The 235082-nt window shown below is 40.6% G+C and overlaps 3 protein-coding genes across 11 annotated transcripts; 1 reads left to right on the top strand and 2 right to left on the bottom strand.

The window, feature by feature from the left end:
• The first annotated feature begins 5919 nt into the window (after positions 1-5919).
• On the top strand, positions 5920-144030 carry camk4 (calcium/calmodulin dependent protein kinase IV). Of its 3 annotated transcripts, XM_062972198.1 has the most exons (14): positions 5920-6074; positions 13886-14003; positions 17116-17401; positions 70873-70951; positions 77933-77986; positions 81437-81499; positions 82090-82172; positions 97273-97345; positions 125395-125485; positions 128163-128237; positions 130692-130767; positions 137339-137465; positions 138957-139109; positions 140108-144030. In XM_062972198.1, the coding sequence occupies exons 3-14, from the start codon at positions 17160-17162 to the stop codon at positions 140291-140293; spliced, it is 1302 nt and encodes a 433-aa protein (XP_062828268.1). In that variant the 5' UTR covers positions 5920-6074; positions 13886-14003; positions 17116-17159; the 3' UTR covers positions 140294-144030. The 3 variants fall into 3 exon arrangements, with proteins under 3 accessions (XP_062828268.1, XP_062828270.1, XP_062828269.1); XM_062972200.1 differs by lacking the exon at positions 77933-77986; XM_062972199.1 differs by lacking the exons at positions 5920-6074; positions 13886-14003 and adding an exon at positions 16731-16790.
• Positions 144031-146151: 2121 nt separating this feature from the next.
• On the bottom strand, positions 146152-160999 carry stard4 (StAR related lipid transfer domain containing 4). The gene is made up of 6 exons (XM_003223018.4): positions 160772-160999; positions 155749-155865; positions 154739-154788; positions 153465-153591; positions 151904-152018; positions 146152-151113 (listed from the first exon to the last, which is right to left on the bottom strand). Exons 2-6 carry the CDS (start codon positions 155851-155853, stop codon positions 150887-150889), a joined length of 624 nt encoding a protein of 207 aa, XP_003223066.3. The 5' UTR covers positions 155854-155865; positions 160772-160999; the 3' UTR covers positions 146152-150886.
• Positions 161000-195306: 34307 nt separating this feature from the next.
• Positions 195307-220336, bottom strand: nrep (neuronal regeneration related protein). Of its 7 annotated transcripts, none has more exons than XM_062972193.1 (5): positions 220318-220336; positions 216940-216991; positions 215620-215675; positions 207884-207955; positions 195307-197007 (listed from the first exon to the last, which is right to left on the bottom strand). In XM_062972193.1, exons 3-5 carry the CDS (start codon positions 215620-215622, stop codon positions 196882-196884), a joined length of 201 nt encoding a protein of 66 aa, XP_062828263.1. In that variant the 5' UTR covers positions 215623-215675; positions 216940-216991; positions 220318-220336; the 3' UTR covers positions 195307-196881. The 7 variants fall into 7 exon arrangements, with proteins under 7 accessions (XP_062828263.1, XP_062828266.1, XP_062828262.1 ...); XM_062972196.1 differs by having other exon boundaries at positions 220305-220321; XM_062972192.1 differs by lacking the exon at positions 220318-220336 and adding an exon at positions 220084-220223.
• Positions 220337-235082: the final 14746 nt, after the last annotated feature.

Raw genomic sequence — 235082 nt, 5'->3', positions numbered from 1 at the left:
CATAAATACAATTGGGAGATTTGAAAGGGGTCTTTGAAGGTCATCCAGTCCAGCCCCATCTGCCACAAAGGAAGACACCATCCAAGCCCTCCCGACAGAAGGTCATTCCAACCATACATACGATTGAGACATTTATTTAATTATTTATTTATGTCTGATATTTCTCCCCTGCCTTTCTGCAATGGACCCAAAGTGGCTTGCAAGGTCATTAAGCCACGTGCTAACATCCACCATATAAATAAAACATAAAAGTAATGTCAAGCAATAGTATAAGACATAAAAGTAGAAGAAGCTGCCTTCTTTGGAGCACTCTTGAGGAGGCAAGATGGCATCCTCTTTGGGGCCTAGGAGGAGAAAGACAGCCTGCAAGTCTTGAGGCGGCAAGATGGCGTCCTCTTTGGGGCCTAGGAGTAGAAAGCCAGCCTGCAAGTCTTGAGGAGGCAAGATGGCGTCCTCTTTGGGGCCTAGGAGTAGAAAGCCAGCCTGCAAGTCTTGAGGAGGCAAGATGGCGTCCTCTTTGGGGCCTAGGAGTAGAAAGCCAGCCTGCAAGTCTTGAGGCGGCAAGATGGCGTCCTCTTTGGGGCCTAGGAGGAGAAAGCCAGCCTGCAAGTCTTGAGGCGGCAAGATGGCGTCCTCTTTGGGGCCTAGGAGTAGAAAGCCAGCCTGCAAGTCTTGAGGAGGCAAGATGGCGTCCTCTTTGGGGCCTAGGAGTTGAAAGCCAACCTGCAAGTCTTGAGGAGGCAAGATGGCATCCTCTTTGGGGCCTAGGAGGAGAAAGCCTGCAAGTCTTGAGGAGGCAAGATGGCATCCTCTTTGGGGCCTAGGAGGAGAAAGCCAACCTGCAAGTCTTGAGGAGGCAAGATGGCGTCCTCTTTGGGGCCTAGGAGTAGAAAGCCAACCTGCAAGTCTTGAGGGGGCAAGATGGCATCCTCTTTGGGGCCTAGGAGGAGAAAGACAGCCTGCAAGTCTTGAGGCGGCAAGATGGCGTCCTCTTTGGGGCCTAGGAGGAGAAAGCCAGCCTGCAACTCTTGAGGAGGCAAGATGGCATCCTCTTTGGGGCCTAGGAGGAGAAAGACAGCCTGCAAGTCTTGAGGCGGCAAGATGGCGTCCTCTTTGGGGCCTAGGAGTAGAAAGCCAGCCTGCAAGTCTTGAGGGGGCAAGATGGCGTCCTCTTTGAGGCCTAGGAGTAGAAAGACAGCCTGCAAGTCTTGAGGAGGCAAGATGGCGTCCTCTTTGGGGTCTAGGAGTAGAAAGCCAGCCTGCAAGTCTTGAGGAGGCAAGATGGCGTCCTCTTTGGGGCCTAGGAGGAGAAAGCCAGCCTGGAAGGCCTTAAACATGTCAGCAGAGGGGTGAAAGGGGCCCAGTGGTGGGTGGGTAAGGTGTAGGGGGGAATAAAAGTTTCCATAAAGGAAGCATTTAAAAGGAAGCATTAAAACATAATTATTTTCCATCATTAGTTGGATGCAGAATGCTGAGAATGTGTGAGTGAACTGTAATTCTTAAAACCAAAGTTTTTTATTTTTATTATCAGTATGACAGTTGGGCATGTTGGGTCTATGTGGTCCAGATCCGTTGTCAGTGGGTTCATGGGTCGTAGGGGTTATGTGTGTCAGGTTTGGTCCAGCTCTGGCCTTCCTGGTGGTCCCAGTGGTGTTTTGGATTACCAAAGTGTAGGCCAAAGGCTGTTAACTGTCCCAAAGCTAGCTTCGTTCTGAGGAGATAAGTAGGCCGAATGAAGCCAGTTGGTAGTAGTTTTTGCCTCAGCAGTCCCAGTGGCCTGTGAAAGTGGAGGCCAATCAGAAAGCTGGGCCATATTCCGGCCGGCCAATCAGAAAGCTGACCCATATTCCGCCAGGCCAATCAAAACGCTCATACATATTCCGCCAGGCCAATCAAAACGCTGATACATACTCGCATACAAACATTCACTTTTATTATATACTAGCTGTGCCCGGCCACGCGTTGCTGTGGCATTGTCTGGTGATGTTGGTGAGAAATTGTTGAGGTAGTGGTGGTATTGAATGTCTGTTGTATGGTTGTCTTTATGTTTAGTATGCACACTGAAGTGGATTATATGAAAGTGTGGAGTCAAGATAATCCAGTGCAAAGCAGATAATCTAAGATTCCAAATGGGTTATATAGCTATGTGGAAAGGCCTTGAGTCTGCATTGCTATATAATCCAGTTAAAATCTGATAATCTGTGGAAGAGGCCTAAGTGAGGCCTAACTGTGCCTGTCCCCTGGGCTGAGTAGGTTTCTAGGAGACCAAGTGGGCGGAGCTTAGCCTTCAAACTGGCAGCAATTGGATAAAAACTATTATTCCTCTCCCTGTAATTTGGACTTTATTTTTCTTTTCCTTTTTGTTGTATCAACCTAGAGCCGTGAATGATGGGTTGTGTTGTCAAATTTTGAGGTTGGGGGGACTGTAGTTTTGTTGTTTTGTCCGCTGCCCTGATGCCATCACTCTTTTATATATATAGATATAGATATAGATATAGATATAGATATAGATGTATGGAAGCCTGCTGTGTTTTGACTCTGGAAGTTTTAATATCCCACAAAGATTAATGTCACCAGCTTTGTGCTTTTCCGCTGGTTGTCATATAAATTCTGGTCACCAAGTCTATCTTTGTAGGTCTCCCTCTGCAACCACGAAACACAAATCCCCCTTTAATCCCTCATAGATATGCCTTCTCAGCTCTCATTGCTTGTGGGCAAATATGTAGATGGAGGGAAGGAGGGGAATTTTATTTCAATTTGGCTTTGAATACAGAAAACTCATGTTTCTACCAGTATCTAAAAATGTAAATTTCCTTTCTTTTAAATATAGCATAAACTAAATATAGCGATAACAAAGGGATTATGTGTGAATCTGCACTGTAGAATAAATGTAGTCGGAAACCACTTTAATTGCCATAAGTCAATGCTATAAAATCCTGGGACTTGTAGTTCGGCAAGCACTCTGGAAGAGAAGACTAAAGAGCTTGTAAAACTACAACTCACGTGATTCCATAGCATTGAGTCATGGCGGTTAAACTAACGTCAAAATGCATTCATTTTACAGTGTGGTTGTACCTGATTGCTATCTATATATTTAAAGGTAAGAACATTTGAAAATTCCCTGATTGAATCATTTGTCTTCAGTGACACTCTAAAAAGATATGAACAATAAGCCAAAAGAACTGGACAGGATAAATATTGGGTTGCTGTGAGTCTTCTGGGCTGTGATTCCGGCCATGAAAGCCTTTGACAACAGAGTAAATATTATTGCACAAAATGTCCAGACAGTGCATCTTTTCTGCTGTGTGTCCTGTATCTACGCTACACTGTTTCATCAGTCTCACATCATTTTAATTGCATGTCTCTGTCCTGTGGGATATTTTGCTTTGTAGTTTTTGTCTCTGCATATTGTGTATTTCCCTGAACAACCAAACTAGGGCCAAAACAGTATCAACTAAAATGGATCCATCGAATCAGATATATGTATCTATGATTCTATGTTTTGATCTGCTATTCAGCTATGAATTGAATTCGTTTGGGCTAATTGGAAGCAACCAACACGACTCCAGCTCTCTAGCAAAAAATGCTGAGGACTACACTAAACTACAAATTACCTAGAATAGAGCTATGATGATGAAAATGCTATCCAAACTGGCATTATTATGTAGTGTGTATATACTTTTGTGTTATTTAAACTAAAGCAGCAACAGCACAAATACAATAGCAAGAAGGCTTTCATTTGACAAAGATCAAGCTCTTATAAATGTTTAGATATTTCTATTATGACCACAAAGCCAACAAAAAAAATCTGTACTGATTAAAAGAGATTAAAGATTTTCTGGAGCATATGATTATAAGCACCATACATACTTAACATTGTTAAATGAAAGTGAGCTTTCGGTGGTCATAAGCCCAGTATGCAGGAAACAAACAATGCATTCTTTGTATAAACCATAAAATTGCATTCTTTGGGTTTTGACACATTGAGGTCAAGCTGGAATATAAGCATAAAGAAACTCATAGATATTTCAGCTGTTTAGAAATTATATGAAGCAGAGATGTCAAACACATTAGTGAGAAGGTTACTTTATTCATGCTGCATGGAGCAAAACTTTCATTTGGCAATCTTCTCTTTTTCCAGAAAATCTTTCAAGGCAGAAAACCTCAGTAGTAGAGCCTAGATCCAATGTAATGCCAGCAGAGTGAAATAATAGCATATTATTTTTATTATTTTAACAGTTTTAAAGTGTTTTATGGAGTTTAAATTGATAGATTGTGCAATTCTGCTCTAATATGTTAAGTTGTGAATTTTAAATTGCACTATTGTTAATGTTGAGTAGTGCTTTGCTAGAATAAAAGCAGGATACAAATATAATAATACTATCAATGCATTTAGCCATGGCACAAGTAATAGCACCAATGGTACACAATGAGAAACTGTGCTGGATCCCTTCCTTGTACTAACTGTTGACATTCATTTCCATCCATGCTATGGATCTTGGGCAAATATTGAAATACTGTCAGATTCCAGCAAAAATGTGTTTACTTGAAGCTGAATCAACCCATACAGCATCTAAATTCCTTCTCCCATTCTCTGTGAATACTCCTTTACTGTCTAACACTGCAAATCCAAATTAGGTTACTTCGAATTATGTTCTATAAGTTCCAGTCACACTCATTTCAATGTAATGTCTTTGACAATTGGAGATGGTACTTTCATTAGGGTTGTGACTCTTTGTGTCAAGAGTGTAGTGACTCTTTAAAAGAGCTGTCCAAGGTGCTGAACTTATGGGTGGAATAGGGTTCAGCACCCTTTCTAGTTGAATTAGATCAGGTATGGACAAACTTAGGCTCTCCAGGTGTTTTGAACTTCAAAGCCCACAATTCCTAACAGCCCTGGCCCTTTCCTGAGGGGGAAAAGGAAAGGGCCTGGGGCTGTTAGGAATTGTGGGTGTTGAAGTCCAGAACACCTAAAGGGCCAATGTTTGCCCATGGCTGAATTAGATTCACTGTCCTGCTGAAGCCACTGGAATAGGTTACAGCATAAAATGTAAATCAGAAATAATTTTCTAACCTTTGGGAAACTGTATTTGTTATTTTGTCTATTTACCGCTATCATGAGAGAATGTGAGTGTCACCTTGCCATAGCTCCAAGGCTGTGAAGACAAGGCATCCAAAAGGTGACATGTACACTAGAGGGACTCTAAAGATGTTATTCTGGGGCTATTTATTTTAATCAACACAACATTGTAAATGTACTTAAAACATTAAGCATTTTTGTAATACAATTGTACAGCTCTCAAGCATGAACTTTGTAGATGATAACAGAACAGAACGAAATAACCAGAGAATATTATGTCTCCAAATATCAGAGTATTACCCGTAATTTGCATTATAATGGCAAACAGTTCTGATAGATGCAACAAAAAAACTGTTAAAACTAAATAATAAAATAAAAAAGCAATGTTGTATGAAAAGCATTGTGAAAAAGAATACAAGCGTGCATTCTGTACTAAGCATAGCATTGCTGCACACCATGTGTTCTTGCCATTTGTGGCCCAAGATGGGTATGAATGCGACCCAACACAAAACCGTGGCTTCTGTTTTACAGCAATGTTCGGTCCAAGACAATTCTTCCAATAGGAAGCTAAAAAATTGGATGCCCCTGCTTTAAAATAACTACATACTGTACTTGCAATTAAGGTTCCCAAGGGCTATCTAGACTAACCTCCAATTAGTGCAGGATTCCAGTTAATGAAGCATCCCTCAGAGGTATATCCAACTACCTAAAATCCTGTAGTCAAGAAGAGTAATTTCAAAACTGTTTTAAAATGATCCCTGCACTCATGTACTCATTTAAAAATTGCTGTGTGTTTGATCTCACAACATAAGTTCAGGTCACAAAAAAACAGGTAATGGGTCACTTAGCAACAGGAAAGGGGCAGGCAAGAAAGGATAAAGGGATACAGGCCAGGCAGAAAGAAACAGCAGCCTAGGCATCAAGGAATAAATGAGCTGAATGCCTTGAAAGAACAGCAACCCCACTCTCCAAGGATCATGGAAACAACATTATGGTGAGTGTAATTGGTGATACATGTAGCTAGTGACCAGTGATCTATTCCAAAGTTGGCTTAAAATGAAGCATTTGGAAAAGTTAGTTTGGAACTACACGAATAAGTAAAAACTCACCAGGCAATATGGCCATTGGAACAGGATAGTTAATATGTCTGTTTAAAAAGCAACACTGTTCATAAAGCCAAGTGAAAATAATTAAACACAACATTTTAGCACTACTACATAACTTAGGCCCCTTCTACACTGCCATATAATCCAGATTATCAAAGCAGATTGTCATAGAATCGTAGAATCATAGAATCATATTGTTGGAAGAGACTTCATGGGCCATCCAGTCCAACCCCCTGCCAAGAAGCAGGAAAATTGCATTCAAAGCACCCCTGACAGATGGCCACCCAGCTCTGCATAAAAGCCTCCAAGGAAGGAGACTCCACTACACTCCAGGGCAGAGAGTTCCACTGCCAAACGGTTCTCACGGTGAAGAAGTTCTTCCTCATGTTCAGGTGGAATCTCCCTTCCTGTAGTTTGAAGCCGTTGTTCCGCTTCCTAGTCTGCAGGGCAGCAGAAAACAAGCTTGCTCCCTCCTTCCTATGACTTCCCCTCATTTATATATGGCCATAATGTCTCCTCTCAGCCTTCTCTTCTGCAGGCTAAACATGCCCAGTTCTTTAAGCTGCTCCTCATAGGGCTTGTTCTCCAGACCCTTAATCATTTTAGTCGCCCTCCTCTGGACACTTTCCAGCTTGTCAACATCTCCCACATTATCCGCTTTGAACTGGGTTGTATGAATGTACACTGCCAAATAATACAGTTCAAAGCAGATAATCTGGACTTTATATGGCAATGTAGAAGGGGCCTTTGTTACAGAACTGATAGTGCTAATACATTTTTAAAAATACTTTTTTATGACTGATCACCACTATATAGCACATTTTGCTCTGCACTCGACCTTTTTATTAGGAAATGTTTCCGTTTTTACAATCGGTGATTCATTTCCTTATAAGTTTTGATTCAATGGGCAAAAGCCCCAGATGTGTGAGGGGCTCTTGACACCTGAGCACATTTTAAAGGTAAGCCAGAAAGCTAGATTATTTCTATGCTTCAATTAAAGTATCTGCAAGGCTGTAAAAGAACAGCACACATATTTGGAAATAAGCATAAAGCATTGAGTTCATGAATTTAATATGTTCAATATTTTCCAAAATTGGCAATCTCCAAAGTTGGCCAAATCGGTTGTTTTCAGATATTTCATTTCATACAGAACTATTGTGACATCGGCATGATAACATTCAGTAAACGACTTGCATATTTCTTTAGTCTTATTTTCAATCATCCTGTTTGGTTTCTGTGGAAATACTACAAATGTGTCATTTAAAAGCTTCATAATGATCTCCAAAGCTGGAAATTAGATTGCTGACAATTGCATAAAAACAAATGTATCTCATATAGATTTTCTAGGTTTCTAGCTGTCACTTCATCCCAGGTTTTATAATGAAAAGACCTATCTTTTTCATATGGGATTTCATCAATTGACAGGCTGCTGAAGACAGGTCTCTTAATGGATGTGTGCTCTGCTTTATTATTGGATTCCAGGCCTGTGCTATTAAGCTGTTATGACTTTTAACAATGCATGCACGCATACACATGTACTCTCGCGCTTGTACATTTATTAGGCTGGGCTCATTTCTATGGTGTTTCCAGTGGTTTACATTGTGTGAAGAACCTGGAAAATTAATCCAGAAAATTCATGTAGGTCCTAGATTTTTTGAAAATATTGTATAGTCCCCTTATCCACTGATTGAATGTCCACAGTTTCACTTACCCATATTCCAGCCTCTCCCCCATGTTTATGGATTGTCGAAATATAGTCAAAATATAGGGTTCATTAGACAATGTAACACAATTTGTGTTCCTGGGTTATGAATGTCATTTCCTAACTGGTTCTATCATAAAAACATGAAAAGGGTTTAATAAACTGCAAAAACTTTGTTTTTGTGGGACATCCTGCAGCACATTTTGATATAGTTTTTCAATAAATATCTCCCTGAGTCTCATCCAATTCAACATAGCTTGTGGCAGCCAAAAAAAGAAATTTTATGGAGTATAATAACTATTATCAAAGTTAGTACTGCACAATTAAATAGCAATAACACTTTCAAACCAGAAACAGAAAATTTTCAAATTTTGTTATTCATGGGGTATGTGCGCGCCTTTGAATGTATCATCCATGACTACATCGGTCATACAGTAATGCACACTAAAACTGTACCGTAATAGAATTGAAGAATTGATGTTTGCAGAACATTTGCTTCATATTTGGTTTATAAAATGAGAGAAATGGTAAAATGCATGCTGTATGCGAAGCATAAAGGGAAATGAATCCACTGTGAAGTCCTCAGTAATGAGCTTATCAGACCAAGCTCTCCTGAGTGGGGTTAATGCATCCCTCTTCTTCTATTTCAGCAGAATCTTCATTAGATTTCTCTTCCCATTATGATGTTTGAGCATCTGATGAGCAGCTTTCCCCGTCTCCCTTATTACCATATGATAATCTTGAAACAGAACTTGTCTGAACGTTTTTACTTTGTCATTTCTGTTTCAGATTTATTTTTGGACCTCTAAATGTCAATGCCAAAATAAATGTAGACTTCTTCCACCGTATTTTAGACACATGACATACATTAGGATGTATTGGCTTTCTCTTTATCTCTCATTGTGGTTTACTATTCCCTTGAGAGAATACAGTCGGTCTTCCATATCCATGGATTCTGTATCCATGGCTTGAAAATGTTTCTTAAAAATTTGGATTTTGCCATTCTGTTTAAGGATTGCATCATTGTATATAACGGACTTCTGCATTCATGAATGTTGATATCCACAGGAGTCCTGGAACCAAATCCCAGTGGATATCAAGAGCTCAATAGAGTAGGACATCCCTGCTAAGCAAATATGAATGGTGCTGGTTCTGTTAATTATAAAGTGAGTCCTGGCAGTTCTGGTCTCTTTGTAAATATTACATATTTTCATGTTTGGATACTATTAATAAATACTGAGTTTAGTTGAGCTGAGATTTAATAACATATGTTATAATAACTCTTTGGCTATTGAGATATCAATGCCCATTTTCTAGTGTATTGTTGTTGTCTTTTAATGTCCAGAAACCTAGAGGTACAGGTCTGAAAATCCTAATTAGTCACACAGGCTTATTTTAAGATTTGCAGATAATTGTCACAGACTACATTTTTGCATGAGACTATCATTTGACCACTGTTTACATTTTCCTACCCTTCCCTAGTTGTATATGCATAAAGGCATAGAAGGATGTGTGCAATATTGTACTTCAAGAAATGGAATCTACTGAATAGAGCAGTGGTTCTCAACCTGTGGGTCTCCAGATGTTTTGGCCTTCAACTCCCAGAAATCCAAACAGCTGGTAAACTGGCTGGGATTTCTGGGAGATGTAAGCCAAAACACCTGGGGACCCATAGGGTGAGAACCACTGGCATAGAGTCTTACATCCAAATGAATGTATGACTCTTAAAGGCATGCAGGGCTTTTTCTTGCCTTTACCTAAAGAATTATAGAGTGGGTATGATCCATTAATATTTGCAAATATGTCAACCCTCTGTTTCCATGGATTCTGTATCCACACATGCAACCATCCCCAGCTTGGAAAATATTATTTTAAATCCCCAAGGCAAACCTTGATTTTGCCATTTTATATAAGGAGAACCGTTTTAAAATAATAATCTTTCTATATAAAAGTCAAAGTATGCATGTTGGTTGGTTGTACATTTGTATCACAAGGGTTCCTACACAATTTGATTGATCTGGAAATTCATTGTCCAACTTAAAATAATTGAGGAGATTGATCTAAAAGAATTCCACCCCTTTTGGGCCCAGAGCAGAAGAAAAGAAAAGAAGCAGATTGGCTGTGGCTAGGTGAAGTGGCCCTCTGTGATGTCACTAAGAAAGAAAAGGGGTGAAGTGGCTTGGCTGCTGCTAGATTACAGGTGTATGAGGATGCAAAGAAATGGGAAAAGAAATTAAAGGAAGGAAGAAAGGGAAAAGAGACGGGGAAGAAAAAGGGAAGGAAGGAAGGAAGGAAGGAAGGAAGGAAGGAAGGAAGGAAGGAAGGAAGGAAGGAAGGAAGGAAGGAAGGAAAAGGTCACTTCACTTAGGCGATCCCTTGTTTAAGTATAATGGCCCTCCAAGTGTAGTGTTTTGGTGATGGGTACATAGGTGACTGTAGAGCCCTATTATTGACCTGCATGTTCATCCATAGTGAGGACATCGGTTTCCAGATGGAAGGCGGTCCCAGCCAGGATTGGCTTGACGTGCCTTCCTCTTGGTGTATTTCTCCTTTTCACCTTCCATCCACGCTTCTTCAAATTCCACAGCACTGCTAGTCACAGCTGACCTCCAGCTAGAGTGCTCAAGGGCCAGGGCTTCCTAGTTCTCAGTGTCTATGCCACAGTTTTAAGGTTAGCTTTGAGTCCATCTTTAAATCTCTTTTCCTGTCCAACATTCCATTTTCTGTTCTTGAGTTGCAAGTAGAGTAACTGTTTTGGGAGACAGTGATCGGGAATTCAGACAACGTGACCAGTCCAGCGGAGATGATGGTGTAGGAGCATCTCTTCAGTGCTGGTGGTCTTTGCTTCTTCCAGCACATGGACATTTGTCTGCCTGTCTTCCCAAGAGATTTGCAGGATTTTTCGGAGGCAACGCTGATTGAATTATTCCAGCAGTTGAGTGTGACGTCTGTAGACAGTCCACATTTCACAGGCATATAACAGGGTTGGGAGGACAACAGCTTTATAAACAAGCACATTGGTATCCCTACAGATGTCTGGTTTCTCAAATACTCTCTTCTTCATTTGGAAAAATGCTGCACTCGCAGAGCTCAGGTGTTGTTGTATTTCAGTGTCAATGTTGACTTTTGTGGAGAGGTGGCTGCCAAGGTAGCAGAAATGGTCAACATTTTCTAACATTACACCATTAAGCTGTATTTCTGGCATTGCAGAGAAAAGGTATGAGGGGAGGGGAGGAAAGGTGAGAAAGGGAAAAGAAGAGAAAGGAAGGAAATAAAGGAAGGTGGCGAGAGAAGAGAAAGAAAGAGAAAAGAAGGAAAGAAGAGGGGAAAGATGTATAGGGGAAAATAAAGGAAGAAGAAAATAGACTTGAAAGTCCTTGGATTTCAGTATCGGTGGGTATCCTGAAACCAAACTCCAATGGATACCAAGGCATAGCTGTATCATACAATGAATGATTATGATGCACGGTTTCAGTGTCGGACTAGGATTCTAGGAGGAGATTGAATAGAAACTCCCAGCTTGACTTTGGGCAAGTCACACTCGCAGCTTCAGAGGAAGGACATGACACCTTTCTCTCTGAGAAAGCTTGTCAAGAAAACCGCATGATAGGGTCGTCATGGTAAATAGGAAACCACCCAAAGGCACAGAGCAATCAAAACATGTCATGTAGGGCCTACTCCTGAGGGAGGTGTGATAGGTCTATTATTGAAAGTACACTTGAAAGGGAATCTGAAGTCAACTTCTCCATTTCTGGGATGTGTGAAATAGCCCAGCTTTAAACACCACAATGATTGACTGATAATACTTTCCAGAATTCCCAATACAGGGTACTATATATACTCGAGTATAAGCCAAGTTTTTCAGCCCTTTTTAGGGCTGAAAAAGCCCCCGTTGCTTTATACTCTAGTGAGGGTCCTGGCCAACTCATATTTGGGTCAGCTTATACTCAAGTATATATGGTAATCAGAGTTGGATAGTCTTAACTTATAGTTTTATGTAAATATTCAAAAACATTTAACCTACTGATGCCTCAGTTAATGTAATTTTATTGATATCTATTTTTATTTTTGAAATTTACCAATAGCTACTGCATTTCACACCCTCAGCTTATACTCGAGTCAATAATTTTTCCCAGTTTTTTGTGGTAAAATTAGGTGCCTCGGCTTATATTTGAGTTGGCTTATACTCGAGTATACAGTAGAGTCTCACTTATCCAACATCCGCTTATCCAACGTTCTGGATTAGCCAATGCAGTTTGCTCCTGCCCTGATCTAAAACTGTTTCTCTAGACCTCAAGTATTGAACTTTTTATGGATTTAATTTCAGACAATGTTGCTACTATAGGTTCATTTTATGCATTAGTCAATTTGTTAGTAGCCAATGTTTTTGTAGTCAATGTTTTCAATATATTGCGATGTTTTGGTACTAAATTCATAAATACAGTAATTACTACACAATATTACCATGTTTTGGACTGCTTTTTCTGTCAATTTGTTGTCAAACATGATGTTTTTGGTGCTTAATTTGTAAAATCATAACATAATTTGATGTTTAATAGGCTTTTTCTTAATCCCTCCTTATTATCAACATTTTCGCTTATCCAACATTCTGCCGGCCCATTTATGTTGGATAAGTGAGACTCTACTGTATATTTTAAGTATCTTTATCCAAAGTGTTTGAGAACAAAAGTGCTTTGAATTTCTCTCCCCCCCCCCCCCCCCAATTTTGGACAACAGTTCTTTTAGGATTTCTAGGGCTTCTAGCATGACTTAATAGTTGAATTCCCTTGGAAGGTGATCACAGAAGGGTCACACAGGAGGATCTAGGAAGTCTTTGACAAAACATTTAATCAAATCTGTGAATAATCACATCTACAAATGCAGAGGGATAATTGTACCTACATTTGCATTTATGTCCCTTGGAGATGGGACCCAAATCCAAACAGGAGATTGAGTCATGTTTTGTATATACACAGAATGTAATTTTATACAATATTTTAATAATTTTGTGCATGGATGTCTGTGTTCATTTAATCAGCATCAGAAAACAAAGGTGCCACATTGTAGAATGAATGCAGTTTGACACCACTCTAACGACCATGGCTCAGTGCAATGGGATCCTGAGATTTCTAGTTTGGCGAGGCACTAGCATTTTATGTCAAAGAGGGCTGAAGACCTTGTGAAATTACAATCCCCATGATTGCATAGCAATGGACAGTTAAAGGGGTGTCAAACTCCATTTCTTTGAGTGTGTAGATCAGGCATGGCCAAACTTCAGCCCTCCAGGTGTTTTGGGTTGCTGTGAGTTTTCCGGGCTGTATGGCCATGTTCTAGAAGCATTCTCTCTTGACATTTCCCCCACATCTATGGCAGGCATCCTCAAAGGTGTGAGATTTGTTGGAAACTATTCAAGTGGGGGTTATATATCTGTGGAAAGTCCAGGTTGGGAGAAAGAACTCTTTGTCTGTTTGAGGCAAGTGTGAATGTTGCAATTGATCACCATGATTAGCATTTAATAGCCTTGCAGATTCAAAGCCTGGCTGCTTCCTGCCTGAGGGAATTCTTTGTTGGGAGGTGTTAGCTGGCCCTGACTGTTTCCCCTGTTTACAGCGTGTTATTCTTTATTTACTGTCCTGATTTTAGAGTTTTTAATTCTGCTAGCCAGATTTTGTTCATTTTCATGGTTTCCTCCTTTACATACATTGAAGGCACTTTTATACAAGATTTCTTTCAATACTCCTGTGCATGGAAGCTCGTGCCTGAAAGCAAAGGTTTCACCATCTCAGCCGCCAGATTTCAGATTTGGGAGCATTTCAGATTCTGGAATCCCATCCAAGGGATTATCCCCTTGTCTTTCAGGCTAGATCTGCACTGCCATAAAACCCAGTCCAAAGCATATTAACTGGAGCCTAGGGTAGTGTAGATAGGGCCTCAGACACAAAGCAACCTGCCCTATTTAGTGTGGGCTGAACTTGGCTTCTCCTTCCTCTCCCCCAGTTAAACCTGGCAGAGAAGCAACGCCTCCCTCCCTTCCCAGGATCCCGAAGTACTGTCTCCAACTGGATTCTGAAGACCCGCAACGCAAAGAGTCCCTCTCCCTGAAGATAAGACCCAGGTAAGGAGATTCCACCTGAACATTAGGAAGAATTTCCTGGCCCTACGAGCTGTTCAACAGTGGAACTCTCTGCCTCAGAGTGTGGCGGAAGCTTGGAAACTTTTAAATAGAGGCTGGATGTGTTGTCAGAGGCTTTCATGGCCGGAATCACTGGGTTGCTGTGAGTTTTCCAGGCTGTATGTCCATATTCCAGAAGCATTCTTTCCGGATGTTTTGCCCACATCTGTGGCAGGCATCCTCAGAGGTTGTGAGGTATGTTGGAAACTAGTCAAATGGGGTTTATATATCTGCGGGATGTTCAGGGTGGGAGAAAGAACTCTGTTTGAGGTAGGTGTTAATATTTCAATTGGCCATCTTGAGTAGTATTGAATAGCTGTACAGTTTCAAGGTCTGGCTGCTTACTCTGCTTGGGGGAATCCTTTGTTGGGAGGTATTAGCTGGCCCTGATTGATTCATGTTTGGAATTCCTCTGCTTTCTGAGTGGGTTTTTTTATTTACTGTCCTGATTTTAGATTTTTTTTAAAAAAATACTGGTAGCCAGATTTTGTTCATTTTCATGGTTTCTTCCTTTCTGTTCATTTCAATGGCTTCTCTGTATAGTCTGGCATGGTGGTTGTTAGAGTGGTCCAGCATTTCTGTGTTCTCAAATAATATGCTGTGCCCAGGTTGGTTCATCAAGTGCTCTGCTATGACTGACTTCTCTGGCTGAATTAGTCTGCAGTGCTTTTCATGTTCCTTGATTCATGTCTGGGCAATGCTGCGTTTGGTGGTCCCTATGTAGACTTGTCCACAGCTGCATGGTATATGGCAGACTCCTGCAGAGATGAGAGGATCCCTCTTGTCTTTTGCTGAACATACTATTTGTTGGATTTTCTTAGTGGATCTGTAGTTTGTAGGTTGTGTTTCTTCATCAGCTTGCCTATGCGGTCAGTGGTTCCCTTGATGTATGGTAAGAACACCTTTCCTCTGGGTGGATCTTTGTCTTGACTCTCATGGCTTGTTCTTGGCCTTGCAGCTCTTCTGATGACTGTGGTGGAGTCTCCATTGGCCTGGAGAGCCCAGTTGAGGTGGCTCAGTTCACTTTGGAGGAGGTGGGGTTTGCAGATTTTTTGTGCACGGTCTGCCAGGGCTTTAATTGTGCTTCTTTTTTGACTTGGGTTATGGTTGAAGTTTTTATGTAGATATCTATCCGTATGTGTACATTTTCTGTAGACTGTGTGGCCCAGTTGTTGATGGAGTTTGCGGATGAATAGGACATCTAGAAATTGCAGTTTTCCTTCATTTTCTTTTTTCATGGTGAATGGATGTTTGTGTGGATACTGTTGAGGAGGTCCAGGAACCTGTCCAGGAACTTCTTCTCCATGGCTCCAAATGGTGAAGGTGTCATCCACAAATCTGAACCATATAGTGGTCTTTTGTGGTGCTGTTTCCAGGGCTTGCTTCTCAAAGTGTCCCATGTAGAAATTTGTTATGACTGGGCTGGATGACCATCTATCAAGGATCCTTTGATAGTGCTTTTCCTGCATGGCAGAGGGTTGGACTAGATGGCCCATGTGGTTTCTTCCAACTCTGTGATTCTATGATTCTAAGGCAGGTATGGGCAAACTTGAGTCCTCCAGGTGTTTTGGACCTCAACTCCCACCATTCCTAACAGCCTCAGGCTCTTTCCCGCTCAGCCACTTAAGCGGCTGTGGGGGGAAAGGAAGGGTTCTGAGGCTGTTAGGAATGTATTTATTTATTTACTGTATTTATATACTGCTTTTCCCATTCCAGGGGGAACTCAAAGCGGTTTACAACATGATAATAGAAAAAATTAATGCTTAACATACATATAAAACCAAATCATAAAATCTAAACAAGAAACATATAGCTAATGCATTAGAAACAATAAGACACCTAAACATAAGATAAAACAATATTTAGTCATAAAGGGCACAGAATTAAAACCACTTAACAGACATTAAAATGACATGATCTGAAATCGTAATCCAATTGAAGGCCATTCCAATTGTCGATAGCACATATTCCATTGTGGGAGCTGAAGCCCAAAACACCTGGAGGCTGAAGTTTGCCTGTTCTAAGGCAAGGCAAACTGGGAGGGAAGTAGTCGGAAGTGAGCTGCAGTGGTGCAATGGGTTAGCCCAGTGGTTCTCAACCTGGGGTCCCCAGATGTTTTTGGCCTTCAACTCCCAGAAATCCTAACAGCTGGTAAACTGGCTGGGATTCCTGGGAGTTATAAGCCAAAAACATCTGGGGACCCCAAGTTTGTTTTATTCGTGTCAGGAGTTGCTTCTGGAGTGAGAGAATTGGCCGTCTGCAAGGACGTTGCCCAGGGGACGCCCGGATGTTTTGATATTTTACCATCCTTGTGGGAGGCTTCTCTCATGTCCCCGCATGGAGCTGGAGCTGATAGAGGGAGCACATCCGCGCTCCAACTTGGGACCCCAAGTTGAGAACCACTGGGTTAAACCCTTGTGCCGGCTGAACTGCTGAGCTGAAGGTTGGGTTGCTGACCTGAAGGTTGCCGGTTCGAATCCGCGAGGCGGGGTGAGCTCCCGTCTGTTAGCTCTAGCTTGCGGGAACATGAGAAAAACCTCCTGGGCAATATATCTGTAGACGGCCAATTCTCTCACACCAGAAACGACTTGCAGTATGCACGACAAAAAGGCGGGGCGGTGGGAATCCGGGGCGCATTAGGACCCGGGAAGGAGAAAGGGAGGAGCCGGGGGGAGTGGGCGCCCTCCTCCTCGCCAGGTCCTGCTGCAGGGGTCGCTCATTGAGGCGAAGGCAAGAGGGGATCTTCCTTTCCGTGGGTTTGTTTGATTGATTGATAGGCGCCGCCAGCACTTCCACTCCAAGGACGGAAGGAAGGGCGGCATCTCCTTGGTCCCGTCTTCTTCGGCGTGCCTTGGAGAGAGAGAGAGAGAGAGAGCGAGGAGGGCTTCCCTGGGAAGGAAAGGAAAGGAGGAGGGGGCGCCACGGGCGGGTGGGCGGGCGCGCGCAGGAGCGAGCCCGGGCACGCGCCGCCTCTCCCCCTCGGCTCTCCCGCTCCCTCCCATTCCCCGTGTCTCCTCTCTCTCTCTCTCTCTCTCTCTCTCTTCGCTTCTCGCAGCTGGTTCGGCGCCGAAGTTGCTCCCGCAGCCCCCCGACCGCAGCATGCTCAAAGTCACCCTGCCCTCCTCCTCCTCGCCCTCCCCGGCGGCGGCGGCAGCCTCGCCCGCCTCCTCGCCCTCCTCGCCGCCCCCTGCCTCCGCCTCCGCCTCTTCTTCCGCCGCCGGGGGGCGAGCGGGGGTCTTGCCCCCCCCGAAGGCCGCCCCCGACAGCGCGGATTACTGGATCGACGGCTCCAACCGAGACACCTGGGCCGACTATTACGAGCTGGAGTCCGAGCTGGGACGGTAAGGAGGGGGCTCGGCCGGGGCAGGGGCTCCTGTGATCCATCCCCAAGCACCAGATCCTGGGAGGCAGGGCGGGGGAGCTCCCGCCTGAAGCGCTTCCAGGAGTGGGAGATGTCTCTCTCCCACAAACACTCAGGCACCTCTTTCTCCACACGGTGCAAGGCATGCAGTTCGACCTCGCTGTGGTTGCCCTGGTCCCCTGCGACGCCACCGTGGGAGTTGTGCCTTGGTCGTGGGTCAGGTTGATCCATGTTGACCTTCAGAGGAGCTGAGGTTCAGCGACATATACTCAGACTTTGGCTGTAGATATGCATTTGTTTAAAATTGTGTCAGAAGCGACTTGAGAACATACTGCAAGTTGCTTCTGGTGTGAGGGAATTGGCCGTCTACAGCAGCCTTTCTCAACCTGGGGGTCGGGATCCCTGGGTGTCAGAGGGGTCGCCAAAGACCATCACAAAACACATACAGTAGAGTCTCACTTATCCAAGCTAAACGGGCTGGCAGAAGCTTGGATAAGCGAATATCTTGGATAATAAGGAGGGAGTAAGGAAAAGCCTATTAAACATCAAATTAGGTTATGATTTTACAAATTAAGCACCAAAACATCATGTTTTACAACAAATTTGACAGAAAAAGCAGTTCAATACGCAGTAATGTTATGTTGTAATTACTGTATTTACGAATTTAGCACCAAAATATCATGATATATTGAAAACATTGACTACAAAAATGGCTTGGATTATCCAGAAACTTGGATAAGCGAGGCTTGGATAAGTGAGACTCTACTGTACCATGTTTCCCCAAAAATAAGACAGTGTCGTATATTAATTTTTTCTCCCAAAGATGCACTAGGTCTTATAGGAGCCCCCAGATGGTGTAGTGGACTAAGTGACATGAAGGTTGGGTTGCTGACCTGAAAGCTGCCAGGTTCGAATCCCACCTGGGGAGAGTGTGGATGAGCTCCCTCTATCAGCTCCAGCTCCATGCGGGGACACGAGAGAAGCCTCCCACAAGGATGGTAAAAACATCAAACACATCCGGGCGTCCCCTGGGCAACGTCCTTGCAGACGGCCAATTCTCTCATTCCAGAAGCAACTCCGGTTGCTCCTGACACAAAAAAACAAACAAAAAAACTAGGTCTTATTTTCAGGGGATGTCTTATTTTTCCATGAAGAACAATTCACATTTATTGATGAACAAAAAATGAATATTTATTATATACTCTACAGTAGTTGTCATCACAAACCAGCATAACCAGACAAATCCTATCAAGAATTTCTTGTTACTACCATTATTTCCATGTACAACACTCTATGGTAAGTACATTTGCCGATCCTGCATGCTCTGGTGTTCTGCTTGGTGGGCATGCTTCCAAACAAAAACTTTGCTAGGTCTTACTTTCGGGGGAGGCCTTATATTTAGCAATTCAGCAAAACTTCTACTAGGTCTTATTTTCAGAGGATGTCTTATTTTTGAGGAAACTGTATTTCTGGTGGCCTTAGGAACCCCTTTGGCAGAGAAGGCTGGAGATCTCTTCGCCTGTCCTTCTCTTCCTTTTTGGAAACAGATGGCAAATCCTCCCATCAACAGCCCAATTTGCCCAGTTCTATAGTTAGTGGGGTTCAAGGGGCTCTTTGATTGTAGGTGAACTATACATCCCAGCAACAACAACTCTCAAATGTAAAGGTCTATTTACCCCAAACTCCACCAGTGTTCACATTTGGGTATATTGAGTATTGGTGCCAAGTTTGGTCCAGATCCATCATTGTTTGAGTCCACAGTGCTCTCTAGATGTAGGTGAACTACAACTCCAAAACTCAAGGTCAGTGCCCAGCAAACCCTTCCAGTATTTCCTGTTGGTCATGGGAGTTCTGTGTGCCAAGTTTGGTTCAATTCTATCATTGGTGGAGTTCATAATGCTCTTTGATTGTAGGTGAACTATAAATCCCAGCAACTACAACTCCCAAATGACACTCGCTATAACCTGAAATGTCATTGGAGGGAGTGCTTTTGGTAGCTCCTCAGCACTGTGGGTTAAAGCTGTTTGTGGAGGTGGGAGCCTGTCTGTGTAAGTGGACACCTCTGCCACATACACACATACATCTTTTCACTTTTATTATGTGTATAGATATATTGTGGAGGGAGCTAAGACTAAAAGCCTTGTGAAACTACAGCTCCCAGGATGCTACAGCATTGGGCCAGAGCAGTTAAACTGTATTCATTCTCCAGTGTAGATGCTCTCTGAGACAAAGCATCTTGGGCAAGAAGAGAAGGGGCTGATTCAGAGCTAGGCAGGTCGAAGAGGAAGGTAGGTAGGTAGGTCGGAAGGAAGGAAGGACAAGAAATGTAGCAGCCCCTTTAAGACGAACCAGTGTTTCATTCTGCCTGAGCTTTCTTTGGTGGATGTCAGGTGGCAGAGCTGCTTCCCAGTCCAGAGCCAGCCTTCTTAGGCAGAGAAGGGAGGCATTCCTAGATAGCGGCTGTGAGCGAGGATCGAGTGATTTCGATCAGTATGGAGCAAGGAGAGCGTAAAAGGCACCAGATCTCGTCTTTTTTCTTGGACACGATGCAGGATAATACTTGGAGGGGACTGGGGAGGCCACCAAAGAACCCCAAGAACTGTAGTCTGTATTGCAGAGGAAGGGACTGGCAACAAAACCCCTTCTGAGTATCCCTTGCCTAAGAAAACGCTATGAAAAAATGCATGGGGTATTTATCCACTAGCAGGTAACTCAGATTGGGCATTTTGTGCAGGAGGGCAAGGTCAAGGAGTTTTGGTTCAGGGAAAGCATGAATGCCACTTGTAAGGCAAAGGAAGATGCTTTCAGGAATATGTTAAATGTGGGAGAAGAACACAAGTTGGAGAGGAAGGAGCCAGTGTTTTTCTGTGAGTTTTCCAGGCTGCATGACCATATTCTATAAGCATTCTCTCCTGATGTTTTGCCCACATCTATGGCAGGAATCCTCAGAGGTTGTGAGGTATATTGCAAACTAGGCAAGGGAGGTTTATATATCTGTGGAAGGTCCAGGATGGGAGAAAGAACTCTTGTCTGTTAATATTGCAACTAATCACCTTGATGGCCAGCTAACACCTCCCAACAAAGAATTTCCCCAGGCAGGAATCAGCCAGACCTTGAAGCTGCAAGGCTTTTCAATGCTAATCAAGGTGATTAATTGCAACATTAACAGACAAAAGTTCTTTCTCCCAGGAATCCAAACATCCCTTGCCTAGATTCCAGTATACCTCACAACCTCTGAGGATGTCTGCTATAGATGTGGGCAAAACGTCAGGAGAGAATGCTTCTGGAACATGGCCATACAGCCTGGAAAACTCACAGCAACCCAGTGATTCTGGCCATGAAAGCCCTTGACAACACATTGAAGGAAATGGAGAGCAAACCTGAGTGATGCATTAGGGCCGACAGCTCTGTCCAGCTTCACTGCTGAAGATTGTTCCCTTCCATTCTTTATCGAAGAAAAAGCAAAGCTGAAAAAGAACAGACCTCCTCTTCTGTCTCTTCTCTTTTTCTCCGCCCCCTTTCTTTCGATGTGTAGGAGGCAGTGCTGAGAGGTGCAGCGTTGATGGTCACCTCACAAGAGACTTGGGTTGCCTCTGTGTGTAAAATCTTAGCATGATTGTTTCAGTTGTATTAAATCTCCCATTGCTACACAGGACAAATGGTACTGACGACTAAATTTAAACGCTAACTTGCCCTTGTGGGTCTGCCAGTAGTTCTGGAAAGACAAAAATGAATCATTTAAAACATTTAAAACAAGAATAATCAGCCACTGCCCGGTTCAAAGAAATGATCAGCCTTGCACTAATTATCTGGGATGACTCTAAGCTTGCAGTTGCATCTTCAGGAACGTAAAGAAATGTTTTGCAAATAATCATCTCAAGAGCATCATTATTGAGGATAATTATTCAGCGGCAACAGCTGTTGAATACTTATGGCTTGACAGAATATTTGTGTTTATGTTGACAGAGCATTTCTGAAAATTCTGTGTCCCTAAAGGTGTTTTTTTAAAAAAACTGAAAGACCAGCTTGTGGTCCAAGCAGGCAGTGATATAGAGGGGGAAGCATAATAATCTTAGGGTTGCTGTGAGTTTTCCGAGCTGTATGGCCATGTTCCTGAAGCATTCTCTCCTGACGTTTCACCCACATCTATGGCAGGCATCCTCAGAGGTGGCGAGGTTGCTGGAAACTAAGCAAGTGGGGTTTATATATCTGTGGAAGATTCGGGGGGAATGACTCTTGTCTATTGTAGACAAATGTGAATGTTGCAATTCATCACCTTGATTAGCATTTAATGGCCTTGCAGATTCAAAGCCTGGCTGCTTCCTGCTTGAGGGAATCCTTTGTTAAGAGGTGTTAGCTGGCCCTGATTGTTTTGTGACTGGAATTCCCCTATTTTCAGAATGTTGTTCTTTATTTACTGTTCTGATTTTAGAGTTTTTAAATACTAGTAGCCAGATTTTGTTCGTTTTCACGGTTTCCTCCTTTCTGTTGAAATTGTCCATAGAGAGGTTGTGAGGTTGCTGGAAACTGGGCAAGTGGAGTTTATAAATATGTGCAATGTCCAGGATGGGAAGAAAGAACTCTTGTCTGTTTGAGGAAAGTATGAATGCTGTAATTGTCCCAACAAAGGATTCCCCCAGGCAGGAGGCAGGCAGGCCTTGAAGCTGAAAGGCCATTCAATGCTAATCAAAGTGGTAAATTGCAACATTCACACTTGCCTCAAACAGACAAGAGTTTTTTTCTCCCACCCTGGACATTCCACAAATATTTAAACCCCATTTGCCTAGTTTCCAACATCCTCACAGCCTCTGAGGATGCCTGCCATAGAAGTGGGGAAAACGTCAGTAGAGGATGCTTCAGGAACATGGCCATACAGCCCGGAAAACTCACAGCAACCCAGTGATTCCAGCCATGAAAGCCTTCGACAACACAAAATAAACTTACGTAGCATTCTTATTATAGTTAGTTAGCAGTAAAGGTTATTTAATAATGGGTAAAATAGTGGCATGAAAGGCTGTGGAAGGAATCATGTACCATAGATTCCATGGAGGATGTATCTAAACCAGGCATGGGCAAACTTCAGCCCTGCAGGGATTTTGGACTTCAACAGCCTCAGGCCCCTTTCCTTTTCCCCCTCAGCCGCTTAAGCGGGGAAAAGGAAGGGGCCTGAGGGGGAAAAGGAAGGGGCCTGAGGCTGTTAGGAATGGTGGGAGTTGAAGTCCAAAACTCCTGCAGGACCGAACTTTCCCCATGCCTGACCTAAATAGTACATTTAATGCAGTTTGACACCATTTAATTGGCATGATTGAATGCTGTGAAATCATAGGAGTTGTAGTTTTGCAAGCCGTATCTGCCAAAGAGTGCTGGTGCCTCATCAAACTACAACTTCCAGGATTTCATAGCCGTTAAAGTGGTGTCAAACTCCATGATTTCTGCAGTGCTGCTGATGCACACTCCGTCGCCCATGCCGTTTTTCACTTGTTTTCTCAGCAAAGGATGCGGACCTCAGGGAGCAGCCGCTTGGGCAAAGTGCACCTGAGTCCATGCCTCTGTCCTGACCCCGGTCTCAGGGGAAAGCCCACTGCAGCTGGATATTGTCCCTCACATTTTGCTACTTCTAATGACAAAGTAGCACTGCTGTAGCTGACATCCATGGAAAGCAGCGTCAAACTCCAGCCATATCTGCACTGGCCACTTAAGTCAGTTTCAAACTGCTGTGCATTTGGTTACAAGGGAAACCCTGGAACCAGTTTGAGGCCTGGATGATCATTCCACAAACCACAGAGCACTGATGCACATTAGGGTTTTCTTTCATGTGCTTTTATGGAAGTTTGTTGTCTAGCCATTAGTGGTGTGCATTTGGGTAAAAGCTTGTTTCGTTTCATTTCCGATTTTCGTTGTGGGGCCCGATTCATTTTTGGAAAGCGTCCCAAAATTGGAAGGTTGTTTTTGATTGTTTTGTTTCAGGAGCCCAAAAATCAACCCATTATGGGGGGGGGGGGTTCCCACCCACTGGCCCTCCTTCCTGAAATGTTTGGTTTCCTGGCAGGCATTGAACATCTTCTCTTCTTCCTCTCCCCCCCCCCCCCCCATGTCCTCAATGCCCTGCATTAACTCACAGGACTCATGGCCAGGCAGCCCCATATCCAGACCTCAGCAAGCAAGCAGGAAGGAACCACTGCCCTTCCATCCTTTCAACTCGAAGAGTGTGGTGGGTGGCAGGGTATGTGTGACTGTGCAGGTGCTCAGCTGCAGGCAGGCACTGAGAGGTGTGCACAAGCTTTCCAGGCCTGCCTATATGCCCCATGCCACACATAAACTCTCCCTGGAAAGAAAGTGTGTGTGTGGCGGGGCACAGGCAGGTCTGGAAAGCGCACACTCGCCTCTCAGTGCCTGCCTGCAGCCGAGTGCCAGCACAGTCATACCCCCCCACACACATGCCTGGAAAGGATAGAGGGGAGGTGGTTCCTTCCACCTTGATGCTGAGGTCCAGATGTGGGGCTGCCCGAACATGACACACATGCTTGAAATTTCGACTCCACACGAAATCTGGCTTTTGTGTTGAGCTGAGTTTTTTGTGGGGAGGAGGGCTTTCTGTTTTGTGCTTCTGAATAAATGGAAGACACGAAAGACACGGAAGAAACAATAAGAAGGAATTTCGCGCACATCTCTACTAGCCACCACGATTTGAAGCTGGTTTCTAACTGCATTAAATGGCCTCAGTTGTCTATATGTAACAAAGGCGTTATGAGTGGTATGCTAGGTATTTCATTTTAATGTAATTTTTGCCGTTTGCTACTAATGCTTAGCAGTGTTTCACTCACTTTCTGAGGCAAAAATGAAGACATTTCAGTAAGGGTGCATCCACATTGTGTAGAACTAATACAGTTTGGCACCACTTTAACTGCTATGGCTGAATGCTGTGGAATGCTAGAAGTTGTACAGTAGAGTCTCACTCATCCAACATTCGCTTATCCAACGTTCTGGATTATCCAAGGCAGTAGTCAGTGTTTTTGTAGTCAATGTTTTCAATATATTGTGATATTTTGGTGCTAAATTCGTAAATACAGTAATTACTACATAGCATTACTACGTATTGAACTACTTTTTCTGTCAAATTTGTTGTATAACATGATGTTTTGGTGCTTAATTTGTAAAATCATAACCAAATTTGATGTTTAATAGGCTTTCCTTAATCCCTCCTTATTATCCAACATATTTGCTTATCCAACGTTCTGCCGGCCTGTTTATGTTGGATAAGTGAGACTCTACTGTAATTTGGTGAGGCACCAGCACTCCTTGGCAGAGAAGACTAAATACTTTGTTAAATTGCACTTCCTATGATTCCATTAACATTGGGCCATGACAGTAAAAGTGGTGTTTAGCTGCTTTCAGTTAGATCGGTGTGATAATCATTTAGCCCAACATAGCCAATGGTGAGGCATCTTGGGTGTTGCAGTACATCAATGTCTGGTGATGTTCATTATCCACATCATTGCCCTTTAAAAAACATTTGTCTGTGCCCACTAAATAGGTTTGTTTTGTTTTTTTGCTTCAAGGTTTTGTGTCATATAGGTTACTGTAACAAGTAATGTGAACTGATGCATGTGTATTCAAAATGGAGAGATTGTTACAATACTTCACTTTGCTTGGCCAAAGGAAACCTGATTATTTTATTAATTCAAGGAGTGATTAAAATTTCATGAGTGAGGTTTGCAAATCTCCATAGCTCATATTTTAATGTTTTACATGTTTCATAATTTAAGCCTATATATTTATAATATACTGTTAATATTTAAAGAACACTGGGTTTTGGAACAGTGGTGAAAACTTCAGATTGTACATCTAATAACCACAGTGAAATCAGTTTTTGTTGCTAAGTCTCCTTTTGAAAAAACATTTTCCCAGGACATTCCTGAAATGTAAAATACATCCAAAGATCTTATTTTAAAAATTTCCAAGAACATAGAGAAGCCAAAAACACCATTCTTTCTTTACTGCATGCAATTTTAGTAAGCCAGCATTACAATTTAAATATATCCCATTCAGCTCAAATTAAACCAGCAAGTATGTAAGTAAGTAATCCAGATAATATTTAATTTATTATAAAAATATGGACAAGCAGAGCTTCTGTAATTATGGTACTATTGCTCCTCTTTCACTCATGCGCTCGTTTCACTGCTATGTGTGCTTGTGTCTATGCGCATGACAGTCCACGTGTAAATCTATCAAATTATACCTGTCACATATGCAATGGGTATCCTGGTTTAGTTTTCTGTTTGTGAGCTGATTTTCCTTCAGTGGATAAAGCATTCTTGATTAAATTTGCACTCACCTTGATTTCTACCCATAATTTGTGGTAGTTTTTTTTTACTGCAACTCCCAGAATCCTAGCAGCTATACTGGCTGGGAGATTTGGGGAGTTATCATCAAAATTAGCTTTACTAAAATTAGCCAACATTTCTGGCTTGAGTGTCTGCTTGGGACCAGAAGCTTTTTTTTGCATTTCCCCCCGAATTTTGGGATTACCCGTATTAGCATATATTTACAAAATGAGATATCCTAGAAATGAGACTTAAGTCTAAACATGAAATTCATTTATGTTTCATGTTCATCTTATACACATAATATAAAGGTAATTTTATTCACAACATTTTTCATAGTTTTGTGCATGAAAAAAATCTGTGTACATTGAGCCATCAGAAACCAAAAAATGTAACAGTCTTGTCTCGACCACCCAAACAGACAATTTTTGAGTACTCTACTTCAGATTTTGGAGTTCTGGATAAGGGATACTCAACGTATATGCAGCTTAGAAACACGTAATTCCTCCCCATCCCCCACCGTAACCCTTCCGTCACCCATTTGCCACTAGCAAGTAATATTTATTATTAGAAGTCATCTTCCTAAAACTACTGAGGCTGTTTTCTTCTGATGGACAATTGATAAATAGCAACCTCATTTAACATCCCGCCCTCTCCTTAAGGAATTTACAGTCTTAATAAACATTATTTTAATTTGTTACTTCATCCAGTGGTATTGTTGCACACCTGGACAAGCAACATGGAGTAGTTGTCAGAGGTTCATTGAGAACTGATTGCTGTTTCATTATCACCAATCTCCAACCTGGTACCTTACAAAAATGTTGGGCAAGTTCTTCCATCATGCTTAGCCACCAAGGACTGCACTGAACTAATGCATAAAGCTTCTCAAAAGTTAGTATTCAATGTTCAAAATCCTATCTTTTTTTTCTCCAAGTAAAGATGTATTTTCCTACCTTTTCTGGCATCATTACAGTTGCCTGTTGGCTCTTTGTCAACCTACTGGTTTGTTAGGTAATATTGGACCACCAGTAGTTTTATAACTATAAACATTACATGGATAAACACATGTGTACCTAAATACCTTAAAGGTACCAGGCATGGTCAGAGCTTGGAAGCTAAGCAGGGTCAGCCCTGTTAATACTTGGATGGGAAACTGCCAACAAACACCATGTGCTGTAAGATATATTTCTGAGGAATGAATTAGCAAGCCATCTTTGAAAACTTTATGAAATTAATGGAATTTCCACAAGTTGACAGGTGATTTGAAGACATATCGATACTCTCTCTGCTCCAGAGTGTGGTGAAGGCTCTTTGTTTGGAGGCTTTTAAGCAGAGGCTGGATGGCCATCTGTCGGGGGGTGCTTTGAATGCAGATTTCCTGCTTCTTGGAAGAGGGTTGGACTAGATGGCCCACAAGGTCTCTTCCAACTCTATTATTCAATGATTCTATGATTCTAAGACATAAATGAGAAGCTCATGCTCTTAAAATAATTGTATTTCCTTACATTCCCTTATTGGAGAGGTTGCAACTATAAGTTGCACCCAAAGGTTTAATCTGCTTTCCTTCCAAACAAAAATATTTTCAGATATTAATTAAGGTTCCTCCAGCATAGATTAAGCTCTTGCCTTTAGTTACTCTACTCAGAGATGGTTCCTTTTTAATATAAGAACTGAGGTGCAGTGCTTTCATGAACCTAAGCATAAGTCAACCCAAGTGTTGGAGGCAATTTTTGACTAAAATTTCTAGACTTTTATATGAGTATATACTATAAGTGTGAAATTTGCATGTGTTTATCTCACCACAATCACATAGTAGAGAACTGTGTGTGCCTTTGCCATACTTAACATGTATTGTTTTTCTAATAAACTAAGCTAAGCAAACTAAGAATATTTTTCTGCCCTAGATACTATGATGTTTTGTAAAGTGGAAAGTATCCTTCTTTGTTTTGGGGTAAAAAACATAGAATGGGATACATTTTATAGGGGTTCGGAAGATTGTTGCTCTTTGCTGTAAAGCTGGCTTCAACTTAAGGTGACCCTATGAAGGAGGTACCTCCAAGAGGCTCAGTCATCACTAGCCTTGTTCCAGTCTTGCAAATATATGGCTGTGGTGTCCATATAAATTTGCACTATTATAGCGGACAATATTTGAGATAGGCCAGTTGGGTGAATGCCATCTTTTGCACAATCTGAAAAAGAGCTGCCATGATATTTGAAGTGGGAAGAGCACACTTTGTGAATAGTAGTGATGCACATTAACTAAAGCAGAAGAAGTTTCCTGGGTAATCATTAAAGAGATTGAAAACGCACAGACTTTTGCATACTCTTCTTGTCAGCTCAATTCTGTGCCACACACTGAAATTTTGCCAGGAGGTGCTTATATAGAACTTAAAACAATAAGCATTGAAATCTTTGTTTTACTGCCTATATTACAAGGGCTAAGGAAAGTGATCATGTTCTGAGCACTCTCTGAAATAGTGGCTGCCTGCTACAAAACCCACACAGAGCTTAATTTAACTCTCAATATATTGGAGTCATTTTGAACTGTGTAGCATGGCCGTTAACTGCAAAATCCTCTTCTGTGCAGAGAGAAATGTGTTAGCATGAAGAGAAGGAAAGAGCTGTCATAAATGGGATTAGGAAAATCACAGCTTTTCATCTTGATATGGTCAGATGTGACACTTGTATTCATTGAACGGCTTATAGTGAAAACAAGTGATACAGCATGTGGTCCAGTCAATCATGGATGTAGGTGTAGAGGCAAATTTGGATAGCAGTGTTATCTTGAGTTATTTGATAGACAGCCTGAACAGTTCTCTTTGAATATGCTTATAATCTTATTTTGTCCTAAGCAACCACTTTCTAATACTAAAATAGTGATATATTCTTTACTGGGTTGTCTGCCATGTTCCACATGCTTTTTTCCAATCTATCCAAACAGGAATTATGGTAGTTTGGTTCAGAAGCAGATGGAGTTGAGACCTTTTCCTAAGAGAAAAATAAAGTGATGGTGAGGCACAAGACTGAATGGATTTGGAGGGTGTAGAAAGCAGTGAGAGAAAAGCCTAAGACCAGCAAAAAAGAAAGGGGAGGGGGTTGAGAACTAGAATTTAAACGATTCAGGCAAAGTTACAGCAAAAATGAAAAAGCACAGGGCATCAGTCAGTGTCTTGTTGAAATAGGATCTGAAAATAGCTCTGTGTTTGTACTAAGTTAGAGTTGGCAAAGATTACAAAGCCCTGACACCGGGAACAGACCTAATACCACAGCTCTGGAAAGTGGAAACACTCCACTGAATCCATGAGTCACAACCAAAGTTAGTATCAAAGGTGATTAATAATATTGAATGTGAATTCATTTATGCAAGAGCTATAAACCCCATTGCTGAGAACAGTGCCTGCACTGGTTCAGACATCGCCTTCCTCAATGTTAGAAAGATACCCTGATTTATTTTGAAAATATGGAAAAAGAGCAATTATAAAAGGAAATTTCTGGAGGTACCACTTATAGAAATTCCGTTTTCCACCGAATTGTCCAAAGTGTTGCAGGTGTCAGAGGACTGGATCATAAGGTTCACATATAACTTGCTATGTGAAATCTACAGTGTATAGCCCTGTCATTGCTGTAATGAACAGGAAGAGGGGAATGTGGTACAGATGCTCGGAATGGCAAATATCACCCCCATGACAAACTAGTTAGGATTAGGCAAAATATTTCCCCATGGCTCTCATTACCTTTTCCATGCAGTGTAGTCTTGGCCTGGCTCACCCTCCCACTAGTTATAATTACCCTGTGTTCTCACATGTATCTAGAAATCTTAGTCAAAAAATCAGCCCCAATAATCTGGGTCAATTTATCCTTAGGTGATGAGATGACTGTTTGTACATTAACATTTCAAAGAGAGAACTTTCTCATTCTTTGAATAGAATGTCAAAAGGCAACACATTATTCATCCAGGAAGAACCTAAAAGAAGCGCTGTCTTTTCTACTCTGTCTCTTCTCCATTATGGTGCTGTTTCTGGCTTTTTAGATGCCTGGGAAGGGCAGCCATAGTGGGCTGGGGTGTGTGTGTGTGTGTGGCGGCCCTGAGGCAGTATTGGTGCTTTCCACTCTCCATAGAATAGCCCTTGATCTGTCCATGGCTCATATCAAAATCCATAATTTTGACCTCAAGTTATAAATGAGGGTGCCTTATACATGGGTATACAGTGAGCTCTTGACTTATGGGTGACCCAACGTGTGAGGTGTTTTTTAGATATGAGCTGTCACTTGCCTCAGTTTTTTGCTTTGAGTTATGAGCTAGCTCTGGATTACGAGCTAGCATGAGATGTAACTCTAGAGCGAGAGCACACTGCCTGCCATCTTAACCAGGGCTTTGCAATTATCCACCACTTTGGGAGGTTGCTTATGAGTGTCAGCTGCTGCTCTGGGAGATTTAAAAGTAAGCGCCCTCAAAAAGGCTGGGTGGGAGCAATTGGCCACATGCATGCCACATACATTTACAGCCTCATCTGAGTATTTTGTGAAGGGTGATTGCCATGGTTGGTGCCCAACACAATGGGGTTTAGAACTGATATGGCTCAAGGCTATGGAATCCTTGGCGTTGTAGTTTCACAAGGTCTTCATCCTTCTCTGCACAAGAGCATTAGAACCTAGGAAAACTGTGGTTCCCAGGATTCCATATTATTAAGACATGGCAGTTAAAGTGGTGTCAAAACTGCATTAATTCTCAGTGTTAAGAAATTGTTAAGAAAAATAAAACTCATAAAGGAAAATAAACATGCAATGAGATTTATGCTATGGCTGATGCCCAAGGGGCCCAACCAGGCTGCTATCAACCACAATGGGATTTTGGAAGTTCTGGCTCACAGAAGCAGAAAATGTTTATTGAGGTGGGAGGGACTACAAAGGGTCATCTAGTCCAACCTTTGTTATTTTGTTATTTTTTATTTATAAAGTAAAAATAAAGGTAAAGGTTTTCCCTGACGTTAAGCCTAGTAGTGTCCGAGTCTGGGGGTTGGTGCTTATCTTCATTTCTAAGCCGAAGAGCCGGCGTTGTCTGTAGACACCTCCAAGGTCATGTGGCTGGCATGACTGCATGGAGTGCCCGTCACCTTCCCGCTGGAGCAGTACCTGTTGATCTACTCACATGTGCATGTTTATGAACTGCTAGGTTGGCAGAAGCTGGGGCTAACAGCAGGAGCTCAACCTGTTTCCCAGATTCGAACCACTGACCTTTTGGCCAGCACTGCGCCACTGGGGGGCTCCTTTATAATGTACATTTTCTTATTAAAAACATGTAACCAAAAATTGGTGTGGTTTTCAGGGGGCTGGAACAGATTAATAGCATTTCAGTGGGCAAATTTGCTTTGAGATACGAGTGATTTAAGTTAAGATCTTGGATAGAGAATGAATTAAACTGGTTATGTCAAGGTATTGCTGTATATGGTAAGATAAAAACAAACAAAGAGAGAGCACTCTATCCTAAGTATGTAACGTAATGTGTCGTTAACATCAATTCCCTTTTTCAGATAACACTGAGAACAGGGGAAGATTGATATATTTTCTTTAATATGCATACTGAGTTAGGTGATTATTCATTTTGGCCACCATGTTAAGACAAAAATGTTGTGAAAAATCCATATATGAATTAAAATGTGGCCTAAATTCATAAGTACCCTTCAAGGTGACTATATGCCGTATGTGTTTTTATATACATAGTTCTTAAGATTAGCTGAATTATCACTAGCTGTATTTTAAATTCCAGTACTGTTCATGACATAATATAATACAGAAAATGGAGCTCTGCTCTGCTCATAGCAATGCAATATTGCAACTTAAGATTTAACTTCTTATTTCTTAACCAAGATTTTCTTGTCTGCTGCTTGACAATATTTTTTCTTAAGCCAGCCATTATTGAAATAGATAAATACAGATAAATATGTGCAGAATAGTTAAGTAGGCAATTCTCATTAATTTTATAGATAAATTGAATTCTTTTTCATTTTCTTTCTGTCGACAATTTTTCACAGCCTCTTATTAGAACGGTATTTTTACATTGGTTTTCCGAAAAAACATAATATCTTAAATCATTCATTACTTGGAAAAAAAATACATAGATTTATTCAAGTACTGATTTTTCTCTGCACTTCTTGTGCTCAGTGGGTCCAAATTCACTGTGTGTTCATGAAATACAAATATAACTCACATGGATCTGTACATAATTTCTGCTTTAAATGAGTGCCCATGTTAAAGTTACCCTTCATTGCATGGAAGGTTTTCTCATTAATGTTTCTTTTGCATTTAGAATTTGTTGTGTGTTATTAGACATGCAGCAGAATGAACTGGGAGATACACAGTACCACTCCAATCTGCAGATGGATATTGCATTGCATGAACCAACAAATGGAGTATCTTTGCAGTGAAAAGAGCTGAGCTTGAACCATTGTTTGTAATAAGCTAGATAGTTTTATTATCTCAGGACTCTCTCAGGTCAGACCTCACAACATCAGCCCTTGAACAACAACAACAAACAGAACAAACCTCTGGAACATGGCCACACAGCCCGAAAGACATACAACCCAACAACAAACAACTTCAAAGAGAGGTTGGAAAGAGAAATAGGAGTGTTGGGATATATCCACAAACTCCTGTCTCTCAACAGTGGGCTAAAAGAATAGAATCATAGAATTGGAAGAGACCACAAGGGGCCATCCAGTCCAAGCCCTGCCATGTAGAAATATATAAACAACATACAATAGATGGCCATGTCTCTGTTTAAAAAACTCCAAAAAATTAGATAGCACTATATTCTATGACACTATATTCCACTATTGCATAACGTTTACTGTTAAGAAGTTCTTCCTAATGTTTAGGAGGAAAACAAGCTTCCTCCATCTCTAATGTGATATGAGTATTATTTCAAATATGTAAACATGGCTATCATGTCACCTCATAAGCTCCTCTTCTCCAAGGTAAACACAACCATCAATCTAAGTCCCTCCTCATGCATCATTTTAGTCACCCACCTCTGGACATGTTCCATCTTGTCAATATCTTTCCTGAATTGTGGTATCTAGGACTGGACACAGTATTCCATTTGCAGTCTGGTGAAAGCAGAGTAGAATGGTACTATTATTTATCTTGATCTGGGTCCTATATTCTGATTGATGCAGCCTAGAATCACATTGGCTTTTTTACCTGCCCCATCACACTTTTGACTCAGCTTGTAACCTCTTAGGGGTACATCATCAACACTGTAAAATTAATGTAGTTTGACACAACTTTAACTATTTTGTGTGTCAGGAGCGACTTGAGAAACTACAAGTCACTTCTATTGTGAGAGAATTGGCCATCTGAAAAGACGTTGCCCAACGTATGCCTGGATGTTTGATGTTTTTACCATCCTTATGGGAGGCTTCTCTCATGTCCTTGCATGGGGAGCTGGAGCTGACAGAGGGAGCTCACCCACACTTCCTGGATTTGAACCACCAACCTGTCAGTCAGCACAAGAGTTTAACCCATTGCCCCACTGGGGGTTCCTACCACTTTAACTGTTATAGCTCAATATTATGGAATCATGGGAACTGTAGTTTTATAAGATCATACCAAAGAGTACTGTTGCCTCACTAAACTACAGACCCCAAGATTCCATAGCATTGAACCATGGCAGTTAAAGTAGTTGCAAACTGCATTAATTCTGTAATGCAGATGCACCCAAAGACTTCAACAAAACTATTTGATATTTTATGTAAAAATGCCAATTGCCATGATTTTATATTACTTTCCTTCTGTCCACATAATACCACACCCACATATCACCTAATGAAAGGAAAGGGAAGACAGCCCTTCTGTGGTATTTATTATTTCTGACCTGAGAAGGAAACATCTTTTCACTCATCCCAACACCAAGTTAAGACTTTTGACCCATAGACAAAGTAGAAAACTATCTTGGGAGTAAGACCCGAGGCAAAGGAATAACTAATATGTATATCCCAGATCCCATTCTTGGTGGAAGCGAGAATACTAGTTTGGCTGAACAATGAGAGAATATGCCAGAGTAGAGCAGTGCGTCTGAAAAGAACTATGGATCTGTCAGACTGTGGTTCAGTTGTGATTTGTCAAAATGGAAAGCTTTCTATCTGTCTAATCATTCTATTCTCCCCACCCTGTGTATTTAGTTTGGTTATCTGTGTGTGTACTATAGGCACACTAAATATTTTTTTTTGTAAAAAAAACATGGAGCAAATTGAAAGAAATGTAACACATCATAGGGATATTAGAGGTGGCTCTTTTCTTTTTGTATGAGTTACTTCTTGCTTATTTTTCTTCCAATTGAATTCATTAAGATGTGAGATTCTTTTACGCACAGCTTGCGAAAGCTCAGGTGGCTGCCATAGTTACAATTTACTTGATTTCTTCCCACTTGTGCAACTGTTTGAATAGCTAACAGCTGCAACTGTTTTATCAGCTAGTACAAGATCTTCAGTACCTTTTGAAGGAGAGTCTAAAACTGGGCCAGCTCTATGGGGAACTGTCACTCTTGCTACTATATTAATAAGTGGATGAACAAGTCCTTAGAGATGGATCGGTATAAACTGTAACATTAGATGGATGTTAATGAATTATTTTTAATCTGGGTAACAATGTGAACATTTTGTGCATTTTCACTTATATTTTGCCAAAACTGGATTCTGGACATAAACTGGCAAATATTGTATGCTGGATGTGATCCACAGGAGTGTTTGATAATAGGAGGGAACAAAATGAGGGTATTGCTCCCCCATAAGAATTCTAATTTTTCATCAGTCCCCATATTTCTAGGATAGCATTCACTTCAAACATCAGTCAGGGCATTTTTAAAAAAGAGTTCAAACATCTGAAGAAAAGGGTCAAGCAAAGTTACCAAGGGAATGCAAACATAAAAGATACGGGAATTCTAGGTGTGAATTCTTTTTAATGGCTCACTCTGTATAGAGTTAAATGTGTGGAGGCTAAATAAAATTTCTTTGGGAGCAGGATAATGCCCACATTGTGTACCCCTCCCCTGTTGCTGCATCTCCTTTTGGGGAAATGGTGGGAGAAAAACTTGGAGAATCTCTACATCTCAAAAAGAGGCACCTGTACTGTTTGGCTGGTTGACACACTTATGTTTTCTATCAATTATGTGATAAATCTTCATTGGCTTATAACAGAGATGTCATGATGAGTGAGGCTTGGTACATTTCAAGTTTTCAATCCAATGACAGTGTTAAGGAATCTAGTAGTCACCTAAAGCCTGAGAAATCATTGTCTCCTTAATAACCAGCCTCCATAATCAGTTTATCTTTATATTGTTATGTGCATTAGTACTCCCCTTCTCATCCCATATCTCTATTGGGACATTCTTTTTTTGAAAGACACACTGGCCAGAAATGATTGCCGCCAAAACTTCTGTAGGTCAAGGAAGGGAAATGACCAATAAGATTGTGTAAATGATGCCATGTGTGCTAACATCCTGCTGCTGCTACTATTAACAGCAGGTGATGAACCTGTATGAATGGGAAACACTTCTCTCAGTTTTAAGACTTGCTCATGTTGAATCCCTTTCAAACAGAAAATATACTGTTTTGTTGAGGGATAGTAGTTCAACTGCAATGTTTTGGGTCTCACCCTCTACTCCCCAATTAATTGCAAAAAAGTGGGATAAAAGTATATATAGCTTGCTGTTTAAATGCAAAACCAGACAAACATCAGCTCCTTCTAGCCTTACCAGCATACCCAGTGGTGAGGAATGATGAGAATTAATTTCCACAACATTTGGATTGGCATAAGAGCATGAACTGTTGACTGGCTATCCCAGCTTGCTTTGGAATCTGCTTTTCAGCAATATAACAGAGTTGTCGAAGGCTTTCATGACCGGAATCACAGGGTTGTTGTGTGTTTTCCAGGCTGTATGGCCATGTTCCAGAAGCATTCTCTCCTGACGTTTTGCCCACCTCTATAACAGGCATCCTCACAACTTCTGAGGATGCCTGCCATAGATGTGGGTAAAGCCTCAGGAGAGAATGCTTCTGGAACATGGCCATACAGCCCGAAAAACACACAGCAACCCAATATAACAGAAAGCTATTAAAATATGTTTTACAGCTTCTGCTGTATGTGTTTTCAGAGGCCCCATCTACACTGCTATATAAAGTCTAAATTATCTGCTTTGAACTGGATTATGGCAGTATAGACTAATGTAACCCAATTGAAAGCAGATAGTCTGGATTTTATATGGCTGTGTAGATGGGGACAGAAAGCCATACTTGAAGGACGCTCTTGTCAGCATTGCTTGCTGCTTTACACCTTTTACTACATAATTATATACTTACTTTTTGGTGAGGGAAACAGCAAAGACCTAGAGTTCCAAACACCGTAGAAACATTCAATTTCTGATTGGAGTTGCAATTTCAAATTTCTCTCATTTTAATGCATTGGGCAAAAAGGCACTGAAAAGAAGATCGCTATGCATTACAGTGGCAGTTGGCATGTCCAGTCTTCATGGTTAGTTCTTTAAGGCTACCAATAGCCAGTTCTCCTCACCCAAGAGCAAATTTGCCAGGGGTGTAACTAAGCCTATGATTATCCCGCAGAAATTATAACAATGTGGGGAGTCTCATATAGGGAGATACTGCCTTTCAGATAGTTTGGGTCCAAGCTGTCTAGGGCTTTGCAAGTCATACCGAACATTCTGTACTATGACTGTTGAAAATTGATTTTTTTTTTGTGATACTGGATTCCATGCCTTTACTGTGATTTGTTCTAATGTGCTCCATCCACATTAGTGGTGTGACTAAGATCCCTTCCTTCACTGCCATAGACAATTCAGATGATCTGTTTTGAACTGAATTATTTGGCAGTGTAGACTCAGGGCCTTTCCAGACAGGCCTTTAACCCGCGACCTGTCTTAGTTTTACCTGAGGATTCCAAATAACGCTTCAGGACAAACTGAATTAATCCAGAGAAAATTGGGATATGCCAGTTTGCTCAGGATTAATTAAACACCTGGAAAGATCCAGACCTTAAGATAAGGTCTGGATTTTTGCAGGTGAGGGCCCTCCATGATCCCGGAGGTCAATCTCCAAAGTGATCTCCGTTCTTCGGGCTCAATTTAGTGTAGAAGGGCCTTCATATAATCCAGTTCAAAACAGACAATGTGGATTATATGATTTGTTAATCTGGATTATATGGCAGTATAGAAGGGGCCATAGGGCATTGTCAATCCAACCTTAGCTGCTATGAAGAGGGAAGTAAAAAGTTCACTTTGCCATTTTTGGGGAAAAGGTAATGCCTAAAAACAGCAATTATTATGTAGCACTAAGCACTTATTTAAGCATGATTATGCATTACTACCCACAGCCTGCCAAACTGAATGTGTTAAACATTTGTTTTTGACAGGAAGTGTAGGATGGGGATATATAATTAAGGGGAAATGTCGATAAAATTGTAAGGATTGGAAATGCCCTTTCCTCCATTTTAAATATTATTGCACTGTCATGATAGTGCTATAGTTGTTATTTAAGAGTGCCTCTACACTGTACATTTAATGCAGTTTGACGCCATTTTAATGCTTCTTGACGCCATTTTAACTGCCATAATCCAATGCCATGGGATCATGGAAGGTGTAGTTTCACAGTCTGTAGCCTTTCCTGCCAAAGAGTGCTGGTGCTCCACTAAACTACCAATCCCGGGATTCCATAGCATTGAGCCGTGGTAGTTAATCTGGTGTCAAACTGCATTAATTCTACAGCATAGAGGTACCCTAAGACTGAAAACGTACAGAGAGAAAAGAGAGAGATGATTAGGGAATCATCATATCTTGTGACTAACTCAAGGAGTGACAACAAAGGAAGCATGACAATTTACACTAAACGGCTAGTGCATAAGTAATCTTTCTTTTCAGTCTTGGTGCAATATGATGTAATCTGGACCAAGAAACCCAGTGTTATTATACGAAAGTATTTCTTTATTTCGAAGGAATATTACTTGCAGTAATCTCTTGTCAAAAGTGGGACTGCAGTTGTCAGTAGTATTTATGTATGATTTTCGCTGATTTTAAAGTTTCACTGTTTGTACTTCTCTTTCCTCTGAGATGACAGATAAATCGACAGAATTATGTACTTAAATACAATAATTTTAAATAGGCACTGAGATTTAAAAGTCAGAGTAACTGCAGGTGTGCAGTGCAGAAAGCAGATTAACTGTTTAAAATAGTTGCGTGGAGGTGGTTTTGAGAAGGTTGGGTAGCAACAGAGGTCTAGAAAAGCCTACTGTGAAGTGTAGCAGTATTTATTTACCTGTCATTCAAAATCATCACAGCTCCACTAAATTTGGAAACATGGCCACATAGCCTACTTTTGGGTGTGCCCACATCTTTCTTTTTATAAGGAATGACTATATAAGGTGTTGGAACTTCTTGTTCTGGAGATAATTTTAAAAACTTCCATCACCAATATGGATTGGAGCAGGAACCCCATCACTCTTTCATCCTTGTGGTGGGAAGAAAATTTCCAGAGCTGGGGAGAATACACTTTAAAAATAACCCCACATCCATGTCTCTGTTGGATCTACAGTGTTCTATACCCCAGAATCTGATCCCAGATTTTCTGCTTATCCCAGATTATCTGGCAGTGTAGACTCAGTTCAAAGCAGATAATCTGGGATCAGATCCTGGGATATAGGGCAGTGTAGATCTAGCCTCTGTTGCTATGTTGTAGAGCAGTGATTCCCAATGTGATTTTCTTTACCACTTTGATCAGGGACCATTCTAATTAGTACCAATTAGTACCAAAAGGGTTACGGATCAGTTTTTGGTTTACTTTAGATTTGGGGTACTGATTCAGAAAATGGCATTGTATAATGTCACGACCCAGGCTACAGAGCACCAATAACCATACACAGAGGCCAGAATCTATCTAATATCTTTATTAAGGAAATATATAAAGTTAATAAAAGCAAGTGTATGAAATAGTCCAGAAGTAGACCTTCCAGGAAAGGTCAAAATTAGTCCAAAGAAACAATGTCCAATATGAAATATTAAGGTCCAAAGTTGTAATCCAATAACCGAAACACTCACTTGCCAAGCAAGTGAGGGGAGATGACAAGGTCCTTTAGTCCATGAACTTGAGCAAGGCTAGGAAATAACTTGATACTTGGAACACAAGGCTTGATTCAAGGCAACAAGGCAACGAGGAGCAAGAACAAGATCCGTGGAATTACTTGGCAAAATCCGGAAAACAAGGCAAGGCTGAGCCCTGGAAAACAAGGCAAGGTCCGTGGAGGTAAACAAGGCTGAAAACGGGAACGAAGGCTTGGAAACAGGAGCGAAGGCTTGGAATCAGGAACAAGGCTTGAAACAGGAACGAGGCTTGGAAACGGAGCGCGCTGTCCACACACAACTTACTCCAGTAGCTGACGAATTGACTCCGCAAGATCCCTTTGTGGGTAAAACACCTAAATAGGGTCTAGTTTTCCCACCAAGGAACAGTTCTCTGGGGAACCAGAAACGAAAGCTAATCTCTGAGTCCAGATGTATGACTCCTTAAAGATTCCCATGGAAAGCAGGCTTAATCAGCTGAATTCTTAGCAGCTATCCTAGCACTCCTGCGAGAGGCCGCTTGAACTCCTCTCTGTTGTTTACAAAACTCGTGGCGAGAAAACACAGGAGATTTAGGCTCAGGGCTTGTTTGACAGATTTCTGGAAGACAAATCTCTTGCAGGTGCAAGGTTCCCAAATCTGGCTGGGAAGATTCCAATTCTGACTGAGACGGTGAAAAACCCAAGTTCTCCTCTTCGTCTGGCACTACAGTGCCATGAGCGGGACTACATGGCCCATGACTCATCACACTATCCCCCTCCTCAAGCCCCCTCTCAAACTGGGACTCTCTCCCCGAGGCGCGAGGCCGCGGCTTGGCGGGATAGGTCTGATGAAAGCGGCGGGTTAGATCAGGAGCATGGACTGTGGAAGCGTCTTCCCAAGAGCATTCCTCGGGGCCAAAACCCACCCAGTCAATGAGATATTGTAGGCGGCGGCGGTGAAAGCGAGAATCCAAAATGTCCTGAACCTCGAACTCCTCCTCCCCATTCATCAAAACAGGAGGGGGGGCCGGCCGGTCTGTATCAGGGCGCACACCATCCGCCGGAAGGAGTAGGGAGCGGTGGAACACTGGATGAATGCGCATTGAGCGCGGAAGTTGGAGTTTGAAAGTCACGGGGTTAAGTTGCGCCACCACTGGATAGGGGCCAATGAAACGGGCATCTAACTTCCGGCAAGGGCGATGGGAGGGCAAAAAGCGAGTGGACAGAAGAACCCGGTCTCCTACCTTGATTTCGGGGCCCGGCTGGCGATGTTTGTCCGCGTGACGTTTATAGTCCTCCTTGGCTTGGTCTAATTGCTGGAGCAAGAGTTGTTGCACCGCTGTGAGTTCCTGCAGCCAGTCCTCTGCTGCGGGAACTTCTGAGGTTTCAATGACAGGGGGAAAGAAACGTGGATGGAAGCCGTAGTTTGCAAAGAACGGCGTTTCTTTAGTAGAAGCCTGGACCCCATTGTTGTAGGCAAACTCTGACAGCGATAACAGGGAAGCCCAATTGTCTTGCTGGTAGTTCACATAACAGCGAAGGTATTGTTCCAAAGTGGCATTGGTGCGCTCAGTTTGCCCATCTGTTTGGGGATGATGAGCCGAAGATAAACGAGAGTCTATGCCCAATAGTTTTTGTAGTGCTTTCCAGAAACGAGAGGTGAATTGGGACCCACGGTCTGTGACCAAACTCTTGGGCAATCCATGCAATCTGAAAACATGTTGGAGGAATAGATCTGCAGTCTCTTTGGCCGTGGGAAGGCCATCACAGGGAATGAAATGGGCTAACTTGGTGAAAAGGTCCACCACCACTAGGATCGTGGTGAATTTACAGGAAGGTGGTAGATCAGTGATGAAATCCGCAGAGATTATTTCCCATGGGTGGGATGGGGTAGGGAGGGGATGCAGAAGCCCTGAGGGCTTTTCTCTTCTTGTCTTGGAGCGCTGGCATACTGGGCAGGTGTTGACATATTTTTCCACATCCTTGCGGATCTTGGGCCACCAGAAATCTCTTAGGATCAAATGCATGGTTTTAAATAGCCCGAAATGCCCTGCTGGCTTGCAGTCATGACACAGACGAAGTGCTTTTTCCCTGCCCGGTCCTGGGGGGATGTAAACATGATTTCTATAGCAAAGTAGCCCATCCTTAAGCGAAAAGGGAAAACGTAGTCCTTGGCGAAGTTGGTCCTGTGCCCAGGCGTCCGCTTGCTGACTAGCCCTGATTTCCTGAGCACAAAGGGGTCCTGGAGTAGGGGAAGTTGATTCAATGGGAGTGGATTTGGTGTTTCCCACTGTGAGCGTGGCAAAGTTCTCGGGTTGTAGCAGCTGGGACTCAAAGGTCTCCTTGCGCCCTGCAGCGTATTCCGGTTTCCGTGACAGAGCATCTGCTTGCTTGGTCTGGGCTGGGGTTACATAATGAATTTGGAAGTTAAAACGTTCAAAGAATAAAGCCCAGCGTTGTTGCCTTTGATTCAGCTTGCGGGCAGTTCTTAGATGCTCTAGATTCCGATGATCAGTATGGACTTCAATGGGAAATTTGGCCCCTTCTAACCAATGTCTCCAAGTTTCAAAGGCTGCCTTTATGGCCAATGTTCCTTTTCCCAAATGGTGTAATTTTTCTCTGGTGCGGTCAATTGACGGGAATAAAAGGCACAAGGATGAAGATGGTCTCCCACTGGTTGTAGGAGTACAGCCCCAATTGCCACATCGGAGGCGTCCGTGTTATGATTGAGCCTCATGGCTCTGTTACTGACAGACGTGGGCGTAAGACTCCTCGAGAGTCAGATACTCTCGAGGAGCGAGAAAGAAAAAGACTGCGAGACATTTTTGCAGCACCATCTGACGAAGAGTCTTTTGAGGGGTTTACGGAGAGAATGGAGGAGGGGCTGGTTAGCTCGGAGGAGGATGAGATGGATTGGACTCGGGTAAGGGAGGAATTGGGTGCCACTGGTCATAATGGGATAGAAGATGAATGGGGGCTTTCAGGATTAGACCCATGGCTTAGCTGGAGGGATGGGACGGGATCCACAGCTGGAGATGCTGTGGGGCGTGGTCAGAGGTGTTCCAGCTCTGATGAGGAAAGTGATGAGGAAACGCCCGGGTTAAGGAGGACAGCTGACAGTGATGAGGATTTGTAACTGGCATAAAATGGGGCTTGGGAGCAATTGCAAATTGCGTTGGGCAAGGTAATCTGGACAAACGCTTGGGATCTGTGTGGGACGCTTTCCTGAAGACTGGTGTGTTTTCCTGTGCTGAGACACGCCATCTCCTGCTTTGAAAACTCGGATTGAACTGACCACGGCTTGTCTTCCCCCTTCTGGACTTGGAAACTACAAACGTCTACTTCTGGCTTTGAACCACGGAAAGGAACTGGGTCTACTCTTCTGCTACAATCCTTGGCTGATCTGTTCGTGTTGGAAATCCTGTCTGCTGTGTGTGTGGGAGCGACGCAAGTTCCTCTAAGCACCGTGTTGGCAGCAGAGAGGAATCTGCTGCCAATTAGTTGCATTCTTTTGTTCCTCGGCTTTTGTTTTGTTTACCCTCAGGCTGAAGCAAGCAGTTTGTTTTTACCCGGATTAAACTTCGGTTTAATCCGGTTTATCTTTTGTACGTTTTTTCCTTGTCCCTTTTTTGCTCCTAAAGGCTAAAATTGCCTGGCCCTTGTGTTTTTACGGGCATTTTTGAGTTCTGTAATTAAATAAACTCTGTTATTTTGAACCTTGTGGCGTTCTGTCCTTGACAGTCCGCCTGCACGACAAAAGGGGTTTCAGGATCTGGATGCTGAAGGATTGGCTGGGACGTGAATAATTTCTTTAGTTGTTGGAACCCTTTCTCTGCTTGATCTGTCCAGCGGAAAGGCTGTTTTCCACGGATGCAGCTGGTGATTGGGTCAGACCAGCGGGCAAAGTCTGGAATGAACTTGCGGTAGTAGTTCGCGAACCCCAAGAAGCGTTGCACCTCTTTCTTGTTGGTTGGCGCCCGCCATTCCAATACTGCTGAAACCTTTGCCGGGTCCATGGAGAGCCCTAGTGGTGAGACGCGGTACCCCAGGAAATCTACCTCTTGTAGATCAAAAGCGCATTTTTCCAGCTTGGCATAAAGTCCATGATCCCGCAATCGTTGTAACACCATTCTGACGTGGTTCTCATGTTCTGATTGTGATCTAGAAAACACCAAAAAATCGTCCAGGTAGATGATCAAGAACCGATCTAGATAATCCTGAAAGATGTCATTGACAAAATGCTGGAACGTTGCGGGAGCTCCACATAAACCATAATTCATAACTCGGGACTCGAATAATCCGAATTTAGTCTGGAAGGCGGTCTTCCACTCGTCCCCTTCTCTGATGCGAACTAGATTATAAGCCCCCCGAAGATCCAGCTTGGTGTAGACCTTGGCTCCTCGAAGTCGGTCTAGTAGATCCGAGATCAAAGGCAGGGGATAGCTGTTCCGCTTAGTGATATTGTTCAATGCTCTATAGTCCACCACCAAGCGTAAGTCCCCTGACTTCTTTTTCACAAACATCACTGGGGAAGCGGCTGGGGATTGAGAGGGTCTGATGAATCCCTTGCTAAGGTTTGACTCTATGAACTCCCTGAGAGCTTCTTGCTCCGGTTCAGTCAGGGAGTAGAGATGTCCTCGCGGGATCGGGGGCCCCTCCACCAAGTCAATGGCACAGTCATAAGGTCTATGTGGGGGTAATCTCTCGGCTTCTTTTTCATTGAATACATCCCAATATTCTGAGTACTTCTTGGGCAAGGTGATAATGGGTTCAGTGTCTGTGGCATGGCAGACCTTGGCTACAAGGCAATGGTTTTGGCAATATTTTGAAGCAAACTGCAGTTCTCTGTTGGACCAGGAGATGCTTGGATCGTGAAGTGTCAGCCATGGAATTCCCAAAATCACAGGGAAATGGGGAACCTCGGTAACAAAGAAGGAAATCTCTTCCATATGTTCCCTTATCCACATTCTGGTGGGTTCCGACCACTGGCTTACGGGACCCGTCTTGAGGGGGCGGCCATCGATGGCTTGCACCACATGGGCATTCTTGAAGTCATGATATTGTAATCCCAGAGAGTCGGCATACTCTCTATCAATGAAATTGTTTGTGGCTCCTGAGTCTATCATGGCGTGGACCATGACTGGCCCTTTTTTTGCTGACCACAAGGTGACCACTAGAAGAAACAGGACCCCGGTTGGCGGCTCTTGAGTGGGTTTTTTGACCGGGTTGGCGAGCCTCTCTACGCCCGGTCGCTGGCTTCCCCCGCCGGCTGTGCGCCAGCCGCCTCAGACGTCTTCGTCTCCGTGGAGGACGCCGCCGCCAGACGGGCGGCGGGCTTCCCTTTGGCTGGGCACTCTCTGGCGAAGTGGCCCCCGTTTCCGCAGTACCAACAGAGATTTAGGCGTTGGCGGCGGGCCTTCTCGGCGGCATCTAACCTGGGACGCACATTGCCCAACTGCATCGGCACCTCCTCGTTCCCTCTGGGGTATGGGGCTGGCGGTGGGGGTCTCCATACTGGACGCGGCTGGACGCCGGTGGGAGCGGGAGGTTTCACCCCAGCCCTACCGCTCTGGCCTCGGACCCATTGTTTTCTGTTGGCAAGCATGACTTCAGCTCGTAAACATTGATCAATGAGTGCTTCAAGAGAGTGGGGAGGATCCACCTTGGAGATCTCTTCCAGCATCTCAATGTTGAGACCCTCCCGAAATTGTCCTCTGAGGGCTACATCGTTCCAGCCGGTGTTGTGGGCCAGCACTCGGAACTCGGCTATGTACTGGGACAAGGGTCTGTCCCCTTGGGAGAGGCGCCGGAGTTTGTGGCCGGCTGCCTCCAAATTGTCCTCGATTCCCCAGGTCGCCTTAAGGTGGTCCAAGAAATGTTGCGCTGACCTTAGATGGGGGGAGACTTGGTCGAACAGTGCCGTCGCCCAGTTGGCCGCTGGCCCGTCCAAGAGACTGTAAATCCACGCCACCTTGATGTCTTCTTGGGGAAACTCGGCAGCACGGGCCTCTAGATAAGCCTGGCATTGGCGACGGAAAACATGAACCTTAGAAGCTTCTCCAGAAAACTTGGTTGGCAACGCCAGGGCCGGGAGACGGATTCCGCGTTCCTTCAACCCCTTTATTTCTCCCTCCTGCGCATTGAGCTTATCACGGATGCGGTCCACTTCATCCTTGTCGATGGTGTAGCTAAGTGGCTGGCCACCCGGCACGGTTCCGGTAGACATTCTGGCCTAGGTTAATTGGTGCTTAGGGTGGCGGAGTCAAACTGTCACGACCCAGGCTACAGAGCACCAATAACCATATAATGTGTTGTCAAAGGCGTTCATGACCAGAATCACAGGGTTGTTGTGTGTTTTCTGGGCTGTATGGCCATGTTCCAGAAGCAGTCTCTCCTGACATTTCACCCACATCTATGGCAGGCATCCTCAGAGGTATACCTCCCAACCTCTGAGGATGCCTGCCATTGATGTGGGCGAAACATCAGGACAGAATGCTTTTGGAACATGGCCATACAGCCCGGAAAACACACAACCTTGCACTGAATAGACCACATCAGCTCTAGTTTCAGATACAGAACATATGCCATCCAGTAGTCACCATCTGCTCACCCACAGAAAACCATATTTAATAATCTAAAGCTGATGTGGTCTATCAATGCAATTTTCTGAACTAGCACCCCAAATAACCCCAGGAACAGGCCTAAAAATGAAGACACCAAGGCGTCCCCGTTTCCAGGCACCACATGGAACAGCTCTGCTCAGGGGGAGGGGGAGGAGGAGGAGAAGCAGCAGTCAGGAGGTTTGTTGTTGTGCCTTTCGTGGATAATCAGCCTCTTCCCTCCCGACATCCCTGTTGCCTCGGCATTATAAGAGGGTTTTGCAAGACTAGTTGCTCTCGTTGCAACGATGTAGTAACTGTGAGTTCGCGGACCATATTTTAGTTCTCAGGGACCACTGGTGGTCCATGGACCACAGGTTGGGAATCACTGCTGTAGAGTGCTAACAATATCTGATGTTATCTGGCTCCTACCCATTTTGAGGGTCAGCATGGAGTAATGGTTTGAGCATTGAACTAGGGCTTGGGAGGCCAGGGTTTAAATCCCTGATTAACCATGAAAACCAAGCCACACTCCCTGAGACCCCATCTACAGTGCCACATAATCCAGTTTCTGAATGCATATTATCTGCTTTGAACTGTATTATATGAGTCTACACTGGATTATATAAGTCTACAAAGGTGTAGATCCAGCCTGAGTATCAAAGAAAGGCAAAGGCAGTACCAGCAAAAGCCCTTATTCATCCACCTCTTCTTCCAAGGTCCCGTTATTACTTGTGAAGTAACAGTGTAATTCCACAATCTCAAGGGACTTTTGGGGTGGGGGGTGGGGGAGGGAACACAATAGTTCTGAAAAATGCAGAAGAATTAAGCTTTGTGTGAAGAACATATTGGTTAATGTGACCATTTGTCAGCTGTTTTGCATGGTGGCTCTTCTCATTAATAAATAACTTAATTATGGGGAAACTTTTCTCCTTTTTGTGAACATATTTCAAACCTCATTCACAACTTGGATTGATTTTACTTCGTTGGTCCTATCACTAGTGCCTATTTTTCTTTCACTGAGAACACTCATCTCTGTTGATCTCGTGACTTTAGAAGTTGAAGCAATAACCAGAAAATGATTTGTCAGTTAGGACGGCAATAATTTTGTGTAAACCTGCTTCAAACCAGTTTCACATCTTTCTCTTTCTGATCCATTTCCCTTTTTAAAATGACCAAGAGGGGTAGAATTGATCTAATGGAACTAAAAATAATATTGCATTTCCTATATCCATCTTGGAAGGAAGTTCCTTTGAAGTCTCAAATGAAGTAACCAGTAAATATGACTTGCTTAAATTTCCATCCTTGTGTGAAAATGACACTAATGCAAAGTGCTGCAGAGGAATCACGTCCATTCTCATTTGATTCCATCAAATATTAAATAACTTGTCTCCTTTTCTCCCCAGGATTTTGACCTCCTCGTACTTCAAAATCTTTTAAAGTGAGACAGGATTGTGTTCACAGTATGGTGACCTAGATTATAATCCACAGGAATTCATGCATGCTTTATCTATTTATGCCATTTTACTTTGAAAAGGAAAACAAATTCAAAATCCTACTATGGCTGAGAAGACTAAACTTTAAAGGGAAGACTGCTGTCATGTGATTCAGGTTTTGATTTATGAAAGTGGAGGTTAGAGGCAAATAGTAAAAAATCTCTGATGTGCAATATGAACATCCACTGCGTATTCAACAAATTAGGGACCCGGGTGCTGTCAAAAAGCAGAAATGGTTGAAACACAGAATCTTGGTAGGAGGGTAGCTTACAAATGCAAAACTGAGCTTTAGCTCATGGTGAGCTGACTGGTGGAAAAACAGTGTGTAGGGCAGACTTAGGCCATTAATCAGACACAAGGAGAATGCCAGTTTTCTCAGGAGCTTTATCTGATAGTGTCCAAACATCAAACGGGCCCACCACTATATCACTGGCTAAAAGAAGCTCCATGGCTGAATTTTGCTGACAATGTTGCCTTTGGTGAGCACATGGTTGGATGCCCAGGTGTGGCCTCACCAGAAGCACCGCCAACAAGACTATGTTAGAGAGCTGCTTCTGGCTGGTGAAATAGCCGCATCAGTGATGGTCCCCATTTGAGGCAGCTTCAGAGCATAGTACTCAGGATTATTTTGACAGCTATAAATGGAATCTTAGTGTTCTTCCAGAGGGGGCCAAAACATGGGATTAATATGCCAGATAAATAAGCCTGGGACTGGCAGGTCTATGTGGGGACTGTTCTGAGGTCCCCACACAGACCTGCCAGTCCTGGGCTTTCTTCCTCCGCCTTTCTGTGTCTTGAGATAAAATGGGGAGTGGACAAAGGACATCTGCCGGACGTTCTTTTAAATCCCTCAATTATGTGCTGATGCTTATATGCGCAGATTCCAAATATCCTAATACAAATATGAAGAGATTCCTATGTGCGCATATACACATTAGCACATAACGGCAGGACTTTTTAAAAAATGCAGTCGGAATTCTCTTTCCCCAATTGCTTATTCATGGTCTATTTAATATTGTAAAATTTAAAATACACTTTCTGAAACCTCTTATGGCTCTCCACTTCTTCTGTCATGAAACCAGCTGGAAATCAGCTGTGTCTCCATGGGAGCCCAGACAGCTGATCTGCTGCTTTGGGCTTTTTAAATTGGATCAGATGGGAGGCAGTTTCCACAAGGGGTAAAGAGGGAAATCCTGAACTTTACATGACTGCAGAGCCATGTATGGGAAAATCCCCTTTTTTCGCTCAGAACCAGGATAACAGAGGACCTTTTTGAATCGGGTTTTCCCTTCGTTGCTGCGATTGAGCATGCATTTAGCACAAACATCATCTGGCCACCCCCCACCCTCCTTTTTAACCTGTTATCTCCCAAATTATAGGTACTGTTTGGAAACACCCTTAGAGGAAGAAAAGCAGTGTACTTAATTGATTGAGGGGTGTGGGACCCCGAGGCCATGTTTGAATGAGTGGACCAAGATTGTGGACATGGCTATAATTTAGCAGAATAGCAGAAACTTGACAAATAACTATACTTATTCTGTACATGTGAATTTTCTATATGTTGCCACAAAGTGCCATACCATTATCCTTGAACTTAGTCTATTCGTTGCTATATGGGATTCTATATTAGTTGGCAGAATCTGAAATTTTCTAAACCAAGTTTTTTAAAAAGAAGATCACAATGCATTACTTGCTGAACAATAGAACAGATTGAATGAGCAGAGGGACACTAAGGAACCTCCTTTTTTGTCTGACTCTGGAGATGAGTTGATAAGGGCTGAACAAAAAAGTCCAGATTCTTTGTTTCATTACATGGGACCTGAACTCCAAATTCAGTGTGAACATATTAGATCCTATGTGCATAGCCAGGCATGTTAGGGCTAACTTTGGGCATATCTACAAGGGCACTGTAATTCAAGGCAGTTACGAATTGGGTCCATGGCATTTGCATGATGTATAGAGCCATCATGCCCCCAACATGGAGCACAGCTACTTAATGCAATTGTGCCCCTTGTTAAGCAAAGTCAGATCTTCCCCAAAGCTCCAGAGTAGCTCCATACGTCAGGGTAGTATGAGTAGTAGTAGTACCATTCGAAATACAGGAATTGAAGATCAAGAAAACGGGACACAGAACATTTACTTGAAATAAGGGACTGTCCCTAAAAATATGGGATGCCTGGATACCCTCTTTTTTCTCACCCCTCTCTGGGTGTCTTTGTTTACATTGTCTCAAGGCCAATCTCTGTGATGATGAAAACATCAGTGGGCCCGAACCAGGTGAGGACTCTGCTTGTACCACTAATATGGTTTGGGAGCAGAGTAGTGTGAATTCCAAGACGTCGGACCAGCCTTAGATTTTGTTGATCATATAGATGCACCCTTTGATGTCGATCTGGCTAACGCTGTAGCTGGATGTAGTCTTCAAATAATAGTGCCTTTCAGTATGATGTGACTTTAAAAAAAGCTTTGCTCTGACAAAGTTTTTTTAAAATCTTTTTTATCCTCAGTCCTGTGTGCACGATTAATTTAGTTTGACACCATTTTAAATGGCATGGTTCAATGTTATGAAAACTTGGGATCTGTAGTGTGGGGGGGGGGGGACTGTCCATGAACTCTGGTTGTCATTGGACTTACAAACTTTGATTATAAGTGTGATGCCTTCTATGGGTATGTGTGCTTGTAACACATTGATTACAGTAGAGTCTCACTTATCTAACATAAACGGGCCAGCAGAACGTTGGATAAGCGAATATGTTGGATAATGAGAGATTAAGGAGAAGCCTATTAAACATCAAATTAGGTTATGATTTTACAAATTAAGCACCAAAACATCATGTTATACAACAAATTTGACAGAAAAAGTAGTTCAATAGGCAGTAATGCTGCGTAGTAATTATTGTATTTACGAATTTAGCACCAAAATATCATGATGTATTGAAAACATTGACTACAAAAATGCGTTGGATAATCCAGAATGTTGGATAAGCAAATGTTGGATATGTGAGACTCTACTGTAAATTCTTTTGGATTCTGCTTTAGGAATCTCTTGCCTATCCTATGTGAGGAAGATTTTGGTTTAGAGACTTGTACTTTGGATTATTAAGTGTATTTAGAACCTCTATAATCCTTGTTTGTACATTGTATGTTCTATGACTATAGCATATATATGAAAAACTGTCTTATGGTTTATATTATTGGATTATATTCATCTTTATAGTGGCCTCTTGCCCTTGTTTGGGCGGGCACCAGCACTATTTGGTAGAGAAGGCTAAAGGCCTTGTAAAATTAAAACTCCTAGGATTCCGTAGCATTGAGACAGGGCAGCTGAAGTGGAGTCAAGCTGAATTGTTTCTACAGTGGAGGCACCCCTTATCTTAACTACTCAGCATGCTACGGGAAAGAAAAGGACTGAATGGGGAAGCACATTTTGGGAGGAAAAGGATGGGGAGGAAGAGATGAAATACGAGGCATCTCCCTCTGTTTGCTTGGGTGCTTGTGCCATGGTTAGAAGGAAGCAGTGTCAGTCTACTACATGGAAGGATTTGTAGGGTTCAGACATTAAAGTAGGTATTAGGGCATTCTAAATATCCAAGGTTTTAAGACAGGCAAAACTTCCACACTTGTGAATCCTGAAATGTGATTTATTTCTCAGAGAATATTTTTTAGATTTCACAACAGTATATCTTGTTTTTTTTAAAGAACTATAATGTGTATATGAAGAGCACCGTGAAGTCACACCTTGTCCTTTCTAACTTTAGGCTGCTGTAAGACTAATCTCATTGGGTTTTCTTGGCAAGATATGTTCAGCAAGGGTTTGCCTTTGCTTTTCTTCTGAGGCTAAGGGACTGTTACTTGCCGTAGGTCAGCCAGTAGGTTTCACTAGCTGAATGGGGTTTGAATGCTGGTCCTTGTCAATAGTCAAACCAACTTACCATGCAGGTTTGTGCATGAATAGTAATCGTATAGACTCGCACAGTCCTTTTGACATTTCCTCTTTTTGTATTGATCGGTAAAAGAAGTACAAAATGCATTCTAGCCCTCTGATCCCACCCAGTGAGATGTGAGACAATACCTCACCCACCGAGACCTGAGACTTTATATACAAAGTATGCCAACTCCCAACACTTTTCCTAGATTTGTCTTAAGTAGAATCTCAAAAGAAAGAAAAATCAATTATCAATTATTTTTTCTTGTCAAAAATACAAAAGGATTCAGTCCTAAAAGACTGCATTTGTATTTCTCAAATAGGTATTTGTTAAAATGGAAATGCTTCTGCTTTATCTTATTTCTTTCCTTCCCCTTTTGTTTGTTTTTAGAAGGAATTCAATTATTAGGAACAGATGGCTACCATGCCCTTTATATTAAAACATGTGACCGCTTGTTAACTCCTTTCTGTTTGTGATCCATGATCAAAATGAATTTCCTAGCATATTAAATTCTAGGCCCTGTTGTTGTGTGTATGTTTAATGAAATTAACTCTCAGAAAGGTAGGGTTTTTATAGGCCACCACACAGTAAAAAGTTAAGTGAAAAATTACTAGATCTGAGTGTCTACCAAAAACAAGTCTCTATTCAGATGCTGCTTCAGTTCTCTAGAAAAGAGTGTATTTTGCTTGGAGCACTTAGGGCACTATCTTGAATCTTAAGCAATAACTCAGAAACATTGATCACTTTTTCCGGTGCCGATCCATGGTGTAGAAAGCTGGATTGGCCCTGGAATGAAACCCCCCCCGCCACCACTGGCCACTTAGGCCCCTTTCACGCTGCCCTATATCATAGGAACTGATCCCAGATTATCTGTTTATCCTAGGTTATCCTGCAGTGTAGACTCATATAATGCAGTTTAATGCAGAGAATCTGGGATCAGATCCTGAAATGTGGGAAAATATAGATCAAGCCTTAGAGGCAGGAGGGAATTCTTACTAATAGCACCAAACCCAGTTCGGTGCCACTAGACACCACCCTTACTGTCCCCGCATTCTCCTCATCATGGTGGTCACTAGGTGTGAAATTGGTTTGGCTGATCACTTATCACTACAGAGATAAGAGAGGAGGAATCACCCCTCCTCTCAACCCTCCCTTCTTCAATCACTTGTTGCTCTGACCAGGCCCGGGCTGTGGCGCAAGCTGGTGAGCAGCCAGCTGCAGCCAGCTGAGACCAATCACTCTGACCAAGACATATGGGGGTGCAGTTGAGACTGCTTTTTCTGTTGATTTCTTGTAAAACATGATGTTTTGGTGCTTAATTTGTAAAATCTTAATGTAATTTGATGTTTAATAGGCTTTTCCTTAATCCCTCCTTATTATCCAACATTTTCGCTTATCCAACGCTTTTATTTTTCAGTGCCAAAATTCTGTTTGCCTACACTTGAAAAATACCTAGGGCCAGCTCTGGCGTAATCCAAAGTTCTAAAGCCAAGATCCGATACACAGAAGGTCACCAGACAGCACTCCAAGCTGCAACAAGTTCTAAACGTTGTTCCCAGCAAAAACCAATTCCAAGCTGCCACTCTTTATGCCCTATAGCACAAGTACTCTCACCTGTTGGTCCTTCTCTGTGCCAGATGGGTGGATCTGTGCAGCTGAATAGCATGAGTCCTCAGTTGCAGTCTTTCTGGGACACTTAACTCTGCCTCATTGCTGTCCTGATCATGAGTTAACTCAGGACTCCCACTTGCCTGAGGCACTTGGTCCTGCACTGCAGGGGTGGCTTCCTCAGTGTCAGGCTGCAGCTGTTGCTGTTCCTTGCTTGTACTAACTCAGATGTTGGGCCTGGAAGCTCTTCATCTGTCTTGCAGACCCTGACAGACTGACATTTTGTGTCTCTGGTCGCCTGAGCCCAGAACCAGCCTAACCGTTTATATGGACCCAAAGTCTCAGATTGCTCCAAATTGTGGGGGAGAATTCAGAGCAACCTGTAACTTTGGTTAATGCATTTCAAGGCCACATTAAGCCACTTTGGCCTGTGTTGACTCAGGTCAGCTCTGTGCATCATTTAACTGCCATAGAGCTGATTTACTGGCCCTTCATTCTAAGTGGTTCGTAAATATGTGCCCCCTTAACCTTTCAGTGTCTTTCAATTGACTTTCATGTGGAAGTAAGCGAATAGGCATGCTCTTTTAACCTGTGGAAGAATTATAAAGATTTTTAAAAATCTTCTGTATGAATGCAGCCTTTTAAATTTCATACAAATAGTTGGGATGGGTTATGTGCAAGATAAACCTTTATAGTTTGGGGAAGGCTAAAACAGGATTCATTCCTGCAACTTAACAACTAAAGATGCATAATTTCTGAAAAATAGAAAATTGTAAATAACATATGAAAAATAGAAATGCTCAGAAAAAAATAAGAGTATTATTTTGTTTCTTTGTGTCCTTCAAAATATTTGGGAGACATAAAGCACTAATTCCTAAAAGAACAGAGAAAAGAAAACCCAGGACCCAAAATTACAATAATTTGAGTTATGGTACATATATTTTTATAGAAGTTGCTCTGCTACATCAGATTATGACATAAATCAACATGCTAGATGTAGGTGTGGAATAAATAAACATCTGTTCTTCTCTGCTACATCACTTTTAGATGTAACATAAATCAATATGTTAGATGTAGATGTGGAATAAATAAACATATGCACGCTTTGTTTTAAATATTTTATTTTTCATTCTAAAAACCTTGACTAGAACCCTGTTACTTCCATGTGTACGCATATGGGATAAATTATTCATTATAGAGCAGCACATTATAGAAGTGAAGTTAAATATACAGCAATGTTGTGTAGTATTCTTGTATGTTGCAGTTCTGTACCATGGTTGTTGTGCATTGTTCCTTATGGTTGTGTATTGTGTCGACATGTGTATTACACAATATTGTTATTCTACATTCAGGTTGTGTGGTGCTGCCACTGCATATCTCTGCATGGAAATATTTGCACTATGCTGATGGGAAGTTGAATGGGAAACTATATTCCAAAACCAGTTTTTTCTGGAAAAGGGGTCTTGGGGCAGAGGACATGGAAAAATGGTACGAGCCCAGTCCTTTCATCACGGTCATGAAATTGAAATCTTCTGTGTGTACACTTTTAGAGCCAGATTTAGAGCCATTCTCCTTAACTATCCACCTTTTGCTGAACTGTGATTTCAAATCATGCCTACTGCAGTGTTAGATGGACTCTATAAAAAGGTGCTATTGGAAAATTGACTGTGTATTTGTTCCCAATGTCAGGTGAAAGACGCTGTGCATTACATGCTAATCTGTCATCTGTATACTGGCCCCAGGGAAAGATTTCTGAAACCTTGCTGACAAATGGAAGTGAGAACTCTCAATTGGTTCAATTTTTTCTCAGTGATTCCTGTGATTATGTAACACATAAAATCACTCTTTTTCGTTTTGGCTGCAAAAAGGATTGGAAAAAGTTAGCTAGATAAAATTGCCACAAATTGCCTCAGAAATTCAAAGTATTAACTTGATTTCCATGTTGGCAGTTTAGAAATGTGTCTATACTTTGAAATGTTTTTATTCTTTAAACAAACTTGGTAATAACTTTCATTAGTTATTATGTTATACCAAGCCCAAAGTGGACTTTGAGTTTCTGTGACAAAATATGGTGAGTTCTTCATGATTTACTATAGTCTGCAGCTTTCTGTGTGGACATTATTGTGGAGTCCCTTGATGTGCAAGAATTATTCCTTTGCACAAGTTGCTGAACAGATGTTGTTTTGCAGTTGTTCAGTTAATTACCATTGGTAATTACACTGGCTTGGACCACTGAGACTTAGAGTTGGCAACCCTGATAGAGACATGCAGTAGTGCAAAAAGAAACAAGTTGAGTGGTTTTGTGACCAGTTGCACACCAAAGTAGCATTAGCATTATTTATATTCAAAAGCGAACCTTTTGGTGGTTCTGTTGATGTTTTTGCTTTATATTAGTCCCGAAGAAAGATTATTACTATGCACATTATATGAATTATTTACAATTAGCAATTAGTTGTCCATATATTGAGGCTTGAGTGTCCATGTCTATTTTAAGAAAAACAACATCAGGTCTTAATAATTTAAAAACAGTGAAATGAAAGATGAAGTTTTCTGTTAAGAAGCAATGCCTTAGAATACATCTGCATTGTTAAATCTGGTATATCTGGAGATGAAGATACAAGTTCAAATCACTAAAAAGTTAAAAAGTTAAAATATTACTAAACTACAATACGACCCCCGTAGCCATCTGGGATGTGTTTCCAGACCCAGTCATCCCTGTGGATATCTAAAACCAGGGATACTAGTGAACCTTGCATTTTGACTGTACTTAAACGAGAAGGATGCCTTAGGACCTTTCTAGACAGGCCCAAAATGCAGGACTTGCCTTGCTTTTTACCTGAGGTGTCCAAACGATGTCTCAAGTAAAAGTGAATTAAAACAGTAAACAGAGTTTACTCTACATTATTTAAACACCTCTAAAGATCTGGACCTTAAGCTAAGGTCTGGGTCTTTAGAGATGAGGGCCCTGTGGGGACTGACCCCCCTGTGCTTCCACAGCCATCCTGCTTCTTCGGGCTCCCAAAAGCCTGGAGGAGTGGGATGGCACCCCCCTCCCAACCCCCCATTGTGCCCCTAAAACTTACCACAAGCCCTTCTCTATAGTTCTTCTGACACAAGAAAATGGCACATCAGGAGGTGTGGGGGGAGGGGGGCTGGATAGCATCCCAGATCAACCCTTGTTTGACCCGAGATGCCATCTAGCCACTCCCCCCCCCCCCCCCCAGGAAAGGCCAGGGTTTGGGTTGGAGGTGGGAACTAGAACCCAAGAGGAAGCAGACTGTTTTCGCCCTCTTCTTCTCGGGTTTTAGCATAATGTAGAAGGACCCTTAGAATCACACTAGAGGACCTAGAGCAGTGGTTCCCAGATGTTTTTGGCCTACAACTCCCAGAAATCCCAGCCAGTTTACCATCTGTTAGGATTTCTGGGAGCTGAACGCCAAAAACATTTGGGAACCCCAGGTTGAGAACCACTGACCTAGAGGCTCACAACTACTTCCAGGGGATAATATATTCTGTGACATGGGTGAGTGATACCCTAGATATTGAATCCATGGATAAGGGTTTTTTTTCTGCATCAGTAGAATCAAAAGCAATTTAAAAGCTTACTTGGTTAAAGTAACAAAATGTGGGCAATAAACAGTGCCCTCATAAACTATCATTTCCGAAAAGCCTGTCAAAATAAAAAAAGTCATCAGAAGGACACTATGGAGGTTATGCTTTCATGAGAAAAGATGTTCAAGAACTGCCAAGAGATTTAGGATATGCTAATTACTTCTGTCTTTTTCTCTTTTTGTACTAGATGAAAAGTACATACCAAAATGAAAAGCTTTTCTTAACTTAGTAAACGTGAAAGGCATTGCAAAATTAATAACGTTGCACATTTTCCCCACCCTCAAGCTATGATAGCTCCATGTGCTGTTTTTATCATATCTGCCCTTCACACCTGCTTTCCTGCTGAGAGCAGTCAGACAATACATGCCAACAACTGTTTTATGTCCCATATGAGTCAGCTGGAGATGTGCCCCCGCTCTGTTTCAAAATGACCTTCTGGATTTTGTCTTGCCATTTTAAGAGCTTTTTTAAAAAAAAATGCTGCTGAATTACTTCATTTTCCTCCATCACCATATGGTTGGGCTAGTTACTCACAAAAAAGCTAGTGGACATGGAGAGCAGAGCACTTTCACATGACAAAATTGTAACTTCTTTTCCTGTAATGCACAGCTCTTGGGAAGGTAGCATTTTACTACTGTTTCAGCCTGGAAGAGAAAAAATATGTTCCGAAGTCCCTTTTGTCCATATAAATCATATCACAAAGTAGTGAGATGATTAGCATTCAGCATGCAGATTTTTCACAGCTGGTAATTTCATATTGCATCAAAATCATATTGCAACATCGTATGTGTTACCTGCAGTTGTCGAGGTTGAGTCATTTAGGCTGACTTCTGCATTGCTTCATGGATATAAAAGCTGTCTGTAACATAAAGAAACTGCTCCTATTCCCTTAGAAGGTGTAGACTAGACAATATTTTGAGTTTTTGAAATTTACAGTTTTAAAATATTTAAGAATGTTAAAATTAAATCAGGGTAGGATTCCAATGCAAACTCCTAATCAATGCCTGTTGTCCACTTCTCAGTTTGTGTTTCTGGCAAAAGTGTTCGTTACTCAGAATGGCTTCTTCAATGTTTCCTCCATGGTCTTAATATTAGAATGAGTCTCCCCTGTGCAGATGGCACGGTCAGTCTTTGAATGATCATTTCTGAAAACCATTTAGTAACAGGTATTTAGCTCCTGGCTAAACATAATAATACTGCTGCAGAATCCTGATTGCTGTGTTGATGGACTTCTTGGGGAACCGATTTAGGAAGTATAAATTTATTCATTTATTGTAAACTCAGCGTAATTTTGTGTGATTTTGAATATCCAAAAACATAGTTAGATTATTGTAATTATGTCTGTAAACTAATTATATGCCTGAGGACATTTTTGAATTTGGTGCAATGCCATGAAAGGATAATTATAACTAGCCAATTTGTAACTAAAAATGTGAGTGAAATAATTGGTGTGTGTGTGTGGGGGGGGGGAGCTTTGTAATATTAGCCATATCTAGAAGGGACTGATGCTAATCATTTGATACTCTGCTTTTGCAGTAACTTTAATATAACTGGTTTTCATCAGGAATGTCCCTACCATCAGGGTGAAGTCAGGCACTTTATTCGGAATGTGACTTGCTTTTCAATTGTCCTGATTTGGCAGGATCAGTGCGGACTTAATTCTGTGATCCCACTTTTTCAGATGCTTTTGAAACTTCCCAGTTTCTCTCTCCTACTCCCACTTTGCACTTTGCCTCTAGCTTACTTCAATTGCTGCAAACAGGGTTCAAAGTTCAAAATTAGTTAACTCATTAGGGAATGGAGGGGAGAGAGAAAAGAGGAGAGGAGGACATTTGTCCTTCCTAGTAAATTTGGGCAAAAGGAAGCTGCAGCAACCTCTCCTAGCTAATGTCTTTTCTCATTAATAACCCTTGCCATTTCGACCACACACTGATGTTCCTTGGTCCCACATATTCTAGTTTTTATCTGTGAAAAGTTCGAGAGTATGAATATATTAGTAAAGGAATATTTTTAATTTATTCTGATGACATCCAAAGGACCAGTACTCTGTTTGAGGCCAGTACGGTATTTATTTTTAAAAGATGAGTCTGGGAGGGATACAGGACCCTCAAGGGCTCCAAAGAGCATATGGATTTCACAGTTCCCACTGTTGCAGTGAAAGTGTTTCTCACCTTTATAGCCCTTTATTGATTTGTTTCATTGTGGCCCAGTTCCTCTGTCAGTTACAGTATGTTTGAATCCAGATTTTGTTTTCCGAGGTATTTGTTACACCTTCTGATTTTATGTCATCTTCAAATATGACAAGCATCTCCTCTCTTCTTTTATGCAAGGGCACCTCTTGAGTGAGCCTTTTTCCTGGGGCTGATCTGGAGTGCCAAATTCTGGATTGGCACTAGGATGGTTTTGATCACCATCCCCCAGCCACTGTGGAAATGGGAAGGAGTCCTGATTGTCCAGTGGTGCCAAATGTCTTTCGACACCTCCAGACTGTCACCCTTACCACCACTTGCAGTTTTTGTTGTAGTGTCAGCAAGCAGGTGTGACGTGGATGTTGTCCATTGCTCACCACTGGCTGAATTACCAGAGCTATGTGGGAACGGGGAGCAGAGAAATTGCTCCTCCAGTCACCCTGATTGAGGTTAATCCAGGCAGCAAGTGTTGCAACCTCTAGCCTCTACAATGAGAAGAATGGGAGGGGGACAGTGAGTGCCATCCCAGATCTCCAGGCCAATTGAATTTTGAGAATGTGGGCTTGCTATGAAAACAGTCTTGGAATCAGCCCAACTGCTTACATAGGCCCAAAGTCATGGTTTGCTCCAGATTCTCAGGGAGAATTAGGAGCAACCTACAACTTAGGTTAATGCAGTTCAAAACTGTGTTAACCCAAAACAGCTCCATGTGTCATGGAGCCACCATAGAGCTGATTCATTATCCCCCCTGAAATAACCAGCCGGTGTAGATGTACCCCGGATCATTTAGAAAGTTGTTGAATAATGCTGAACCCAAGGTAGGATCCTATAGCAATCCACTTGTTACTTCTGACTTCTCTGAAGGATGGTGATGAAGATGCTCTCGATTTAGTTTGTTAACCAGCGACAAATGCATATAATAGTAGCCCATCAAGTCCTCATTTTACCAACTTGTCAGATGACTTACTGAAATCAAGATACACTATATCAACAGCATCCCTCTGTTCTATTATGCTTGTAAATTCTTTTAGTATTTGGACGCAGTTTATGTGGTCCTGAGTTATTATTATGCTGTCTGATTGTTTATCATGTTAAAGCCTGACTGTTGTAGTAAAAGTGTTGTAATAGTCTTGTGCGATTTGATGTTCCAGTTTTATTATCAGCTTTTCACTATTGTTAGCTTGGCAGGAAACAAGCATAGCTGAGCAGGAAATGAAAAGACAACGTTGAGGTTAAGCCACAAACATTGTCATATATGCTGAGGGAAAGGATAAAGGTGTTTCTCCAACTAGATAAGACAGCAGTGCAGGAAGAAGATTTTAAAAAGCTAAGCAGAGAATATTCAGGACTCAGAAGAGAGGATATGATTGTGTGAAGCATGTAATGGTGGGTTTGAAAATATTTCCCCATCCCCAAAGAAGTTCCAAAAAGCAGACTTTGGCCCCGTCTGACCATTTAATGCAGTTCAAACCTAGTTTGGTTGCCAGACAACAAACTCCCACAAAAGCATGTGAAAGATGTAATCACCACCCGGGCTTCAAACGGCCTCCATGATTTTCTGCCCAGCAAAATCATTTTCTTCAACACCAGTTTGAAACTGCATTAAATGGGCAGTATAGATGAAGCCCTTGAGTGTGCCTTTTAATATAAGGGACTCTGTGGTCATATATAATGGGACTTGAACATCCACAGATTTTGGTATCGGGATGGTGTCCTTGATTCAAACCCCAATGGATATCCAATAATCTACAATAGACACTCCCACCTGTAGCTCCATTGTTTCCTGAAATGTGAGTCATTGAAGGACTAGGGATGTATATTTTAAAATACATAGCTCTGTTTGTGACCAGAAGCTTATATTCATAACTGGCTATATCTTTGTTTTTGTTTTTTGGGGTTTATTTGGGGGTTTTTTTGGGAATGGACAATTCTACTCTTCCTTCATCTTTATTCTTCCACTGTGTGAGTCAAATGTATCAGAGCCCTACTAACAGTTTCTTCATCTAGTTCTAAAACCCATTAAGGAGCTCTGCAGAAAATCTTCATGAGGAAGGAGGAAAAAGAGCGCATTCCAAGAAGAGCATCTGCTTTTCATGGAATTATATATTCACAAAGTTGTTGTTGTTGTTTAATTGATCCACTTGGGTTATTAAGCATCTGTCTCTCATTTTGTATTCAGTATCACACTCACACTCTTTTGCACGGTGATATGCACAAGGGATAACTTGCAGTCTAGATTGACTCAGAATGTGCCCTGTGTAGAGAGGGCAACCAAGTGAGATGGGATTGAGATAGTATTGCTCTACTAGAATTCACATCAGGAGTGCTGCCCTTCTCAACTTTTTATTGACTCTCTCATGTATCCACTACATCTTTAAAAGCAGGCAGCTGTTTACAAAGCTCAAAGTAGTGAGCTGCTTCACAAAATGCACAGAGGTACCTCTAAGGGAAAATTAAAGAGGTTCCCATTCCATAGCAGGCTTATAAGATGTGGGAGGGATGCTTGCTTATTTCTGAGTTTCATATTTCAGCCGTCTTCCAAGTATATAAAGGTGGAGAAAAAGGGGACTTACTTAGTTATTTACTTACGCGATCCCTTGTTGTCCGAGTATGATGGCCCTCCAAGTGTAGTGACTTCGTGGTGGGTACATAGGTGACTGTAGAGCCCTATTCTTGATCCACTTGTTCTTCTATAGTGAGGGCATCGGTTTCCAAGTAGAAGGCAGTCCCGATCAGGGCTTGGCACGCCTTCCTCTTGGCACATTTCTCCCTTTTGCCCTCCATTCATGCCTCTTCAAATTCCACAGCATTGCTGGTCACAGCTGACCTCCAGTTGAGTGTTCAAGGGCTAGGGCTTCATCTTTAAACCTCTTTTCCTGCCCACCAATATTCCATTTTCTGTTCTTGAGTTGGGAGTACTGTATAGTAACTGCTTTGGGAGACTGTGATTGGGCATTTGGACAATGTGGCCAGTCCAGTGGAGTTGATGGCGAAGGAACATCACTTCAGTGCTAGTGATCTTTGCTTCTTATAGCATGCTGACATTTATCTGCCTGTTTTCCCAAAGATGTGCAGGATTTTTCGGAGACAACACTGATGTCCAAGCAGTTGAGTGTGACGTCTGTAGACTGTCAATGTTTCGTAGGGATATAACAGGGTTAGAGGACAATAGCTTTAGAAACAAGCATCTTGGTATCCCCATGGATGTCCCAATCCTCAAACATTCTTTGCTTCATTTGGAAAAATGCTGCATTCGCTGAGCTCAGGCGATGTTGCATTTCAGTGTCAATGTTGACTTTTGTGGAGAGGTGGTTGCAAAGGGGGAATGGGGAAAATGATTATTGGTGATTTCCAAACAGCAGCTGGCACCTCCTGGACAGTCTAGAGAAAGAGAAGTAGCTCCTTTCTGTCCAAAAACCTCACTTCACATGCCGCAAAGCCTGTCCAGAACCAATTATACTTACTCAAATTTTGGATTTTAGTGCATCTCCTATTTTTTCTATCTCCATTCTGTTCCAAAATTCACAGACACTAGATGTTTTTATGGTCCCTGTCCATGACTGTTTTCTTTTGAAGGATTATGCATTCATGGATGCAGATGATATTACAGTAATTTAATTTCCATTGCAGTGTGTTTCTGTACTAGATAATGGGGATAGGAGGCTAACTGTGTATCAAGGCTGTTACCTTAATACCTTGCTAATTGATTTCCCAATCAGACAGCTCTTTGAAGCATCTAGCTCTTGAAAAAGCCTAAATATATGAGACTATTCTCATGTTTTTCTCCAGGCAATTTCTGTTAGACTAGTAAGATAGATAGCAATACGAGTCACTGTTGCTTTAAAATATGTCTAACCTCCTTGCTTAATCTACACTGCAGCTTACAGTTTCTCACTCCTCTAACTAGTTGCCCCAGGGCTAATAACAGAGTTCAAACATTTTGTACCATATCTATTTTAAAACTGATAGGTATGAAAGTCACAACATTTGGTTATGAAAGGTACAGGCACACATTTCCATAATAGAACAGGGGATTTTTTGGAAGTATCTACCACTAAACTTGCAGACCGAAAGGTCCCAGGTTCAAACCCCGGTAGCGGCGTGAGCCGCTGCTGTTAGCTCCAGCTCCTGCCAACCTAGCAGTTTGAAAACATGCCAATGTGAGTAGATCAATAGGTACCGCTCCGGCAGGAAGGTAACAGCGCTCCATGCAGTCATGCCGGCCACATGACCTTGGAGGTGTCTATGGACAATGCCGGCTCTTCGGCTTAGAAATGGAGATGAGCACTAACCCCCAGAGTCAGACATTACTGGACTTAACGCCAGGGGAAACCTTTACCCTTTACCTACCACTTTGTTATTGTTGGCCTGATATCATATTCAGTCATTGGGAGCCCTTCCAGGCAGCCTCATAATCTGGGACAAAAAATCATGGAACCTTAAGCAGAGTCCAGATGCGGAGCTGTCATTCCCAGTAAGTGGTCCCCCAGTGTCCTGACAGGTTCTATTGTGGCGGATTTTAGAAATCAGCCAGAAGTTTATTATTATTTTTAATTAACTCTCCGAGATATGCTGGACCTCATAAGTGCTGATATACTAATGTGCACATAAGCAGATTTGTTGCCATTATCTCTCCTTACCCTTCTGTGTAAATTCAAGCTGTATGTAATTTTATAAATATGAGAACAAAGGAATGGCTGCAGAGAGTTCTCATGGGAACTGCTTTCGAATTGTGTTTCCATTTAGCTACCTGTGTGTCCATGGCTCCATTTGTTTACAATCTTCATCAGCTGTTTCAGGATTTTAAGATGTTCACATGTGCTGCATATAGTAATGAAGTCCCATTTTTTCTGAAGTTCAGGGATATACAGTGATGCACATTTTTCGGCCGAAATTGGATTTTAAATGCACCTTTAAACACATGTTTTTCAGCCAATAATGCGATTTAGCACGCATATTTGGCAAACATCGTCTAGCTCTCCCCCCCCCCCCCCTTTTATCCTGGTTTTGTTTGCATTTTAGGGTCTGTGTAGAAGGGCCCTTATTGTTTTGTTACTGTGTTTTTTAAAAGCATCTTTGTTTAATATCAGTATGTTAGTTTCATTACATTTTGCTACAGACAATGTAACTTGACTACTAGTCAATCTGGACACATGATAATCCAAATCTTTAGCCAATACTTTTAGAGATGTAGTTAGATTTGCTAACAGATAGTCTTTAATTCTCCCTAAGAGCTTGAACCATGAATGATTACTAAAGTTGCAAAGCACTTAAGTAGTCTCAGTGATCTAATTTAACTACTGCAGTACTACATAATACCTTTTATTAAATTGGATAAAAATGGAACAAAGGTGGCAAGAATTTGCAGAACGTCCATATAGCATACAATTCTTCCAGATGGAAGTTGCCATATCCCTCACTCTGTTCCAATACCACATTTTACCTGTTGTACACCCCCAGCCCCTCATTTTAAATCTGGTGAGGGGTGATTGTAGCAGAGCAATACCCATCTATATTCCTATGGCTGGGTGCATAGCAGTGAGGCCTTCTCTACAGTCTCCCAGCATTTCTTCAGAGGATGAGGCCAGGGCTGTGCAACTGGCTATATAAAATATCCCTAGATTATTTTTTTCTGCCATTTTCCCCTCTCTAGTAAAGGTAAAGGTTTACCCTGATGTTAAGTCCAGTCATGTCTGACTCTGGGAGTTGGTGCTTATCTCCATTTCTAAACCAAAGAGCCGGCGTTGTCCGTAGACACCTCCAAGGTCATGTGGCCGGCATGACTGCATGGAGCGCCGTTACCTTCCTGCCGGAGTGGTACCTATTGATCTACTCACATTGGCATGTTTTCGAACTGCTAGGTTGACAGAAACTGGAGCTAACAGTGGCCGCTCCTGCCGCTCCTGGGGTTTGAACCTGTGACCTTTCGGTCTGCAAGTTCAGCAGCTCAGTGCTTTAACACACTTCGCCACCGGGGTTCCTTTCTTCCCTCTCTACTAGCCAGCAAATGGACATATTAGGGGTCCAACAGGTAAAATGTTAGCTTTTCACTGTTTTGTTTGTTGCATGAGAGCCGCAGGGAATTCCACCCCCTGCAACAACCATATGAAGAAAAAGAAATATGCAGATGTAAATTGGGCTTGATGCCTTTTTGAATCACTAATAAGATGCCACTCTTATTTGAAGGCAAATTGGAACTGAATTTCTTCAAAGATGTTTAAAGAAATCTTCCTGGAATGTTAAATCAGTTGTGGGCAGCTAATGTTGGCAACACCATACCTGCAGTACTGGCACCTGCAATTTTATATTTGCATCTGCCAAAATATGCCCTCTCTAGGAATTTTCTAGGACCTCCAAGGGTGATTCTGCTGGAAAGGTATCATAAAGTCACCCAGAAGTCCTAGAAAAATGCTGGATAATCTCTCTATGAATTTCTAGGCCCTCCAGGATAATTCTGTGGTATCCTCTGAAGGAAGTTGTTAATTTCAATAGGATTCTCAATTTCCCATAGTTTTCTATTTTCACAGCAAGTTCAGGAATGTATCCTAGAATCATAGAATCATAGAATAGTAGAGTTGGAAGAGACCACATGGGCCATCTAGTCCAACCCACTGCTAAGAAGCAGGAAATCGCATTCAAAGCACCCCCGACAGATGGCCATCCAGCCTCTGCTTAAAAGCCTCCAAGGAAGGAGCCTCCACCACGGCCCCGGGGAGAGAGTTCCACTGTCGAACAGCTCTCACAGTGAGGAAGTCCTCCATGACTTGTGAAGGAGTCATACTGTATTTTATGTAGCATTTTAAAAATTTATGGACATGTAGTCCATAAGCAAAACCAAAACGCAGAACTCAGGTGTAGTTTTTGTTAGAATGCCTGAAATATTACAAAAGTAGCACAAAGTTGTGTCAGGACCCTTCTACATGGCCCTAAATCCCATGATACACAATGGGTTTACTTGAGGTGTCCAAACTATTAATCTGGAGAAAACTAGGATATCCCAGTTTTCTCCCAATTAATGTGACACCTGTAAAGATCCGGACCTTAAACTAAGATCCGGATCTTTGCAGGTGCCAGGCCTGTGGGGATTGACTCCCAGGACTATTTCCCGGGAGTTATTCCCCACAGCCATCTTGGTTCTTTAAGCTCCTGGAGCCTGGAGGAGCGGGATCGCGCACACCCCCAGCCCCCTCCCCATTTTCACCTTAGAAACTACCGGCAGTGCAGGCCCCTTCGGAGAATTCTCCTGATGTGTGAAAATGATGCAGTTCCTCCTGAGATTTCTGGCAGTGTAGAAGGACCCTCAGTCAGAATCAACCCTTATGATTGATATGGGGTGGAGAGAAGCCATCAGCTGTTCATCTGAGAAGGCTATAAACAGATATTTTAAGTACCTTTTCTCTTTACTGAGCCTACACTGCAGCTCTTGCCAGAGAGGGAGGCACAATGGCTGGTGCCCCATATCTGACTTCTGAACTTTCTTACTTCTTGCCCCACTATTTTTGTATCATTCTGTCTGGTGAACAGCGCCTGAGACCTGCAAAGCTCTCACCATCTTTGTACGACTTGTGTCATATTTCAGTAATCCATATTATTGAACTCTGCATTTTATTTTTACAGAGATAACACATCTTCATCACTTCTTGAATTTAGAAATATTTGTGAACTACTTCTCATTTGTTGAAATTCCAATGTCGTTTGCAAATAACTACATGAATAATAAAGAATATCAATAAAATTTTGTTGAGATGAAATGTGAGACAGTTCATGACCAAAGCAATGTAAAAAGATACATTCTCAATCAACACCTAAAACATGTCAGTACTATATAGAAGAGGTCACTGCATAAAGTGGTGGCCACTGCAGGAATCTGTCTTTGCATTGTTTCTAATCCGTAAGATGTGGTGCAGTCAACAGCCTTTAATTTTTTTAACTGGCTGGCTGGGGTTTCTGGGAATTATAGTAAAGAAAATCCCTTTTTCAGCTCTGCTCTTATATTTAGTGATTTATTAACACAAACATTTGCTATGGTTTTGTTTAAATTCCTATCATTTACTGATACGAGGTTGTTTTAGAAAATAATTGTGTAATCTTCTGTTCCATACTGCTTGCACAATTAGAAAAGATTTAAGCTTTTTGCTAGCAGATGTTGGTTTGTATAATTAGTTAGAGTTGAATATATGTGTTGCTAAATACATCTGTGATATTTACTATAAACAAATAACATTTGTTTAATGAATTTTCTTAAACTGAAATAGATATGAATATTAAATATGAATGATGTTGCTTTAAGCTGTTACAATAAGTTCACTAAAACGTGTCAAAAAAGTAAAATAAATTGATTTCCACTTGATCAAAATGGAAGAGGTTTTCAGACTTCTTACAGTGTTGTTTTCAAGGTGCAAACATATCTCCAATTTCCCCAAATCTGGTGTTTCGACATTTACTTAAATACAATGGTCATATAATAGCTCATTAAAATGAAGACATACACAAGCCTTTTGACCCTACCTGCAGGCTTCGTCATGGTACGTTTAAATGAACTGAGAAGTCTCTGGTTTATTCCAAAGTGGGAAAGTATGACCACAACCTTTTCTTAAATAAACTTCAAATCAGGGTTTAAGGTGTTGGCTTGTCATGCAACAGAGAATAGAATCATAGAATAGTAGAGTTGGAAGAGACCTCATGGGCCATCCAGTCCAATCCCCTGCCAAGAAGCAGGAATACTTTGGATGGAGTAGAAAATTATAGTTAATTAATTCAGAACCTTGGTTTAATGAATCAGTATATGATCAGGCAAGAAAAGGCAGCCACGATGACATTGTAACATAGTTTTCTGCCAGTTTCAAAGATTTTTCTACTGCTATTATGCAACAATGAGGTCGTTCCAGCCAAGTATTTTATAGAACACAGTTCCTTTTTGTTTTTAATATATGTTTTACTAATTAAGAAATTAATTACAACACAGAGCGATAAACAACACAAGACAATAATCCCATATAAAATATAATGTACAGTATATGTTTACTTATTTTATCTAAACATTACATATATCTATTTCCATCTTTAAACGAAACACACAGGTGCATCAAGAGTTGACTATTCCTTTTTGACTGCGGGACAGGCACTTGATAATGTTGTTTATATATGAACAATGCTCCATTGAAACACAAAACTCCTTTTGGAATCCATAAAGAAGCTTTATATATTGGAGGGAGAGGTGGAGTTCCCATCAATAATCCTTCATTTTGTATAACAAATCATTCTCAAAAACGAAATGAGTTTGAAAGGCACTCTTAGGTATGGCACAGAAGTGAGGGAGAATATATTCAAAGTAGAAAAGACAAACATTCCACTGAGTTAGGACAAGTCTGAACAGGTCTTTGGACCTGGGCCATATATTTGTTGTCATTAGACCATAAAGGTGAAATAGTTGGCTTGGTCGGCTACTTGATTTGTACAAAGATTTCTATATTTATCATATATATTTGAGATATTTTGACATGTTTTGGAGATGATATAATTTGATTTGCAAAGAGAGAAGAAGAGACTGAAGTTTGTTCAGTAATTTTTGAAACTTTTGGTTTTTGCTGTTCAGTCAGTCAGAACATCTTTTTTGTGTTCTTTGGACATCTACCTAATTAGTGTGAAATGTATTGTGTTTGACTTGCCACAAAAAAGTGGCACACAAATAAATCAATGGTGGTGACAGCTCAACATATAAGACCAGACTTGAAAATCAATTTGGTGAAAAAAACACCAATATACCTAAAACCTAAAATGACACCATTTTTTTCTTGTTAATAACCAAAGCAGACAAATGTTCACAAAATTCTCCTGTGCAGGACAAATAGTGTTTGTCTGTGTCCTATTTCAATAAGCAGGACAGCATATGGAAGTTGCTAAATTGTTGGCTCTTCCCTCCACAGATTAACACCAATTATCTGAGTTAGAGCCTTCTCCACAGATGTTGTTAGCAAGGAAAAAGGGAGAGGAAACAAGCAAATCTGAAATAAGTGAAGTTGGAAGCTTGCAGAGTATTTTATTATATTGGATTTGTTTAATAAAACACTGATTATACTGAAACACGTTGAGCATCCCTTATCTGGAATTCTGAAATGTAAGGTAAAGGTAAAGGTTTTCCCCTGACATTAAGCCTAGTCGTGTCCGACTCTGGGAGTTGGTGCTCATCTCCATTTCTAAGCCAAAGAGCTGGCATTGTCCATAGACACCTCCAAGGTCATGTGGCCAGCATGACTGCATGGAGTGCTGTTACCTTCCCGCCAGAGCCGTACCTATTGATCTACACACATTTGCATGTTTTCTAACTGCTAGGTTGGCAGAAACTGGGGCTAACAGTGGGAGCTCACCCGCTCCTCAGATTCGAACTGCCAACCTTTGGGTCTGCAAGTTCAACTGCTCAGCGGTTTAACCCCCTGCACCATCTGAAATGTACAATACTCCAAAATCCAAATTTGGGTGGCTGAGATAGTAACACCTTTGCTCTCTGATAGTTTACAAGCTTTGTTTCAGGCATAACATTATTTAAAAGATTGTGTATAAAGTTACCTTCTTGCTATGTGTATAGGGTATATATAAAACCTAAATACATTGCGGATTTGGGTTTTGGTCCCATCTCCAAAGTATCTCATTATATGCATATATGCAATTATAGGTATTCCAAAATCCAAAAATTCCAAAATCCAAAACACTTCTGCTCCCAGGTAAGGGATATTCAACAGCTGTTAGTTTGGGGCATCAATGTTTGTCAAGCTCCTATTTGCCCTCTGATTCTTTGATGGAATACTATTTCTACTTGAATGTGCTGGGAGTAATGTGTGAAAAATGTAATAAAGGTAGATCAGACACTTTGGAGCCAAAGGCAACTCTGTGTTCAGTTTAAACATACCTGTTGTCCTCAAGTATGTCCCCTATTTCCAAATCCAAAGACTATTTTTTCTATTGTCTTTCTGCATACCCTCCTCAGAAATGTAATTAGTGAAGGAGACAGGAATTTTCTCTTTCTTGAGGAAGAATAGATTACCTGTACAGGGAATGTTATTGCTGGAAAGAGAAGAAAATAAATTATTATTGGGGGGGGGGGGGGTTCCTACTCTATCAATTGCAAATTCTAATAATTTGTTAAGTTGGTTGCTTGGTTAACTTCATCACCTTTACTAGAATAACCCAAAGTTCATTTTTCTTTCTCAGTTCAGTGTTCACTTTATGCTACTACAGTATCCTCTAAAACAGCGTTTCTCAACCTGGAGGTTGGGACCCTTGGGGGGTCGCGAGGGGGGTGTCAGAGGGGTCACCAAAGACCAGTATTTTCTGTTGGGGTTCTGTGTGGGAAGTTTCGCCCAATTCTATCGTTGGTGGGGTTCAAGGGGCTCTTTGATTGTAGGTGAACTATAAATTCTAGCAACTACAACTCTCAAATGTCAAGGTCTATTTTCCCCAAACTCCACCAGTGTTCACATTTGGGCATATTGAGTATTTGTGCCAAGTTTGGTCCAGATCCGTCATTGTTTGAGTACACAGTGCTCTCTAGATATAAGTGAACTACAACTCCAAACATTTTCACTATTTTCTGTTGGTCATGGGAATTCTGTGTGCCAAGTTTGGTTCAGTTCCATCATTGGTGGAGTTAAAAATGCTCTTTGATTGTAGGTGAATCCCAGCAAATACAACTCGCAAATGACAAAACCGTTCTGTCCCCCAACCCCACCAGTATTCAAATTTGGGTGTATCGAGTATTAGTGCCAAATTTGGCCCAGTGAATGAAAATGCATCCTGCATATCAGATATTTATATTATGATTCATAACAGTAGCAAAATTACAGTTATGAAGTAACAAGGAAAATAATTTTATGTTTGGGGGTCACCACAACATGAGGAACTGTATTAAGGGGTTGCGACATTAGGAAGGTTGAGAATCACTGGTATAAAATGACCTCAGCATCTTCCCATGTCAGGTCTACTTAACCTTTCGCCCAGTTTTTGAATTCAGTTCCCTTTCTTTCTCCATTTCTCTATAGCCATTTCAAATGTAGCAATAGAAGTGAATGTCATTTATGTAGTAAACATATGCTTATGAGCAATGCATATTCCAATAATTTCCTGGGCTTTTTCAAAATATCCAATCTAGTAAATATGATTTTGATGGTGTGCCCAAATGGCAACTAGAAGTCTTGGCAAAATATTTTACAAAGTAGCAATCCTGTGATTAGAGAAATGGTCGGTACACCAATTGTATTAAGGATGTTCACGGCTCTTCCAAATAACACCAACAAATCACCCAATTCTGTCACTGCTTTTTAGAGAAATGTATGAAAATTGCAAACTAAAAAACCCTAAGAAATTATTAAGAATGACAGTTGAAGATTACATTTTCCAATATGTCAAAAGTCATTCTGACAGTGAAATTATAACTTTCCTGCAGAGCAGAAAAAAATCAGTAATGAAAAAGTTTTCCATTCTGGCAGAAAAGTTACGATGTCACTTCTGCTAAAGACTTTTTTGAGATATATTGTATGTGTTTGCACGTGTGTGTTCACTCAACATACCTGAATACAAATTTGTATTCTCTTTTATTTCAGGGGTGCTACCTCTATTGTCTACAGATGCAGACAGAAGGGAACGCAAAAGCCATTTGCTGTCAAAATATTGAACAAAACTGTAAGTTCAATTTTCTCCATGTTCATAGATTTATTTATTTATTTTGCTGCAAGTTTGGTTTCAGAGAATGTGTAATAAAATAAAGATTCAGTGCACAGACCAGTCGGTATAGAATTCCCAGCCTCCTTTAGCTTGAGTTGATAATCTGTACGTGAAAAGCCTGCAGAATGATTCTGTTCCTAGAGAAATACAGCAATCTATACATGGCTTGACAGGAAGATCTGCCATGGAACCACTGTATCCAGTTTACTTCCGAAACACAATCAGTCATGGCAGCACACATGCACTGTCTTGCATTTACATTCTTCTCGACAGGTTTTGACCTCTCATTTCCCATTATTGATTTATAAAAGAGAAAATGCCAACATCAGGCTGAAGCCAAAATGAATTGGAGCTCTGAACCTGAGGCCTCAATAGACAATGGATCTAGATATTTGGGGTATTCTTACGAGTATTGTAAATGTAAACATCTGCTGATAGCTGGATGTGCATGGAGACATCTCCCAGGCTTGTAGATAGAGAGGTGAACATTATCTGAACTTCTCCAGCTAGTAGAACTAGAAGTGGATTTTGCACAATTATTTGTCTGATATATACAGACTGTATTCTGTCTGTAGGAGTCTCCGGTGGTACAGTGGATCAAACCATTGAGCTGCTTAACTTTCTGACTGAAAGGTTGGCAGTTAGAATCCAGAAAGCGGGATGAGCTCCCGCTGTTAGCATCAGCTTCTGCCAACCTAGCAGTTCGAAAACATGCAAATGTGAGTAGATCAATAGATACCGCTCTGGCGGGAAGATAACAGTGCTCCAACGCCGGCTCTTCAGCTTAGAAATAGAGATGAGCAACAACCTCCAGGGTCGAACACAACTAGACATAATGTCAGGGGAAAACGTTTACCTTTACTTTTCCTATTCTGTTTGTATGTTAGAAATAAGTGGGAGGCAACAGTTTAGCAGAAGATGTCAAATTGATAGGGCCATGCTGAAGAAAGTCATGGGGCAGACTTACCAATAAGAAAAGTAATACAGATTAATTTATTAATTATACTAGCGTATATGCCCAGCATTGCCTGAGTGTCGAAGGGGCCACCGCCCCTTCCTTCATTCCTTCCTTCCTTCTGTCCTTCCATCCTTCCTTCCTTCCTTCCTTCCTTCCTTCCTTCCTTCCTTCCTTCCTTCCTTCCTTCCTTCCTTCCTTCCTTCTCTACCTTCATACATTTTCCCCTTTATTTTCTTTCTTTTTTCTTTCCTTCTTTTTTCTTTCTTCCTCCCTCCCTCCGTTTCTTCCTTCTCCATTCCTTTATTTCCCTTCCTTCCCCTTCCCTTTCTCCCTTCTCCAGCTGAGAGGGCCTCCTCACAATGTCTCTGTGGCAATATGGCTCTCTTTGTGGCTCTTTCCATCACAACATCACAAAGGGCCACTTCACCTAGCCACAGCCTTTGTGGTACAAACAGACAGACAGAAAAGCATACCTTTATGTATAAGTATGCATATATGTATGTGTGTAGGTATCTATCTATCTATCTATCTATCTATCTATCTATCTATCTATATGACTTCCATAGTACAGTAGAGTTCCGGTCATTCGACATAAACTGACGGATAATAGAGAGGATCTATTATCCCTCCTGGCTAGGTGGTTTAGAGTAGCGCCCATGTGCGTTGCTGCCTAGCAACGTGCACAGGGCGCCTCCAAAGTGGCGAGTGCTTGCTGAAGGGACAGGGCTCATCCTTACGGCGAGCATTCAACTTTGGGAAGTGCCCCGTGGGCACCTCCCAAGGGGCAAGTGCTCACCATAGGGACGGGGCTTATCCCTACAGTGAGCACTCGGCTTAGGGAAGTGTCCCATGAGTGCCTTCAAAGTGGCAAGTGCTCACCGAAGGGACAAGGCTGGTCCGTACGGCGATCACTCGGTTTAGGGAAGCACCCCATGGGCACCTCCAAAGGGGCGAGTGATCGCCATAGGGATGGGGCTCATCCCTACAGCAAGTACTCAGCTTAGGGAAGTGTCCCGTGGATGCCTCCAAAGTGGCGAGTGCTCACTGGAGGGATGGGGCTCGTCCCTCCAGCGAGCACTTGGCTTAGGAAAGCACCCTGTGCGTGTTGCTGCCTAGCAACGTGCACAGGGTGCCTCCCAAGGGCCTGGCATGTCAGATAATACGGTAGGTTGGATAATCAGAAGTCGGTTAACCGGAACTCTACTGTATATGGAAGTCATAGTACCTTTATGACTTCCATGTATAGTAGTAACCCATCAGTGCAATAAGAAAACATGGAATAGTGCAATGTCAATTTGGAATGGCAGTGGACTATGATATTAGACTGTGTGTTTTTAAATAAATGGTTTTAAGATTTGATATGTTTTTGATTGGGCCCCCTGGTGGCGCAGCGGGCAGCAGGTTAAACTGCTGAGCTGCTGAACTTGCTGACTGATAGATCTGCTGTTGGAATCCAGGGAGCAGGGTGATCTCCCGCTGTTAGCCCCAGCTTCTGCCAATCTAGCAGTTCAAAAACATGCAAATGTGAGTAGATCAATCGGTACCACTCTGGCGGGAAGGTAACAGCACTCCATACAGTCATGCTGGCCTTGGAGGTGTCTGCTAACAACGCTGGCTCTTCGGCTTAGAAATGGGATGAGCACCAACCCCCAGAGTTGGACACAACTAGACTTAATGTCAGGGGAAACCTTTACCTTTACTATGTTTTTAATATTTAATGTATGTGTTTATTTTATTATGTATGTTCATTTGGCATCAAATCGCTGCCTTTATATGTAAACCGCCTCAAGTCCCCTACGGGGTGAGAAAGGCAGGGTATAAATATGGTAAATAAATAAAAAATAAATGACTTCCTCATTTGATCCCAGTGTACTGCTAGAAGTTTAAACTAATACAGGAGAACAGGAAAGATTCTGTCACTGCAAGACTTATGTTGGAAAAGCAAAAAGAACCCCATAAACTTATTTCTGTAAAAGTGGCAGTTAAGCAGCAAATTGTCAATAAATTGATTTTTTTCTTTTTTCTTGTCAGAGGTGTTTCATGTTATAAGAAATTCAGAATAATTTACAATTGGAGTCAATTTATCATTGTGTATGTAGAAGGTTATTATTTTCTGTTATATGTAGGTTATTGGTGGGCATTGTTTCAGATTTACAAGTATGGAGAAATTTAAGAATTGCACATTTGCTGTCAGATACTCTCCCAGTACTGAACCTTTTATGGTTACTATAAAAATAGGATTAGGATTAAAAATTCAAAAGAAGTCAATTAAGAGATTTATCAGAATCTGTGATAACATAAGCATCTGAAAATGTCTCAGAACAGTTACTCTAGAATCTGGTGGCAAATTAAGATAAGTGAGGGAGTTTCTAAATTACAAAATGTGGAGGGAGGAGCAGGGAAGATTAATTCGCATATTCTTATGTACAGACCAATCCCAAGACATTTTTCTGCTTGAGAGATTTACCAGGTCAAAGACTATTTTTACCAAGTTTTAAGTGTTCAAAGCTAAAATGTGACAAGTAGAGATTATCTGTTGTGATGCCACAAGGAATAACTTTAGCGATGACATGAAGCAGGATACAGGCAGTTACAAACATGCAACTTACAAATGACTCATAGTTAAGAACAAGGGTAAGACAACAGGAAGTGAGATCAGTCTACCTCTAGGAAGGGAAATTCACTCCTCAAAGAGTTATCATGGGGAAAAGATGTCTCCATTAAAGCTTTATCACCAATCCTTGTTTCCACAACAAGCCAATTTTTTTCAAAATGCAATTATTACAGAGGCAGAAATCTTCTGAACAGGGGCACAGAAAGCAAAACAAACTCCACAAGGGTGCTAACTTTTCCCTTTGTCCCAGGTCAAAGAGGACGTTTGGGAGCATTCATGTCAATAGCCCTGGTTTGATTGTGATTCACGTATTGACCAAGAATTCAATAGGACCATTGGTGATGCCAGCCATAGAACCTTCTAAGGCAGTGGTTCTCAACCCGTGGGTCCCAGTTGTTTTGGTCTTCATCTCCCAGAAATCCTAACAGCTGGTAAACTCGCTGGCATTTCTGGAGTTGTAGGCCTAAACACCTGAAGACCCACAGGATGGAAACCACTGTTCTAAGGTCACCTGGAATCTCAAAGGATCCATTAGCCTTTGAGGGCAGATCATTGTAATAAGCCCTCCATCCCTGCAGAGGTAGGTTGTAGCTGTGATACTAGCCCTGACTAGAAAGTGATCTGTCTATGACAACTCAAAGCTATTGATCACCTCCACCCCACAGATCCATATTCTGAGCTGAATATCGCATCAACAGTATGACCTGCTGAATATGTTGGTCCTGAAATCAATTAGTATATGCCCATGTTTGTCATGGATACCATGAACTCCCAAGTTGCACCTGACAAACTGGTCTACAGTGATACGTTGAAGTCACCCAGAAGCAAAAACCTGAGTGTCAGAACCCTGGCTGCTGGGCACCAAAAACCATACACGGAGGCCAATCTCTATCTAATATCTTTATTAAGGAAATATATAAAAGCAATAAAAACAAGTGAAGAATATAGTTCAGAAGCAGACCTTTCAAATGAGGTCAAATATAGTCCAAAAATGTATTGTCCAATAATTGATATTAGAGTTCAAAGTTTTAATCCACTTGACCGAAACACACACTTTGCCAAGCAATAGTGTGGGGAAATGTCAGAGTCTTAGAGTCCAATGAAGCTTGATAGCAAGGCTGGAAATAAACTTGATTCTTGGCTAGGTCCGTGACTAGGAACAGGGCAAAACATGAAGCGTGGAGCGTCCGTGGAACAGGGCAAAACATGAAACATGAAGCGTCCGTGGTTACACAGCAAGGCCAGGCAAAGGCTTGGAAGCTTGATCCGGGAAGCAAGGAACTGGGGTTACGAAGTCCACACACGATCTCTCTCCCGAAGCTGATCAATTGACTCCGCAAAGAATCTCCCGTGTCAACCACCTATATTGGGTCTCGTTTCCCGCCAACAAATCTCTTTCCCTAGAGAACAAGAAACGAAACCCAACTCTGTCCAGATGCAAGACTCCTTAGATTTTCCCAAGGGAAGCAGGCCTAATCAGTCTGTTGTTTGGCTGCAATCCGCAAACTCCTCCGCTGGGCTTCTCTGACTCCTCTGTCTTTAGAATAAAATTCTTTCCTGGGAAACGGAGGGGAGTTCTGCCCAAGGCCTGTTTTACTGAATTCTTGAGGGCAAACATCAATATCCGGCAGGTGAAGAGACTCCGGCTCTTGTTGAACCGGCGAAAACCCCATGTTTTCATCTTCATCTGCCACAATAGTACTAGGAACAGGACTACAGGGCCCATGAGGCATCACACTGAGCGACTCCAACAACACCTCTGAGATGAGTCTGTGAACTTGGTTGGGGGGTCTGTTAGGCAGCAGGGGGGATGGTACACTAACAGAATCCTTAGTGTATCCCTGGTTTGCAGGCTCAGGTACACACACCTAATGTGTTTTGGCTCACTAATAGTTCTCTGGTCAGGTTAAGGTGGTCTTTGTAGACCATAACTACTCCACCCCACCCCGCCGGCTGGGAGGCCTGAGCCCAGGTTGGAGCGCTATCATCTCCCAGCCAAGTTTCAGTGAAGCATGCCAGATCATCCCCTTCATCCCTGAGGAGATCATAGATGATATGTGTCTTATTCTTGACTGACCTGGAATTATTTAATAGCAAGGTGAGGTTTTGTGGGTTGTCTGGCTCACTTTCCAAGTTCCCCAGGCTGGCAGGGTGAATGGAAGGTGGGATAGGTATTGGATTTAATCCCTTTCTCTCCTTCCTTTATGAGGACATGTGACCCTGCCATTGCCATATCACCCTCTGCCCTGCACAACTTCTATTGCCGCCCCAGTTTTCAGACACATTGAATTAAAAACAATACAGGGACAAACTAACCACCAAAAGCAAAAAAGGAAACACGTGAAAGACAAAATTTAATGGGTGATTGTTCCTGCAAGTACAGGTAAATCCAGTAATACTTTGATTTTATTTTTCAAATGAATACTATTTCAAAGGCAGAATTTTAGAGAGCATAGCACTGAATTATTCAGGTGAATTGTGACAAGAGCTGAACCTGGTCTTTCTACATTTAAAACAGACCCACAGCTGGTCAGGAAAAGTCTCTTCCTTTGTGTGGAACTACAAAGTTATGTGCAAAATGCACATAGCAAAGCTGTGGCTTCCTTTTTCCTCCCTCCTTCCCTTGAGAAATCAGCTTCATGAGTTGGAACCTAGCAGCAGAGTAGAAAACCATGCTGTCTGCTATTTCTCTGCTCAAAATTGCCTTCCCTTATATATTGCTGCTCTTGGAATTAAGTAATGTGAGGTCCAAGCTAGTTTTATGACTATCCGAACAGAATTTTGTAAAAAGAGAGTAGATAGCAAAATTTTTCCCTACTTCGTTGAGTATGAAAAATTCACTGATTTATTTATATCCCAGCTTTCTCCCAGGATACAACCTATATGTCTCAGGTCCTCCCCACCATCCTACTGACCTCAAGCTTTTTTTTTTTTTAAAAAAGGATTAATCATATTAATATTATTGGTCATTGTTAGATTATATTTCATACTTTTAATTAAATTAGGCTTTCAGGCTTGAGGAATACAATCAGTACACTGCTTATGACCAAAATATACACATTTATAATAAGCAGCATATTTGGTAGAGTAATTCATAAATGCACTATAATTGGTTAGAGCTGAATAGGTGTATCGCTAAATACATATGTGATGTTTACTACAAACAAGTAGCATTTGTCAAACAAATATCTTTTGACTGTTAGATTATTGTAATTAAGAAAGTACACGGAATCATGTACTTTAATACTTTTTATTAAGACAGTCCTATCAGTGAGCTCCAATGTATTCATGGGGCAAGGGCAAAGTTGGAGTCAGAAAGGCATTTATTGTGATAGTATTTTCATAACCTGTAAAAATATTGTTTCAGTTGTTGCCTGCTGAAGAGCTCTGTGCAACTCTAAAGAAGTTGTTTGAAGAAAAGGTATTCCTTTGTTTATATATTCTTCATAATAGGTAGAGTAGTCATTGGTATAGAAAAATGAGACCCACAAAATATACTTGCTCAGTTTTAGTATTTCTGAGTAACTATAGCAATTAGATCTGTTGCTGAAGCAAATCTATTAAACATTTTTGGCTCCCTTCAATGGAGTAGGTACTAGTGTACCCATTTGTTTCTTTTATTGAAACAGGAGGCTTGTTCAAATGAGACCACAAGACATACACTTGTGTATACACAGATGTGCACAAGGAATTTTGTATTGGCTACATCCTATACAAATTTAGGTTAGAATCATAGAAGCTTAGAATTGTACAAGACCGGAAAGGCCACCTAGTCCAACCCTGTGCCATGCAGGAATACACATCTAAAGCAGTCCTAAAAATGTCTATTGTGATGGGCTCTGGTGATAGATCTCCATAAAAGAAGAGTTCACCCCGTGATATTCCTTCAGATAGTTAACTATGGTTATCTGGTCATCTCTCAGTCTTCTCATCTTCATTAGCCAAATATACCCAGCTCTCTAAGTTGTTTCTGGTAAGGCTTGGTTTCCAGATCTTTGATAATTTTAGTTGCTTTTCTCTGAACACATTCCAGCTTGTCAGTGTCATTGAAATGTGGTGCTCTGAAATAAACACAATATTCCAGGTGAGATCGGACCAAGCAGAATAGAAAGGCACTGCTACAGCCCTTGATATGGGCACTGTGTTCCTGTTGATGCAGCCGAGGATCACACTGACATTTTTTAGTGCTATATCATGCTGTAGACACATGCTTAGCTTGTGCGCCTGAGATTGCTACATCCTTTTCATGTATACTGCTTTCTGTCTTATATGCATTTCATTGTTTTCTGTCTAGAGGTAATATCTTACACTTATCCTTATAGCACATTTCTGTTGGTTTTGGCCCAGCTAACCAATCTGTCAAGGTCATTTTGAATTATGTTCCTGTTCACTGGGATATTAGCTGTCCCTGTCCCAATTTGTGTGATCTGGAAATTTGATAAGCATACTTTCTGACTCCATCATTAACGTAATTTATAAAGATGTTAACACTAGGCACCTTGCTAGTCACTTCTCTAACAGATCCCAAGAGGACATGGTCACTCCCATCAAAGGCTCCGACTGTTTCCACCCCATTGAAAAGATCTCTGTTGATGAGGATCAAATCCAAAATATATGATCCTTTTGTTTTTATTCCTCCACCTTTTGTACAATAAAATTATCTACAAGGCTAGTGTGAATTTGTTAGACCTTAGTCTCCTGCCTGAGTATAATGGTAGTGGCATGAATTTCAACTAGCATTTACATTAGCCATGGGATAGGAGTGGAACATGTGGCCTCTCAATTGTTGCTGAACTGCAACTCCCATCATCCACCACTATTTGCTTTGCTTACTATGGCTGATGGGATCTGCAATCCAATGACATCTAAAGAGGCTGTTTTCTTTCTGTTACTTATTGAAATGTATGGTATGTCTTCAGCAACAGTGGTTTGGGAGATTACTTTTGTTACTTAGATCCATTAGTTATTCTTAGATTCTTCATTTACATGTAACTCTCTTGAACAAACACCTAGATTTTTAAATACCCAAGTAAGAGAGTAATACATATAAAATCAGGGACATAAAATATAAAAAAGGACACACATATCATTTGGTGGTAAGCCAGAAGCCAGTCACTTTACTCTTCTCTCTGAAACCTTTTCCATTGCATGGTTATTTTATTTTTTTAGTATTGTAGCAACTGCAAATAATATCTGCAAGGCTTTGCAGAGTGTACTGAAGGACCGTGTAATGAAATCTGTACATTGTCAAACTATATGATGTAGCTCTACAGAGACATACAATATTAATCTTAAGTGAAGAAACAGCAAACAAAGTAACTGTTCTTTGTTGAAAAAATAAAATATTTTTCACATACTTCCTTTTCTCTCTCCTTTTCACCCTCCAGCAGTTATTCCCTTTTCTCTTTGTTTCAATCACCTTGTTTCATTTTATAAGGTAAAGCTTTGCACAGAACAAGGCTTACCTCGCAAAGGAGCAGCCTCTCTCACGAACGTCACAACAAGTAATATAAAATTCTGTCTTTGAGCACATTTCTAAAATTAACCTTCATGTACTGTAAAAAGAAAATTCCCTGTGACATATTAGCACAAGAGGGTCACTGCTGTCTAAGAAATGTGTAGTTTGTAAATGCTGAAATGAACCAAAGGACTGTTTAGCCCAATGAAACAGTAGGGAAGTTTTCAAATACATAGTTATGTTAGTCTGGAATCAGAATGCAAAGGGATCTTGTAGCATTTTAGAGAGTGAGAGAATGAAATTGGTAGCATAAACATTTGTAGACTAAGGACACTTATCAGAAAAATCCAATATAAACTGATCCGATGTAGCTCAGGAATGCCCCCAGCAAGTACAAAAATGCATCTGGCCCATTGCCATTGCTGCAGCTTTGCGGCCAGTAAGTAGCTCTCTCTCCCAGTCACTTGCTGGTGATGTCACATTTCTGGTCACATGTCTCAGCACCCAAACTGACATCACTGTGAATGTAATGTCACCAGCAAGAGAACTGCTTTCTGATTGGTCCGTTCACATAGTGGACAGTGGATTGGGCCAGATCCAGACCAATTCAGCTGCCCACACCTCATAAATTGAAGGAAGCTCCAGTGTAAATCTCATGTTCCCGTGATGTAGATTAATGACTAGATGCTTGAAGAACCCAATTATATTGTTTTATGTCTTCAGGTTACTCAGCTATGCAATCAAGACCATGAATTGTACATCACACTACTATCCCAGCATTCTCAGTGCAAGGGCTCCTCACTGTTTCTTTTCCCTACTTACCTTTACAACTTTGTATATCTAAGGATAGCGTATTGTCCTTCACATGATACTGATTTACTGAAATGTGTATATCTTGTCCTATATTCAAAGATCTCTGATGTAATACAGTTGTTCATCAAAGTTATCAATAGAAATGGGAATGTTACATATGCTCACATTATTTATGCCTTTTAAGAACCCAAAGTGAATACCATCTGATAATTAATTTCAAAAAATCAGTTATTTGGCTAACGTCCACTTCTGTTTCTTGTGCTGCTGAGTTTTACCTTGATGACATTTGTTAAACATTTCATTTTGGATGTTTACTTCAGAGTACCATAACTGTAGTCACATTTACTCTCTGGAGTGTTTTGATCTTACAAGCACCTGATCAAATTTCAGTCATATTTGTATATTTCTCGCACTAAACTCTGAATTTTCTTTAATGAATGGCAGTGCTTTGCTTATATGTCAATTTCTTAACTTATAGCCTGACTTATAAGTTTGAATTCTAAGGGGCTTGTTTGCTTTCAAGTTTACACAGAAGTGCTGCAATCAAATCTGTTTAACATTAGTATCAACAACTTATTACATACTTTTCCTTTTAACTAGGTAGACAAGAAGATTGTCCGGACAGAAATAGGTGTTCTACTTCGACTTTCACATCCAAATATTGTAAGTGAGATATTTTTATATCCCAAATCATAGGATTTGCTTGCTTGCTTGTCTACATTATGGGCCCATCATTTTTCAGTCCTGCTTGTTCAGTCACGCTTAGGACGAATACGAAATTACTGCTGCAGCCATGCCACAAAGATGGAGCAAAATTCTGCAGTTGATAAAAACTAATAGTACTTCTTTAACTTAATAGTTAGATGACCAAGGTTTTCTGTTAGATAATTGATATAATTTTCCCTTTATTTTATTCTTATGTCATGAATTTCTTATAGCAATGGCCTGCTAAGCTCACGATACTACACAAAATAATTTCCATTGTGCTTTTGAGAAATTTCAAGGAATGGCATTAAGGAGCTCTTAGAAGAGCACTTTCTTCATTGCCCCATTTAATAGTGAACTATTCAGCTGTAAGAATGCAAAACCTCTAGGCAGCATGAAAGACAGAGAAATCTCAGTTAAAAATTAGAAAATTCAAGAGTGAACAGTTTGTATAGGTACTTTCATCTTTCATCATAATGTCCTTATAGTTAGCCTTAAAGTGTATGAAGAGGGGAAAAAGACAATTCCTTATTTTGTGCTTTCCTCAGATAAAGTTGAAGGAAATATTTGAAACGCCTGCAGAAATCAGCCTTGTCTTAGAACTCGTCACAGGAGGAGAGCTGTTTGACAGGTAGGTGATGTGTGGAAACAATTGTACATTTCATATGCAGTAATATGTGTGATCATAACAAAGACTATTATGTAGTTTTATATTGGATGAGTGAGAAATCCAAAGTCTGAGGATGTTAGGAAATTACTGCTGCAGCCATACTAGAAAGATGGTCTATATATTGTTAGGGGACTGAGGTGGTAATGGCTGACTAGGAAAGTAATTTGAAAACTTGTGCTGGAGAGCTTGATGAAAATATTGATTCAGTGTGAAGCTGCTGTGAAGAAGGAAGATGTGTTGTGGCACATTTGGAAAAGTATGGAAAATAAAACTGCCAATATCATAATAGCTTTATGCAATTTATCACACTGGGAAAACTGTGAATAGTTCTTATCTTTATACCTCGAAATATGAGAGCTGAGAAAAGTGCAGACAATGACAAAAGTGATCAAGAGGCAGGCACAACTGTTAATGAAGAAAATACTTCAGAGGTTTTCAGCTTAGAAAAGGGGTGAGAAGAAAGGGGACTGTGATTAAAATATGTAAAAAGGGGAACAGACTGGAGAATTGGGTATGTAACTTGTGGAAGAGAAGACTAAGAGATGCCATGATAGTCATCTTTAAATATGAAAAGAATAAGTGAGCTCATATAGTACTTCTGAGACTGGATTATGAACTAATACAAATTACAAGAAAATAGTTTTAATTTAAACATTAGGAAAATTTCTTTACTGCCAGAGCTTCTAGACAATAGAATAGACTGCTTCAGAAGATGGCAAACTCTCTTTCTTTGGAGATTCAAAGAGGTTGGATGTCCATCTCTCAGGAGTGCATGGCAGGGCATTGGACTAAATGGTCCTTGTGATCCTTTCCAACTCTATGATGCTATAAATTTATGATTCTGTGATACCTGATGTAGAGAATGTGGATAGGTAGGTGATATTCTACCTAATAATATTGGAACCTAGAAGTCATCTAGTGATGTAAAGAAATGGCTTCCTTTTCTTTCGCACAGCCCTTATAAAATCTACCAAATCAGATTTTTTTTAAAAAAAGATTGGACAGCATCGGGCAGGATGGGGCCTTCAGTAGCTACGAATCATTATTTTTTTAAGGAAATATGCTTCTTAATAACATTCACTGGGGCATGTGAGGAAGAAGGAAGATGTCCTTGTCCAGCTGCAGACAGGACTTTCCATGTACATTGGGCTGGACATTGCGTGAACAGAATGGCAAACTATTTAGGCCTTTGGGCTGATTCAACATGTCTCAAAGGATCTCATCACATTGAGGTCCACATTGTGGGTGATAGTGGGGGGATTCACCATGGATCGTGGTGAATCCAGTGTGGGGAACCCATCGCCCCACATCTCCCGCATTGCCCCTTACCACATCACTTGGAGGGTAGTGTAGCCGCCTGGCTTCTAGCCATGGTTTGCAGTGAGAACACGGGAAACCTCTTACAACAGTTTCAACTCACTTCAGGGACAGAGCTTCGCTGGAAGTAGATCTACATCGTCTGATAGAATCCGGTGGGCTCCAACCATGAAGTTAGGTGAAACTGTCACAGGACTGGCAATTTTGCCTGTGTGATGAGGTGGTAAGTGGGGTCTGTTATATAATAAAATTGGCTTACAGGCCAGGGCCTCATGTAATAGACCTCAGTTCAAATTTCTTTCTGTTCTGTTAAGATATAAGAATTGCAGTCCCTAGTGCCAGAAGCACTAATAACCTCATTTTGTACATGGATGGACTTACTGCTTAAAAAGCTTCAGGGGGCCAAAACTGCACCAAAACCAATTTGCACAACTTTATGGGTGTGAAATTGGTATCTATCCTGAATTAGCCTCAGTACAATATGATCATTTCTCAAACCAGCACCTGGGTAACATTTTGCCAGTGTCATGCATATCTTTGTTTCTTTCTCAGAATTACAAGATTTTTGGTATCTCGTTGGAAGCTATTTTCATTCCAGTTATGTGTGTCAAATTCCACTGAACACCATGGCTAGCTGTAAAGTGTTGGCATCTTCTTGCAATAGTGATCCACCCATGCAATCAGACTATGATCATCCAAAAATAACTTGTCATTCTTGAAACTCTATTTTTAAAGAATGGTAACAGTGATATCTGTTCTCTCTCACACACTGACCCCTCATAGTTTTCGTATTTCTCTCTAAATTTTGGTTTAAAAAAGAAGTACAAAATCGGTGTTTTGGATGTCCATACAGTAATCCAATGGTTCTCTAGGTGTTTGGGGCTTAAAATCCCAGTCATCTTGGCCAATAAATGCTGAGAAATTCTGAGTGCTGAAGTCCAGAATATCTGGAGGACTAAAACTTGAGAACCACTGCATTCATCTTATATAAAAATCTGATGAGCCTAGGTCTTTTAATATATAGACAGAGTTTTCGCATTTATCCAAATAGTAGTTTTAATCAGTAGAGTCTCACTTATCCAACATAAATGGGCTGGCAGAACATTGGATAAGCAAAATTGCTGGATAATAAGGAGGGATTAAGGAAAAGCCTATTAAACATCAAATTACATTATGATTTTGCAAATTAAGCACTAAAACATCATATTTTACTACAAATCGACAGAAAAAGCAGTTCAATACACGGCAATGTTATGTAGTAATTACTGTATTTACGAATTTAGCACCAAAACATTGCAATGTATTGAAAACCTTGACTACAAAAACATTGAGTACTAAAAGGCAGACTGTGTTGGATAATACAGAACATTGGCTAAGCGAAGGTTGCATAAGTGAGATTCTACTGTATAACTTTTCTGAGCTGTTTCTCCAACTGGGTTCATCTTTTTTTATATGTAGACTGTTAGATGATAATTTATGGCAACCCTATGAACAAGAGGCCTCCAAGTCTCTCAAACATCAACCGTCCTGCTCAGGTTTTGCAAACTCAGGGCTGTGCCTTTCTTGATTGAATCTAACTACCTATAATTGGCCTTCCTTTTTTCCTACTGCCTTCTACCTTGCCAAGCATTATTGTCCTTCCCAGTGAGACATGAGAATCCAAACTACAACAATCTCAGTTTAGCCATCCTGGTTCCTAGGGAAAGCTCAGGGTTGATCTGCACTAGGAACAAATGTCTTTGTACAATACAGGGTGTCTGTAGAAGTCTTTTTTTCCAGCATCACTCTGAATCCCTTGGGAGAAGAGTGGGATAAAAGTACCATAGAAAAATCAATGATACATCTTTCCAGTTCTGCCCTTTTTCAGAATTTCCATATGTGAGTCACATACAATATTTCCTAGATTGAGGCTAGATGGTTGGCTTGGCAGTTGCGGGCAGTTTTTGTATGTCCTAGGGATCTGCACTTTTGCATTTTCATCAAACTGGGAGTGTTGTGATGTTACTTCTGTTTTCTGTTTCGGACGATTTCGAGTTTCAATAGGGGAACTAGAAAATCCATTTGGGGATTTTTTGGTGTAACTTTGGCCACTTAAGAAAAAAATGTTTCCTGAACATTAAAAAAAACCTATCCTGGAAGATTTGGGGACACTTGGCAGTGTCCTATGGGGCAAGGGAGACTGCCAAAAAGGGGTTGTGTTGTCCTTTCCTCTTGCCTATTTTAGCCTAAGATAACATTTTGTGTGGATTGTGGATGGCAAATTTCACAGCTCAATACCAACAATACTAAACAGTTCACACAAACACTCTAGTTAGATGTCAAACAGCTTTATTATTAGTTGAAGGTCGACAGCACAATAGCAAGTTATTAACAGTGAAAGCTTTAGGAGATGAATGTAGGAGGATTGCCAGTAAGTACATGTGGCCAAGTCTGCAGGGAGGAAGGTATACAAGGGACAGATGGATGGTTGATGGGAAAAGGAAATGGGAAAGAGAATATCTAATCAAAAAGAAAGCATAGAGCTGCTTTATTAGCATGAGTTACGCATTTTAAAATGAGCCCATTTTGAACCTTTTACAATTCTTACACTTTCCCTTCTGATTGCAATGCTATATAATCGGAAAGCAAACTCATGCTACATTGGCCCATATCTCTGTGTACTGAACAGTATGTAACCAATAATTTGCTGCTTTTAAAAGCAAATCTGCTACATCTGGGGGTTCCTTAGCAAAAAATGTGGTCCAAATTTTAATTGAGATCGGTTGCAGAGAGTTCATTTCATGATTCTTTCTCATCTGTATTGACCTTCATTTCACTTCCAGGGCCTATGCAAGATGCTGGTGATTACTATTAAACCTTGAAATAGCTAGGATTGTATACATCTTAATGGACAACTGCTTTTTTCAAGTTCTTCCCTAGACCCCAATATGTGTTAATGTTTCCTTGTGCTATGTGTTTTCCTTTACGGAGATTAGAATCCATTGGGAACCAAATTAGTCTTTTCCCCACCATATGGATGATGGTGGTGGTGGTGGTGGTGGTGATGATAATGACCATTGCTATGTTCCTGCCTTCTTTGGAGTCTGAAAGTTGCAGTAGTTTCCAAAAATTATAACAGATACAGATAAAAAGGTCTATCCTACCAAAGGGAAGATTTACTTGTTGTACTGTTTATCTGTTGATTGGACTTGGCCCCCATGTAAACCACTCCGAGCCCCCTCGGGAAGATGGAAGCGGGTTATAAATAAATTATTATTATTATTATTATTATTATTATTATTATTATTATTGCTTCAAGATTTCCTGGATACTGATATGTATGGTGATTTTGTTTTCTATTTTTTGCAGCTTTTATCCAACTGTATTTGTTTTGATGCAAATTTTTAGGCTTTAAGCTTGTTAGTCTTTCATTGCTTCTGAATTCAATGACTAGAGTGTTCAGGGACATAGTAATTAACAAATCTAAAATCCTGATTTTGAATTATATCAGTAAATTATACTCTCCAAGTAATCTAAAGCTACAGTGTACAGGCATTTAATATCACAAGCCATGTTTATGATATCATAAGCCATATTTAATACCATAACCCATAAGGCAGAGAGGAAACATGATAGCCATGTATAAATATGTGAGGGGAAGTCATAGGGAGGAGGGAGCAAGCTTGTTTTCTGCTGCCCTGGAGACTAGGATGCCGAACAATGGCTTCAAACTACAAGAAAGAAGATTCCACCTGAACATTAGGAAGAACTTCCTCACTGTGAGAGCTGTTCAGCACTGGAACTCTCTGCCTGGAGTGTGGTGGAGGCTCCTTCTTTGGAGGCCTTTAAGCAGAGGCTGGATGGCCATCTGCCGGGGCTGCTTTGAATGTGATTTCCTGCTTCTTGGCAGGGGGTTGGACTGGATAGCCCACAAGGTCTCTTCCAACTCTATTATTCTATGATTCTATGTTTATCATTCAGGTAATAGTTAATCACATTATGTTGCGAGATTTTGCATATAGTTCTATTCAAATTGTACAGCCAATCATCCAAATTCCAATACATGTCATATTCCAGTATGCATGTTCTAAAAATATTAGTTTTCAATAAAAAAGTAGCACACAGAAAAATATAGATCAATAAAAAATAAAACAAATTAATACATGCATGACTAGGGAAAAGCCTCCACACCCACATTGCTGGTTTAAGTATATAACAGCAAGATGGTAATGAGGATTTATGCATGTAGATACAATAGGTACTGGAAACTCCTTGTATGTTATTTCATTTTCGTGTATCTTAAGATGCCTGTATTTTAGGATCTTCCCTAATACAAAATGTATAAATTGCATTACTTTTCTATCCTGTCAACCATTCAACCACTCCTTTCAGACAATGCATTTTAAATATTTTGGTGTTGACAGAAACATACATTATATGATAAATGCATGGAGAAATCAAACTGGGAGAGAGCTTGTTTTTCTTCAATGAAATGTTAATTTTGAAATGGTAGTTTCTATATCCATTTCAGCTGTCTACAGTAAGTGTAGATGAAAATAAAACTTGTCATTCATAGGTGCATTGAAGTGAATTGGGGTATGCAAAAGCATATTTACAGAAACTATCATCAGAGTGGCTTTCAGACGCCTAAAAACTTTATCACATGGAGACGGTGAACTGGCACAGACATTGTTGCCAATCGAGCACCGCCCAACAATGAAGCCATTGGGCTTTTCGTGGCCTTTAATATCCCCAGATTGTGCCATGGTGCTGGGACTTACCTTGTGTGATGAAGTCCCCAGGCTTCTGTAATGACATCCACTCCTCTTCCCTGAAGAAGAAATTGAAAAAAAAATAATAATGGGGGAGTAGCAAAGCTAGAAGGTGGAGTTGTGCCACCCACCTTGAAATGTGGCTTTGCACACACAATTATGCCATGCCAGTGGTTGTTTAATGTTGCCCATCTTCATGACAGGAATGAGCCACTCTCCCATGTCACGGGATAGTGGTAACGAGAGGCTTGCATGCGGAAAGGCTCACAGTCTTTATTTTTGGTCTCAACTAGAGTAGATTTGGTAAGTCAACATTTATTGTAGTTCCATGTGCTTAATGGGTCTACTCTGGATCAAACCAACAACAGGACTTTGGCCAACAACAAGAATGATGATGTGGCTTCATTCTATTTTTATAGTTATTGACTGTCATGCTCCAAAATGCAGACCACTTTGTTACTTGAGGAGCAACTTCATAAAACATTGGCACTGGCACCCTAATGAGTCCTGTGTGTCCTTCAGGGAAAGTATACTTTTGCACTCTTTTGTGAAATAAGAGCCAGATTGGCTAGCTGCCATTCCCTAAATGATGTCTGATTAAATATTAAACATTTCACTTGGTCTTTCCCCCATTTGAAGAACTACTTTTTATGTCAGTTAAAATGCTTTTTAGATTCATCAACAGTTGTTTCCTGGTTTTAGCAGAAATTCTAAAACAAACTTGCTGTCAGGAAAAATGTAAGTAGAGGATAGCATTATTTCTGATCTTTAAGAAGGAGAACCCAATCCTCTGGTTTCACATTTAGCAAAGCGATGTATTAGGGATAGGACTACTGGGAACTGAAACTGGGATCGCATAGTAGATGGTCTCTAACTTTGAGCTAAATATCTGCCTTTAGTCCTTGGAAAGAATTTGATACAATATATTTGATATAATCCAGTCTATTGAGCAACAGTAGAACCGGGTAACATTACAGGAAATAATGGTGTAAGTAAGCATTTTCTAATAGTAGTTTCAAAACTGCAGCTATCTGTGTATCAAAAAAACCAGCCATTTTAAACACTTTTTTTCAATATGTTTTATTGTAAACACAGGTAGAATAATATCTGGCATTTTAAACACTTATACATCAGCAGCATTAAATAAAGCCAGGAAGTAAAGAAGGGACACAAAATTGGCCATTAGTTGCCTCGTCTGGTTTACATAAACTTTTATTTTTTTACTACTAAACCCAAGAGAGCATGGAATGAAGCCTGTGCATAAAAGTAATGCAAATTCAGCTGCTAGACATGGCAGATTACGCATAAAGGTGCAACAAACCAAACAGAGATGATGTCAGGCAGGAGAACACAGACGTTATTAAATTAAATCCAACACCTGCCTGTTGTTCGTCATCACCAGTTATTTTAGGAAAGAGTGAAAATGAAATGTAACTTCAAGTCAGGATACATGTGGACAGTCACTGAAGTTCGGTTAAAGACTATATGTTGCATAAATGTAGAATTAATGCAATATGACACCACTTTAACTGCCAAGGCTCAATAATGTGGAGTCCTGGGCATTGTAGTTTGTTGAGAAACCAGCACTCTTTGGCAGAGAAGGTTAAAGAGATTGTAAAGTTATGCCTCCATAAGCATTGAACCATGGCAATTAAAATGGCAACAAACTATGTTATTTCTACAGTGTAGATGGGCCTTTAACCTGCATGGAAGCAACCTGCCATATGCATGTCTTCCTAATTGGTTAAGAACCCATCATTTGTGGTTTCCTCTTCCCTGCTATTCTGATTCCCTTGAAAATTTCTGTGCCTGAACAGAGTCCCCTCCCTAAATCTTCCTATAAGCCAATACCTTGACTTTCTTTAAACAAGTTTTAATGTGATTCAGGTTTAATATAGGGTGAGAAAGATTGGAAATAAATGAAAAGCATTTATCAGAACAGAGCAATTATTACCTTGATGTATTATGCCTTATTTATAAGGAAAGGTTAGTAAGATATTGTTACACCTTAACTTTTGGGGTGGGAGGATATTAATATAGGGATCTGAAGAATAGTAGGATTAAATCATATGTAGTTTACCTAACCGCCACTGCCAGAAGGGACAGAGAGTTTCATCTATGCTGACGATCGTGCCATCACCGTCCAAGCAGGGAGCTTTGAAATGACTAAACAGAAGCTCTCCAAAGCTTTAGGTGCTCTTATTGGCTATTACAGAGAAAACCAGCAGATTCCTAATCCATCTAAAACGCAGAGTGTGCTTTTCACAGACAAGCATCTTGAGTCCTGAGGATTAACTTGGAAGGAATCCCACTGGAGCATTGCAGCACACCAAAATACTTGGGAGTTACTCTGGACCGTGCCCTGACTTACAAGAAGCACTGCTTGACTATCAAGCAAAAAGTGGGTGTTAGAAATAACATCGTAAGAAAGCGGACTGGCACAATCTGGGGATTACAACCAGACACAGTGAAGACATCTGCCCTTGCGCTTTGCTATTCTGCTGCCGAATATGCATGCCCAGTGTGGAATACATCTTACCACGTTAAAACAGTGGATGTTCCTCTTAAGGAGACATGCCGCATTATCACAGGATGTCTACGGCCCACACCATTGGAGAAAATATACTGTTTAGCCAGTATTGCACCACCTGACACCCGCCGGGAAGTAGCAGCCAATAATGAAAGGGCCAAGGCAGTGACATCTCCAGCCCATCCCTTGTTCGGGTATCAGACAGCACGCCAACGCCTTAAATCAAGAAATAGTTTTCTAAGATCTAGAGAGATACTCGCAGGAACACCTCAGCAAGCAAGAGCCCAAAAGAGGCAGGCTCAAGTCATGGCTGATACTAAATGAGAGACTCCCCCCCTCCCCCCGGGCACACAGAAGATGGGGCAACTTGGAAGGCGCTGAACAGACTGCGCTCTGGCACCACGAGATGCAAAGCTAACCTTAAGAAATGGGGCCACAAAGTGTAGTCCATGACATGCGGGTGGGGGATAAGAACAAATCACAGACCACCTATTACAATGCAGTCTGAGTCCTGCCACATTCACAATGGAGGATCTTCTTATAGCAACACCAGAGACACTCCAAGTGGCCAGCTACTAGTCAAAGCACATTTAATATAATGCCAAGTTCTTAAACTTTTGTGTTTTTAAATACATTACAACTGTACCTTCAGTTTGCTTCTGATACGATAATTATAAATAAATAACCTAACAGTTAATATAGAGGAAATAAGACATATTAATACCTATAATTATCTATTAGAAAGTTGGAACTCATTTTTGTTTCCAGGTCTTTCTTTCTTGTTATATTTAGATTAATGTATCCATTTTGTTGCTTTTGTGGTTGTTTTGTATAATTGTAACTTATATGTTGTTTTAGATATTAAAGATGGTGTTTGTCAATACAAATACTTTTAAAACAGAAAAAAAATATCAGAACAGAACAGAAAATTAATAGATTTATTTGGCAAAAACCTGCTCACAGCCCCAAGTGAAAATCAATAGTCAGGCCTCAACTGTCACTAGGGACCCTTCCACACAACCCTATATCACAGACTATCAAGGCAGAAAATCCCACAATATCTGCTTTGAACTGGGTTATCTGAGTCTACACTGCCATGTATTCCAGTTCAAAACAGATAATGTAGGATTTTCTGCCCTGATATTCTGGGATATAGGGCTGTGTGGAAGGGCCCTAGACCAAGGACTCCCACGAAAGTAGGAAAACCACAGACAAAAATTGTGGCCTTTTACTTGAGAGAAGATATCTCTAGAAATCTCTAAGTCCTCCAGCAGGACTCTATAATGATATATACTGAAGAAACTGGCCTCCATAAATGAATAAAAGGATTTAGGTTGGGCAACAGAACAAGCTGCAAGGGAAGCTGTATGTCCAATTATTAAAATGCAGGAACTTGGATGTTTATTGTACAAGCATGAGTCGAAAAGCTTTGCCTCCTGTGTCATAAAAACGTTATGAATGAACATATAACTGCAGAAGTTGCTACAGATCATAGCCTGAACTATCCTCTACACAAAACTAACATTCAACATAGTCACCATCAATTTGTACACATTTGTGCCATTGTTTACCCATTTTGAAAAATTCAGGATTTTGCTTTTTGACCCATGATTTTAAATGTTTGAACGTCATTCAAATCATTGAATGTGAAACCACGTAGGTTGTCTTTCAGAGGTCCAAAAATATAACTTACATGGTTTCAGATTCAATGACTTGAATGATGTTACAACAGCTTTAAAAGCATGGGTCACGAAGCAAGACCCTGAATTTTTCCAAAATGGTTTTGATGCCTGGGTTGAATGATGGCGCAAATGTGTACAAATTGATGATGACTATGTTGAACTGTAGTTTTGTATAAAGGACAGTTCAGGCTATGATCTGTAGCAACTTCTGCTGTTATATGTTCATTCATAATGTTTTAATGACACAGGAGGCAAAACTTTTTCACCCACCTGCATAATATCCATATCCAATACATTGAAAAAAATTAATCCAGCATTTAGATTCTGGGAAAAATCCAGCATTTAGATTCTGGGGAAAAGCCAGAATGCCAACTGTCCAGGTAGCCAGGCCCTCCAAAATCACCAGTTGCAAAAGATTGAAAAAGAATAATAGTTAGAAAAATGTTACCTTTTCGAGGCAAAAGATCTCAAATCCAGAAAATGGTTTTTGTGGCATAAAAACGATAGTGCTTTGTTGAAAATACAGTTGCATTAGAAACAGCGTTGCATAACAAAAGGTGTTGGTGATAGTGATTATTTACACCAGGACTATATTCATAGCCAGCCACTATACATGCTTTTTCCCTGGCAATTAATTCTCACAGTTTTATAAAATAGATTTACTGAGATGTGATGATAATCCAAGGTCCCTTGATAAATTCTATGGACAAACAAGACTTTGCAGCTGGTCCGGTCTGTTCCAAGTCTGTGATTTAAAGCATTACACTATTACTTTTCCCAGGATATTAATTACTACTAAAATGGTATCAAGGCGGAAACACAATGACAGAAAAAATGTAACAACTAATGTGCTGAATTTGTGTGATTAGAATGCAAATTAATGCTGTGCATAATGATAATAATTTCCATAATATGCTTATTTGCTTTCTAGATTTGAGAGGCTGGAATAAGATAATCCTATCTGCAAAGGTTCCTTATATGTAATCCCAGCTGTTGCATCATGTCCAATTACTTCTTTAAAAATACTTTTAATGACATTGTAGCCAATGAATTCTAGCCAGTTAATTTTAGCATTTAAACTGCTAAATATTAAAACCCTTTCCCAAAGCTCTCTTTCTAAGGATGTATGTGTAATTTTAAAACTCATTTTTATCTTATCTGTTATTTATTCTGGTGTCTTACTTATGTGTTTACTTCTGTGAGGAAATAGTTCAGGAAGTACAGTACGGCTGTCATATACACAGGGGATAGTTTCCTGGACTTCATGTGGATATGTGAAACCATGGGTGTAATGAAGTATGAATTTTTGGTTTACAGATGTTATGTTTAATTGTGTGTTTGTGTTTTAAAAGGGTAAGTATTACAGTTATTGCATCTCAGCACTCAGAGGCTGGTTGCCATGGAGAAGTAGGCGGAGCCAACTGCCGTTTTGTTGAAGAAGTGCAGAGTTTAAAAAAGGGATTCAGTCTGTGCTCTGATGAGGCACAGGGAAGATTGATCCTAGGTTGAGGGGATCAAGGAGACTCAATTGTTCATTTTGAGTCGGCTTAAAATAAGTTTGGTGACTTATTTAATGTAGTCTGTGTCCTGGTAAGGAATAGAGAATCTGTGATCGTATATCACAGGGTGACTATGGTTTAAAAGTAGCAAAGGAAGAAGTTCTAACTACTTTAAGTAAAAGAAGTGACACTTTAGGAAGTTTGACTCACCTCATTCTAGTATTGTAACTGTTAATAAAAGTGCCTCTAAGTGAGAAACAACATTGTAACCACTAAGCTCTGTGCCTGAATAAACTTGTTATTGTTCCCCTAACATCTAAGCCTCTGTTGCATATATTATAAACCAAGTTGTTTTACCATCTAAAGTGAATAAGAAGAAGAAAGAATTTTTTAAAAAAGGTCTCCTCTCTGAGTCTTTGGTGGTTGCATCTTCGCAATAGATAATAGTGAACCCTATTGAAATGGTATACAGATATAAAAGATTGGCTTGTAACAGGGAAAGCCTTATGAAATGCCAATGGTAGGCATTTCAGATGAGTTTTCATTTTATTAACCAGGTGGAGTGAAATGAAGTTTGTGAAAGTTGTAGGATAGCAGTGGTGGAAAGAGAAAGGTTGAAGAGACTCTACTCTTCCATTTTTTTCTGGGTTGAAATCTGTTAAAACTTTGAAATATGTGATACAAATTAATATATAAGAGCTGTGGTGGTGCAATGAGTTCAAACCTTGTGCCAGGGGGGACTGCTGACATGAAGGTTGGGTTGCTGACCTGAAGGTTGCCGGTTCAAATCTGCGAGATGGCATGAGCTCCCATCTGTCAGCTCTAGCTTGCGGGGACATGAGAGAAGCTTCCCAGCAGGATGATAGCACATCCAGGCATCCCCTGGACAACGTCTCTGTAGATGGCCAGTTCTCTCACTTCAGAAGCTACTTGCAGTATGTTGCTTCTGACATGATAAAAAAATCCATACATACATTGTAAATGTACAATGAGTATAAATGTGGAGTTTGTTTCCAAGAGGTACCAAATCCATGTCAATGATTTTTACAGGAGTTGGAAGGGAAAGTACTGAAAATGTGAATTCTTTTGATAGTTTTAAACAGTACATAAGATTCTACTCCTAGCCAATAATGTCCTGCCTGCCACCTATGAATCATTTTTTAATTTTTTTGGATTTGGTTCCTTTTGGAAACAAACTCCACAAATATTTTGCATTGCTGAAACATCTTGCATATCTTGAATCTAATATATTCAACACTTGCGAAAGGATGAATAATTATAGAAACACTTGTCATCACATTAGAGCTGTTCCTTTGCCATTGTCTCAACAAGATTCGCTACATGCTGCATTTCTCCATGTGTTCATGTGCCCTCCAGTATCTCATGTTATCATGTTCTGCTCAAGGAGAGTTGTCAGCTATTGATTGTTATTTTACTAGGCTGACCAATAAAATGTTGTTCTGGCCACTGGCATAAGAGTAGAGGAGTCAGTGTGTATCAAAAAAGAACCCAACAAAGTATTTTTTTAAAAAGTTTTTATAAATTTTGTATGTTGATTAACAATTTATTCCAAGACATATTGTGGCAAGATCTATAAAAATATATAGCAACATTAAATAAATTAAACATTAAATAAATTGTGGTTCAATTAATTCTGCTGAAAATATTTATCTTCTATCCTTGACCTGCCAAAGAACCATTTTCGGTCTGCTGGGATTCTCTCCACTGACTAAAATAGACAGTATTTCATAAATCAAAATAATCTTCCTTGCACTGAACAATATTTCTGTTTAAGTAAAGCTAGATTAATATCTTAGTTCTTTGTAATCAATAGAGAAGCAAAGTGAATATATGGGGAAAGTGTTATTAGCATACTCTTAAGTGCAACAGCATCTCTATATACCAGCTTTTTCGTGCTTCAAACTCAGAAGCACTTTACAATAATTGATTGTTCAGGGTTGTTGTGCTATTATTATTTTCATTGTACCATGGTCGTTACGGTAGCTTGGAGACAATATTTTTGTAAGTTCACATGGTAACTTTTCTTTTAAAAATAAAACTGTGAAGAGCTTTTTCTGATTCAAAAGAATACAGGTGAAAATTTCTTTCTAGACACAAGAGCTGTCTTCAAATAATTTATTCTACAGCAGACTCACTGATGTCAGTGCAAGTGCTCCAGATGAAAAGATGCAAGGTTGATTTCTTCTGGCTAGGCAACTGTGTATTAATATTGTAAATGCTTAGCGCAGTCATACAGTTTTACCTGAGGCAGTACAATCAGAGCTTTCCGAAATTGGGAACACCAGCAGAATCTTATACACCATCTGGGAAGTCAGGCTAGAATGCTGTATTTCTGGGCATAAGATGCAATTAGCTCCATGAACTCTCTCCTCCATTTGGCCAGCAAAGGTCTCCACGTGGGGCTGAGCTTGTGCCGACTGGATGGTATGCAGAAATAATTCATAATTCATACTCATTGGGAGCATTTCCCAGGCTCACTCTCCCCTCTGCAGTCTTGAGGATATCCATGCAACTTGGTTCATGTTTTCCCATATGAACCTCATTGTGCAAGAAACTAAGAGTTGATTCTTGGGATGGCATGGGATTGGAAAAGCATGAGCTGATTGTAGATTAGTTAGCAGTGTAGTAATGGTGAATTGCGGCACCTAAACCTTTGTACATTCTTTATGTATGGAAATGATTTACATTAATATATACAGTGACTGTGATATAAAATGAAATGCCAGATGACTACTTATAATTAAAAATCCATCACCATTATTTCATAATAATGTGATTTCAATTTTAAATCTCAATGGGACTTATTTCTGGCTAAGTATTTGAAACATTGGACATGCATAGCATCTGGGAATCCAGCAGGGAAAAAGCATGTGGGCAGAATTAGCTGCCATCTGATACTGGAGTCGATAATCATACACATTTTAAAAATACAATTTTAATATATTAATACATTATATTTTATTAAAATATTATTATATTTTAAATAAATCTTTCTCATATAGTGTGTATAAGCTGTGCAAATTAATTTTATTTATATTGAACTCATATCAATGCCTTGAGAATCTTTTTATATTAATTGAAAATTAGAATAAATCTATTTTCAGCTATGAGGAAAAGGTGCTTTGTATTCAAGAAACATCAAAGCGTGTAAGAAGTGTCTACTCAGTGATTAATTTTTAATGACAAATTTACCTAGGGTTATACTCATTATACTCTCTTCTAATTCTTGAGTCTGAAATACATCATCTGGTTTCTTTATAGGATTGTGGAAAAGGGGTATTACAGTGAACGGGATGCTGCTGATGCTGTGAAACAAATCCTCGAGGCAGTGGCTGTAAGTATTTACTATTCTGTGTTTCAGATTCAGAAGAATATTTCACTCATATGTAATGATTTACATAATCAATGTTTACACAGGTATGAAAGTAAATTCTCTGCAGTTATGGGATAGTTTTCTATTTACTCATCAAAATCAGTGAAACGTTTGACATGTCATTGTCATGCTAGATACCCACTGATTGCCATCATAGCAGAGGATTCGCTTTCTAAACTGTTCATCTGCATTCTTGGTTTTTTAGTGCCAAAAATGAAAACTGAGATTAGGTAGTGGCTCTTTCATACTGGATCTACACTGCCAAATAATGCAATTTGAATTGCATTATATGGGTCTACAGAGCCCCCGCTGGCGCAGCAGATTAAACCACTGAGCTGCTGAACTTGCCGACCGAAAGATTAGTGGTTCGAATCTGGGAGCAAAGTGAGCTCCTGCTGTTGGACCCAGCTTCTGCCAACCTAGCAATTCGAAAACATGCCAATGTGAGTAGATCAATAGGTACCGCTCCAGCGGGAAGGTAATGGTGCTGCATGCAGTCATGCTGGCCACATGACCTTGGAGGTGTCTACCGACAACGCCAGTTCTTCAGCTTAGAAATGGAGATGAGCACCAACCCCCAGAGTCGGATATGACTAGACTTAATGTCAGGGGAAATCCTTTGTCTTTACCTTATATGGGTCTACTGCATTTTTTGGCAGTGTAGATTCAGTCTCAGCTGCCTGCAGAGTACTTAATGTGGAAAATGCACACAATATAAATGATTCAGTAAAGCAACTAGCTAATAGCCCTGTTTTCAAGTAGAACCTGAATCCCAGAAGTATATTACAAGGCTCGCGTTGATTAAGTAGAATTTAGTAAAATTATTGAGAACAGGTGTTTATGAAAAGCATTAAATGTTTCATTGACACTATCTTCCAACAAACATCACCAAGGAAGTTGGAAGGTGAAACATTTGATACTTTTTATTAATACCTGTTTTCATTAATGTTATGTATGTCTATTACTTTTGACGCCGTTGTATGGTATTAGTCATGACTGATTCATTGAGGAATGTTCCTAGGGGAGCTTTTTATCAGTAAACTAGTAAAACTTGACAATTTTATGGCAAAACTGCAGAAGCCTGCTAGTTTCAAATGAGTCTGGCCTTTTGATATGATTAAAAAGTCTGGGTGTTTACATGTCTCACAAGCCTAAATGCAGTTGTTAGTCCCAGCCGGAGTATGCTTACTGCATAAATCAGGCCTGCATAACTGGGTTCTTATGAAGGACCAATATTAACAAAAAAAATCCTTCTCTAGGACACCCCTCCACCCTCCCAGCCTCGTTCCATTCCCAGGGGAATGGTCTTAGGGTCCTTCCACATAGCCATATAACCCAGAATATCAAGGCGGAATAACCCACAGTATCTGCTTTGAACTGGGTTATCTGAGTCCACACTGCCATATATCCCAGTTCAAAGCAGATATTGTGGGATTTTATCCAGCTGTGTGAAAGGGACCTGAGTTTTTCTTTGTCCTCCCTTTGAATTCATTTTAGTTTAGCTCTGTTAAGTTTTTGAAATATGCATGAAAATTCAGATAGATTTGATGTATATTTTCTAGAAATTAATTTATGTATTTTCCCAATATACACTTTTTTACAATTTTACTTTATACAGTGTATTTTCCTGTACAAATTCAAATGTACAGTTTTTTATTTACACATTTACATAATAAATACATTTGTATTCTTAATTTTAGTTTATTTTTGGGAAACTGTATAATGTAATCTGGGAAAGCACAAATTTCAGTGTGCTGGTAGGCTGTTGTTTGCATACCAGTTTTGAGAGGGCAAATTTTATTCTGATTCTGATACTAAAGAATCCCTCATATCTTTAAGATCCCACAGTAATTAAAGAATCCGCAGTGAGAATTTTTATACAATTATCAGAGTCCAGCTCCCCATGCAGGGACATGCGGGGACATGAGACAAGCCTCCCATGCGGATGGTAAAACATCAAACATCTGGGCATCCCCTGGACAACGTCTTTGCAGACGACAAATTCTCTCACAACAGAAGCAACTTGCAGTTTCTCAAGTCGTTCTTGACACAGGAAAAAAAGGTGAAGTGTGTTAAAGCACTGAGCTGCTGAACGTACAGACCGAAAGGTCCCAGGTTCAAATCCCGGGAGCGGAATGAGCACCCGCTGTTTAGCCCCAGCTCCTGCCAACCTAGCAGTTCGAAAACATGCAAATGTGAGTAGATTAATAGGTACCGCTCCGGTGGGAAGGTAACGACGCTCCATGCAGTCATGCCGGCCACATGACCATGGAGGTGTCTACGGACAACGCCGGCTCTTCGGCTTAGAAATTGAGATGAGCACCAACCCCCAGAGTCAGACATGACTGGACTTAACGTCAGGGGAAACCTTTACCTTTACCTTTAATTTTAATATAGAATTTTATATTAAGAAAATAATTATTAACCAAGGCATTGTGATAGTACAGCGGAATGCTTAGCTGGATAAAAGCCAACCAGTGGTTTTTCAAGCTGAACACATCTAAGGAAATTGCTATATTGTGAAATATTGCTGGAATAAGCCATAACTTATGCCATATTCTCTGAGAAAGGCTTGTTCTAGACCTGGCATGGGCAAACTTGGGCCCTTTGTGTGTTTTGGACTTCAACTCCCACAATTCCTAACAGCCTCAGGCCCCTTCCTTTCCCTCCTCAGCCCAAGTTTGCCCATGCCTGTCCTAGTCAAAGAGCTTCAGTCTTGGTTACACACTCTGCTGGTAGACTGTTCTAGGCACACTGTGGCAATAAAGGTGGAATGGGATGGCTGAGATGGGCTGTGGACTGCAAAGGACTAAGGAACATATGAAGATTTTGGTGGGGAGGACATCTTGGGACTGATTGGAAATGGAGGAAGGAGAATCCGGTGGAAGAACACACAGACTTTTATTCAATCACAGCTTCCCAAGGTGACCTAGGCCGTTGTTCCAAATGACTTTTCCCTATCCTTTGGTCAGAGATATATCCCAGTTTTTTAGACAGATTGTTATAATCAGTAGAGGAGCTTCTGAAGTCATCATAGGGAATTTTCCTATTCATTCTCGTGTTTTATTCATGCAGTGGGTACTTGGATGACACTAAAGATGAATTGTCCCTTACCCTTTAATGCTCAGTGCTTCCACATGAACAATATTTTAAAATCTAAGTTTCCAGCATAATGGTTGAGCCTTAAATAAGAAGCATTACTTTGGAAATAAATGCATGTATTAATTTCTGGATGGGTGAGAAGCTGCCATGGAAAGACCTTAAAAACATTTTTTCTGGAATGTGAAACAACAGAATAGGCTCTTCCATCTTAGTCTTTAAAAACATGAGTTCTTATGATATAGTGCCTGGGGTTTGTTGGTTATTGTTACCTCCTCCACATCCACTCAGTCCATTTTGGCATTAAAAAGGTGTATTTGTAGAGGGGATTGTGGTCATTGCTTTCCACAGTAAACCAAAAGTGAGTTATGCATATTCCAGTCTTTGTGTTATAGTGCAGAAGATGTGTTTCACTGGTGAACTATATTTCTATAACTCCATTAAAAAAAGATAGAAAAGGGGAGATGAGAAGGGGGGTCGTGTTGTTCTGTTATGTTTCAGAATGGAAAAAAAAAAACCAGTTGAGAGTGAGAATCAATTGTTGCAGGTGGTGCATGGAATTGCCAGAAAATAGTCCAGAACACTAGAACAAAGAAACATCATTTGGGTATTTAAAAAAATATCAGCATAGGAATTAGACCATCAGATACCATAACCTTCCCATTACATTTACCCCAAGTTGAATTGCTCAGTGACGTGGTTTATGTTTCATTTTAATTCCATTGCTTTGGTTATATAGTGGATTATACTACATATGTCAGGTCTTGAAGTGCTAGAATGCTCTGTTCTGTTAAGTAGGAACTGAAGGATAAAAGAACTAATTGGTCTTCTTTTGCTCTTTCAATGAGGTTCATTAGAACCGGTTCATGATATGCTAACTGAAATAGTGTGACTCATGTGAGGACATACCGAACTGATAGACATCTAATATAGCTGCCTAATTACTTCCTTCTCTTCATATGTTTTTTTCCTAATGTAAGAAAAGTTAATAAAATGTGGATTTCAAAAAGATGATTGATGTCATGGGCAATTATGAATTATAAATCAGCCCAAATTTAACTGTAGCTAATTAAAATAAATGGCATCCTCTCATCAGAACTAGAAAGGCTTTCCTTTTTGGACTGCAGCTCTCAGAATTCCCTCAGTCAGCATGTCTATTGGGTTTGTGTGAGGTGTAGTCCAAAAACAATGTTTCCAAGCCATGGACTCTTTTTGGGTTTTTTTTTACCCAGTTTATCTGACATCAAATTGAACATCCAAGTTACTGTACTATAGGTATGTAATATATAGCTGACTACCAATGGATATGCAGTTTGTTCTGTTGTCTTACCCAAAATCACAGAACACTTACTAAAACTACAGACCACTTACTACAATGCAGCCTGAATCCTGCCATATTCACAATGGAGGACCTTCTCATAGTGACACCAGAGGCACTCAAAGTGGCCAGCTTCTAGTCAAAGGAAATCTAGTATAATGTCAAATTTTTAACTTTGTGTGTTTTTAAATACATTATAACTGTCCCTTCAATTCTCTTCTGACACAATAAATAAATAAATACGTAAACCCTTTTATTCATTTTATGGAGCCCAATTTCACAATGATCTAGGAATGATATAGTGTCATTATTAACACAATAATAATGATTGTGGATATGCTAGGGTAGCTTCCCTAACTTGAGTGTGGAGTGAAGGATGATAACAACTCAGCACATCCTAAAGGCAGCAAGTTGGTGAAAGATGTTATAAAGGCCCCAGTCACAATGCTGCATCATGTACATTATATTGTGAACCACTGTTTGGCTATATTTCTGATTCTAACCAAGGGCCCTTATATACATGCTCTAAAACCCATAAGGAACCGGATTAAAAGGGATGGTGGTGGCTAAACACTTACTTACTTAGCCGATCCCTCGTAGTTTGAGGATGATGGTCTTCTAGTTATGGGGACTTGAGGGTGAATTCTTAGGTGGCTGAAGAGACCTATTCTTGATCTGCATGTTCTCCCGCATTGAGGACATTGGTTTCCAGGTGGAAGGCGGTCCTGGTCAGTGTTGGCTTGACGCTCCTTCCTCTTGGCACGTTTCTCCCTTAAGCCCTCCATTTGTGCCTCTTCGAACTCCGCAGCACTGCTGGTCACAGCAGACCTCCAATTAGACCGCTCAAGGGTCAGGGCTTCCCAGTTCTCATTGTCTATGCCACAGTTTTTCAGGTTGGCTTTAAGCCCATCCTTAAATCTCTTTTCCTGTCCACCAACATTACGTTTCCCGTTCTTGAGTTTGAAGTGGAGCAATTGCTTTGGGAGATGGTGATCGGGCATTCGGACAACGTGACCAGTCCAGCGGAGTTGATGGTGTAGGAGCATCGCTTCAATGCTGGTGGTCTTTGCTTCTTCCAGCACGCTGACATTTGTCCGCCTGTCTTCTCAAGAGATTTGCAGGATTTTTCTGAGGCAATGCTGATGGAAACGCTCTAGGAGTTGAGTGTGACGTCTATAGACTGTCCACATTTTGCAAGCGTAGAGCAGGGTTGGGAGGACAATGGCTTTATAAACAAGCACCTTGGTATCTCTACGGATGTCCCGATCCTAAACAACATTTAGCCAAAGTGCAGGAGAGATTGGGTTAAGAGCTAAAAGGCACATGTTTAAAAGGTGTGCTTAAAACCCGATTCCTCCTGAAAGATGTGCACCTTTGCATGACTGTATATCCCTGCAATCATGAAAAACACGTGATTTCCTTCCCTTCCCCTGTGTCGACTGCTGCAGCACACATGCACTTTTTAAAAGCCTTGAACAGCTGATTGGGCTGTCAACTGGACACACGTAGTGCAACAGATGGAGAGCAGTTAGAATTCTCTGAAACTCTTTATTTTACACTTCATAATCTAAAACAAAGTTTGAATTAAAAATTGGGGGAAGAGTGAAACCAGACTGAAGTTTTTTAAAAAAGTCCCTCCGATGAGGTCCGATATGCGCTGGACCTCATATGCACACATGCAAATCTGCTTGTGTTTATATTAGCATATTTGTGGATGTGCATATACGGTCCAACGTATAACAGAGAGATTTTTTTAAAAAAAACTTCTGCTGGAAGGCTGTGAAGATGAGAAGGGACCATTATCACGAGACTGACACATCTGTACGTGAACCTGCTGTCAGGTCCCAGGATTATTATTATTTTGCCTTAGTTATAAAACGCGGATTTTGGCACTGTCCGGAAACACCCTCTGTGTTATGCTGATGAATGCATCTGCTAAAACAAAGTACAACAAAATTGAAAATTGATAGTTTCAAAATGGTTTTATTTTGCTGCATGGAAAACATGACTACTCCTCAATATGTTTGCTGAAATAAAGAGCATTCTATCAACATCGTGATGCCAGTTGGACAAAAGCCTATATTTTAATCATTTGCAAATCACAGTTTCCTTGAACTGCAGTATTATGCAGATGTTTAAAACACAAATATGCTCACTACATTTTTAGAATTAATGATAAAAAAGGATTGTGATTAACTGCAGACTAGAGTAGGGACTTGTGATTTCTCTACTATGCAAAGTGCACATAATTGTATACATGTAATGGCAGGATTAGTCCTTGATATCTCCAGTTGAAACAGTTTATGACAACCTCCTCCTAGTCAAGGTGAAGAGTACTGACCAACATTGTTCATAGGTCCAGGTCATATGTGTACCAGTGTTGAACTCTGACCAAGAAAATATTCCAGATTCAATGTGTTGTCGAAGGCTTTCATGGCCGGGATCACAGGGTTGTTGTATGTCTTTTGGGCTGTGTGGCCATGTTCCAGAAGTATTCTCTCCTGACGTTTCACCCACATCTGTGGCAGGCATCCTCAGAGGTTGTGAGGTATGGATAAACTAAGTAAGGAAAAGAAAGAATATATATCTGTGTAGAGTCCAGGGTGTGGCAAGAGTCCTTTGTCACTGGGAAGCCAGCATTAATGTTTCAGTTAATCACCCTAATTAGCATTGGAAAGGTTTTGTCCCTTGCCTGGGGGCATCCTTTGTTCAGTCATTAGCTGTCCTCTGCCCTCAGAGTGTTGGTTCTAAACCATCTAAACTGGGCTCTACAAGCCAATGGATACTCCACCACAGACATCAGAAGAGCTGCAAGGCCAAGAACAAGCCATGAGAGTCAAGACAAAGATCCACCCAGAGGAAAGGTGTTCTTACTATACATCAAGGGAACCACTGACCGCATAGGCAAGCTGATGAAGAAGCACAACCTACAAACTATTTACAGACCCACAAAGAAAATCCAACAAATGCTACGGTCAGCGAAGGACAAGAGGGATCCTCTCTCCTCTGCAGGAGTCTACCGGATACCATGCAGCTGTGGACAAGTATACATAGGGACCACCAAACGCAGCACCCAAACAAGAGTCAAAGAACATGAAAGGCACTGCAGACTAATTCAACCAGAGAAATCAGCCATAGCAGAGCACTTGATGAACCAGCCTGGACACAGGATATTATTTGAGAACACAGAAATGCTGGACCATTCCAACAACTATCATGTCAGACTACACAGAGAAGCCATTGAAATCCACAAGCATGTGGACAACTTCAACAGAAAGGAAGAAACCATGAAAATGAACAAAATCTGGCTACCAGTATTAAAAAACTCTAAAATCAAAACTGTAGATGGGAACCAACACTCTGAGGGCAGAGGACAGCTAATGACTGAACAAAGGATGCCCCCAGGCAAGGGACAAAACCTTTCCAATGCTAATTAGGGTGATTAACTGAAACATTAATGCTGGCTTCCCAGTGACAAAGGACTCTTGCCACACCCTGGACTCTACACAGATATATATTCTTTCCTTTCCTTACTTAGTTTATCCATACCTCACAACCTCTGAGGATGCCTGCCATAGATGTGGGCGAAATGTCAGGAGAGAATACTTCTGGAACATGGCCACACAGCCTGAAAGACATGCAACAACCCTATTCCAGATTCACTTAGTTTTGTAATTTAACCACTCAAATTTTAAATGTGGCATTGAAATTCATGTGAAGTGTTTGTCTCAGAATTATCAATTCCAAGATTTTATACTTAAAGGTTTTTTTCTGATTGAAGCCTGCCAAAATCAAAGCAAATGTGAGATCTCATGAAGCCCCAAACTACTACTTAACATTACATGCTGTCTATTAAATGCTGTCAGATATAAATGATAACTATGTACTGTCAGATTTTAGATGCTAGTACATGCCGACTTCAAAAAGGAGGCAAAAATAATATGTCAGGTATTTTTTCAAGTTGGTTTTCAGAGAATGTATGTGTGGTGGGAGAGTGTTTGGAAACTTACCTGTGGCTCTTCAGTGGGAAATGTTAGCAATGACAGGAAGGTGTTCCCAAAACATAGGCAAAACATATCAGAAAATATCTCCCTCTCTAAACTGCAACTTAGCAGCTGCTGTCTTCCTCGTCAGTGGGATAGTGATTCTGCTTTCAGTTTAGTCCAAACACTACGAAGTCTTTATCCCATAGTAAGTTCAACCTCTTGAATAGCTTTCTTAAAAATTAAGGAAGTATTAAAAGTGATCTCAGTCATATACAATAATGTTCCAATATAACAAAAACAGAAAAACAATATAAAAGGAGGAAAAATACCCACATTTGTTGTACATTTCTGTAAAAGCTGACCAAATGTCCAAATATAAGTCCATTTATAAACTTTATATGTGTGCCATTCTTTCAGACATTGCAAGCATTGTTACATCTTCTTCTCACTGAATCTATCACAGGTAGAAAAAATGATTCTTCCCATTGCAAATTACCAATCTGTTATCAGTCCAAAGTTCATTAAAATGCCATTTCTAAGAAATAGGTAAATAATTCAAAAGAACATGTATATCCTGAATATCAAGGAGCTTTCTAAAACTAATTTACTCATTACTCAGGCTGGGGGGGCACCTGACATCCCGGCAACTCGGTGTAGCGAGTTTGCTCACCATTTTGCAGACAAAGTCGCTCAGATTCGTTCCGACTTAGATGCTGGCCTTGTTGCAATGCCAGGTGAGGTAACCGAGGCTTCTGTCTGTTCGATCTTGTGGGATTCGTTTCAGCTTGTGCAGCCTGATGATGTGGACAAGATTCTTGGAGCGGTGAGGGCGACCACCTGTGCCCTTGACCCTTGCCCATCTTGGCTTTTAAAACAGGCCAGTGGTGGGTTGGTTGATTGGTTTGTGAGAATAATTAATGCCTCTTTGGAGCAGGGTAGATTTCCATCTACTCTAAAACAAGCAGTGGTGAGACCTATCTTAAAGAAGGCCTCCCTAGATTCGACCAACTTGCATAACTACAGACCAATCTCCAAACTTCCATTTTTGGGCAAGGTCTTGGAGCGGGTGGTTGCCTCTCAGCTCCAGGGATTCTTGGATGATACGGATTCTCTGGACCAATCGCAGTCTGGCTTCAGGCCTGGTTTCAGTACCGAGACGGCTTTGGTCGCCTTGGTGGATGACCTCCGCAGGGAGCTGGACAGGGGGAGTGTGACCCTGCTGGTTCTCTTGGATATCTCAGCGGCTTTCGATACCATCGACCATGGTATCCTTCTGGGACGTCTCTCCGGGATGGGCCTTGGGGGTACTGTTCTGCAGTGGCTTCAGTCCTTCCTAGAGGGGCGTTCCCAGATGGTGAAGCTGGGGGACACCTGCTCGGACCCCTGGCCATTGTCCTGTGGGGTCCCGCAAGGTTCTATTCTGTCCCCCATGCTTTTCAATATCTACATGAAACCGCTGGGCGAGGTCATCCGGGGTTTTGGAGTTCTACGCGGATGACACCCAACTCTACTACTCTTTTCCACCAAAATCCAAGGAAGCCCCTCAGATACTGGACCAGTGTCTGGCCGCTGTATTGGCCTGGATGAGGGCGAACAAGCTGAAGCTCAATCCTGACAAGACAGAGGTCCTCCAGGTCAGTCGAAAGTCCGATCGGGGTATTGGGTGGCAACCTGTGCTTGACGGGGTTGCACTCCCCCTGAAGGCGCAGGTCCGCAGCTTGGGGGTCCTCTTGGATTCGGGGCTGACGCTTGAGGCTCAGGTGTCGGCCGTGGCCGGGAGGGCCTTTGCACAACTAAAACTTGTGCGCCAGCTGCGACCATACCTCGAGAAGTCTGATCTGACTACGGTGGTCCACGCCTTAGTTACCTCTAGACTGGACTATTGCAATGCGCTCTACGTGGGGCTGCCTTTGAAGACGGCCCGGAAATTGCAATTAGTTCAGCGCTCGGCAGCCAGGCTTCTAACAGGAGCAAACTACAGGGCGCGTTCTACGCCTCTGTTTAAGGAGCTCCACTGGCTGCCGTTTGTTTTCCGGGCCCAATTCAAGGTGCAGGTTATCACCTACAAAGCCCTAAACGGTTTGGGACCCACCTACCTTAGAGACCGCATCTCCCCCTATGAACCTGCACGATCTCTTCGCTCTTCGGGGGAGGCCCTCCTCTCGCTCCCACCGCCTTCGCAGTTGCGGCTGGTGGGAACGAGAGAGAGGGCCTTCTCCGCTGTGGCCCCCCGTCTCTGGAACTCACTCCCGAGGGAGATTAGACAGGCCCCCACCCTCCTTGCCTTTCGAAAAAGCCTTAAAACCTGGCTTTTCCAGAGGGCCTTCGACGACTAATTTTTGGGGGTTGATTTGTCTGCCCATTTAATTTAATTAGAGAGTGTTCTGCCATGATTATTGATACCTTGCTGAATACTTCTGCCACGAAGCTACAGAAGCCCTCTATTTCGGCCTAGAACTGTTTTATCTCCTTGTTTTTAACATGTGATGTATGTATTGATTGTATGACTGCTTTTCATGTTTGATTTTACAATGTCTAATTTGTCACTGTTTTTATTATTGTTGTGAGCCGCCCCGAGTCCCCTCGGGGAGATGGGGCGGGATATAAGAATAAATTTATTATTATTATTATTATTATTATTATTATTATTATTATTATTATTTGATTACTTCCTCCCAAAATGTAGCTATTATGAGACAACACCTAAACTTACACTTCAGGGAAGCATTAGCAATATTACATTTCCAACTATTTGTTGATTCAGAAAGCACTTCCTTGAACAGACGTAGTGGTGACCAATATACCCAAAAGAGCAATGTGCTGTATAAGTCATAGAGATTTATAGTCATAACAGTTATAAACAGATGGCCACTGCTTAGTCAGAACTGGATTTTCCAATTTCTCTTCCATTCTTGCTGTAAACTCCGCACACCATTTTAATAGAGATAGATAGATAGATTCATTCATTCATACATACAAATACATACATACTGTTGACTTGAATATTTGATTAGTCTTAATTACTGTCTGTAATATTAAGGGAACCTTAGTTATTCTTAAAAGCTGTAGGGTCAAATCTGGATGTTTCAGTTGTGGCGCCAATAGAGGTTGTTTATACTGAAAAATGTAAAAAAAATGTAAAAGACACATAAATTATTTAAAGTTCATATAAAACCTTGAGTGCATTCACTACCCCACTGACATGGGAGATACCATCTACTATGATCACAATTATTGTGACATATTGGCTATGTTCTGATACAATCTTACTTCACATCAGCCCGAACTGTCCAGTCTCTTGCAGGCTAAAATCTTAGAAGCTAGAATTAATCATTATAGACAAAATCTGGAGCCATGATCCCCAAATGTGGGTTCCCAGATGTTGGACGGCAGCTTTCAGAAACCCCAAACAATAGTGGCTAATACTGACAGGCTCTTGTGAAAACCAAAAAGCGGGGAGTCACTGATCTAGCATATAGTTCATGAGACAAATATCTTAAAGGGTTATGCCTTCTGAGAAATGAGACGTCACCAAAAAGTTATGATAATGCAAAGTCCAGGATGCTTTGCAGGCTGCAAACAATTTTATATACAAGAGTTTCATGAACATGCCATAACAACCCATCAACTAAATCATTTAGTCAAACATATCTCACAGGGGCTAATGAAAACAAAACAAAAGTTTTCTGATCAATGTTGTATTGATGGAGAACTATAACAACTTCATTGATCCTTGCTACCATTGCCATGGAATAGGCACTTGAGGAGACTATAACCTTGTTTTGTTATTTTCCCTGATCAGCCGCTTTCCTGTAACAAAGAATTACATGGGCTCCAGTCAGCAGGAATAGACTATAACCTTTTTTTTGGTCAATAATTCATAAGCATTCAACTATTCAACATTTGGAATAGATAACATAATTAGAACAATTTATCTTCCTATTGGAAAAATAATTGAATTTTCTAGATATCTTACTTATAAATATGACAGATAGACTTAGGAAGGTGGCAAATCTACCTGGCAATGAAGGATGGCTGTAAGAATATGCCTAAAGTGCATGAAAATATGTATGTGAGAGGAGTGTGTGTGTGTGTGTTTGTGTGTGTATATATATGTGTGTGTGTGTGTGTGTATAGGTACTACTGTACATCTGAAAATTCAGTATTTCTTGTATTGCCAATATTCTGCAGTAGCCTACATTGCAGCAGATATGCTTGGCTGACTTTCAAGATGTCTTGAATCTACATCCTGAATCTGATGGCGCTATGCCAGCTCTATTGTGATCTTTCTTTCGATATGAGCCAGACTCAAATCAATTTAAATGCACATCCTTTGTAACTCTGCAAATGCTATTACTTCCTCAGGAAGCCTCTCATCTGTGAAAGAAAAGATTGCAGTTCTGAAACTCCTAAAGTTTGATACACTTGACTTAGTAAATCTACACTAAAGAAGAGGCTTCGTATTTTCAAAATGTGTTGTTTAACTCAGACGTAATGCGTTAAAAGTTCCTATATGCCGGTATTTTAAATTAACAATTTCTTTCTCTTCATCTATTTTCTAATTGCCAAAGGTAGTAACAAATCAGTACTCTTAGTGATTGGGAGGTATTGTATGTAAACTGAATTAAATGTTGCTATTTGCATGACAAGCAGGAAATCATGAGTAATTTCCAGGGAAACGTTGGTGGCTTCTTGCTCTCTCTTAATAACATAGTTCTTACGTTCAGTTCAACATTTGCTCATATTTCTTTTAAATCTCCAACGATGTATATTTGAGAGCCAGGATAGTATAATGGTTTGAGCATTGGACCATGACCCTGGAGGACAGAGTCAAATCCCAGCTCAGCCGTAGAAACCCATTGTGTGTCCTTGGGCAAAGTCACACTCTGTCAGCCACAAAGGAAGGCAAAAGCAAGCCCTCTCTGAGCAAATCTTGCCAAGAAACCCCCATGGTAGGGTTACCATAAGTTAAAAATGACTTGAGGCCCACATATCGTGAATAATGTTATAATGAATATTACTCTGCGAAAGTAATAATTCAGCAAACTAGCAATATATCTAAAACACATTTTGGAGTAAAAGATTGACACAATTCTATATGGGATTTGGTTTTATTTAAAAGGTACATGCTTTTTCAAGATGCATACATAAATTTCAAGCAATTATCCAATGAATGCATAATATTATAGTATACGTGCTAAAGTCAATGAGATTCATATTAGTAGTGGATAAACAGTGGTGTTTATTTATTTATTTCATATCAAAAGCATTGCATAATTTAATATAAAACTGATAAAAATAGAAGGAAACAGTGGTGTGCACTTAACTGATCTATTCCAAGTGGTACTAATATTGGAGGTAACCATAGTATTCATGCAACTAGCAACCACGGCTGTTTTGAGTCTGGATCTTTCATGAGCATGTTAATTCAGTGATATAAAATTAACTGCAATACAGCAGATTATCTACATTGACCCATAAACTAACTGAAACACCTGCAACACCATCCCCAACCAGTGGCCCTGCAATTACTTGAAATAATTCACGCTGACTGAAGTGATGCATAATCAATCAATCACTTTATTCATATTCCACCTTTTTGCAAAGATTAGGAGTCAGGGTAACTAAGAGGGGAAGTAAACCTTCCAAGGAAGCCAAAAACGATTGTCCTGCAAGTGTGCAGAGAAGAAGGAGAACATAATCAGTTGTGCATGAACTAAGTTTTGCAAACTTTACTGTTATGGGTGCCATCTTCCATTTGATACACTTCTGTATTAAAAAGCAAAGAATGACCATTAATGTTGCTGTTTTGATATATATAAGCTAAATAATACCTGAGGCTAATTAAATATGATTCCATCTGTGAAAAGAGGTTGCTACATCTGTACCATGTTTACTTTCCCTCTGATCTATAGAATTGGAGGTCACACGCAGTCATAGTATAGGAGTCTCTTGGCTTTCCTCTCATCGGGTTATTAAATTATTACGTTTAACAGCTTTCTCCAGTCTATTTTAGTGGATAGTGTTCAATAGCTCCTCTAAAATTCAGACTAATACCCAAATCAGGTGACTGCATACTGATATCAGAACCAATAATTGATGTTATACTATCATTTCTGGTTAAATGTTTGGGCTAGTTTGGCATTGTTACTGCAGAAATAAGCATAATTTGTTGATAGAGGAGCATGGGACTTTGACTTAGTAATGAGATTCATGCTTTCTTTACACAAAGGTTGTTCTAAGAACAGTCCTGAGTATCTCCAGGCTGCCTTTGGGCAATAAGAAGACCCTCTGTGAAATACCCCCAAATTATGTGTTAGTCAGAGTAAACAATCCTGGACTTATTGGACTAACAATATGATCTGGGATGAGGTAGCTCGTTGTGTTCTTTAATCACCAAACTATACTTCTCTTTTCTAGATATATACAGTATTTCATAGATTCATTAGTAATACTTCTAAGTTTTTCTCTTTAAGAACAAAGGAGGGCTAGTATTTTCCCAACTGCCACATTTCCCACTAATACTGCTATTAGACCAAACAGCAACAGTTTAGATGTGGAACCCTAATCATAAAAGGATGTTTAACATTTTCTTCTGTGTATGAAATAAATGCAAAATGAGACTTGCAGCTGTGCAACAGTCCATGTAAAACAGCATTAACCATAATTTTACATGCACAGACCTAGATATTTTGTCATGGGAAAATGACTTGCGTACCATAACCATAAATTCCAGAGGTAAAATACATAAACAGGGAGAAAGAGAAAAGCAGGTCTGATTTAGCAGCAGAGAAAAATAACAAATAGAAATGACCACAAGGAGAAGACCAATTCCAAAACAAAATTTTATCTCTTATGTCACAAGCCTATTCTGTTCTTGCTTTTGCTCCCTGATTTAGCTATTTCTTAAATTTCCAGAATCCTCCAATTTCCAAAATCCAATTCTTTATTCTTGCCTTTAATTCAAGATTGGGTTCCAACCTCATAGTTTCAGATGACAAGATCTGCCTCAGCAGTTGTTAAGTCATCTTCTGGAAATGCTAACCAACGTTTGACCTTTTATATTGCAAATACACATTAAAACACTCTTTTGAAATTGGTGCTATATTTCTTTAATATCCTGAACAATTCCTCCTAGTTTACCGTTTATACTGAGATCAAATTGTTTAGGAACTACCAGCTATTTTAAACATGACACTGTTAGGAATTTTATTTGCACTTGGCAAGCTGCCATGCTATTGTTGGAGTCTCTGGTGCTGTGCAGTTCAGTGGAACAATTGTTAAGTAAACAGGTGTGGTAATTAGATTTGTGGCTGCTGTTGTTCAAAATGGCATAGTCTGCTTCTGATAATTATGTTTTCAACCATAAGCACATTTTCCATGCACACAAGGTTTACATTTCATGTAGTTTAGTTCTCACTATCAATAGTCCAGAAGTGGTGCCTTTTCTCATGTACTTGGCAGTTTCTTCCTCTAAAATAAGCATCTCAGAATTAAAATATTCTAACCAAAGCTGCATGAGTTTGCCAAATACTTGTTTCAACCTCTAATGAGCATGGACTGTAAATCATTCTATTTATAATAATTCAATAATGCATTGCTAATTTCTAGTTTAGATGTGCTTTCCATCTCAGAGAAAGATACCTTCAATTCAGAATCATGGTTTATTGAATGGAATCCCATCTTTTTTGCTGTATATTTTTTATTAATATAAGAGTTGATTATAACAACCAAACAGCAGCACATGATATATTACAAACCATACACACACGAAACATATGTCCCAAACCAGATAGCCCCATTTCTCCACACCCGTGTACCCTTCACTATGATTCCCATCACTAATGCACTGTGAAGCTTTTAAGCCAATTTATCTATTCTTGTTCATATCCTAATCATAAATTTCTAATGTCACTGAATCTCCACTCAGATATGCAATGGCCAACTTCCACTTTTCGAAAAAGTCCTTATTACTTTTGTTCCTCCTGTTATTGGTTAATTTGGCCATTAGCATATATTCCCACATTCTATCTCTCCAATCCTTTATAGTTAACATTTTTCTCCTTTCCAGTCTTTGGCTATAGTTAATCTTGTAGTGGCAAAACTGTATTGATAAATTTCTTTTTCCTTGTTATTCTTTTTTATATAGACCTAATAAGAAATCTTTTTATGTAGCATTTTGTCTCCTTAATTACCTTATCCCAAAATCTCACAGGTCCACCACATATGGAAGAATGTCCCTTTCTGCTTCTTGCACCACCAGCAAATTCCTTGTTGTGATTTATCAATTTTTGCCAGTGTTGCTGGGGTGATTTAGCTTTTATAAAACATTTTATATAGATACTCCCTACTTGATCCAGATAGTGTAAATTTGAATCCTTTGTTCCATAGGTATTCCCAGTTGTCTAATTCTGTTGGTCTTCCTAAGCCCTTGGCTCAGGGTATCATTACTGTCTTGACTCTGTTATCTTCCATGTTATAACTTAATATGTATTTATATAATCTGGAGGTTAATCCTTTGTTCCCCTTTCCCATATTCTTTCCAATTCAGATTTTTTAGTTGTGAATCCCACCCTCACATATTTTTAAAATCTTTTATACAGTTGATGATAGCAAAACTAATAATTAACCCCCAATTCTTCCCGCCCTTTTAATTTCAATTTTTCTTTTTCTCTGATGAGGTATTCTTTGTATGATCTGGTTTCCACCCTTAGAGTTGATCTTGTAACCACTTCTAGTGGGCTCAGCCCGGGGTGGGGGGGGGGGGGTCCATACTTTTTCTATATCCCATCTTGAACTGAAATGCCTAAAGATAGATTTCACTATTTATGGAGAACCGTTTCTTTTTAACCCATTCTTTTAAATCAAGGAAAAAAAGCAATATATATATATATATATATATATATATATATATATATATATATAAAAAATAAATACACAAATACCTCAGTATGCAGCAAGTGTATGCTGAAGACAGTTCCAAGCACTTGTATCTTTTTCACCTTTATGCTGAAATCTGTCAGGTTCATGATAAAACAGATGTTATAAAGCTGCATTATAACATTGCTGCATTCCTGAAAACATTTATTGTATTTTATATTCTAAGAAAATAGGACTGTGGCAACACTAAAGTAAGATAGAGCCGTGGCAAACATTAACAGAATATCATTATGGCAATTTACTAGTGGAGAATCATGTGATTATTGCTAATTGCAATAATCTGGTGATAATTATGAAGGAGATTGCAACGCAGGAAACCAACCATACACAATGAGGAGATTATAGTTCTCCTCTTTAAGAGGCTATCACATTTCTAGCACCATCACACAGAGGGAAAATCTTTAAAGGAAAGAGGAAGAACCAAATCAAAGAAGATATCAGGGTCTGAAACTGAGAAAAGTCTTCAGTAGATCTATAAAAAGTATGTCTTTGGAGTTGAGAAATGTAAAGGCTCTGTCTTATGTGATGCTAAGAAAGTGACAAATAGTAATTTCCTTCGGGTGCCTCAGAGATGTTTCATGAAAGAAATTAATTTGCTTGGAAAAAAAGAAGATGCATCTCAGTGCTAGAAAATAGAAATTATGGACATGGATCAAAGAGATTTAGGAAGAGGGAGGAATAGAGAAATGGTGTGAGACCAATAGATTTGGGAAGAGGAGGAGGAGGTGGTGGTGGTACAGGGTCAAGAAATGTGTTGTGTTGAAGATTAACAAGAAAGCAAAAGAGAGAAACGATCAGAGAGTAGAAAAAGAAACAAGACAAGGGGATAATAAGGACAGAGCTGGTAGAAGTCAAAGAAAAGATGTGAATGTGTCACATGAAGGAAGGAAATTGTATGAACAGAAGCAGTGCTTGAAGTGAGATGGAATGCTATCTGACTTCTAATCTGGCCCATCTATTTCCCTAACTTTGTTCTTTCCTTTGAAACCAATCTTCCTTCTTTTTTTCCTTTCTTGCTTCAGGCACTGAATGGAAGCCTTGAGCATAAGACCTTGAAAAGTTTTCTAATGTGGGTATGTGTGTGTATAAAAATAATTAAACTTCTGCTAGAACTGGGGAAGAGGAAGAATTGGATAGGTATACAGTAAGCATGAGATTTGGGATCCAATGTGGTTGTTTGTTCCACAAGAGCAGTGGTTCTCAACCTGTGGATCCCCAGATGTTTTGGCCCTCAACTCCCAGAAATCCTAACAGATGGTAAACTGGCTGGAATTTCTGGGAGTTGTAGGCCAAAACATCTGGAGACTCACAGGTTGAGAACCACTACACTAGAACTACTTCTTCAGTAACATTCTTCTCTATAAGACCCTGTGGACCCTCAGTTCGCACTTACAGGAATAAAGAATAAGAAATCTCCCAGAGGAGCTTTTCAGGTTGTGAAGCAGGAGCTTGCTTGGAGGAGAGAAGGAAAAAAAAGTCCCTATTCAACAATTCTGGATGTAGAGGTCAAACCATATTGTTAATCAGTCATTATTATGTATTTCTTACAGCCTTTTGGGTTGTTACCATGCTTCTTTCATAACCTTGCAGAAAACAGTCACTTCTAAAATGGTTTTAAGAATGATGTGTCTCTGGCTGAAACAGTTTGTTGGTGAGAGGGGGTGGGAATAACAAACAAAACCTTCAGATTTATGCAGCTGTTGGTTGGAGTAAGATAGAATGGCAGGAGCGTAATAATAATTTGCCCTACCCAAGACATGGAAAGCAGTACTGGATCAGTAGATTGCCAAGCTGACTGTGAACCAGAAGTAGCCAAACTACCTATAGAAACAATGGGCAAGCAATTAAATCACATAATGGAGGACTAGAACCTGAACTCCAGGAGAAGTCCCCTAGTCGGAAGAAATTACCATAACTTTCATCATATTCTATAAGAACTGAAACCAAGCTTTCTAAACCAATTGATAAGATGCAGAGTTTTCAGATGTTGTCACTTGGGGTCTGATGAGATTTTAAATAATCTGATACATGGGAAAAAAAGGGTGAGATGGGTCATGGTGGTATTCACAATTTTCTTGCTGACTATTGTTGATGAAATACTAAGTGTTCAAGTCCCAATTGGCTAAGTATTCATTCAGCATGTGAAAAATATCTGTTTGAACAAACATACAAATGTAGACCTTTTTTTACATAAACTTCTAGCCTCATAGAGTTAACACTCAACTAGATTAAATCATTCAGTGCAGGAGTCTACAATTAAAGCATTCATATCAGATACTCATCCAAGCTCTTTTTAAAAACTTCCAACAAATGACTGTTCACCACCTTCTAAAGTGACCCATTCCACTGTCAAAAAATGTTCTGGAATTTCCTTTATTGTAATTAAGACCTTGTTGAGGTCTTCTCCATTGTTGTAATAAAAACAAACTAGTTTGGTCTTCTATCTAATTACCCTTCAGATATTTAAACATGAATGGGAATGTTGATTGCTTTAGAATCATGTTGTATGTAGGATTTCTACTCATGTATATTGAAAGTGTGCAACCCTTCTTGTACTACACCCCAAATAAGCAGCCAACAGTGATTATAGCCATCAAATGTATCCTTACAGGGTGTAAATTGCCAGTCTTGGCGGGAGGGTGGTTGACCATCTGTTTGACGACCGCTTACATTTTGTAATATAAATGGGAACTATCAGACCCTATGTCAAAAGTCTTCCTTGAGGTGAGGGGAAAGAGAAGACAGGAAAGATAGTAGGTTTGAGTAAAAACTGCAAGAAAATGGAGAGAGAAAATGACAGAAGCACTATAGCTTAGGGAGAGAAGTTATGCTTTGTAGATATAAATCGGTAGTCATTTCAATCTCAGATATCTCCAAATAATGCTGGAGATGCTTCTACCAGGATCAAACATCTGGCTGGGGATAAAGCAACTTTGTGTCTTCTGCCTTCAACCAGTTCCAGTTGAGATGGTTCTTTATGCAGGACAGGGCTATTACCTTTATGTCAAAAGTGGTGCATAAATATCTTACAAATATATTTTAAAACATTAAATACAATATCTTGATCATGCCACCTGATTTTTTGCAGGTCTAGTGGAAACTCATAAAAAAACCCTCAGCATTTCTCTGTATTTAGTATTCTGGAGTCACATCTTACCTACTTGAAATTCTGACCTTGTAGCATTTCGACATTTTTAAAAAGACTTCAATAAGGCTGTCAAATTTGCTAACACTTGATGTGATGGGAATTATTCTCTTGCATTCAGAAGCATTCAGAAATCACCTAGTATTCAGTAGCACAAAGCACATTATTTTATGCGTGTGACATTTTAGTTATTTTTCAGAGGAGCGGGTTACATATATATAAGTGAGAAAGTGTCTCTGTAACTTTGTTTTATAAACTTCTTTTCATAATGGAAAAGAAACAGTTCTTAATTTACATCTGGATTGTGAACATTTTGGGGAGTTTACATTGAAATCAATGCAAATTCAAGTAATGCATTTGAGGCCGTAATGTAAATAAAGGTATTTTTTCCAGCACAAAAGTATCTTCTTTTGAAACTTAAGAAATCTGACTTCAAGCTTTTAATGTAATAGAGTTTATTATTTTTCAGAGGCACCATGCATAGATTGGATTAAACCCCTCTACTTCCCCCAAGTGTTCCTATACTGCATATATTGATGCCATTTCAACTGACATGGCTCAGATCTATGGGATTTTAATAGGTGAGGTCCTTAGAATCCTCTGCTACTCAAGAGGTCTAGTGAACTGTCTTAAACAATAGCACTATAACTCTGTAGCAGGGAATTGCAAACTACAAACCCCAGGATTCTATAGGTTGGGACTAGGACAGTTAAAGTAGTATCAAACTGCTGTAAAAATATCTTTTCATGCCTTCTTCAGATTTCTCAAGAACGATAGAAGAGAAACTGTGGGCATCTTGCTTAGTTTTAGAATGTAAGTGAACAGAAAACATGGTCAATTCCTTGGTTGGTTATCAAGTCCAGCCTATTCACCATGCTGATCTAAATTACCTGAAACAATATTGGGAGGAGGAAATAGAGTGCCTCCTTTACAGGTGGAGTATCCCTTATCCAGAAATCTGAAATGCTCCATACTCCAAAATTGTCCACATGGGTGGCTGAGATAATGACAATTCCCTCAATAATTCCGTGTACGCAAACTTTGGAGCTCATCCCATGAGAGGGGGAAAGTATTATACAGTAGAGACTCGCTTATTCAACGTAAATGGGCCGGCAGAACGTTGGATAAGTGAAGATGTTGGATAATAAGGAGAGATTAAGGAAAAGCCTATTAAACATCAAATTAGGTTATGATTTTACAAATTAAGCACCAAAACATCATGTTATACAACAAAATTGACAGAAAAAGTAGTTCAATACACAGTAATGCTATGTAGTAATTACTGTATTTACGAATTTAGCACCAAAATATCATGATGTATTGAAAACATTGACTACAAAAATGCGTTGGATAATCCAGAACGTTGGATAAGTGAGACTCTACTGTATTACATTATATTATGTCCTATTGTGTTGTAAAGCAAATTGTATTGTTTCTCAAATCTCATCAAATATTGTTCTTTCCTGCCTTTTCTCTCAAAATGATCCATTTTCAGATTTATCACACGAGTGAGTGCAGTTCCCACCCACACCATTTTTAAAAACCCTTGGAAAAAAACCTTTTGGAATACTTGACTTTTGTCTTTAATTCCGCTACTCTCTAGGAGACCGAAGACACTGTTCTTAAGACAGACTCTACTTTTGGGATACTTGACTTTCTCCTTCAAACCCGCTACTCCCGAAGAGACAGAAGGTTTAGTTCTTAAGAAAACACCCCACCCCCGGCTCCTCTCCTTTCCTTCCCATCTCATTACTGTCAATCAAAGAAGTCCGAAACGAAGTTGAAAAGCTAGCAGTACCGTAATCTTGAAAGCCAAGATAACTATGAAGGAGAAATGGCAGGAAAGACAAAGTGGGGATATCTTAAATTTTCAGTATTTCCAATGATTAAATTAATTAAAATAAAATTACCATGGAAGGCTCATGAAGCAGGATTTTGAAAGACAAATGCCAGTGCTTAGTAGGAGACAGCCCATAGGAACGCCCATTACTCCACATCACTGAAGTGATTCAACATGGACAAATTAGATAGATCCCATCCCACGGGTTTTTCTGTGCTTTTTCCTATTTCCAATTGAATAATGAGCTCAGATGCCTTCCACCCATCTCATCACCCACCTCCGTTTATTGAATATGTTGGCTTAAAAATGAGCCAACAATGTGATGCGGCAGCAAAAAAAAGCCAATGGGATTTTGGCCTGCATAAATAGAAGTCTGGTGTCTAGATCCAGGGAAGTCATGCTACCCTTCTATTCTACTTCAGTCAGACCACACCTGGAATAACACTGTGTCTAATTTTGGGCACTGCAATTTAAGGAAGATGTTGACAAGCTGGATTGTGTCCAGAGGAGGGCGACTAAAATGATCAGGAGTCTGGAGAAGTCCTATAAGGAGTGGCTTAAAGAGCTGGGCATGTTTAGCCTGCAGAATAGAAGGCTGAGAGGGGACATGATGGCCATGTATAAATATGTGAGGGGAAAACAGCAAGCTTGTTTTCTGCTGCCCTGGAGACTAGGACGCGGAATAATGGCTTCAAACTATAGGAAAGGAGATTCTACCTGAACATCAGGAAGAACTTCCTAACTGTGAGAGCTGTTCAGCAGTGGAACTCTCTGCCCTTGGTGTGTGGTGGAAGCTCTTTTTTTGGAGGCTTTTAAGCAGATTCTGGGTGGTCATCTGTCAGGGGTGCTTTGAATGCGATTGCCCCGTTTCTTGGCAGAAGGTTGGACTGGATGGCCCACGAGGTCTCATCCAACTCTATAATTCTATGATTCACACTTTTTAAACACTTCCCTAACAAAGCATGATGGATGCAAGGGAGAAGTCTCCTTGCATCATGTGATGGGCTCCGTTGTACTTTATTTCCTTAACGTGTTTACACACACACACACCCCAGTTTCCTTGGTTTCCTGTACAAAATTATTAAAATATTGTATATAAAATTATATTCAAGTTAGAACACAACTTGGTCAAATATCTATCTAATTTAACAAACACAAGCAATTAAAAGTCCTAGCCATAAAAGAAATACATATCGGCCACTTCTATGGATAGTCCAGTTAAGTGGTTCTAGAAATAAGATTTTAAAATGTTCGAAAGTGTTTAATGGATTATCTGGGCAGTATTTCCAAAAATCAGTAAGAATAAGAAACAAACTTTTAAAATGGAAGTATATTTTATATTTTAGGCTTGAGGTGGATAGAAAGTTGCAATAGAAAAAAATAGCTAAAATATTTAAAGAATTGAGTGATATGTCACTCAAGAAAGAAAACTGCAAATCTGTGATTGAAACAGCTTAAAACACCAAGAAAAAATATTCACCAATATTCAGGCGCTACTATTATTATTATTTTGTTTAAAAGAAAGATATATAAGATTCTTTGTTTCTGATAACATCCCCAAAGCTTTTGTGCATCCTGGCGGTGATAAATCAAATGAAACTAAGACTGCAGTTTATGTCTCACGAAATAGTAATATAATCAAACATGCCACAAAGATTGCCTCCTACTGCAGATCATCCCAGCAAGAAAACTAAAATAGAAAAAACAAACATGTGTCCAGTATTAGAATCTCAGTAGCTCTATTTGAGCATTCTATTTTACAATCACATACAGTACAGGAAATTGAGAAAGTGCATTTAGATTCCACAATCGCCACACCAATCTTGATGGAGAAAATGTACCCGTGTTTAGCTGAATGGAGTGCATTGCTTTTTGCACTCAAATACTTTGATAAGGTAATAATTCTGATCATGCTGAATTTTGTATTCACTTTAGTGTATTCACTTTGCTGCAACAAATCTTCTCTATAAGCAGAGGGAGGTGCTCCTGCAGTTTGCAATACAAAGGAATGCTGAAACTAAGACAAGTCAAACACGCATTCTGGACTTTAAGAGAGCTGACTTCCAAAAAATGAAGGAATTACTGAGCGGCATTCCATGGACGCCGATATTAAAAAACAAGGGAGTTAAGGATGGATGGGAGTTTTTCAAAAGTGAAATACTCAAGGCGCAAATGCATACAGTGCCAACAAAGAAGAAAAATAAGACAAGTGCAAAGAAGCCAGAATGGATGTCCAAAGAACTTCTAACTGAGCTAAAGCTCAAAAGTGACATGCACAAGAAGTGGAAAAGGGGAGAAATCACCAAAGAAGAATTCAAACGTATAGCCAACACCTGTAGGGAAAAGGTTCGCAAGGCTAAAGCGCAAAATGAGCTCAGGCTTGCCAGGGACATAAAAAACAACAAAAAAGGCTTTTTTGCTTACGTTGGTAGAAAAAGGAAGAAAAAGGAGGCGATAGGGCCATTGCAAGGAGAAGATGGGGTGATGGCGACAGGGGACAGGGAAAAGGCAGAACTACTTAATGCCTTCTTTGCCTCGGTCTTCTCAGAAAAAGAAAGCCATCTTCAACCTCAGCAACACGGAATGGACGAAGGATTGGGGGAAATCCAACCCCAAATAGGGAAACAAGTTGTCCAGGAACACTTGGCCTCTCTAAACGAATTCAAGTCCCCAGGGCCAGATCAGCTACACCCAAGAGTACTGAAGGAACTAGCGGAAGTTATTTCAGGACCACTGGCAATTATCTTCGAGAGTTCTTGGAGAACAGGAGAAGTCCCAGCAGATTGGAGGAGGGCGAATGTGGTCCCTATCTTCAAGAAGGGAAAAAAGAACGACCCAAACAATTACCGTCCGGTCAGCCTCACATCAATACCAGGCAAAATTCTGGAAAAGATCATTAAGGAAGTGGTCTGCGAACACTTAGAAACAAATGCGGTCATTGCTAATAGTCAACACGGATTTACCAAAAACAAGTCATGCCAGACTAATCTGATCTCTTTTTTCGATAGAGTTACGAGTTGGGTCGATACAGGGAATGCTGTGGATGTAGCGTACCTGGATTTCAGTAAGGCCTTCGACAAAGTCCCCCACGACCTTCTGGCAAACAAACTAGTAAAATGTGGGCTAGACAAAACTACGGTTAGGTGGATCTGTAATTGGCTAAGCGAACGAACCCAAAGGGTGCTCACCAATGCGTCGTCTTCATCATGGAAAGAAGTGACAAGTGGAGTGCCGCAGGGCTCCGTCCTGGGCCCAGTTCTGTTCAACATCTTTATTAACGACTTAGACAAAGGGTTAGAAGGCACGATCATCAAGTTTGCAGACGACACAAAACTGGGAGGGATAGCTAACACTCCAGAAGACAGGAGCAGAATTCAAAACGATCTTGACAGACTAGAGAGATGGGCCAAAACTAACAAAATGAAGTTCAACAGGGACAAATGCAAGATACTTCACTTCGGCAGAAAAAATGGAAATCAAAGATACAGAATGGGGGACGCCTGGCTTGACAGCAGTGTGTGCGAAAAAGACCTTGGAGTCCTCGTGGACAACAAGTTAAACATGAGCCAACAATGTGATGCGGCTGCTAAAAAAGCCAATGGGATTCTGGCCTGCATCAATAGGGGAATAGCGTCTAGGTCCAGGGAAGTTATGCTCCCCCTCTATTCTGCCTTGGTCAGACCACACCTGGAATACTGTGTCCAATTTTGGGCACCACAGTTGAAGGGAGATGTTGACAAGCTGGAAAGCGTCCAGAGGAGGGCGACTAAAATGATTAAGGGTCTGGAGAACAAGCCCTATGAGGAGCGGCTTAAAGAGCTGGGCATGTTTAGCCTGCAGAAGAGAAGGCTGAGAGGAGACATGATAGCCATGTACAAATATGTGAAGGGAAGTCATAGGGAAGAGGGAGCAAGCTTGTTTTCTGCTGCCCTGCAGACTAGGACACGGAACAATGGCTTCAAACTACAGGAAAGGAGATTCCACCTGAACATCAGGAAGAACTTCCTCACTGTGAGAGCTGTTCGACAGTGGAACTCTCTCCCCGGGGCCGTGGTGGAGGCTCCTTCCTTGGAGGCTTTTAAGCAGAGGCTGGATGGCCATCTGTCGGGGGTGCTTTGAATGCGATTTCCTGCTTCTTGGCGGGGGGTTGGACTGGATGGCCCATGTGGTCTCTTCCAACTCTACTATTCTATGATTCTATGATTCTATGATTCTATGAAATTCAAGCAGTTTGATGTGTTGGCTAAGGCTTTTATGGCCGGAATCACTGGGTTGCTGTGAGTTTTTCAGGCTGTATGGCCATGTTCCAGAAGCATTCTCCCTTGAGGTTTCGCCCACATCTGTGGCAGGCATCCTCAGAGGTTGTGAGGTGTTGGAAACTAGGCAAGTGGGGTTTATATATCTGTGGAATAATATCCAGGATAGGAGAAAGAACTCTTGTCTGCCTGAGGCAAGTGTGAATGTTTCAATTGGCCAGTTTGATTAGCACTGAATAGCATAGCAGCTTCAAAGCCTGGCTGTTTCCTACCTGGGGGAATCCTTTGTTGGGAGGTGTTAACTGGCCCTGATTGTTTTTTATCTGGAATTCCCCTGTCTTCTACACAACTTTGGTTTCTTAATAGAGCTAATTTTCTTGTTAAAACTGTTTGCTTTTAACAGAGCATATGTGAGAACTTTTTCAAACTGTATACATGTAGAAACATCATAAAAACACACACTGAAATAATGCAGTTTTGCAATAAGAAAAATCTGTCTTGTAATATCTGCTGTATCTGGCATTGGTTTTATAATTTTGCCTACTCCTTTAAATCAAGTGTGCAGTGTTCCCTCACTAATTCGCGGTTCACTTTTCACGAATTCGCTGCTTCGTGGTTTTTCAATAAACTTTAAAAGACTATTATAAATCATAAAAAATTACAATTTACAGCCTAAGGAAGGGAGGAAGGAGAAGCCAAAGGGAGAGAAACGCAGCCCAGGCGGCAACAGGAGGAGAAGGAGGCGATTTATCAACACACAATTGGTTAAAATACTTAAAATAGTGTATAACTACTAAAATATTTATAAATATTAAAATAAATATAGTAAGCCTATTTCACAGATTTTCACTTATTGTGGGTGGTCCTGGAACCCAACTCCCGTGATAAGTGAGGGAACACTGTATACAAGAAACCATCCACTGTTACTGTTAGATTCATTTTTCATCTTAAAATTTCAATTTCCTGTTACAAATTATGGTACAAAGTACATTAAAAACCTTGAGATAACATATTCTAGTACTAGAATCTAGATTTTTTAAATTATTTCTGAGCAAATTAGGTCCAATTCAATTAATAGGATTAACCCTACATGTACCACCCAACACTTGATTCAGTGAGACCCCTTCCACACACGGAATAACATCCCACAATATCTGTTTTGAACTGGAATATATGGCAGTGTGGACTCAGATAACCCAGTTCAAAGCAAATATTATGGGATTTTCTGCCTAGATATTCTGGGTTATATGACTGTGTGGAAGAGCCCTGGGTCTCAATCTAGCTAACACTAACCAACAGAATTTAGGCCCTAGTCTGCTGTCAGTATTTGGAGCTGCAACCAGTACACTTTAAGTGCAACAATATTTGAAAAATGCAAGTTTAAAATGTAATTTTAAAATCACATATTTTCACTTGTTCCTTCTAGTATCTACATGCTAATGGAATTGTCCACCGTGATTTGAAGCCAGAAAACCTTCTGTATGCAACACCAGCTCCTGATGCACCTTTAAAAATAGGTAATTGATCATTTCCAGTACTAGGTTTTGTTTTGTTTTGATGCTAATGCTGTAATGCACGGGAGTGAATGGTAGGGACACACTCATACATCCATTTATTTCATTCCAGTTATGCTCAGAACATCCCACAGTATTGACTAAGGCTGGATCTACACTGCCCTATAATCCAGTTTCAGAATGTGGATTATCGACATTAATCTGGATTATAGGGCAGTGTAGATTCAGTCTAAGGCAATCTCTTCAGATCTCCACTTCTTTAGGCTGAATAGACAATAGCAGCCAGTGGTTTCCATTTAAATCTTGTAGTGAATCTATAATATCTTGCATCACTTTGATTTTACTTTAACTGCTTTGGGTGCACCCTATAGAATGGGGTGGTTTGTAGTTTGGTGAGTCACCAGAGCTCTCTAGCTAAGAATTCTGAGTACTCCATCATAAACTGCAAATCCCAAGTTACCATAGGATAGAAGGGTGGCAGTTAAAGTTGAACTATGATGCTATAACTGTGTAGTTTGAAAAGGCCTTAAGATTTTGGTCAAATTTCAAAGGAACTATCCATGGTGCTGAACCCCTACCACTAAAGAAAGTTTAAAACATTGGATAGCTCCTTTAAAACTAGATTAAAATCCAGAATGGATTTATGGTTCTACTAGTATGGGAAATAGCATCTGCCATCAATGTTATGCTTGTGTAGTTAAAGGAGGCATTAGGCAGAAAAGCAAGGATGAACATACTACCTTCATCCGTGTCTGCATAGCCCCACCATGTATTGATTTTTTCTTGTTGCCTTGTAGAGCCATATAGATCCAGGGTTGTATTACATAAAGGAGGTTTGGTCTGTAAAGCTTTGCATTCAATATATTGTAATGAATTAGCTTGGGCGGAAGTGGGACTAGTTAATTTGGTTCTAGGTAATGTGGGACTAGTTAATGTGGTTTTATATTGTTCTGTTCGGGCTTGGCCCCATGTAAGCCGCCCCAAGTCCCTTCGGGGAGATGGGGTGGGGTATAAGAATAAAATTATTATTATTATTATTATTATTATTATTATTATTGTATGACACAGCAAACAAGATAGACATGCTGGATTTCGTATCACAAAATCACAAGTCGAACACTTCCCAAGTGTCTAGGACTGTGTGATGTATTTTCGGATGATGCGTGCAGATCCCAGCAGGGTGACCTTTTGCAGTTGGCAGATCGTGATTTTGTCAATGTCTATTGTTTCCAAATGCCGGCTGAGATCTTTTGGCATGGCACCCAGTGTGCCAATCACCACCGGGACCACCTGCACTGGTTTCTGCCAGAGTCTTTGAAGTTCAATCTTGAGGTCCTGATAGTGGCTGAGTTTTTCCTGTAGTTTTTCATCAATGCGACTGTCACCTGGGATGGCAACATCAATGATCCAAACCTTTTTCTTTTCCACAACTGTGATGTCTGGTGTGTTGTGTTCCAGAACTTTGTCAGTCTGGATTCGGAAGTCCCGCAGTATCTTTGCGTGCTCATTTTCCAATACTTTTGCAGGTTTGTGATCCCACCAGTTCTTTTCTGCTGGAAGGTGGTACTTGAGGCATAAGTTCCATTATTATTATTATTATTATTATTATTATTATTATTATTATTATTCTCTTCATTCTTCATCACCTCATGTGTCCTCAAACGAAGACCTATATTTCACCAATAATTATGCACGTTGGCTTCAGGATATGAAACTATGGTAGTCTCCTGTCCAGGAACAGGCATCCACAGAGATATTAAGGGCTCCTCCAGATACCCCTGCAGAGGGTGTCATTGTTTTGCCTCCTACTATTGGAAAATACCTGTTGTCTACGGCACCTTCCCTTTCCGTCAACCAGGTTTGGGGACTGCAGATGAGAAAAGGGGAATTTTGGAGCATATTGATCATTGCACAGTTGCCAGTGAATTCTGTTCTCCCCAATGGTTAAAAAAGTGAGTTGTGATGGCAACTCCTCCTCTTCTTCCTATCTCTTATTTGCATTTACACAGATCTTTGTATCTTGTTCTTTTCTCCCATTTTTGGTTTAATGTCTCCTCCAGCTATCTGTAACAAACATTGGGATTTATGATAGATTTGAGAATCCTAATGTTTTTCAGAGCTGCTCAGTTTGTTTACCATCACATGTTCTCATACTATGGAACACTTTTAATATCATCTCCCCACAACAACTTTTAACACATTTGCTATTTTAAAATGCTAAGTAACACTCCATTCCTTAGTTTCAGCTAATGTCTGTTCTTCTGGTTTGGGAGTAGCAACATCAAAAGGACATCAATAATAGAGGCATGACTTCCCACTTCCGTAAGTGGAGTTTTGCTTATAGTATGTAGCTTCCATAATCTACATTGATGCCCTTTATGCTCCCAAACCATTTGGAATCTGGAAAAATCAAAAGACCCTCCATGCCCCACCACTCATTCCCACATGGACAGGAGTGTCTTCTTATCGGACAATAACACTTTTGGATCCAAATTTTATTTTTGTGAGTTGAAAACATGAAAAATTACTTCATTAGAAATGTTTACTTTGTGTTTTTATTTGCTTGGTAGTGGTTTAGCATAAGGTTTTTTAAAAGATGAAATATTTCACTTAATTAATTCAGCACTGTGCTGCAGGAAACGTTATAAAATAATAAACCTTTCTGATTTGTATATAACAGCTGATTTTGGACTTTCCAAGATTGTTGCAGATCAAGTGACCATGAAAACTGTCTGTGGAACTCCAGGGTATTGCGGTATGTTCTTTTCTTACTTATAAGTATAGTAGAAATGACTGTATACCGAGTTGTTCAACTATTCATAATTTCCTAGACCCACAATAGTGAAAAAATCATATCAAAATATACTGAGCCTAAACGAAAGCTTGGAAATGCTAACATTAACATTAAATTACTCTTTCTTTCCCTTGTATTAAATACTTTGATGAAAAAAAGAAAACTTTATTTAGGTTTTAACTGGTTTTAAATTAAAATAAAACCCAGTTACTGTGTATTTACTAAAATTAGCCCAAATTACTCAATGATCCTAAATTGAAAAGTTAATTGCCACTCTATTGATTAATAACAATATAATAATTTAAATAATTTTCAAAAGGTTTGCCAACATTTTAATAAATTTAGCGTTGTAAATTAAGTTTAATGAACTATAACTACAGTCTAATCCTAAATCATGTGAATATATTTAAATTCATGCAATAGGACTTTTGCTAGATGACCAATAAATACAGTCTGAATATCCAAAAGAGTAGGCAATCCCTTCCAATAGAGCAGTGGTTCCCAACCTGTGGTCCATGGACCACCAGTGGTCCCCAAGAACTAAAATATGGTTCGTGGTATCACCATTACTACACCGTTGCAACGAGAGCAGCTGGTCTCGTAAAACCGTTGTCTTGTGAGACAACTGTGATGTCAGGAGGGGAGAGGCTGACTACCCACAAAAGGCACAACAACAAGCCTCCTGACTGCTGCTTCTCCTCCTTCCTCCCCCTGAGCGGAGCCGTTCCATGTGGCGCTTGGAAGTGGGGGCAACTTGGTGTCTTCATTTTTAGACCTGTTTCTGGGGTTATTTGGGATGCTGATTAAAAAAAATTGCATTGGATAGACCACATCAGCTCCAGATTATTAAATATGGTTTTCTGTGGGCGAGCAGATGGCGACTACTGGATGGCATATGTTCTGTATCAGAAACTAATGTAGATTATCCAATGAAGTTTTTGGAATCTCACCCCAAATAACCAAACCAAATCTAAAGTTGACCAAAAACTGATTCGTAACACTTTTGGTACTACTGTTGGGGAGTGGTTCCTGGTCGAAGTGGTCCCTGGTCAAAAAAAGATTGAGACCACTGCAATAGAGTGTCTGATCTGACAGTAGAATATCAAGTATAGAAGGCAATGAACCCAGAACAAACAAACAAAAAATATTTCCAGAAAATGTGTATGTTCACACATCTACACACCTCCTGGCATTTATTTCCCACTATCTGTTGCCTTTTTATGACTGACATATTATTTTAATGTAGCATTAAATATTTAAAATGTTTAGGAGGTGTTCAGATTAGATTACTTCACATTTTGATAGAATGAAAAATCTGTGTGCTTTAATGCACTGCAAGCCTCAGGGTTTTTAATAACAGAGATACCTCAAGCTTGAATAAAAGATAGGGGCTTTAAAAATTAACCAAAGCAACAAAAATAATGTGCAGACAATAACATGACTCTAAGCAAGAAAGATGTGAAGCAGCCTAGTAGAATGAGGTACAGTGGTATTAGTTGTTCATTAATAATTTAGTTCTGCAATAGTTATGTATCGCTCTAGGGTGGCAAAGCAGTCGACCGTAAAATGAAAATAATAGATTAAAATGTGTAACCTATGTGTAGCATCTCAGATAATCCACTGATTAAGATGCACAGAAAATGCAAATATATATTTTTGTGTCTGAAGGTCTAATTGGTAAGAAATTAAATGATAGAAAAGGGGAAAGGTTTGGTGGTTATTTATTTACTTATTTGCATTAATTTAAATGTGCCATACTTTGATTAACAGGAAAATTAGATCTTTTGTGAAGGTGAACATGTTCAAAAGAAAATCAAATATACTTCATTTTTTCCTTTCTACAAAAATAAAGTTGAAATAAATTTGGATTTTTTTGTTCTTTTCATTTTTTGGTACACCCGACTTTTAGGAAGTTTCCAGAAGATTTTGCTTCAATTTTTTTCAGGTCCTTCATTTTGTTTTATTTTTCTTAAAATATGATTTCTTAAAAAATAAATGTGTGTGTGTGTGTATATATATAAACTTACTACAATGTAATCTGAGCCTTGCCACATGCACAGTGGAGGACCTTCTCACAGTGACATTAGAGGCACTCCAAGTGACCATCTTCTGGTCAAAGGAAATCTAGTATAATTCCAAGTTTTTAACTATGTTTGTGTTTTTAAATATATTATGACTGTATCCTCAATTCACTTCTGACATGATAAATAAATAAATCACATAAAAATAGAGCAACAAAACAGAAACATTAACAATACTTACATAGGACATCAGTTATAGGAATTTCAATTGGGTTTTGGATTAGTATAAGGTTCTCTGAAAGTAGATAATACACATTGGCAGCTATTCCCCTTTGGTGTTACTTCTTTCTACATTTAACTTTTGTTTTATTGACAAGGCTTTTGTCATCTGCAGCACCGGAAATTCTACGAGGATGTGCCTATGGCCCTGAAGTAGACATGTGGTCCTTAGGAATAATCACCTACATCTTGTAAGTTTAGTGAAACTTTTAATTTTAAAGTTTTTAACGATGTCAAATAGAACTTAAGAGATCAAAAACTTGTTTTCTTCCATTTCTACTAACCATAATAATACTCCGGGAAAGGCCTGCAAAGACTTTAGCTATTTAGGAGTTCAAAAGAGAGATGGTTGTTCAAGGAACAGACCAATATAGTTTATAATATTCGTGATGGACTAGTATTGACGATTAACTGTATTTTAATTTTAAAGTGCATTTATTTGGTTTTGCTTCTGCTCTAGAACATGTACTTGTTATTTACATCTTGGCACTATTGCCAGTTAGACAAATCACATTAGACACATTAGGCAAATCACATTCAGCCTCAGGGGAAGGCAATGGCAAGCCTCTTCTGGACAAACCTTGCCAAGAAAACCCTATGAGAAGGTGTCCTTAGGGCCACTGTAGAGTCATGGAATCATAGAACTGGAGAGATCCCAAGGGCCATCCAGTCCAACTACTTTGCAGGAAAACAGATTCAAAGCACCCTTGACAAATGGCCATCTGGCTTCTGCTTAAAAACTGCCAGAGAAGGAGACGACCTCACTCTGAGATAGCATCTCCCATCGCCAAACAGCTCTTACCATCCGGAAGTTCTTCCTCTTGTCTAGATGGGTTTCCTGCAATTTGAATTGCTTTGTGTCCTAGTCTCCAGAATAGCAGAAAAGCATGCTCAATTTTATGTATTTGTCCATGTGAACATGTAGAAGCTACACAAACCTCCCCTTCTTCTATATGACACCCTTTCAATTATTTAAACATGACTGTCATATCCCCTCTCACCCTTCTCTGAGGTAAACATATCCAGCCCCCTAAGCCATTCCTCATACAGCTTGGTTTCCAAACCTTTGATCATTTTGGTCACCCTTCTCTGGACATGTTCCAGCTTGTCAAAAGCCTTCTTGAATTGCAGTGCCCAGAACTGGACACAGTTCTCCAGACGAGGTCTGACCAAAGCAGAATAGAGTGGGACTATGACTGTAGGTTGGAAATAATTTGAAGATAAACAACTACAGATATTTTACTTGAACATATATGCACTTTGTGCTGCTCTAGACAATATGGTTGATTTTAAACCATCTTGAATCAGAAATATATATTCTTCTTGACTGCATCTTGTCCACCATTTTCATTGCCATTGCATGTGCTGCTCCTGGTATTTGTAGCCACCATTTTTTTGCACTCAGATATTACCACAGAATACCATCACAGAATATTACATTTTGAAGACAGTGTCAGGAAAAAGAAGGCAAATGTCAGATTGTGGAACTGCAGGGAGATCAGCATGTTTTTTTTCTTTTTCATACTGACTCGTCCCCCACCAGTTCACCGCCCCAACAAGTATAACACAGAGTGACATGAGGCGTTGTTTCTGATGAAGAGGTTAAAACAATTGGCCCACCCAGTGGGCTGCAACAGTGCTCCTTGTGAACTCTTCTTCACATTTAGAAACTGAAGAGGCACGTAAGAGGGCAGGCTGTCCTTAAATAGCTAACAAATGCTGCCCTCATTAAATGCAGTGTTTTGGCATGTAGCACTTCCTTACAGCAGCTTTCTGGTCTCTATCCCTAGAGGCCATCAAAGAAGTTTTCTCCTATGCAGTATCTTTGCCACACTATCCAAAAACCTTTGGGGCGAGGTTCGTATTATTGTTGTTGTGTGCCTTCAAGTCATTTCCAATTTATGGCAACCCTGAGGAAACCTGTCACAAAGTTTCCAGGGCTGAGAGCATGTAATTCACCATGGCAAAGCAGGAAGCCGAACCCTGGTCTCCCAGCATTCATATCACTGCACCACACTGACTCTTTTGGGATGGATTTCCACCAAAGTTACATAGTGTAGTTATACTGCAGGCTAAACTCTAATTTCAGTCTGAGGCTGCTATTGTTTTAGACTAGAGAGGGTTGAGTTTAATCTGCTTTGAGTTAGATCTTCAAAAATATTTAATGTTTAACTACATTTCCATTCAAAAGCAACCTCAGTTACATACAGTAATGTTTCAGTATAACAAAAACAGGGAAATTAAAATGTGAAAGGGGTAAAATAACCACATTATTGGTAGGTTTCTGCAAAAACTGATAAAATATCCAAATATAAATTCATTTGTAAATTTCATCTATATATCTGTCTTTCAAATGTAAGCATTGACCCCATCTACAGTGCTATATAATGCAATTAAACTGCATTATATGAGTCTATTCTGGTCATATAATTCAGTTTCAAACTGCATTATATGGCAGTGTAGATGGGGCCATTGTTAGATCTTCTATCCATTGGATCATAAGTAGAGAACAAGTATCTTTTCAGAAACGAGGTATTAATCTTTATCAATCAAAAGTGCACAAAAAATCCACATACCTGAATATCAAGAAACTTCCCAAAAATAAATGAACTTGTGTGATTATTTCCTCTCAAAGTGTAGCTACCATGGGGCATTAAGGAAGCATTAGCAAGATTACTCCAACTATTTGCTGATTTAGAATATCCTTTCTTGAATAGATGTTGTGATGGTCAATATATCCAAAAGAGCAATTTCTGCTGTATAAGATGTAGTTGGAGATCTATGGCCTTTCTAGTTACAGTTGTTAAAACCAATGGTTGTTGCTTAGTCTCACACAAACATAGTGTCTGTACATTCCAGAAAGGGTAGAATTGTCTGCAAAACAATTCCAGTCCTAGCAGAGTGTTCTGGAAAACCAATTGACTCATCCATATATGGCACAAAAGCTGATCTGTTTTACTCTCTTGTAAAATGATAGGCCATAGGAAATACAAAACTGGTGAAAGGGGAGATTTAGCTGCTATTCCTGCACTTTATTGGCTTCTCAATCCCCTCTGAAGACAGTTCTCCCTTCTCATGCATAACTGATAAGAGGATAGCATCCATTTTATTCACTGAAAAGGGAATTAGCCTTACTGATGCTGAAATTATTTCTGTTCCAGGTGCAAACATGTTTAACCATTTCTAGAGTATTTTTCCGGGTTTTCTTCTACTTCCAATATTTGTGTGTATTCTTGCAGAGTACAAGTAGAAACTCTCTGGAAGGACAGATGAAATGCTCTCGGATGCTGTTTTCCAATTTCTTTCATGGAAGAAGTTGGCACAACTTTCTCCCATGTCATTGCCAAAAACTCAAAGTTTGGGAAGTTTATCTTTTGTAGTAAAACAGTTACCTTTCTAAAGCTCTTAAGAAAATTCAGATACTATTATCATGTCCCTGCTGTTCCAGAGGTAGCTGCTCCCAAAAGGAGATATATAAAAGGAAGACTTGGGATGCATATCTGCACTGTAGGATTAATGAAGTTTGACACCTCATTAACTGCCATGGCTCAATGCAATGGAACTATATGAGTTGTAGTTTTACAGTGTCTTTTAGCCTTTTCTGCCAAAGTGTGCTGTTTCATCACCAAACCACAACTTGGCATTGAGCCAAGGTAGTAGTTTGAAAATGCATTAATTCTACAGTGTTATAAATACATCCTTAGATAAATAAGGGTGCATCTACAACACTGACATTGACATTGCCCAGACAAATATCCTTAAAGACTCTAAACTAAGTCACTTATGGAGTTGACATAATGTACAAATTTCCATGACTATAATAGGAAAAAACAAAAAAAATCTGGGGGAAAGGAAAAAAATAACTGAGTGAGGAGAGGATCAGCTCCCTCCCTCTTATGCCCTAGTAGAGTTTTAGATTTAATAGTAGTTCTATCACAATCTAACCCATCAAGATTTTTTTTACTGTCATTATCTATTTTCCTTCTGTTTGTGTGTTCCAAGATGATAAACTCTGGAAGGTGATGGCTGAAAGCCTAAGGTTGATCTATACCTACCACAAAATCCAGGGCCAATCTGGAATAGCAATACTCCAGACTGGGCTCACAGCAGACACATGAAATATGTCCATCCCAAGTGGCAGTGAAATGGTGTCCTTATGATTCAACTAGCTTGAAAATGGTTCAGCCTACTGAACTGTCACGTTACCTTTCTTGTCACCATTGCTGCTGCCGGACGGCCTTAGTGTCAGATGACTTTGATGACATAGGCAAAGGTGCACAACGATGTCCAAGAGCCCTCTCAGAACTTTGTGGCAATCGGACACTGCAACAAGGGGCAACAAATGACCAATCTGTCCCCTTTTCTCTGCACTACTAAGCACAGGAGAAAGAGGCTGCGTAGACCAGTATATTCCAAAGCCAGTCATAGTGTTCATACTCTGCTCAAAATGTGGTCTACTCAGTGCTGGTTTTACCATTGTGCTTAGGTGTACTTAAACACAGGGCTCCATTTGCTAGGGGCGGGGGGTCATCTTTCTGCCATTTTTTAATGATGGATTTTGCTTGTGTGGTGCAATTTTAAATGTGAAGGTGTTCTGTTTCGGAGCAATTCCAGACATAATAATAGAGTTGATAGTCTATGGGAGTATGTCACAAGGCAGCCAGTGCCTCCTTCAGGTCCCAATGAAAGGGTCTCATGACTTAACTAGCACAGGGCCTCATTTGTACTGCATCCAGCACTGGGCCTGCTCTCGTGTTTCAGCAAAACTCCAGAGCATTCACTGACCAGTTCATCCTGGTTAACCCTGCATTAAGGACTGGAAGCCCCTGGACATCATTTGGGCATCCAGGAACAACTTCTGGTCCTGGGTTTTATGGCTAACATAGACAAGCCCCTAATTTTTCACACTCATTTGTACCTATTCAGCAAAGACTGGCCAAAAACATTTTGCTGCCTGAAAAAAAGACAAGATGGCACTGCCATTCATTATATATGAATGCTCTGTCCATATATATGAGCATGCAATTGGATCCTTCTTCATATCTGGTAATGCAAGAGGATCTTCCACCAAACTCATTGCATTCTCTTCCTTAAAAATAACACTAGATGGCAGTGTTAATGCATACCATATTACAGTAGAGTCTCACTAATCCAAGCTAAACGGGCCGGCAGAAGCTTGGATAAGCGAATATCTTGGATTATAAGGACTGATCAAGGAAAAGCTTATTAAACATCAAATTAGGTTATGATTTTACAAATTAAGCACCAAAACTTCATGTTATACAACAAATTTGACAGAAAAAGTAGTTCAATACGCAGTAATGTTATGTTGTAATTACTGTATTTATGAATTTAGCACCAAAATATCACGATTTATTGGAAACATTGACAACAAAAATGGCTTGGATTATCCAGAGGCTTGGATAAGCGAGGCTTGGATTAGTGAGACTCTACTGTACTTGCAGTCTTAAGCAGGCCCCTACATGCCTCTGTGCATCCGTAATCACAAACACACATGCACTCACCCATAGGCATTTTAATGTCCTTTTGCTTCCACCTACAGCCAGTGTGAGATACTTTCATTTTTTAAAATATGTCCAATGCTTTAAAGTTTCCAAAATACTGTTAAGAAAATTCAGAAAAATAGATTTAAAATTCTCCAGTGGACCTGCAGCTATTTTCCTTGATGTGCTAATTATTTTGTTTTTAATCAGATTTTGGAACACTTCTTTATTTTGGCTATAGCTCCCAGATTTCCTAGTTCAATATGGCCACTGGCCATAATATTGAGGGATTTATGGAAAACTCTGCATTTTATGTATGGAAAAACTGTTTGTGGAAATCAACATATGCCCACCACCTCCTACATTCTGAAATAGCAGTGCTTTGGGAGGAGAATTCTATACAGTATTTGTCAGTGTGTGGGCCAACCTTTGATATGGAAGCATTTTAAAAAAAATAAAATTATGAAAGTGATCTAAATACCCTAAAAGCACCACATCCCATCTCATCTTGGAAGCAAAGCAAGGTCAGCCCTGGCTAGTCCTTGAACACTGTCAGTGAATAGCAGGTGCTGTAGTCTATATTTCAGAGAAAGGAACTGTCAGAACCACCTTCGACTTCCTGAGAAAATACTATAAAATGCATGGGGTCACCATAAACTGAGAAGCAGTTTGAAGGCTTCCTCTCACATACACAAATATTTTAGATTGTGGTTCCCAACCTTTGGTCCTCCAGGTGTTTTGGACTTCAGCTGCTACAATTTCAGACAGCTGGGAAGCTGGCTGTGATTTCTGGGAGTTGAAAACAAAATACCTGGAGGACCAAAGTTTGATAACCACTGTAAGATTACTAGAATCCTGATATTTTTAATACCCATATTTCTAGAAAGGAAATATCCCACAGATGTGATCCTCTAGATCAGTGGTTCTCAACCTGGGGTCCCCAGATGTTTTTGGTCTTCAATTCTCTGAAATCCTAACAGCTGGTAAACTGGCTGGGATTTCTGGGAGTTGTAGGCCAAAAACATCTGGGGACCTCAGGTTGAGAACTACTGCTCTAGATGTCATTAAACTTCACTTCCTATAAGCCCTACCCAGCATAGTTAGTGATAAGCAATGATCCTGTAACAACCACTATCCAGGAATATTCAGCACTTTGGTATACCTTCATATAGATGCAAAATACTGTTTGTGTAAAGAATGGTAACACTTATCTATATGATTAAGCCGTATCATGATTTGTTTCTTAATTTTTCTCCAGACTTTGTGGTTTTGAACCATTTTATGATGAAAGAGGAGACCAATACATGTTCAAGAGAATTCTGAATTGTGAATATGATTTCGTTTCCCCTTGGTGGGATGATGTGTCTCTGAATGCCAAGGACTTGGTATGTTCAATAGCTTTTATAATTGATTTTAGGATACAAGGGATTGCTTTGAATGTGTGAAAACTCAATTAAAACATAGTTTTTTAAAAAAATGCTAAAATGAGAACTGTGACTCATAGTTGCATTCAGGTGGAGACAGAACCATAATACAAGGACATGGGAGAGCCTTGGACCCACAACATTGTTTTTCCTCTTCAATTTGTTTAGGTTGGATTTGACACTGTGAATCTAAATAAAATTGGATGTTAATCCCATTCTGATGAAAATATGTGCCATGATATGCATGTATTTTTGTTAGCATGAGTGATCAATGAAAATGCTGCATGTCCCACAAATTAGGAACTGGGCACTGTTAGCACTGGCAAACTGTCAGTGGGTGAAGAAGAAGATATTTGGTTCCATTCTTCTTTCCCTATTAGCAAGGTTGGCTTGCCAATGTTAAAATTGTAGCAAGTACACAAAAGTTTCCAATGGCCAGTGACCTCATGTTGCTCCTGGTGTTACACATTTTCTGCCCACTTGGCCCCACTTTCCAACTGCAGTTTGAGCAAAGAAGCAATTTGATGGTGCATTGGTTGATTGCTTTTGAGATTTTAGTCTCAGTCATGACACTGGGAAAGAGGGAAAAAGGAAGCCTACTTCTATTCCCACTTTAGGCCTAAAGGAGATTGGTTCTTGGCCTAGCAACGCCACCACAGCACAAGGTCATCCTACTAATGTGGGAGCTCATACATGTGTACCAAACAAGTAGTGCTTTTGGAACTGCTTCAGGGCTCCACCACCTGATCCTAGCCTTGTCCATCAGAACTGGAATCCTACCAAGGAGATGATGGATTGTGCAATCAGCAATCATCTATCAGAAACAGATCCTGGCAAATAAAAGCCAGGATCCTGTTGGTAATATATGTTGGTGTAACTCTGAGTACCTGCTTGAACTTCATTGTGCAACATATTTTCTGCTGGACAACTTTCCTTGGCCCCTTATTGGCTGTGGAGTCATGGGCGGTCTCTGTCCAGGCCCTTTCACACTACATAACTCTATCACTATATTCCATATTAAATTGCCATGGCAATAGCAATCCTGACAGTTGCAGTTTAGGTGGAGATACTTTAAGTTATCAGCCAGAAAGCTGTAGTACCTCACCAAACTAAAACTCTGGGGATTCCATAGGATGTTTTAATTAAAATGGAATTATAATGCTACAACAGTGTAGTTTGAAATGGCCCTAGGTTCCATTTTGCACCTGAGCAGCCTTAAGTTGAAGGATGACAGTAGAGCTTCCTTCCCCAGGTGCAGGTCAAGGTCAGAGAGGGACTTGAACCCAGAAGTCACCCAAGTGCTGTTGCATAGCTGGGGGAAGAAGCATTTCTTTCACCTTCTGGGCCCTCAGATTGATGCTCTGTCAGTGCTCCAGAAGAGTTTTGGACAAAGTGTGTAGTAGCATCTTTGGATTACAGCCTATAAGACCAAAATAATAACATATTTTGTAGGTAAAGAAGCTAATTGTACTTGACCCCAAAAAGCGTCTTACAACATTTCAAGCTCTGCAACATCCCTGGGTCACAGGAAAGGCGGCCAATTTTGCACATATGGATACAGCCCAAAAGAAACTCCAAGAATTCAATGCTCGGCGTAAACTTAAGGTATGTACTGGACATCTGCACTTGTTGTATTTTGTGTCACACCTTGAGTGTTTTGTGAGCCACCCCTAGTCCCTCTGGGAGATGGTGGTGGGATATAAATAAAGTTTTGTTATTATTATTAAGAGTCAATTTTTGTTGCAGCTTCAACACTCAAATTGATGTACAATGTGGGGCACAGTCACCTAAACTGTAGGCATCTACAGGCTAAATCTAATTGTTAGTCCCAACCAAAGCAAACCTATTGAATCAATGGAATTTAGTAATTCAATATTTATGATTCAATGGTTGTTCTTTAGGTGGGAATAATATAATACTTTATTCTTGTATCCCGCCACCATCTCCCCGAAGGGACTCGGGGCGGCTTACAACAGTGACATGCTCAGCATAACAACATAACATCATAAAAACAGTTATTTAAAACAGTAGTTAACACAATACAGCAATGAAATGTGGACCAAAAAAGTTCAGTTATTTCCACAATGCTTTTGGTAATTTGGAGGTAAATTTCTACTCCTACACATGCAAGTCTGGATAGAGTTGATTCAAACATTACGTAACAGACAGTCTATGATTCCGGACTGCAAATCAAAGCTCCTGTTCCATGCAAATCCTTCTCAGTCTGTGAACCAGAGCTTAGTTACATACAATAGCCAAGTTTGCAAAATAACAAGGCTTCAGATAGCCTCTTATCAATTATCAGTATAATAAACCTGCAGATTGGGTGGGGACTTTGTGTGTGCCTTCAAGACCAGACCTTCCCAATCTCTGTATTGAAGCTCCACAAACCTGAGTTAGAATAACCCTTCTTGTCTCAAAGGTGTTATGGGGTCCCTTTATATTAAAACTGCCATTACTATCTATTTAAATACTAAGAAGTGATTATCATCTTGCTTTGCAATAATCAGGGAACAGATTACTACCATCCCACTATAACAAAGCCAGAGAACACAAACCAAGCAATCTAACTCTGGTGTTTGTTTGTTTGTTTGAAAATTCAGGCTGCAGTGAAAGCTGTTGTTGCATCAACTCGCCTTGGAAGCGCAAGCAGCCACAGCAGTCATGACAGCAAGTCAATCCAACGTGAAAGCGATTCTGATGAGAGACTGGGGGGGAAAGAAGATGCAGGAAGCTTTGCTGAACCTCAGCCAGTGGTCTTTCAGGAAGAAGCGCCTGAAGAGCCTTAGATTTTAGGGTATTTGTTTCAGCTGAGATGTGTCATTTCATGCACCAGCCAAGTTACCATTCAGCAGGAAAGAATTATAAGCATTGACCCTTCTGGGGTGGCTTTGCTTTGAGATGCAAAATACACTAGCTGGTGACCTGAACTTCAATGCATGTGACTGCTTCTGAAAAAAAAAATAGTAAACAGTCTTTTATTGGCATGCCATGGATAAAGTGATATGTACAGTGATACCAAGAGAGTAGGGAGCGTGGGAGATTCCTTGTGGTCAACACATATATCTCATATAAAATGTTTATAGATAATCTCTGAAAGGAGTGAGGATTCTGGTTAATACAAGTTAGGCATTTCCTAGAGATCATGACATTTCTTTGATATGCTTCCTTTCAAACTCATAATCACTCAGTAGATTGATGGGACACTTCAGATCCACCAGGTGTTTTTGTTTTTGTTTTTTTCAAACCAGGATGTGGGACATTTTGCATCTAACAGATAATTTGCAAATTTTTTACCATGGAGGAATTTATATGCAAAAGCATTCCGCACATTCCGCACAGATTGAAATGTTCCTTTGAAGGGTTATGAAATTGTCTGTTCCTGAAGCTGATGATAAGAATGCCTTATCTCTATCACTCACTGTTTTGATGATCTCCAAAATATCTGTCAGACTTCTGACATTTCAGTATCTGCGATGACTGAGGAAATACTAAAAGCAGCACACAAACAAAGAAGGTAGGTGCCACTGTTAAAGGCCAGTTGGAATTAGTCACAGCTCTGAATCTGTGAGTATACAGTGAGGAAGGATATACAATGTGAGACTTTTTCAGTAGGAAAACACTCAAGAAGCTGAAATAAACAACAGAAATGCTTACATAGCTGAGGATACCAGAGGTGTGCAATTGGGTGGGTTTTTTTTTTTTTTTTTTTTACCTCTGATGATTACAGAAATGCCAGTAAAGACCAGCATCAGGGTAAATTCAGATGCTTTTCTGTAGAAAAGGAGTTAAGAACTTTGTCTTATATGAATTGAGGGAAAACGCAGAACTGATGTCTAACAACAAGCATTCATTTGTAATATATTTTATAACACATGACTTTCTAAATAGATACATTACAAAGACAATGGAAAGTGATAATTTTCTTACAGCACAATCCTAAGGTAGAAGCAAGTTCTATTTCATTTACTAAAACTTACTCCCAAATATGTGGACACAGAATTACGATTTCAGTTGCTTTTCAGGTACTCCGGCACTGACATATAGGCAGTTACTCCTTATTATCTTACTTCTTAATTATTTAGAAGCATTTCAGAGTAGAAGATTCAAAGCTTAGCTGAGGTTAGACTATGCACAGAAAGTATGAATTGATTTTGTGTTTCCTGTTCTACTGCATTATTTATATTAGGCCTGGTAAATTAGAACAGCACACTTCATTTTTCAGTGAAAGTCTGATACTACTTTTTTAAAGTCATAGGGTTTTGACACATGTTCAATGTGTAAATAATTAGAACTTAACGTGACAAAAATATTTCTTTAGCACAAGGAGTCGTTGACCCAAGCACAAGAAGTAAACACATTCCAAGATCTTGGAAGGGAAAAATAGAGGTGTATTTTATATTTGCAATGGCAAATTAAATTATTGCCTGGAGAAAAGAACATAAATAGGGAAGCGCTGCATGATCCGTAACACTTAATGTAAAGGAAAATTTCTTTTTCTTCTGTGAAGGATAATGCTCTGGAGTTGCCAGTGGGTTGTGGAATATGTTCAAGAGGAATGGCAATCCCTGTTCATGAGGAGGTTGTGCACACTTTTAATATTGCAAGGTGACAGTTTCGGGTGTTGCTTTGCAGATGCATGGCCCATTGAAATAAATGGCTTGCATTATTAGTAACCTTGGGATGCAGCCTGGGTTTAGGACCAGGTTATTGTTTCCAGGAAAAAAAGTTGTGCTTTTTATAAGTATATGGTGCATTCTTTTCCAAGACCAATCCTTCAAGAAAGTTAGGGTTTTTTAAATTTAAAACATGATACATAGAATAGCACAATAGTAGAGGCCTGAAAGTCATTAGAGCTGTGACAAAACATAAGAGTTTCAGCATCTTACCAGTGAATTTTGAAGGGCTAATCAAAGCATCTGCAAAGGCGAAATTCATCCCAGAACCCCAAGCTGTAATACAGATAGGTGCACTTAACCAATGTGTCAGTTTGAGCAATTCAGTAGTTAAAAGTATTGGGAAATTGAAAATGCTGCACAATAGTGGTGCTATCAATCTTCCACAGTAATGAAATTGCAGATGATGAGAGCAGGTTCACAACCCATCTATATCTTAGCTTGTTAGGTGGAATTTTATTATATGTTATAGCAGAGTAGTTTCACTATTACAGAGACCAGTCATCAGATGCTTAGAAGACACCATAATGCTAAATGGAAAGAAGATAATGCAGGGTGGTTATACATAACAATACAGTTCAGAAACCATGTATTGCTCCATTTCTATATAATAGATGGAAAAAAAATCTTACCAGTATGTTTACAAGGAATCCACATCTGTAAATCTTAATCCGAAGTCCATATCCATGCTAGATGGAATATTCTAATAACAAGCATCATGGCAAAACAAAAGAGTATGTTATATTTGACTCTTGTGGGGGTTGCAACAGGTTCAGTTATTAAGTGTTTTTTTAAAGCAAGGTATCACACATAGTTGTTTAACCTTAAGCCATGTGGAGTGCCACGGCATTTACTCCCACGACTGAATGCATAGCACTGAAGCCCAAAAGCATGGCTTTGGTACTTAGTAAACAGTCATGGCTGCTTGACCTCAGATTCCCCACTCTCCTATGTGCAATATTGGGATTATAATTCCAGCCTACCTTACAGGGCTACTGTAAAGATTGTGACAATAAATAGATATATGAAATGTTGTGAATGCAGAATATTAATACTAAATATAGCTTTTTACTTGATCGATGAAGGTATACCAGTTCTCTATTTCTGCTCCAATTCCTGGTTGACACACTACTGGAATATGTATATATCTCAAAAGCAGAGGGCACACACAGAATGAATCATGCAAAAAATTTCAGTGGGACTTTAGTCCCAGTTATATAGAAGATTGCTGCCTAAAAGCACACTTATTACACTGACCTTGTCTACACAAGATTAATTCCTACCAAGTTTAGTAGAACTTACTCCCAAATACAGATCATAGCTGCAATGAATTTAAGTTATGTTTAACTGTGTGTTTCATCATGATCTAAGGCACTAGGATTTTATTATTAAGGGTTTTTTCTGTGTGTGAATATGATATGGTTAAAGTGAAATGTATTTTATACAAATGACATTAGCAAAGAGACCATAAGAAAGGCTTTGACAATACTTGTCTGTATTCAGGTGCTTCCACTGTATGTGTCCATCTATGCCGTATTAATTTCTTTCACACATTCAGGACCTTTTTCATAACAGTGCTACATTCAAAATCCAACCAAAAAACATTTATTTCTGGCAGTGCACACAGAATATAAACACAAATATCAAGTTGGCATAGTATCTCACTTCCATGTAAAGTAAGGAAGAACTTTGAATTAGACACTTGTTTGCCTTTTCTGAAGCTTTAATAATTGGGACTTACCTAGTCTTTTCATATAATCGGGGAACAGAATGAAAGGATACACTTGGATGCTGAAATGTTTAAAAAGTGATTTGCATGTACTATATGAAAATAAAGAAGTAAGACTTGGGTTCCTGGTTGTCATTCTTTGAAACCAATCAAAGTGTGATGTAGAAACCTTAGGAGGAAAGGGCATCTTGTTTTTTTTCTCAGGACCTGATCTGGAATTAATACAATGTGTTCTGCCCCCCACGCTATCTTTACTACTTGGAAAGTGAACCAGCTGTGCAGGGAACAGATAGAAGGCTATATAGTAGAATCAAACAAGAATTTATTAACTGACAAGAATTTAAGAGTTTGTCTCCTCCTGAGTCTCACTACAAAGTCTTTATGAGGAGAGGTAAAGTCTTTGAGAGATAGACACAGTTCTGGCCAAACTAAGGCTCTTGAGTCTTAATTTCTTCTTACTGTCTCTTTCTTGTATTGTGTTCAACTGTCTCTAAGATGGTTTTAACATTTAACTCTAACGCGACTTGAATACAGCTTCAACAGGACATGCTATTTGTAAACCTTCTGGCCTTCCTCTCTCTTCACCTTCATCATCATCATCATCATCATCATCATCATCATCATCATCATCATCATTTAATTACTTATTAATCGCCCTCCATCCACGATGCTCTAGGCGATTTACAAGATAAAATTGTAAAGGATAAAAACACATACATAAAAATATTAATAAAATTAACACAGATTAAAAGCTCTAGTAAAGAGCCAGGTCTTGAGTGCTAGGGTAAAAAGCCCTAACTCACGCATGGCTCTCACATAGGGCGGCAAGGCATTCCATAAGGCAGGGGCAGAAATAGAAAAAGCTCTGCGCCTGGTCCTTTCCAAGTGCACTTCTCTAGGACCCGGTACATAAAGTAAGTCTCGTTGGGATGTTCGTTGCGACCTCTGATGATGGGAGAAGGAGAGCCGGTCCCTAAGGTACGATGGGCCTTCCAGTCATCTAAAGGCTGACTCTTCCAAGAACCAGAAGTATCTTGCTTGAGTCTCTGCCCCTGAAGGGATTCTAAAGGGGCAGGCCGACGGAGGCTTCAAATGCAAAGAGGCTGTGTAGATTGACCCTTCAGAAACTGTACATAAAATATTAATCCCTCTAACTAAAAAGGCTTAATTAGGGATAAACAGTGAGGGTGTTCCTGGAGCACGATAGTGTGAGTCTGTACAAAAATGACACTGACAGAAAGCCAGATTTTTAAAGCATTTCACTTTTCCGATAAAGGGTGCTGTGGGGTCTTTTTCATAGATAACCCCTGACTAACCGAGTATTGGATGAAAGCTGGGGGCATTCCCTGTACAAACAGAACTAGAGTTTGGAAAAAAGTCTGGAGAATCTCTGAGTTGCTCCTGCCATACCCAATGTGTAGATCAAGTGATAGATCAGGGGACTTTGTGGTACCTTATAAAAGCAGCATCCCAATATGTGTATTCAGACAACCTGCAACTGTGGATGGCACTTCAAAATACAATTTCAGAATTCATATACAATATTTTTGCACTGTGACAAATAAGGAGCGTTTGTGCCCCAATGAGATGCGAGCTGAAGACAAAGAAACTTGAAAACAAAGCTAGTACTGCAGAACAATTATTGTGAAAGTAGATAATAGGTGTGGGGTTTTGTTTTTGTTTTTAGAAAGAAAGTAAAAACAGAAAGAAAATAAGTATTTCAGAGCAGGAGGGCCAAGGGAATAAACAATCACTGGGTAACATGTGACACCAGCACTGAAAGGGAATTGCTAATGCGAGAGAAAAAAGCATTATAAAGATACAAAACAGCATTCAGTTGAAGGTGCTTCAAGCTTTGTTTCAGAAAGTGGAAAAGGCATGAAGGAGTCTGGTCTCATAACATGCCTAGGACAAAGCTTTTTTTTTTTTGCAACAAAGAACACAGAAGTCACTTTCCATTCATTTCCATTTAGAAAATAAAAGCCTCTTTGGGCCTAAAACAGTGTAGGGAGGGACAAAGACATGGCATAGAGGACAAACAAGGACAATATTTTGCACCCTGGGGAACATAAAATGGTGAGGGGGGATCACAAGAAGACTGTAGGCTGCACTTTCTGACCCTGATTTAATAGTGTCTCTGTTGACTCTCATGAAGATGTTTGTTCAAGGCCTTTAGACCCACATGGCTAAAATAAACTAATGGTTTCACACAGGATAATGAAGCCAGATACATTTGTATGCCTGGGTGCTGATCGCCGCTTTGATTTCTTTATTTTGAAAAACAAAAGACAAAGTACTTTGAACTTAATACTTTAATGTACATCATAAACATCTGATATAAATACTTGCATACTAATTATAGCACAGAATAAAAATATACCGCAATCCTCAAACAGTTTTTCCAGTGGAGGGTTTCCTTGCCTTAAGCAGAATTGTGGTCACTTGGGCCAGCAAGTGAATTTAAAAACATCTGTTCAAATCATCTAAGCATACTGATAATTTAAAAAACAAAAGTCATCACAAAACTGTCAGAAGATCACATTCTACTGAACCTCTCAGATGAATTCTTTCTGGACCCTGAATAGGAGTCATGAGAAAATATTTTCCTGAGAATAGATTCATAAATACTATGATAAAACTGTACTTAAAGAACATTTTTGAATCTGTTTCTGAGTGCCATTCAGTTAAAGGTAAGCACTGTGAAGTCCTATTGAAAGAGAACACACTTTTATTAAATACATTGCAATAGCTTTCTACTTTTAATAGCTACAGCTATTTTTGTATACTGTATATCCACATGCTTCACTATATTACCTTCAGAAATAGGTATTGTTGCTGCTGATAATAATACTACACATTTTGATACAATGTATCCAATGGCATTTTTTTGTCTCTTAAGGATTAAAATAGACAGGTATGGAAATAGGACTACAGTGTCTCTATATATTTTTTATTTTTGGAAAGAATGGGTAGGGTTTGCCATGCTGTTGTAATAGCAAATCCATTCTAAGAGTTCTCTCCAAACTTTAAATAAGCTACCCAAAATGGCAAAGCTGGTCTTCAAAATAAGTGCAGTACCTTGGATAGCTTTGCAAAGTTCAGAGCACAACTTGGATGTATGTACTATTTTACTGGCCTAGACGTCACCAGCCAGTGCTCCCTTTTTAAACAAAAACTCTTGGGTCAGGATTAGGAAGCAACCAAGAGTAAATTGAAGAATGAACATTTATATGCATATTTAAACATGTCCAGCCCTTTAAATTACACACACACACACACACCTATATAATATGTATAGAAAGAGAGAGTGCAAGTCAGTTCCTCATTCTTACTGGGCTAGTCCTATGAACGTGCAACTCCTTTTGTATTCTGATCAGTAAGAAGGCTAAAAGCTACTCCTTAATACTATTGCTTGCTTTTCTTTCAAAGTGATCTTAAAAATATACTGTAATCTAATATTGGGTCCTCAGTATCTGCTGAGGTTTTATTCCAGGACTCCATGTGGATACCAAAACAAATGTGGATGCCAGTGTGCCTTATTTCTATAATGACACAGAGCAGCAGCAGCAGAAGTGGCAGCAAACCCCAGCCATCAGGCATGATGCTCTGGGCTTTCTCCACCTCTGAGACTCTACCTGCTGCTTATTTCTGCATTTGAGATAGCAGCTGCAGCACTTCTGCTTGTTCATTTGCAAGGCATCAGTGGGTGGCTAGCAGGCTCCCCAGAGAGCTATATTGCCACAGACATCCTCACAATCACAGGGTTTTCTTAGTCAAGAAGTACTCAGAGGTGATTTTGTCAGTTCCTTTCTCTTAAATCAGACTTTTCTGTACACAGCATTCATTTGAGGTCTCCCATTCAAGTATTAAGTAGGGCCAGCTCAGATTTCAAGATCAGATGGGATCTCTTGCCTTTAGTGTACTTAGACTACTCTGTAGTTAATCAGAGTATCTTAACGGCCATACACAACTCTGCAATTTTCCTGATTAACTCTGGAAGCAATCACTTCTGAATATAGTAGATACTGCTATTTTACAGCAGTTTTGCTATTTACAATCTATTACCTGAGTTTTATCAAAGGCATTCTTTGCATTTGCTATGCAGTAAAAACAAACTGCAAGCACATTCCTGACCCTTTCCTGAAAAAAAAAAATGAAGGCCATTTTAATTTTGTTCTCTAATGCTAGATGACCAAGGCCAGTTTGTTCAATTCTATATCAACCATCTCACAAAGAACACATGTGCTGGACTGTGAGACATTGGTATTGCTGCCAATCTAGAAATGATAGCCAACCACTAGGCTTGTTGCGACTGATGTGTGTCTTCAAGTCAGTTCCAATGTATGGTGACCCTAAGGCAAACTACTAAGGTTTGCTCAGGAAGATTTGTTCTGAGTGAGTTTGCTGTTACCTTCTTCTGAGAATGACTTGTTCCAATGTCACCCAATGAGTTTTCATAGCAAAGCAAGCACTTGAACTCTAATCTCCTGAAGTCCCTGGCTAACATTCAAAACACTACATCAGTCTGTCTCTTATCTACTACATTTAGGTAGTATTAAAAGAACAGTTGACAAATACATGTGGAATTAGTAGCTACTAATCATGATAGCTATGCACTACCTCCAGAATAAGAGACAGCCAATGTGCCTCGATACATCAATTGCTAGGGAAGAATTACAGGAGGAGGCTATTGCCTTCATGCCCTACTAAAGGACTTCCCAGAGGTAACTGGTGAATTACCATGGGAGACAGAAAACTGGAATATTCAGACCTTTGGTCTGATCTTAGGACACATTATTTTCTGATAAAAAGCAGGTTCCTGCACATTTATTCCTAGATGCATACTCATGTGACGTTGTACATTTAGAATTACACAGCTGGAGAGAGATCACAAGGACCATCTAAGTCCAATCTCCTTCCCATCTCCTCCCAGTCAAAGCAGTCCCAACAGATGGCTAGCGAGGCTGTTTAAAAACCTCAAAAGAAAGTGATTCCACCATACTCCAAAGCAATGTATTATGTTTCTTACCATCAAGAGGCTCTTCCAATGTTTACTTGGAATCTCTTTTCCTGAAGTTTAAATCCACCGTGTCCTAGTCTCTGGAGCAATAGAAAACAAGCTTGCTCCATCTTCAATATGACATCCTTTCAAACACTGAACCAAGTCATCTCCTAACCTCCAAGCTAAACATACCCAGCTCGCTAAGCTGTTCCTTCTAGGGCATGGCTTCCAGACCTTTGACTATTTTGGTTACCCTCCTCTGGGCAAGCATCAACATTTGATCCTATAATAAACTTAGAGAGCCACTAGTGTTCAAATCTTTACTCACTCCATGGAAAATCACTGGGTAACATTGTGCAAGTCCCACACTCTCAGCCTCAGAAGAAAGCAAAGGCAACCCCACACCATGACAGATTCATCTTAAGGTCAACTATGAGTTGGAAACGACTTGAAGGCAAACACCAAATAATAAATTTAGCATTCAGAAATTACTAAATGAAGGAGACATTTGAACAATTCATAAGTCTAATTGCAGAAACTATATAATGCCCAAGATCTGAAATAAGCACCCTAAATGTAGATTTCTTTGTAACTTTAACTTTAAAACCTTATTTTAATGATATTTAAAATTATGGTATGCATTGATGACTTTTGTCATCAAAAGTCAAGATGATTTTCATCATCAAAACTCCTTGTGCTTTTTGTAATATTAAACTTCACCTGTGTTGTCTTGTTTGCTAGAGTTGTGAAAATACCTATATTTGAATCCAGATACAGTCACAGATAACTTTCAAAACAGTAGCTGCATCAGTTTTTGCAGCAAAAAAAAAAGTGGGAGGAGGGAGAGGAGGGGGAAAAAGAAATTTGGCAGCACCTTTAGAACGAACTGGTTTTTCTTTTAGATGCGATTTGGTAGAGATAAACCCACGTCTTCAAAAGCAGTAGAGTGATATTAAAGGCTCAAGTTATAATACATATTTACACAGTTGTGGGAATGTGTAAATTCTATCCCACTCCCATAACTGAATAAATAGGATTTACAACCTGGGCCTTTAATATCAGTGTGTCCTGTGTCTGAAGAAGTGGGTTTATAGCCATGAAAACCCACAGTGACATATAAACCAGGTAGTCCTGTTTTTCTCCTCCTCCTTTCCTGCTTTTTTGGCCATAGGTAACAACACACATGCAGCCCAAGAAAGCAATTGGGAGTACACATTCCTGTGTATAGTGCAATGTAGGGAAACATGAATCCATAAGCTGGTGAAAACAATCTTTTTGACACCACCTGTGTATTCAAATAATCACAGTCCCCAAAAGTAGCTTTTCCAACCCCTACTCACACTGTGGATGTCTCAAAACGTACACAACTCATAAGCAAGTGGCCACGAAGATACATGTCTTCAGCGAAAGACTCCAATCCACCAGGAGGATTTGTAAGGGCTAACAGCTGGCCTAGACTAGACGTCTACAGTCCAGTGAGTTTTGCATTTCAGCCAAAACATTTGGCTGCCCACTGTGGGAAACTGGATGCTGAGGCAGCAGAGGCTCATCTTCAAATTAATAAGATGAAAGCATGCTTCCTACTACTTCAGCTTGAGAGGAGCATAGATTTTAGAAAATCAAGTAATGAACACCTTAATTATGTCTTGGGCAAATGCATTTCCCACATATGCATTTGGTTTTATTCTTCAGGAGCAAGAAGAAGGCTTCCCAAGAAACAAGTCTCAGGGAACTCAACAAATCTTACATCAGAGCAAGCATGTGTCCAATTGATCTGTCCACAAAGACACCACAACTGAATACATGAAAGACCTTCATGCAGGAAACTTCAACCAATCAACTTTCTGTTCGAAACACTTAGTAAAGTAACCTTTTTGAATTTAAGGTCCATGAAATAATTATTCTAAGCTCTGGTTTGAAACATCTACAGTGTGGAACAGAGGAGGATGGCAAGGCGACATACAGAACTGAAGGCTCATGCTTTCAGAGTTTTCCGGAGATCAGAATAAAAGTTAACCAGCGTACTAGCCATAGCTGTGTCCACTGCAGACTGGGGGAGCATCCCACGCAGATCTGTCTGGATGAAGCCCATCAAAAGGCTGTGTCTGGGGTTGTCCTTGAGTGGGAAACAGAACCAGCCACAGGGGTGGTTAAAACCTCTGACAAAATTCGGTCTTACTTCTCCATAATCCAGGCTGATACCTGTTTTAAAATAAAACACTGTCATGGGTTGAAATGCTGACAAAAATACACCTGTTTTTTTCAGTGGGACAGAAATTTTCAAATGTTATTGGGATCAACTTTCAAAGGCCTGACAACCAAACCCCAACTAAAACAACCAGGAATTTCAGAAGCCACTAATGCAGCAAGAGGACCTTTAGCCATAGCTAGTCTCTTGGCTGTGCAATAGCATTTATGAATGCCTTAACAGTGTTGCCAGCCTTTCAAACTGCCCCTGCTGATTATAGCTTGTCTGCCACAAACAGAGCAAATGAATCTATCTTCATTTATACTAAGTGGCTTTTGTTAACCTGTTGAGAATAGAATCTCTTTCATCATAATGTCTGTTACTTTGGATTTTTAGCATTGAGGACATGAACCACAAACAGATCAATTATCTGTTGCAGTCTATCAGCCATTTTCAACAGATTTTTGGCAAATCAGAAAACAAGAGACCATGGACTACTAGAGAGATCATGGATGCAAAAATTATTATTTCATGTTTGATTTTCTTGGTGTTGTTTTGAATTTTTCATATTACAGTGCACTTTGAGGGGAAATTTTGTCTTTTCAAGTATTCTTTATAATTTTATGATTACATACTAATCTATGTGAAGGAAATAAATGTGCAATGCAATAAAATCAACTATGTAAAATTTTATGTGGACATGTTTATGTTTACAGTTTTCTAGAGAAAAGGATTCAAAGATGTCCATGACAAAAATGTTAGAAAGCTGAGCTGAAAGTTGGAAGATTATTAATGAGAAATTACCACATGAGAGAAGCCCATCTTCATAGTCTGTTGTGCAGGAGAAGTCGATGAACTCCCTTGGTGCAATGATGTTCCACAGTTGCCCAGCGGTGGTATAAGACATTACACAGCAATTCTGCAATGAGATCACAAAATGTCACTTGTGTTGCTAGCATACCAGAGGTTGTACAGACTGAACTTCTTCAGTTATCATGGTTTGTGTAGGGGCAGAACAGACTTCCTAAAAATGTGCTTACCCCAAAAAATATTTTCAGAGTCAGGAAACATTTGTGGGGAAAAGAGAAAATCAAATCTTCCACTTTTTGGTCTCAGTCTGAATTGAAGTTTGCTGAAATCATTTTTTTTCAAAACAATATAGATCAAAATAAAACCATCATTGTGCATTTCTTGACTCATCTAGTTTGATTCTGTAAAGCACCTTCCACTGTTGGCTATTATGATTAAGCCACTGCAAAATGCCTTCAATCCACTCATTTCTCCATCAAAAGCATCTATGCTGGTACAACACTGATAGGGATTCAGTTTGAACCCTACCCTGACTCCCCTTCCCACTCACAAATTAAATAGCCAGGTCTGCATTTGAAGTGATAAAAGACAACGTTTTAAAAAATGGGTGAAAGTCACACAGGTCAGGATTAAGAATGCCTGGCAAGTGTAAAAAGCTCAAGCTCTTGTAGAATCTGGGGAGGGAGGACCCTTTGTTCCCGGTACAGAAATCATTACGATGCTGTGCTGAAACCAGGACAGTCCTGCTGAGGGTCACTCCTGGGTCAAGCAATGAGACTTTGAAGACCGTGACATACTTGCAGCTCAGAAGGGATATTCACTTTGTAACATTAAATCCAACCAACTCTGCAAGTTTTTTTAGCAACTTTCCAATAAAGGCTAAATTGAGCAACTTGCTCCGTGTGTGTGTGTGTGTGTGTGTGTGTGTGTGTGTGTGTGTGAGAGAGAGAGAGAGAGAGAGAGAGAGAGAGAGAGAGAGAGAGAGAGAGAGAGAGAGAGAGAGAATGTATCTAAAGAATATATGCTTTGTGTCAGAAGCAGTAATGAAGAACCCTCTAGATTGTTAGGTTCAAGCTGCCATCAACTCTGACTTCAATAGGGTTTCAAATTGCTCAACTGTGGCTGCTGACAATCTTACTGAAACTAGTAGTTAAAATCATTGAGGTTTGATTGAACCATCGCCAGATATTTCAGTTCTCCTAGAAGCAGCAGCTTTCCTAAGGAATGCAAAAGCTGTGGTGCAAACTGTGTGACTCACCAGAAGTTGCTGAATCTCAGCTCCCAGCATTCCTCTCTATTGGCTGTCCTGGCTAAGGGTGCTAGTAGTTGCAATCCAAAAAGATATGAAAGTTTACATTGATTCTTACTTTTGCTTTAGAACAATATATCCGGGAATGTTGCTCAGAGGATGATTAATAAAACACATATATGCATGGACACACTTGCTAATTTTTTTTATTATCCATTAAAAGTTAAAACACTGCAAGTGCTACACCAGAGGTTTGATAAAATAGCAACAGAACTGTGAGCCCATAATGGATGGACAAAGCCTTACCTCTTCAAACTCATCAATTATTTCCATCGTGGTCATCAGGCTGTCCCAATGTAGCCGATAAGGTCCAGGACGGATGTGATCTACTATTCGGTTGGTGACATCCTCTACAATTCCTTGTGTTTTGTAGCTATAGAACCAGATTGAACACAAGGATGCTTAGAAAATGTTGTGGCTTTTAAGGAATGTTAAAGACACTTTTGTTGTTACCCCCCCCCCCCCGCCCCCATAAACAATTTTAAAATGTTTATCACCTTCTCAAATGTGATTCACTTTTCCTATAGTTAACCAATCCCCTTCTTGCAAAGCAAAAGCTTATTCTTTATAAAATCTGACATTCTACTTATTTCCTCTGAACCAAAAGGCAGGAATTTCTTCTATCTTTCTAACTTTTTAAAGAAACATATTAATTTTAAGGCTCTAAAATTATTCCAGAAAAGGAATAATAGTACAATGTTTACTCAGCCATTAAGAGAGACAAGAATGATGTACAAAAAGGAACCCCCCTTTTAAGGAATTAGATGGAGTAAAGGAAGAGCTTATTTTCATCACGTTGCCTTATGGACACTAGCCCACTGATAATTCCAATAACTGCATCACATGGGGAAAGTGTCACCCTCATGGGGAGGCCCCATGCTGGCTCCACTAAAGTCAGCACAACACAGGAAGCTTCCTGTGTGGTGGAAAAGTGTCCAGCAACACTTTCACCCCAGTTGTAGGTGGGGCCGCCGTCAAAACTCACACAATGTCATGTGATGTCCGCCGTGGGGCTTCATCCTCTAGATAGGATGAAAGCATCGCAAGAAATATGTACAAATATGTGAGGGAAAGTCATAGGGAGAAGGGAGCAAGCTTGTTTTCTGCTGCCCTGCAGACTAGGACGCAGAAAAATGGCTTCAAACTACAGGAAAGGAGATTCCACCTGAACATCAGGAAGAACTTCCTCACTGTGAGAACTGTTCGGCAGTGGAACTCTCTCCCTCGGACTGTGGTGGAGGCTCCTTCTTTGGAGGCTTTTAAGCAGAGGCTGGATGGCCATCTGTCGGGGGTGCTTTGAATGCGATTTCCTGCTTCTTGGCAGGGGGTTGGACTGGATGCCCATGAGGTCTCTTCCAACTGTACTATTCTATGATTCTATGCTTAATACACCTCATCTGATGAGATCCTTAGTGTCTAAGGGCATCATGCATTGATGAAAGAGCCATTATGGGTCCAATTTGGCAAGATTTCCCCTACAACACAAATACAGACATGCCTATTAGAAAAGGTTAACTTACAGGTATCCACTGAATTCTTCTGATGGCTTACGCCAAACTGTTGTATCTTTCTATAGAAGAAAATGAATGTGCATAGTATTAACACTTTTAGTCATTATTTACACCTTGAAAAGAGCAAACCAATTGAAAATAGCATAAAAAGTATTTCAAACAACAGAGCTCTCAGAAAGAAATTTTCAGATAATACAATCTTTCAGAAACTGGCCGAGCACACGAACACTTATTCAGCAGCTATTTGTGGAGATCCAGCAATCATACACCAGTGGAGCTTCCTTTCCTTTAGTATTCAATAGGATCTTAAGTTGGATCTTCACTGCCATATAATGCAGTTTGAAACTGCATTATAAGGTCAGTACAGACATATATAATGCAGTTCAATGCAATTAAACTACATTACAGATGTGTCTACGCTGACACATTTGTTTTCAAATAATCCTTAAGGCCACAGAGTTCTGCAAATAACTGTAGGAATATGCTGTCTCAAAAGATGGTTCAGAAATATTTTAAATAAAGCAACAACAACAAAACAAGGCAAAGCATTCCTCATCAACCAAGGCCATAGGATGAACATGTCAATAGATCTTGCATCCCAACATCACAGTTCACTAATAAGGAAGCATCAGAGTTTATAATTTATATGAATGCTTAGATAGTAGGAAAGATGTATATTAATGTGATAGAAGACGAATCAAATTTTGGAACCTAACTAGGCAGGATTAGATTAGTTTTGAAGACATTTGCACAACAGGAAAGAAATGTGAGCTCCTGATTTCCATTCTCAGCTAAGGTAAAGGAGACTTTCAGGGTTTAAATTATGTAATCATCACATCACACTTTTTCCTTTAGTGTTGCACATTTTTAGTAAAATTAGAAATCACGCCCATCTGTTGTCTTATTTTTCTGTTCCCATCATGTGGAATTTAGCTCTGTACTCCAGAGAACAGGAACAACCAACACACAATTTGTTATCACAGCAGATGAGCTGCCAAAGTTATGCCAGAGCAACTTACTGTTTTCTTAGCGACTCTCCATTCACTCTCATCAATGTTGTAATACTGGATGACTGTATTTTTCAGCTTTGTGGCCACAGAAGCCACATCAGGAAAGTCTGCCATTCTTTTTCTTTTCTAGAGAAAAGCAGGAGGCAAAAATCACAAGAGATGAATTTCTTTCTTTTCTCCAGTTTCCTGCACATTGTTGTTACCCTAACTGACCTGAATGTATTTCCAGATTGCTCAACTACATGACTCTTTAGAGGAACATCTCAGCACCAAGATATGATTATTTTAAAGGGTATTACATGGGAGAGCTGTGTGGTGTAATGGTTTGCGTGTTTGACTATAAAGACTATAACTCTGAAGCCTGGGGTTCAAATCCCAAAACCCCACTGAGTGATCCTAAGCAAGCCCTAGAAAACCCTGTGATAAGGTCATTTTAGGGTTACCATAAGTCAGAAACAACTTGAAGGCACACAACATGTATTAAAACAGTTTCTTATTGTAGTGTCACATAATTATAACATTCACAGTGAAAAGAACTATGGAGAAGTGCTCTGTATGTTAAAGCATCAACACTAACAATGATACAATGTATTGGGCCAAGAAATCCAGCCAACTTCACATTTGTTACATGTGGACACTAACGTTCAGGTGCTAAGATTTCCACTTACTGATGTAGCTACATGCTTTAATGTTGATTCCAACTTATGGAGACCCTTCCATTGGATTCTCTTGGCAAGATTTATTCAGAGGAGGTTTGCTCTCCTACCCAAGATCACCCAGTAAGTTTTCATGTCTGAGTAGAGATCTGAACCTCGGTCACCCAGAGTTGTAGTCCAACATTCAAATCACCGCAACAGACCCCACCCTTAAACAAATAGCATAGGTTCAGGCTGGTATCCTTCTGTGGTGTGAAAGCAACAAAGCAAATGGCAGCAAATGACATCTCAGTGTGACTCATGAGATCAAGCCACCAGTGAGATCAGGCCAGATGAGATACATCAGAGAAGATTGCGAAATAATCAAAACAAGGACAGCTGACAGGCCCAGTATTCAGATACTAGACTTGATATGGGACTATACTAATGGTTTAGACCAGGGGTGCAGCTACTGTACAATTAATGTACTTTGACACAATTTTTAAAAATGTAATGTACAGCGTTATCACTATGGAATTCTAGGAGTTGAAATTTGGTAAGACACCAACACCCTTTGGAAAAGAAGACTGAAGACCTTTTAAAATGGCAACTCTTATGCTTCCATAGTTTTAAGCCTTGGAAGTTAAAGTGGAGTCAAACTGCATTAATTTTGAGGTGTAGATGCAACTTAGATTTTCTCCACCCTAGATATGCTTGCTAGGGAATAAAGATGTTTTACTCTCATCCCAGAGTGAAGCGTGGCAGAACCAGGGAAGCTATTGTCTTTTAATCAAAAGCAGGCACAAAAATTAACCGACATTTTCAATATTGACAGACTTCTTAAAATAGATATTGAAATGCTTTTACTTTCATTCAGGATATATTAACAAGACTGTTTTTCACCTGATGGTTCATATAAAAATGTAACTTTGGCATATTACAGCAATGTGAGTCCATCACATATACACAGCCACCCATGTATTTGTTTTACCACATGAACACTCATTGCACATGACTGTGTGCATGTGCTAAAATAGAATTATTTCCAGCATAGGAAAATCGCTGTGTTCAAAGAAGCCCTTCCTCTCCTGGCCCATGGGGTTGCAAATAGATTGCGTAAATTAATTATGTATGAACCTGCTTTTACAGCTCCTTCTCAAGAGGGAAATGAAACCTGCAGTGAAGGGCAAAAGATTTAAGATATAGACGGCAGACTCAGAAAGGAGCTGTTCTGATATTAGGTTGCTTATTTGTAGGCCTGGCTGTCATTCGATTATAGAAACAGAGCAATGTCAGTGCATGCATGAGGACTTGAAAGCAAAACCCATCATGCTTAAAGAGCCATGTTGCTAAGATAATGTACCCTAAGTACTGTAAATATTGTCTGAAATGTTCAGTACGTCATCCTAGCAATAAGTCCCATTCAGTGTGATGAGTTTTATTTTCAAGTACTCATGCATTATTTCTATTGGATGCATATATAGATGAGAATATAAGAGAAGTAATGCTGGGTCAACCCAAAGGCCTAACTGATCCACTAGTATATTGTTCTCCTACGTCCTATCAAAACCCAATTGAAAGTGTGTGGTGATGGCTTCTATGTCAGTAGCTTGGTGAATCAGACTCTAAAGCAATGGTTCCCAACCTTTGGACCTCCAGGTATTTTGGACTTCAACTCCCAGAAAACTTACCAGCTGTTAAGAACTGTGGGAGCTGAAGTCCAAAACACCTGAAGGCCCAAAAGTTGAGAACCACTGCTTTAAAGGATCTGTCCAACCTATCTTAAGGGTACATTCAGGATCCATCAGTGCATCTACAATCTAGAAATAATGCAATTTGACACCACTTTAAACCACCATGGCTCAATGCTATGGAATCTTGGGAGCTGTCGTTTGATGAGGAACCAGAACTCTTGGGACCACTACTGAGATTCCATAGCCATGAGCCACGGTGGTGTCAAATTGTATTAATTCTACAGTGTAGATGCACCCTAAGATAGCACTTTGAAGGTTGAAAAAGCCAGCACATACTCAGCACTCATCCCACTTGCCAATGCACAAGAGCACCCTCCTTACTCTTTCCCAGCAACTGGCATTTAGAGGCACAACATCCGCAATATTAGAGGTAAAACAAAGCAATGATGGTGACTAACTGCAGTTATCATTATCCTCCATAAACAACACAGCTATTGCAATATGCATAGATAGTTCTATCTCTTGATAACGCTGGCCTTGCACTCACCATGGCTTAGGTTTTATGGCATGATTGGCAAGGAAGTGGCACAGATAGATAAACCAATCTTGTTTTCCACTGCTTTGGAGGCAAAGGCATGGAGCAATGGATTCAAATTGCAAGAGAGTAGATTCCTCCTTGAAGAAACTTCCTGACAGTAAGAGCTGTTTGGCAGCAGAATATGCTGCTTTGGGGTGTTGTGGAATTTCCATCGCTGGACACTTTTAAGCAGAGGCTGGATGGCCATCTGTCGGGGGTGCTTTAATTGTGTGTTTCCTGCATGGCTGCGGATTGGACTGGATGGCCCTTAGGGTTTCTTCCAACTCTATGAGAATATTGACATCTTTTGTCCAAAGAACCAAATTCTAGGCTGAGCAAAGGGATTCGGCTGTGGGATGGGAATGCAAGGGAAAAGCAGCCACACCATTTTCCCTTTCAGAATATTCCCTCCAGGCATCAGAACTTTGTGCAATCTCCATGTTTGTTATGTAAAAGCATTCCCGACCTAGTTTTACATGGCTGTTTAATTGTCTCTTGCTTGAGTTGATGTGTTGTTCCCATATACAAGAGCACTGAATGGAAATAATAGAAGACCAGGACTTTTAAAGAAGGCAGAGGACAGCATGTCAACAGGGTAGCAGTTAAAGCATTATATGTGGCACATCTGAATTTTAAGAAGGGACTAAGCCAGGCATGGGCAAACTTCGGTCCTCCAGGTGTTTGGATCTTCAACTTCCACAATTCCTAACAGCCTACCAGCTGTTAGGAATTGTGAGAGTTGAAGTCCAAATCACCTGGAGGGCCGAAGTTTGCCCATGCCTGGACTAAGTTAAATAAAAAGGATAACATTCACCTGTGATCTCCCAACCTGGCATCTTCCAGATGTTTGGGGCTACAATCCCCTCCAGCCTCAGACAGGACTGCAGGCATAAATGATCAACAACACATAACACAGCTCATAGAATTATAAAGTTAGAAGGGCCATCTAATCCAACTCCATTCTGCCATGCAGGAATACACAATCAAAGCACCCCTGACAGATAATAATCCAGCTCCTGCTTAAAAACCTCCAGATATGGAGCCTCCACTATACTCCAAAGCAGGATATTCCACTGCTGGACAGCTCTTACCCTCAAGAGGTTCTTTCTAATGTTTAGGTGGGATCTCTTTTCCTGCAATTTAAACGTATTCCAGGTGAGGTCTGACCAATGCACAAAAGAGTGGGACTATGATCTAGACCAGGTATGGGCAAATTGTGGCCCTCTGGGTGTTTTGAACTTCAACTCCCACAATTCCTAATAGCCTACAGCACCAAAATGCACACTATATGTTTCAGATATGTGAATGACACCATCACCATTTGGAGAAAAAAAACTAAACAAGTTCCTGGACCACTTCAACAGCATCCACCCAACATCCAATTCACCATGGAAAAAGAAAATGAAGGAAAACTGCCATTTCTAGATGTCATAGGCATCCGCAAACCCAATCAACAATTGGGCCACGCAGTTTACAGAAAACCTACACACACTGATAGACAGCTACATAAAAACTCCAACCATCCTTTTGCCTACTTTCCAATATATCTCACAACCTTTGAGGATGCCTGCCATAGATGTGGGCAAAACGTCAGGAGATAATGCTTCTGGAACATGGCCATACAACCTGAAAAACTCACAGCAACCCAGCCTACCAGCTATTAGGAATTCTGGAAGCTGAAGTCCAAAACACCTTGAGGGCCAAAATTGGCCCCTGCCTGATCTAGGCATTATACTCCTAGCATGCCACCCTCTTTGGGTTCATGAAATGGTGGCATTTCAAGCATCCCAACTCTTTGCCCTTAAAAAGGCTGTTAGAGGTCACTCTGCTCTACTGGTGACATCAGTTCATTAAGATCCCCGTGCACACGTGACGCACCACCTCGTGTTTTCAAGGTGGCATAAAAACCAGCACTTCTCCACCACCTTTGGTCCGCCAGAGCTTTAGAACTTCATTTCCCAGAATGCCTGGCCATTGGCCACGCCAGCTGAGGCTTCTGGGAGTTGGAGTACAAAATACCTGAGGGAGAAAAGATGGGGAATAAAGGCGGGGGGGGGGGGGGTTGTGGCGAATGTGGTCCCGCAGCATCCCTCCCATGTCAACACACCTGTCCCGGATAATCTCACCTGGATCTAGGCTCCGGCAGGGCTCTTCTTACCCCAAAGCGCCGGCTCAGGACAAACTGGATGCTTTCTCTTCCTTCTCCTCTTCCTCTCGCCAGGACGAGCTGCCCATGCTCCCAGCCAATCAGAGCCCAGCCGGCATCCCTCGCTCAGCCAATCGCAGCGCGCCCTCCTCTTTCCTGGCCAGCTGTGCTCCTGGCGTCAGTATCGACCCAGGAGAGAATCGTGGATTAAGCCACGCAGGCTGGTCCCCCGGAGCGTCCTCATTGGCTGCTTGGCGCGAGGTAGGCGGGACGAGGCGCGGTGATTGGCCAACGTGAAGATGGAGTGACAAAGTGGGTGAAGATATGCAAAGTGTGTTATTGTAAAGAGGAACCAAGCCAGGGGCGGGGAGAAAGAGTTTGAGGCGGGAATACAGGTGCTCTTATAGGGGAGGATCTGTCATGTGCTGTTTAGTCAACTGTTTAGTCATTGTTATTTCTGTTGCTGCTGTTTATAGCTGCCTTTGGCCTCTTCCACACAGCTGAATAAAATCCCACATTATCTGCTTTGAACTGGAATATATGGCAGTGTGGACTCAGATAATCCAGTTCAAAGCATTTATTGTGGGATTTGCTGCCTTCATTCTCTGGGTTATGTGGCTATGTGGAAGGGCCCTTCAAGTTGATATGGATGAAGGACCTCCATGAGTGCATCTACATTGTTTTGGAAAAAATGGCAATTATAATCATATTGAAAAGGCAAAATGATGTCATATCCGTTTGCCAAATGTGGATCTCCATGAACATGTGGAGACCACCTTTTGAAAACTACTAGTCAAGAAAAGCATGACCTTCTTAGAAGTCAACCCTCTGAAGAAGTGATATTCACAAGCATTTATGTAATGGCACACAGGTAACTCAGCTGTTAAACTGAACAGCCATGTCTTTGAACTGCCAGGAAACAAAGACATGTCACTGCATAAATATATATATATATATGGCTAGCAGAGTTTTAAAGATGTTTCTTTGAAGCTGCAGTTGCCCAAAAGATATACACTCCCCTGAAACCTGAAAATATGCACTCAGAGATTTTTAAAAAAAACAGTCTTTGAAAAATAACAAATAAACATCTTGCTTTAATTCACCATACAGGCACATTTCTTGATGAAGTTCAGTTATAGATAGGATGTAGTTCTCTATGTTGAGAACACAGGGTATCATTCTTAATCAATAGTCCATAGTTCAAAGTATAAGTGTACTCATTGATTCTCAAATTAAGCATATAGTAAATTGTTCCTGCATAAGTTCAAATGCAAACTGCTTCCACTGAAGTCCATAAGCATACTGTCTCCACCTCCACTGAGGTCTAAAGCATACTTCTCTCCTGAAGTCTAAACACACACTGATAACAAAATGGAATCTTGAGTCTGAACATGCTTAGTACAATCACATGTCTTAACCCCTCCCACGAGCCCTAGGGGAGTGGCGGCATATAAGTTAAAATAATAAATAAATAAATAATAAAGAGGTCAGCGAAATTGGCAAATCAACATATACATACAATATAGGTTAGCAAATATATACATTAGCAAACGAATAGTGAAGGCTTGGAAGGTTGCTATTTCCAACACATTGTCAAGTTACTGCAGGTTGATCCCACTTTAACTGCCCTGGCTCAATGCTATGAAGTCCTGGAAGTTGTAGTTTGGTGAGGCACCAGCACTCGTTGGCAGAGGCCAAAGACCTTGCCAAACTACAAATCCTAGAATTCCATAGCAATGAGCCAGGGATGCCATGGCATGTTAAAGTGGTGTCACACTGCATTAATTCGACAGTGTACATTCAACCCAAGTCATCCAATATCACCAACAGCTGTGCTCAGGGTTTGTAGACTCCTTGATTTACTTTCTCCATCTGGAAGGCAGTCTTCCTTTTAAACCACCTACTACAATGCAGTCTGAGCCCTTCCACATGCACAATGGAGGACCCTCTCACAGTGACACCAGAGGCAGTTGGCTGTAGCTAGCTGAAGTGTTGGCTGTTGCTAGGTGAAGTGGCCTGCTGTGATGTCACTGGAAAAAAGAGCATGCGGGTTTTGGATCAGATTAGAGCAATGCCTGATATTATGGGATTATTTCTGCTCCAGTTTTTATCTACTGTTCCATTCCACAAATGTGCCAATTTTGAAACTCTAAGGGATTTTAATTGTGCATTGCTATTAGCATTTCCAAGAGCACATTAATTTAACTTTTCCACCCACTCAGTTCTGGATCTTAATGAGATCACATCTGCGGAGGCTAATCAGAAAGTTTTGAATCAGTGACTCTTTACTATTAATGCTGTGTTTAAAACATCATAAATAGGCATGTGGGCAAGTGGCTGGGAACAGGAGGGTTTTGTTTTAAACTCATATACACTGGTAGAAAACAAGTAATCATTGCAATTTCTACTCCTTAATAGGATATAGCAAAGAGCATCTGATATTCTTTAGTGCCCCCCCCCCCATTCCAAGCATTAATGAGGACTGAGGCCCCTTCTACACTGCTGTATAAAATCCAGATTACAGTATCTGTTTTGAACTGGGTTATATGGCAGTGTAGACTCATATAATCCAGTTGTGGATTATCTGCTTTGATAATCTGGATTAGATGGCAGTGTAGAAGGGGCCTTAGTATTAAAAAAAACTCCATCCCATTTAGAGATTCAGTCAATCCTGAACCTATGCCCCTTTGTAGCATATTGAGGCAAGCAAATATATGATTTTTTTCTTTTTTTAAATAAAATCGTTTCCGGAGATCCGGAGCTGTGAATGCTAAAGTATCTGAGGCTCTCGCAGCAGCTGTACACTACAAACTCTATCAAATCTAATCCTTTAATCAAATGTATCAATCTGATTATTTTTGTATAATTTGTATCTTTTATATACTGTGTAAAGTTTCAATTCCTGCTAGATTACGTGTATAAACTGTTTGTAACTGTTTGTAATCATGGCAACTACACCTATTGATAACTGGCAAATAGAAGGAGAAAACGTGGAGGCAGTGACAGACTTTATATTTCTAGGCGCGAAGATCACTGCAGATGCAGACTGCAGCCAGGAAATCAGAAGGCGTTTACTTCTTGGGAGGAGAGCAATGGCCAACCTTGACAAAATAGTGAAGAGCAGAGACATCACACTGGCAACGAAGGTCCGCATAGTCAAAGCAATGGTATTCCCCACAGTAACCTATGGATGCGAAAGCTGGACCATAAGAGGCTGAGCGAAGGAAGATAGACGCTTTTGAACTCTGGTTCTGGAGGAAAATCCTGAGAGTGCCTTGGACCGCAAGAAGATCCAACCAGTCCATCTTCCAGGAAATAATGCCCGGCTGCTCACTGGAGGGAAGGATATTAGAGGCAAAGCTGAAGTATTTTGGCCACATCATGAGGAGACAAGAAAGCTTGGAAAAGATCACGATGCTAGGGAAAATGGAAGGAAAAAGGAAGAGAGGCCGACCAAGGGCAAGATGGATGGATGGTATCCTTGAAGTGACTGGCTTGACCTTGAAGGAACTGGGGGTGGTGATGGCCAACAGGGAGCTCTGGCATGGACTGGTCCATGAGGCCACGAAGAGTCAGAGACGACTAAACGACTGAGCAGCAGCAATATGTGTGTGTGTATGTGTGTGTAACTTGAAGGCAGCCACCTCTCCATGACCCAGTTTGCATAATCTCCTGGGAAAGTGGACTTTGGCCAAGATCCCTCTAGCTATTTCCTAAGCTACATGACTGTCAGAACCATTGTATGTATAGATAAATGATTATCTTTATCAACTAAATAGGCTCATTATGTTTATCCATTTAACCTGAGGTTGAGAGTCTGCCGCAGAAGAAGGGGCTTAGTAGATGTGTATTCATTAACCTTCTATGCCAATAGTCAAGTCCTTGATTGTCTAAATCCAACACCTTTGTCTTTTGATCACTACACTTTTGTCTCACAAAAACCAGATACTTGAGTTAGAGACTCATCTGCATATCTACACCATTGTTGCCTCATTATCTGTGCCCTTCCAGGGGGTGTCTCTGTAATGAATTGGTCCATTGAACTAACCAATCACCGCTGTCATTCTTCCACCCCTGGAAAACTCCTCTTGCAGGCTGTGACATCAAGGGAACCACTGGCCAATTCGGGCAGAGATCTTAACCTGCTTCTTTTTCAGCCATTCAGGGGAGGGAGCAGGAAGTCTGAATAGTTGTCAGAATTGTATAAGATATTATGCATTTCTCTGTATGTTTATGCTTGTACCTGTTAAAGCAAATTGCTCATATGCCTAATTTTTGGCTGAATCATAATAAACCTCTGTGGCTTGTCTTCAACCTGGTGAATGTGTTTCTCTATCCTGGATGATCTGGTTTAGCAAATGATCACCAGGCACAGACCCTTTAACCGTGGTTTTAGCCGAAATCACTACATTCTCTTCTTTGTTCTTCAACTTTATTTTTATCACTCCTATAGGCAGTTGCATTTCCCAGGATCACTTGCCTCTTGTCTCTTGCTGTTGCTATGCTATCTCTAAAGGCTGCTGTGATTCAAGTGAACAGGACTTCCTTAACCATTCTCTGATATGGATCTAAAGACCAATACAAGCTTTCAAGGCAACAGCATATCATGGACTGATAGAAGTCAAGTGATGTCATTAATATCTCACAATCATGCCTTAGATCTTGCATACAGCAAAACTATACAAAAATTAAATGAAGAGCACAATTACATAATCTTTGATTAAAGCATTTCAGATTACTTCTCTGGCTGTCTATCTCCCTGGACATTGTCATGTATGACTTGATGTATTTGTGGCTAAAGTAACACAGGAAAAGAGACAAGCTACATCCTTCTAAGGAGAAGGAGCAGAACATTTGCAATAGGTTCAAAGTATGCCACCAAATATAAAACAATTGTGAGAACGTTGACTTGAGAGGCACTTTCCCTGTAAAAATTTGCCTAACACAACCTTCATTTCTGCAACATAAAATCAAAACTCTCAAAACTATGTAATTTCTTCTTTGTTTATATTTCCCCAAATGCAGGGCCGGTTTACCCTATGAGGCCGGTTAAGCCGCGGCCTCGGGTGCACGCTGCTAGGGGGCGCTGTCGACGCCTCGACAGCACCCCGTAGCGCCGCCGCTGCCGCCGCTGCGCCGCACCAAACGGCAAAGCACTGAAGTTGCTGGACGCAGGCACAGATCGGCTGGGCGATCTGCGCCTGCGTCCAGCAACTTAGGCCGGCTAGACCAGGCCGCGCTGGGCGGGAGGCGGGGCACTGTCAGGGCGGTGCCCTGCCCCCCGCCCAGCGTGCCACCCCGCCCAGCGTGCCCTGGCCCCGCCTCCCACGCTGCGTGGGGGGGGGTCAGGGCGAGTAGCGCAGGAGACGGGGCCAGGGCATGCTGGGCGGGAGGCGGGGCCAACCCTGGTCCTGCCTCCTGCCCAGCGTCCCCTGGCCCCGCCTTCCACGCTGCGTGGGAGGCGGGGCCAGGGCACGCTGGGTGGGAGGCAGGGCCAACCCTGGCCCCCACCTCCCGCGCTACTAGCCCTGACCCCGCCTACCATGCTGCGTGGGAAGCAGGGTCAGGGGTCGCTGGGTGGGAGGCGGGGCCAGGGCGCGGGAGGCGGGGCCCACCGGCGCCGCAGGAGGCACATGGCCACGCCTCCCACAGCGCCGGCGGGGGGGGGGCTTTTCCCCACCCCCGTTTAATATTTTAAATTTTCTCCGGCCGGCCCTGCCCAAATGATAAAGACATATATTGTTCTGAAGATCTGTTGTGTCAGAAAATTGTTATCCTTTCTTGTCCAGAATTCCCTCCCAGAATGCCTGTCTCTGCTGTTTTCTTCCTTTGCTCTTCAAGACTCACCTTTTCTCTGAAGCTCAAGTCCCCAAGCCATGCTATTACCAAGCCAGTAACAATTGTTTAAATATTTCTTGCTACAGCTTTTTAAAAAACTAGATATACATTTACAAACTATGCAAAGTATATCAAAGTAATTTCTTTGTGGATCAAATTGTGCTTTGTCACTTAATTCAAAGATACAAGACAGCAACATTTGGATTTTTGAATTCTATATAAGATAGGGTTGAGTCCAGATTATGTCACACTGAACTCAGCGGGGCCAAGTTAATTACAGTCATCCATTAAAATTAATGGAATTAAAGATTACTTACTTTATACCCAAACTATTGAGGGGGATTAGGAATTTAAAAAGCAAACTCCATAAAACAGGGATAATTTCTAGAGTGCAGTGTAAATCTAAGTGAAAGTCACAAGATGGCAGAACAACACCGAGTATGTTGTAGACAAGTGTTGAAAATCATTGCTCTCCATATAAGCCAGAACTGATGAAACAGAAGGAAGCATAGGAAGTAGTAAGGAATACCCTGTTTCCAATTGTCTGATTCAAGTGAAGGTACACCGAGGTAACCATGATCATTATAGGCTTCCTGTGACTGTTCAGTCCATTGTTGTTCTGTATAATAATGATCCACCCTAATTCTTTGCTGTTGACTCACTGGACAAAGAGCTTTTTCCTGAGATTGATCTGAGTTCACTACTGAAATGAAAACCTTGCTCTTTTTATGATACCGAGAGGGCCATATGTCAGTTTATGGAGTACTTTACTCCTCTGGATAGATGGAGGTGGAATTATATCTCCTGGCAGCCTCCAAGAATCTTTCCCTTTTAAATAGGTTAGTGGTGCTCCTATGTACTGTTTTACATTTAAAAAATAGTTTTTCAAATCCAGAAATGAGATTCTGTATTCCTCCAAAAGTATTGTTTTGCATTTTGGGTTGTTTATGTAACCCCTGAATTATTGAAAAAAAATGACTCCTCTAATAACAATAACTATAAATGTATAACATATTTTTACAGATTTTAGCTGGGTCTCAACCCCAGCCCAATCCTAAACATTCCTGGGAGGATTAAATCCCACAGGCTATAGGCAATGTCTATCCCAAGAAGACAGTGGTCCCACACGCCTTATAGAGGTTTGCACTGACAAAACATTTTAGGCTTCTCCTATGTCTTGATTCAGATTTATGCTTTATTAATAGAGAGGGGAGAAGACTCACATATATCCACAAAAACTAGGCTACAACCATAGACATATTTTGAGGCATCCAAAAACTGTTTGGAAACTGGACATCCAGGAACCCTAACACCTTGATCTGATCAACTCTCCTTTTGTGATTTTATGGAAATCCCTGGAACCAAGTTTAGGTTGTGACTATTGACCTTTCCCTCAGCTCCCGAGCCCCACTCACTCAGCCTCAAGAGAAATAAAAATAAAAAGATAAAATCCCCTTAACCCTGTTGCCCCAAGAAACGCCTTCATATACAGATATAGATAGATAGATAGATATGAAGTAATACATTTATTTAATTAACAAAACAGACCTGGCTCTTTCTGTCTGTCTACTGGGTGTCCCTTTCCTTTTTTCCTAACTTCTTCACTGTTGCAAAACTTGCTATAATTGAACTGCCAGCTCCAATATGATTCCATTCCATTTCTACAACTGAGCCCCTTTTGTGCAATAAACCTGCACAATATCAATTACACCCAAGGTTATCAAATATCATAACTTACATTGTGTAGTGCTTATGTGACTTTAGATTATGTGGACTCCCTGCTGAGAAACTGATTGCCAGTAACCCCCATGACCCAGGACTCATCAAGGACTTCATTTACCCACTTGATTGACTTTCTGGTTTCTCAAGCTTCACTCTTTGTGCAGAAGATTATTCCAAGCTTCCAAAGTCCATTAGTTCTAAAAACCAATTCTTTCTAGTCTGGACAATGGGGCCCACATTCCTCAGTGGTAGGCACAACAGACCTTTAATTTTGAACCTCACCAATCCAAGATATTCTCTCTTCCTCTCTGCCTCAATCTGTGACATCAGGAAGAAGTTTCAGCCAATGAGAAGGCAGATCCTAAGAGGCACAATTCCTGAACCAATCAGGGGAGGGAAAGGGTCTTCTGAATAGCTGCCAAAGGTGATAAAATTCTTTGCACTGTATTATATGTGATGTCAGGTTTTTTTTTGGCGATTATGCAATTCTGTCATTCATCTGGCCAGGTGACTAAACCTCTGTTATTGCCATCAAACCCGGTCATGTTTTTACTGGCTTTCAAAGTACAGTAGAGTCTCACTTATCCAACATAAATGGGCCGGCAGAACGTTGGATAAGCAAATATGTTGGATAATAAGGAGAGATTAAGAAAAAGCCCATTAAACATCAAAATAGGTTATGATTTTACAAATTAAGCACCAAAACATCATGTTATACAACAAATTTGACAGAAAATGTAGTTCAGTACGAAATAATGCTATGTAGTAATTACTGTATTTACGAATTTAGCACCAAAATATCATGATTTATTGAAAACATCGACTACAAAAGTGTGTTGGATAATCCAGAACGTTGGATAAGCGAGTGTTGGATAAGTGAGACTCTACTGTAGCATGGGGTGCTGGGCAATAGACCTACACTGCCCCCTGGTGGCAGATAACTGATTTAAGTAACACCTGGAGCAGAAAAGTTGTTCTTGAACATCCAAAAGTTTCTCTTCCCTGATATGCATGCTGGACTTTAGCTCTATCTGCCCACTTACTGATACTATCTTAAAATATTTTAGATAGCTCCAAAGCAGTTAGAAAGTTGGGTTTTGGTTCACAGGCAACTACTGAAAGCTTGACTTTTTCTGTCATTTACCCAAAACACATACAACAAAATATGTGATATGGACAGACTAAAAGACAGTATTTCAGCACATAGCAAATTAAAAGGATCAGGCTAAAGTGGATAAAAAAAGATTGGTGGGGTCTCATGCCTTAAGGATATGTAGGCCTAACTCCCCTTTTTTACTTGGTTCAAAAGGATATACGGTAATTTCTTCAAGCTTGGATTCAAAATAATAGTTATAGCAAATTAATATGCATTTTTTCATTGGCACAGATTTACAGATTCATTTGAAATGACATAATTTATTTATTTTCTTAAACATTATCTCTCATTTTCACAAAAGAATTACATTCACGGCAGATAAGGCATAACTGAAAAGAAATCAGACAAGTGTGATGTTACTGTGACTTTGGAGATTTAGTCAACTGGTGTCAGGACCCAGGCTGCAGAGCACCAATAACCATGCGCAGAGGCCAGAATCTATCTAATATCTTTATTAAAGGAATATATAAAGTCAGTAAAAACAAGTGTAGAATATAGTTCAGGAGTAGACCTTTCAGGAAAGGTCAAATATAGTCCAGGAAAACAATGTCCAATATGTGATATTAAAGTCCAAAGTTATAATCCACTTCACCGAAACACACACTATTTGGCAAGCAATAGTGTGGGGAACTGTCCATAGTCTTTGAGGCTTAAGGTAAATCCGAAGGAAACTGGAAAACAAGGCTTGAATCTGAGAAGCAAGGTCCGTGGTTTAAAACGCAAGGCAAGGCAAGACTTGAAACTTGGCAAGATCAAACTTGAAGCAAGGCAAACATGAATCAAGAACTGAGTCCATAGAAGTCCATGGTACAAGGCTGGGCTGGAAACTTGATCCGGGATCTGGGAACTGGAGTACGAAGTCTACACACGACTCACTCCTCAAGCCGACGAATTGACTCCGCAAGGATTTCTGTGCGGGCAAACACCTATAAATGATCTTGTTTTCCCGCCAAGGAACACTTTCTCTGGGGAACAAGAAACGAAACCTATACTGTGTCCAGATGCATGACTCCTTAAAGTTTCCCAAGGGAAACAGACTTAATCAGCTAATTGTCTGGCAGCTATCCTGGCGCTCCGGCGAGTCGCCTCTCGAGCGCCCCTATCTTGATTATAATCATCCCGGCGAGAAAATGGGGGAGATTTCTGCTCAAGGCTTGTTTGGCTGACTTCTTGTGGGCAAACATCTTGCAGGTGCAAGGGCTCCAAATCTGGCAGAAACGGTGGGAAACCCAAGTTTTCCTCTTCATCTGCCTCAATAGTACTAGGAACGGGACTACATGGCCCATGAGTCATCACAACTGGAGTGTAGAAATGGATGAGTGCAGTGTTGTCAAGCCATGAGGAGAGGTGGGTAAGAAATAAAATTATTATTATTATTATTATTATTATTATTATTATTATTATTATTATCTATCCTTTATCTGTATGGCTGTGGAATATAATATCTGTAGGGTACCCCCTATTTTTCACAAATATTTGGTTAGTCAGGATTACTCAGAGAAAGATAACTTATGCCTCACCATGAATAATGAAGTGAGATCTGATAAATAAGGTCCATCATCCAATTAGAAGCAATGGAAGAAGCCTCCATCTCATAGTGAAATGCCTCATTTGATATCATTTTGAAGCTCATTTATAACTGGAAGCTCAATTATTTCTTTTTACAGCCTCTCACTTCATAGCAAAGCATTGTGTCATAGAGCAGAAGAGACATATATAATCAAAACAAGGGGTTATTAAAAACAATCTGAAAATCATCACCATGATCTTCATTTGAGAAACAAATTTTCAGTGCTCAAAATACATTCCTAGAACAAGGAATATATATGACTTTGAGGATCTTATGGAGGGGCGGGAAGAAAAATTCTGTCATAAATAGAGCCTTTGCCATAACTACTTTTTTGCCATTATACCAGGATGCACCTGACCATACTTTTTTTCCCCTCAACCCAAAAATAGATACTATGAACCCAGTGACTCATATATGCGTCATATAAAGCTGAAAGAGTACCAAGGATTTCCACAAAAGTTCATTTGTTTCTTTGCTAGCTGTTGAGCTTGTTTGGGATATTAAAGACAGTTAACTTTCCATATCTACACATTCTGCATTCAGCCAGGAATTTTTTAACATCCAAAAGACAAAGCTTGATTTTGCCATTTATATAAGAGACACCATTTTACTCTGCTAGTGTCTATAATGGAACTTGGCATTCACAGATATTGGTATTAGGGTTGTTCTTTTGGGGTAAACCTTGCCCCGTTTCGCTTTCGTTGGGGGCCCCAATCCGTTTTTGGGAGCCTCCCAAAATTAGATGTTTGTTTTCGGTTTGGGGCCTTGAACATTGGACCTTTTATGGAGGAACTGGCTTCTCAGCTAAGGGGAGGACTCTTTCTGAGACTCCAAGCGGGGAGGGGACAGCAGGCATGCTTGGTGCAGGCGAGGGAGAGCATTTGAGGCTGGAGGGAGGCACGCGCCAGCGAGTCTTTTCAAGGCAGGGGGAAAGTGCCTGCACAATGTGGAACTGAGAGTGGCCCAGCAACATCAGGGGAAGGAGAAGCAGGAGCAGCTTAGGTAATTTGTAATGCTATTTACAGTAGAGTCTCACTTATCCAACGTAAACGGGCCGGCAGAACGTTGGATAAGCGAATATGTTGGATAATAAGGAGAGATTAAGGAAAAGCCTATTAAACATCAAATTAGGTTATGATTTTACAAATCAAACACCAAAACATCATGTTATACAACAAATTTGATAGAAAAAGTAGTTCAATACGCAGTAATGTTATGTTGTAATTACTGTATTTACGAATTTAGCACCAAAATATCACGATATATTGAAAACATTGACTACAAAAATGCGTTGGATAATCCAGAACGTTGGATAAGCGAGTGTTGGATAAGTGAGACTCTACTGTATTAGAAAAAAGTCAGTCTTTCCTTTTGTTTTTTAATTAATGCTCCCATTAGAAAATGCATAAGGATGTGGGTGAACTATAACTCCCAAAATCATGGGTCAATCCTCCACGAATCCTACCAGTACTCACAATTGTCCATATTGGGTCTGTGTGCCAAGTTTGGTTCAGATCCATTATTGGTGAAGGTCACAGGGTTCTCTGAATGCAGGGAGAACTATAATTACCATCATGTTGGGTCAGTCCCCACCCCAAACCGCACTGTATTTAAAGTTGGTCATATTGGGTATTTGTGCCAGGTTTGGTCCAGATCCATGAGTTGGGTGCACATTGCTCTGTCGATGAGGGTGAACTATAACTCCCAACCTCTGAGGTCAGTCCCCTTGAAACCCCACCAGTATTCAAAGTTTGGCATGTTGGGTCTGTGTGGCAAGTTTACTAATTCCATCACCAGTTTGGTACAGAGTGCTTTCTGAGTGCTGGTGAACTACAACTCCCAGAATTCAAAAACAGCCCCAACCCCAACAGTATTCAATGTTGGCCATGTAGATAGTGTGCCAAGTCTGGTGCAGATCCATTGTGGGCTGGGTTCAGAGTGCTCTTTGATTGTAGGTTAACTAAAAATCCTAGCAGCTACAACTCCCAAATGTCAAAATCAACACACATACCCCCATCCCACCAGTATTCAAATTTCGGCGTATCAAATATTTCTGCCAAATTTGGTCCAGATCCATAGTTGATGGGTTCACAGTGCTCTCTGAAGACAGGTGAACTACATCTCCCCTAAATCACTGTCTATTCCTCCCAGATCCCTCCAGTATTTTCTGTCGGTCATGAGAGTTCTATGTGGGAAGTTTGCCACAATTCTATTGTTGGTGGGGTTCAAGGGACTCTTTTGTTGAAGGTAAACTATAAATCCCAGCAACTACAACTCCCAAATGACCAAATCAACCCCACCAGTATTCAAATTTGGGCATATTGGGTATTTGTGCCAAATTTGGTTCAGTGAATGAAAATACAGCCTGCACATCAGATATTTACATTATGATTCATAACAGTAGCAAAATTACAGTTATGAAGTAACAATGAAAATAATTTTTGGTGGGGGTCACCACAACATGAGGAACTGTATTAAGGGGTCCCGCCATTAGGAAGGTTGAGAACCACTACTGTAGAATAAAAGGCGCTCAACTGTAGGCACGCTCCGGACCTGTTTGCATGCCCCGCCACATACGTACTCTCTTTCTAAGGCAGGGAGGCAAGTTTCACTGCAGACAAAAGCCTGCTTTCGTGTTGAGCAGATTTTCGTGCAGGGAGAGGACTTCCCATTTCATGCTCCTGAAGAAGCGGAAGACACAAAAGAAACAGTAAGAACGGTAGGAATGAATTCCATGAACAACTCTAATTGGTATCCACAGGACTCCTGGAACCAAGGGCCTAATGTATATATCACTAACTAAAATTTTCAGTTAACCAGAAAACACACTTTGGTAAAATGTCTGAAAAGGTCAGTGTTAAAATAATAACCACTAACAGAAAAGTTCAAACAGGATTTTGTCGTTGTTACTGCTGCTGCTGTGATAATGATGATTACTATTATATTTCTATGCCACCTTTTTCCCAGATTGGGATTCAAAACAGATTAAAATAATTACAAGGCACTGTTAAGAATCCACAAGATAGAGAAGTTAAAACACGATTAAACAATTAAAAAAATAAAATCAGGTTAAAACATGCTTCATAAAAAAACACAGCAGCACAATTGGCAATATCCAGCTCATTGTGTAAGATGGGTCTTATATAGTCATTCATCAAATGCCTGTTGTAATAGAAAAGTATTTTCTATGAAAACAGTAGGGAGGGTGCTAGTCCAGGAGAGAGTTGCAGGGCCTAAGAAGGCTTCGAATGTGTCTGCAAGATGCACCTACAGAAGCAATGGAACTGAGAAAAGGGCCTTCCAAGAAGATCTCAAGGCTTTATAATGGAGAATACTATCCTTCAAATAATGTGGACCTAAGGTCAGATATAAACAAACCTTGAGAACTGCTGGGCTGACTACTATTGGCAAGTAGTTGCCAACTTTTAGGAATATACAGTTCTTTGGGTGAAATAATTTTCACCTTTAGTGGCACTATTCCGAGCCAAAACATCGTTTGTTTGAACAAAACTGAAATCCATTTCTCTGTTTCAGTTGGAAAGATTTTCTCCATGTTAAGAGGCACCCTGGCCAAATTATTTCCAAGTTTCCATAATAACAGGCTTATGTGCTCTCCGATCTGGCAATCCAGTTGGCTGAATGTGTAATATAATGTCTGAGAAGTCTTATCTCTGGAATAAATGAGATTCTGAACCATTTATTAAGGCTTTGCCTGAAAAAGATAGTGGCTGCAATAATTCCAACTGCTTGCCAGAAAAAGGGAGAAAAAGAGAATGAGGGAGAGAGATGCCTTTTACCATTTTTTTTCAGACTTTCGGTTGTATTCTGTAGACTACCTTATCAGTACAGTAGGTGGAAGATATGCTGTGTCCATACTGAAACGTTAAGCCTGTGCAATGGATTCAAATTCCCAGAGCGCTTTGAAGATAGGTGATCTTGAGTAAGGCCCCTTCTACCCTGCCCTGCATCCCAGGATCTGATCCCAGATTATCAGTTTATCCCAGATGATCGGTCAGTGGAAACTCATATAATCCAGTTCAAAGAAGATAATCTGCGATCAGGTCCTGGGATACAGGGCAGTGTAAATCCAGCCCTATCTCTTGGGTCCCTTCTATACTGCCATATAATCCATATTATCAAAGCAGATAATCCACATTATCTGCTTTGATCTGGATTATATGAGTCTACATCGCAAGATAATCCAGTTTAAATCAGATGATCTGAATTTTATATCGCAGTGTAGAAGAGGCCTCAGCTGCCCTCCACAAATGATAGGGAAATGTCCAGAATAGTGTTTTTGATCTCCTGGAGACATTAATTGACAAAAGATGGAAAATGAAGACACTCTAATACCAATTCCCTTTCGCTGCTGTAGTCTGTAACAACTCCTGCAACATTCCTTTGATCTGCCAATATCTCCCGAAGAGCAGATTCATAGCAGGGCACAGGAGGTGAACGAGAAAGAGCAGATGTCTGAAATGGAATTCCACTTACAGGATCTCAGGATCCCACCTACGGTCTTTTTGCTTAATGCCTTCTTCAAACAGGATCCATTTCCAGTGTTTCATTGTTCTACACAAAAAAAAATTAAAAATCTGCATTTGCTATTTTTGGCCAAAAATACCAAAGCACATAGTCCTGTGCACACATTTCCGGTCTGTTTTCCTCTTCAATGTAGCCGTTCAGACATAAAGTAAACAACATGCAAATTTTTCCTTTGCTGAGATTATACAGAATAGCTGTCTGAAAACAAACATAAAGTTTACAGCCTTATTAATATTAGAACTTCTTAAGACATATATATGTTATAACTTATTGTGATAGTGTTTATATTCATCTGTAATTCTTTCAAGAAGGGCTTTCCCCCAAAACTAATTAATTTTCCTGCAGGACAAAGAGCATAGTATTCACTGCCTATCTCCAACAAAAATCTGTCATATAATTCTCCTTGGAAACGTAGGGTGCATCTACACTGTAGAATTAATAGTTTTGCACCACATTTCCCCCATCTACAATGCCATAAAAACCTAGATTATCTGTTTTGAACTGGATTATCTGGCAGTGTAGATTCATATAATCCAGTTCAAATCAGATAATCTAGATTCAGAAACTGGATTATATGACAGTGTAGATCCAACCTGAAACTGCATTATACGGCAATGCAGAAGGTACCTTTGTCCCATCTTTAGCAAGAATTGGAAATCTCGAGTCTGAATCCATTATATTAGAATAGAATGGGCCCTTGGCATCAGCTAGGATATATCCTTTTTTGCCTCATCTACACTGCCATATGATGCAATTTGAAATTGCATTATATGGTCAGTGTAGACTCACACAAATCAGTTTAACTGTATTGAACTGAATTATATGAGTCTATACTAACCATGTAGTGCAGTTTCAAACTACATTGTATGACAGTGTAGATGAGACCTTACATTGTACTAAGAGTGTGAGTGAAAATGTGAAACCATAGACTTTCTCTCCTCCTGTGTTTCAGGATATTTGAGGAGAAAACCAAATCATATGACTAATGAATTTAATGATGACCCATTGCTTAATTATTGTCAATGTCATAAACCACAGCAGGAAATGTTTTTTTGTTTTTGTTTTTTTGTTTTTTGTTTTTGGTGCCAGGAGCAATTTGAGAAACTGCAAGTTGCTTCTGGTGTGAGAGAATTGGCCTTCTGCAAGGACGTTGTCCAGGGGACGCCTGGATGTTTTGAAGTTTTACCATCCTTGTGGGAGGCTTCTCTCATGTCCCCGCATGGAGCTGGAGCTGATTGAGGGAGCTCATCCACGCTCTCCCTGGATTTGAACTGGCAACCTTCAGGTCAGCAACCCAGCCTTCAAGTCAGCAGTCCTACTGGAACAAGGCTTCACTGGGGGCTCCTAGCAGGAAAGGCTGACAAAGTATGATAAAGAGCTTGTTTTATTTCATCTACATCTGAGATTAGAATTCTTGGGCTTTTCCCACTAGACAGACTACAAATCCCATCAACTCCTAATGACTGCCAAACTGTCTGGGGCAAATGGGAGTTGGAGTCCAACTATATCCAAATATGCATTAAACCCAATGTTTGTTTCAGGATACTGAAGCAATCCATCTTAACGACAAAAAATGATTGGAGCTCAGGTATAGGAAATACATGCTGTGGATGTGTAAATATGGCAAATCCATTTCAATTGGGCTGTTAAGTTTTTTAAGGGCTTATAAAATAAAACTGGGTCATTGTGACAAAACCACAGCAAGATTTAAACTCAGATTGTATCATAGCCTGCATCTTTCTGATGTTGCTAGGTAATAGCACCCTGCCATTGGAAGGAATGCCAGCCAATGAAAATACATTCTGATGATGTAATAATAGTGGTTGTCCCTTTCTTTCCGTCTCATTGGCTGTTAGTCTTGCCATTGGGTTTTGATGAAGCAGATTTAGGCAGCACGGTGAGCGTAGTCACCTTGAAGGCAGCAGACACCATTCAGTGCCGTTATAAATAATTCTGAAAGCACTGCAAGCTGCTGGGAAGCCTGCAATTGCAAGGCACAGAAAAGTATAACGTTCATGTCATGGCGCTATAATTTAGGTCATGCACATAACAAGTCCAGCTGATATTCAACTGGATGAAGGGAGAAAACGCAGGTGGAATAATTATTTATTCTGCCATTTCTATTATGCCTTGGTCTTGTTTGCAACCCCTTGAAGACAAGGAACACAAAAAAAAAATTAAAAGGAAAATGTAAGAATAACCTGGGCTTTTAAAAGCATGTGCTAAAGGGGAGGATCAATTAAATGATAAGTTCTTTAAAATTTAATTAAAATAGTTTGTGTTTTGTTCAAACACTTGCTGACTTTCATTTTCCTGATTATGCCCTATGGACCACCCCTGCCCACTTACCATCACTACGCTTTGCAATCTGTTTGCATCAGATGCAAATAGATATTTTCAGTTTATGGCCTCTCTAATGTGACCCCATGATGGGGTTTTCTGGGGCTGCAAGGGTGCGATTTGCCTAAGATCACCCAGTGACTTTCCATAATTGAGCTTTGGCCCCCAAGCTGTAGTCTAAAGATTTCATCAGACACCATCCTCTCCCCATTTCTACACATTTCTAATCCATTTTGAGGATGAAATGCCATGGAGCCCATTGCATGACGTTTCTTGACTTCCAAATGTCACCCTTAGCATTTCAGCCTCGAAAGGTGGTTGAAGCGTGTAGAAACAGGAGAAAGGAAGACAGGGAGAAATCATCTTCTGAGCACCTGAAGCATTCAAAAACATGAGAAAGCACTCAAAAACGTGGGATGGGATCTCTCTGATTCGTCAGTACCATTTCGTTTCAGTGACTTGGAGCAATGGGAGTTCCTTTGGGTGGTCTTCTGGCGATCATTGATGGTCCCATTCTTGTTCCAAGTCCTTCTATTTGAACCTGATTCCTTTTTTAAATGTCACTGACAGAAATTGTGCAATGGAAAGATATCACTACTGTGATAGCTTTATTGCCTCCCTCTGCAGTATGCTGTGCTTTCACAACTTGTTTTTTTTTTAACCTATTGCTGTTACTACCACTGTCAGCCATCACTACTCACAACCTTATATTTCTTCCCTACATTAGTTATAGAACTTAGGAATGCTCTTTTTGTCTAGGTGCTTTAAACTATTATTTGAAAATATACAATTACATGTTTTCATGTATTAGAAATTTAATACATACATTCCTTACATTGTAAAGCATTAATATTTATATTATATTAATAATGATCTCCTTGCTTGAATAGTAAAATTTTTCTATTTATTACAAATTGCCTCTTTGAAGTACTGCGAGGTTTTGGAGTTCCGTGATTCCAGAGATTTCTACGTTCAAAAAAAAAAAAAAAAAGGAAATATGGAGTTGGTAGGGACAGAACATGCCCGTGTGGTGGGTATGCATGCAAAACACAACAGGAGAAAGGCTGGGGAACATATCTGTGTGATGGGAAGCCTTGCAGTGTAGCAGTCAATTTCAGGCAGTTCAGCAAACTTCCCACAGCCCATGTGATGAGATCCTAACACTATAACATCCTGGCTGTACTTTCCTTTTATCCATGTTGCCCTTCTTTGAACCTACTCCAATTTGTCTATATTCTTCTTAAAACGAGGCATCCAAAACTGAACACAGTACTGACCCAGTGTAGAATGCAGTGGACTATAACTTCCCTTGACTTGGAAACTGTTGGAGATAGCAACAGTATCAAGCCTCCTCTATTGAATGTTTTGTCTATTTTATAATGTGGTGGTTTATTTCCTGAAGTTCATGTCTTCTTTGATTTGCAGTTTTCTTAGCTTTATGTAGCAGTGGGAGGGGCTGCAATGGGAGGGGCTGCAGGCCATGTGACTGGTTCAGTGACTGTTTAGAAAGCAACTTAAAAGGATGACAGTTAAAGAATGAGAGTTGAGGCTTGAGTTTGTTTGAGCACTGAAGCCAGTGTTAGGAGTTAGCAGACAGTTGAGGCTTGAGTCCCTTGGAAGTTGACTGTTATGAGAGAGAGCTGTACTGAGCAATATAATTAAAGACTATAAGTTAAAGATACAAATTGAAACATTTTAAAGTTTAACCTGACAAGAAATGTAGCTGTATATTTAAATACATGGAGTTATGAGTAAAACAAACACATTATTTTAAAGAAGTCTACTTGAATCTTTGTCTGCTGAGAGCATTGAATAGAAACAAGATAGTTATGTGCACAATGATCTTACATTACCCAATAAATTAAAGGAACACTTCTGAAACTCTGCTACCCAATAGGTTATGATTCTAACAGGTCATAATCCCCATTAGGTTGTGATCCTAACAGGTCATAATCCAATAGTCCAATAGAAACGATGGTGCTATTAAACTGAAATAACACTTGCCTTTTTTTTTTTGCTGCAGCATCACAGTGTTGGATCATGTTCATGTTATAATTATCAATAACCCAAGGTTCTGCTAAGCCTAGCATCCCCCTTCCTATTTGGCTTTTGTGGTCTAAATATAGAATTTTGCATTTGTCTTTCTAGAATTTAATTCCATTAGATCCTTTTTAATTCTGTTCTGTCTTCCAACATCTTAATGATTCCTCTCAGTTTTATCTCATCTGTAAACTTGATAATCTAAGTCATTGATAAAAATGTTGAAGAGTAGCAGCCCTAGGCACTCCACTCAGGTCTTCCCTCCGGTTTGATGACAACTCTTTGAACATGATTTTCCAAGCAATTACAGATCCATCTGATGGTGGTTCCATCTACTTCACCATTCATCATTTTGCTAATCAACATATTCTTTCCTAAAATTGAAATAAACTTCTACAGTATTCCACTATCTACTAAACCACTGCCTGATCAAGAAAAAGATGAAAGATTAGTTTGCCATAAATTATTCTTGACAAACCCTTGCAGGCACTTACTAATCACTGCATTGATACTTTCAAAGTGACTCCGCTATCATCTCTTTTAATACTTTTCCTGGTATTTAGGTCATCATTGCACTGCCCATACAGAATCTAAGCCTCAGTTAGATAAAATAATAAGCCTGTCTAGAACAGGTTGGGATTTCATGATCCACATCCATGAGGCTATCTCATATTATGCCGGACACCTTTTAAATTTTGAAACAGCTAATTTAAAAACTTTACATTGAAATTAGAAATCAGGATCGAGGGAGACTGGAGTAATTTTTCCTCTCCCAGTGGTCCGCATGACCATGGCAAAGAAACCCAGACTGTCTAAAATTTTAAAATATTTTTGACCACATTTTTCCAATCTCTCAATGTCTCAAAACCTTTTTGAAATGGAAATGAGGGGGAAAGGCGCATTTTTCAGTGATTTTGAGCTGTTTGGGGATGTGATATGAAAAAATCAACTGGGATTTTTTTAAAAATAGGGGCTGGGATCCCACACTTCAGATATCCTAAGGGTCTTGTGGAGCCAATAGACTGTACTTTGACCACTCCTTTCTGAAATAATTAACGTTTAGCCACTCTGCTTCACTTTTGATTTATTTATCAACTTTTGTCTCCAATTCTAAACATTCATATTAGGCAGTAAAGTCCAAGAATGCTGTTTAGACCATTCTCAGACCTTAAAAGAAGAGGGGATATTATTCCCTATCCCTCTTCATGTGCTTTAGTCCTTTATTTAAAATCTGGAGGGAGTACCTGGTATTATTATTTACATTAATTTGGTGTACAAGGCCCATAGAATCATGCAATTGGAAGAGACCACATGGACTATCTAGTCCAACCCCTGCCATGCAGGAAAAGCACAATTAAAGCATTCTTGAGAGATGGCCAAGAGTGGCCATCCAGCCTCCAAAGAAGGAGCCTTCACCACACTCTGAGGCAGTGAGTTCCAATACTGAACAGCTCTTATGATCTTTCTAACGTTCAGGTGGACTCTTCTTTCCTGTAGTTTGAACTCATTGCTCCGAGTCTTAGGAGAAAGGAGAAACAATGATAAATGAGCAAAGAGGTACTTCAGATTGAGGGAGAGGTGTCACTACATGGTAGATCTCAATCTTGGGACTGCATCTGGAAGGTCTACTATGATGGCAGGAACCTCCTGATTTGTGACAGCAACCTCTACTTCTGTGACAGGAACTACCCAATCTGGACTTTACAGAGGGAGGCCTTCTGTACATCCTTGTGCCATGCCCTTTACCCCAGCTGTGCAACAACAAGTGTGCGGGGCCTTGATCACAGTTCTACCCCATAACACTGCTATGTTGCAGCTCCTCATGACACATCTAGAAACGAAGCTGTATGCTGGGGTGAAGGATGCTATGATTTCCTGGTTGTGCAAGAGAAGTAAGAAGACACCCAGATGTGTACACACAGGTGCATCAATGCTGGGGAATAGAACTACAACCCATAGCTTCATTGCTTCTGTTGTGCACTAAGGAAGAAGAGAGGATAAAGGAGCACACTCCCAACAATGAGATAAGTACTTATTGAATGTAAACCTTTCTTGTACCACATTATTGAGTAAATACTTGTCTTAAAATGACATAATAAATAAATAATAGAATCATAGAGTGATTCCCTGAAGTGGATATGATATTCCAGAAGACCAAAGCATAACAGAATAGTACTATCACTTCCCTTAATCTAGATACTATACTCCTAATGATGCAGCCTAGAATCGCATTGGCTTTTTTAGTTGCCATATTATACTGTTGACTCATGTTCACTGTTAACTCACACTGTTGACTCAAATAAATATTAATTCATTATTTCAACATAAGTTTGTGGATCCTCTTGCTCATCCCATTGAATGAGATGCTCAGGGACCCAACACAAGTCCACCACTGGCTTTACGTGTTGGTTCGATGTATCGGAGCAGAATCCTGGGTAGGTAGATCTCATCCATTCTCTGTCAGGGGAAAGGAGAAGGGCATTGTGTTTAATCCCTCAGCATTCTTCCATCCCTGGAGAGCAATACCTATCACATGAATTGTTTAAAAATTATAAAGACTATAAACATAAAAGTGTGATCCTATATACATCTAACTCAGAAATAAATTTCACTGTATCCAGTGAATCTGGGTCTGAGGTAAGAGTGACTGACTGCCCAGGCTGCACCAACTGAGCTGTCACTTAGCCAGCTGAAGGTAATCTATGGATGCATGTGTAAGTCTAAATCTAGAAATTTTTGCCAAAAGATCAACCCATGGGCAATGTATTATAGAGTAGAGTGGTGAAAGGCAGGAGCTCTGTCCATCTTGGGACTAACACAAAGAAGCACTGACCCCCCTCTACTCTCTCTGCTGTAGTATCACATTTGTCTGTTTTGAATATCTGGGTGGGAAAATGGCAACATTGACCAGGAGCAGCTACCCCCCACCGACCCACCCCAGAGTCAAAATTGGTGCTTTCCCCTTTTTGTGGAATGACTCTCAACTTTTTCACAGTCATATCAAAATCAATAATTTAGGCCTCAAAGCTTAGACATAAGTTCGACTTATACATGAATATATATAGTAAACTAAAGCTACACACACACACACACACACACACACACACACACACACACAATCCTAGAGGGATTGGAAATTAGGACAATCTGCAGCCTGACCTAACCTCATGCTAACATTATGACCGGTTCCTTTGCTGCAAGAGTTTGAAGCTAATGTAATTTTACTCCTTTCCACCCTATCTCCTCTCTACCGCCAGCACCCCCTTTTATTCAGCTGTTTTCTATAGGGCTGCCAAGTGTGGCTAAGATCAAATTTTAACATATAATTTTATATATCTAAATTCATAGGACCAGTTTTACCTCTCTAATTTGCTTTTGCTGTTTGAACCCAAATTTGAGAAACCTTTTGAGGCAGGGCACGCGCATATACACACCACCACCATTATGCTTTTATTTTATTTTCTTCTCTTAGCATACTCTGTTTTCTTTCTGCATGCCATTTGGTTATTTTTCTGTAGAAAGATATGAAAACCTTTAAAATGAAGAGCATTTTAAAAAGAAAATAAACCCAGTGGAGAGACTCCAAAGAAAATCACTAGCAGATGCCAGTTCTGTCACCCTCTTAAGTTTGTTTTGTCCTCACTCTTTGTAGCTAGGTGGTTCATGCTAAAATACTTGAAATAAACCTTGATGGTTTTGCCTTAAAATTGCACTGGATTGCTCTCCTTGTAGAAGGAACTAACCTTGAATATGTCCTCTTCCCTGCCCCACCAAGCTGCGTCTGCACTTTTGCCGTATCCTAACTCCATTTTGCAACATTCCCGCAGGTCTAGTTTCCTAAAAGAATGGTAGGACCATAGAAATGGAAATGGCAGCAAGAACCATCTAGTCCAGTGGATTTCAATCTGTGGGTCCCCCGATGTTTTGGCCTACAACTTCCAGAAATCCCAGCCAGTTAATCAGCTGTTATGATTTCTGGGATTTGAAAGCCAAAACATCTGGGGACCCACAGGTAGAGAACTATTGATCTAGTTCAACGCCTAGTCATGCAGGAATACACAATTGTAACACTTTAATTTCCACAGATCAAGGCTATGGAATCATGGGAGTTGTAGTTTGGTGAGGCACAAGCAGAGGACATTGTAAGCCTTCTCTGTCAAAGGGTGCTGGTAGGCAGAGCTGGCCCTAGGTATTTTTCAAGTGTAGGCAAACAGAATTTTGGCACCCCCCCCCCCAAAACCAATCACTGAAAAATAAAAGCGTTGGATAAGCGAAAATGTTTGATAATAAAGAGGGATTAAGGAAAAGCCTATTAAACATCAAATTACATTAAGATTTTACAATTTAAGCACTAAAACATCATGTTTTACAACAAATCAACAGAAAAAGCAGTTCAATACCTTGCGGAGGCAGGCCGCAGGAGACAGGAGTTGCCTCGATGGTGCCCCCCAACAAGATGGCACCACAGGCAACTGCCTAGTTGGCCTGGTGGTTGAACCGCCTCTGCTGGTAGGTACCTCACGAAACTATAACTTACCTTTGTATCTGTACTTCTCTGCTTAGACTTGTGATGACAGACTGATGTGAGCCCACAATGACGGCTTGTCACAAACTGTATCAATCTGATGGTCAGTTTTTGGATTTCAGATCTGACCTGGATATTTGGTAACATCATTCTGCTAGGTATTTATGTGAGCAAGTATTTGAAATACAGTAAGTAGTTCCAGTAAAAGATGAGGTTACAACCAGCACATCTTTGAGTTACAGTTGCATTGCCTGGGGTTATCTGTTTGCAGTCTAAGTGTGTTTAAAAATGACAGATAATAATAATAATATTTAATAAAGTTAAGTCCACTTGCAATCAGTAGAAATCATTTGGCAACAGGAATATTGTAATCTATTTATCCAAAGTGTCCTGGGTTTTATTGTTACAGAATTTCAGCTGCGGCAAACACTGCTTACATAAGCTATGTTGGAGAAGTAGTAACGTGCCCATGTACACTGCGCATTCCTGACCCTGGAGCAAATCAGACTAAACTTTTGGCATGTGTGTCACGCTAACAATGCCAAATTGGAAAGCTTCCTACATTGCTGTTGCTTTTTTGGAAAGTAATTGAACTGTTTCTTGGAAAAATGGTCAGAGGGCAGACTGTGTTTATTCTAGGCTTTACAGTATTTATTGTTGCATAAGAAACAAATAACAAAATAGGTAATAGCCTTAATAAGGTCCAACTAAGCAATGCTGATGCATGAGGCATATTTTTCCCTTCAAAAGAATCCTTTTTAGGTAACATAAAGGTTTATATAGATGCATCGTGACAGGCCATAAAGAGTACTGTCATGACAGAAGATCTAAATAAATGTCTGGCTGGATCAGACCAGAATGCCACCCCAACATACCGAACCCAAAAATGTCCTGCTAGTGGTTGAGCATTTGCTTTGTATGCATAAGGTTTTCTGGTTCAATTTATGGCTATAGCAAGGTTCAGAAAAACGTCTACCTGTATGTGGTTTTGGAAGCAATGGATGATAATGAGAGACAATATGTCATGTCAAAGCAGAGTTTGAAAAAGTTATTGTATGGATTACATCTCCCAGAATTACAGCCATCCTGCCAAGTGATTATTGATTTGGTTTGAAAAATCAATGAACACAAGGTTTATGAAAGTCAAGGAACATAACTTTCCCAAGAGTTATACTGCCTTTAAACACAGTACAGTTTACTTCTGAGTAATCACACATCACATTGTCCTATCAACAGATCTATGTTTTATTTCTTTATTTTCCAACTCCTTTTTTCAATCAGAAAAATAACATGCATTTCTATCTCTGTGACAAAACTCTTCCAGATTGTAAGTGGAGGATTTGTAGACTTGATCTCAGCATTTCCAAACAAGGAGTGAGTTTCTTCAACACTCATTGGATCAAGTAACATCGCAGTTGCTTGTTGATGCACACCATAATAGGACATTGAGGTGGCCATTAGGCAAATGATTATTCATTTGGTTTGAAAAATCTATGAACACAAGCTTAATTACATTCAAGTAAACTGCAGCCTTTGAAGCCTGATGCCGAAAGAAAGGGGGAAACAGTTTTTTTTGCAACTTTCACAAACAATATCAATTAATACTGCTATGTATGCAAACAATCTTTGTGTGTACCCAAGCTATAATGAGTTTCAGAGTAAAAGGAAGAATTTAAAATTCCTAATCCTTCCCTTTCTTTCTCTGTTAATGGAGAAATAAAATTATTTTGTGGTTTTATTAAAGTATGCCTTTTAGTTACATGCTCTTATTATTCTTTTATATTTGCATGTTACAGTTGTTAGCTGACTTGAAGACCATTGCTTTGGAAAGGTTAGTACACAGGTCTAAGCAGTTCCTAAATGAGACTTTCTGGATCAATCTTGAAGACTCATCTACAAGGCCATTAAAACACAAACTCACTCAGAATTGGCTAAATGCTGTCTTTGTGATGTTCTTTTACTTCTAGTCAGTATTGTGGGTTAAACCAGGTTAATCCAGCATTGACCTGCTTCATTAAAATACAGCGATGCTCCAGAGTTTGCTTGAAACTCTGGAGTTTCCCATGGCTTTGAGGAAGTATGGACAGTTGGATCGGATTTGAATCAGTCCATGGCACACAGAGGACATCATCACCACCACCTTTTACCTGCACTCAGAACAAGGAAAATAGCTTTTTCCACTATACCTCACAACCTCTGAAGATGCCTGCCATAGATGTGGGCGAAACGTCAGGAAACGTCAGCTTCTGGAACATGGCCATACAGCCCAGAAAACACACAACAATCCTGAAAAGAGGACAGATCATGCCTATTGTTGCTGTCACCACTCCCAGCCAGCCACAGAGCTCCATGTGAACTTCTGGCCATTGTGGGTGCCCTATTCTAACATCAATAAAGGAGCCCATGCAGCCAGGAAGAAGGAGAGGGATTGACTCCCTCCTTCTTCCTGGTTGCTCAGAATGCCTCTGTTACTGTTAGAACAAAGCACCCACAATGGCCAAGAGCTCATGTGCAGAACTGCAGCCAGTTGCGAGCAGTGACAGCCAAAAGGAAGGTGAGGTGACCATACAGTGAGTTCCAGATTTACTGGCCAGTGGGTTCCAGACCCAGACACAGTCAATGGTTGTGTAAGCCCAACTGCTTTACTGGATCTATCTTAGTTGGAACTGTCTACTGTAGGAATATAAAATCATTTAGCTCTCCAATAAACTTTAATTCCCAGCATTCCTTGCTATTAGTTATTTTGGTTCTGAAAGCATTTGAGAGGGCCTCATGATACTTATCCTGACTGATTTGATTTAAGCCAAGTACAAGTAAATAAGTAAGTGAAAAATCAAGAAATAGATTGATAGAATGCCTTAAATGCAAGTTGTCAAATGAAGAATGTGTTATGAGGCAACACAGCTTTACAGTTAACAGTAGAAGTTAACATCTAGGGCATCCTGCCAGGGATTAAATAAGAGTCTGCTGAAGAAAAAAATTAGCAGACTTGGCACTCTGAGCAAAACAGCCAAATCCTCTTGTGCCATTAAGATTGTTTAGCCAAGTGGTCATGGGCATGGTTACTTGGAAATCAATTCCATTTTGTTCAATAACACTTACTTCTGGGAAAGTGTATTTATAATTCTAGCTGAAATCATATTTACCTCTCCCTAGGAGCTCTATCTGTGGAGAAGGGAATGACTGGCTGGTGGACTTCATCGGGTTAACAGAGGTCCTCAGTTAACCCATGGAGTCTTACCATGCAGCACTATGTCATCCCACACCCCAACTCCACATTGAAGCAATAGCGCCTGGGGGCCAACCACCCCCCCCCCCAAAAAAAGAGAAGAATTTTTTTAAAACCAGGGTTTTTTGAATTGGATTAGAGTCCAAAGAATTTCATTGTGAGCAAATTGTCAAGAACGTCATGTGTTGGTCCACAGTGCCCACAAGGTAAGTACAGTTTTTTTTTGGTCTTTGTAGATAGCGTTCCTGCCTCCCCTCAACTGAACCTGTGTACAGTGTTCATGCTCTAGCTTCTGCATCCAACATGAACTGTGTCAGGGATATTATGCTCAATATTTTCCAAACATGAAGAAGGTATAGCTAAAGACCTTACAGATTTCTTTTGCACTTTTCTTTAGGGAGTCGGGAAATATAACATTTGTTATCTAATGTAAAACTTAGAAGATAGTCATTTTCTGCACGAAATAACTAAGAATTGTACCCACTGAATCAGTCTTTAAAGGGCAGAACCATTCCAGGGGATGGTTGGGATGTCAGCCCACTTGGCATAATGTTATTGTTCCCTCTGTGTTTCATTTGAATGGAATCTCCCATTACCTTGGGCAAATGGGGAAAAGCTGAGGAATGTATGTAACAATATAATTCTTTTAAAAACAGACAAGGAGACTGCAGACAGGGAAATATTATCCCCATCTTCAAAAGGGTGTTAAAGAAGGTCCACATAACGGAGTCTGAGCACACTTTTAAAAGGACATTGTGACCCCTATCAGTAGCTTGGGTTTCTCAAGTACAAATCATGTCAAATACATCTTATTCTGCACAACTTGTTAATTGTCAAATGCCTGCTTTAATAAAAAGGACTTTACCTGTCAGCAAGAAGAGGGGAGCCAGTCTAGCCTCATGTGGAAGGAAATTCAAAAAATGCTGTGAATGATCATTTGAATTCATCTGTCTTAACTAAGTGCTGGTAAAAATAATTCTTGTAAGTGATGTCCATAGCCAAGGATGGAGCTGAAAGCCTATGACAGTTATCTGCTAATAACTCATGATGTGTGCTAAGTCTGCAGTTTGGAGACAGGTTTCAGAAGGTATATAGATTTCTCCTTACAACTTTTGTTTCTCATAAGCCACTTTGCTGTTACAATTATGTTTCAAAAGCTCCAGTGCTTTTTTTGACCAGAGATAAGAGCAGGTTGAATACACACATACACATATAGATTGAGAGATTGTAGCTTCATCATACCAACTTTATCTGTGTCATGTCCAGTTTTAACTGTTGCAAGCTAACATACTAAAATTGAAGCGGAAAGTTACATGAAGAAATGAATGGGTCTCTCCAAGAATTTGCTTGCCTCATTGACAGCTACCTTCCGAAGCAGATCACTCCACAGCCTGCCTTGGGGAAAGGAGATTTATAGAGAACGCTTGGAGCCATTTTTGCCATGTTGATTCATTCACCACTTTAATGTCCTAATAAAAAGTTTTTTTTTCCAAATGGCTAAATTTACAATATTTCAAGGCACAGGTCAACATAAATTCACCTAAAATGACTCTTTACTTCACTGGCTAAAATCTTATATACTAGCAGGGTTGCAGGGCTTGCAATAATTTCCTGCTGTGGCTAAATTAACATTCCAGAACTCAGTGGAATTTTTTGCTTCTCTTACAGTTAACCTAAGGTTTCAGATAACTGCTGTTTACACAGAAAGACCTGCCCGTGAGAGGGAGACCTACCACACTGTAGCTTTCTTTTAAAGCTTCTTTTTCTCCCAGATCTCTATATAAATAGTTGCAGCTGCAGATGTGTGTCATCAGCTTGAAAATGTATCCAGGATGAGGAGGGTGGGAAGGGACCAAAGAAGTTGGTTATAAAAATGTTCAGAGGATCCAGGTGGTTTTGAAAAGGGAAATTAGAACTGTGTAGGAAATGTGTGTGGCTGCTGAGGCTACCAGTTTAGACTTTACCAGAGTAAGCAGACTTTACAAATGGAGTGAGCGAGTCATAGCCTGAAGCATTGCTTTAAGCAAACAGGAAGGGGAAAGTTGTAAGTGAGCCAAAATGACTCAGAGGAAAATGAAATTGGAGTGTGTGAGAACTGGCTAATAACTGGCCGATGTTCTTCTTTTTCAGATGGGGGAGATACCATTAAACCTAACTTAAACAAAGGGTCTGCTCATAACACCATTCAAACAATGTCCTTTTAACAATGTTTCAATAGCCTGTAGTACACACAAATGTGATGTGTCCTCCTTGCATCCTTGGGCAGATCTACAGTGACTCACTGTCCTGGGGCCAATCTTGCGAGGTGTATGCCAGATCAGTCCTGGGATGCATCACACATCCACCACTCCGTGGACACTGCAGAGATGGGAAGCAGTCCTGACTGCCCATGGCTGTGAATCTTATTCATTTTCACTGGATGGCCAGCCCTACCATCCCCTACCATTCTCTATGTTGTGACCGTCTCCGGCCACAACATACGGTAGGTCCTATCCATCAGCCTTACTATTTTGAAGGTACAAAGTTAGGGATACGCTGAAGTCTGGGCCAGAATTAGAATTATCTCCCAACTTCAGTTAATGTGAGGCAAGGCCATGTTAAGGTTGTCTTGTCCTGTATTACTCTGGATCATTTCTGTGCATTTTATTTCATGGCAGGAACAAATTGAGACACTGCAAGTCACTTCTGGTGTGAGAGAATTGGCTGTCTGCAAGGACGTTGCCCAGGGAACGCCCGGATCTTTTTGATGTTTTAACATCCTGTGGGAGGCTTCTTTCATGTCCCTGCATGGAGCTGGAGCTGATAGAGGGAGCTCATTCGCGCTATCCACAGGTTGGATTCGAACCAGCAACTTTTAGGTCAACAACCCAACCTTCAAGTCATCAGTCCTGCCAGCACAAGGTTTTAACCAACTGCGCCACTGGGGCTCCTTAAGGTTACCTGAAAAACTGAAGACTTTGTCCAAGGCTATCTATCTATGAATCCTCTCCCCTCCACCACAAAAAAGTCGGATAAATCAAATAACAATTTGTGCATTAAGCACTTTGGAGATCTCCTCAGTAAGAGTACATTCCTTACTCATGGTAAATTGAATGAATATAGAATATTCCAAATATTGCAGCACAAGTTTTGAGAATGTGGTTGAAGACATTATATAAAAAGCATTGCATAATACATTGTAAGTGGGCAGGGGAGGGGATATTGTATTTTCCATTTTCTGGGCATAGTTTTTTGCTCACATCCTTAGAGCAAAAATGACAAGTAGTCCAGAATTTACAATCTCACAATGGAATTAACAATGAACCTTATATGGCAGATGGAAATTAGTACAAAGAGCCAGAAGGATACATGTGGAGATTCATATGTGAACCATAGTTGTCAGACTTCTTCTGATAATTAAGAAGCGGGGGAAAGTCCCTATATGAGAGTATGGTAACCTGGTATACTTCAGGTCTTTTGGACTGTTACTCCCATAAACTGCAGTTCACATGTATTATGGTTGTATTCCAGCAGTTGTGATCCAACACATCTGCAGGGGACACCCAGTTGTCTTTTTCTGATAAAGCTAAGAATTCTAGAAAATAGCATTTGTTGTCGCAAGAGGAACAGGACCTAGGAGAGAAAATCAGTTGTCTGTTTGTTCACACTGTATATATGTGTGCAAATAAGACTTAAAGGATAACATAAGATACTCTGAAGAAGACAGTGCACAACAGCTCTACATTATAAACTAGAATATTCTTTTCCCCTACAGCCTACTCTGAAATGATCAGCTTGTGTTCACCTGCTGGCTGCTTTGCTTCTTGCAGTAAGCACGTTCTTAGTCATACAGCAATGTTCCTTAAAAAGATTTCAATATCCTTTCAGCATATGTGATATAAATTAAGGTGGTTCCATAAAAACATTGTGCAGGATGCCCTCTATTGAGAAATTCTTGAATGAAGAATGTTTTTCAGTATTCTGTTATTCATTCATTCATTCATTCATTCATTCATTCATTCAGGTCAACAGTTAGAAGAATCTGCAGCAACATGTATCCCTGGAGATACTGGAATTTAGGGCAATTAAACGGTATTGAGCAACATTGTCATTTTTTAAATACACCCACGTTAAGCGAGAATTGAACTTCTGTATAGCATAACTAGCTTGCCAGAATAAAAATGTTAAGGCATGCTTGATAGAATTTTTTTTCCTGTCCTGCTAATGATTTTCGGCTGTTGGCTAGACAGTCCTTTCAGCCAAAGTTGGCCCGGATGACCCTTGCTTCTTTGAAACTCTGTGCTCTAAATCCAATTGTTAGTTCAAACTAAGGTAGATCTACTTAATCAATGGAACCCACGTAAATGTTGACATTTTAGTTGGAACTAACAATTTTATTTAGGCCCATGACTTTACATGGGAGGGTTTTTAACTGTGTTATTGTTGTTCCTTACTCTTATATGCTTTGTTAAAAATAATCTTTAAATTGTTGTAAAGAGCAGAAGAAGACCAGGCAATGAGAATATGGCAGGCTAGTGTAAAAGAAAGAAGGGCTGAATAACTCTGGGCCTTCTCCCCTTTTAGATGTCTTCCTAGCAAGGAATACCATTGTTAATATGGTTGCATGTCTACAGTAGGGATGTAAATCCTCAACCTTATCTTTGCATGCAATGACAAACAACTGAAGTAGTTTTCTCCCTGCTGCAGGAGAAAACAAATACCGTAGTTCACCAAATCTAGCACGCCATCAATTGTACGATGCAGCCATATTTGTTTTAGCACTGGTTTTGTTAAAGGAATTTTCAATTGCAAGGTGCACCTCTTTTATTTAAGCCTTGATATGGGATGAAATTTTAGTCCTTGTCCCAAAGTTTGCTTTTTTTGTCTTGTTGCCAAGCTGTCATCGCCAGCTCTCAGAACCCCCCACTCCAACCCTACGCCCAATGCTGACACCTCCCCAACTACTGGCTCAGCGTGGCCAATGTGTGTTGCTTCTCACCAAGCTGCTGCCGCCAGTCTTCATCACTGCCATTACCTTAGTACCATACCTCCAGGTTTCTTTTGAAGGGAAAGGATTGGGGAGCACGGTGATAGTTGACTGGGAGCTGTATAGTTTGTTGTTACTCATTTGGGCTGTGTGGAAGGCATAGCTTTGTGGTTTTCTCTTTGCTTGGAACAGACTTTCTTCACCAACTGGTTCCAGTCTCCTGGCATACAGGGCTTCTGCCCATCTCCCCATCCCATCACAGTTGCTGCCTCCAGAAAGAAAGAGAGAGAAGCAGCACAGGTTTTTCAGCCTCTCCAAGCTGGGAAATTAATGTCAAAGGTGCTAGATTCCTCCCGTCTTTCTATTTTATACAAATTGTAAAATTAAGCTTATACTGAGTGATCATTTGGTACAATGATCACTCAAGGTTGCATCTTGCAATGAAAACATTGCAGATGTTGAGGTTCTTTGAAACAGGTGGTTCTCGCAGCCTATCATTTCATCAAAAAGCCTGGTCTACTTGTAGATTAAGGTATGATATTGACCTGATTAATTCTAGACATTGATTAGAGCTTGTATGCCTAAAACAGGAGGATGAAACAGCAGGAGTGACAACTAGAACCCAGGCAGCAGAAAACACAAGGCTTTCCCATGTCAGAAGCAACTTGAGAACATACTAAAAGTCGCTTCTGGTGTGAGAGAATTGGACATCTGCAGAGACGTTGCCCAGATGTGTTACCAGCTGTGAGGTTTCTCATGTCTCCGCAAGTTAAGGCTGACAGACGGGAGCTCACCCCATCTCGTGGATTCAAACCAGCAACCTTCATGTCAGCAGTTCAGCCGGCACAAGGATTTAACCCATTGTGTCACTGTGACTTCGAAAACCCAAGTACTGTACAATAAAACAACAAAAGTGTTTATAGCTTCCTGCACTAATGTTGGCAGCAAAAAGTTTGTTCTTTCCTATGATAGGATTCATACAAACCTTCTTTAAAGGAACCTGCTTTATGCTTGTTCTCAGGGAAATAGTATCAAACTCTTAATGTGACATTTGTGAATTGCTTTGTGGATAAAGTTGCATGCATCAACATTTTTGTAAATGCCATGTTTGATTCAGTAAAAATATCCCCTCAAATTCCTCCTGCTGGGAGTTTTGAAGTTCACTTGGAACCTCATCACACACAAAGAGGGAAAATGGACTCTGTATGCAACCAGTTATGATGGCTGGATGCATAAGGGATGCAAGCGGGAGCCCAACCACACTCTTTTCTGTTCTCTCCATACCTTTTAGAAATATTGCGATTCAAATAATCACATGGCAAACAGGTTTGCTCCTCCCAATCTGTCTTATGCTCCCTGTCATCACTCCTTATTGTGCACCCTTTCCCCAAAAAATCAAATCTTACATAGCTAGTTTTGAAGGCTTTTATACCAAGCATCTGATTAGCACCCCCCCCCCCAAATTCCTGCTTTGCTCGTCTCTTGGTGTAAATAAACTGTTGAATTGTGCAGTTCTAATGTAAAAAAAGACACAAGAAAACTAGACGAGGAAATTTCCATTAGTTTATGACCTTTCTGGAGGTCTTTCCCTAGCGGCCACTGGAAGTATAATGGTAGCTGCCTCCATAGAGAAATTCTGGAGTCAGGAGAAGCCCGCCCCCAAGGAGACGTCAGTCACAGCTGATGGTTTGCATTTGTTCTGCCAGAAAGGCAAATCCTTCAACCACTTGAAGATTTTAAAAATTTGAAGGTTAGGTAAAGGTTTTCCTGTGGCATTACGTCTAGTCGTGTCCGACTCTGGGGGTTGGTGCTCCTCTCCATTTCTAAGCTGAAGAGCCGGCGTTGTCCGTAGACACCTCCAAGGTCATATGGCTGACATGACTGCATGGAGCGCCGTTACCTTCCCACCCGAGCGGTATCTATTGATCTATTCACATTTGCATGTTTTCAAACTGCTAAGTTGGCAGAAGCTGAAGCTAACAGCAGGAGCTCACCCCACTCCCCGGATTCAAACCACCAACCTTTCGGTCAGCAAGTTCAGCAGCTCACTGATTTAATCCATTGCTCCACCAGAGGCTCCCAAAAATTAGAAACAATAAACAAAATCTGCATTTGCTGAATATCCAGACAAGTTGGCAATCATATTTGTATACCCTCATATGTCGGTTTTTAAGAGAGCCAATTTTTAAGTTACCCATCACCTGCTCTGTGTTCTACTCAGGCTGTATTTCAGAAGTGCAGAAAATCAGAAGTATAGCTGGCAGAAGCAGGGTCTATAGCAATGGCCCTATAATTTTACAATGATGTGTTATGTGCCTTCAAGTCACTCCTGATCTGTGGCCACCTTATACTGGCAGAAGATGATAAAAAGTTGTTGCTTCTTGTCTGGACTTGTTTGCATCAGACCTTGAGTTTGGCTGTTTATTTGGAATTATGCCATGTAATTTCTGTGAGTCCTATTGATATTGTTTTGATCTGTGTTTGTATACTACTTTGATTACATTTGAAAAAGAACCTAAAGCATGTAAAATAACTAATTAAATATATAAAATTGCATGCAAAGTTTCAAAAAAGACCATTGACATTGTTGTTACTCTTGGAGCTTGCATATTTATTGAACAAATCCTACTAAAAGAGCTGAAATACATTGGGTACTTGTAGTGCATTATTAAAGATCACACTGTTACAAAAGCCTGCATTTTCAGCAGTACACAACTGCAACTATACATAAATGCCACAATTGCCGAATACTGTTTCTTGCTATATGTATATACAGCACAACTGACTTAATCTAATCTATCAGAAGAAAGTGCACAAGAATAAGGGAGGGAAAGAAAAACTAAGAAATGCAGTGCATGCATTGGTTTTTAACAGTCAGAAGCTAAACAGGGCAGAGCAAAGCCTGCCCAGTAAAAGGAAGAGCCGAAGGACAGAGTTATATAAAAAATTAAGGTGGGCTTCCAGACTGTGTCTAACACAACAACATTCCATGAGTAGATGGTAAAGTTTGTTTTGTATTTTGTTGCTTAATTCCCTGGGAGCAAGGACAAAAATGTAAAATCCACATGTTAGAGAAACTGTGGGTTTATACTGATTGTCTTAAAAGACAGTTTGCTTTCTACACATTCCACACAACTATCAATTATGCTTTTATTTTTTTTAAAGTGGCCAATATTTTCATTTTTAAGAGGATGTTTTAAAACATACTAACCTCTTACTTTTTGTTTTTAATGCCTTCCTATTGATTCAATAAAGAAAAGACAAAAGGAAACCCCTAAAAGACTACAAGAACATTATTGCTATATTTATCCAGGTGATACAAGCAGAATGGCAGAAAGGGAAATTGTAGTAAATTACAGTTTTGTGATTGCTCCCGCTACCATTTGCAAATTTGTGAGCATAACCTGGTGGGAATTGGTTCCTCATTTGCTGTTATTAGTAATTACTCACCCTACAACACCTAATAAGAAAGCCACACTGAAGACACAAGGAAACAAGTCAGTCCAGTCTAAAGAACGAGAACAAAGTACCAACACCTTCTTAGAACATGGAAATTAAAAATAACTCCATCAGAGCTACCTTGCCAAGGAGCATGTTTAAAGTCCAAAATAGCACCATTCATCAGTGTCTCAAATCCCGTGGCAGCATCTCAATCACTTACCACAAGGAAACCATGAGTTTCATACTACTTCTATACATCAAAAGAGTACATGGATAAAATATAGAGATATACAGACAATCGATGAAAATAAACTACTAGGCTTGTTACATCTAAAATGAAATAAAAGGGGACTCTCAGCCTCTGCGAGAAGCAGTTTGGAATCAGGGGAATAGAGAGGCAGAAGGTCACCAGTTGCATGGAGTCAGTTGAGTTTTGAGTAGTGGAAGACATTGCTGTGATAGAACAAGGCCTGAAGGCCCACCTGTAAATGTTTGTAAACTTGGATTCACAGTGTGAAATTTCTGAGTTTTTTACTTGAGTCAGAATGGTTAAAAACTGTTTTTATGGTACACATTTTCCCCACTGTAATCCTCTAAAGCAAGGCTCAGAGTCCCTTAGTTTTCTTCTTATGATATACACACAAACAATTCCCGATATATGACACCATGATCTCATCAACACCAATACACCATATTTAATACAAATGAGGAGTTATGATTAAAAAGAGGAGAGGTAATTGATTTTGGTGAAATGGTGTCCATAGCCATTTGCTGGTGTCAGGAATAGACCTTCAGAGTCCTCTTTCTTTTTGCGATTGACTTCCTTCGGGATGGGAAGATTGTCCTATACATAAGAAGGAGAGGAGGGTTAGTTGCATTTATGAGACAATCTGCACAAATACGTCTACAAATATGAAGCATGCACTTGCCTATTATGAACTTTTAATGTGAGTGGAAATAAGTTTTCAAATGTGAACCACTTGGTCTACAAAGGAAATTCTTGTTTGAAAATGTGCATCAGGACATACCATGAATTGGCACAAACCATGGTCTCAAACAGGTAGCTATGGACCCATCTAGGCTAACCATTTAATGCAGTTTCAAATCAGTAGTGAAGAAAGTGATTTCACTGTGCAGATAATTGCACAGGAAATCCTGGAATCAGTTTGAGGCCTGGGCGATGATTACACAAATTACAGAGCACTAATGTACATTCACAGTTTTACTTCATGCGATTTCCTGGGTGTTTGTGGTCTAGCTGCTGCAATTTGAAACTAGGTTTGAACTGTATTAAATGGTCAATGTGGATGGGACCTATGTCTCTGCTCCCCTCCTGAGAATATTAACATTGTACAATACCATGATTCTCCTTTACATGATCATAAATCAGTTTACAATAACATCAATATCTAACAATATTCCAGTCTTTGTTTTCTTTATTATTATTATTATTATTATTATTATTATTATTATTATTATTATTATTATTAAACTTTATTTGTACCCCGCTAGCATCTCCCGAAGGACTCGATGCGGCTTACAAAGGCCAAGGCCTCAACACACAATATAACAATACAAAACAAAAGGCAAATTAAAACAATTAAAACAGTATAAACAACAAGCAATAAACAATACGCTAAAACACAATAAAACTGGGCCGGGCCAGAGTAATGGGTACAAGATTAAAAGTGCTGATGTGACAGGTGATATATAAGGCTTCTAGGGCAAGTGCAGAGTGCGATATACGATCTAGTTCTAATAAAGTGCTTATGGGACTTGGAGTTGGAGATTTCCTATTAATCTGGGAAGGCACATTGGAACAGCCAGGTCTTCAAGTTCTTTCTGAAGACTGCCAATGTAGGGGCCTGTCTGAGATCCTTGGGGAGGGTGTTCCAGAGTCGGGGGGCCACCACAGAGAAGGCCCTGTCTCGTGTCCCCAACAACCGCGCTTGCGACGCAGGCGGGATCACGAGCAGGGCCTCTCCAGATGACCGAAGTGAACGCGTGGGTTCGTAGACGGAGATGCGGTCACGGAGGTAGGATGGTCCCAAACCGTTCAGGGCTTTGTAGGTAAGCACCTGCACCTTAAATTGGGCTCGGAAAGTAAATGGCAGCCAGTGGAGCTCCTTGAACAGGAGGGTTGACCTCTCTCTGTAAGGGGCCCCAGTTAACATCCTGGCTGCCGCTCGTTGGACCAGTTGGAACTTCCGAGCCATTTTCAAGGGCAGCCCCACGTAGAGCGCATTACAGTAGTCCAGTCTGGAGGTGACCAAGGCATGGACCACCCCGGCCAGATCAGCCTTCGCGAGGTACGGTCACAGTTGGCGCACGAGTCTCAGTTGTGCGAAGGCCCTCCCAGACACCGCCGACGCCTGAGCCTCGAGCGTAAGCGATGAATCCAGGAGGACTCCCAGACTGCGGACCTGTGGCTTCAGGGGGAGTGTAACCCCGTCCAGCACAGGTTGTCACCCTATACCCCGGTCAGGATTACGATCGACCAGGAGGACCTCTGTCTTGTCGGGATTGATCTTCAGCTTGTTCCTCCTCATCCAGATAGACACAGCGGCCAGGCACTCGTCCAGCACCCGAGAGGCCTCCTTGGAATTAGGTGGAAAGGAGTAGTAGAGTTGTGCGTCATCTGCATAGAGGTGACACCCAACTCCAAAACTCCGGATGACCTCTCCCAGCGGTTTCATGTAGATGTTAAAGAGCATGGGAGACAGAGTAGAGCCTTGCGGGACCCCACAGCTCAAAGGCCAGGGGTCCGAGCAGGCGTCTCCCAGCTTCACCATCTGGGATCGACCCTCCAGGAAGGATCGGAGCCACGACAAAACCGTGCCCCCGAAACCCATCCCAGAGAGTCGTCCCAGAAGGATACCATGATCGATGGTATCGAAAGCCGCTGAGATGTCCAAGAAAACCAACAGGGTCACACTCCCCCTGTCCAGCTCTCTACGTAGGTCATCCACCAAGGCGACCAAGGCTGTCTCGGTGCCGTGACCAGGCCTGAAACCAGACTGTGACTGATCTAGGTAGTTGATGTCATCTAGAAAGCCCTGGAGCTGGGAGGCAACCACCCGCTCCAGCACCTTACCCAAGAAAGGGAGGTTGGAGATTGGTCTGAAATTGTTCAGCACCGTGGAGTCAAGGGAAACCTTTTTAAGGAGTGGACGAACCACAGCTTGTTTCAGATGAGATGGAAAAAAACCCTGCTCCAACGATGCATTAATGATCAACACAAACCAATCAACCAGCCCCTCCCTGGCCGATTTAATTAGCCAAGACGGGCAAGGGTCCAGAGCCGACGTGGTTGCCCTCACAGCCCCAAGGACCTCCACCACGGTCTCAGGAAGAACAAGCCTAATGCACCTTGAGCCTATTTTCCAGGTACCCAATGTGAACATCCAGTACCCTCTTTCTTTCAGATGTTTTAAAACTTTGGTATATATCTGTGCATATTTTAAAGCTGTTTTGCCTCAAACGATGAACATTACATACTACCTTCCAAGTGTAGGCAAATGCACAAACAGCAACCCACAGGAAAATCTATTTGCATAAAGTGATGGGGGAGCACTTTGAAATCTGACTGATTTTCTGTGCAACTAATGTGTATCTATGGGAGATAATTTGCTGATAACAGCCTCAAGCAGATTGCTTTAAAGTATCTCCCAAAGGCACAGAACATTAATGTTAACGAGTCTGCTTTCCAATGAAGTCATTTGGGTTTTTAATCATAGATTTCATTTTTATTGGCACTTCAAGTTTAATGCACAGAAAATCCACTTCAGCTGCAAAAAAAATTGCCTTGTTACTGAAGTGTAACTTTTGGTCCCTACTTCTCCATCATTCTTAAGTAGCTTCTTTCTTAGCCTTTCCGTACTTAGTAATGAACCCGTCTATAATAATTTACAGAAAGGACATATAGAAAAATACCACATAAATAATCCCATAACAAGTAGTAAATGCAATGTGCAAAATACAGCATACTGACAGCCAGGTTGGATCAAAGCTTTTGCTTTTCAGTAGCTACATATAAATAGGTCACACACTTTTCTTTAAATTTAGAAGACATGGATTCCAGTAATAGAAGAGAACTAAAGCTTGTGTTTCCATCTTGGAATTCTGCAACAGAAATAATTCCTATTGTAATGAACATAAACTTTGGACTTTTTGAGATTGCAACTCCTAGCTACCATGACCTAATTGTGCTTTCCAAACTTCTGCAACAAAGTGCATTTATTTTGTTTCTTTTTCAGCCATTTCTATTCCCTTTAATTTCATTTAAATATAGCAACAGGAAGTAATAAAAAACAGCAATAAAAAAATAAAGCACTATCAAACAGTTAAAATTTCCCAGCACCAAAACATATATGAGGCAGGAATCTCTCCCCCCTCTATCCCTTACAAAATAAATAGCAAAGAGAGTCATAGAGGGAAGAGGGTGTCAAAGATCATCTAAAAATGACAAGACTGGCATTTGGTAGATATCCCCAAATAAGGGAGTTCAATAATTGTAGTTCAACTACTGTAAAAACCTTGTTCTTGGTACCTGCAAACTTGATCTTTATAAATAATGTGTAAGATGCAGTGGGAGAAAGATGATGTTATACTCCTGGAATTTTATGGCTGGAAGATTCATTCTCTGTAAGTTCTTGACTTTACTTCTTTATTTATAGTCACCTTGTGCAATGGAAATTTATGTGTTGATAGAGTTCTTTGTAACAACTTGAATTTATATTTTCAGAAATGCAGGATTAAAGAGATCCTCTTTTCTTGCTCCTAGTAGCCCTAGTAGCAGCTGAAGGTGTACATGAGACAACCATATTGCTAGCTAGACAATCGTATCACTGGCTAGAATTTGATTTGAATATCTAAAGAGCCTTCTTGCCCCATTTAATCTTAAAATATTAAAACTGCAAACCTCCATCAAGAACAAATCAGCCTTTTCTATTGCTCTCTCTAATTGCCAAACTTGGCTTTGTGGATTTGATCAAAAGATCTTGAAAGCTTTACATTTTCTTTAAGTTTTTACAACAATGTTCAAAACCTACAAAGTATCGATAACTATGAAGCACAAAATATATTACACAAGGTTTCAAAGCTTCATAGAGGAAATCAAAAGTGACGAGGTCTACATACATTTTGTCTCAGATGTTACTCCTCTATTGTCAGTTAAGATGCTCAGGGATCTCAATGCAGGCAGAGGCCATGGCCCTTCTTGTCCAGGAGGGCACCAAGGACAAAGGGCAGAAAAACACAAGCAATAAATTTTGAACTCTGCTAAGCAGCAGCAAAGTAACCTCACTGAGATCCAGGCAATCTTTTTGAACATCTTTGCCTGATGAAAAAGCCGTGAAGCTTCAAAAGCTTGCATGATGTATCTTGTGGTTTTTAGTTGGTCTAAAAAAAGTATCACCGTTTTGTGAATTTTGGATTTAGTTACTGCCAACACCACTACCCCAAGTATGAACATTTTTAGTTATTCTAGTAAATATGGATCTTGGAATTTCAGGTATCCTGTCATTTAGGACTTTAAACATTATTACGAGCATGTTGCAACCAGAAATGTACTGTTAGCCAAGCACGATCAAAGTAGGATGCATATGAAATGCTGAGTTCACTTTGCCTCTACCAGCATCCTGTACTCGAAACCACCTCAGGTTTCCGAGTGTACTTTTAAGGCAGCCTTGAAGACAACACAGCAGCAGCAACCTAATCTTGATCCAACAAAGCATGCTGGATAAAGACATCAGCCTTCCGTATGGAGAGTAGCAGCTGGCAAACCAGGTGGTTAAAGGCTCTGGTAGTCACTGATGCCACCTGCACATCCAGGAAAAGGCCAAGGTCAGGAGAATCACTAGTCTGTACACATCATTCTACAAGTGCCACCCAATTTGAACTAAATGGTACACCTCTAGGTCATATGGCTTATGCTCAGGTTACCTGGAAGACTTATCTTCCTATATAAGCTAACCTTAGTTTTAAACTCTTTCAGGGAGGGTTTTTACCAATTCAGCTATGGCTGGTGAGGATCCAGGAGAGAGCCTTCTTAGTGGCTGCTCCCAAGCCATGGAAGTCTCTGCCAAAGGAGGCTTGGTGGCACCTCTTTCTTCCAGCAGGCAAGGGCCTTCTTGTTTAAATAGCCTATGGCTGTTAACTGGTTGGGGCAATACAATGAGTGTGTTGGGTTCTTAATGTTTAGGAGGTTTTCATGTGCTTTTAACTATATGAAATTAATCTTTTTATGTGGACGATTTTAAAGTTTTTAAAATTTCAGACTACTTTAGCTGTATTTTTTATTATATGGGTTCCATATAAAAGAAAGCAGGATATAAATTAAATAAACATTAGTGGAGAAGTGAATCTGACCTTTAAAAGAGCATCCAGGTACTAAAATCTACCCTCAGTATAATGCCAGTACCTTGATTTGATCTTTCAAACTCTGGAATAAAATCTGGAATTGATTCATTTATCCCACTGTATCGAGATCCACAGAATTTCCTGCCAATTACACTTCACTCTTTTTTTTCTGAATGATTTGCCCCTGGACAAATACGTTTTACCATGTTTTTAAACTGCTGAAAAAAGTAATTATGCTGCTAACCTCTGTGACAAGCAAATAGCCCACAATCATATTTCATGTTTCAAGACTTTCCATATTCAGAATTTTCAGCAGTGCTACGAATCCAGTTACAGTGTAGTTCTACCACTAAGCTTGTTCGGGCAAAGATAGCTTCAAGCTACAATCCAACTGTCACACACAATCAATTCAAACTATCTTTACTGCAATACACATGTGCTTGGGAAAAGCCCAATCTTATTCTGTAAATGGAGGTCACCAGACATACAGAGCCCAGCAGGGCCCTCTGTGTTATCATTACACTTCTAACTAAAAGTTACTCTGGTTGTACAAATGCTGGTAATCCCAAATATTACTCTTTATCTTTTAGTTATGTCTCTCTATCCAGGGCATGTCTCTGAAGGAAGTGGGCTATATGCATTATCCAAGTGTGCTTTATTAGCCACAAAAAGGGGAAGGTGCTAGGCCAGTTCCTCTCCAACTACAATTCCATCGTTCTCATTTCCTAGAGAATGATGGATCTCAGTAGATGAGCTTCCTCTTAACATAGAGTGCTCCGTGTGACTGGGAACCTATTTCAAACACAAAAAACTATGTGTGATAATGTTAAGGCTTTTTAGTTTATAGTTTATGTGAATTTGTTTTGAGAATCTAAGAATTAAAATCTGTATCTGCTACATCTAGATACGCAAGCCTCTTAAGACAATTGTTTCATTAATGGATTTTCTTCCCCACCACAACTCTACCAACGCTGTTTATTTAGAGGATATAGGAAGAAAGCTGAAAACATAACCATAAAAGCAACACAGACATACAGACCAGAGATCTGGGGAGAATGCCAAAAGCATTGTGTTGTGCAGTTCCTTTTCAGCTGTAAAAACAATCTCAATCCTGAAATTCTGTCATACAATCATAAGGTTAAAATCCCATGTGACTATTCTAGGATCGGCAAATACAACCCTCTCTTCCATGCAGCCATTTACACATGCCTTGGTTATGTGAAATTTTAAAAAGTTTTTTGGTCTGGAATGTGGAATTCAAATATCTGTTCATTTTTTATTGTTCATTATGTAAGGCTGTTTTAGATTAGCAAGAAGAGTTCATAAAACTGAACGACTGAGCCCCTTAATCTTGCCATGGATGAAAAAGGCACATTAGAATTTTAATGGAGCTGCTTCGAAAGTATTGCAAAGTTTTAGTTATGGCTTCTTTAAAGGCAGCATCTGATGCTTAAATACCTATTGTATGCTTGGTTTGGCATTAATTGTTATTAATTCTGAGACTGCTGCTCTAGTCCACAAATCTCTTTTCCAACCTGAACAGTTAACTAGAGCCTTACATTATATAAGAAAATTAACAAATTGACCTACTGAGCTCTGGCTACCATGGGCTGTCCTGACAATCCCACGTTCAGCTTTATTCCCTGAACAGTTCACCACACTGATGGGGTTCAGAGAACATTTTAAACTGTAACATCTCCCCCTCAAAATTCAGAAGCAGACTCCAACATTCAAGAAGCAAAGGAACAACACAGTTCACAGAGGCACCACACAGACAGTCTTCCATACTCAGCCTAGGAAAAAGGGAGGTGATGGCAAGACAAGAAACACTGTGTTTCCCATGGCCATCAAAAGAGAGAGGGAAGAACTGCATCCCGAATGGCATGTGGCTTATGTCTTTTGCCTTTCTCGCATAACGGACACCTTCCTGTCTTTCACTATAAGGACCAAGAAGATGCTGCATCAAATTAGAATTCTATCAGCTGTCATAGTACAATGCATGTGCTTCAATATGGTGCTACTATGCTGCAGTTATGTATAAAACAACCAACCAGTGGAAGATATCAATTAGGGTCTGCACAATATCGTTTTGGTGTACCGGATTCGGCTGCCAAATGATGCAAATCAAGCAAGCTGTGGCTCCTCCTCTTCTTTCTTCCCCGGTGGTCTCCTTCATGCCTTCCCAAAGCCCCCACGCCCACCACAGTGCCCGCTTGAGGCAAATGGGAACTCACTTTCCCAGCAGTACGTTTTGTGGCACAGGCATTGAAGGAGCCCCTGTGCTCCCTCCTGGGGCATGATGGGAGTTGAAGTTTCTCTCTCTCTGTTTCTCACTTTCTTTCTCAGCCAGTTGGAGGTCTAGTTGGCTGTGCCTATTTTCCTTCTCTCTCATGGCATGTGCTTTAGACTTTAATCCCCAGAATACCCTCATGTGGGTGTTTTTTTTAAAAAAAAAAGTTACAGTAAAAACTTTTTTAAAGTCCCAAAAAAGAAATGTTCTGAAACTTGGCATGCTTGCATTCATAAATGTGGCCTATGAATGGCAGAGAAATGAGTTGCTAAAGTTTCCCCTATTGGCGCCAATGGACCCAATCTTACCGGAACGAAAATGGCACTCCGCTCCTGTTTTTGGGAATTTCCTGTTAAACAGAAACTGGTGGTGGTGGGGTTGAAGCCAAAAACAGGACTGGAAATGGCACAGGTTTTTACCGAGTCTCACATCCCTAATATCAATGGATAATGGTGAAATCTGTTTTTATCACGAAGTCTTGAAATGTACCCACCCACATGCCCTTCAGAAGTTCACTGGGCCATTCAGCCAGATTATTTTAAAAAGTAGTCAATTCTCTTGAGGACATAGAATTTACTCTTCTTGAACTGATTGTGAAATAAGTCTGTAATCAAGGCTACAATAACATACTGTTAGGGAAATTCCCCCAAAACAGCAGACTTTTTAAAAGTACAAAAAGAATACTTATACTTAGTAGAGCATTGAGCTCACATCATGTGAAAGCAATATAGTGTGGCTGTAAAGAATTCTTGAGCTTAAGGAAGCAAGATGCAGAGTTCAATATTTAGAGTTTCAAAAGATTTATTAAAACATAATACCTATACCTACATTTCTTGATAGAAAAGAATTGGGTCTAAGATTTTCTCTAACTCCATTGCTTCTAAGTTCAAACAAAAGGAAAAACCTCTCATTTTCTCATTCACGCACAACTAGAGAGAAACAGACTGAAAAGATCAGAGTGAAAGTGAAGTAAATGAACACGAGATCTTAAAACAAAGGAACATACATCCTGAAGAAGTTCCATTCTACATCACTAATTAGGATGGGAGTAGAAGGATAGAGAATGAGTGAAAAACAGACCCACCAACAACCCACATTCAGGAATGAGGGGGAAGAGGTTCTCTCAGTCTAGCTTAATTCTATCTATCTGCTTGTCATTGAAGACTACAGATCTGAGCAGTATGTGGTTGAATTCCAACAAATACCTCAGCTACAACACAAATTTATTGAAAATTTAAACATCACTTATTTGAAGTCGTCATTTTATTTTCTGCAATAATGTATGCAGTAGTATGACCCATCTGTATGACAATATTCACAGCAAAGTTTGCCAGCTCAAACAGTTGACCTGGGAAAGGAACAGGTTTTAATAAGCATATAGTATTGAGTGAGTACAGCAGTTGAGCTTGTAGTTGCTGCAACCACTCTACAAACTAAGGCTTTTTCATTCTGTGTTTTTATGCACTTTTAGTACACCATAGGTTCATACTGGTTAACATTTTTTCTCTTGCAGATTTTGATGAAATAGCCACATTTTGAAAAAATGACCATGGACTAAATCCCAGTCAGGACCATGATCCAATCCCAATTAAGGAAGACCACTGAATCAATGGGATCTAAATATATTTGGGATCTAGGAATTACAATTTGTTGTTAATAATTGCCATCAGGTGGATTTGATTTAAGAGAAATTAAAAATAATCAGAAATTATTATAAAACTTAATTATAAACCTTACAGTACTTAGTGTAATTAAGCACTATCATTATCTCCATATTGTGGCTGATGTGTTAGATGATTTGAACTTTTGACACTGTTCTGTATAAAGCCTGCAATAGGCTTTTGATCTCAGTTCCGTCAGTGAAAATCCTAATGACATGTTACAGCAAAATTGCGAGTGCCTACAAATGTTGCAGATTAAACAGGCATCACTACATACAGAATGCAGTTCTGAGATTTCACTCAACAGAAGTATAGAAAATGTGCTGTTTATCCGAACAACAGATTTGTTCATGAAGATTCGTGGGAATCTTCTTATGTTAGCTCTAGGAATAGCTCTTGAAACTGTTTTTTATTTGTCCGTTATTTTGCTTAGTTGCCAATTCTTCTGCCAAATCTTTTGAGTCATCAGTAAAAGAGGGATAAGGGAATGAAAGCAGTATGTTCTGTGGCTTTGGAAAAATAATTTTTACTCTAAGCATATGTCACATTCAATAATGGAAATATCAAAATGGAAATGAAGGCTGGCATATCTTGTAGTTATGAGAACATGACAGAGACGTACAATCCTGTGATTTCAGACTCACTATTATGGTTGTGAAGAACCAAATGTGACCACTAAAATCTTCATTTTCAGCTGGGTAGCACCCCAACCAAAGGTCTTCTCCCAAGTGGAACACCAGGAAGTGCAGTTCACAGTCCTTTCCCAATTGTAGGGTGCACTGGATCAAGAGGTTGTGGCAAGGACCTGGAGGTCTCTCTGTCTGCTTGGTCTCAATGTACCCTACAAATGGGAGAGGACTGCAGATGTCATTTTCCTTTTCCCCAATCTGAAGGACCTCAGAAGCCCTCTGGTTGGGGTATCATCTGAATGAAAACTTAGGTTTTTGGAGGGTAGCATCCTCAAACATAGCCACAACAACAGAGCTCTTTTTTAGTTGTTATGGCTAATGTGAAGCATCTTGACCAACACTTTTAAATTGAACATGACTAAAAATGTCAGCTGAACACTAATATTTTTATTTCCAATACAGTCACAAAATTTAATTACACTGAATGTTTCAAAGATAGATAAGATATATTGGAGAGGGGGCAATTACATGCTGCTCTCCAAAGGCAGTTTGAATGTTTCAGAAAATAGTTTTATGATTCTTTTGCATATGTTTCTAACAAGGAATTACCTCTTAACCTTCAGTACATGTACACAAACCTACAAATTGACTTTTAAAACTTAAAACGACAATTCATTTTCCGCCTTTGTTCTATTGAGAGCCGTAAAATAAATCCAATCAGTAATACGTTTAAATTATTTTATCAAATAAATTATATTATAAAGTATGAAATAAATATACCTTAAGAAATCCTCTAGGCCCATGGCTGACTGGAATGTGTTTCTGGCTGGCTGTGAGCTTTGGATGATAAATCTACAAGAAATATGAATATAAGAAAACAAATGGTCATCACTAGAATGCAATTAATTGCAGAAATGGAGTGCAAGAAGCAAACTTCTTAGATGCAATTTCACTGAGAATGTCACAGTATGGAATAAAGATTAACTTCCTGTATAGTCTGATTCAAATCCTAGAATTGCTAGATTAATTCTAAAACAATTTAATCTACTCTGGGAATCTGCTAGGTAATAAATGAGATCAGTGTCTCCTGTGTGAAGGCAATAGACATGAAAAATGGTGATCAAAAGCTTGGGTGGATTGATATACAGGAAAAGTGCATTCCTTAGATTTGTAGAATTCTCCCAACATAATGTGATATAAGCTATTTCTCCTCCACGTGTCAGCAATTGCTCTGCTGTTCCAGTGCCCTGGTGGATTGCTGATGACATGCTAAGATATAAATAGAAGCAGACGTCAGCATACAGAGGACCCTATAGCCTTTCAGCAGAGCTGCAGACTCCTAGGATACTCAGGGAGGCAGGGAACTACAAAGACATGTTGTGACACAGCGAGATGAAAGGTTGTGTAACGGCTCAGCTGGTAGCAAGAAGCAAACATTGAAGACAGAGGTGCCCTGCAGCAACCGTTTTTTATTTGACACCTGCACAGTTTTCTCCCAGACAACTCACATGACCTATTGTGCCACATAGATGCCACAGATGTGGCCTAAGTAGATCTTTATTTGAGCTAGCAGGGAGTGAGCAAACTGGTGCTGACCAGGTTTCAGCTCACAGTACAGGTAGTTATGACCACCTTGTGTAAAAATTCACCCACTGAAATCTATGTGAGTTTTGTATATTGTTATTATTTAAAATATTTGTAGTTTAAAGCCTAAAGAATAAAAATATTATAAAACTTAAAAAAGCTTTTAAGAGGTTTCCTGAATATAAACATACAACACAGTGATTACATAAATGCAGTGATATATATGAACACAATTAACTAAAACAGCAGCTTTATTGTTTCAATGAAAAAATGCAATAAACTTTCCCTGTTACAAAAAATATAATAGAAATAGGTCACAACCATAAAACATAGAAAATGAAACATAGGTGAATATTTAAAAGTAGATTAGAACATCCATTTAATAGTGGGCAGAAAGTAGGCCAGAAAATTTCCATCAAGATCATGACCACAGAAAAAGCCCCGTTTCTTGAGCCTTAACAAATTGCCCTCTGTGGCCAACCTTTGAGCCTTGACAGATTCATATAGGTGCAGGGAGTCTTTTAAATAGGTCAACATTAACCCATTTGGGGCCTTAAAGCTTAGGTTTAAACAGTGTCCTGAAATGAACTAGCAACAAGCACAGTTGGAACAACATCTGAATTATACATTCTTCTTTCCAAGCTTCCAAGAGTAACCAGATGCCTACATCCTCTACCAGCTAATGCTTGTAAATATTTGAAATACCATAGCAAGGTCTGTTTTCTCCAGGTAGCAATGCAGCTGGGAAATCAGTTAACATTACAGATAATGTCCAGTCCAGGAGACTCCTCAAAGTGTGCATTTAGTCCTTCAGTGGGGGTGGATCCATCTGCATCAACAGATTAGTCCTTGTATAGCTCAATTTTGAGGAAGTGGAGAGACCAGAATCTCTGGAGAGTAGGCAAGAAACAAGGAAAGCCTGTACAACTTCAGCATAACTGTATGAAGTTTATGAGTTGACAACTGAGGTCCGTAGACAAGTCTGCTTTTCTGTAGTAGTTTTTCTTATGGGACTGAGGCCAGTGTACTTCTTGGCTCATATGTTATTATTTCACAGATGTAATGAATGCTCAGCAGTGTGTGGCTCATGGGAGGTAAAGGAGACTTAGTAAATGTGAATGCTATTGCTAAACTCTGAAAGGACTTCTTCTCTTCTTCCATAGCGCCATCTTATCTGGCTGTACATTCCAGCCTTTATTCTCCTACAGCTTTTCTGTATTCTTCTGCATTTGGTGACTCAAGTCACTAAATGTTATCAATGTGGAAATATCTAAATGAGAAAGTAGATTTACCCATTTATTATAATGCTTCCCCTGTGCCTCTAGCTCTAAAAATCAATTAGAAGTTTCATTCAACAATTCTTACCCAATTTTTTTGTCCTGAATTACATAACACTTATTTTTCTCTGTCAGCTGTAGAAGATATTGTGTCATCTATTGTTTTGTCAGTGACCTCATACTCCAATATTGTAGGTTTTGATCTTTAAAACTCCATTTATTTCCATTTTTTTAAAAATAAAAAAATCCAGTGCAGCTTGAACCAAATTCTGTTAGTCACTTTTTCAAATATTATGCCATTCTGGCCAGGTTACTGCATGCCATGGCAGGATTTCTGCTTTGCAGCCAAAAGATTGTGTGTTCATGGTCTGATTATAGCTTTTCAGTTTCTACACTGAACAACTAAAGGAAATTATTCAGAGATCTAAATTGAACCATTAACACAATGCAGAGAACAGAGAGCTCTACCCATTTCTACCATCTTATCTCAGTGAGGCACTGGAGCCCAAAATGATTTCTAGAAGCAGTATTTTTCATTTTAGATATGTTAATCTTTTTCATAGTAATTCTATGTTTATTATTGTATGACACCCTATTAATCACAAATTCACACACTTGTGAAGGATTTAATGTTTCAAGAGCACTGCAGAAATCTGCAAATAAATAAATAAACTATCCAATTTTTCCCCTTGTTCAAATAAAGTGATGGCATGTAATTCTTATTTTCTTGATCATTCTTAACGCTTCCCACTCTAACTTCACACCATGGTTACTTTAGCTTCCTGTACCTATTTCAATTTTTAATTCTTACTTCTATTCCTGGCTATAGTAGCCAGTTAAAGACAGGAAGCAAACCTCAGAAATATAGTTGTATTCTAAGTATGACTAAAAATACAGGGTTACAAGAATAATGTGGGGCAAAAAAGAAAAGCAAAAAAGTAAGCTAAAACCAGATTTGGCCAATGGTCCAAGTAGTGGACAGTGGTGAGGCATATCATCCCAATCAAACCATTGCCCAGCAACAGCCTAGATACTACACCCAAAAGGAGGAAAGGGCTTTTATATTTTCTACACCAGACCAACATCTCTACAACAGCACTTTAGAGAGGGGATCATTATTGTGGAAAAGATGAGTGACATACCCCACAGATAAGATTTTAACCACAAACTGCAAACTCCTGCATGCCTATTCAAACGTAAGCCCCCGGTAGGTGTTTAAGAACTGTATTCCTATTTGTTGTGTTTTGAAAAATAGAATCACTAAGATTAAACACATTTCTTGGGTTTTTCTTTAGTGAGAAGAGGAAAAGTATTAAATATCACTAAATAAGGATGAATTGCAGTCCTCTTAACAGAAAGGCTTAAATGTTCTGTAGCTGTTCTATGCCACTTGTAACAACATTGTCGAGAACATTTCTTGTAGATGTCTATTAGGACTGGTATTGAAAATTTGTCTTGTTACATCTTGCCTTCTTCATTTATAACAGGGCTGAGTAATGGTGGAAACTTATTCATTAGTCGCCAAGAGACTATGGAGAGCTGAACCCTCTCAACATACCTGCTCCTGAAAAATAATCATAAATGTTTGCCTCTTATCATCCTTTAAGGAAACATGGGACATTCTTGTCATGTTTTTGTCCTCTTCTGCATTCTTAGAGGGCATTTGGGGTCATTCAAAAGCCATACGGACTCAAAACTTGGTGGAAATGCCTTCTACACCGCCTAGAATTCATTTTGGTGCAATCTGGGGGGCTCTGGGGGCCATAAAAATGTCCGAGGCAGCCATATGCAGCACATGGGCTGCATTTTTCCCACCATCTGCACAATTACTGATATTTGGCTTATACTCCCAGTGATAAGTTGCCTGCTTTGCCTGCAGGAGATCCAAAGTTCAATAGCTATGATCTCAGAGAAAACCTAAGTGCTGGTCAGAGTACACAAAACTGAATCAGATAGACAAATCAGCAACATCGTGACTGATGTTACTGTGAGTACATCCTTTTCGAGCATCTTGGGTGTAAATTTAATCAAAAATCTTATCTCTAAGAAGTATTTTAACCACATAAATCATAAGGGATATGAGCATCAACACACGTATATTGAAATCCAATCAGCCCTGCGGTGCTGGCAAAAAACTTTCCCCACACAAATCACTGCTACATTAACTTGTATTGTATGAATGTTTCTCATACAGTATGAAAATTAGCTTCCTTCAACATAAAGTAACATTTTCTGGAAGATTTTGCCCTGTTCTGTCTTATCCTAAACAGATTTCCTCATGTGCTTTGACCCTGTGGTTTTCCTAGTCTGCCCAAATGACAAGTGATTGACATAGGTTACAAGCAGAAGTTGTGTGGCTTACATGAAATGGATGCACTGAATTAACACACCACATCACCTGGTCTCCTAATCACTAAAAAGCTCCAAAACACTGAAAGGGCAAATGGTAAAGCTCAGCAGTTAATATCCCATTCAGTTTAGGTTTGTTCCACAGCAATGCAGAAAGCCATTTAATGGAATATAGTGACAGGAGAGGATGATTATTGTTAGATTGTTATAATAAACCGTATGATTACTCATGATACCCTGTTTCCCTGAAAATAAGACACCCCTGAAAATAAGACTTAGTAGAGGTTTTCCTGAATTGCTAAATATAAGGGTTCCCCCGAAAGTAAGACCTAGCAAAGTTTTTGTTTAGAAGCATGACCGCCGAACAGAACACTAGAGCATGCATGATCACGAAATGTACGTACCATAGATTGTTGTACATAGAAATAATGGTAGTAACAAGAAATTCTTGATAGGATTCAGTTTGGTTATGCTGGTTTGTGATAACTACTGTACAGTATATAATAAATGTTCATTTTTTTGGTTCAACAATAAATGTGAATTCTTCGTGGAAAAATAAGACATCCCCTGAAAATAAGACCTAACGCATCTTTGGGAGCAAGAATTAATAGACACTGTCTTATTTTTGGGGAAACAGGGTACATCTTGTGTCCTTTCAAGATCACCCTTAAGGAAGCTTAAGTAGAGTGATTGAATGGCTAGCTTGCCAGAAAAATCAGTCCAGATCCACAGCAAGATGAAAATTGGCTTACTGAGACCAGAGTTAGGGCACAGGCCATAATAGGGGCTACTAGCCAGACAAATGTCAGTAACAGAAGGTAAGAAGCCAAGGATCAGAGCCAAAGCACAGGTCAATTCAAAACTGAATAAGAGAGCCAAAGTCAGGGGCTGAAACATAGCCAATTTAAAGCCTGAGGACATAATGTAGATCAAAGGTGATGCCTAGCACAAAAAACACAAAGGTGCCAACACCATAAGGCCAGAGAGCAAGAATAATAGATCAACGTTTAAGGTAAAGATCCTTTAATGAAGCTAGATACATATTGTCTATGAAAAATGCTAATGCTGCTGGCAAGTGCTTCCCAACATTTATAAACTTGACTTTAAAAACAAGGCAATAATACAATGGCCTCCTTAGCCATAGTCAGACACCCCACTACAACAGTGCATACCTTCCCTTCCCCATCCCCTTTCAAAATGATATATTGCTCTTCCAAGTTATATTGGAGCATCCTCCTCAAAGACTTCAGGAGTGATTGATCAAATTACATGTGGGATCCTTTTAGAAGTTGGCCCTGGAAGACCTACTCATCTCCTTGGATCCCCTTCTTCAGTATTTGTGTGAAGCAGAGAGGAACTGGGAGTGACTGGAACAGGAACATGAAAAAGATTTTTGTGAAACTGGGTCTTATATGTAAGTCTTATCAATTGTTTAGAATCCATTTATAATGGTGAAGATTAACTCTATAATGGTAAAAACCACATAGTCTGCAATCTTAGATACTTACCTGGGAATAAGTGCCATTGAACTCAATGGAGCTTACTTCTGATTAGACATGTATAAGAATGCACCCTACCTAACTTGGAAGCAAATTCCATTTTATTCACAAGGCCCTGCTTCCAAGTAAATATGTTTAAACCCTGAAAGAAGATTTGCTTATTTATTATAGCTGCAATTGAGTATCACCAGCCAACACACAGAATGAGTTTTCTGCTTCCTCAGCTGTGACAGAAGATGCATAACTGTGGTTGGATTTGTTCCATATGTGGTCCAAGTGGATTACAGTGGTTTTTTTCTATTGAGAATCACTGTCCTTATTTTGGCATGTGACCAGTCCTTTTGTTTTATTGTAAACCAAAACTCATTCCTGATGGGATAAACTGAATTTTAATTCACTTCTATAAAAACTGAATGATTCTTTGATTAGACACTCTCTTGATCATCTGCTTTCAGTTCTGTAGCAGAACCATTTATTTATTAAAGATGAAAAAATTAAATCATGGCTTTCAGAAAGAAAAAGATGTGAATAGAAATTACTGAAAGGTACTTATAAGATCAGATCCAGGTTTAATCATATTAATGGAAATCAATACAAATTTTTAGTTAACTATAAACTGCTGAGGTTGGAAATGCCATTTTAAAAATAAAAACTTCCAGAATTCTGCAGCAAGAATTGACTAGATCCATATCTGACTCATGAAATTTAAGGGCTGAATCCAAAATGCATGCATTATTTGCTTAATTTAATTGTCTATACCTACAAAAAAAGGAAAGTGGGTTCAAATTGCACTTTAGTTACAGGTGATTCATATCCCACTTTATGTCATTAGTTTACAATAAAAAACAAATATTTTGAAATATGCATTTAAAATATAACTGGTCACATAATGAAAACAAGGAATTCATATATAATACATAAAAGTTAGCTAAGGAAAAGATTGTATAGAATTGTATCATTACCTTTTCCCACATGCCAATGCCTTCCAAAATCCTTTCCAAAATCTATCACATTGCCTTTTATTTTAGATCCAATTTTCAATCTATGGAATATAATGTATAATGTCAAGCTAAGACTTCATGTGATTTTCCTCCTTTAATAATAACTATATGTGGAATGTAATGATTATAATATTGCAGGAAAGTCACCTTGCATGATTTCCAACTTTTTCAGCAATGATTAGTGAACCCACTCCCCCTTCTGACCCATTTTATCATTTTAGATTCGTGGCATCTTAAATTTCAGAGGAAGGAACATAAGGAACATACACAACACAGAAAAATAAAACAGACTAAATGGCTTTTTATTAGTATTCTTGTACTCTCTAATTAAAGACATTAGACATTTGGTCCACTTTGTGGGTTTAAATAATATCTCCAAATATATATGAATATAAATCTGTACAGAAGAACTAAACAATTGAGCTGCTGTGTAGCAAGGACATACAATGTGCAATATTAGGTATTTCTGCTACTAGCTATGGAGACTTCAGAAAAGCAATAGAATGAATAGACTGGCATATTTCCCCCCTTCTCGTTCAAGTGCATACAGTGTTCTGAGCAAACCTTAATTCAGGAAAACAGCCTTCAGTCTTCCATTCAAAATGCCTGAAAATGGAAAATTCAACTCACAAGGATTTTTCAAGTGCATTATTCATTGCATGGCAAATCCCCAAAATCCATTTTAAAGGTCATGTTTATGAAAATGTGTTGGAACAAGCATGCCAAATTGTGGATTTTTTTAAAAAAAAAACCCAGTTAATTTTATGTGTATATTTATAAAAGAAATATTTAAAATTATTTCTTACCATTCTCTGGTTCTAGTAAGACTTAGGAGTACACTTTCTCTCTGACAGAAAAGAGTCTGTAAAGGATCAAAATGTAAAAAGAGGGGAAATTCTCAAATCATGTCACCAGAAAAACGTGCTTTGCCATACAGCAAGGAAAACAAGCAAATCAATGATTACGGTAGAAGGTTTGCACATCGATCTACCCACATGTACTTTATTCATCACATTTTGTGACACTTTGAAATTAGGGATAAAGGGATCCCAACAACTGGATCTGTAAATCTGTCATGCTTTTCCTAGCACAAAGTGTGTGCACCTTTTTGAAGTGCACTATACCCCACTTTAGCCCACTTTAAAAATCAAAGACAAAACAGTAAATTTTCTGCCAGCTGCAGAGCTTGTCTATTGTTCTCAGACATACTACCAGCTGTTTCCCTGACACACACACACACACACATGCTGAAGACAGCAGTATTACAGTCACACTTTCACAACGTAATAGTCCACAGAGGGGATATTTTTGGAAATGGCACTGCATTACATAACCTTAGCTCTCTCTAGCACTGAGCACAGGCTTCCACCTCTTCTTTCGGGGAATACTGACTTTAACACACACAAAAATATTCCCCCCAAAATTGAGCTCAGTTCCTTGCAAGAGAATCTGGCCATTTCCAGTTATGGAACGAGACTGATTAATCGTCCACAAAGTCATTTAAAAATGCACAGGTCCAAACTTCTATTTCACCCTATTTTTAGTTTTAATTAAGTAAGAAAGTGAGATGGGGCTCAAAATTACAATTTGGGCCAAAACATTTCAAATGTCACATTTTTTATTTCTATTTTTAAATGAAAATATTACAATCGGTGCAGAAAAATGCCTATATAGCACAAAAGAAAATAATATTCATGTCAGGATGAACTGCTGCATATGCACATTGGCAGAAAGCTATTGCAGGAAGAAAGCTCTGGGTCTATAAATACACACACCCAAAGCAAGGCAACCATTAATATCCCCGAGCTTCCCAATCCTCCCTTTCCACAGGAAAAATAAACCCACAAAAATAAAGAGTTCAGCACATAGGCTACACTTTCTTAACCCCACAGCCTTCTTTGGTGAAAGATAAAGCAAGAGAAAGAAGGGAAATGTGTGTATGTGTGTGTGTGTGAAGGGCACTGAGCCACCCCAGTACAGTAGAGAGAAAAAGACACAAGGACACACATCTAGGACTGAAAGGAAGGGAAAGCAAACAAAAGAAAGGAACAGAGAGAGAAAGGGGAATGAATCTTTGCAAAGGCTGTGCACTGGGGGAGGTGGGGAACTATGCATATAATACTTACAGACAAAAGCCACTCTCCCTTCCTCCTCCCTTGCTGTCCTTCCTACATGCCTCTGAAACACAAAATGTGGGATTCAAAAGGGCAGCATGCTACAGAAGGGAATTTATAGAGAGGGAAGGAAGGAGGGAGGGAGGGGAAAAAGAGTGGGCTGGGAAAGAAGGGGGTGTGGGGAGGAATGCCTGCGCCTCTTTCTGGAAAAGGGGAGGGGGAGAGACAAGGGGGGGCAGCAAATAAGGGAGGAATCCCTCCCTCTTTCCTTCTGGGCTTCGCTTGGGCTGCTTATATTGAACAATGAGCTAATTCTGAGGGTGGCTGGCTGGGTGCCAAGCTCTCCTCTCTCTCTCTCTCTCTCTCTCTCTCTCTCTCTCTCTCTCTCTCTCTCTGTTTCACTCACTCACACACACAAACCCTCCCCTTTCCCCTTCGCTGCTGCAGAGCCAGACTGCTTAGTCTGCAATAATCCCTAGCACCACACCAGCCCCCCTTTCTCTTGTCTAGCACCCGACCAATCACTGGCCATAGAGCGAGGAAGGCTGGAAACCTATCAGAAGGAGAAAGAAAGGAGGGGTGGGTGTGAGAGAGAAACCTAAGGATGGATTGCTGTGAGTTTTCCGGGCTGTATGTCCATATTCCGGAAGCATTCTTTCCTGACGCTTCGCCTGCATCTATGGCAGGCATCCTCTGAGGTTGTGAGGTCTGTTGGAAACTAGTCAAGTGGGGTTTATATATATCTGTGGGAGAAAGAACTCTTGTCTGTTTGAGGCAGGTGTGAATGTTTCAATTGGTCACCTTGATTAGCAATGAGTATCCTTGCAGCTTCAAAGCCTGGCTGCTTACTGCCTGGGGAAATCCTTTGTTGGAAGATGTTCGCTGGCCCTGACTGATTTGTGTCTGGAATTCCTTCAGCCCTCCGGGCGCTTTGGACTCAAAACTCCCACAATTCCTAATAATGATAATAATAACAACAACTTTATTTTTATACCCCGCCTCCATCTCTCCAAAGGGACTCAGGGTGGCTAACATAGGGCCAAGCCCGGGTAGTTACAATAAAACAAAATAAAAATACATACTTAATACAGTTCATCAGAAGATAAAAATACATCACAATTATATACGGTAACATAGTAAAAAGTAAAATAGTGACAATAGTCTGGACAGACATAATATAAAACTGGAATAGGCGTTAACGGAAACAAACTGGGCCAAAGTGTGAGAAGTGTATATTGTAAAGTCAACTGATGAAGTAGATGAGCAAAGTGGTACATTTAGTAGACTTGGGATGGGATAACACTGAAGTTATTTCAACTGATGGAACAGAATAAAGTGCATCAGATATAGTGATTCATTCTCCAAAGGCACACTGGAAAAGCCAAGTTTTTAAGCTTTTCCTAAAGGCTAGCAGGGTGTTAACAGCCAATTGTGGGATCACAAGTCCAAAACACATGGAAGGCCAAAGTTTGCCCATGCCTGGTTTACACTGTAGGATTGATGCCATTTGACACCACTTTAACTCCTGGCCTTGATTGATTCATGTCTGGAAATTCCTCTGTTTTCTGAGTGGTGTTCTTTATTTACTGTCCCGGGAACAGTGGGAACATGAAAATCTGCTTTTTTGGTATGATCTTTGTTTTTCCAAACTTTTTATTTCTGAACAAAAGTTAATAATACTAATAAAAGAACTGTGACTTAACTGGTGTCACAAATGTTACCTGGCCCTGATTGTTTCATATCTGGAATTCCTCAATTTTCTTGATGTTGTTCTTTATTTACTGTCCTGATTTTAGAGTTGTTTCTTTTCTTTTTTTTAAATACTGGTAGCCAGCTTTTGTTCGTTTTCATGCTTTCCTCCTTTCTGCTGAAATTGTCCACATGCTTGTGAATTTCAATGGCTTTTCTGTGTAGTCTGTAGTGAAGCTGCAAGGCTTTTCAATGCTAATCAAGGTGATTAATTACAACATTCACGCCTCCAACAGACAAGACTTCTGGACCTCACACAGATATATAAACCTCCCTTGCCTAGTTTCCAACATACCTCACAAGTTCTGAGGATGCCTGCCACAGATGTGGGCGAAACGTCAGGAGAGAAAGCTTCTGGAACATGGCTATACAGCCAGAAAGACTCACAGCAACCCAGTGATTCCGGCCATGAAAGCCTTCGACAATACAGACAAGGGTTCTTTCTCCCATCCTGGACATTCCACAGAGGAATTCCAGACATGAATCAATCAGGGGCAGCTAACACCTCCGAACAAAGGATTCTCCCAGGCAGGAAGAAGCCAGGACATGAAGCTGGCAAGGCCATTCATCTAATCAAGGTGATTAATTACGACCTTCACACTGGCCTCCAATAGACAAGAGTTGTCAAAGGCATTCATGGCCGGAATCACAGGGTTGTTGTGTGTTTTCTGGGCTGTATAGCCATGTTCCAGAAGCATTGTCTCCTGACATTTCGCCCACATCTATGGCAGGCATCCTCAGAGGTTGTGAGGTATATTGGGAAAAAAACTAAGCAGATATATAAACCTTCCCTGCTTAGTTTTTTCCAATACACCTCACAACCTCTGAGGATGCCTGGCATAGAGGTGGGTGAAACGTCAGGCGAGAATGCTTCTGGAACATGGCCATACAGACAAGAGTTCTTTCTCCCACCCTGGACCTTCCACAGATATATAAACCTTCCCTGCTTAGTTTTTTCAAATATACCTCACAACCTTTGAGGGTGCCTGGCATAGATGTGGGCGAAACGTCAGGCGAGAATGCTTCTGGAACATGGCCATACAGCCCGGAAAACACAACAACCCTTCCACAGATATATCAACCCCACTTGCATAGTTTTCCAACAGACCTCATAACCTCAGAGGATGCCTGCCATAGATGCGGGCGAAACGTCAGGAAAGAATGCTTCTGGAATATGGACGTACAGCCCGAAAAACTCACAGCAACCCAGTGATTCCGGCCATGAAAGCCTTGGACAACAGAAATCTTAAGGCTTTTGCTCCCTGCGCCCTACATTTCGCCTCCCAAGCCTGGGCTAAAGAGAGGGCACCCATTGGTGAACTCAGCTGTCGTTCACATGCCTATTTTGTTCCCCTACCCCTCCCTCCGCGTACATGTATACATATATCTCCGCCATTCTTCCCTTACCAGGTTGCTGGCGGCTGCTTTCCAGACCAGTAATCAAGAGCAGAGCGTTGGAGGGAGAGAGGCGGGGGGCCCAGGAGAGTGAAGGGAGCAGCCAAGCCCCGAAAAGAAGGGCAGGGAAGGGAGCGAGAGGGGCGTGGAGGGGAAAGGGAGGAGGCAGGCAGGCAGGCAGGCAGAGGAGGAGGAGGAGCAGGAGGCCCGGGAGAGCCGCCGCGACGGCATACTGTAATCATAAACCTGCAAAGGGCATCTGAGGCCACGGCGGGAGGCAGGCAGGCAGGCAGGCAGGCGGCGGGATGGGCTCTGCGCCTCTCGCTGGAAGGAGGGGAAGCGAGCGAGCGAGAGGGAGGGAGGCCCCGGGAGGGAAGGGAAGGGATAACCTCGCTGTGACACAGGAACATCCCGCCTGGAGAAAGGGAATCAGGAGCCAAAGCAGGGAGGGCGAGATGTCAGGCTGCAAGTCCTTCTTGCAAGTATTATTCAGAAATAAAGGAGAAAGAAGCACAAAGACAAACCAAAACAAAAAAAAAGCACATTTTCATGGGGTTGCTGCCTGTGAGTTTTCCGGGCTGTATGGCTACCCCTGTTTCCACGAAAATAAGACAGTGTTTTATATTAATTTTTTCTCCCAAACATGCGCTAGGTCTTATTTTCAGGGGATGTCTTATTTTTCCACAAAGAAGAATTCACATTTATGGTTTGAATGTTTAAAAAATGAAAATTTATTATCTACTGTACAGTAGTTGTCATTTTTTTGTGTATGTGTCAGGAGCAACTTGAGTCGCTTCTGGAGTGAGAGAATTGGCCGTCTGCAAGGACGTTGCCCAGGGGACGCCCAGATGTTTTTGATGTTTTTACCATCCTTGTGAGAGGCTTCTCTCATGTCCCCGCATGGAGCTGGAGCTGATAGAGGGAGCTCAACCGCACTCTCCCCAGATGGGATTCGAACCTGACAGCTTTTCAGGTCAGCAGCCCAACCTTCAAGTCACTTAGTCCACTACGCCATCTGGGGGATCCAGTAGTTGACATTACAAACCAGCATAACCAAACTGGATCCTTTCAAGAATTTCTATACAGTAGAGTCTCACTTATCCAACACTCGCTTATCCAACATTCTGGATTATCCAACGGATTTTGTAGTCAATGTTTGCAATGCATTGTAATATTTTGGTGCTAAATTCGTAAATACAGTAATTACTACATAGCATTACTGCGCATGGAACTACTTTTTCTGTCAAATTTGTTGTATAACATGATGTTTTGGTGCTTAATTTGCAAAATCATAACCTATTTTGATGTTTAATAGGCTTTTTCTTAATCTCTCCTTATTATCCAACATATTCACTTATCCAACGTTCTGCCGGCCTGTTTATGTTGGATAAGTGAGACTCTACTGTATTATATTTTATTGCTATACTCTTTTTAAATTACTGTTTTAAATTTCTGTTCGTATGTAAATTTATGTTGTTGTTGGGCTTGTACCTGTGTAAACTGCCCTGAGTCCCTTCTGGGAGATGGAAGTGGGATACAAGAATAAAGTGATTACTATATTATGATTATTTCTTGTTACTACCTTTATTTCCATGTGCAACAATATATGGTATGTACATTTACCGATTCTGCATGCTTCCAAACAAAAACTTTACTAGGTCTTACTTTCGGGGGAGGTCTTATATTTCGCAATTCAGCAAAACCTCTACTAGGTCTTATTTTCTGGGGATGTCTTATTTTCAGGGAAACAGGGTATGTTCTAGAAACATTCTCTCCTGACGTTTTGTATCTTGCATTTGTCCCTGTTGAACTTCATTTTGTTAGTTTCAGCCCATCTCTCTAGTCTGTTAAGATCGTTTTGAATGATACTCTTGTCTTCTGGAGTCTTGGCTCTCCCTGTCAATTTGGTGTCCTCTGCAAACTTGATGATCATGCCTTCTAACCCTTCATCTAAGTAAGGGGTCCCCAAACTTTTTAAACAGGGGGCCAGTTCACGGTCCCTCAGACCGTTGAAGGGCCAGACTATATTTATTTATTATTTATTTCTGATATTTCTACCCTGCCCTTCTCCCCGAGGGGACTCAGGGCGGCTTACACAACTGGCAGGATCACTACCAGTACATCATAATACAATAAAATAAGAATAAAACAGTTAAAACAGTTAAATAACATAGTAAAATAAATATATAAAAGATTTAACACAGTGCTATAGTTTTTTTAAAAAAAAATTATGAACGAATTCCTATGCAGTGCACACTGCACATATCTTATTTTGAAGTAAAAACAAAACAAAAACAGGAATAAATACAGCTTCAATGTTAATCATAATCATAATAAAAATAATAAAGAGGGTTGGAAGAGACCCCTTGGGCCATTTAGTCCAACTTCCTTCTGCCTTTGTGCACCAAAAGCACTAGCAAAGCACCCCTTAATAATTAATTAAATAATAATTAAAATACCATTATAAACAAGCAAAGCTTTGGAAGGCATAAACCAGGTGAGGGAGGAGATGGGAAAGGTGCGCGGAGAAGTATAAAGACCCTACACAAAGCATATTTTGTAATATTCAGTCATGCTGGCCACATGACCTTGGAGGTGTCTACGGACAACGCCAGCTCTTCGGCTTAGAAATGGAGATGAATAATAACCCACAGAGTCAAACATGACTGGACTTAATGTCAAGGGAAAACCTTTACCTTTTTTACTCCCTCTCCCACCCCCAACTTCCCAGTCAACTTACAATTCTCTTGTTATTGATTTTATTCGAAAATAAACAATAGAAGAAAAAGACCCTACACAAAGCATATTTACATAATATATAACTTGTCTTCCCTCTCTTACTCCCTTCTTCTCTGGTCAATTCTCTATTATTATTATTATTATTATTATTATTATTTCAAAAAGAAAAAAGAAAAGACTACAAAAAAACAGTAATACATAATACTAATACAACAATATCAACACAATATCGAATATTAACATATAGGAAACACTGCATGAACACCAAGCACAAAGTAGCTGCACGCAACAACATCCTGCAGAAACTGACTGGCAGCTCATGGGGAGCAGACCCACAAGTAATAAGAACATCAGCCCTGGCCTTGTCTTTCTCAACTGCTGAGTACGCCTGTCCTGTCTGGCAAAAGTCTGCCCATGCGAAGCAGGTGGACATAGCACTAAATAAAACATGCAGAATAATCACAGGATGCCTTAAACCTACGCCTGTTGATAAACTCTACAAGTTAGCTGGTATTGCCCCTCCTGACGTGCGACGGGAAGTTGCTGCTAATGGTGAGAGAAATAAGGTTGAACACTGTGAAAGCCACCCACTGCATGACTATCAGCCTCCTCCCACCAGACTCAAATCAAGGAAGGGCTTCATGAGAACCACCACTCCTCTTGATGTTCCTCCAGCAACAGCAAGGGTGTCCCTCTGGGCAGCTAAACCTGGCAATTCTAACTGGATGGCCCCCCATGAGGGTCTTCCTCCAGGGGCAAACCAAGAATGGGCAACTTGGAAGTCCCTGAACAGAATCAGAAGTGGAGTGGGCAGATCTAAAGACAACTTGGCAAGGTGGCACTACCTGGAGGAATCCTCCACCTTGTGTGACTGTGGAGCAGAACAAACAACTCCTCATATGTATGCTTGCCCACAATGTCCTGCCTCATGCACGGAGGAGGAGTTGTTTAAAGCTACGGACAATGCGGTTGCTGTTGCCCGTTTTTGGTCTAAAACTATTTAGTTGCTTGTGATTTCCTTTTTTTTCATCATTTTAAAATGTATTTGTTATGTAATGCTTTTGACACGAAATAAATAAAATCAAACACAGCTTTCAAAATATTTTATGTTGGTGACACTTTTTAGACACACATCAACACAATGATTCAGTTTACTAGCAAACCAGAGGTTAAACCAACCACAAATAAAAAATAAGAAAAACAACAACAACAAAGACCATGCCAAAAAAAAACCCAGGCTTTTATCTACACTGACCATTTAGTGCAATTTGAATCTGGCTTTAAGCTGCAGCAGCCAGACAACAAATCCCACAAGAGTGCACAAACGTGAGGTGTATGAGTAATCAAGTCACAATTCTTTTATTAATATTATTAATTTTATTCAGTAATAAAAAGTTAGAAAACACAAAGACCACACCAAAAAAGCAGATTTTTATATATATGTATAGTCCCACCTACAATGCCCATTTAATGCAGTTCAAAGCTAGTTTCAGACTGCAGCGGCCAAACAAGAAACTTCCACAAAAGTGTGCAAAAGGGAGGAAGACAAGATATCAAGTCACAATTCAATTATTATTATTATTATTATTATTATTATTATTATTATTATTATTATTATTAATCTTTATTCAGAAATAATGTAATAGGGGGAAAACAAAGACCATACAAAAAAGCAAATTTGTATGCTATATAACACTAATACTACAACATCTAACACAGAGTATTCCAAACATTTCAAGTTGGTGATATACTGTTTACAGTGTTTAGGCAATTTGTGACACTGTAATTAAGTTTTTGTAACAATCCAGAGGCTAATCCAACCACTCCTTACAAGCAATATGAACACGTACATAAATTGCAATAACAAAATGTGTGTCAATATTACATATCTTATGGAAAATTTTAATTTATATTTTTAATGTATGGTATATTCCTTTTTTCACAGATCCGGGTTTCTCATTATATTCACATGACACACTTACACACTGCAACCGACACGTGAACATTTTGTGGCACGCAGTTTGGAAAGTTTTGGTCTAACAAAACAAAATATTTTAAAATTAATTTTTAATCAGAAATAAAGGAAAAAAATTAAAAACCGCAACATAATAAAGCACAGCTTTATGGTTGTGATTTGATTGGAGAAAGGTTTTTCTTCTATGGACACACAGGACCAGCTCAGCTCCAGTCAAATAGTGTTTAAAACAATACTGAAATTCTCTCTCAAACTGCCGCAAACTGTGAAATGTATAATAATCTCTATGTAGACAACAAGGCACACAGAAATTGTTCTTTTGGGCAAGGTTTTTGAGATGCAATTGCACTGCCTCCTCATGATCTTCGCTTTTAAAGTCCCATTTCTTCTGGCTGTTTTGGCCGCCATTTTTATCTACAAAAATATATAGCTTAAGTATCTCCTATCAAAAATGCTTAAGGCCAGAAGTGCTTGGGATTCTGGGTTTTTTAAAGTGTTTGAAACACCTGCATTTTGCATATATGCACACAATGGAACGAGACTCCATTCTCAGCAGGAAATTCATTTTATGTTTCCTATACCCCTTATACACATTACATTTTAAATCATTTTGTGCATGAAACAAAATATGTGTACATTGAACCATTAGAAAGCAAAGATGTCAGTATCTCTGCCACTTGTGGATAATTTTGGAGTATTTTGGATTTCAAAATAAGGCATCTTCAACCCATATAGAGGAAAAGACAGATAATCTGTATAATACATTTCTATTGAGTTGTAGAAGCTCTCTATTTAAAATTACCAAAGGAGAGGATATATGATACATGACCATAGGTACATATGGATACACCCAGGCAGCAGTGCATGTTAAAAAGAAATGTGAAAGCATGGAAACTTGGTTGTACAACTGAAGGTTCTAGTATGAGCATTCTACCTGAAATACTCTTTACTACTTGTGTCAGGACCCAGACTGCAGAGCACCAATAACCATGCGCAGAGACCAGAAACTATCTAATATCTTTATTAAAGAAATATATAAAGTCAATAAAAACAAGTGTAGAATAAAGTTCAGAAGTAGACCTTTCAGGAAAGGTCAAATATAGTCCAGGAAATCAATGTCCAATATGAGAATTAGAGTCCAAAGTTATAATCCAATAACCGAAACACACACTTTGCCAAGCAAAGTGTGGGGAAATGACAAGGTCCTTTAGTCCAATGGAGCTTGACAACAAGGCTGGAAAACAAACTAGATTCTTGGCAAACAAGATTTCCTTGCGGGTAAACACCTATATAGGATCTTGTTTTCCCACCAAGGAACACTTTCTCTGGGGAACAAGAAGTGAAACCCATACTGTGTCCAGATGCATGACTCCTTAAGATTTCCCAAGGGAACCAGGCTTAATCAGCTAATTGTCTGGCAGCGATTCTGGCGCTTCGGCGATTCGCCTCCCTAGCGCCTCTATCTCGATTATAATTATCTTTGCGAGAGAACGGGGGAGAATTCTGCTCAAGGCTTGTTTGGCTGACTTCTTGTGGGCAAACATCTTGCAGGTGCAGGGGCTCCAATTCTGGCTGAAACGGTGGGAAACCCAAGTTTTCCTCTTCGTCTGCCACAATAGTACTAGGAAGGGGACTACATGGCCCATGAGACATCACACTATCCCCCTCCTCAAGGCCCCTCTCCAAAATGGGCCCTCTTCCCGAGGTGCGGGGCCGCGGCTTGGCAGGGTAGGCCTGATGGAAGCGGCGGACTAAATCGGGGGCATGGACTGTGGAAGCGTCTTCCCAAGAGCGTTCTTCGGGGCCAAAACCCTCCCAGTCAATGAGATACTGAAGGCGGCGGCGGTGGAAACGAGAATCCAAAATGTCCTGAACCTCGAATTCCTCCTCCCCATCTACCAAAACAGGAGTGGGGGCCGGACGGTCTGTATCAGGTCGTACACCATCCGCCGGAAGGACCAGGGAACGATGGAACACTGGATGGATGCGCATAGAGCGCGGAAGTTGGAGTTTGAAAGTCACGGGGTTAAGTTGTGCCACCACTGGATAGGGACCAATGAAACGGGCATCTAGCTTCCGGCAGGGGCGGTGGGAGGGCAAAAAGCGAGTGGACAGCAGAACCCGATCTCCTACCTTGATTTCGGGGCCCGATTGGCGATGACTGTCAGCGTGGCGTTTATAGTCCTCCTTGGCTTGGTCCAGTTGTTGGAGCAATAGTTGTTGCACCGCTGCGAGTTCTTGCAGCCAGTCCTCCGCTGCGGGGACTTCTGAGGTTTCAATGACAGAAGGAAAGAAACGTGGATGGAATCCATAGTTTGCAAAGAACGGGGTTTCCTTGGTTGAAGCCTGGACACCGTTGTTGTAGGCAAACTCTGACAGAGGTAATAGGGATGCCCAATTGTCCTGTTGATAGTTTACATAACAGCGAAGGTATTGTTCCAAAGTGGCATTGGTGCGCTCCGTTTGCCCATCTGTTTGGGGGTGGTGAGCTGAAGATAAACGAGAGTCTATGCCCAATAGTTTCTGTAGTGCCTTCCAGAAACGAGAGGTGAATTGAGATCCACGGTCTGTGACTAAACTCTTGGGCAATCCATGTAGTCTGAAAACATGCTGAAGGAATAAATCTGCAGTCTCTTTGGCCGTGGGAAGGCCATCGCAGGGAATGAAATGGGCCAACTTGGTAAAAAGGTCCACCACCACTAGGATCGTGGTGAATCCAAGGGAGGGTGGTAGGTCAGTGATAAAATCCGCGGAAATTATCTCCCATGGGCGAGATGGAGTAGGAAGGGGATGCAGTAGCCCTGTCGGCTTCTCCCTTCTTGTCTTGGAACGCTGGCATACCGGGCAGGTATTGACATATTTCTCCACATCTTTGCAGATCTTGGGCCACCAGAAATCTCGTAGGATCAAATGCATGGTTTTGAAAAGTCCAAAATGCCCCGCTGGCTTGCAGTCATGACACAGATGAAGTGCCTTTTCTCTGCCTGGTCCTGGAGGGATGTAGACATGATTTCTGTAGCATAATAGCCCATCCTTAAGTGAGAAAGGGAAGTGTAGTCCTTGGCGAATTTGGTCTTGAGCCCAGGCATCCGCCTGTTGACTGGCTCTAATTTCTTGAGCACAAAGGGGTCCTGGAGTAGAGGGAGTTGGTTCAACTGAAGTGGATTTGGTGTTTCCCACTGTGAGCGTGGCAAAGTTTTCGGGCTGCAGCAATTGGGATTCGAAAGTCTCTCTGTGCCCTGCAGCATACTCTGGTTTCCGTGATAATCTGCTTGCTTGGTCTGAGCTGGGGTTACATAATGGATCTGGAAGTCAAAACGCTCAAAAAATAAGGCCCAGCGCTGCTGCCTCTGATTTAGCTTGCGGGCAGTTCTTAGATGTTCCAAATTACAATGGTCAGTATGAACCTCAATGGGAAATTTGGCCCCTTCTAACCAATGTCTCCAATTTTCAAAGGCTGCCTTTATGGCCAAAAGTTCTTTCTCCCAAATAGTGTAATTTCTCTCTGGGGCTGTTAGTTGACGGGAGTAAAAGGCACAAGGATGAAGATGTTCTCCCACTGGCTGCATGAGTACAGCCAATTGCCACATCGGAGGCGTCAGCCTGCACAACAAAGGGGGTTTTTGGATCAGGGTGCTGTAGAATTGGCTGGGACGTGAATAACTTCTTTAGTTGCTGGAACCCTTTCTCTGCTTGCTCCGTCCAGCGGAAAGGCTGTTTTCCACGGATGCAGCTGGTGATTGTGTCAGACCAGCGGGCAAAGTCTGGAATGAACTTGCGGTAGTAGTTCGCGAACCCCAAGAAACGTTGCACTTCTTTCTTGTTGGTTGGCGCCCGCCATTCCAATACTGCTGAAACCTTTGCCGGGTCCATGGAGAGCCCTAGTGGCGAGACACGGTATCCCAGGAAGTCTACCTCTTGTAGATCAAAAGCGCATTTTTCCAACTTGGCATATAGTCCATGATCCCTCAATCGTTGTAATACCATTCTGACGCGTTTCTCATGCTCCGATTGTGATCTAGAAAACACCAAAAAATCGTCCAAGTATATGATCAAGAACCGATCTAGATAATCCTGGAAAATATCATTGACAAAATGCTGGAACGTTGCGGGAGCTCCGGATAAACCGAAATTCATGACTAGGGACTCGAATAATCCGAATTTAGTCTGGAAAGCGGTTTTCCACTCGTCCCCCTCCCTGATGCGAACTAGATTGTAAGCCCCCCAGAGATCCAGCTTGGTGTAAACCTTGGCCCCTCGAAGCCGGTCTAATAGGTCCGAGATCAAAGGCAGGGGGTAGTGGTTCCGCTTCGCGATATTGTTCAATGCTCTATAGTCCACAACCAAGCGTAGGTCCCCTGACTTCTTTTTCACAAACATCACCGGGGAGGCAGCTGGGGATTGAGAGGGTCTGATGAATCCCTTGTGAAGATTTGACTCTATGAACTCCCTGAGAGTTTCTTGCTCTGGTTCTGTCAGGGAGTAGAGATGTCCTCGCGGGATCGGGGCCCCCTCCACCAAGTCAATGGCACAGTCATAAGGTCTATGTGGGGGTAGTTTCTCGGCTTCCTTTTCATTGAAAACATCCCAAAAGTCTGAATATTTCTTGGGTAAGGTGATGATGGGCTCAGCGTCTGTGGCATGGCAGACCTTGGCTACTAGACAATGGTTTTGGCAATATTTTGAAGCAAACTGTAGTTCTCTGTTGGCCCAGGAGATGTTTGGGTCGTGGAGCGTTAGCCATGGAATTCCCAAAATCACAGGGAAGTGGGGCACCTCGGTAACAAAGAAGGAAATCTCTTCCATGTGTTCCCTTATCCACATCCTGGTGGGTTCAGTCCATTGACTTACTGGACCCGTCTTTAGGGGACGGCCATCGATAGCCTGCACCACCCGGGCATTCTTGAAATCGTGGTATTGTAATCCTAGAGAGTCGGCATACTCTCTATCGATGAAATTGTTTGTTGCTCCTGAGTTTATCATGGCATGGATCATGACGGGTCCTTTTTTCGCTGACCACAACGTGACCACTAGGAGAAATAGGACCCCGGTTTGCAGCTCTTGAGTGGGGTTCTTGACCGGGTTGGCGAGCCTCTCTGCGCCCGGTCGCTGGCTTCCCCCGCCGGCTTTGCGCCAGCCGCCTCGGCCGTCTCCGTCTCCGCGGAGGACGCCGCCGCCAAGCGGGCGGCAGGCTTTCTCTTGGCTGGACATTCTCTGGCGAAGTGGCCCCGTTCCCGCAGTACCAACAGAGGTTTAAACTTTGGCGGCGGGCCTTCTCGGCGACATCTAATCTGGGACGCACATTGCCCAACTGCATCGGCTCCTCCTCGCTTCCTCTGGGGTATGGGGCTGGTGGTGGGGGTCTCCATACTGGACGTGGCTGAATACTGGCGGGAGCGGGAGGTTTCACTCCTGCTCTTCCACTCTGGCCTCGGAGCCACTGTTTTTTGTTGGCAAGCAGGACTTCGGCTCGTAAACATTGATCGATAAGTCTCTCAAGGGAGTTTGGAGGATCCACCTTGGAGATTTCGTCCTGCATCTCGATGTTGAGACCCTCACGAAACTGTCCTCTGAGGGCTATATCATTCCAACCGGTGTTTTGGGCCAGCACTCGGAACTCGGCTATGTACTGGGACAACGGCCTGTCCCCTTGGAAAAGGCGCCGGAGTTTATGGCTGGCCGCCTCCACATTGTCCTCGATCCCCCATGTCGCCTTAAGGTGATTCAGGAAGTTTTGCGCGGAACTTAGGTGCATGGAACCCGCATCAAATAGCGCCGTCGCCCAATTGGCTGCTGGCCCTTCTAGGAGACTGTAAATCCACGCCACCTTGATTTCTTCTTGAGGAAACTCGGCTTGACGGGCTTCTATGTATGCCTGGCATTGGCGACGGAAAACATGAACCTTGGAGGCTTCTCCAGAAAACTTGGTTGGAAGCGCCAGGCCAGGGACCCGGATACCTCGTTCCTTCAAGCCCCGTATTTCTCCCTCCTGCGTATGGAGTGTGTCACGGATTCTGTCTAATTCATCCTTGGAAATGGTGTAGCTGAGTGGTTGGGCTTCCGCCCCGGTTCCTGTAGACATCCTGGTCTAAGGTTAATTGGTGCTTAGGGTGGCGGAGTCAAACTGTCAGGACCCAGACTGCAGAGCACCAATAACCATGCGCAGAGACCAGAAACTATATAATATCTTTATTAAAGAAATATATAAAGTCAATAAAAACAAGTGTAGAATAAAGTTCAGAAGTAGACCTTTCAGGAAAGGTCAAATATAGTCCAGGAAATCAATGTCCAATATGAGATATTAGAGTCCAAAGTTATAATCCAATAACCGAAACACACACTTTGCCAAGCAAAGTGTGGGGAAATGACAAGGTCCTTTAGTCCAAAGGAGCTTGACAACAAGGCTGGAAAACAAACTAGATTCTTGGCAAACAAGACTTGATACGAGGCAACAAGATGCAATAAGCAAGAACAGGGTCCGTGGCGAGGTCCGGGGTACAAGGCAGGCTTGGAACTAGAACAAGGTCCGTGGCAAGGTCCTGGGAACAAGGAACTGGAGTAGCGTAGTCCACACACGATCTCACTCCAGAAGCTGACGAATTGACTCCGCAAGGATTTCCTTGCGGGTAAACACCTATATAGGATCTTGTTTTCCCACCAAGGAACACTTTCCCTGGGGAACAAGAAGTGAAACCCATACTGTGTCCAGATGCATGACTCCTTAAGATTTCCCAAGGGAACCAGGCTTAATCAGCTAATTGTCTGGCAGCGATTCTGGCGCTTCGGCGATTCGCCTCCCTAGCGCCTCTATCTCGATTATAATTATCTTTGCGAGAGAACGGGGGAGAATTCTGCTCAAGGCTTGTTTGGCTGACTTCTTGTGGGCAAACATCTTGCAGGTGCAGGGGCTCCAATTCTGGCTGAAACGGTGGGAAACCCAAGTTTTCCTCTTCGTCTGCCACAATAGTACTAGGAAGGGGACTACATGGCCCATGAGACATCACAACTTGCAACTTCAATTTTATCTTTCTTGATAACTACTTGAAAACCACTTGACAGAAAATACATATAATATTGCAGTCGGAATCTGAAATGCAAGCCTTGACTTGTGGCAATTTCTAGATGATTTATTGTGGCACAAGCTTTCATAGATTCACATCATCATGTGCTAGAAATAGTATGTGCATGTCTACACCCATGTATGGGTATAAAGGAAAGGTGCAGATACTGCGCTAAAGTACTGTGAAATACAAGTGGTCCCAGCTGTGACTTAAATGTATAGTGTTTTTACTGTACTGCACGCGAGGCTGCTGCTATTCATTTAATCACTCATATGTTGCTTTTCTTCCAATAATGGGACTCAAGGTGGCCAACAGCATCTTTTCTGGGTTGTTGTGAGTTTTCCAGGCTGTATGGCCATGTTCGAGAAGCATTCTCTCATGACTTTTCACCCACATCTATACCATGCAGCTAGGACAAGTCTACATAGGGACCACCAAACACAATGCCCAAACATGAATCAAGAAACAATGAAAGCCACACTAGACTTATTCAACCAGAGAAGTCAGCCATAGCAGAGCACTTGATGAACCAACCTGGACACAGCATATTATTTGAGAACACAGCAATGCTGGACCACTCTAACAACCATCATGTTAGACTACACCGAGAAGCCACTGAAATCCACAAGCATGTAGATAACCAGCTAACACCTCCTAACAAAGAATTCCCTCAGACAGGAAGCAGCCAGGCTTTGAATCTACAAGGCCATCAGACAAGCATCTTGAGCTCTGAGGATTATTTGGGAAGGAATCCCACTAGAGCATTGCAGCACACTAAAATATTTGGGAGTTACCCTAGACTGTGCCCTGATGTACAAGAAGCACTGCTTGACAATCAAGCAAAAAGTGGGTGCTAGAAATAACATCGTACGAAAGCGGACTGGCACAACCTGGGGATCACAACCAGACACAGTGAAGACATCTGCCCTTGCACTTTGCTACTCTGCTGCTGAATCTGCATGCGCAGTGTGGAATACAGCTCACCAGATTAAAACAGTGGATGTGCCTCTTAATGAGACATGCCGCATTATCACAGGATGTCTACGCCCCACACCACTGGAGAAATTATACTGTTTAGCCAGCATTACACCATCTGACATCCACCTGGAACTATCAGCCAGAATGCTAAAGTGTTAAATCAAGAAATAGTTTTCTAAGATCAACAGAGATACTTGCGGGACACCTCAGCAAGGGAGAGTCCAAAAGTGGCAGGCTAAAACCCGGAACCTCAATCAGTGGCTGATGCTGGATGAGAGACTCCCTCCTGGGCACCCAGAAGACTGGGCGACTTGGAAGGTGCTGAACAGATTGCGCTCTGGCACCACGAAATGCAGAGCCAACCTTAAGAAATGGGGCTACAAAGTGGAGTCCACGACATGGGAGTATGGAGGAGAACAAACCACAGACCACCTATTACAGTGCAGTTTGAGCCCTGCTACATGCACAATGGAGGACCTTCTTATAGCAACACCAGAGGCACTCCAGTGGCCAGCTACTGGTCAAAGGACATTTAATATAATGCCAGGTTGTTGTAGTTTTATTTGTTTTATTTGTTTTATTTATTTATTTATTTATTTACAGTATTTATATTCCGCCCTTCTCACCCCGAAGGGGACTCAGGGCGGATTACAATGAACATATATATGGCAAACATTCAATGCCAACAGACAAACAACATATATAGACAGACACAGAGGCATTTAACATTTTTTTTCCAGCTTCACGATTCCGGCCACAGGGAAAGCTGTTGCTTCACTGTCCACTAGTGGCTGTACTTCCTCATTCCTTTCCTCGTGTTTTGCTGGCAGTTCTATGATGTTGTAAATTAATTAAATTAGCCTCCCGTATAAAACGTACCTAAATTTCCCTACTTGACAGATGCAACTGTCAAGTGGGGCTGCATAGGTCAATAGCAAGCTGGGCTATTCAATGGTTGGGGGCTTAACCCGACCCGGGCTTTGAACTCATGACCTCTCGGTCAGTAGTGATTTATTGCAGCTGGTTACTAGCCAGCTGTGCCACAGCCCGGCCCTGTTTTTTTAACTTTGTGTTTTCAAATACATTACACCTTGTACCCACGATTCACTTCTGACACAATAAACAAATCCTGGTCCTACTATCCTCTCAGTTATGTCTGGTGGGGACACAGGAGAAGGCCTTCTACACGGCCATATAATCCAGATTTTCAAAGCAGATAATCCACATTATCTGCTTTGAACTGGATTATATGAGTCTACACTGCTAAATAGTCCAGTTCAAAGCAGATAATTGTGATTTTACATGGCAGTGTAGAAGAGGCCTTGGGCACAGCTTCCAGGCACTAGGAGACCTCATCACACTAGAAATTGGATCCACTTTAAATCCACTTTAGGGAGGTGGCTTTAAACAGCTCAGCCAGACAGGTCCTGGGCCTCACCAAACTATGAACCCCAGAATTCTGCAAGAGGCAGAAACAGATTTCAAGTGGATTCATGCTGTGGTGTGATGAGGCAGCAGGACTCCTTTCCCAGAAAGGCTAAGCTCGCTCCTTTCATGGGGTGCTTCTGGTAGGAAGCAAAGATTTTTGGGAATTGGCTGTTTATGGGGATATGGTTTTTAACAATGTGCTGCATTACCCATACTTGGCCCGTTTTATGGTTATGCCTTTAAATGCTTTCTTAAGCATTACGGATGTCTTAATTATACCTTTGTGTGTTTTAGTATCCCAGAGTTGGGGGAAAGACAGGAAATAAGCAAGCATCTAATAAGTACAGTGACCATCCATAAACAGGGTGGTTATATGTTTTCCGGGCTGTGTGGCCATGTTCCAGAAGTATTCTCTCCTGACGTTTCGCCCACATCTATGGCAGGCATCCTCAAAGGTTGTGTAAACAAGAGACATTGGCAACGAAGCCCCTATTCTATTTGCAAGAGGAGTGGGACGGCATACTTCAATAAAAAACAAGAGTTAAATTTTAGAGGAGTGATGAATATACTGCTCGTTCATGCAATGCCATATCTGCACACCCACACAAAAGGAAGAAGTCCCTCTGTGTTCAGGGAAAGTGTGTAAGTAAGAGTTTTTTCCCCCATAGAATTGTAGATTGCCTTAGAGCCTGAGCATGGGGATAAGCAAGTGTAGAATTCCTCTGAAATTGTTATAACAGGCCTGGGCAAACCTTGGCCTTCCAGGTGTTTTGAACGTCAACTTCCACAATTCCTGGCCTCAGGCCCCTTCCTTTTCCCCCTCAGCCGCT

The sequence above is a fragment of the Anolis carolinensis genome, chromosome 2, assembly GCF_035594765.1.
Source record: "Anolis carolinensis isolate JA03-04 chromosome 2, rAnoCar3.1.pri, whole genome shotgun sequence".
NCBI lineage: Eukaryota > Metazoa > Chordata > Lepidosauria > Squamata > Dactyloidae > Anolis > Anolis carolinensis.
This window is presented reverse-complemented; position numbering and strand designations above follow the sequence as displayed.

Bases quoted from the DNA above. Each gene is read 5' to 3' on its own strand.
- camk4 (XM_062972198.1), top strand. From the start codon at position 17,160: ATGCTCAAAGTCACCCTGCCCTCCTCCTCCTCGCCCTCCCCGGCGGCG. The intron at 77,987-81,436 runs GTATTCCTTTGT...CCTTTTAACTAG, and splicing joins AGAAGTTGTTTGAAGAAAAG to GTAGACAAGAAGATTGTCCG. The intron at 82,173-97,272 runs GTAGGTGATGTG...GTTTCTTTATAG, and splicing joins GGAGGAGAGCTGTTTGACAG to GATTGTGGAAAAGGGGTATT.
- stard4 (XM_003223018.4), bottom strand. From the start codon at position 155,853: ATGGCAGACTTTCCTGATGTGGCTTCTGTGGCCACAAAGCTGAAAAAT. The intron at 154,789-155,748 runs GTAAGTTGCTCT...TTTCTTCTATAG, and splicing joins GGAGAGTCGCTAAGAAAACA to AAAGATACAACAGTTTGGCG. The intron at 152,019-153,464 runs GTAAGGCTTTGT...ATCTCATTGCAG, and splicing joins TAATTGATGAGTTTGAAGAG to AATTGCTGTGTAATGTCTTA.
- nrep (XM_062972193.1), bottom strand. The intron at 197,008-207,883 runs GTATATTTATTT...TCTTATGTATAG, and splicing joins GGCCTAGAGGATTTCTTAAG to GACAATCTTCCCATCCCGAA.